This window comes from Rousettus aegyptiacus, unplaced genomic scaffold, assembly GCF_014176215.1.
Source record: "Rousettus aegyptiacus isolate mRouAeg1 unplaced genomic scaffold, mRouAeg1.p scaffold_m13_p_6, whole genome shotgun sequence".
NCBI classification, from domain to species: Eukaryota; Metazoa; Chordata; class Mammalia; order Chiroptera; family Pteropodidae; genus Rousettus; species Rousettus aegyptiacus.
The window spans coordinates 107,449,293-107,737,650 of record NW_023416309.1 but is presented as its reverse complement, the minus strand read 5'-3'; the positions used below and the strand labels follow the sequence as shown (position 1 = coordinate 107,737,650).

Below are 288,358 nucleotides of genomic sequence, written 5' to 3'. Positions count from 1 at the left end.
TTAAATCTGCATCCAATAACTCTTCTATGGAATATTTTCGGAATTCTAACATATTGTTTGTGCAGGATCTTTCTTATGGTGGCTTGTTTCCTTAAGCAGTATTGCTTAAGCTTTAATATGTTTTTGCTTCATATGCACAGATTGTAAAATTGCATGTTTTGATTCACTCGGAGAAGATTAAAATCTGAGATTCATCACTTCTAACAAGCCCTCAAGTGATTCCAATGCTGTGGGTCTACATGCCAGTCTAAGTAGCAAATCCTGGAGTATTTTATTATTTTTCATTATTTATTTCTGTTTGAGGAGGTTTAATGTGGAGAAATTTTATGTGATCTGAATTGAAAATCCCTCTGAAATTTGTTTTAACTGCCGTCAGCCACATTATGCTGGCACTGTGATGCACACATACTGATTTTTTTGACCTGTGATTTTCAGGACCATTCAAGGAGTATGAATATACATGCCAACTCTGCATCAGGCTGCCTTGCTGTGATGAGCTCTCAGGGAAGAATTTTTCTCCTTACCCCTTCCTCTAATCTAGAGCCGGAATAAGAAAACCAAGATTCTGTGTCATAGCTCTTTGCTGGTGGGCAGACGTTGTCTATTGTACTCCCTCATTGAAGGTGTAATCCTTCAAAAAATCCTGATTTTATCTGATGGTGACAGGTTCATCTTCCCACCTTGTGTGAGCCAAAAATGTTCTTTTCTCTTCCAGTTTATTCATTAAGCCTAAGTCCTCAGGACAGCCAAACAGTAAGCGACAGCTTACTCTATAGTTTCGCTGGAGTGTTTTGCTTTGTTTTGTTTTTTATTTGATTATTTTTGCTTTTTTTTAAATATATATTTTATCCAGTATATCTAGATGTTTCATACTGAAGCGTATTTAAACATATCTAGTACACAGTATTGTTGGAATAAAAATCTGTTAAACGTTTAGGATGATTTTGAAATAAGATGGTTAGAGTTTTTTAAAAAAAAAACTAATATTAACAATTAAAATCCTAATGATCTGGAAAGACCTCAGTTCTAAAAGACTTCCAAATAGATGGAATTTTACTTTATTTAGAATTTTTGTCAACTAAACCCCACCATTATTACACTGAATTTTTCTCTTTTTTACCATTTGTGTTGGCGTCCTATAGACACAGCCTGAATCATCACAAGGAATAAAAATTGGGTTTGAAACTATAAAAAGCCAAAAAAAAAATGAGATATGATGCCATGGAGACCGATAATTTTTTTCCTCTCTCCTAGGGAAAGATTCAGAACCAAAGTGATGAGCAAATTTAATTTCAGGTTACTAAACCAAAGTACAGGTAGGCCGAGGATGGGCATTTGTAAATGTGTCTGGCTCTGGTAACTGAGACACTCTAAAGGAAATTTCTACCAGTGTTTTATTCTAGTTTTGTGACAACGAATTGGCTATGAAAACAATAGCATAGGTACTTTCTCTCTATACTCAGGTGCTTTAATTCTTTAAATTGTTCTTTAAAATAAAACAAAATCTGAGCAGGATATAAAGGTAGAGGAAGCTACTCTCTAGAAAATAAGGAAAGATAATAAATGGAAGGCCAAGCTGTGAGTGATAATTTTAAATACACCGAGCTATAATACGGTCTCATAATATATTGTTTATTCATGCCTGAACTCCAGTGGTGTGCTGGTGTGATAGATGTAATCTAGACAGTAGGTACGTGTGCAGATTCTGGAGACAGTCTAACTGACTTCAAATTTCACCTTTACCACTTACTAGGTATGTAATCTTGCACAATTCACTTAACTTTGTTAAGCCTCTATACAAGAATGGAAATAAACATTATAAGATTGCTAAAATCTTTGTGTTGAGCTCATAATGTAAGGTGCTTAGCACCGGGCCTAACATCTGGTATGTGATAAAAAAAAATAATTAAGATGATAATGATGATGATGGGTACAGTTAATTCAGAATTACTCTTCTGCCAAAAGCCTGACTCCTCCAGAGGGATATTCTGCTCTGAAATGCCTTGGAGCCCAAGGCTTCTGTGCGAGTGTTGACTTGAAGCCCTAGTTGTAAAATGCTTAGCGTATAAATTCTTCTCTCTGATCTTCAGTTTCTTCATTATATTCAGAATCGTGAAGTTGACTGAGCTAACGGGAGCACAAACAGCACAGGGGATAGTAATGAATATGCTGGGTATTTTCAGATCCTCTTGTCACCATGTTTTGCTCAATTCATAAGGTGACTGCATCAAAAGGCACAGTTGCGACTGACTTCGGCTTGAATTTGGCTAAGAGGAAGCCGATGGGTGGAGGGAGAGTGATCTCAGATTATGTGTCTCCTCACACATCCTACATGATGTGTGTCCCTTTAACCGAGTCTATAACTACCATTGGAAGTCTTCTTGGCATAGTTTGCTCTCTCACTCAGGGAGCTGCTGTCTCCCCACATCTTCAAGGTAGAAATCTGTCACTAGCCCCAGACATTCAAGCATTTCATATTGGATTCGAGCTGCGCCCGTACCTTTGTAATAATCCCTGTATGAAACCTACTCAGACTTTCCCCATTCGTTTGTGCCTCTCGTTTCCTGCCGAGATCTTGACCTGATCGTGTGTGCTCTGCTACCTCAGTCTGGATTCAAAAGTGGCCCCGCCTCATGAACTTAGGCAAATTAATTCACCTTTCTTGCCTCAATTTCCCAATCTATTGTTTTGGGCTTAAAATTGTCATGAACATTGTGTAACTAATTAGCATTTACTGCATGGTAATTATGGATAAGTGGAAAATATTTTATCAGATCTTAACTACTATTTTCAGAAAAGATTATTTAATGATAATGGTTTTATTAAAACCTAGATTGCTACCCCATTTACTATTATGGAGGAGTTAGAGAAGAATTATTTTTGCAAAAGAGAACAATGTCAGATCTTGAAATAAATTAAAATTGACACGAGATTCTTTAGGAGCCAGCCTCCAAGGTGACACCCAGTAAACCTCATCTGTAAGTGTTCACATTTATGTACAGTTCCCCACCAGGTCGAACAGGGCTTGCCTGTGAAATCAATAGACTGTTGCAGAAATGATGGAGTGTGGATTCTGAGTTGGGGGTCATAAAAAACATTATGGCTTCTTGGATCACTCGTTCTGAAGAATGTCAGCTGCCATGTCATGAGGACACACTAAACTGCCCTATGAAGAAATCCATGTGGCAATGAAGTGAGGCCTCCTGCCAATAGCGAGCATGAGCCTGCCAACCCTGTGAGCGAGCCATCTCCAAAGTAGACACACCAGCTTCATGCAGCTTCATCGAAGCTTCGTGATATCATCTAAAGGATTGCAGGTGCTGTGACCTCTTGACGGTACCTTCACAGGAGACCCTAAGCCGGAAATGCTCAGTCAAGCCATTCCTAAATTCCTGACCCACCAGAGCCATGTGAAGTGACAAATGTTTACTGGTATTTTGAGTCACTAAGTTTTGAGGTAATTTGTTATACAGCAATAGATAGCTGATTAATTTCCCTTTATTCCAAATTATCTGTTGAATACTTAGTTATACACACACACACACATATACTCATATATATACACACATATATAACTAAACTCTGGACTTCTTGATAATAATTCATTCAAATTTTTTATTCTCATGGGAGTCCATGTACAACGATCTATTATTCTAATGAGAAAAAAGCAGAATGGTTTTTCACTCTGACGCCTGAGTGATGGACCACTTCATCTTGGTCTGAGTTTAGCCTAGCTCCAAACAGCAAACAGCTCCCACAATTACCCCAGAGATCTTGGTTTATAATGCAATCGCTCTTGGACACAGGCAAACAAGATGATGAGTTTAGCGGTGTTTTTACACTTCTCCTATGATCTCTGTAGTACTAGTACTACGTTTCTTTTATTGCATCCCATAATCGTTTTCATTCATGTTTAAACTTTTCAGTGAGGTATACTTCCGATCCTGTCACAGTCTTTCTTACACACAGGTTAGACAAAGTCTGTTTGTTTGGCTTCTTTAATTTCTTCTTTAATCTTTATTCATAAATCAGCTGGCTCATCTTCTTTTCTAGGTATTCCAGTTCTTTGAACTTATTCCAATTGTATCAGGGAAACAAAAGAATCCCCCTGCTGAGCGATGTGGTTTGACCACAATCCTATCTCAGTGATGTACTGAATGCTTCTGTGCAGTATTATTCACTCATTTTTTGAGGCGAGGTAACACCTAATAGAAAGCATTTGGGTTCTGAAATCTATTACCTGTTGTCAAATATGTTCCAGGAAAATATGCTGTAGCCACCAAAACTTGAAGGTATTAAACTTTGAAAAGATTCCTGTTTTTGGACTCAGGAATAATTAAAAGTAAAAGGTAAAATGATTCGCCAGTTCCCTGTGATTACGAGTTTTAATTTTTCAATATCTGCTCTATGAATTGAAAGTTATTTTTCACCAAAGACGAAAATTCTGATTTTTTGTCAGACTCCAAGTGCTCAGCTACATACATTGTCTTCATTCTAGTCCACAAACACATATTTCTCAGGTCTTATACTTATTTAGATTTAGTTTGGAATATCGTGGCTGGATTACAATGTGATTTGGAATTCAGGAGCTTTGAGTTTTAATATTATTATTCCCACCAATGAACTCTGTATCCTGGGGGACATCATTTATCTTCTGTGTCTTTCAATGGGACATATTCATAGCCAGAATGAGAACATTATTCACTTCTTCTTTCTAAAAATTTGCTGCTAAATCATCTTAAGATATCTAAAAGTACTTTAAATATAATCGCAACTTCACAGTTTTCAAATAGTCTCAACTAATCCAATGATGTTGAAATAATATTTAATTATATACGCAGATCATATATATTACAAAAGAGATAGTTGAGATCAGAGTCATATCAGGAGAAAAGAAAGATCAATATTCATGCTCAAATACATTACCTGCCATATTTCAATGGTAAATGTTATGTTATAGTATTTTTTTTTTGATGCACAGTTAACTTCTCAAAGGGTGAGCAGAGTCAGAAACACAAGAGAATAGCTAGACAAAACAAAAATAAGAAGAAAACAAAAAAGCCTTAGGTGTAAGTCCATCTGGACCTAATGGGAGAAAATAAAATGAAACCAGATGGAGATTTATACCTTTATTTTTGCTTCACTGAATGGAGCAGATAATCAAAAACATTTCCTCGACATTGCTTTCCTAATCTCCTCTATCACCTTCCACCAAAATATCAGGCCAGACAGGGGCTCTCCGTGCTCTTCATCTTCTATCATCCTTTCCTTTAGAGAAACATATGCTCCTATGAGCAGACTCTGAAATAATCACTGAAAGAAGCTGAGTAAATATTTTCAAGATAAGCCTGGAGATCTTACTGTCTCTAAATCATCAACAGACAAAAAGAGAGGGAGCGAGAGATAGGGAGAGGCAATTTCCTATGCAGACATGTTGCCTAAGAGCTAATGGGAGTATTATTATGATTGATAGGCTGAAATCTTTGTCTTCAGCAAGACTTAATGGGATAGGAACTGACCAATATTTACATTGGAGGTGAAGCCACATTTTATTTCATCTGGGGTCAAATATTACCAAATGTGAAATGCATTCCTGAATGATGCTGCCTTTGCTTCACCCCAACTTGGGTGTCTGAAAGTCCCTAAAATCTTGAAATCCACCTCTATTTATAATACTCCAAAGCTTTCAGGTTCAACAACTAAGGATTACTGGATTGCTTCAGTTCTAAGGTGGGTGAATAACAAACTATAGGTAAGACAGGCATATAATTCAAGCTCTGAAAACTGTCAATGCTATAAACAAGTGCACAATACCTATTAAAGTAAAATAATCTGCACATGAATCCAAATAGTGGGCTGAACATTGCAGACTTACAGAAACAAAAGAAATATGGTTGTATCACTAACAATTATGACTGAAAAAGAAAAGGTATTACATTTACAACAATCCCCATTGATAAACCGAAGACGATTTTCTTATTCTAGTTTGATATTCTGACATTTAGAACAGAGAAATTTCAGATATATAGCTCTGTCAGTGCATTCTTTCCCTTTCTGGTTTATGACATGCGCATTAAATTAGAGTGAAGAGAGCCAGGCAACCCCTGAGATTAAATAGAAAGAACATTCTAGGGGTTGCTTTAGAAGACCTCTCAAAGCCAAATCCTTGCTTTCAGTCTGATAACCAATCACCTTAAGTAAAAGAGCATGGAGGCCAGCTCAGTACTCATGATGCTATCATGGTTACTCCAGATTTGGAGACCGTTTCCAACATGTTGTCTACACCCCGCTGCCCACCTTAAATTCCTCCCTTCCCATTCTTCCTTAAAACTACTCTGATCGGAGTTTTACCTTTGCCATCCCACCAAATCTGCTTTTATCACAACCATCAATGACTTCTGCTCTATAAGCCACAGTCAATTATTCATTTGATGCAGTTGCCCATGCCCTTCTTATGGATTTCCAGAACATTGTACTTACCTAGCTCTTCTACCTTTATGGCATTTTTCCAATGCCCTTGTTTGTTCCTCCTCAACTCCCTAAGCTCTAAATATAGGCCTGCTCAAGGGTTAAGTTTTTGGACTTCTTTTCTTTTCAGTTTGTAGTCATTCCCTTAGAAATCTAGACTCGTACTTCTAACTGCCCATCTGAAGTCTCCATAATAGAAATCTCGAACTAAGAATGTCCAATGTTGAACTTCGGATCTGCTTTCCAAAATCTTTCGTACCAAAATTCTCCCCATTCTACTTGCTCAGCCAAATACCTTGGAATCATCCTGTGTATCACATCTAACAGCAAGTCTTGTCGGCCTTAACTGCAAAACGTATACCAACTAACTGTTTTTCAACGTCTCCATGGCAATCACTGTGACCGCCCATCATCCTCTTTCTGTATTCCGCAAGAGGCCCCTCTTTCTAATCTCCCTGCTTCATCCTTATGGTCTTTTCTAAATCTAGCAGCCAAAAAACATCTTCGCAGAAATGTTAGATTACGTTAGTGCAAAACTTCTGGTATCTCCCCATCTTATTGAACAAAAGCCGAAGTCCCGTTGATATCCCACTTCTCTCCCTCATCTCTTCTTATTTTTGCTCACCCCAGTGACGTTGGCCTCCTCACTGTTCCTCGAACATGCCAGGCACATCATGCCTCAGGGCCTTTGCATGTGCTGTTGCTTCAGCCTGAAACACTCCTGTTCCACACAGTCTGCTTGGTTCCTTCTCTTACCTCCTGCAAATCCTTGTCCAAGGGGCTCTGTCTCAATGAGGCCTTTCCTGAAATGCCTGCTTGGAATTTCACCCCAAATTCCAAACCGGTAATCTTCATTCTATTTTCTTATTAATTTTATTCCACAGTGCCGATATTAATTTAATGGCTTTAAATTTACTGATTTGTTTTGTGTGTGATTTACCTCTTTCCACTGGAATTTATGCTTTGGGAGGGCATGCACGGGTCACTGTCAGCTTTGGTTAAAGCGACGTCTCCTGCTTCTTCTTCTAGAAGGTGCTGAGTGGATAAATATTTGATATTTATTTGCCAAATAGATAAGTAAAAGCAAAATTGAGAGTTTGTCAATGTTTCCTCACAATTTCTTTCATAATCTAGCCCCTTTACTACTATGAAGCACATTATTCTATCTTAAAGCTCCTTACTGCCCCATGTTCAAGGCCAAGCACTTCATGTAATGTACATTAGCAGAAATCTATGTCATTCTTTCCATAAAATCTTATGATCTCACCCTTTCCCTAAGGGTGAAGAAATCAATCCCTGTTCAGTGATCATTAACTGATGACAGATTGAATGTGCAGCCCTTCCCTGTGGGAGTTGGCATTTTAGGAGTATTTTTTTAGAGATTTAATGTCCTGTGATCCACAGTACATGTCTGTAGTTACGAATGCAGTTTTTACACAGGAAAATGACAAAACGAACTTCAGAAGGAGAACATCGGACAGACTCTTTGAGATTATTTATATTGTTACAAGCACTGCAGATTTGAATCAGATTCTATGGTAAAATCCTCACTTTTAAAATAGGCTAGCCAAATCCTGATCCAGATGATACCTCTGCATAAATGATCGATCTTCGACCTTTTCTGCTCCAGGTCAGAGTGTGGTTTTTAACCATCTTTTGCAGCTGAGACTCTCATGCCTCATAATGTTTCTAGATTCCATGTTTTGAGCAGATTCCTTCCTGTCAAGTGATCTCTGTAACACAAACTTTAATATGCCCTTTAATAGGGAGAGAATGTCTATTTCTCTGTTTCATCTGCAGTAGGGCGATTTAAATATTAAACAGAAGGATCTTATCTCTCACAAGACTGACAAATCCCTTTAGGTCCACAAAGTTCCAGAAGGGCTTTCCATCAGCATTAGAGCTGAGGCTTACGGGCCATGGACTTCCCTTTCCAGATGTTGCCCAACTCTAAGTTAAAAACATTTTTAACAGGCAGTAATGGAATAAGATCTGATCCTCTTTCTCAACATCAAACGATATCTCTTTAATCTCTTTCTTTCTTTCAGCTCACAGACCAGTCTGAGCTTTTGAACCCAGTCTCTACATTCTGGGATCTATCCACTGGGCCTTGTTTGTCCTGGAGGAGAGGTAATTGTGTATTTTGCAGCTCTCCTTAAGAAGAGACTGTCAATTTCACACTTTGCAAATACCGTATGGTCCATCCCTCTTCGTGACACTCGTGTTATCTATTTACCTGTCAGTTTATACATTAACCATAACCTCACCATCCCATGAGCCTTATCGATCCTATGAAACTTGGATATTCATTCATATAGGTACCTAGCTGAACTATATAGCCTGAGAGTACACCCACCTTTATATTCTAGTAATTTCCACTTTTCTTCAAAGACACACTTTTATCATAGCATTTTGAGATGTTTCTCCTGAAACAGCTCTGTTAACTCTAATCCTTCATACTCGAATACTCTCCTTCCTGAAACCTCCAACCTTCATTCACGAATCCATTCAACTAACATTCACTAAGCATCAACTATATAATCCTTAGCGATACAACAATGAACCAGATAAAATTTATTTGAGGGAGGGGAGATCTTTACTCAAAGAACAAAGCTGATGAAGCCTCAATCATCTGATACATTATGGTCACCAAGTAGGGAAGAGAGATGGGAAATTGTGCATAGACATGAGACTTCATCTGTCACCCTTCATGCCTTAGATATGAGTTTCCATAGGTTATTAATTTCCTTCAGGCTGATGAACTTCATTTGACATTTTTTGTAAAGCAGTTCTGCTGGCAGTGAACTCTATCAGCTTTTCTTGTCTTTGTTTTTGAAGAATATATTTTCATAAGATATAGGATTCTGGGTCAACAGATTTTGTTTTATTTTTTTTTTCATTTGTGTTGTTCTTCCAATATTTCAAACAAGACATTTATTTGTCTCCTGGCTTTCATTGTTTCTGTTGAGAAGTCAACGATCTTTCTTGTAATTGTTCTTTGTATATAATGTACCCCTCCCATACTTTCAAAGTTTTTCTCTCACCATATTTTTTAGCAGTTTGACTCTGACGTGCCTCACTATAATTTTCTTTCTGTTTATTCTACTTGGGTTTTATTGAGCTTCCTGAACCTGGTAGTTTAGATTTTTTAGCAAATTTGAAAATTTTTTTATTGCTTCCGCAAATACTTTTTCTGCCCTAATCTCTCTTCCTTTTCTTTCTGTACTCTACGAGTGTATTAAATCGTTCAAGATTGTCCCGTGAGTCACTGAGACAAACTGAGTTCAGGTTTTTTTAGCTATTTTTCCTTTTGTGCTTCATTTTCAATAGATTCTTTCGCTCTCAAGTTCACTTAATTTTTTTAAGTCATGGCAGTTTTAATTATGTAAAAGCTAAACAAAATATAATAAAAACAAAGCGGTATTTTGTTATATCGCTGGAATCTTAAAATCCGGTCACTCGTTCACCTCATTCTATCACTTTTTTTTCCAACTCTATGTATTATTCTTTAGTACAAATCTTTTCTTGATATTTAAACCCATATGTGGTCCTACTCTGCACATTTGAGAACGGTTTAAGATTATAGTTCTTTGGGTTTTGTCTGTCTTTTTTTTTCATTTTTCATGATATTATTATTATCTATTATTTAGAAAATACAAAATAGCAAAAAATTTCAATCTGACTACCCAGAGACTACACACTTAGAGCATTTTTTAAAGCATACATGACATAAAATTTACCATTTCAACCATGTTTAAGATTACAGTTCTGTGGCCCTGAGTCCATTCACAATGTGCAACAACCAACAACAACTATTGTTAGAGTTTCATCTTCAGCTGAAACTCTGCACCCATGAAATATGAACTCCCTATTTCTTCCTCTCCTGTTCCCTGGCAACCACGATTCTCCTGTCTGTGTCTATGAATTTGACTGTTCTAGGTACCACATATACGTGGCATCGTACCACATTTGCTCTTTTATAACAAGCCTATTTCATTCAGCATATGTCTTCAAGCTTCACGCGTGTCGTAGTTTGTCAGAATTTACCTCCTTGTGAAAGCCGAACAGTAGCGATTATATGTTGATCATGTATTTGGTTTATTTATTTATCCCTCCATAGACAGTTATGTTGCTTTTACTCTTTAGCTATTGTGTATAATGTTGCTATGAATATGGATATACAAATATCTGTTCGAGTCACTACTTTCATTTCTTTGGGGGTATATACACCTCAAAGTGAAATGACTAGATCTTATGGTAATGCTGTTTTCAATTTTTTGAGAAATCAAGTTCACTGGCCTTTTATTCTACTGTTTCTAACCAGTTATGCAATCCAACCATGATTTTTCATTCCAAGATTTTATTTATACTTCCAAAATTTTCACTTTGTTCAAAATTGTGTTGAGACTCTAATCTTTTCCTTCATTGTTTTCATATTTACTTTAAAATTATTCAGCGTGTTTATAACTGTTCTTTTAAAGCTCTTGTTTTCTAATTCAATTATCTAATTTCTAAGTGTACATTTACTGATTTTTCTCTTGCTTAGGGCCACATTTACCTGCTTCTTTGCGGGTCAAATTATTTTTACTATAATATCTATTGCTGTACTTTTTTCTTTATTCTGCCTTGGGCTTATCAAGCTTCTTGGATCTGTTTATAGTTTCCAGCAAATCTGGGGGGTGGGGTGGGAATTACCATTAACATATACGGGACATATGGTTATCAAGTTCTTAAGTGTTTAGAATTTATCTCCTCTCAATTGAATTTTGTTTTGATAAGGAGTTAATTTACTTTCACATGAGTTTGATCATTTTATCTGTTTTTTTTTTTTAAGGCTTTGTCGGGGTGTCTCTAGCTATGCCCTTCTCCTATTGTATGGACATGAATCTGCTGCACGTTTATGCTGTTCACAGCGCTGCCCCAGCTCTGACATTTCTTAGCTCCTTGCTACACAGTGAATTTTCTTCACATGATGCTTGTTCCCTGCACAGGCTCAGGGAGTTTCATCTCACGCACATTCAACTTAGAGTTCGCCAAATACTCAATAGGATCTCTACGCAGCTTTTAAAAGGTCCTTCCCCACCCAGGCCTTCCTCTCGCGTGCCCTGCTCACAACCTCCAGCTCCATCAGGAGCCTTGACCTCCACCTCTCTCTGTCTCTTCATCTCTACAAGACCGTTGTCCTCTGATCGGGATTCTCTCTCCCGCATTTCTGTGCAGAAGTTGCTTCTAGGCAAACTTGGTGCTCACCTCATTTGTTGCCCTTCTCTCAGGGGTCACTGGGCTACAGGATCCAACGTCTAAAAACAGTAATTTCATATATTTTTGTCTGGTTTTATGGTTGTTTGTAATGGGAAGATTAATGCAACATACTTTCTCGATCATGGCCAGAAGTTACTCCATCCCTCCTTTGTTTTTTCATTCTCAGTTTCTGGTGTCAGATTTATAATTCTACCCTATTCTTAAATGTTCTTCAGGGTGTTGTTGTTGGCATTCTCTTCATTTGATTCATTCTCTGGGATGAGCTCATCGGCTCCATGGCTCCAATTATCATTAATATGCTAAGGACCCCTTCAATAATCTGTATCTTCTGCCAAACCTCACGTTCTTATTATTTCAAGTACAATATTCAGTTGGACCTTACCACTTAGAAGTGCTAACACATCTCCAAGTCAATCTTCAAAACTAAATTCAATGTCCAAAACTGTCTCCAGAGATGGACTTTCAATGTTCCCTGCAGCAGTGGACAGAGACACACCATCCACCAGGCACACAAACCACAAATCTGGGGCTTCTCCCAGCCTCCTCCTTCCATCTAACCCCTTACATCCAATCAGTTAGCAAGTCTCATAGACTCTACTTCTCAAAGGTTTCTTAAACTCACCCCTTCTTGTGATCCTCACAGCACTAGCTTACCTCAGACCCTGTTAATTTCCTTCATATATCCCTGAAGAATTCTCCTAAAGGCTAAGTCTTAAAGAGCATTACCTCTATACTAGGAACTATTCTAATCACTTTTGCATAAATAAACTCTGAATCCTCATAAAAATTGTGTAGGGTAAGTACTATTATTATTACGGAAGAAAAAGCTGGGGCACAGAGAGAACTTCTCCAAGGATTGCACAGCTATTACTTAGAAGAGCTAGGATTTGAATATAGGCCATCTACCCCCAGAATCTTTGGTTTTAACCACTCATACATACTACTTCTCAAACTGATTTTTTATCTCCACATCAAAAATACATAAGAAACCAACCCTGACTTTTGTAAGTGTGAATTTGATCATTTCACCCCTCTAATTAAAATCTTTCAGGATATTTTCATCTTCAAGGTAGAATCCAAACACTACATTTTCCACGTATTCTGATCTAAGAGCAAGAACAGTTCCCTTTCTATTATTCTACTATTTTTATTATTTCTATACAGTTCATCTCTTTTCATTACAAAGTCATAGTTTAGGTGTTCTCTTTTTGGAAATGTTTCCTTACTTTTCCCTTAGCCATGTCTGGGTTTCAAGCTCACACATCATGTTCCCTTAACACTCTATGTGTATTGCTCCTTTACTATCTACATCACTACTTAATAATCTGGGAGACCCTGAGCTCTTTATGGGCAAGACAAGGTCTCTTTCCCCTGAGTTCTGTTCCAAGTCCCAGCAGTGTGTCTGACACATTCTAACTGTCCATTAAATGTTTGAATGAATGAATGAATGAATGAATGGACAGAAAAATGCATAAAACCAGCTGCATTTATCCTAACTCAAGCTTCTACAAAGACTTGATGTTGCCACTAAGTGAAGTGCTAGAAACAGTGAATGGAGATGCCTTTTAATGAAAATAATGAATCCTCAGTTGAATTGCTTCTAGATTTCAAAACGCCAGCCTCTTGAACTTAGTGTATTTGAATGGCATTGTACTGTTGTTAATTCTCCACACAAAAGCACTTGTAGTGACAGAAAAGTTAAGAGTGACAATTAGGTCGGTTAGTAGCAAATCATCGTCAAAAATTAAAGAAGAGGAGATGACAGAGGTGACGAGGAAGTCAGAGGCTTCACAGAAATTTCTCTTTGTTTACAGACAAATTTTCAAAGAACCATGAAAGTATTTCTGGCAATGTTTACATTATCTATTTTCATCTGACGCTAGTGTACAATTCTAAGTCATGGTTTAAATCCAGCCTAAGATAAAATTTACTAGGTACTGTTAAGTAATACAGCTTCTATTGTCTATGTGATGCTTGACTCATAATTCTTTATGCCACCCAACCCCTTAAACCTAGGAATGTAGCATCTCCCTGTTCTCTGGCTGTATTCATGTATCTTGAAAAGCAGAAACTTAAATGGCTAAAGAAATAGTAAATTTAAAGTTTTTAATTAAAAAAAAATCTCTAGAGGATGAAATAGTATTCAGGACTATAAACTCTATTCAAGCATGTTTCTACAAGGGAAATTCAGCCAATGAGGAACGAAAAAAATTATTTTGCCTTTGCTTACCTCTCCTGCATACCTACACTTCTTTCCCATACTTCCTTTGTTTTTTCGTTAAGGAATTTGGAAAAATAAATATATCTGTTAGAAAATTGCCCTCGAGTTCTTTTTTTTCCCCCACAGAGGTATCCATTTCCAACAATTCCTTAATATTTATAATAATTTGTACTAACCAATCTTGCCAGGCTGTGATACCACTGTGACACTGGGAATAAAAATGAATTTTGTTTCTGAAATCCTGACATTCAATGTAATTTATTGACAAAACTGTTTTCCCCTGAAAATCTTGTCGATCTCTGTTCTGTCTCCACTAACTAGACACAAAGAAGTCTTTGCAAATATCTTGTCTCTTTCCCTCTTCTACTCATCAAATTTCCCTCTGTGCCATCTTTTATGGATGCGGGGAAACATGAAATCAGAGCGATCAAAAGGAACCCTCACAGGACAGGCTTCAAACAGATATTCTTATATAAGAAGCCTGGGCCAGCAGCAGACCCAGCCAAATGACTCTAAATTCAATCAGCATCCTATACAGTATCAGTCTCTCTTTTTAATACCTTCTAAAGAAAGTCAAGTGGAAAGTACTAAAACATAGAACCCTGACTTTGGTTTTGAGCTTCATTGAATCCAATCTTCTTGATATGTCTTATCTTCTTCTTTCTTTCCGTCCTGGGCACGCGCATGTGCGCGCGCGCACACACACACACACACACACACACACACACACACACACAGCATTGTCTCTTCTTTCCCTCCACATAACACAAGTTTTTGTGTTAGACTCAGTGTTTGGCAGTGTGCTAGACTTTTTGTACTTTTTTCCCCTTTTCTAAGTCTGTGTTGATAATGAGATGATCACAGATATGAAACTCTAAATAACAATCATAAACCTTATCCCAAAAAGTAGAACAAAGAGTGACTGTATTATGCATTAGAGTACCATAAACATAGTTTTTATTAATTTTAAAGACGCTACCTCTCTCTGCCTTTCATGAGAAAAATGTGTTTATGGCTTTTGGGTTTCTAGGGAACCTAACAAAAAATACACAGGTGTAAAAATTTGTTCCTGCTTTTCACCGTGAACAAATGGTTATTTCACAAGATGAGTAGGTATGTCTCCTGTGATTTTTTTTTTTTTAGGGTAATGATGATCTCAAAGAATAGGCTCACTAGCTTTAATAAAGAGACAGTTGTTATATCAAAGAGTTTTTTACCCTCTGTTTGTCCCTGGCGGCAGTGATCATGTTTAGAAAATTGCTGAGGATTCTCTCTTATCTGCTCCAAAGAGAAAAAATTGGCTCTTATCTACCATCTTTTTTTTTCACTGCATGCACATTTTATTTTCAGAGCTACTGTGAGCAATTCGGCATTACTTTTGGGCAGCAATTCTAAAAGCAAATAAATCCAGCTTCCTTAATCCATATGTATCACATATCTTAAATCATTATGTGTGTATTTGTCAAAAACAGGAGATTTTGCTCAGGATCCCAGCTGCCCCCATGTGTATACATGTATGGGGTTGAAGTTCAGAAAACCCTTTAGTAAAACCTGAGTCTCACTTTGTGTGTGTGTATGGCTCTGAGAATCCCTTAAATTCCATTTGATGCAAGAGTCTCTTCTTTAAAACGAGGGGGTCAGGCTCCAACTTTCCTTCCAGTTACCAAGTTCTTCTGCATGCAGTCCTTCACAGTTTGTGAAATGTTGCCATACGATATGCTTAAGGCACAGGTATCGTGTGTTGTGCCTAACGAACATAATGCAGATATATAATATGTCTTAAGTCATACTCAGTGTGTTGTATTTAATCCTCAAAACAAAGTTTATCTAGACTCACCTTACTCCATCTACTCGAACCCGTAATTATAGGCTTCGAAAGCTGTGGAGTGAACTTACCCCCTCAGCCATCATTCTGGTCACAAGGTGTAATCTAATCCTCTAAAACCGTGGAACACTAAAAATCACACTTAGGCTGAAAAACGCCAAAACAAACATGTTTTTAACAGATTCGGGGAAAGCAGAAATAAAGTGGTATTTTCCCCAGGAAATCGTCTGCACTGTCCAAAGCCGGTTACAGCAGGTTTTTTCTGGCCTGGCCTTTTGACCATCAAATGGAACCACTTAACTCAAAAGAGAATTCTGGAGTTGCTGGCAGGGAGGCCTGGAGATAGCAGCGCTTCTCACGATTCTCTTTCTGCGGTCTAAGCTAAACCAATGCCGAGATTTCAGCCTTTCTCCCGCTTCCAAAGACTCTTAGATGATGTCTGCTAGTCCACTGGGCCAATTAGTAGTCTGTTGTTTTAACCAACGCACTTCTCCTTCCCAGGGTCAAGTGTCTGGATGGAAGAAGAGAACACCTACATAATTGATGTTATTCCCTGGTTCATTCCTGAGTCAAGCTGGTGAATGAGCTAGACCTGATTTGGTGCCTAAATATCCGTGGATATTTATCGATGAGGATATTATTATTCATGCAATGAACAAACCTCAGCCAGAAGATCATTTTCCATGTGCTTGCGTGGTAACGTTCTCCAAGGTGTTGGCAGTGCATGTTTTAAAAACTATGTTTTTGGCAAATTATTTTGTAAGAAAAATACATTTGAAGAGAAACATCAGGATAAAGATATAATTATATAAGAAAGTCAACAATGAACCCCCGGTTTTGCATGTGCTTTATTTATTCTGAGTGTAATCCAGAGCACATTTTAAAATGCTACTTTGCCTTTTGTCTACAGTCCTGATCATTGACGGTCACTTCTTTCTCCCCTCCTTTCTGTACGTGGCCTCTCCAATCCCAAAGTACAGCTGGTTCATGCTTAGCAAATGCAAACTCATTGTAACACTAATGTGACTCAGAAGGCAAACCTTGTGGCCAAAATCATATACTTTTTAAGCATGAACAAATCTTGAATTGTTGTCCAATTGGCATTTTCTCCAGCCACGTTCCTCTCTATTTCTATAGGTAAATGATAATTGGTATATGTACGTGTGTGTGTGTGTGTGTGCACGCGCGCGCATGCACACATTTGTGTGTACATGAAGATAGAGTGTGTTGTTCATAGTATGGTATTGAGAAAGCAGATGTGTAATACCAAAAGTTTAAAGTAATGTGCTAAAATGGACATGGGAATTTGCTCTTCCAACAGAATTTACCCTCTCTTCTCAACTATTCCACCCAAAATGTGTCTCAAAGATACTGTTGAGAAAATGACTAAGTGAGTGAATGATTGCCTGAGTCAATGGTTAAATGAGTGAATCCTGTAGTAGCTGATGATAGATTCCATTACAGGTGGTCTACCTACCTGTAATGGAATCTATCATCAGCTACCCAGACCATCCCTACCTAGGAGTCCTTTTGCTATGAAATCTAATATCCTAAAGGGAGATCCATAAGACACAATTTGTAGATGATTTGGTTTGTTCTTGCTATTCGAGATATGGAAGCTAGGCAAAGTGAGGTAACCTGTTAAGTCTCTTTCTGTTAACAGAGGTGGGAAGGTGATGAATTGAGGTCATGTGAAGCCTTCTTTAAACATATGCAAATATCTGACAGAAGTGGGAGCTCGAAGAACCCAGACTTATACTAAATGTGACACTCTTACATCAACGTAGTTACATATCGTTGGAAATCTAATTAAATAACCTGCACATTGAGCCTTAGGTTAAGAGACAAAAAGCATGTGCAAAGACCAGTCCCATTTTAAGTTTGTGTTCCCTCCAATTCTTTAATATCACTAATGAGACATTATTAAGCCCTGAGATGGGCAACTAAATCACACGGGAGCCTGCAGGTTCTAATGTTACGATTCTAGAACACTAATGGTAAAATCCTCAGAAAGTATACATTGACACTGTAATTGAGACATGGTTTGAGCTCAGCAGCCTGTGGTTCTGCTTTTTGGTTTCTGCCTACCCTCTGCAATATCAGCTGTATAAATCGACACACACTGTACTTGCCAAATGGGAAGTTATCAAGACCGAAGCTAGCATTCCCGCTGGCTGCAGAATATCCCACTGAGGCTCAGCTCCCCTAAACTAGCCAGGCAGGCTTTCTCCTGGCAGGTGGACAGAACGGCCAGTGTCCATTTCCCTCCTGGCTCTCTCGGAACTTCCACTCCCAGGAAGGAGAGCAACCACACTCTTTGCAAAAGATTAAGATGCTCATTTTACTATGTAAAGTATGTCTCTATGCTGCGATCATCACTGTAATAGAAGCACATAATAAGAATAATAATTTCCTCTTTGTTTCATCAATTGAAATTTTGCTAGTCTCTGATAAAGAAAGGCTTTACAGAAAATAAATCTATGCTTGTGGTAAAGATTACTAGGGGGTAGATTTGTTTTATTTTAATTCTGTTTATTTCACTTTATCTCTTTCCAATTCTGTAAGGAAATAAGTAAGTGTTGTCTTAAAAATTAAATGTCATGATGTTTTAGTTCCATTGGTTTCTGATAAATAACTTGTTGCTGAGGACAGAGGTTACTGGAAGATTTCCTCACAATCAGTTCCATATTAGGCAAGAACTGGTAGAGTAGGACCTCAGCCTTGATGTGGGTTGGATCATTTTTTGAGTCTGAAGCTAAATTGCCTTCTTAGCTCCTTCAAAAAAAAATACTGATTTAAGGGGATTGATGTTGTGTCATCACTATTCAAATACTTAAAATAAGTGGTGAAAAATCTGGAAGTGTGATTAAGGGTTGCCTGTGCTGGCATTGTATAAAAGAAGGAGCTGGCTATAGTTTGTATATTTGTATGAAAATGAGATCAAGGATTCTCCAAAATCGAACCGAACTGAATTGCCCACAGCCCTGTTTTGATAACTAAATAATAGATGATTTCTGTTATTACTTTTGTCACATGTTTAATATCCCTAATAAGTAGAGCTTGTTTTGGAAACACTTTTGGACCAGGGCAATGGAGAATTCTTATATCTTGCTTCTAATGATCTGCCTCTAAGATTTCAGAAGGAGGAAGGATGGCAAATGTATTCCTGGTGCATATAACTATATGACAGTGTGGAAGATGGACTACAAAAACTATTCAAGGCAAATGACCTGATTTTTCCACATTGATTCAAACACTACTGGTGGTTATACAGCTGACTGACTCAAGCAGTATCATAATCAAGTGTTCATCTCTGTAGATAATTCTGATGCCACCAACCTCAGTGGCAGAATGGCCACACAGTGGACTGACTAAAGATTAACTTAAGAAGGTGGATTCTTACCATCCATCTTGACCCAATGGTGAGCTTTTTTGAAGGGATGTATTGTGGTAGTTTAAACTTTATGCAGTTTGGAATTTTATCAGAAAACAAAAAGGGACTGAATGAAAATACACTAATCACTCAAAATAAATTTTCTTCACATTTGAAAAAAAATAAGGCATTCTCTGTAAACCTACCTTATTTAAGCGGCGGTGTTTCATGTAAGGGGATGAATAATATAATATTATTCAGGATTTTATATATTTATTCCTCAGCTTAAAAATGTGTGCATAAAAATCATTCATTACTGTGAACATATTAAACAATTATAGCTGCTTCATCATATAGTCAAAAGAACAGATTGTTCCCTATCCTTTCTGGAAAGTTATGTGTCTTTATTCTTAGTGATTCTAAGAAATTAGGGGAAAACGCCAAAGTCAGTTGGAGGCAGTTAGATGTACTCACACAGAACAATTGCTTTTGGATTAGTTATCATTGGCTGCTACTAGTTTAAAAAGGTCTGCCCTCGAAACCACTAGCAAGAGAGCATCCCACGTAATCTAATTTAGATGTAGGGAAAAGCGGGAAACCAGTAGGTTTTAGAAATTGGAGAGTCTTAATTTTACCAGGGCTGAGCTTAAATTTCATAAGATTGCATTGTCATCCCAGTAACTCCAACAGAAATTCAAAAACCACTAATGAGACGGTCGATTAAACAAAACCCAATTAGCAAGTGATATTGTATATCATATTTATGGATATACCTTGTCTTGGTTTTATAAGTTGTATTAAATATTTCAATTTTTGCTAAGTTGCTCAGATACAAGAGTTTGGAAACTGCCAGGAGATAGAGAGGAGAGAAGAAAAGAGGGAGGGAAGGAGGGAGGGAGGGAGGGAGGGAGAGAGAGAGAGAGAGAGAGAGAGAGAGAGAAACACGAGAAACACTATGGCACCACACATTAATGTACGCAGAGGGTGTATAATAACCAATGATGGTTTAAGAAAGTGTTTTTAGACTTGCCCTCCCTTTGGTGAACCACAAAACAAAGCAAATGGTGACACTGTGTTGTATAAATGACAGTGGCTTCAACAAGCAAGTCTAGACACTTCAGAGAAAGCATCCTCAGATTTTGGGTCGTATTGAATAACTCCATTGATTTGTACTTAAGGATTCAGCAGGAATCCTGCTACATGTTGCCAGAATAGGATACTAGAAGAGAGAAATACAATTCTATCTTGAGACCCAAGATTTAGGAGGACCATAAAAATACCTCCTGTAGTAATTATAACATCATTTTTAGAGTCGTCTAGGCTTAGGTTCAAATATCAGCTCTACGTAGACTAAGGAGAGGTGATTTTGGTCAAACCACCAAAATGTCCTGATCTTCCCTTTCTGTATTTATCGAATAAAGACAGTCATATACTCGGCCCACAGTGTTACTGTGGATTGAATAAGATGTGTAACACACTTAACACATAATAAGGTGCACTCAATCATTTGTAGCTATTATGATGCTTGCTCCCAAAGTTCCTGGGATACTCTCAAAGTTTCTTTAAAAAGAAAAAAAAAAGGTAAGAAGAAACGTTTAGACATGTGGAATGGATTAAAAAAATAAGATTTTAGTTCATTATGACTCACAAACCACCACGGAGCTACTTACAATTTGTCTCTGTGTTGGAAATGAAAGCCATGTCAGTCTTCTCAACCGAACAAATTGTAGTTAGTATAAGCTGATAGAAAAGGGAAGACTCTTTCCTCTGGGTAGAGCCTTAGCCCTATTCACAATAAGTCTGAGTAAGCAGATCTATCCAACAGTTATTTCAACACTTAACATGCCAGCTATAAAAATAAATATGTAGCCCAAAATAAAACTGTTTAACCTATGGACATTCTCCTCATCATTTTTAATGACATTCATACGAGATGTTAGGAGTTATCACTGCAATAGTTGACTTGCAAACCCAGGAAAAGTCTGGCTGACTTAGCTCGTTTACTTGGTTTGTTATCTATCCTTCCTTATTCACTTTTTAACACTGCTTGGTTAAACATGTAAGTAAAGGCAGCTCAAAAAAAGTCCATGGGTCTATGGGAATGAGTATATCACTGGAATTATTTCCAAAGTGAGGATCGAGATGGCTATCTCATTGGAGAGGTACTAGAGCAGTGTCAAAGCATGTGTTTGCACTTTTTAATATTACGCTGAAGTGTATTTGTGGAAGTGGGGTGCTGAGGTCATTTCTCTTCCTCTCACCTTCCCATTCCACCCAGACTCTCATCATCGTAAAACAAAGCATGCATCCTACAAATAATCATGTCTTACTGAGATTCCTGTTCCAAGAAAAACTGCCTCAGCCACATGCTGACGCAGGCTTACCAAACAGGAAGTATTAGGACCGAGGTCAATAGACAACTACTTGTGAAACTTGAAGATTCTCTGCGCATTGACTTTTTTTCAGACCCAAAGCATGTTGACATCGAGAGTATAACTTTCTTAAAAAAGAGTCGGAGAAGATTTTCTTAGAAAATATCAGGAGGATCATGGAAAGGGAAGAGGGCCAAGAGTAAATCCCAGGGGGCTAGGGGAGGTTTGTTTTGAAGTAAACAGCCTCATATATGTGATGTGGGCACTAACAGAAAGAGACTAAATCAGAGCCTAATCACATAAAGACGTGGTGTATCATACATAGTGGGCATCTCTCAAAATATAATAAAACTTATCAGGGATGAAGATGAGTCCACACTGGTTTGGCTGCGACCTATAAGAAGCAATCTATGCTAAATTAAATAATTGTAGAAGGCATGGGCTGTTTCGTTTGATCTTATCCCTTTAGACTTCCACTTACATTATTATGAAATGCTGTTCAGTGATGTACTGTAACAGTGATCCTGTTTACTCTATGTTCCGAATTATATTTTAAAGGCAAATAAAAAAATATATAAGATAGGAGATTGCGAAGGTAGGCACTTCTGTTATAGAAACGCATGAGTGGCACACCCCTTAGATTTGGGCAAGACCTGCCAACCCCTGCGCCAACATCACACCTCAGAAGACCCCACCTGCCCTAGTCTAGGGGCAAGCCACTTCATGGAGCAAAAAGTGAGTAAGGCAATAGGATCTCCCCGTAACTATGCTCCTGTTTCTGATTATATTCCAGGTATCCGAAACCATGGTGTCCCCTGCTCAAATACCGTTGGCTGCTTCCAGGCCTGTCCTCTTGAGGCCTTCACCCATATGTATATCCCTAGGCCCACGGAGTGGACAAAGGTGGCGTTTGGCTGGGCAGATGTTGGAGAGTGTAGAAGGATCTTATACCTCATGGGCGGATATCTACATAACACGCCTGCAAGTCCCTTCATGGTTTGGGTCCCTTCGGTAGTTTGAGGTATGAGGTGTGGGCCTAGGCGCAGGTCCTGGGACTTGAGTTTCCGGTTCCCATGCACCAGTGAGCAATCCAAAAAGTCTGAACATTCTAAATTCAAATGTGATTATCCGAGTCATAAAGAAGCTGCGTTTGTCAAGATAGTTGACTAGGAAATATTTTATTTAATCATTTTAGCTCAGTTTGGAATTTAAATGTTTGAACATATGATACCTAGCTCTCCCTTTTAACTCTTGGCCTGTAGCCCACGAGTGTTAGGGAACTGCCTTCTGCTTGCTTGTATTTGCATTGGATCCAAGATAATTGGTCGTTGGTGCAATAAGAGGGTTGCTAGACCAACCCGAAGGCTTTGAGGGGCTAAGACAAGCGAAACACCCATGTTCCCCAGGACTAATGATCACATATCAATCACATAAAATGCAAGATAAAGGATAGCTTATCCTTTGGGGATGTGTCTAGGCACTAGAGCAGCAATACTGTCTAGTTCTGTGTCTACAACTCAGTTTGTCTATGGGTGGTAAGAATATCTATTGCTGAAAGGAATTCAAATAAAATATACATATTCTTGATATTTTATTTATCTCATCTCTGGAAACCAGGTATTTTTATTTTATGATAACATTGGTTAATGAAATCCAGTAAAGTTTCAGGTGTATAATTCAACAGCAAGGTAGATATATATTGCATTGTGTGTTCGCCACCCAAAATTAGATTTCTTTCTGTCACTACATATTTGACCCCTTTTACCCTATCTACTTCCCTCATCCCTAGGTATGTTTGTTGGTATAGTCTTCACTAAATGAATGCCAAAGGTCATGAAAGCTAGTTTACGTTGCATGTTGCTGAAAATGCCTTACGGGGGCTTGGGGATATTTTCTCTGATTTCAAACATTATACCTAAATTTCAAAGTGCTCTTTATGTTTGAAGTTAGATATAGACATACGTTTTTTCCTGTAAGAGTCTCGAAATCAGCATGTGGGATGATAATTATTCTTGATGTCATCCTCTAAATGAAGCAATGGAGTTGAGGGATGTGTTATAACAATACTGATTAATGATTTTTTCCTCTGTGTACTACACCATATTTGCTCTGGCGCAGACAGTTTTAACTGGCTGGCTGACTCCTTTGGGTGTGCTTTTAGTTTGCAAGGGAAAGGAGTCGCCTGTGAACTTGCCTGTACATCTGTTAATATTTTAAAAACACAGGACCCCTATTCTAGCTTTTTAGCCTGTTGTCAATGCACAGTACATCTGATTGATATTGCTCATGATACATGTGACGCGCCCCACTCTTGGGCAGCCCCTCAGGATAGCGAGCGTTAATTTTGTAGCATGAAGAATAGGATCAACACTAGCATTGGACAAATTCCCATCGCTTTGCTTGCATTGGACTGAATAGATCATTGGACTGTTTATAAAATCACTATCCATGCCTATCCAGCCTCGTATAACTCTGAGATTCAATGGCAGAAGTGTTGTAAGGCAGTGAATGACCCTCCGGCAAGTAAGATCATACTATTAACACCTCAGATTCATTTTTGCCTCATAGAACAAAATGTGAGTTTTGTGCTGGTAGATTTGTCAAAGGGAGGGGATCATTCTCTTCTCCTTTTTCAAAGTAGAGAGAAGTTCTAAACTTGATTCCTTGTTTTCCCCCAAAAGATAGCTCAGGTTTGATAAATAGAGGTTCTGCCAAAATTTAGTCCCGTACATAAGGTGAGTTGGGACTTCTCTTAGAAGTCTTCTAAGAAGAATCCTTGAAATACTTAAGTGCTTCTAAAAATATATGTATAAATAGAGTATAGTCTAATGTGCTCTACTTTTTTCTGCCTCAACTAAACTAACTTTCAGCAAGCACTGTGTAGAAAGTATTTGCTTATCTTCTATGTCTGAAACTTTATAAATACTCATTAAATATTTGTGGAACAAATCATTTAATTTTCAGCTAAATCAATAGAAGCTGAATACCTATGGTAAGTGTTGGCAAACATTTTTCTTAAAGAGCCAGATCATATTTTCAGCTTTGTGGGCCACACATGGTCACAACTATTCAAGTCCAAAACAGTAGCTTGAAAGCAGCCATGAAAATATGTAAACAAATAACTATGGTTGTGTTTCAAAAAATACCATTTATAGAAACAAGCTATGTGACCTGCAGACAATAGTTTGCAGACCTCTGATCTATATCTACATAAAATTGGAAGAATGGATACTTCTGGGTCCTTGATAATCTTACTCTCATAACTTCGATCAAGAGTTTTTTAGAATAGTATCCTAAGGCCTAGATCATCCTCAAAATTGGCCACTTAAGGAAATCCATTTTAAAGAAATAAGTATGATTTTTAATGGATGATATCTAAAATATATATCCCATAAGGATAACTAGTGTCTAGAAAACAACACCTTTTTTCTATAAAATGTTAATTATAAATAATGTTTACTCAGTTCCAGGTTCTGTGCTAAGAACTTACCAGGCTCTGTTGTGTTGAAGGCAAATAAGAATATCACTGAGTAAGTTTACTATTAATGCTATACATAGGGAATATTCCAGTAAATAGTTGTGATTGGTGTGTCTCTTTTATTATCTCTTTGCAAAGGAACTCTGTCTGAAAATGGACAGTCTGATATAAATAAGAAACCATGTTTTATTGTATCACTGTATCTATCTGATACTATAACAAAAAAGGGTAAGTTAAAAACAAAGTGAAATTTCCAATCTGGATATTTATTGTCATATAAAGAATCTTTTACTCAAATATTTATCAAGAAGACAGGAAGGAGGAAGGGAGGAAGGGAGGGAAAGAAGGAGGGGAAGGAAGGAAGGAAGGAAGGAAGGAAGGAAGGAAGGAAGGAAGGAAGGAAGGAAGGAAGGAAGGAAAGAAAAATTCTATCAGGAAAATCTGTTGTGTTGTAAATTTATTTCTACTTCCTCAAGGTCTTTTTGGACATATGAGCTGGGAGATGAAAAGAGTATAGATAGGTAGCTCTTCATATTTAAACTATTTTTTAAAAAGCTATATTATAAGGGAAAATGTATTTAGTGTAGTAGACTAGAGTTATTTACATCTAAATGCCATAGAGTAACTTTTTCATATATGAGATTAATATTATCAATGTTATATGATTCATAGTAATAGAATATTACATGAAGCAACACAAGAGTGCTATGGTGTAAAGAGGATATTTCATTTAAAAAACAAAACAAAACTGTGCCATTCTGAAGTAAGGACAAGCTGTTCAAAAATATTGATAAAGTAACCTAACACGTTATCTGAAAGTTTGCTACATCAAAAGGACTCTACCAATTGCTGAAAGGTGAATGAAACTGAATAGGTAAAGTAAATATAAACTCTTCCCTGTGAGTCACATGTTTATTCAGCACAATTGTCATTTGAAATGGCTTACGATTTCTAGGATTTAAGAGACCTGTACAAATGTGTCACCCAGATTACTTCTATTTGCCAACGAAATACAAAGAGCTTTTCATATAGAAATTTGTTTTACCCCATTTTGAACTTGAAAGCGAGAACCTCAATACAAAATCCCATTTCCTTTCTTAGATGCTTACTCACAAATGAGCTTCTCTACCTTTGGGTGTTCTAGCTTTGCTAAAGAAATTCTAGTTTAGGAATAACTGGAGGCTAAAGAACGTTTCCATGCTATACACTTCAGAAATGGAGAAGTTCCTCAGTTTTATAGGAAGTTCATCAATCATGAAAGTTAAAGAGGTAACCAAACAGCAATGACATTGGCTTCAGAGCAAAATTGTGAACCTGAGTTGATTATGCCGTCTTCTCTTCTGGAGCAAAACTTAAATCTATGTAATCAGAAAAACGGTGCTTACCACAATAAAAATTATTTTCCAATTATTTTGATGTTCCTCTCAGGCTTTATACAGGTAACTACAGTAAATATCTGCCAGGTATGAGAGAAAGGTCCATCTTTAACCGAAGGAGTAATTTGATCTAACCATGTCATATATATTTCTTATAAATCAGAGAACTGGATTTCAGTTTAGGTTAGATTTTTTTTTTAATTAGTCCTTTATGTATGTTGGGATCTCATTATCATTCTTCACTAATTTATTGATTTTAATAAATCCTCTAAAGTGGTTTGGCAAAACATCATACAGGCAAAATATTTACTGATTTTTTTTAGTCGCTTACCATAATTAGTTAAGGAATTTATTGTTGTCTTGCCAAGTCAATAGGAAAGTTCAGGGGAATTGAGTAAACTATTTTACACCTTTATGGTTCTTGAAATACTGTTACATTTTATATGTCTTCTATGGGGAAAAGAGAGATATGTTAACAGAGTGAAAGGGTATGAAGTGCTTTTTTTCTCTTACTTAGATTCTGAAATATCTACAAATCTTTCCATTTCTTTTCTCATCTGAATTTTGAGGTGGAGAATTACAGACACCATCAGGAATCAAGGAATAAAGTAGACGGTATCTGAGTGGTGTACACACACACTTAAAAGGAACATATCACAATAGGAAGAAAATATTCTTATGGGCATTTCTATTTTAAAATAATGCCTACTGCACCATATGATGAAAGATCTTCAGAGTACATTAAATTAGTCATAATGGAAACTTCTTTAATTGAATGGCATGGAAAATGACCTGGAGCTTCTAGAGAAGACAGAGTGATCACATGCCATCCAGACCGCATCGCCGTCAGCTTATCTAAAATCCAGGATTTGGAACTGACTGCACCTCACATAAACTGTGTTTGAAACATATTTAAGAATTAGTGTAAATTATATTATCTTACTGAAATAAAAATGTGCTACTCATAAAAATAATCAAATGCTCAATAGTTACAATACAAAGGGATTACTTGTCACATTTCTTTAAGCAGTCAGTTCCTGGAAGGTATTGAGAATGAATCCATACAAAATAAACACATACAAACTTATATGGTAGAATAGATGCAACTATAAACTAGTTCTGGTAGAGTGCTGAAGATTTTCAGAATTTTGAACTGTCTGAGACTCAGAAGTTTAAACATATTTTTAAAATCTTAAGGACTGATTTTGCTTATTCTTATCTTACTTCTGCAAGTTCTGAGAGCTCGTTTAGAAATAACTCTGTCCTAGCCGTTGTGATGGGCTACACATTTGAGCCATGAGTCTCACTCAGAAATTTTATGCTCCAGGAAGAAAAAGGGAAAAAAAGGATAAATCGTTTACATTGTTTAATACACACACACATACACATAGATCCACATCCATACAACCCTAGATCATAGACAAAGAAAATACAGAACACTGAAATATATATCTCTGAAGAGAAATATACTACGCATGTGGAGAAGCTACTACATCCTTAGAGAACTTGACATTACATAGCTTATTATATTTATTCTTTTTATATTTATTATTTATATCATTATTTAGTTTATTTTATTTATTATTTATTATAAAGGCAAGCAAAGATTCCTGCAATGATGAGCAAATCTTCCAAAGTCCACTGGTTTTTAAGCTGTGTTCCACATACTACAGGTGGGAAGCAATGCCTGGATGTGTATGTGTGTGTAGAGGGGGATTCATAACCAGTACAAAGGCAATTGAAGAAGGCTTCCAAAATTGCCATTCTAAAAATTGTAACCTTTGTGTCTGATTGGCCATCAATTATGAGACCAATGAATTCTGATTCAACCGTTCACCAGAATTTTGAATCTCACTGTGTTCTTATTATCACAATAGCTTTTAGCATATATGTTGGAGAGATTATTCAATATTTACCCAGATGATTCAATGGCTTATTTAGTAATAGATGAGTCACTACCATTCAGTGTAGCAAGTACCCAGGAGTTTCATCCCTAGCATGAGATACATCCCTACATACAAGCCTATCGAACGTAAGACATTCAAAACGTTTTAATATCATAGTTTCCTAGTCTTTAAAATGGTGATAACAAAAATAGCTAGTTCTTCAAATAATCACAATAATTAAATTTGATAATGCATATAATGTACTTGGTGATGATCAATATATGTTTAGCCATTATTTTTATGTTGTTTACAATACCATCATCATCATGCTCATTACCATTCAATACAAATTTTACTTATGTACATCTCTGACTGAAAATATATTTTCTTATATTGAAATCTTGTTTCTTGAGATTTCTTCCCATTAATTCTACCTTAGTCATGGAAGAAAGAAAGGTGGGAGGGAAGGAGAGAAGGAGGGAGAGAGAGAGAGAGAGAGAGAGAGAGAGAGAAGAAAAAAGGAAGGAAGCCACCCATTTTCAAATTCAGTCATTAACATGTTCCCAGTACAACTTCTCCATTTCTGTTCTGCTCCCAGCTACCAACCCCGAAACTTAATGGAGAGAAAGGGAGGCAATGAGGGAAGGAGAGGGGGAAAGAGACAAAGTCTATTATTCTTTACACTGGCTAAACAAGCCCTTATTCTTTAATTGATATGATCCCTTCAGTATTCTGTTCACCCTTTTCTCGTGGTGTTACAGATTTTCTGCATGTCTTTCATGGAGAGTTACCCTGTATGGAAACACTATTTCCAGAAATTCTGAAACATTTAAAAAACCATTATAGAAGGTTACAAAGAACCTGAAAAGAGAGTAATCCGTTGTAAACCTGGTCATTGTTATTCTAACCATAGAAGTGTTTCTTTTCTATAATTCTGTGTGCATTTTAACTTAAATTATTAAACCTATTTGACATGAAAGGTTTAATAGGAGCTTATACAAGTGTTTTTTCATTTGTTTATTTGGTAGAAGTTAGAGCTCTCAAGATGGAAAGATCTTGAAATGGTTATGCAGATAAGTAAATGGGCAATTGGGATGATTCTTGTGAACAAGTTTGAGTAATAGATTTGTGCATCTGTTTAAAATAAAAAGAAATATCAAAGTTCCTGTATAATTTATAGGTTCAATTCAGTGATCAAGAACATTCCAAGAATGATATGGAGGAATTTTAAAGAAACCTTCATTTTAGTTACTTATGGAGCAAATATTTTTTCATGTTAACTGTTGTTTAAATTTATTAGAATACAGACTACTTTAGTGATATTAAACTAACAGGTTCCCATACACAAGAGCAGTTACATAATGTAATACGTTCTGTATTCTTTAGCACTCAATAATTATTGCTCTGTCATAAAGCAAAATTTAGGGAACATTTGAGATCTTACTCCTCAGTATTTGTCATCAGCTTGGCTCAGATAAACTCACAAAGATTCAAAAAAGAAAGCAAAATTTAAAACATTTAAAATATAATCTAATATTGTTTAGAATTATCATTAATAATTATACAATAAGTATATATGTGTATAAATATATGTGTATATTAAAAATTGGTGGAGTGTACCAAACTATTAGTTACAGTTCTCTTTGTGTAGCTGTTTATAGAGGTCTTTTATATTCTGTGCTGTTTTTCTGTAATGTTTGAATAGTAAGTATGTAATAAATATATTGATTTTGAAATGAATATTTTTGTAATCGGAAGGAAAAAACAGAGCTCAAACATAAAAGGCTTGATTAGTCTACACTTGTAAAGCAATTATTCTTTTTTGATTTAACTTAGCATTTATCAAAAAAAAAATAGTAACCTAAATGCTAAAATATATTATTGCCTACTGGCCAAACCCATTAACCATTAAGCTATACTATATATTCACTTCAGGTGGTTGACCATGTAGTAGTGTCATTCCATCAGAAAAGAAAAATATTCAAGAAGATCGTGGTTTATGTACAGCCTACACATTTTGAAACATGCTTAACCATCTCAAAGACAAACGGTCCAGGAAGGAAAAAGTCACCCCCAAGCCTTGGACTTTCAACCATTGAGCTCTGCCCCAGGAAATACCCTGGGCAACCGAAAGGTAGAAGAACCTGGTCTCTAAGCAACTTGAGTTCCGTTTAGCACGTAGCTTCATAAAGCTTAATGAGATCTGGTTATCTCCTCCACTTTGGGAGACACTAGCTTCAATGGGAACAGGGTGTCCTGGTTTTAGCACGGTGTGAATGAAGAAATCATAAAGCTATGTGACACGGAGCAGCTGCCTGAATTAAGCATTTGATTCAAAAGAAACTTCTAGTTACTACACTCCGGCTATATGGCTTAATGAATATTAAGGAGACTGATACCTTACTACTTTGAAATGATTTCGTTAGTCTGAAATCCTACTGGTATACATACTCTGAAGACTGTCATTCATTTGAAGGACAAGGTGTTGTGCTGAAGTTGGCAAGATTATTGACTCAAGAGCTGCACTGTCTAGATTCCAGACCTGGCCTGTGTGTGACACTGAGCAAGTTACTTCAACTCTCTGCATCTAAGTTTTCTCATCTATTAAGTGAGAATAGTAAAAGCATCTATCTCATCAGTTGCTGTGAAGGTTAAATGATATTTGTAAACACAACAGAGCCAGGATCATAATAAGAGTAGTTTAAGTATTTGTTAAATTTTTAAAAAATTATACATCTTAATTGTTTTTGGCATTGTTCTGGACCCTGAGAATTTGTCCCATTTCTCAGTTTTCAGCGCTGTCTTAAAAAATCAGATTAAGCTCTGTAGGGGTACAAATGAGGAAACAATTCTACTCAAGAGAGGAAAAAAATCATTTTGGTAGAGATAGCATTGGGTTTCACATCTAAAGTGGGAGAATATTTGACCCAGAAAAGTAAAGCAGGGTCATTCCATGTAGAATAATAAACACAAAGAATACAAGAAGAGACATGTGAAAACACCCATTATATTTTGAAATTTTTGCAGCATAGACAAAATGTAAATGATCGAAACTGTTAACTTCATGATAACTTCAATAACCATTGCATTTATTATGTGCTAATGAGCAGACATTGAAGGTTTTAGTAAGTAGGGGAATGACAGAAGCAGATTTAGGTTAAAGAAAAATAAATCTGGCAACCACACACACACAAATGTGCTAGTTGGAGTGGACAGGAAGCAAGAGGAACATGGAGGAAATTGTTCAGGTGGCATCTGAGAGCCTTTATAAGACAGGGATAGTGGGAGTAAATGAAGTGAAAGGATTCTTGAGATAATTTGGAGGTGAAGCTGATGAAATATTTAGAGGTGACTGACTGACTGTTGGGGTAGAAGGAAGCATCAAGGATAATATTCAACTTCCTAGCTTGGGCAGTTGGGAAGTGAGTGGTTCCATTAGGGGGGAGAGTAGGAGGGGGACACGAAGAGAGGCAAGAATTACTTTCATGTTGGATGTTCATCTAGAGTTGCCTAGACAACCTTATCTAGTGGAGATTTCGAACAGAAAGGTGAAAGGTCATTTTAATCTCAAGGGAAAGATCAAGTTAGGAAATGCAGATTCAGGAGTTGCTGTACACATGGTTGATGGAAGCCACAGAATGAATGAAATTAATCACAGATAAATGGGTAGAATGAAAACGAAGATGAAAGAGCTTTGAGGAAAATCAACATTTAAGCAGTGAGCAAAAGAAGTAGCTAAAGAAAACGAAGAGAAACACTAGAGGTTAGCAAGAGAATGGAAATAAAGAGGGTTCCCACTGTTTGTTTTTTTATCCATTCAATCCATTCATTTATTCATTCAAAATTTAATGAGCACCCATTTAATGAGTACCAAGACATGGGAATGCAGGGAAGGGAGACACTGTGTAAGGAAAACAGCCCAACTTGTTATCATGGAATTTTAAGTCTATTACAAAAGAGTAAGACTATGCAAATAGGTAGATAGATAGATAGATAGATAGATAGATAGATAGATAGATAGATAGATAGATAAAAAAGAAAAGACAAAAGGAACTCACACAAATAAATGTATATTTGCAAATTAAATTTTTTGCCTGTGAAGGAAAAATACTAGTACTATGAAAACATAGGTAGGAGATCCGGGACATCTTCTTGAGGAAATGGAGATTGAATTGAGATGAGAGTAAGAGTTAACTAGGTTGGGTTGCTGAAGGTGGTTCTATATTCCATACAGGGTGAAGAGTGTATGAGGCCCTAGACTTTTATTTTTGATTGTGAATATATGAGGAAAAAGGAAGATGAGTATGGAATGACCCCCATTTCTCATGCCTCCCTCCAATTTCCAGGTTGCATGTAACTAGAGGTCTATATTTTAGTTCATGACAATACATTCTATGCTAAGAAGAGGAAAATTCCTAACCAGATGAGTCGTTATAAAGGACAGTGTCTAGGTTCTGTGCAGGTTGTCCCCACATTTTACAGAGTAAATTCTTAAAGAAGAGAGTTAAAATCTGTATTCTCCATTACAAAGCTCAGGGCTAGAACCTTGTGTCTCTGGTTAACAGCTAAAGAGTAGCAGCCTTCCTTAGCTTGAGGCAGCAAGATAGGCATAATTACTGGGAAGACAAGGGTCCAAGTTTTGACCCTTTCTCAATGTCGTGGCCAGAGATCACAGCCCCTATCTAATGACTTCGTTACACAGATCTTTAGGAAGAGACAGCCATTTACATTGCAATCTGAAAATAGTTTACACTTAGGTGATGGTAAAGCAAAGCTTTCCCACTGATGTGCACTTATGTTCCCCTCGAAATCAGGGTTATTTTTCCACATCACAAAGATTCTTTTGTTTTGCAAGAGAAAGGAATAAACAACCTGCCCTTTCAAGTGGAAAAAAAAAGTCTAAAATAGGAGAAAAATAAAATTACAGATGACATATGACACAATTCCCACCCCACAAACTCTAGCATGGTAATCATTACACACCCTCTACAGATTGTATGGCTGATCTTGTCAATACCAGGCTTTGGAAAAAGTCTACAAAGTCTTGTTTTGAAGAAGTCAGAGGTTGAGAAAGGAGAATAAACATTAAAGATAAAAAGTAAAACAAATGAGAGCTACGGTTAAGATAATGGAGCAAGTAAATGCTGTGCTCACCTCCTCTCACAACCACATCAAAATCACAACTAAACTACAGGACAGCCATCATTGAGAGTCACCTGAAATCTAGCTGAACAAAAGTCCTACAACTGGTGACACACAGAAGAGGCCATCTCAAGACTGGTAGGAGGGGCAGAGACGCATGTGCCAGTTGGAAAATTGGAGGGATATCTGTGGAGATCCCCCCAGAGGAGCAAGGAGTCCCAGCCCCACACTGGGAGCCTCCACCCAGGGTTTGGGTGCTGGGAAGAGAAGTCCCCAAAACTTCTGTCATTGCAAACCAGTGCAGATTATGCCTGAGTGAGACAGAGGGTGGTTGGGGTCACAGCCATTCCCCCTAAGGAGCCCATGTGGAGACTTACCTGCTGATGGACTCACTTGCTCTGAGCTCCAGTGCTGGGGCAGCTGCTCAAAAGGCACCGGGGATGTACCGGGAGGAACTGAGTTGTCTGGCTTCAGGACAAGGGCTTGAGGGGCAGCTTTCTCCCAGACAGAGTGCTGGTAGAAGCCATTGTTTCTCTGTTTGGCCCTCCCTCACCCAGCATGCAGGCACAGGCAGCCGCCATATCCAAGTCTCCATCAATCTGACTGACTATGTTGACCATGCCCAGGCTAGTCCCTAAGGCCCCACCCCATCCAATTTGTGGGCCAATCCAAACCACTTCCAGTGGCTTTTCCATATGTATGGCCTGTCTTGAATCATGCTGTGGACTTTTCTAAAATCTTTCAAAGGTTTGCAAAACCAAACAAGCAGCATCTGGCCCCAGTGTGCCCCATACCTCTTACTGAGAATCCTCAAGCCCAGCAATAGGAGCAGCTGGTCTCAGTTCATGGCTTGACCTCTTGAAGCACTTCTAACCTCAGCACAGGTGGCAGCCATCTGCGAATTACTTAATGGATCTTGCCAGGTGGCCCCAGGTAGGGCACAGGCTATAGCTGAACTTGGCCTGCAGCAGGGACCCTCCCAGGAGCTGCCCAGGGCAACATCTGAAAATGACACACCTATAGGGCAGACTGGGCAGGCATTAGAGCCCTGCTAAAGCAAATCCTGCTCCATAGGGTCAGCCCCTCACTGGCCAGCCTTAGAACAAATCAGCCTGCTGGTCAATCCTTCCCATTGATGTGCAAACAGCAACCAAGGCTCAGCTAGAACAGGAGAGTACATATAACCCATACAAAGGACACACCTTGAGCACCTCACTCAAGTGTCCAGGGAAGACTGCACCAATGAGCCCCACAGGACACCTACTATATAAGACCACTGTACTAAGACTGGGAGACATAGCAGCCCTGCCTGATACATAGAAACAAACACAGGAAAGCAACCAAAATAGGAAGACAAAGAAACATGTCCCACGTGAAAGAACAGAACAAAGCTCCAGAAAATATCTCAACAAAATGGATACAAGCAATCTACCAAATAAGGAGTTCAAAACACTAGTTATAAGGATACTTGATGATCTCAATAAGAAATCTCACAGAGAGATAGGAAATATAAAACCGGAGATAGGAAACATAAAAAAGAACCAGTCAGAAATGAAGAATACGATAACTAGAATAAAAAAATACCTTAGGAGGAATCAACAGTAGATTAGATAAAGCAGAGGATCAAATCAGTAATTTAGAAGATATGGAGAAAATACCCAATCAGAACAGCACAAGAATAAAGAATCTATAAAAAATGAGGATAGTTTAAGGGATCTGTGGGATGTCAAGCATACCAACTCTCAAAACATAGGGGTACCAGAACGAAAAGAGAAGAGCAAGAAATTGAAAACCTATTTCAAGAAATAATGAAAAACTTCCCTAGCCTGGCAAAGGAAAGAGACATAAGAGACTAGGAAACACACAGAGACCCAACCAAGATGGACTCAAAGATGCCCACACCAAGACATATCATAATTACAATGCCAGAAGTTAAAGACAAAGAGAGAATCTTAAAAGCAGAAAGAGAAAAGGATCTAATTACCTACAAGGGAGCTCCCATCAGACTGTCAGCTGATTTTTCAACAGAAACTTTGTAGACCAGAAGGGATGGGCAGGAAATATTCAAAATATTCAAAGTAATGCAAAGCAAGGATCTACAACCAAGATTACTCTCCCAGCAAAGCTATCACTTAGAATCAAAGGACAGATAAAAGAGCTTCCCAGACAAGAAAAACACAAAGGAGTTCATCACTACCAAACCTGTATTACAAGAAATGTCAGAGGGACTTCTTTAAGAAGAAGAAAAAGAAAAAAAAGGTGAAAAATATGAATAACAAAATGATAATAACTATATATCCGTCAACAACTATTTCAAATGCTCTAATCAAAAGGTAGAATTGCTAAACAAGTAAGAAAACAAAACCCTTACATATGCTGCCTACAAGACACTCACTTCACATCAAAAGACACAACACAGTCTGGAAGTAAAGGGATGGGAAAAAAATATTTCATGAAAATGGAAACAAACAGAAAAGAAAGCTACAGTAGCAATATTTATACCTAACAAAAGAGACTTTAAAACAAAGGCTACAACAAGAGACAAAGAAGGACCCAGTAATCCTACCTCTGAATATTTACTCAAATAAACCTAAAACACTACTTCGAAGGGAGATGTGAATCCATATGTTTATTGGAGCATTACTTATAATAGCCAAGATAGGGAGGCAACCCAGGTGCCTGTCAATAGGTGAATGGATAAAGAGGTGGTATGTATATACAATGGAATATTACTCAGCCATAAAAAAAAATGAAATCTTGCCATCCGAAACAACATGGATGGGCCTAGAGGGTATGGTGCTGAGTAGAGTAAGTCAGGCATAGAAAGACGATGGCCACGTGACTTCACTTGCATGTGGAATCTAAAGAACAAAATAAATGAACAAATAAAACAAAATCAAACTCATAGATACAGAAAACATTTTGAGGGTTGTTAGATGGGAGGGAGACTGGAATGGGGGTGAAAAAGGTGAAAGAATTAAGCAGCACAAATTGGCAGTTACAAAATAGTCATAGGGTTGGAAAGTACAGCATGGGGCATATAGTCACTAATATTGTAAGAACTATGTATGGTGTCAGGCTGGTATTAGACTTATTGGGGTGATCACCTCATAAGTTACATAAGTGTCTAATCACCATGTTGTACACCTGAAACTAATACAGCAATGTCTACCAACTATAATTGAAAATGTGCTTAAATTATTTTTTAAAAAGTAAAACAAATAAATACGACCTCAGTAAGTGAAATCGCAGATATGCAATTAGCACTGTCAGAGGCCGCTAAATTCATTTCCACGAACCCCTTCAATCCTTCTCTGACTGTCAGATTTTTTTATTAAAGCCTCAATCCATCTTCAAGGTCATGTTCACATTTTGGCTCTCACTCTTAAAAGACTGATCAACATCCTTTTCATCAGACAAAAACACACTTTGCCGAGTGGCCGCAGCTGCTTTCAAATGTGTCCCACGTTTACACCCTCCCCTGGCTTTGCTCCCTCACACCTTGCTTTGCCTTTCTTCCTCGTTTCTCATCATATGTTCCTATGTGCTTCTTCTGGTTGAAGAGCAGTTCACACCACTGACAGATAATTTGGGGTTTGAATATGAAATTAAGGACGTTAGAGAGTAAATGTTAATTGTGTTTCACTGATGATACCCTACATCTATGTTTTGTTCTGATAATATTAACTTGTTAATCATTACAAAACATGGCAAATGCATATAATTTATATGACAAACATAAAATTATGTATAACCCCATCACCCAGAGATGAGCACCGTAAACGTTCTGGTGTAGTTTTGGAAGAATTTCACACACACACACACACACACACACACACACACACACACACACACACATCTACTGTAATTGATGTTTTAATTATAGCACTAACTCGGCTCAGTGTTCTCCTTCTGCTTATGCGAAGAATTGGGAGGGCACTTGAATTGTATTCAGGTACCAAACTACAGAGTCTAAGACTGGTGAAATCATTCCCTAAATATAGTTATTTTGTAAGAGACAGTACAAGAGGGCCAGAATAGTTACCTGCATTATAGCTGTGCCTTGTAACTCTGTGGTTTTAAAGAGTAAGAGAGGCCAAGAAAAGTAGGCAAACTGGCGATACCGATGCTATCTAATGAAGAACAGTGACCTGGAAGACGACGTACGAGATAATAGCACCGTATCTACACAACCACCGCACACTTGGCAAACTCAAAGCTTCTGTGTTTATTGTCCTATCGAGTAAGACACAGCTTTTTTGTATTGTATGTGACTTATTACAAAAATCGAATTCAGTCGAACTGGTTTTAAATACGTACATGCAGTGGATGTCTTATTCTATTAACTCTTGAAAAACCTTAAAATCTTTTCAGGATTTTAGTCATTAGAGTTCGAGATCGCCAGAAGACATGAAACATGAACATCGAGCCAGGGCCCTGCAAAAAAAAATATGTCACAGTAATTAGAATGCAAACATAATATGCCTGAGTAGGACGGCAATTTAAGGATGACAAGAGGAAAGTACCAGATTTTTATAACTAAGAGTACTGATACGCTGGTCTTTTGAATTCGCGGAGTCTGCACATGGTTTGGGGTGAGTGTGAAGGTAAAAAGCAATTATTCTGTTTTAAATGGAAAATACTTGACTCCTAGAAAATGGCACTTTCTCTTTTATGTTAGCCTCTCTACCGGCAAAATAGGATGTTAACAACTTAACGTTTTTTGTTTCAATAAATAGGCACTTACGCTCAGAGTTCAAAAAGAGAGTCTGTCTGCTACCAAATTAGATACTGCAGTAGCCATGATTACTCCTCTAGGTTATCAAATACAGTATTTTAAAAAATGATATGTATGGCTCAAGGGAAAGGGTTGATACTCTAATATGTATTTATTCATATCAATAGTTTACTATCTAGAAAAAGTCACGTGAGCCACATTGTTGTTCCCAGAATGCCAGCCACATCCTGAGTAGGACAGAGAAGGACGTGGCTGGACACTAAGACTTTCTCAGCTACACTTTGGTGGGTGTTCCGAGGTACCCACTTTGCCTCTTTTCTCTCAACATCTCTTCATTAAATTAAATTAAAACCCCAGATAAGTATTTCCCCCCAACCCCCACAGCAGGCCACATAAGACTACGTGGAGAATTTTGGGTTAAAAACTGTTAAATTTGTGCAACAGGATTATAAATTTCACAATGAGGGGTTTATGTTTTCATGAACCATTAAATACTTCTTGTTTCCTGTAAGGCTGGAGCTGGGCTTTCTTGCTACATCTTGGCACTTCCAGTATGTGATCGAATCGGGAAGTATAATTGAATATGAAAGCAGGTTAAAACAGAAAGAGGATGACAAATGAAATAGAAACTCTGATTATTGGCATAACTTCAATCCAGGACTCCGTCGATGTTTGAGACACTTCTGACTTTATGAGATCCCATGAACTCAATCTCTCTGCCTTAGCACACAAGTGTTAACATCCTATGGTACTCACAGAACACACAACACCAAGAGTGATCCTAATGTAAACTATAGACTTTGAGTCATAATGTGTTGATGCAGGTTAATTCTAGCAAATGTAACTAACGGTGGGGCGGCGGGGGGGGGAGTTTATAACGGGGGAGGCCATGCAAGGTTGACAACAGGCATGGATGGGAAATTTCTGTACTTATCTCTCAATTTTGTTATGAACTTAAAACTACTCTAAAAAAATTGTCTTTTTAAAAAATACTATGATTGTGTCTCATGGAGAATTTGACTCTGGTGAAGATATGCTCATATTCGATTTAGAGCAAATTCCTCCTCCAAGAAATAAAGGACTTAATAATGTAGATACTGCTAGAAATGGTACAAACATCCTTCCTTTTACCTTTCATGACTCAAGTAATAATATATGAAGATTCGTGTTAAATAACAAACAAATGATCTGAGGATGTTTTTGGACCGTTGGAGCCTTACATAGAATGAGGCAAAACACAAGCTGCTCAGTAGTTACAATGCTTATTCTGACAACAAGCAAGAATTTGGTCAATTCAAAAAATCTCTCTTTCCCCTCCCAACTTATAACTTTCACTCCCAGGAAAATATTTCTCATAAAACTCCTTTTTTTTTTTCCCGATGTTCTAAATTTTGGCTGGGAAGAATCTGACAATGGTTCTGCCACTGTTGGAGAAAATGCAAACCCAAAACCTCCTTGCCCAGAGACCCATGAAGGTCATTTAAGAAAGGTCCCAAAGCATTTCACCTGAGAATATAGCTCTTAAATAATATACTCTTTGGCCTTTTCTCCAATGCGTTGCAATCTTTCATTTTCTTAGGATATAATTTCCTTCAGGTCTGCATGAAGTTAGGAGAGACAAGTTGCCACCCCAAATAAGATTTTGTGTTCCTATAGCATCTGTTTATGACAGTGTGTATAAATAAGTAGAGGTTCCACCCCAGCATAGGACAAAGAAAAATACATATCTTTTTATGAGTTGGCTTTCTGTAAATGCGACTAACTGAGAGAATGTGGGGGTGGAGCCCAATATAAATGCAATGTTAGGACAAAAATGAACCTCCTACAAAAATCTTTCTTTAAAAAGTATTCATTCCTAACGAAGATGTATTGTGCATAGGCGTGCACACTCAGATTTACTACCTACCCAAAGTAGCCTTCTGACAATAGATTTTTCAAGGGACAATCTTTAAACCTTGAGGTTAAAAATAATAATAATAACCGAATGATGATTCTGAGATATCTAACAGAAGTTGGGTTTGGTGGGGACGTGCAGATCTATTCCTAAAAGTTGCGCCTTTAGGGAATAATTTGAGAATCAACATTCAGAGATAGATAAGATTGATCCCTAAGTGTCTCGGCTGCTAAGGGCATCAGTCATTCTCTGCATTTACTTATATTAACATCCTAAGATGGATATTATTTTTGTTCTGCATAATTATCTGTAATTTATATATTACAGAGATATACATATGCACATAGACATGCGTATGTGTGTGTGTAGTAATATTTTTAGAAGCGTGAGAATGCAAATTGAAAGAGATGCTTTTTCATTTGCCACATGGCAGGAATGTATGTAGCACCCTGAGCCTCCTGGCACCATCAGAGATGGATTGACAAGAAACCTTGCAACTTTTCCAACTTGCAACATTTGTCTTAATCGGTGACTAAAGCTGATTCACAGTGTTTGAATCTCTGACATTGATGAGTGAATGGGAAATGTAGGAAGGCAGAGGGGAAAAAAAAAACTTTGGATTTTGTTCAAACTGTAAGGAACAAACATATACTAAACCTTCAATCTAGCTTAGATGAGCCTTCATTTTCAGGCATTAATTATTTAAGCTTAATAAATTATTTCAAACATTTCAGAAATGTTAGATTTTACTTTCTCTACAACTTCTAAGTACTTTAATGTGACTAAATAAAAATATATATATTTCTAAAGTACTCTGGCAAAGATAGACACAGAAAATATTAAATTAGGGTCCTGTCTAAAATAAAGTTAGTCCCTACAATGTATTGCGCTGGATGTTTCGTATAATTCTTTTCTTTTATGTCCTCACACCAGCCCTGCATGGCAAATATTATTATCACCATTTTACACATGAGAAAACTGAGCCAAAGAAAGTTTATGAAATTCTAAAATGTATCAATAAGACATATATCACTTTTAGAATGCACAGGTTTAAAAGATAATATGTTTCTAACTAACTCCGACACCAATACAAATATTTATATTGACATCAATTAAAATGTAAATACGCATTCTTCCATCTCATCCTCATGGAATCCAAAGATAGCTACTTTTTGTTGAAATTATATTTATGTCAGTTATTTTTAACGATTGCTTAAAGAAGTGTGAAACAGAAATTAGATCTGTTGATTACACTAGGACTTCTCAGGAGACCTGGACTACTGCTGTATGTCCTGTGAGTTAAAGATAGAACACAACGGACCATGCCGGCCTAGATGTAGATACACCCAGAATATCACACGGGCTCTAGATGTTTGGTAGGGAAGTAAAACAAACAAACAAACAAAACGAAACAAAGAAAAACAACAACAACTAAAAAAACAAGACTGAATCCATATGTGGCAAGTGTGTAATAAACATGGAAATGAGAAAGGATAGGTGCCCGCCACCTGCTTGTCACTCGTTTGCTGTCCTTTCTTTCCCCCTTCCCTCCTTCTCTCCTTTCTTCTTTCAAACATCCAAGGAATATCTAAGCACCTGTAAGTGCCAGGGTTGGTGCGCATCTCAAGTTGCCCAATCTTCTAGCAGTCTCTCAACTCAGAACATTTTCTCTCCTGTTCTGTTGGCTCTCCACTCTGGGACTATGTCCTTCAATTCTCTGTTCTCGCTCTGGTCTTTCAATTGCAGATTCTCTGTTCCATAATAAATTTTATTATTATTGTTTTTCGAGATCGATAGATGCATAGACGATTGCTGCTCTTCCTCTCCAGCTTGCCTCCCTCGGCCTTTTTTTTTTTCTTAGTTGGCATCTTGGAAAATAGTGGTGTCTGCTTAGATTTACCTCACCCTGTCTTTCCACTGCTCCGTGACTGAAGGAGGACTCTACAGAATTGGGTTATGGTGTGATTTTCCCCTGGGCCAGCTCATGCTCCTACATTTTGTTTTTCTAAGAAAATGACCTTCGATTGGACCTTTGATTTTGTCATTTTTAGAAGAAGAAAAAAAAATCAGCCACATTACTTAAGTTCTAAAGATGCAATTTCTCATAGCGGCCTTCTTCAGAATGATTCAACTTTCATTGTGTTGGCAGATAGTCATCAATGTTAGTGTCACACCTGTGGTCATTTCCTCATTTCATTGAGCAAGATACGTCTTCTTCCTTTTCTTTTTCTTGTTAATTTTGTCGTTTGGAGTGTCTTTTGTGGAGGGCTGCCCAGTGAAAGCACTTTTACTCAGCTACCCCTTTAAAAAGTACTGACTTGGACAGATTAAATGGGTATGAAATTAGTTATCGAATTTAAATGCCACAAGATAACTGTTGCTCATCCTGCTGACACACAGCGAAATAAACTAGATGGCTTAAATGTCTATTTACGAATGATGCTATACCAAACCGTATATAGCTATGGAAATTATGAGCCTCAACCAAAGGAGGTTAAGGGTTAATATATTTTTTACTGCAAATTCAATAGGCTTAGATCAAAGAACATAGAAAAATAAGTCATTTAAACTAAAAATAAAAACACGTACTAAATAACTAATTACACATTTCCTAAAAATGATTAGCTTTTAAGTGATCACTATGGCAATTATCTTTAACTATGTAAACATTAACATCGTAAGAAGAGACACACTATACATTGAAATTATCACACATCTGACATCTACTTAGCCAGCGTTTGAAAGTTCCTTGCGCATGTGTCATGTGATGTTAAGTAATTCATTCATTCCTAGAGACTTTTAAATTGACTTCTGATGAGTTGTCGCTATAATCACTGCTTCATTTTATTGAAATAAATGATTGACAGTTGTATAACTCATAAAATAAGTTGCCACCAATGAATTTGAGGGCCAGATACATATACTTATGGGAAGTAAGAGTTAACATACAAGTTACGTAATGCAGAATTTTTTTTGTGCGGGCCCAGACCTTGTGGACAAAGAAAACAATAAGTTTAGTGATTCACAACACCCTGCAAAAGAATAAATATGAATCAATATCAATTCATATGAATCTCAAATAAGGAGATATCATTTGCCTCATTTAATGTAGTCACTAAATAGCGGTTCTATATAGTAGAACGTAACTATTTACTTGACTCGCAAAGAACTTAGTTAAAATCCTGGTTTTCCCAGTAACAATTTTATTTTGAGTAAGTTTTTAAAAACATTTCTTTGATTCAATTTCTTTATGTGAAAATGAGAGCGGCAATACTTACTTCAAAGGTTTCGTTAAGGATTAAATGAGATCATATAGTGTATCGAGTGCTCATAATACTGTGTGGAATAAAGAAAACTGGATTTTATTTTCATTTTTGTTGCTGTTATGTTTAAAAAACGTATTTGACTAAACACAAAAACAGGAAAACAATTCCAATTATAAGCCAACTCAGTAAAAATATTTTGCTTTGTTTAAATCTACATCCACTTGAGAGATAACCTAACATTTCTGGCATTACAAATTTATTATTGTGGAAACAGTCTGAAAAATAAAGGTGAAGCGATTTATTAATATTCACGAACACAATGATTTCTGATTCCTTTTACACAATTTTCTTTTAAATTTCACCGTCACTGAGATTCAAGCAACTGTTACAGTTTGACATAGCACGGCCACAACTTCAAATTGCAATTTCCAGAACACTTTTATCTTTATTCTAATGTCACTATTTATTCAGTATATTTTAAGTTGTTTTTATAAAAATGCCAAAATGATTCACTTCTCTGAGGTTTTACTACTTCAGAAAGAGAAAATTATCAGAGCTCCCTAAAATTCAGAAATACATTATTGACCATACTTTTCCAAGATCATGGTGTTTTTATAAAAGTTTTCATGTTTCAAAGGTTGTCCAGAATTATCCTGAACAATTTAAGCTTTCCTGTAATTCTTTAAAAGGAAGACCTAAAGTTAATAAGATTGCCAAAGGCTGGGTTAGTGGCCTTGGGCACTCGTTTTCCTTGCCATTAAAAATATTTATCTTCAGTTATTTACACTAACTCATTGTCTGGTGAATATAGGAGATGGAGGTTATTTAGTTAACACATATCTATATCCTGAGGCACAATGAATTGTGACACACCAGACAGTTTAGATTTATTGGTTTAATTAACTAAGACATGGTTCGTACTCACAGGGCCTGAATTAATGACCAGAAAGACATTTTCCCCCCAATAGTGTCTACATTAATATAAGTAGTTTAAGAATTTCTTTAAATCATTAGGGAAAATTGTTTCCTAATTACAGATCCTAAATGATGCTAAAGTAAAGTTTAGTAGAGACATAGGTAACTCCATTAAACCTTCAGAATTAATAAATCCCTTTTCCATTCACACATGCAAGATTATGTGACGACATGAATGCAGCTTTTTCATCTAAGATTGTCGTAGGGAAGAACGTGACGGAGAAAACTTTACGATACAGTGCGAAATAATACAGATCTATATAGAGCTGATGTAAGAAAGTGTGTATCTGTGCGCACACGTGCGTAAATGTAATTGCATAAAACACGTGTGTAGGGTGAAAAGTCAGGAACAGTCAGACTAAAACAATTTTTAGGTACCGATGGGCATCAGTTTCTAACTCAGTCCTAGGGGTCATGTTTGACAAAGCCCGAAGGAACACTCACTAGAGACCACTGAAGACAGTTGCCATAAATCTGAGCTATTATTAATGGCATGCTTTTAATTTCATCTCTCTGAAATTATATCATTGCTACTGAATTTTAGAGTTTGAAAGTAATAGTTCCTTGATGTTCCAGATTGGAGAAAGGTCATGACTGACCAGGTCTTATGCAGAAGAATGGAACATTTCTAAAGATACTATCTCCTTCTTTAGCCCTTAGTCCCTTAGCCCCCTAAGGAATTAATTGGAAGGCCCTTCCAGAGCCTCAGGGAGCAGTTTGTCTGCCTGTAAGTCCAAATGATTAACTAAACCACGTATTCAGCCTTCTTAATCCTTTCAGACCAGGAATCACAATATCTCCCATAGCTTTTCAAGAATCCACATTTTCTATGGTTGATGAAGCTTTTCTTTGTCTCTCTTACTTTTAAGCTACCCGCTCTGATACCTTATGCCTCAAAAGCATTTGTGATGATTATTATAAACTCTAGGAATGAGAATTATGATGTTAATACAGGAAAATGGAAGTAGCAAGGAAGAGAATTATGACCTGGAAGCCAGGCAAAAATATCCAGGAGATAGATTTTGCATCGATGAGGAGGAGATGTGGCCTAGCAAGATGTAAGTTTCTCATCATCCCAGGTTGGTGAGAGGTAGATGAGGTCATTATAAAAAACATTCATGCCAAGCATGGCAGATCCATGGCACTGAACGATTTGTCCGCCTGGAAGTTGCTGCTTTTATGGCACAGAGAAGGTGATAGACTAGAAGGAAATACCTTCTCCTTGTTTTCCCATTCCTGCATGGGGCTTGCCATAAAGACAGTATTTCGGCAGGTCTCAGTGAACCACTCTGGTTTATGTTCATCCTCTTGGGGTGAGTTTCACTGATGGACATGGAGACAAGAACTTTGAGGACTTTAGATATCAAATCCATCCCAGTCAACAAAATTCATGGCATATGTATGCTCCTGCAACTGATACCACACTTTGCCAAATCAGTTAACAGAAAACTCATGGGCCACAGATAGAAAGAAGTTGTGCAGCTGACCAGCGTTTAGTTGCCTTAGATCACTTTTTTTTTCTTTGCATCATAGACTCAAATTGATGGCAAAAATATAGCTGGAAAACAGAATATGTGGATTCTAGCATTGCCTAATTCTAAGCAAATCCTAAAGTGAAAGCAAACGTGCCTTGCATAAGTCAGAAGGAATTAAACCACGGATCCATCTAATGAATATATCAAAATGCCTGTTTCTGGCTACTGTGTACATCAGCTGTGGGTAGTGATTAATTCCTGGGCTCCTCTACTTCCACTCATGCCATCAAGGGAGGAGGGGACAGCATCTTTACCCACCGTAAAGTAAGACGTGTAAAGCAAGGCTAACAAAGCACCATCGGTCAAGTTGCAGCAGGATTGATGGCAAGTACATGGGAACGAGTCAATGCAGGATTAGAACAAAGAATGCAATTCATGGAACCCAATCCAATGTACATGTTGGGATATGCTGAACCGTCGACTTGAGTGGATTTGTAGCAGCATGCGAAGATAATTTACACAAATGTGAACTCATGCCCAGAAAACAAATGTGACTTGCAAATTTACAGTCCTGAAATCATGGAAGATGTACACAGAGGCAGACACAATTTACAGTCAACAAAAACCATTGCTGCCCTTAACTACTATGAAACGTTTAGTGCACGTCAATAATACACTGCGAGGGTGAGACTGGATGAGCTGGCCTCTCTAGTGGAGGTGGTAAAGGTGCCCCCTCCGACCTGAGAGTGAAAAGATCGCATTGTTTGCAGATGAGGGTGGTAACTTGGATTCAGCTCAACTGGAAGAGTTTGGGAATGTGGACAGAAGGGTTGCTTTAAATCTGCCTTCCAGCAGCCTGTTTGATGTGTCCACCTAGACACGTCCTGCCCAAGTTTCTGAATCAACGTGGATTCTTTCCTCTTCCAACCAGTCGTTGCTCCTAACTCCTGTTTCTTAAGTCAGCCATGCTGGATCCTATCGTTAACTCTTCCAGCCACTTTCCCCTCCCCCCATGATTTAAACAGCTGCCAAGGCCTGTGTGTTCCTCTTCTGCAGTGGCTTTAGAATTGATCATTTCCTTTCCATTCTCAAGTCCAAGCACTTACTACCTCTCCCCTAAAATATTGCTTTAGGCTCTTAACTAGTCTCCCCAGATCCTGTCTTCATCTCTTAGCCCTCCAATCGATTTTATGTATTTGACACTGCATCTTTCTAAAAGGCAGTATATAGCTATATTTTTCTCTTACTCAAAAAAAAAAAAAAGTCAATGGTTACTCACGACCCTCTATTTCAAGTCCAAAACTATTTAACATCCTTATGATGCTAATTCTCAATCTTATTCTCCATTAATGTCTCAAAGTAGCTACGCTCTAGATCCGGGGCTTCTCTGCTTTGGTTTTACAGGTACACTGGACTAGATTGTCTTTGTGGTGGGGGCTGACCTGTGCATTGTGGAATGTTGAGCTATATTTCTGGTCTCTACGCCCCAGGTGCCAGTAATGTTTCCTTCCACTCCACGTGTGACAACCCAAAATGTCTCCGGATGTGGCCAAATCCCCGTCCTAGACAAAAATGGGTCTCTTGTGGTTATCAGGATGTGTCTTAAGTATTCCATGTCTGTGTGTGTGACGGCGGCGGGCCTCTGCTCAGAGTGGCCTCCCCACCGTCTCCACCTGGATATTCAAATCATCTCCATCACTTCAGGTTTAACTCAAAAGCTCCCTAAATAGAAGTGTTTTCCTTCAACTTTGATTCACTGTAGCACTTTATGTATTTCTTAAACTGTTTATCTTATTTTTATGGTTTTCCATTAGTTTGGCTGCTAAAATTCTTTTAAAGTTTTAGCTCATTATTTAAATATTTATGGCCCGACTTACATAAGCTACTCTCTATTCTGTTTGAACTTTACTCATTTTTTTTTATGCTTCTAACATCTATTGCATATCTTGTATGAAAATTTTACTGGTATATAAATGCTAAAAAAAAATAATCTTTATGTAATTATCTAAAAGTCGCTGATACGTGAAATAACGTGAGGCATTCTTTTATCAAATATGATGGAAAATACACTGCAGCCTCTTTAGAGACAGGAAACCAAAACCAAACTAGAGTCAACTGAACCTTACAAAGCATCTGCTCCTTCCTCTGCCGCTTTACTCGAGGAACCTGGAAAAGTGGAAGGATGACTGTCTTTCACAAGGTGGTGATGGATCTAGTCTGTTATCATCAAATAAGCACCCAGGGCTCTCGCTCAGAACTTACTGCATTAGACCAGCTGTTCTTCCTGTTAGGGTCCCTGGGTCAGTATTCCGTGTACCCCCTGAGAACTTGTTAGAAATGCAAATCTGGGGCCCCACCCATGCTTATCGACTTAGAAACTCTTGAGGTTGGGCCCCATCTATCTATGTTTGGTCTGGTGCAGGAGTTCTCAGACCCTGGTGCATCAGAATGACTCAGAAGATGTGTTTAATTAAGCACATTGTGGTCCCTCACAACATGCAATGCTGGGAAAAAGGTAAGTTGTGGATTCTCCAGACCAGACTATGAGAGGCAGCTGTGCTCAATATCAAATTAACAACCTGACCTATTTCCTGGAATTTATAACTTAATCCAGACTTCTCCATTGACGTAGTAAAAAAATTGTATTCTGCTTGAATCACTGTAGTGTCTGTTTCATCTTAATTAAGAGGACAGACTGAATTTGCAACAAATTTAAAATGAAAAATACACTAAAAATCATTCTACTCCAATTTTTGTCATGTAATGTATGGTACAGAAATCTCAGGGATAAAGGGAAGGTATTTTTTTGTCTTATTAAAAAAATAGATATAAATGCAAATAAGTTTTAGGCACTTTCAGGATGATTTGTTTAAATACAATTGTTAAACATGTAAGTACAACCACTAAAATAAAAAAAAATAGAATACACATTTATATGCCAATAGAAGAAAAGGTAAAGACAAGCATATCTATACAGTAAAGACAAAAATAAAAGAGAGAAGCAAATAAAATAGAAAATATGTCAATGTTCATAATAATCATAAATGTTTCTCTCAAATTTGATATAAAAATAGACAAAAAATCACAAAGAAAGGTAAATAAAGGGACAAAAAATATATACTGGGTAAGTTCTTTAAAAACTAAAACAGCATGCCATGTTAATGTCTGATAGAAAAATTCAAGGCAAAAAGCAAAAAAGGGGATTATTTTATTTGAGGAAGTTGCAATTCTCCTATAAGATTCAATAATCATTTAATATGAGCTCACCTAAGGCTATAATGTTGAGATCTACAGGAAGCAAGTGCCTTTAGAAATACAAGTAGAAATAGACTATTCCATCATCATGAGAGAGACTTAAAACACATTTATCTCAGTAGCCTAGAGATTAAACAACAAAAAAAAAAGGTATTAAGAATATTGACTATTTGAATTATATAATTAACAGGCATATAAACGCATAGAATTTGAACCTAAAAAAGGGCGAGTAAATATGCTTTCATTTCAAATAATTTTGACATAGTTACAAAAATTGTCCATTATGTTTTAAAGATAATGTATTACATATTTTCTACCACAGTTTAATAATATCAGAAATTAAAAACAGAAGAAAAGACATAGCTTCCTCTCACAAAAACAAAACAAAATAAGAAAACAAATATTTAGCTGGAAATTTTAAAAGAATTTTTTTGATAACCTTTGGGTTATTACAAACAACTTAGAAATTTAAGAAGGAACATGAGAATGGATTTTGGCAAAAGTGGTACTGAGATGATATTTTATAAATGAATGTATTTATTGTAAAACGAAGGAAAAAGGAATGGGAAAAATCAACTGTGTACCCAACTCACCAAATTTTAAGACCTAAAAAAGTCATATATTCTCACTGTAAAAAAATGTAGAAATTGTAAATGAACTATAAAGAAAAAAATGAGAATGACCCACAACCTCACTATTTTTATTATTCTCTTTCCTGTAACCAAAACACATATAACAGACAATAAAAGATTCAGGCCAAATGGCCAAAACTATGTGATGTTTGCACAATTCCTGAGCTGCATTTCCACTTTGATCTCACCAATATCAAAATATGAAAAGAGAGACTCTGGGAGTCATCATGGAGTGTGTATGTGCAAGTGGCATGTGTGGGGGTAGGGGTGGGGATGGGGGGGGGCGTATGATATCCAAAATGAGGTCCTCCATGATTCTTTGTCAGGAATACTGCTTTGTTTTTAAAAGAATTTGTCAAAGGAAACTATATGGTTCATTTTAGCATATTTTCCAGAAAGAGTTCAGTGGCATGAAAATTTGGTAAAGATCTGGCCCACACAATGAAGTGATGGCAGCCATGTGGGAAATAATAACCGTAAGGAAGTAATAGAGAAAAACTTCATTGGAATCCAACGAGGGAAAATCATTTTGGATACCAAGATTTTGGTGTGTGTGTAGGGAGGTGGGGGGCAGTATCTTATACGACCCACTCTGACAGGCTCTCCACCCCTCTGCGAAATATCAGGGCCATGCTCACTTGGCTGGATGTTCCAGGGAGAGCCAGTCTCTTGCTCTTGGGAAGCAGGTGATGTGTTTTGGGTCAATGAAGCCATTTTGTTCAGCAGAAGGCATCTGGGGCACCTCATGCGTTTCTTGTTTGGGCATTGACTCTACTAGGAAGTATACCAGAAGACTACACATTTTTCTCGGCAAGAATGAGAGAATAAGAAATGACCAGTATGTCTAAACAAGCTGTGAAATCCCATACCCTTTGCCCCCCGGAATAGAGTGCAATGCCCCAAGATAAAGGAAATCCACTTTGTAATCTGATAGGCTTGTTACCAAGCAGTGCGCCAAGAACAACGCCTTCCCTTCACATAATGCCAGCGTCCAGGTGCATAAACTCCAACCTTATATACACCAGTAAAAACAAAACAAAACAAAACAAACAAACAAACAAAACCCTTGACATTTAACATATCTAACATAACAGATAACACTATGGATTTTCCTAGCAAGGGTGGAGAAGAGTGTGCTCACATCTCTTGCATAGACACTGTATTGGAGGTCTTTGGGCTTGATTGCTAAGGTCAGAGCACAAATATAGAAATCTAAAATTAGATTACTGTAATTGTTGTTCTCATTCTCCCTAGCTTCACACTGCAAGCTCTTTGAAAAGAGTAGCTTTGAATCTCCAACATCTATTGTCATTCCAGGTGCTTGATGCTGGGTGAATGTTCCCAAAATGCGAAGAACTCTTTTTTTCTTTTTTGGATGGACCTAAATGTTTTGAATGTGGAATAAAGACTATCTACATGAGAAAATGAAAAGTTGTTTTATATAAAGAAAGTTTTATGCCAGAAGTATAAAACCGACATTTATCTATATCTATATATTTATCATATTTATCTATATCTTTATCTATAACTATATCTTTATCTATATTCATATCTATATGGAAGTATTTTTACAAAAACTATCTCCTTTTAAATCTCACAAAATTCTGTTTTTATTCTTATTTCCTGGCAAGCTTCAAAAGTCTCAAATAAATAGTGAAAGGCAAATTTTTTCAGCAATTTCTCTGCAGAGGATGGCTCAGGTTATAAGAATTATTTCACTAAGTGAGGTTAAATGCATTTTACATGGAAATAAAAAGATCGAGAGAAGTCAAAATTGGTGATCAAAACCTATTGGAGGTTCCTTGAAAATGTCTTAGAATTACAGATTTCTTGGGAAAATATACAAATGAAATAATATATATACACATGCACATTTTTTCAAAAGTTCTGAAGTACCAAAGATTGAACACAAAGAATGTCCGTAGGCCAGGAGGCTGGGAAGGAGTGGATAGGGTTCATATGTATTGAGCATTTAAAAGTCCACAAGATCTTAAAAATTAGAGTGAGATTTTCCTCTAAGAGTCAAAGGGTAAAATCGAGGATGTGATGCATCAAAGCAGAGATATGTAAGACCTTTAAAAGACAGAATGAAATTCTAGAAAACAAGAGTTGGCAGCCTACAGGTTAAAAAAAAAAATAAGTGGCCAGTTCAACTCTAGTGCCATTTCTTAGACTTGCCATGTTGTTTAAATGCCTACTGGAACCAGCTACAGTCTTGCAAAAAAAAGAAAAAGGAAAAAAAAGGAACTGAAGAACTTCCTTGAGTGTCTAAGGTTGGACATTTTCACTTTCATGAATCTGGAATTTTCAGACCTTTGTGCCTAGTGGTACATAACGCCACTAACAGGACAGTCCCCAAACACAGCACTAAATGTCCACTTGGCTTTGAGTTCAGATGGTTTGTTTCTGGGTTGAGTTTTGTTTTTTTGTTTGTTCGTTTTTGCTATTGTTGCTTGGTGGTGGTGGTTGTTGTTGCTTCCCCCACCCCCACCCCCCGGCCCACATTAATCCACAAGAAGAAGTCAAACACTCTTTGAGTTTTTGCAAAATGATCGAAAACTTCATCATTGAGCAATGTTGGCTTTACAGAACATTGTATATGGTAGGTCGGGAGGCCATTCTCAACACACAGTCCGCAGATACGACATCGAGTTGATCTCGTAGGTCATATTTCCACGGGAATTTCTTTCTCTCACCTCTCCTAACAGGTTTATTCTTTTTACCTCCTGAAAACCACTAGGACGCTAAACAAAATAAACGAACCTGTGGTTCATAAAAACCTTCTCGTTAGAGGTGGGCAGCGTTATAAATGCACAGATTTCTTTTCATGGATGTAGAGAGTGATTAACTCCTCTGAGTGGCTGTTACATACCACTAGGTACAAAGGTCTGAAAATTCTAGATTCCTGAAAATAAAAATGTCCAACCTTAGACACAATGAAGTTCTTCAGTTCCGTTTTTGCAAATAAGTAGCTGGTATCAGTAGGCATTTAAATAACATGGCCAGTCTAGTTTTACAATGGCACTGGCTGAACCAGCCACATTTTTTACCTGTAGTCTGCCAGCTCTCCGAAAGAGGAAAATCCTTTCATATTTTATTCATAGAAAGGATTTATCTGCCTTGCAGAAAGCGTTAGTGTGGGGCTCTCACAAAGTGTAAAATGATGAGAGGTTATATATACGTGGTCCTTCAAATCAAGAGGACAGACAAGGCATATTCACTGACAACAGAGGGTTGTATTCTCGCTCACCAGACACACCTTGCAACTTTGCATTTTCCTTTTTAAGTAAATTCTATATTACACACAACTTCATGCAAATCACTAACAGGAAATAGCAACCTAAGCACTTATCAAATCACGCCAGCGTGCCGTTTCAGGATTGCTTTGCTCCATTAAAGGACACTAGGAAGAAGAGGTAACTTTTTCTTCCAGCAAATTTAAATCTCCGGCTCATGAGAAGGTATAAAAGACAGGGGAAGGCTCTAAATTCTGAACTCTTTCTCTCCACTGAATATTGCAATAGGACTGCCGCCTGCCTCCCCTACCTCTCCATTGTGAAAAGAGATGTTTCTTGCAAGTAGCAACAAGATTTAAAAAAAAAAAAAGAAGAAGAAGGAAAAGAATTTTGTTAGCCTTCTACACTAATTACTTTTTTGGCATTCTCCTGTCCACTTCTTTTTATTATCCTACAAAATGATCATAAACCTATAGAATGTTTTAGACTAGTGAATGCCTGAAGGCAAAGCAATTTCAGTAGGAGCTGGTGAGCCCAGATGGCCCCAAATGAACACGCCGGAGAATGGACCTTGTTTTAACTCCACATTCGGATGTTTAGAATGAGCCTGAGAAATGTTGAAATTCAGAAGAAAGCCTCACTCCTTTATCTTGGCAAATCTGGACCTCACTTCAATTAAACCTTAAATGAAGATTCCTGTTTGAATAGTTCAAATGTTTCTAAATAGAAGGGAGAAGCTAGCTGTAGACTGAGCAAAAGTACACACTGTATTTATAATCGAACACAGCTTTTTATATAATTACATCCTTGTGCACTTTTTATTTTTGGTTCTTGAATAAAGTCACTCAGATGAAATTAAAGAGTATGCAGGAGATGTGCTTCGATGCTTCTTTCGTTTCTATGGCAACTCTGCGGCATCTTCCTCAGCTGCCTCATTGACTGAGTGTGAACAAGTGATGCAGGCTGCAACTTTTAGCTGATCCTAGAAAAGGCAGGGAGGAGTGCCTCGTGGATCTCACGGCCACCAAAAGACAGACTCGAAGACGACCTCTGGCATGGCGCTTCGACTTTCCCTCGTCTTTGATGAACAGCTGCTGTCTGACAGAGCTTTTGCCAAGAGTGTTTTGTTAGGGATGTGGACACACTTGTCTTTGAACTTTATCTATTGGTAAATAATCTGTTTTTACGGGTCTGTGTCTAAGTGCCTAATGCAGGTATTTTCAGGACACCCCTTTATAGTATTTAGTGAAACACTTTCATTTGCAGGATCAAATAAAATGTGGCTCAACTGGGACTTCGGATGTAGAAGTATGTTAGCAAAAATTTGAAAAACAAAAGCTGAATAGAACTATACAGTGTGAAACTTGATTCATTTGTTCCTCATACAGGAATGAACCCAGATATTTGTTTAGGGGGTGTCTTTTGAACCAAGTGTCAGGATCAGAAAGGTGCTGAGGTGAGTGATTTCACAGACCTAATCTAAGCAGAGTTTAGAGCAGAGTGGTCATTTAGTGTGAATAGAAAAGCAGCATCTATAGGAGCAGAGTTTTACCAAATCAACTTAAACCATTCCCAATTAGGCATTATAAAAATATTTGGATCTACGGTGATGTCTCCAAAAAAGTATTTCATTAAGTGAAGTTTTTTTAATATGAAAGGCAAGTACTGTATCTTTACACAGTGCCTAGAATACCATAAGTACTCAATAATTGGTAGTTATTGTAATGTATTACTTGTTTATATCTAAAACGCAGTTACTTTTCTCAGTTGTAAGACAAAATGGATATACAACTGTACCGCCAATTTTCCAAACTGTGATCTACTGCCAACAGAATCCATATAGAAAACTTTGAATGACTAGCATCATACAATAATTCTTCAATCAATTTTTGGTCAAATTGAATAGAATTTTCTAGACATCCAACCCCTTAACGGCTTTGGTCCTTCAGAATATAATCTCAAACCTGAAATAAAAAAAGATCTCTGAAAATGAGTACGGTCACCATAAAACCCCTACCTTCAGGCCATGTCTTTTGTCTTACCTGCATGACGCTGGCCTGCCCGACATTCTGATATTTGTTATACAGTCTTTATAATGGACTATCTGATTTCCTTAGCACAGCAGACGGAAGGCAAAAACCCAAATGGTACCTGGGGACTTCTGGCACTAGACAGAAAAGCAACTGATAGTTTAATGGACAAACTTTTAAAAGTACATCCTACCAGGTAGAGCTGTACTTATCAGCTTGAGCCACACGAGGAAACAACAACACGAGCCATCTTTTGAATAAAGCAGAGAATTGTATAATCTCTTAGAAAACCATTCCTCCAAAACAATGAATGCTTTGAGGCAATAAATTTCAGTTATTTGGAGAGAGCTACTCATGTGTTATTATTCATCGTTGTCACTCTCACTGGTTAGTAACAGTCAAGTGCAGAACCTGCTCACCTTTCTACAACTGCCCTCCTTCCGCACTCGTCTGAACTGTCTCTCTCCTCCCTCCCCACAACCGTTCTCATTCTTTAGTTCCCACAGAAGATAGCTGACTCATCCCAGTTCGCCCAAATCTTTCCCAGTTTTAGCACACCAAGTCCTGCATTCTGGGAAAACCTCACTGTCCCAGGCAAACCAGGACAGCTGGTCACCCTATTCCTAAGCCAGGTGCTGTGATAGTCTTACTGCACCTGCACCTTGCAAGCATTACCTGGTAATTATGTAAATGTTTAAGTCTTTGTAACAACCCTCATATAATGGCTCAAATCACCCGGTCACTGGGCAACTTGATCTGAACTATTTTGAAAAAAAAAAAAAAAAGTCTCTGGGGTCTTAAAATACACTAATCATGGACTTGGTTCTCTACTTCACTTAAAGTGCATAGAGCTCGACTCTTTCTTTCTTCCTTTTCCTTCCTTCCTTCCTTCCCTCCTTCCTTCCTTTTCCCCTCTCTCTCTCTTTCTCTCTCAATTTGGGGAAGCAAATCCAATTGATTTAATCGGTTTGCCAGCTCTAAAATGAAAATTGCTAGAGGAAAATTTGTTTTCTTACTTACAAGTGTTATCTGGAGAGGTACTGCTTCAGAAGGCCAGAGTTTGGAGGCCTTGTTCAATGTCACTGGAAAGAACGCCTAAGCAGAAGGACTCTGAAATTCCTCCCTGCCTTCTCTTTTCCTATGTATATTTAATAATTAAAAAAAAAAAAAAAATAGGAGTGAGACCCACATAGCTTTCAACGCGCTGCCTGGAGTTACCACTCTATATCCTGCGTCAAAGTATCTGTCAGCAAGGAGGCCCCGTCACATCCCTGTGTGCAGAGGGCAGGAGGTAGAGGCACCTGAGGAGACGTGGCAGTGTGCCCATAGCTGGTTAGTAGCAAAGCTTCGTGGTTTTGCCTCTGGATGGGCCTAAGCAATTTCCTCATTAATCGAAATTAATCTGACGTTTGAAATTTACCAAATGCCACAGCCGAGGCTTCGATTGGTACTTGGTCTGCCCTGTGCGAGTTGTCCCCGCTCTCCAAGAACTAACGGAAGAATTGTGGTGCGGGTCATGAAGGGGGCAGGAACTCTGTGCTAAGGCATCCTGTGTGGAGAAAAAAAAAAGCATTTTCATTGCCTACGAGAAAAAAAACTAAAAAGCAGAAAGGCCTTAGATTAAATAGTGAGACTTTTACCAAAAATCCCTTTATATGGAAAGCAGAGAGTAGTTATAAAAAACATAGCCCAAAGCCAAATGGCCTCAGTTTAAATCATCGCGCTAATGCCTACAAGCTGTGTGTGCTTGCACAAGCTGCTCAACCTCTCTGAGCCTCACTTTTTTTATGTCTTAAATGGTGATAATGATAGTGCCTACTCCAAAGAGTTTCTGTTAAGATCAAATTATTTAAAACTTATTAAGAATCTAGAACCATGTTTGAAACATAGAAAGTACCGCATGAATATTTGTTAAAGAAAAAATATGAAGGCGTGATCCATATTTCAGAATGCAGATTTTCTCAGTATTTTCCATGGTGAAAAATAGAGAACTTATCCCAAATTTTCTGGAGAGAAGTGGTGTTTTTTTCTGAGACCACATATCCAAGTTACCAAGGCATAACTTTGTGCCGTGAAACAGTATGTAGCTTAGGGCATTGAACTAGGTTTGGGGGCAGATAAAACCTAAATTCTAATATCACTTGAGTGATTCATTAGCTTTAAAATCAAGCCTCTGTTTTTTCATCTATAATGGAGCCTGATAAATTACAGGCCACGGGCCGAATCTGACTCACCTTTACTTATAACAATCCACAGTTATAAGTAAAGTTTTATTGAAACATAGAGACACACCATTTGTTTTCATGTTATCTGTGATTGCTTTCTCTCTACAAGGGCAGAGGTGCAGAGCTGACACAGAGACTTTGTTCTGCAAACCAAAAATTTTTACTACCCGGCCCTTGACAGAACACATTTGCCAACTCCGGATCTATAATACGACCATCATATCCTGATTTGTGTCTGAGGATGAGATAATAAATAAGGTAGAAGCCTACACAGAGTCCAGGCTCCATGAAGAAGGACTAATAGCATTAAACAAAAAAAGTCAAAATCCAAACATTTTTGTTAGTTTTGTTTGCTTGTTTTTCTGTCTTTTCTAACTTCTACCTAGGCCATTCTGGCCAAAAACAAAATATGAGCTTGACTTCCTCTAACTCGGATTAAGCTAATCTGCCACCCCATCGCAGCTGCCTGGTTAGGTGATTTCTATGGCCCTATTCATCCAAACTATCAGCGTTTCTGTCCCATTGTTTGTTAACATTTGCTTTAGATCTCAGTGGTTCTACATAAGCATACGGGAAGCACCCCCCAAAAATCTTGCACTGATTTTTTTTCGATGTTTAATTTTTTATTTAGAAATAATAAAATAAGACATAATATATAAAAATATGTACAATCCATGGTTTGTGCAGTACAATAGGAAGACTTCAGATACAAAAGGACGGCAAACAGGAAAATAATAACTATCACGATTGTCAAAGGCCGGGATTGTTCAATTCTCCAGAGCCCGGAGCTGAAACCCAACGTCGCCAGAAGAGATTTTAGTTGGGAGTGGGAGGTGACTATGCAACACTTTTTTTTTTTTTCCACCTTAACATTATTAGACACAGAGTGAAAAACAACGCACTCTGCTTCTCAGAACAAGCTTTTTGCCTTTACTGAGTGGCTTGTTATAAAGTATGCACGGGTAACACATTTTGGGGGACACAGCTCATCAAATCAACATCAAGGTTTGGGATGGGATTCTGTGGATGGAAAGGGAGCGAAGGAAAGAAATAATGCATGAATAGAACTTTTTTTAAAAGGTGAAACAAACTTTCTCCAGGAATTTGGACATGACTACAGTGCTCTAGTTAAGACATTCTTAAAATGTCTGATTCAAGTATATGCTTAGAGGGATAGAAAACTATTCCTTTCTCAATAATCAAAATAGAATTCACTTTGTCTACCTTTTATTTAAAAAATAGGAAAACCAGGAATCTATGCCTCCTCCCAAAAATATATTGCCCAGCCTGACATGGGCAAAAAATTTCTTTCAAAGGGAATAAATCCTAAGTAAATTCAAAGGGGGATTTGCTTGCAAGAGAAGCAATGTGAATCCAGGAACAGATCACAGACATCCACGGTGGGTCTCTTCAATCTGCATTCTAATAACGTGTGTGCACTTATTAAAGAGACCCAGTCAATAAGGACAAATGTTTTGAAGGTAAAATGCAGCAAAAAAAAAAAAAAAAAAAAAAAAAATGTGCATTACCTGTGTCTTGGCTCTTAAAAAAAAAAAAAGCCATTTAAAGCTTGTAACTGTTAAAATACTAATAACTGAAAAAAGCTTTCAAATGAACAGTCCATGCTGAAATAAATAACAGAAGAACATAGCAATACAAACCTTATAAGGCTGGTAAATATTTTGCTAAAACCATGCTAACCGGTAGCATATAGGTACTAGCTCTCAGAAATTGCTGCACTGAAATTATACTTTCTATGGCAATTTTTTTTCCTTTACAGACTTCTATTTACATTTGGCTTTAAATATGAAAATATCTGATAAACTTTATAAAATGTACACTTTAAAAACATAGCTTCTGCAAAATTTTCTTGGAAAAAAAACAAACAAACAAACCTGTGCACCAGAAATTTTAGATTTTTTTCTCCCCTTTTTTTTTTTTTTTCAGAAAGAAGTTGAAAGATTTCCCTCCATCATTCCTGCCCCCCGGGCCCTCACCCTTTCAATCATCTCAAGTCGTTTTAAGTGGCAGCACTATGTATTCGGAAGGAGCCTTCTCTGTGGTCACCCCGCCCCCCCGCCCCCTCCCCTGTTACCCACTGTATCTTCATTTAATTTACATATCACTGAATACTCTTTGGTTTGATTATTTTCCTTTGCAAAATATCAAAATAGCAGCAGCTGAAGCTCTCGGTGTCCCATCAACGGCCAAACCGTTGCCCCTTTTCGTCGATGCTCAATGCCAATTCCTCCAACTCCCTAAACAACTTCCCGAACCTGCCCTGACGTTCGGGCGTAGCACGGCGTCCATGCGCGTGACACCTCTGCCTTGGTTTCGATGGAAATCGCACCACCGTTTTCGACCCCATCGACTCTGAAGGCTGACGACAGCAGCAGAAACCGTGATATTATTGCAGGCACTGCATTCAGATATGGCTGTTCAAGAACCAGAGACCACCACGGACACCAATTCACAGAATACAGGATCCCAGAACAAGCTGTTTTTTAATGGCATACAGGGATATAATACCATAAGAGAGTTGATTTTGAGACTCTGATTAAAAAGAAAAGTCAGTAACCCCAGAATTCACAGATGGGGAACTTTAAACCAAAACAGAGTTTCATAATTGAGATAGAGTGAGGGAGGAAAAAAAAAATCGTTTTTAGCAATCAGGCAGCCAGGTAGGAGAGGCTTGTAGAAAACAATGTGTCCTTCGTCACCTACTCTAGCAGTCCACAGGTGACAAGGATCAACTTAGATTCAATCAGGAGTGTGCATACATAGAGGGGAAATAATCCTTTTAGGCCATTATCTCCTTTACTTGTGATTGTGCCATATTTTTTATGACCCTTGTTGACCCTAAAATACTGGGACCGTTTTCATTCCTACTGATAGAAAAAAAAAAAAAAAAAGCAACGTTGCTCTCCCTCCTGAATGCTCGAGCTGATGATGTCCTGCAAGCCCACAAGCATCTTGCTGCCTCCCCATGTGGGCACTGTGGCCCCCTAGCCACGCAGGACTCATCCAGACTCACTGATCAGAGGACCAGTCTAGAGGCCTGGGATGGTACCCTTTCTAGGGCGAAGCCAATCCAGACTTGTCCTGGAAGTTGGGGAAATGCATTCAACTACAAGGGTTAAACCCATTCAGTTTCCATATTGGATGACTCAGTTTGGAGGATGCTGATTAAATTCAACCGAGGTCTGATCTTATTACGGAATACATTTTGGAATGTGCAAAAAGAGAAAAACCCAGAAAACTCTAAGACCATGTCACCATCTCTCACCTTATGCGTTAGCCTGGCCAGCACTACCTCGTAGGAAAGAAGAGGTGTTATAGTGTGTGTGTGTGTGTGTGTGTGTGTGTGTGAATTTTCCTTCCCCTTTCTTCTTCCTCTTACAATACAAAAGTTACTTGAAAGAACGGAATTTTTAAAGCACTACACTGACTAGACTGCGTGTATGAAGTCCTATTTTCTAAAGAAGGTGCAGAGGGAGAGGGCAGTTCAAGGTCTCGCTGAGGTTCAAAGTTATTGTCTCTTGATTTCAAGGCAGCTTCCTTTTCCTTTTTAGTATAAGCTCTGCTGTGCAAAAATGTGCATTATCTTTGGTATTTATTTTAGGTAGTCTAACTTAAAATTTGAGATAACCCATTAACATCATGAAGGAAAATAAAATAAAATAAAAACCCGGAGGCTACCATTTGGCTATTGTTACATAATGCCCTTATGTAACGGAAGAGGGGAGAGAGAGAGAGAGAGAGAGAGAGAGAGAGAGAGAGAGAGAGAGAGAGAGAGAAATCAATTCTAGCAAACAAATTACTGGCCTCAAAAAATCAGGCTCTTGTTTTGGCAGCTAATAGCCAAATACTTGCCACTTTGAAGCACATATCATGAGCTTTCAACAGAGTTCAACACTGACTTTTAAATTACATGAAAGAAAAACTACACTGCAACAAAAATACAATTTGTGTTCATGTAGTTAGCAGCTTTTCAAAATTAAGGCAGAGTCTTGCCTTTGTTATGCCATTAAAAACATTCTTGTTCCATTCCGGATAAGTCAAATACCCAACCAAAGCTTGCCTGCAAGTTCAAGTTTTGTAAAAACACAAAACAAAACATAAAAAAAAAAAAAAAAAAAACAACCCATAACTTATTCTACAACATGTATGTGCCATCGGGTCACAGGGAGGCATGTTGAGTGCTTTCCATTCGTCTTCGAGCTCGGAGCCTTTCTTTGAAACCCTTGTGCCAGCCTCAGTCCCTTGTGGCCACTTGCCTTGACCCACCTCTTCACCGGTACCGTCACCTGAATAACTGTTTTGGGCCTTTGACCAACCGACCGTGTTTCGATGTAAATATTCCAGAGGAGGAATCAGTCAGTCATATCTCCGACTCTCGCCGTAAGGGCCTGGGCTCTAGAGGTACACTGGCCTGGTTGTGCAGGTCCATGCCGGGGGGTGTGTCCGTACTCGTGCTTTCTGGAACTCCGTTTTCACTGTCATCTTCCTCTTTGCTCGTGAGGGCAACTTCATTTTCATAGCAAAATGAATTAGCATTTGAGAGGATATATTTCTTTTCTGCTAAGTCTCTAGCACTACAAAGGGGCGTGTTGGGTACTTCGTAAGTCTTGTGGAATCGCGAATAGTCCACTTTGTAGTAATGCTTCTCTTCAAAGAGTACGGGCTCATAGCGGTGGCCCCAGAGGATTTCGTTGGCCAGGTACGAGCTGCGACACTGTGTCGTCATGGCGGTGGCCTCCACCATGCCTTCCAGTATCACGACAATCTCAAAGTCTGCGTTGTCGATGTCCTGTTTACTCAGATCGTATAAGGGGCTGTCTTCATCTATTTCATGGACTATCGTGATTGGGGACACCAGGAAGATACGGTCAATGCCACTGTCGAACCCGACGTTGATATCTATCTGATCCAGGGGGATGTACTCCCCTTCCGAAGTAATTCTGGATTTGAGCAGCTGCGCCCGAACGTGAGCTTCCACCAGGTGGCTTTTCCGAAGATTGCCCACGCGCCACATCAGACACAGCTTGCCATCTCTCATGGCGATCACGGCGTTGTGACTGAAGACAAGAGTCTCGTTTCTCTTCTTTGGTTTTGCCATCTTCGCCATGACCGCGCCAATGATGAAGGCATCGATGATGCAGCCCACGATCGACTGGAACACCACCATGAAAACGGCAACCGGGCACTCGTCCGTCACACACCGGAAACCATAGCCTATGGTCGTCTGGGTCTCAATGGAGAAAAGGAAGGCGGCTGTGAAACTCTTGACCTCGGATACACAAGCTTTGCTCTCTTTGGCTGCATCCAGATCCCCATGGAGCAGAGCTATCAACCAAAACACACAGCCAAAGAACAGCCACGAGAGAACAAAAGCCAGGCAGAAGATAACCAGCATCCACCGCCAGCGAATGTCCACGCACGTGGTAAAGATGTCTGCGAGGTACCGTTGTCCCTTCTCGCCCACGTTGATGAACTGAACATTGCAGTGGCCGTCCTTCTTCACGAAGCGGCTCCGGCACTGCTGCCGCGTGTGGACCTTACTCTTCCCGTTCCCAAAGCCGTTTGCAACCGCCATGGTGGCCAGCTTCATGCCGTCTTCCTCCGAAGAGACAATGCTGTAGCGGTTGGTTCGCACGCTGCCCATGGCTTCTGCTGTGGACGCCAGTGCTTCTGCTTTGGAAAACAGTCTGAGTTTTTGCAAAACCCTTTGGAGAAACAGTTTTGAATGTTCGGTGAGGACACGCAGACACAAAAAAAAAAAAAAAAGAAAAAAAAGAAGAAGAAAAAGGAGAGATGGGAATCTCCAGGAGCCTTGAGGTTCTACCAAGGTCTGTCTACTGACATGCAGAGTTACCTTAGTAACTCAGCTGACATCCAGAGAACAGGCCCTGCCAAAAAAGGAAAAATCATTCATTATAAAGATGGCATCATTAAGGGTTCTGCTTCCTAAGGCAACATTTCCCAGCAACACACAGAGTCTGATACAGATAAATATGTTCCACTGGATTACAGGGTTTTTAATTCTTTGTACCCTAAAAAAAAATCGTTTTAATTTCAATCATTAAACGCAGAAGAGTTGCTTGCTTGTGACAGTCTTTCAACCAAAACTTCAGCTCCCCTTTCTTCTAATTTTTGCAAGCAATCTAAAATATTCTCTTCTCCAGGTCTACCTCTCCCGTCTTATTCTCTCCTTTAGCTTTCTCTACTTGCTGGGGTCGCAAGTTCTCAAGCAGAAGAGAGACTTCCTAACTCCAAGGTTTGTCATGAAGCTTTATGAACCTGGACATGCCTAGAGAACATGTCACACGAATGAAGCCTGTTAACATTAATTGAGCCACAGGTGCATTGTGGGAGAATATTAGAGTCCTCGATAACAATGTTGGCATCAGAAGGCACAGACTGTTTTGCTTAAAATGACAGAACTGAGCAGACAGCCCTTAAGATCATCCGAAACAGATCTGAGTTTCTGGAGACCTTTCGGGCTCCCTGTTGCCTCTTCTCACACTGTACGCAGCCACAATGCAGATAACAACTCTCTGTTATGCAGGTGATTCTGACTCGAAGACACAAGTTCACCCTGGGGGACACAGAGCCATTCTGTTGCCTAGCAATAAGAGTCCTGAAATTCTCCGGAGATGGGATTGCCATGTGTAATGACAGGCTCGGAAGTAAGCACCTTTGTGTCAAAGGACCTGGTCTTTAGCGGATTGAGATAAGGCAGGAACTCATTTCATGTGAGTTCAATTCTGTGTTTTCCCAAACAGAGGCAACTCTGTAGGAATAGATCATGAACGTCAGTCAGCTTACTTTCACTTCAAGTGCTGCTGTTTGCTGTATGTTCCTATGGAGAAGGCACTCACCTCTACTAAATGCGAACAAAGAGTAGTTCTCAGTTTTCCCCTCTTGCCTTATTCTCACCTGGGTAAAAAACATCTATTTTACTTTCTGCCTTTGCTCCGAAGACACCACTTTTCCTCTGACTAATTAACAAAAAAGCCTGAGAGAAAGCCGAGGCTGTTTATTTCATGAAATATAAGTTAATGCAGCATAGACCCGAAACATAAAGGTTATTCTCAAAATCTCAAACAAGCAGACCTGCCTCCTGTATTAAAGGAGGATGATGAACAACAGATTAAAAGGATCGGAAATTTGTTAAAGCCCTCATAATAAGGACTTTTTATTGCTCTCCCCCAAACCACATTAAGATGGAGCAGTTAACAAAACCAATTTCGGCCAAGCCAACCACAAACAAATAAAGCAAATCATTTATCTTGGTTTTTTTTTTTTTTTTTTTTTTTGCACCCCTGTAAAGACAGGCAAGGTGCATTGTCTTTGAAAATGCCTTGTTACAGTCTTTCATTTCTCCCTCTTCATCCAAGTTATTATGCAAGAATGCGCCCCAACACATTTTTCCTGAGATTAGTCATCTGTGAAAATTGCAATGTGTGTTACATTTTGGCAGCTTTTGATACCTAAATGATGCCGGATTTGAAAGTGTCTTTGAATTACTTTATAAAAAGTAGTTACTGTGCCTTCCCAGTCTTCCACCTGCTTCAGTGTTTTGTCTGCTTCCCTGCGAAGTTTGTACTTGGACAAAAGAAACAAGACTCCTATTCCTCAGGGTTCTAAATCCTGGACATAGAAAGATTTTTTTTTTTTTTTAAACAGGGATTTCAGCTTATTTGGCTCATAGGAAATTACCAGGCATTCCTATACGAAAACAGATAGAGATAATACGACAACACTGAATACAGGTGTACTTTCCAAAACAGGTGGTGGAGGGGGCGGGGAGGTGGTAATTATTTAAATAGTACTTGAGTCCTTGAGCTCTGATTGACTTAGGATCTTACGTGACACGCCGACACCAAGAAATTCCCTTTTCATGATTCAAAACAACCCTTCCATCTGAGTTACCATTAGGGGCTATGAACAGACAGGCTCGAATTTCTTCCGACTTATTGCTGCATAAGTTACGCTTTCCAGATTAAAGCATAACAACCATACGGAATCTAAAGACTGAATTACGACTTTCCAAAAATCTTGTCCCCAGGACATTAGTTTTAAATTCCACAAAACACACAACGCCAGCTTCGTATGAGCTGCCTTCCGCATTTAGAACACCTTGAAAATAGCCTGTACCAGCCGGTGACTATTATCGTCAAATTTCCATTGCTAACGACAGACTGTGTTCCACACGAGGAGCATCATCATTCACAAATTTTACCATGTCTGCCTTGAAAGGGGGAAAAAAAACAGATTTTTTTTTCTTTTGGCAAAATGGAAACTTTTGTCACTTCAAATAGATAGGCTCTAAAATAGATGTGTGTGTGTGTGTGTGCATGTGTGTGTGTGTGTGTGCACACATGATGTGTATTCAGATTTTCGTGGAGCTGACTACATAAATAAAACCTAGGACCTGCCAAAGTTCGATAGGTTAATTGTCTTAGCATTCCACTATGAAGAATACCTTTCCTATTAACCTGCCCACACACCACAGTGGCTTTGGGCAAGCAGAAAACTTCCTTGCCTGCTCTTCTCTCACCAAAAATCACCAATCCACGAGCTTCTGGAGAAGACTTTCATTAGGATTAGGGCTTTCATGCAACTTTATTTTAGGGAGAGGTTCAAAATAATTTTTCGAGAAACATTCGATCAAGAATAGATGAGAACACGAAGCGATTTGCCTCCTCGATGGGTGCGACTCAGGAGAATTGATATGTGACTGGCTGGACCACGTGTACATCCCCCTTACAGCCCAACTAGTTAAGGGCCTGATGTAAATTTAAAAGGCACAAATAATCATTTTACCCAGGCTATAACCAACGAGGTAGAAAATATTTCTGGGAAATTGAGAGGCTACATGTGGTGCTGTTCATGTTAAGACTATTTATAGGCCGAGCCAAAATTAAGCATAAGCAATGGAAAAAAATAGTTCAGCGCTTCAATCTTAGGTAGATGTTAGGGGAGAGAGAGCTACGGATAAATAAAAGGTCGAGGAGATAACATGGTATAACTGAGTGAATCTAAATCATTTTTGCCTCATAGGAAATATTTCCAAGATGGATTATGAAAAAGAAAAACGTGCTTATGAAGCATGAACGAGAATAAATGTGTCCCATAAGGTGGTCACAGTGCACTGAATAAGGAAGTTTCTAACTAAGGACAGGGAAGAAGGGTAGAAAAGAAAGCGTGCTGGGCTTAGAGCGAGGTCTGCTAATGAGTGTTCGGAGCAGCTATTCCCCATCTGACGCCATATAGACCAGCCTGAGTGTGCTCTGGGCACATGTTGCTACGAGAGCGCAACTGCTAGCAAAGCAACCCCGCAGACGCTCAGTAAACAGAGGGAGGGGCGGAGGAAGGAGGGGAGGGGAGGGGGATACCCAGTCGTCTATGCGAGCACTGTAACACTGACATCCCTTAGCATGTCCAAACGCGGAGAACGTACACGCACTTGATAAACAAACACATACGCTGAGAAAAGAAAAGCACTTAAAACAGTCAGGCTGTTCAGGTAAAGATGTGGCGGATCTTGCATGCTCCTCAAAAGTCATACAAGGACTCTACAGTCAACCAGAGATTCTGCATCCGGAGAGTCTAAAGGAAGTAGGAATACTGTGGGTTTTTTTTTAAAATGCCCAATTCACAAGAGTTTAGGACAAATATTCCCATGGATACCGGTAACATAAAAGGAAGTTCCACCAAAACAAGAGGGGGAGGGGCTGGAAGCAAAGTGAAATGACCTTGACCCCAACTCTCACCCCGCCCGCCATCCTTGCAGTCACATCTCTTACTCCTGAGCGTGGAGATTTTTCTGGATAATGGCAAATATAAATAAAACATTTGGGGGTGGGGGCGGAAGTGAGCAGGAAAAAGCTAACAAGTGCACAGGTAATACATATATATATATATATATATATATATATATATATATATATATATATATAGCAAGACACACAACAGTGGTAAGCAAGAGAAAATCTGACAGCCAATAGATTATTAACATAAAAAAAGTGGTAAAAAAAAAAAAAGTGGTAAAAAGTCAATATGCATTCTCCGCATACCTAAATGCCTTATTTCCTACCAGGTAAATTCTGAGTTTATAAAAATTCCCAAGATTCACAGCTGTATCCTAGTTACCATCCCACTGATATGCTTACCCAGGCACAAACATCAAACTGCCCATTTCCTATTTCTTTTTTTTTTTTTTCAATTGTCACGATGAGTCTATGTTATGATGCAATCTTTTTGCAGGGGGGGAAAAAAAAGTCATTTTCACCACCGTGCTCCCTAGAAACCACGCTGTCTTCAACCTAAGTGTCAGTACTATTAGTACTAAGGATTACAAGTTGCTTAGGGGACGGTGACAGAATGATGTGAACGTTTCGCGGTCCTCGGGCTCTATTTCCAACCCTGGCTCCCGCTCGCTTCCCTAGTAAAGCAACTTTGAGACGCTCGCTCTGTTTGGAACACGACGCTACACTTGAAGCAATGACAAAGAAAAAAAAAAAAAAAAGCCAAGGAGCAAGGCTAGTGTTGACTACCAAGGTTTGCCAAGGTTTGAGACCAGCGCTTCTAGAGGCACTATCATTCCCACCCTCCTTTTTTTTTTTTTTTTTTTTTTTTTTGCTTTCCTGAGACCGAGAATCGAATCGAACGCAGGCCCCCTCGCTCTCGCCTCCAAATGCAGGATCTCACTACAGCTGGTGCATTGGAAGTTATGAGCACAAACAGATGCTGCAGAGAAATGTTTCTATTGCTCAACTGTTCCAAGCATGTCTCAGTATTTTTAGCTCTGGGGATGTTCTGGTGCGCACACAAACTCTATAGGCGTGATCTGGGACTCGGCCGCGTGGGTGAGCGCTCCGGCAGCAGCGTGACAGCTGGGCTCCTCTGGAGCAGGGCAGGATCGGGGACCGCAGCCCGAGTCCACTCCCCGCGACACGCAGGCAGCGAGAGGGAAGGAGGGAAGAAAACACACAGCAGCCCTTACCTGTTGCCGGCGCAGGAGCATGGGGACATGGAGTGGAAGTGGGGGCACACGGAGGCATGTAAGATCCAGTAGTTTGGGAAAGCGAGTGGGCCCCAAGCAAACCAGAATCCCCAAGACCCAGCTTGTCGGCGCCGGGGCAGGCTGCGCGCTGGCCAGGGCTCCAGTGCGCTCTGCGATATCCTGGGCTCTTTTGAGGCGGTCCACGCGACACCGGCCCGCCTGGCTCCGCCCCCCCGCCGCGGCCGGCCAATCGCGCGCCGGGCCCCGAGAGCCTCCGCGGGGCGGGGACAGGGCTGCGCCCGCGGCCGCGGCGGCCGGCGCGGAACCTGCCGCCGCTGCCTCCGCCTCCAGCCTCCGAGCCCGGCCGGGGAGTCCGGCCGCGGCGGGGTGGGAGGATCTTGCGCCCCGGCTTGGACAGCAGCAGGTGGGAAGCTGGTCTTCCGGGCTCTTGCGGCTACCTAATTGCAACCTGGCCTTGGGCAAAAGTTTCCTACCCTTCTCCGAGCCCCACACTTCCCTTTTCCTCTCCTCGGTGGCCACGGTGCTGTGCGTGCTCCTCGAGGGGCCTGCGAGGTTGCAAGTGCTGGGGCGAAACGTTTGCAAGCCGGGGGGGGGGGGGATTGCATCTCAGCCCGGGCGCGTCCCGCTGTCCCCTCCCTCCCACCCAGGGCCCCTCGCCCCCCGAATGCTCCGCAGAGCCTGCGGGGTGCTGCGGAGCAGCGAGTTAAATGGGGGACCGGGGACCCGCGCGCAGAACTCGGCTGGATTCAGACGCGCGCCAGTGTTGCAACCGCACAGCTGTTGGGCTATTTCTCCTCCCCGACTGTTGGAGAATTACTTACAAAGCGCCGGGACTTCTCTGAAGGGTGAACAACTCGTTCCTTCTCGCATCGTCCTCCCTCAATCTCTCTCTCCACCACCGCCCGGCACGCTCTGCTGATCTAAAATCAGAGCAATTAGAGAGTAATGAATTCTCTGGAACAGCAACTCCTACAGACACGCGCGCTCTGCCCTCGCGTCGGCGCCTGCCAACCCTTCTTCCCAGAAACCAGGCAGGAGCGTGTAGACGGACCCCTTTAAAAACCTAGGTCAAGTTCAGCGTTACCGGGGGGGTCTGGACCCTGGAACTTTAGATTGATCCGCGCGCGTGTGTGTGTTTGCGCGTGTAAACTGGAGAGTAAGTGCATATCTCTGAGTATTTCGGTGCCAAAACGAAGCTTTGCTCCTAAAGGACACAATATATTTACACTGAGTTTGAAATCCGTGCGTGTGTGTGATGTTTATTTCCTCAAGCGATGAAATTTGTCTCTCGTGCAGTTTATTTACCCCTTTTAAAGGCCCCTCTAGAATCGCCAAACCACTTCAGCACCCCAGCTTGCATTCTGAGCGGCACAGCCCTGGTGGATTTGTGGATTCGTGTTCTGGTTTGCGCCCGTGCTCACCCCCGAGCCTCATACCCTCGCATGGCCCCTAGGAGGTGCTGGTGAAATATGCTTGGGTTTTGCAGATACGTACTTAATCCCGTGTGAGCAAGTAAGTGTGCCTCTTTTCCTATATCTGAGCAAAATGTCGAAATTAAAAGGGGGTGGAATAGATTGTGCCCGCGTGCGACTGCTGGTGGCCCGACGCGTTTCTGTTCCATTCCATCCGTTGAGATTACACAGTACTCCAAGCCCTGTTACGATCTTGCTTTTTGATGCCCTGTACGTGGGAATGCCTCGCACAAGACGTCTACCTTAATATTTATTTATTAAGTCATGTATTATTTATAAACAGCTTGAATTAACTCTGCGAAATAGATGGATGTGTAGGAACCCAGGCTGTAGCCGGCAGCTAAAAGGACCTGGAGGTAGATAAGCTAACTGTATACAGCCAAAGGACCCTGGGTGAGTTAATAGCTGGTGTCACAGCAATAACATTCTGAAATGTGTTTTCTCATGGATTTCTTCTAATAAACAGGTGGGAGAGGTCTCATCGGTACCTTGGAACCTATAAGCCTAAGTGGAAAGAGGAAATTAATCATTTATAGATATTCTCTTCTTTATTATAATTCAGTCTGTGCATCTGTAGATGGCTAAGCATTTTCCAAACCATGTGCGTTCAGAGAGACAATACTTTTTGCCCAGGTAATGAGCAATGTTTTGAACATTGGTCACCTGGAAAAAGATGCCATTTCTCTGGAACCTGGATTGAAATGGTTTTACTTTAATATTCTACTCTAAATAAACTGAGCGTACCACAGGCCAAGATAATTTCATATGATAGGAAAACCTTGAAAGAAATGAACACCAAGTTCTAAGATTATGGCAGGCCTTATAGACTTAGTCATGGGGGGGGGAGCAAATAAATATACGTGTCTTAGTCTTTCTCATCAGCATCCCTGTACGAACCCCACCCATGCCACCTGCCCACAGACCGATAGGCAGCAAGGCTTATTTCTCGAAGTAGAAGGTTAGAGAAAAGTTGATGATTTTAATAAGCAGCTTCCCAATCCGATTTAGAATTTTTACTGTATTTAGCTAAATGAGAAACATGAAAGATTAAATTTTGCAACTAAAACTTCGTAAATGCATGATAGCATTCATTAACTCCATTGCTTCATCTTACAAAGGAAAACATATAAACGTGTGCTTTAATAAGTGACTTTTCCCTATGTCCCCATTAAGAAAATTCTAGTGTTCCAATGCATTCAGTGCTTGGGTAAATATACTTTTTTTCTCTAGTCAGAGTATATGTCTTTTTTTTTTTGACTGAATCAGTCCTTATTTAGCAAAAATCCCCATTAGTTTTGGACAGCAACGAAGTTGGGTGTTGGGATCCAACTGTGGATTAAATTTTTCCAAGGAAATGAGAATTATGCTCTTACTGATTCCCTCCACAGTAACCACCTATAATAGGAGAGCCAAACATTAGTCACAAACCAGATCTGCAGTCAGATTATGAATGGTTGTGTGACGCAGAAGGTGACTGTCCCACTAGGAACACTAATTTTTCCTTTGTATTTATATAAAGATCTCCAGCAATTAGATATATTTTCAGACTTCCATTGACCATATATCCAGACCAATTTCACATGAACAAGAAATGAGAAAACTGTCATTTGTATCAACTAGGTATTAAGAACTACCTGCTAATCTTCACTATAATGATTAATAGTAATAAATAATAAATAAATAAGTGTCAGATTAGCTTGAAACGTAGACAGGATGAGTCTGCAGTCTGCCGCTGTGGGGGACAAGCCATCTACTATGGTATTTTAAGGCACCAAATATATTATTATCTATTAGAAAACAGCTCTGGCATTTTCACTTACCACATTGATAAGATTTAATCTTCATATTAACTTCAACAAATGTGTTTATTGCGGACATGCTTTGTACTTCAGCTACCTGCGAGGCGATGATATGGGAGACATGACAGCCCTAGAAGGGACAAACAAACAATGCACGAGTGAAATCAAACGACAATGTAAGGGCACCTGTGATTAAGTGCTAAAATGGATCACGCAAAAAATGAATAAATCGGGAGAGTTTCTGAGGAGTGGAGTGGAACGGAATAGAATCTATGGCGAAGTCTTAGAATGGAAGCCTTACTATGTGCAACACAGCACCACGTGTAGTTAAGGATGCTGAGAGTACTGCCCCCAGATCAGTCTATATGCATGCATGTGGTCGTGTGTATAAATTATAAGCGGTTTCTCAGGATGGCGTGTGCTTGCCACATGCCACTGTCTACACAGACGCAATTTTCTCTAAAGCAATGGCATTTAGTCCTCAGGGCTTATTTGCCTTTCGTCGCCACTGGAACACACAGTGATTATGCCTCATTTATCTGGCATTCCTGGAACTGTCCCTATCACATAATGGCTTTTCTAAATAATTAAAATTTCTTTGGGTGGGAATCATCTTCTCTGATATATGGTAGGAATTCTCCATCTCTCCAACTGGTTGCCCTTGCAGCTCTGTACATATTTCTAGTAGAGTACATTTTGTTCCCCTCATGTTATTTCAGATACTTTCCCCTATATTTGTTTCCACCTACCAATAGTGAGCTTTTCAAAATCCTCTGTCCTATTCTTTATGTTGACATCCTCATTGCCTTGCACTTGACCAAGTTAAAAAAAAAAAAAAAGGCAAGTGTCAGTACAAATGTCAGTTGAATAATGACATGAATTAAAGTAACAATATTTTTTAGTGTGATATGACTTGAGAATAATGACTCAGTATCATCTTAAAAAATATAAGTCGTATCATTTCTACCTGCAATGGAACAGGCCTATGGGGTACAGCGAAAACAATGTCTCCCGTATTCAGTGGGCCTGGACTAAGCGAGTTTAAGGCTTCTGCTTGTTCCTGCTTCTCCATCAGTGGCAGCCTTTGCTTCTCATTTTTGTGTCTGCCAACGTGCCATACATTTATCAGGCTGTCACCATGCTGTCTAATTTGTTGATTCTAATCTGCACTGGGCTGAGAAATTATGTAACCAAGGTTGTTAAAAAAAAAAAATGTGACTAAAAGCAAATATGATCTAAGGGGCTTAAAGTGGATGTATATTTTTGAAATGGAATGAGCAGATGCTATATTCGGAGTTACCTTGTTTTATTCAGTTCTTTTTGGGGTAAAAAAGCTTCAGGACATGGATCTGTGACATCTATTTTAGCTTCTTGGAGCACTTAAATGCTTTAGTCCTTATCTTTGCTAAATTATGAATAGTTGAGGAAGACCTCCGGGGGATAGTGTTTGCAAATATGCCCGTTTTTATGTATATGTATAAAAATCATGCAGTCATTCATTGAGAAATGATTGAGTGCTCACTGTGCTCATTATTATGGTCTTCATTCCATTAAATATGTGAAATCCAACAACAATAAGTGCGATTGTTTTTCAAGAAGCTCGCACTTCCAGATCAGACGTTATTATTTAGCAAATTACTTTTTCATGCGCTGGAACACTTCATTTATCTCACGCGCGTGAGAGACGATTACACTCTGAAAATCCCATGTAAATAAAGAGAGAACTATCTGAGGATTTTAGGAACAGATTATAGCTATACCTGGAAGAGCAGGTTGATGCTAGACAAAGGGAGGAAAGTAAAAATGGATTCTTCCAGTTGACGGTCAGCATCTGAAAAAGGTCATGAATAAAGGGATATTAGAATTGAACATTAAAGTCGAGCCCCTAAGGCAAGCCTGAGCAGTTGACACTTCATCCTTTAGACAGAGAGGGATCTCCAGGTGAGCGAGCTGAAGGATGAGAGAGGTCAGGGGAACTGTGGAAACCTTATTCTGATTCGCACTTCATTTGCTACCTCTAGCTGCAGCCCTAACATGTGATCTTTCCTTTCCTTTTTTTTTTTTTCTCCTTCATATGATTTCTCTAATTCTAATTTTCATTTATAAGGAAATGCAGACATAGAAATTATGTTCCAAGAGAGCGCCTCATTGAATGGGAGCTGTAGATAAGAATCCTAAGCCTGCCGAGGTGGAGTCCAGTGTTTTTCCCTCTGCTTTCTGCAGGGTTTCACAGCATCTCTCTGTGCAAACAAATCTAGACATCATAGAATAAAACCTGTGTTTTTCACAGCACTTACTAATTCCCCTCAAATTTTTTTCTACCTTAACTATAATATATAAATCTTCGCCTTTTCCTCCTTACACAGGATCTAATTCCAAAGATTTGGCTCAAATTTCATCCTTCTCTATGAAAGTTTCTTCCATTTTAAAAATAAATTTGATCAGGATCTGATGGTTTGATTGAATTTTTTTCCTCCTTCACTGACTGGTTTGTGTTCTGCAGACACATATCCTCAATGAATATGTAATTCCAGACTTTCGATAAATTTGTTTTAATATTCAAATCCCTTGTGTATAAGTTACAAAGAAATAAAATTCATATTACAACTATGCAAAAACAAAACATGTACCTATTGTACAGTGTACCTACTATCACCAATAATAATAATGACTAATGATAACAGAACAAATAACATTAATAGCATTATGTGATTATTAAAAGATAGCCTGTTATGTCATAACTTATTTTATAGGTGTTTAATTAGGAATTTTAATGTACCAATCAGGATCAAATTCAGATATTCCTTCCCTTGCATTTGGATTTGAGCTGTATCATTTTATTTCAAATGTTAAAAAAAAATCAAATGAATTAGCACTGAAACAAATGTTTTAGAACATGAATTCTATGGTTAGCAATGGAGAAACTGAATTTACAACACAGACTTAAATCGTCACTTGTGTTTCAGCTTTCGATCTCCTTAACGGCAAAGAAAACCTCATTTCAAAGCTATACCAAAATCTACTCCTTTATATACTTTGCATAACTGAGTCACCAAGTTTTAGCAAGGCAGGAACCGATACCAAAAATAATGCCTTATTTTTTTTTTTTAACCCGATTGTCATCTCTCTGCTGTAAACTGAAATACAGGAAGATTCATACTGTATCTGTTAACTCGTGGGGGGTTGGGGGGGAACATGGTGGAGAACTAGCTTTCTTGTTTACTGAGATTAAACCTCTTTTACATGTTAACACATGAAATAGTGCTTTCAAAAAAAGAATTCACGAAAAGTAACAATGTATTTCTCACTTGAACAAAGGTTAAACCCCAAAGCTATTGCTCTTAGTGTCTATTACTTTTACATAAAAATTTAGTGCCTCCTCAGTACGTGATTAAGTGAGGGAAAGAATGTACTTAATAAATTAGTTGGCAGAAAGCAGATTCAAAGTAGACACACACACGGTTATGTCTATTTATTCAATGGTGACACATCTAAAAACCTCATGAGGATAAAAAGGGCTAAATTTGGATTCGTAGTTACTTAGTTCAGACAGAAGAACTGTCTTCAGTATTGAAATTCTTTTTCTCAGCAACTTGCTATCATGATTCTGATTTCATGATGTTTAGAATCCAATTATATTTTACAATGTGCAATTTTAGAAAATCATCTACTCACCTGTAGCACACACATTCCTTATGCATTAAGATATGAAAATTCAAAGTGGATAATGGCAACTCAGTATTTTCCAAAAGTAGAATAATCTCTTACGCTCTGAGGCTAAACAGCTTCAATATTCCAGCGAAACTCTAGCAAAAGACACATAACAGAAGTAGTTCCCTTAGAGTAGAAAACAATGAAAAATTTTCCTGTCCGTGGCCCATAAATAACTTCAAATCCTACAGAAAGGGGGCCGGGACTCGAACGCAGCCAATGACCCAGGCAGAGTGCTCAGAATTATATTACTACCATAACTGAGCATTTGGTTCATCTTTGGAAAGGCACCTCGGGACCTGCATGATTCCAGCTCCACAGGGTCTAGGGAAAAGCATAGCCTATCAAAGCAACATGCCAGAAAAGCACCAACCACCTGTGATAAGATAAAAACCCTGTAGGTGAGACAGTCCGGTCAGGAAAAATAAAACGCAATAAAAATTTAAAAAAAAAAAATTTTTTTTTTGAAATGCTGTCTCCATAAGGGAAAGCAATTCTCTATGAATTGACTTACAGGCCAATAAAAGAAATAAAGAAAAGAAACAAAGAAAGAGCCCTAGGCATCGACAGATGTTCTGTCCTTCCTCGTGTGTCCTGAACACTCTCCGGAGTCTCCATCAAAAGGCAGCCCGATGTGCAGCCCGCTTCAAGCGACATAGGGATGGGAGATCTTCCTACAAAAGGTCCCACACTTAACACCACTGAAGACCCTCTCAGACCAAGGAGTCTTTTTTCTCACAGGAGGGCTTGAGAGAGTCTATGAGTTCATGCTCAAAGAGAATTTCATGACTTCCTCTCTGCGCAAATACCAGGGTATTTATTTCTCTTATGTAATTTCCAGAGAATCCGTTACATGACCCAACTTCTATTCTGTTGGTCGACTGGGAGGCCTTACCGTCAAACACTCACCCTTGGTGAGAACAACCCAAGGACTGATATATGACTGCAAAGGAACTTAACAATTCCTGGAAGGAAAAGGGTTAAGAGCCAGTAAAAACAGCATAAATTTACACATGACTGAGTGTGATTACACTTTTGATTCCCTTCCTTGTGAGAACAACAATGGTAACCTCCATAACTGATGCTTCTGGTCTAAAAAACCTTCTCCCCATAGGACGTGTTTCTTCACCACAGATGATCTCAACGATCTTCTGGTTAGAAAGGATTTCTAGACAGAGAGAGAAGTACTTGCTGGTGAGCTCTCACCAAAGGGTCTGAAAGGTTCGTTACATCAGTGGAAAAATAATCTCAACTGCTGGGCTGAAGGGAGCAGCATTGTGTGATTGGTTTATGATGGTTTACTTCTAGCTGACAAGCTCTAGAATTATAACTACTTTGTCCCCATCTTAACTTGCAGGAAGAGGGTGGCTTGAATAGCCAGAGGAGTTGGCTTCAGAAAGAATTGTGAGCAGATGAAAGCCATTGCACTGGTTTAAAAGTTTAAAAAAAAAATGAAAAAGAAAGAAAAAGGAGAGAGAGAGAGAGAGAGAGAGAGAGAGAGAGAGAGAGCGCACAAGCAGAAACTGGCCCTGATATTATTACTTTGCTACAAGCAATTAAGCAACATGCTCTGCCTTCTTTCTACAAAACATAGGAAGAGGGTTATCTAAGCAAGGGAAACGCGGCTGGGGAAGAACAGAGGACATGCATTTGTTTGCTTGTGTAGACGACATTAAATGCTCCAAAGTCCTCTCTGTCCTCACTCTGCAGCAGAGGCCTCGTTAGATGAGCAAACCGAGTTGGGCCAGTTGAAAGTGGACAGAATGGGGCTGCCACCTCTCCTTTTCTCCCACCCCGACCCCGGAAGGGCCCAACAGTCCCCTTGCCTTCCTCCCCCCTCTTCTCTTTTCCTTTTATCCTCTAGAAATTCTCCATCAGTTGGAGAGCAAGGTTATCAGTTGTCACACTGTTGGGAGAAGCTGCGCTCTTGCCCCTGGCCGAGGATGCATCTCGTTGGCCGTGTACTTGCCTGTAGAGCTAGCGTGGCATGCAGCAGGTACTCTGGCGGGGGTCCCACTGGGGTGGCTCTGTCCCCCTCCTTCATTCTCCTCCTCCTTCCTTGCTGCCTGCTGACAAATTCCTCCAGAAACACCCCTCCGTGCTTCCTGGCCACAGAGCTCGAATATCTAGATCAGCAGATACCTACAAGAGCTTGTCTTGGGGACTTTTAAATATCATTAGCTGTATTAGAAGTACTGATGAAGAACAGACCTAAAATGGAAAAGGCAGAAACCCAGGAGAAAAATAAAGAGACATTTAAAGATGGCATCACTGGAAGACACTTGCTTAAAAATCCATTCTTCAAAAAACTCAATTCTTTGTGTTGATTAACTTCCCTGGCACCAGATAGGGCCCACTATGAAATGAGTTCTCCCAAACATATCCCCTGTTTTTTGTTCATAGGATTGGACATTTTTAACCAGAAAGTATCTATAGGAAGAAAATGACCCAGAAGATCCTTGTAATACAAGACCCATAGAAAAGAAAACCTTTTTCTGAAATCTGTGCCTTTCTGATATTTTAAATCAAAGGTGTCACACTTTCCATGGTTCTTGGTCAGGGGTCTGCAAACCACAGCTCACAGGCCAAATCTGGTTCACCATCTATACAACTCACGAGCTAAGAGTTTTTTATGTATTTAAATGGTAGGGGGGAAAGCGAAAGAAGAATAAGATACTCATTTGCTTACAGATGGTCTCAGACCCTTTTCGTGCTGCAGTGGATGGCAGAGCTGACCGGATGAGACGGAGACCATATATGGCCCACAAAACCTAAACTATCTACTCTCCGGTCCTTTGCGGAAAACGTTTGCTGACCACTGGCCCAGAATAATGCGGTGGGGCGTAAAGCCGACGTGGGTAGAAAGAGTGAGCACGCTACTCATTTCAGATTCTAATAGGTTGAATGAATTTAATTGAAGGATTCATTTAACTGTTGGGACCCCCTTGTTAAAGTGGAGATGAAATCCTCATAGATTTAAGATTAACTGTGTGATAAGTATAAAATAGGTATTCAAACAATAAATGTTTTCTGCTCAAGCTAATTACAGTTGACATATTTAGATCCAGTTCTGTCACACGTTAAATTAAGCGGCTCCCAAGTAGAAAATAGATTTCAGTTTACTTTTATCAATCCTTAACATTAATAATGAATGTCAGAATTAATTCCGTGGAGACTCAGTAAATGGGACCTATTTTTCAACGTCATATATATTTTCTTGATTTTTGCAAATCTGTAGCTGGACTGTTTTAAACTCACTGTTCTGTCAATGGATCTGAGAGTCTGAGAAACTATCAGGCAAGTGATTAGCTTTGGGAGGCTTCAACTCAACGAACCTTGAATTTGGTCTCCTTGGCTATCGTTAGGCGTTGCTTTAAGAGTGTTTGGTGATCGAAGAAACAACATCGAAAGCAACAAATAACTAAATAAACTGGATTATTTTGCAACAACAACAAAAAGCGATGTCTTGAAAAACATTAAGAACTTCTTTTAATTTTAAATGAGGGTTATATTGTACGATTCTTTTTTTTTTTTTTTTTTTTTTTTTTGAGGAAAAATATCTGTACGTGTTGATGTCAGTGTCTATGTCTGCGTCTCTTTTTATATGTTTTCAGTGCCAGGGTCAGAATGTGGCAGGTCAGGTTCTGCACAACTCAAGTGTGAACCTTAAGAGACACCGACAAGCCCAATTATCAAGATTAATACTAGTTTGATGCACTACTTTTTAACGTAAGAAATAATGCAGAAGAATCCATGATGAGCTACATAGATGATCGTTGTCCTGTACACACATATACAGATTAGTGGGAGTTGCCTCTCTAATAAAATAATTCAAAATAACAATATATTAACCAACATAGACCTATTGCTCATGTAAAAAGATGTGGAGACAGTCACCCACTGCGGCTGTGGTGGTGGCCCGTGGCATTTTTGATGGATCAGGCTCCCATATCTCAGGTCTAATACCATATATAACATAATATGATATGATATGATACCGTATCACATAACATAACATAACATAACATAACATAACATAACATAACATAACATAACATAACATAACACAATATAATACTCAGGGAAATTCCTTCACTGGGTTTATCAGGAAAAAAAATGAAAAATAAAAAGAACATTTCACCATAATTCAGTGTGTACCTTTTCTCATCATGCCTCATCAAAGACAAATCCTGGCAAATTTCCTCTAGGGACCAATGTACAAAGTCACCAAAGACTTGTTCCCACTAGAAATGTATAAGCATTAATAGAAGATTGGTCTTTTCTCCCTGAACCCCATTTGAGCCTAATTTAATCTGATTCCATAAAAAAATGTGTTGGTTTATTTTAATATCAAGAGCTCAGTATTAAATAGATAAGACGTTTGGACTTCTGGTCATTGAATACTTTCTTTAAAGGGAAGAGAAATTAGAGCATATCCCATCGTTAACTCTCCTGCCCTGGTCTGTTATTGCATTTTTTATAATATGAAATGCTAAACCCACAGACAGGCCCTGCCGACCGAATCCTGACATGAGAGAATCTTCCTGAAAATTTTGATTTTTCGGTGAGCTTGCTTCGGATAGCTTAGTCACCAGACATTAATTTTTCTTACCACAATAAGATAGTAGCATAATGGCTATGCTTTCATAGAGAACAATCATCTATCCAAATCATGTGCTGTATGTGGGTAAAACGTTCAGAATTGCCTTTAGGAATCAAATAAAAACACAAATGAGGAGGGGGTGGGGAGAGCAAATATGAAGGTGGGTGGGATTTAAAAAAGAACAGACTATTCCAGAAGCAGTTCTAGGAACAGCATTCACCAAACATTAAAAAGAAGTAAAGCCGACTCATTCGTTTTGGTGGAATTTTGAGTCTTAGAATCTAATGAAACAGAAATGATGACGTTAATGACTTCAAACAATATAAGATTTCCCCAAAGCGTTTCTACTTAGTATTGAAATGTCTTATCTAGAAAAGGGATTTTAGTGATCTTTGGGGTTGAATATTCATCAAAAATTCAGAGAGAAATTAATATCTTCATTGACCATGTTTTTTTTTTTATTTTACAAACATGGACAAAGGAATCGAATCTGATTTTCCTTAAGGACCTCTTTTACCAATCCAAAAAGGCAGAAATTTTATCCCTTTTATTTTTTATTTTTTGGCCTTTTTCACTATTTCATCTACTAGAAATAAAACTGTTATAATCAATTTTAAAAACTTTTGCATGAACGTGAGTCATCTGAGAGTCGACTTAAATGCTTATGATATAAACCAGTTAAATATGAGTTATTACCTTAGTTTTTCATGAGGTTCTGTCTTTTCAACACCATGATCTTATAAGAACATGGATTTCCTTCGTTCAGGCTCCTAGAAAAATTAAAGATACTGAAGTATACTGGCAGCTATCATTACAGAAAAAAAAAAAGAGAGAGAGAGAGAAGAAAAAGATAGTACAATTGATACCTTCGAGAGAGTTTCCTTTGTAAATATTTGTGAAAAAGCATACCACCAAGTTTTTGTGAGCCTCTCTCTTGCTTATATGTTATGATAGTCAAAAAAAAAAATCAAGAATCTTTTGTAGCTATTTGATAAATGACTTTACTGTAAACATAAATGCTCTTCAAATATCACCATTGAATTTACAATGACAAACACAAAATACACACTAAGTTAGAATTTGTTGGCATCATTACTTATTAGTCAACACCGTAATGCACGCCCTAATATACACCCAAACGCAGCTTTACAAATACTTCATCTATTCTCTGAAAGACCCATCATCAGACTTGAATCCATCACTCTCTGTCTTTATTACACTTTCAATAAAAAAGAACCTGCTTAATTCTTATGTTCTGATAGGTTGATTAAATAGCCCTATTTAACTATGTGCTCTGCAATAGTGAATTTTTAAAATACGAAAAATAAATTTGAAAAGACTGTGTTCTAAAAGGGTAATGAAGAATAAATATACCCCAAACCAGGGCAGCCTAAAACTCATTCAGACCTGTCGCCTCTAAAAATGCGGCCATGGAAAGGTGCCATTGCAGAGAAAATCACTAGCAAGAGAGGGTATGTAGAGGGAGGTTGGATCGCCATTAACTGAAAACACCAGTTTCGACATTATATGTAAATATAGAAAAAAAGTCAAATCCGCGAATGGAAAAAATATATATATTTTAAACTCTCAGGAGGATAAACAGTTTGACTGAAATTTTTGTTTCTCTGTCGATTGCTGTTTAGCTCCAGCATCAGCCTATGGGAGCCAGGCAGCCACTGTTCTAGAACAATCTCAGTGTGAAGCAAACTGGCTCCCTAGCTCGTGGCGCTCAGCACGTGGCCCCTTTCGCTGTGCTTCACTATGAGACACTACAAAGCTCGTGAAATAGGACACAGAGCCATGGGCTACGAGGGTGGAGTCCCAAGCCACTTCACACATTTCCCTTCAACAGGTGGTCGCCATATAGGACCACATAGAGAGAGAGATGGAGAGCTGGCGTATTGCGAAGAGACAGAGGTGTTTGTTTGTTTGTTTGTTTTCCCTTTGGAATACTTACGTTAAGTAAGATGTTCTTCACAGCCAAAAACGGTGAGGTTTCGCTGCTCGTTTCTGGATCCCCACGATTCGTGTTGCAGGGGCAGATGGAATCAGTTGTTCCTTTTACTGGGTGCATCAGGGCATGTGCCCGTCACAGAAACACAGCGTGTTCATTTGGAGAGCTGGATTTTTTTAAACCGGTCAATTCTTGGGGACTAAACCTTCTGGTAAATGTTACAGAGGAAGAAAAATACACAGCTGTGTTGGTTGATGTTACTTTAAATGCATGACCCCAAACTTCCAAGGGGACTTTGAGACGGACAGGCAATCCAGTTGCATGGCCCTGGTCCGTTCACACTCCTGGTCTCTGACGTGAGTCTTTGGACCTTTCCTGTCTCCACTTGGACCTTAAATACCCTTCCCTCTCAACCGAGCCCCTTGCTTATTATGCTGAAAAAAATAAATAAAATAAAATAAAATAAAATAAAATAAAATAAAATAAAATAAAAACAAAAATAAAATAAAATAAAATAAAATAAAATAAAATAAAATAAAATAAAATAAAATAAAAGCAGAGACAGCAGACCAACTCCAGCCTTTCGTCCCCTGGTCCCCAATGTGAAATCTGCTGCTGCATCTCTTCCTGGATCCGTGGCTCCAGCGTCACCTCTCCATCCCCGAGAGACGGCATGCCACCCTTCTCGACTCTTCAAGAACAGCGCTTCTTGAATTATCCCCTCTCTCCCACATTGTCTATTTTTTCCTCTCTATGGGAGCATCCCCATCTGTTCATAAACATGCTGAACTACTTCCCACTAGAAAGAAAGAAAGAAAGAAAGAAAGAAAGAAAGAAAGAAAGAAAGAAAGAAAGAAAGAAAGAAAGAAAGAAAGAAAGAAAGAAAGAGAGAGAGAGAAAGAGAGAAAGAAAGAAAGAAAACACAAAGAAATAAAAGGAAATTTTCTCTTGACCCCGCACCTCACTTACCTTCTCCCCCGTCTATCAACCCTTTGAAAAGCGCTCACTGCGTCCTCGTCTCTCATTCTCCCTTGAATATCCTTGCGTGGAGCGTTTGCCCCAGGCTCTGGTTCCGAAGTCTTCAGCACTGAGTCCCACGGTCAAGTCTGTTCTCTCCCGCACAATAGTCAACAGTTTCTCCGCCCGCCTTCTCTGCTTGGCTGTCAAGCGCCCACTCTTCTCCGTCTTTCCTCGTCTCTCGCAGACCGCCTGCTCGTTCCCATCCTTTCCTGGTGAGTTTCCTTACGTCTCGGCCTCGCGCTGCTGCTGAGCCTCTGGCTCCGGTACCACGCCTTCCTCCTGCCGTCCAGTTCCCGGCAGATCTCACGCAAGCCCACGGCGTGCAGGGCGTGTGTACGCAGAGCGCTCCCAAAGGGACATCCTCGGGTCTGACCTTCAATCCCAAACGCACACATACAACGTCTTCTTGTTCTCTCCACTCGTGTGTCTAATAAGCACCTGAAACACATCTGGCCAACACGGACTCTTTAATTTTCGCTACTCCTCAGCCAGACTCCCAAACTTCTTTCCACATTGGTATCTTTGCACGGGCTTGGAATTCTATTTCCTGGGTATCCACGTGGTTCATTTTCTTTCTTATAGGTTTAGAATATTCTGTTCTAAAATTCTGGGCAAATGTTACTTCAACTGAGAAGCCTTCCTTAACTACCCTGCCTGAAGTGGCACCCAATTGCTCTTAGTGCCATACATTCCTCTGTCTATCTATCTATCTATCTATCTATCTATCTATCTATCTATCTATCTATCTATCATCTATTTATTTTTATAGCACTTAAGTGTGCTTGGCATTAAATTGTGTATATGTTTCTTTACTTGTTCTCTCTTCTACTGAAATATAAGTTCCAAGAGGACAAGATCATTTTTCTCTTTCATTCATTATTGCCTACACAATGTGTAGGAATTACTGGACACAAAGTAAATGCTCAACATATGAACGCAGGAATTAATGAATTTTAGAAAAATCGGGTACTGCAACTTGCTTCACTGACTGCATAAATTCTAGTTCTGGCAAACAAACGAACAGGGAGGGAAGAAAAGGAGGGAGGGAGGAAGGGAGAGAAGGAAGGAAGGAAGGAAGGAAGGAAGGAAGGAAGGAAGGAAGGAAGGAAGGAAAGAAGGAAGGAAGGAAGGAAAGGAGGGAGGGAGGAAAAAAGACTAGTTAGAAAAAGCCATGGCTTAGAATGAGAGTTACTGTTCATTTCAACAAACTGAGTGGGGATGTACAAGTAGAAGATACAGATTCATGTATGGGTTCTGCTACTTAATTATGTGATTGCAGGCAAGATGTCTTCTGATTATGTGATTCACTAACAAAGTGGTTAGAAGAAGTACATGGGAGATTTTTCTGTTTCAAAGTTCTACGAGCTACATCTCTAATATGTAGTGACACTACACCTCTAAATGAGGCAATATTGGGGCATCTCGTGATGACAGGGATTTGAGTATTAAGAATGGATACCTTTTCCAGACAATAAAAACAAAGACAGGAACACATATGGGCCGCTTACTCTTTGCTAAGTATTCTCTTTAAGTGTTTCACATCCAACGTGTCATTTAATTGTTACAACAATTTATGGGTAAGCAAGCACCGCTACCCCTATTCAACAGGTAAGGAAACAGGCTTAGAAGTTTTAATAGCTTGCCCAAGAGTCCAGCACCAGTAATCCGCAGAGCTAGGATTCCAATCTAAATCAGCCACCCTCTTGGATTTTGTTCTAATTTAAATTAGAGACAAAGAGAAAGACAAGGAGACTAATATAGAGAGAATGAGAATAAGAGAAAGAGACTGGGAGAGAAAGTTGGCAGATCTAAAGACAAAGGAAAGAAAGACCGAGAGATTGGTGAAGAGACTTAAAACCAATACTAGTGTGACAGTACATCTGTGAGAATTAAACTCTCTCATTCTCTACACACACACACACACACACACACACATTACTTATGAGAAAATTGTCCGAAACATTTTTTTCCAATACCTTCATCCTTGATGAAGGTAAAAAACAAACAAACAAACAAACAAACAAAACCAACAAAACTATATTCTTGACCAAACAGGCCCTGATAATATAAAACAGTGGCCATTAAATTGCTGAATTTGTTACAAAAGATATTTAGTCCCTAGCAGACAGTACTCTGTGGGAAGGTAGCCAATCTTATCTTTCTCTGTTCTTCACATCTGGATGCTGACATAAGTGGGATTTAGAAAACAGAAAAATCCTTTAAACATGTATCACAACTCTTTGAAATGCATAAAAATTATAAGATTATAATGCACATATTTACAAAGCGAATCTTTGCTCATTAGTAAAATTGTGTTTGTTAAGTTATTTCTATACATGCTTCAATGTGATTATTCTAACACAGTATTAGTAATTGATACCTAAATTCTGGCTGCTTTCTCTTGCTATAAATAGATTGCTGGGCGATTTATTAGATCTCAGTGGACATGATCCAGACTTCCATTTCTATATTTGTGTATTGAAAATGGCGACCCAAATGAACTCCAATTTCATCTTCTAAATATATAATCCACATGGAGGTAGCAAAGAAAAAACCCAGCACTTGGAATATCCCTACTCACACCAAAGCCACTGTGACTTTTCACTTCACGCTATTTGCTGACTTGAGCGGTGCCCATTATATTTCACTCAGAGGCCTTCTTGGCAATGTGGTTCCCAAGTTACTCTTCAGAATATTATCCAAGAGAAGGGGAGGGGCGGGAAAGGGTGGGGGAGATAACGTAATGGATTTACTTCATGGAAAAAAAAAAAAAAAGTGTTCCCTTGTGACCACAAGGTGGCACAATGGTGACCAAGAATGCTCAACCTCCTAATAGAGTTACAATTACCAGAGGCTTCTACGTAATTGTTACTATTAATAGTTGTTATTATTATCATTATGGTATTTCAAAAGACCAACAAATCACCCTGGTCTTTGGTGAAAAGATTAAGTGTTTTTTTTTAAAAAAAAAATTTTTTTTCTTCTGCCTGCAAAATCATTAATATTTTGCTTTCGCCCAATCTCCCATGCCAGGAAGGACACGTAGGTGTGTGGATCTCTCACTTTATTTATTGTCCAAAGCTTTTAAACAAAGAATAATAACTTGACATTTCCAGAAAAGGATAAATAAAACTTCATATTGTTGATGGATCCGATGTTGCTCAGATCCATGATTCCATGACTACTCTAATATTTATTTGTAATACAAAAATAAAAAAGCCACTTCGAAAGTTTTGGTTTACAGTAACGGTTCATGTTTGTAATTTGTAAATTGCTATTTCCTTCTATCCCACTGCAGATATGACATAGGGAAGAACGGCCTAGAGTATTCCAACATGCTGTCCATTTCTTTAGAATTGTTTGGTGTTGATATTAGACCATCTTTCTCATGCTCAGGGGACTAAGAGACCACTGGTGTCTGGGAATCGAGGTGCTGCGATCATAGTCATAACTGTTGGGAGGATATTAAAAAGCAGACACTTTTTCCCAAACGGAATCAAAACACAGGCTGGCCGGGTACAGTTGTTCGTCATTCACCACGCAAGGCACCTAACCTGCTAATGATAACAAAAAGGGTTATCAAAGGCTTGGCACCCCGCCCCCCCGCCCTGCCACCCCCCACTGCTGGACATCCCCCCCGTAACTTCCATAGATTAAGTGTTCTGGCTTTTCATAAAATCTAACAGCATATTAGAAGTCCTTGGTTAGTTTGTCGTAAATTTGGGTTGCCCTCATCAGAAGTTTAGCACTCTAGTTATTAGATTTTTCACGCCAATACTTGCTTCCTGCCATCAGGTTTTTCCAGGTTCAATTAGCAGGAGCTTGTTTGGGTTGTGATGGATCATTTTTGGCTAATGAGGCTGCTCTTCCCAGGATCCCTTTAATTTGCTGGAATGTGTTGAGAAGTCTGTGTATACTGCATGGTATTATGATATAAAGTAGCTTAATATTTTTGAAACAGCTTAAATGGAATGCCCAGCAGGCGGTTTACACACAGCGAGTGTCCCGTGAGACCTGCAGTCTGAGTTCTTGCATTCACTAAGCCTTCTGTGTATCTGAGTAGAGTAGAATTTTTATTCTCAAAGTACCATTGCGCTGGATCCTGACGCCGCCTCACACAATCGAGAGAAGTGTGGTGGATGTAATCCAAAATGGTTTGGGTAAGATAGATAATGCACAAATCATTTACATTTTGATGGGGAATAATTTCTATTCCTTTCACCAAATGATTGCACCTTTTTTTTTTTTTTTTGGCTTAAGTCAGTGTTAAAGTTATGAAATGTAAATTAATGGACAAAACACTTAAAGAAATGAAAAGTTTGCTGTTGGCGATGATAGTCATTCCTTGCATTTTATTGGCATTCATTGTGTGTCAGGTACTGTGCTTTGCAAATAGCATCTCACTCGATCCTTAGGACAACTGTGATGTGGGTACTATTATTTTCCTTGCTTTACGGATGAAAACACCGAGGCACAGAGAGGTTACGTAAATTGCCCAGGGACACACAGAAAGAAAATAGTAGAAATAGGATTCGAATGTAGGCCGTCTGGGTTTTAAGCTTGCTCCTCTCATAATCGCCGCTTCAGACCGCAAGGAAACCTGTCGGTAAGGGAACTAAGAGTCAGAAACGCCAGTGAAGTTGCTCCAGGTGTACCTTCGATAAAGACGGGCAACGTCGGCCCAGGTTCTAGTGACTCTCTCAGGCTGGGCTCCTTTCCTTGTAGGACCAGCCTCAAGAATGGCCCGTGTCCATTTAATGCAAGAAAACCCCCTGCTCAAGGTGTTTGCCCATTTCCTGAGGCTGGCCCTGCCAGGGGACTAAATGTTCCCACTCAGACAGCGGATTCTTGCACAGGGGAGTGCCCCACTGTGCATTCGAATTGCCCTGGGAAGGTGAGCCTTTTTCATTTAAATTCCATAGTTTTTGTTCACATTTTGGATGAGATTATCCTCATCCATCATTGCTCTTACCAGCTGCTTCCCACATTGTTTAATTTGCCCACACTCCACTCTTTCTAAATAGTTAATGACAAATTAACTCCTAGAAAAATAAGTCTTTTATTTCACAAACGGTCTTGAAATGACCCCGTTGAATGATTACAGAGTAAAAACGACTCGACCTCCGGCAGCCTTGAGGCTGCTTATTGCCCGCGATGACTCAAAGGCTTTGGGGGATGATCTTCCCTGGTTGTGCCTTTCCTGTTTCCTTCCATGCCTGTGTCACTTTGGGCACGTGACTCCTCTAAATTGGAGAGTTCCTCATATGCAAAAGAGAATCTGATTAAATGAACTATGTCCAAAAGAGTCGCTGGTCCTGGAACTGGCAGCAGGCAGAGGCTGCCAGCCTTGTCCTTACCATGGCCCCTAAGACTAGCCTCCCCTCCCCAGGCAAACTGGCTATCTGATAGAATCAATGGGCAGCACAATAAATAATTGATCTGTAGCATGTGCTTCTAATTCAAATAAAGAGCCTTTACTCCATTGCACGTGACTAAAGTATTTTATGTGGAAACCTGAAGGTTTCTGATAACTTTCTGTAAAGAAGTTTGCACAGAGTCTAAACCTCTTGGGCCTCATTCTGTCTCAAGTTCAAGTTACTTAGATAGTGATTAAGGAGGTTTCTACAGGCCCCTGTGGTAAATGATAGCATGGAGGAAAAAGCATGCTTTGATTATGTAATTTAGCAAGACTTAATCTGTTTGGGTTTTCATCCGCCGGGCTTGCTGAAAACTTTAAATGATTGATCCGTTTCTCTGCAGCCTGCCGAGGCTCCCAGTGTCCATCTGGGCCCGGACTTTGGTGGCCACCCAGCTCAGGTTACCTTATTTATTTAGAAGACCCTCGATCTCAGTCCAGCCGCTTTTTTGGGGGGTGACAGATAGACAGACTCGAAATCCGGTATTCTTTTACTGTGTGATATTTATAAAACAGTATGAATCAAGGAGCCCAGACAGCAAAAGGCAATAGTTAATTTATTTTTAAGTTTTCCCTGCCTTGGTACTCAGCCACTAAGAGGCTATTGTACTTGAAAACATTTAGCCATGTTGATTCACTCTCCAAACTCTGCACAAAAGCTCCCTGACCACAGGGAGGGACATTCCCGAGGAAAGGAACTCGGGGTGACATGATGAGGCAAGATGCGGCTTGCCCCCCGCCCCAGCCAAGTCTCATGACCCAACCACACAGCCGGAAAGGACCGCGTGGAGCAGCTTTCGGAAACCGAACACAGCAAATGAACTTGGGAAGGCACTTGGCCATAAGGTTTTTCTTACTGAAGAAAAGCTGCAGAGCCATGCAGACCAACGATGGTTTCCTGGCAACCCTGCGATTTTGTCACTTCAGGACAAGGCCCCTGCAGGAGTCCTTGCTTGCTCTCTGCCCACAGATCGATCTGCACTGAGGCTCTGTTACTAGCTTTCGCTTTCACAGACCTCACATCCAGAACCTTTGCAGACCATTTGCCAAGTGCCTCCTCCCTGCTGCTCAATCTGTGTGCCCCCGTTGCCCCCACTGGCATTCTGTGTGTGTGTGGGGGGGCAGCGCATGGGTCATACTGCTTCTTTAAAAGTGAAAGTGAGAGAGGCCACGCCAAATGTAGAATTAAGGCAGGGCTTTCGTGCCTTACAGAGTACCAAGGGTGTGTAGGGGTGGTTTCTAGAAGTCCACAGGCAAAACTTACCTTAAAAAAAAACACAAGGGCTTACACACACGTGCGCTTTGCAAACACTCAGAGCAGAAGAGCCAACATTTACGATGAGATGAGTAGAGCAAACAGAATGCTTTAAACTGAGCAGAATTTGGTGCCCCGCTCCCCAAAAGAGAATTTACTTTGCACGTACCCTGGCCAATGCGGAGGTAATGAAATACAAACTTGTGAAGTAAGGATCTAGGTTCCTTGGTATTTAGAGTCTGAGGCAGCTGGGCCCCCCTGGGGGTCTGAAACACAGTCCCAGTGGGGTTCAGGTCCCTAGCCCCAGTGGGAGTCCCGTTAGACACCAACACCCGTCCTTCCGTGGGAAGGAAGGAAGAAGGTAAAGGACAGCTGGACCGCAGGCCTGGTCGATCCTCTTATCAAGGTCACTCAGCCAAGGTCACTCAGCCATTAGTGTCTCAGAGGGCTTTCCAGGCCGAAGGCCGTTCTTTTGTGTTTGTTTTACAATAATAGTGGCATTTCCTTGACTTCCCGGACAATCTATGGTTTCCACAGAGACCAGCTCCATCGGACGTCTTGTACGAGCCGGACCCAACTTGCGCATCACGAGTTCCTTCCCGGCCTTGCGTTTCCTGTGTCATCGCCTTTGGAGAAATTGTGCACCGGGTCAGTTAGAAATCATATTTATTTCCACGCACGCGGAAGAAGTCAGAAGATAATGCAGTCGCGGGGTGCACTTTTTCCTTCGTTTCCAATTTCCCTTGATTCTTATTCTCACAAGAGGCCGCAGGAGCATCAACTACCAGAGCTGAGGTCTAGGTGAGGAGAGGGACGAATGCAGGGGGTACAAGGGCACCTGCCAGCTAAGCCAGCCCCAGAGAAAGAGCTTTCTCAAAGGTCACTCCCAGAGAGTTCTGATGATGTCTCCTGGGCCAGAGCTACGCCACTTAAGCAACCCCCCCCCCCCCCAGCTGCATGGGAGGCCAGAAAGCACAGTTGCAATTTAAAAAAAAAAAAATTTTTTTAACCTGGGCACATCGTTGTCCTAACTGGGAATGTGTCAGTCAGGGAGAGGTGGAAACTGAGATATTTGATGACATGGAAATTAAAAATACCCACCCACCCGTTTTGTCGCAGGGATTCAGCGTATCTGTGCAAAGCGCCTCATCGAGTTTGATGAGCTGGTGGTCTGTGAAAATGGCAGTTCCTTCTCGCGCCCCACGCTCCACTCTTGTGGGGCCCGCTCTCAGGCTGTAGCACACAGTGGGACAACCAATGCCTTGACGGCACACGTGTTTGCCACCCGATTAAGTTCACTGAACAATTTTATCGTTAGGGGTAAAAGAAATGAAAAATATGTTTTACCTACGTCTCATCCCTTTGAAACTAGAAATGCCATTTTGCACAGAGCCTTCTCGCAATGTTGACAGAAGCAGCTGATTGTTAATTTGGATGTAGCTCTTCTAAACCCATAAGAATGGTTCATAATTCCGCCTCCGTTCTAATTCCGTGAGGCAGCAACCTCTTTTTGTGGTTCGATGCTCCTGACGCTGGCCACATCTGCAGTTTATGCTCCTTAGAACATAAGCACATGCGCAGACATTTTTGCATTCTTTTAAGATCTTTATTATTAAGTAACTGATTGGGGTGTCACGGTATGTTATAAATCTAAACAGAAGATTAGAGATAAATATGACATGGGAATGCCGAGTCTACCTGCTATTCTGGGTAAGAAGATTTGATAACAGAATGTGTTTTTGAACATTGACGCCTCTATTCTGACAGTCGCAGAGCAAGATCACGGGCAGGCAGAGTCCAGGAAGCAAAGGAAAGTGATAAGAAACTGAAGGGCGTGGGGTGGCACTGTCTGTTGTAGTGGCTGTCCCCTACGTAGTACATGGTAGTTCTCTAATTTTGCTGAGTAATTGCTGCTAGAAAGCTTGAATCTAGAGTGTGATTTAAACATGGACTTTGCACTCCCGAAGCAAGACAAAAAAAAAAAAAATGCATTATTTATATCTCTGATGTTAAAGCTTCAAGACAGTTTTGCAACTTGTGACCCGAACAAATCTCTTATCTATAAACAGGAATAGAAGATTTGCACATGTGCGTTTAAAACATGATTTTGTCGCTCATAGGCAAAAAGAAGACAAGGAGGGAGGGTGGAAGGGAAAAGGACGGAAGAGATGGAAGGAGGAAAAAGGAGTAAAAAGAATAAAAACAAAAGAAACACTTTATATACCTACATATTTTGGTAATCTTGCAGTATGTGACTCAGCTCAATTTACTTGTGCACTTTAATTTAAATGGGGAAAGAGAAAGAGAGAGAGAAAGAGAGATTCTGGAAAAAGCAAAACCTTTTTGTACGTATACATATTTAAATAAACATAAAATGGTGGCGCGTACTTATTACCAACTTGGCAACAATGTTAAAAAACATACAGATAATTCCGAATGTAGCTAACAACTCTTCAATTTATAAAGCTTAAAGTGACTCTTTAATCACAGGTGATTGAATTTGTACTTAATCATAATTAACATCTTTTAACATGGAAATAGAACATACAGATGTATCTCAGGTCCTCAGATTTAAGCGACTCTATAGCCCTCAGCTTCTGCATTTAGTTAATGCGCATTAAAATCTCCTTAATTATATTTCACAAAACCTTCGATTTAAATGATTGTTCCAAGTTCAATGGAAGAGCTTCTTAAAATCTACAGTTCAAGTCACTTATGTTTTGTAAAGGGACCAGGACAGGCAGCATACCGAACCACTTCTGGGCACAAATAAACACCTTTCCCGAGGCACCCTCCCCTGCTCTCAATGGTCCATCTCCGGTGGAGCCCCCGGAGTTCAATCCTTTGGGACACGTGCCACATTTCCGTCCAGAGTCAGAGAATGTTGATCGCTGCCAACCAGGCCCTCACCCCATCTCCATGGTCCTGTTCCTCACTCTGTCCTTGGAGAAGCTGGGAGGTGGGCATCGAAAGCACCCCCCGCCCCCATCAGAGAACCCCAAAGTTCAGGGCTGCTGTATTCCTGCTTTTCCACATAAAGCTATTTGCTGGAGTCAACCAGGACATTTAAGAGGGAAACGCTGCTGTGAATAATAACATGAACTTTTCTTCTGCCTCGTGGGTTAGAGAAAAAAATAGCTTCCAGGGCTCAGCGATCACTACCTGGGCAAGTGGCTGAGAGAGAACTGTCTGCATTGGTGGCGCTGTCTATTTACTGCCACTGCTAACGGCCTGCTGACACTGAGAGACCCCGAGGGACAAACACAGTGACTGGAACAGGCCTGTCGTTGCCACAGTTAGATATCTCAGCATCACGATCCACTGAACGCATGCCTTGCACGTCTTGGTTAGATGACACTATGGTTTCATGAGAAAGCGCCCATTACACCATCGATTTTGATACACTGAAAATGCTGTTATTCACGCTGGTTGCCTGTCCTATTTTTGCTTATTCCAGCATCCTACCTTTCTTCCCTATTATAGAATATCACACCTCCAACCGAAGATACAAGTATATGGAATTATAAGAGGAGATGAAATTTATATTAATCAATTAGGCTCTTAATAGCATCGCTATACCAAATTTGCCAGCACACACAGAAAAAAAAGTTTAAACGATTGGCTACTACGTCATTTTTAGATGACCTTTTATCAAGTTTAACCTGCTCTCCTTACTCCCCATCAGCATCGAGCGCAGCTATAACATTCTTTCGAAGCGCTGTTGACAACTACTTGCCTTTCGGTGACGGGCTATCAGGACGATGACTGCGCGGTGACAGTTACAGGCTGGACTACATCTGGGATTCGACAGAGATCCTATTCAAAGTCAGGAGCGCTTTCTGGTAAGGCGCGTCCTTATTACACTCATCCGCGGAGGCCGTGGTCTCCTCCCGGCTTTCGCAGTTGTTGACAACGGCGGCCGCGCTGAACGACCTCCTCCTGACCCTGGGGTCCGCCGCGCCGGGCGCGCGGGCCTTCCCCGCGCCGCGGAGCTGCTGGTCCTTCCAATCCAGCTGCTTGGCGCTGCAGAAGGGGGCGTACACCTCCGCCGTGCCCTCGAACTCCAGGCAGTTCACTTTGTAGTACTTTCTCCTCACCTCCAAGACGTCGTTAAACCTGTGGCCCCAGAGGATTTCCCGCGGCACGTAGGAGCTTCTAGACTGGTGCGAGGTGCCCGTGGAGTCGCCGGTGTAGATGAAGGTCACCAGGATCTCGAAGTCGTCTTTGGCCACGGCTTTGCGGTCGAGCGCGTAGAGGGGGCTCTCGTGGTCGATTTCGTGCACCACGGTGACGGGCGTGACCAGGATGATCTGGTCGTTGAGCAGCTTCAGGTCCCGGAAGGCCATGGTCACGCGGCCCTCGCCGTCGTCCGCGCAGCGCAGCAGCTGCGCGCGCACGGTGCCCTCGACCACGTGGTTGGGCCGGAAGTCGCCGATGCGCCACGCCAGGCACAGCTTGCCGTCCCGCATGCCCACGAGCGCGAAGTAACTGAAGCGGATGGTCTGCGCCCGCTTGCGCGCCGTGGCCATCTTGGCCACCGCGGCGCCGATGATGAAGGTGTTGATGACGCAGCTGGCGATGGACTGCAGCACCACGGCCAGCACGGCGGCCGCGCACTGCTCGGTGACGCAGCGGTGGCCGTAGCCGATGGTGGTCTGCGTCTCCAGCGAGAAGAGGAAGGCGGCGGCGAAGGAGCGCACGTGCTCCACGCAGGGCTGGGCGGCCTCGGCGTCGCCGGGGCCGCCGCGCAGGTCGCCGTGGTGCCAGGCGATGAGCCAGAAGGCCAGGCCGAACGCCAGCCAGGACAGCACGTAGGACAGCGAGAAGATCACGAACATGTGGCGCCACTTGGTGTCCACCAGCGTGGTGAAAATGTCCACCACGTAGCTCCCCCACTCGCCGAAGATGTGCTTGAAGTACACGTTGCACGCGTCGTCCTTGTGCAGCAGCCGCCGCCGCGCCCGGCCCCGCTCGGCCGCCGGGAGCCCCGGGAACGGCGCGTCCCCGCGGCGGCTCATGCTGCTTCGGGGCTGCTCTCCGCGCGGCGCCGAGTCTCAGTTAGCACCTGGAATGACAGACGGAGAGACCCGCTTTAGCGTTCGGTGCCCAGCTTCCGAGCCACCTGCCACATCTGAAGCCATCCGAGGCCATCTGAGATAGAACTGCCGCTGTATTGGGATGACGGACTCTCGGTATTGATTGCTCATTTCAGCTTTAGAATTCAACTCGGTCATTAGAGGAACGAAATATGCAATTAGAGAAAATAGCGTTTTTATAAATGAATAAAGCTTAAGTAAACACTGTGATTATCCCAAATGAAGCCTCACGACCTTTTCTGAACTGACATAAAAAAAAAAAATCTTATTTTTGTAGACTCTTGCAGGATGAGAGCATTTAGAAAACAGATGATCAGTGCAAAAAGTCATAATTCAGTTACTTGTCTAGCCATCTTAAAAGCTTTCTGTTTAAATCAGGCAGCTTTCCTTAGGAGGAGGAGGCAGGTAGGAGTTTCTACCTTCAGGTTAAAAGGTAACTTACGTGGCGGCGGCTATGACAGGTGGTCCCTCACCTTCAGCATCGGTCGCTTCCTCCCTCTTCCACGGAGGTTGTCCCCCTTGTGTACTTCCCAGGACAGAACAGGACTGATAGGGACTCTGCTTCAGATCCCGCTCCCTTACCCTACCCCTCTACCTTTAGTCTCCAGAGGGGAAAAAAAAAATCTTTCTTAACCCCAGAGGAGTTAAAACCACTCCCAGTTCAGCTTTCAATAAGGTGTAACATTGCCTGTGCCTTTGTCTCATAACATCCATCCCCTCACCCCCCCCCCCCCTTTTATTTTTCTCTTTTGGCAACAGAAACTCTTCTCTTTGCCTCTGAAGAGAAGTCGACAATTTGCCAAAGTCGCTAATCTTATTTCCCTCTTAAAGGGCGCATGCTTCCCATGGACCCTTCCCTCCGACTTCGGTGTGTCCCGGAGGCTTGCCCAGCCACCCCGAGGCAAAATCATTTTTCTCCCCCCAAATCCAGTCTTCAAAAAAATCTAGGCAGAATGTACAGTTCTTGTCATCTTTAGCATTCACGATATAAGCCAATGGTTTTCCCAGCTCGTCAATGTTAAATGGTCTTCAGTTACCTCCACACAAAACTAAGATGTCACTACAGCCCAATTTGAATGGTTTAATAATTATTAGAATGCGTTTTCCAGCCAGTCTACCTGTGCTAGATGGGGTTGGTGCACGTAAGGAGAGGAAACTAGAAGAGCCACCGTTACACTGAAAAACGATAATACTGTTCTTGACATTGAGACCCCCTTCCTTGAAACCAACCAAGGAAATTAATCACTAAGTACTTTTTCAGGACCTTCCAGGCTGCCAAAGGGACGAATGAGTTAATTACCAGTAAATTTCCCTCCAGGCAAACGGAATCATTTTTCTTGCTCTCCAGGGATCAGGCCCACTTTACAATAAACACTTTGTCTGCTGGACCACTGTGAAGATGGACACTCCGCTTACCGCCAAGAAATCCTGCAAGGCATGTAGGAGTTTCTCTCTATCCACCCGCCCACCCCGGCCACTTCACCCACCCTCCTCTAGATGCTTTGGGTAGTGACATCCTCCCCTTTGTCAGCACTTCAGCCGCGTTGGGGGGAGACAGTTGTATAATTTCAGGATGTGACTGGGGGCTGAGAAAATGCTTACTGGAATGCTGAATGTAACATGTTTCCACAAATTTTGTCCCCAGCATATATCATTCCTCGTAGATTCCAGTCTGTTTTGTCATTGAATGACAGCTGCTCAAGGGTTCTCAGTCTCCACTCTTTTCCCTGATCGTTCAAGGCATGAGAATGGGACCAGTTATATAATCACAGGCCCATATGACTTTTAATTAAAACGCAGATTCGGAGGTAGGATTGTTTTCTTGTTCAGAGCATCCAACCCAGTTCCTTAAAGGGACCGTACATGTCGTGGGAGTCTGAGAACGAGAAAGCAAGTTCATAAATCAAGAACTACTGTGTGACCCCGCTCTTTTCTGCTGCCAAAGGCGAAGAGAGTTTTATTTGAAATGGCATTCTTCTGGCATCATTTTGAATTCCAGCGGTGCCAGCAGCTTTTATAAACAAGCCGTTTTTAAAACACCTTCGGCAGTATGCTGATTGGTATATGAATTTGCAATTAATATAAGCAACACGTGAGCAAATTTGAATAGGCGGCAAATTTATTTCTGAACAGAGTTAACAGTTTCAGGGATAGAGTTACAATCTGTAAGGATTCTGCCCCAAATCCACCATGCCCTCAGCTGTGGTTCATCACTGTGGTCATTCACTTCAACTTATCCGGAGAAAAGCTTTCAGATTCTATTCAGGGGCATGCAGTTTATTCGCCTACCTTTGATTCTCCAAGCCATGTAAAGGATGCATTTTCTAAAAGGCGATTGTTTTTAAGCTAGATGATAAATCATAACCAACTGATGTTATTTAGTCTTAACCATTTCTCAGGCTCCACAGCGAGCAAAGAAGTTTATGGAGGCCCTTTTGCCAAAAATGGTTAGACAAAATGAACATTTCTTCCTCTGTTTCGTATACTGTGTTTATTTGAGCACTTTTTCAATTATCTGCAATTAAGTAATAGAGGATAAGGCTTGTTGATCGACTGGACGGTCTCTATGTAACATCTGCGTTTCTCAGGATTAAAGCCTGGATTCAAATGTGCCTTAAGCTTTCAAAATCACCTCGTCGCCATCGATTCCGCCATGACAAAGCATTTGCGACGTCCCTGCCTCTGTATTTCCTTTTTACGTGTTGTGCTCCTTGCTCTTCAGAAAGTGATGGTGGCCAATTCTTTGGTGGCAAAATTCTTTTTTTTTTTAAATTAAAAATGGAAATTTGACCACTGTAATTACAAAATTGTGGAGTACAGAGTTTAAACGTAAGGTCCGCCTTCTGCACCAGCGTGACATCGTTTCGCCGGGTGGTTAACGGCAGAGGCAGGAAAAGGCCTATGTCTTTGCCGTGACACAGAGTTTCTTTCATAGGTGCCTCACAGGTGCGGCGTAGAGGGAGAGGGTGCGAGGCCGGGATGCGGCTGTTTCCTGGAATGCCACCGAAGCTCATTACAATTACTCGGGACGGTGCTGTGAAACCTCCCAAGTCACTTCATCTCACAGGGACCCCTGAGAGAGAGACTTAGAGGGTGACTTTTCTCAGGCCCCCTTCCTTGTGTTCAGACATTGAAAAAGGTTCCTTAATCTACTTTGACCAGTGAGATCTGCATTTCATCCTCAGTTTTCTAGATCTTTACATGAAGTAGAGGAGAAAACTACTAACTTGGCACATTCCGAATGGGCTATGCACACGACTGGGAATACCTTTAACATCCTGCATACCTGTCTTGTCTCTCAATACACAAAAGTGCCTCAGCTGGACTCACCGATTTTGAAGCAATTCCTCTGCCATTTTTGCCACAGCCTCTCAAATTCAGCCATTTACCAAGCAGACTACTCTTGCAGATAATTCTTCAAGCTTAAGCTTTTTATTAGCATGTTGAGGGTAGAACACAATGGTTCAGACTTTATAACCCTGTGTCACTTTGATGGTAAAATTTCATCTTGTCTCTAGATCTACTTAATATAAATACAGTAACAGTAACCACAAATAATGGCCTAAAACACCTTGGGTAAAATTTATTTGCTAATGCTCATGGCCTTTCAGCTTAGCAAGTACCCTTCTTTCCAATGTAAATGACTTGTGAAATCGCCAGCAAGCAAGTCGCTTTCCTGGCAGCTATTAGATAAGATAAATCATAGTGGAAACGTGAGAGCGGTTGGGGTGCGGGCTAGCAAAGATGGCCTCGATTTCGAGTACAGGGCATCGCCTTTAAAGACAGGCCGTGTGGAGCTCTGGGTGTGAGGGGAGGGGGCAGAGGGTCAGTGAGGGGAGCTGCGGTCGGAGGGCACGTGTGGGTTGCTAAGGAAAGAGGGGTGCTAATACATTAAAACAGAACCCAAACATGTTAGGCTATTTTGCTCAAAACTCGTCCTGCAACTCGCTGCCTTGGAATGATGCCTCAGCCTTATCTTGCCTGGAATCCTCCAAAGACACCAGACACCCAGGTGGGGCCCTTCGGAAGCCAGTCAACGCCCGCTTCACCCACTACCTCCTAGATACTGTCCAGAGGGCTCCAAACACTCCCTCCCTGTCTCCCCAGCTTCGAAGCGTCTCCTCTGCTGACAGATCCACGGCGCTGCCCCCTTTCCTTCTCAGCTGCCGCCGTCCCCAGAGCAGGCCTCGAGCTGACCTGTGGTTTCTGATCCCTCTGCGCTCCCTTCTCCCTCCCGACCTTGGTCCAGCTTCTCAGCGAACGTGGGTTGTACCTTTCCAGATATCACCTTACGATTTCTCCTTCTGAATCAGTTTAAGAAAGTTTTGTGCCAGTTCACGATAGGAAAGGACTTATGTCTAACGTAGAATGAGCAAACGACCAAATTTAAAGTTGGTGCAGGGGCGGAGAAGCAGAAATCCCAAGTTGCTGGGAACTTTTCCCGCGGTTCCTCTCTCTGGCCCAACTTTTCCTTAACTAGTTGGAAATCCCGCCTCAGCCCAAACGATGCTGTGTTTTGTAAAGTAGAAGAAATGTGGAGTCTGGAATTATGTTTCTTCATTTTTCTGGATGTCAAGATAGCACACAAAAGTAATATGCATTATAATACCCAATCATTCTGGCTTAAAAATTAAATTACCTTTATAAGAAATAGTCTAAAAAAAAAAATTAAAAAAGGTTTTATTTTGGTATGATATAGAGCCCATGAGCTGGGAAGCAACTCTGGTTCCAGGTCTCTGAACCTCAGGTGCTCATCCAGGATGCAAGGACGACTCCCACGCCACGGAGCTGCTGTGAGGTTTGAACGAGATCACTCATGGGAAGCCATTTCTCACTGTGCTGGCCTCACGGTGTCTATTCAATCATTCCTGCTCAAATCTGAATCCCATGAGGAGTCGGTGGCCCCTCTGTAAAACAGCATGGCACCTGTTTTAACCCCCTTGAAGAGCTTTCTCCTCGCACCACAGCAGGGCAGATGACGTGCGGTTCCCAACAGACACTGCTGCTTAAATTCAGGGATGGTGCCGATTCCTACCACTGAGCCACCTGGGCTCCTACTCCGTCCTTCCCCCACCCCAGGGACCACGTCATTTTTTGTCCCTTTTCACAACTGTTACAGAATGAGAGCCCCTATTCCTTGTCTACAAACATACATGCACACACACACAAACACCCTCAGTTCAAGGAAACAAGACAATGAGCCTGGCAAATTTAACAAAGTAAAGAAATTCACAAGGTAATTATGATGGACGAAAAAAGGGATTCATTCTGTGGAAAGTAACCTCCCTCGCAGGGTGATCCGATCATAAATTCCTACCTGGGCGGGTCCTGGTGGGAAGTCCCGCCCCAGGCCTAAAGCTTTTTAGTAAAGGTTTATCTTTGCCTTAAGCTGGCCCTGCCCATTGTTCCTGCATATCTAGGTTAACACATTCCTTTGAGATGCCAGAAGTCATACTCCTCAAAAGAGATAACACCCTCAAGCGAGCACAGAATCTTAACTATCCTGTAATCCGACCCCCACCACGTTTTCTCTAATCCTTACATCCTCTAATTTCCAATGCATAAAAGAAGCTGCAAAACTGTTATTCTCTGAAGCATCTGAGATCTTGGGCCCCAGCAAATGTCATCAGTTTGGCTCAAATAAACTCATAAAAATTCTTTACAGGTTTGGATGTTTCTTGCATCAACATTACCATGCTACTCTTCATCTTAAAGGGCATGTACATGTTTTACTAAGGTGTCCCTGAAGGTTTCTCTTGTTCTTATCCTGAAAATCGACCTGCCCATCCCTGTCTAGACTGTACACCAGCCCCAGCTGCTGAGATCGTCCCTGGAGTTGAATCTGGGTTGGTGCAGAAGCTGGATCTCGCGAGATCTTAGGTCTCTTTAAGATCTCAGCTTCCCCTTGTTGTGTAAGAAAAGTACTTCCCTGATGGCCTCTAAAATTTTCCAATGGAGAATCTGTTACTGATTGTTTATATCTTGTTTTGTTTTTATTCAGTTTTTTAAAAGAGCAAGCTATTTTAGGCCAGACTCACCCATTTTTCGGAATTAGTGAGCAGAATCCCACCTGTGTGGAATTTGCATTTGAGAGGTGGTCACCAATAAAGATGAACACAGTAAAATGAGATGACGGCTGATAGAGGTAAGTTCCGAGGAGGAAGCCAAACGAAGAACTAATATGGAGAATGTCTGGGCAGCATGGAGGGCTGTTAGGGAGAGTTTGGTCCGTGACCTGACATTCAAGCTGAGTACATGCTCGTCATTTTTCCTGGCTCCACCCTCAGGTAAAATGCTATCAACACAGGGCCCTTGTTCTCTGTCCTGCTGTGTTTGTTTGAGGCACGGTCACTGTCTGGTTGTTGAGGCGCTCACTACTTACAGGTGTAAGCTGGCTGCTGCTTCCTTTGTTCTAAGCTAATTTTAAGGCCTGGTTCCCACGAGAAGCTATCATTACAGGAAGTGACCTGCATTTGATCACTGAATGCGGGCTCTCCTGATCAGGCAAAATCCTGGTTTTACCTGGTTTATATAAATAGCCTTCTAACTCTTCTCTTGCCAATTGCATCCAGAGTGATTATTCTAACCCATATCCCTTCTCCTGCTACCACAGGGTACGGTCCAAGCTACTCTGGTCCCACAGCTGCACAGTTAAAGGCTGGGCATGTGATGACCAAAGGCATGGCTTCTAGAAATGGTTCTACCCCCACTCAGATGTGTGCTATCTTCATCTTACAAATATCTTTAGGCTTTCTTGTACATAAAACATAGGGACAATAGTTGGCCTCTCGAAAGATTTTTGTAAGGAATAAATGAATAATATAAAAGAGCACAAGGACTAGCACTTTGAAAACTCTACTTATTTATAGCCCTCCTTTAAACCTGAGTTTGAATAAATATTTCTCCCCTGTTTCTTACAACAGCTTATGATCCTGGGTTCTCATCTAGTCTGGGAGAGACGGGTATCTGTAAGATGAGTGGGAGTTAATTAAATAAAAGGAAAGAGGAAAAGAGTTTTCCAGGCAGAGGAACAGCATTTGCGAAGTCTCTGCGATTCAAAGATGCATAGGACATGCTTTCCCAAGAAGTGAAACTGAAACAGAGGGGAGGCGAACCTGGAAAGGGAGACAGAGGCAGAGCATATAAGCCCCAGTAGAATGATAAGTTTGGGTCATTCTCCCAAGAGTAGTGAAAGCAAATTAAGTATCTTAACCACAGCGTGACATGGTTTGCCTTTTTAAAAGACCACTCTGGCTGGCTGTCCAGTGGAGAACAGGTTGAAGAAATTTAAAAGCAGATGTGGGGAGAGTAGCCAGGAAGGTATTTTGACGACCAGGTAAGAGATGATAGTGGCTGGGATCCGGATGATGCCAGTGGAGGTGGCAAAAGCCACCGCTTGCTACTGTCTCCTCGCCCTGCACCTGGAAGAGGATCATGTGACTTTGGATGGCCAATCAGAAATTCAGGAACAAGACTTAGCATCTTGAAAAAGTGACACAAGGGTGCCGAATTCTATTATTCTAGGAAACTAAAAAGAGTCAAGAGGCATTTAAGTCTCCCCAGGGAAGGACACAAGTCACAGCTCCTGGAGAGACAGTCTTGAGAGTCAACATTCATTGGCCTTGCCGCTTCTTTCTGCTCAAATCGGTCTCTCTCCCTTTATACTTTCTTTGACACTATAAACTACCTGATATCTTTTTAATAACATTTTATTTTGCTTCTTTTAATCAGGGACAGTTTTTGTAGCTTGAGACAGAGAAAATTCCACTAAAATTCAGTTTAATTTACACTTTTAAAGTATCTCCTATATGCGAGAGTACGGTCTAATCACTCTTCTTTACTTCCATCCTGTAAACTAGCAGGAAGTCCTGTTGGTTCAACTTCAAAGGAGATCTTTAATCTAATCATGTTTCATCCTAGTCAAAACCACCATGTCTTCAATGGACCACAAGGGCTTCCTGGGAGATCTTCCTCTTCTGCCCTCACTGTACTTTAATCTACTCTTTTAAAAAATAAAGTCAAGACATGTCACACCCCTGCTTAAAAACCTCCGGGATCTTTCCATCGCAATTAGAGTAAATTGCATATCTGTACTTTACACAGATTGCGTACATCTGACCTCTGCCCATCTCCGGAAAGTATCTCCTCCTCTTCTCCTCCTCACTGTTCACTCTCCAGCATCACCGTGCCTGCCTCTTTCACAAAGAGGTCAGAAAGCTACAGCCTAGGGACCAAATCTGGTTCACTGTTTTTATAAATAAAGTTTTATTGAAATACACTCAGGCTATTGTTTATATATTGTCTATGATTACTTGCTGTCAGCTACCTCTGCAGACCTGAGTAATTGCCAACAGAGACCATGTGGTCCACGATGTGGAAAATATCTGCTATCTCTTTATAGGAAAAATTTGCTAAATTCCACTCTAACACATGAGGATGTTCCTGACCCGGGGCCTCTGCATCTCCTTTTATACCTGCAGGGCTTCCTATATGGTCACTGACGCCTCATCTTTAATATTGCCTTTTTTAAAAGCGGCCTTGTCTGGAGAGGATAGAAACTAAAACCCTCCCCCACACCAGTGTTTTCTGTCTCATTAACGTGATTTATTCATTTTAAAACAGCACCGCTGATTGAATTACTTGTTTGTTGGCTGGACGGCCCCCCGGAATAGACGGGAAGCTCCACAAGAAAAGGTCCCCTTGTCTTAGTTAGCCAGGTATCCCCAGCAGCTCGAGCCACATGTGGCTCATAGGCACTCATTAATTACACTTTGAAGGAATGAATGAACAAATCCTTAAACGATACAAACTGAGCCATACAATATTCTCAGGGAGATTTCAGTCCTAGTAAGAGAATCTGTATGGCTTGTATGGTAAAAATGTCAAGGCTGGCAGCTCCCCAAACATCAGCTCTGTTCTCTTCCCCGACTTCACCTCTCTCCTCTCCAAGCTGCCAGTTTATACCTTGTGGGTTTTTTTTGTTTGCTTGTTTTTTGTTTTTTGGTGTGTGTGTGTGTGTGTGCGCGCGTGCGTGTGTGTAAGCCATACTTACTACTTTTGCTCACGAGCTTTCTTAGAACTGTAGGGTTCAGTATGATAATTGCATACAACTATGCCGCAGAAATCTCTAGAAATCTGGAGTTGAAGAAAAAAAATTTGTGCCTGGCACTGAAAAGTAATAAAATTTGTTAAAGCAGTGATTGAATTATTAGGAATGTGGTTTTCTTCATACAAATGCATGTTATCATTTTGTCATTTTAGAGATATTTTGAAATATGAAATATAGAGATTTAACTGGACTATTTTTGAAGAGAAGTTGACTATGTGTGACAATAATCTAGGAAGTTGATACAGCCTCTGATCCAGCAACGCCGCTTGTAGCAATTTACCCTAAAGAAAATGTCATGGATGAGCACAGAGACATGGCTTGTTTGTACGACTGTCCGTAGTTGCAAACGCTAGCCATGGCCTGGCCATCTAATTAATGTGGATTGTTTTATATAATGGTATAATCATATCATTACTCATTACTTTTAATGTAGCCAGTAAAAGAGATGGACTAAAAGAATGACAGGAAAAATAAAAACATTGTTCAGAAGAAAAAATAAAACACAATTATAAAATGGCTTGTCCAATATTACCTTTTTAAGTTTTGATGTATTTAAGTATGGAGAAAAGACAGAATGACAAACAACAAAATGTCAACTGTGGCCTTCTCTATTTGGTATGATTTTTTTTCTTTTTCATTCTGTTTGCTTTTTTATATTTTCTAAAATTTTACCGTGAACATGCATTACTTTTGCAAAAAAAGAAAAAATAGGTCTTTTCAGCTGGTACTGTAGAGGTGAACCAATTCTAAAGCTGCGTAAAGGGAAAGCAAACCAATAGCAATCTAAAAGCATTTATTAGAGCGTTTAAAAGGCAACTATAAATAGCCTGGAGAGGCAGACAGTCTTACAGACATTTAAAGTCAGACATTGATGCTGTAATTTTTGCTGGAACAATTCACAGAAACAAATATAGTGACATTTAATTTATCTAAGTAAAACCAGATCTCATTTAAAACAAGGAGGTGGTAGGGAAGAGGGAGTCGGGTCTGATTTGGCCACTGGAGACCAACTGGAGAAATCATGAAAGCAGCTGGGAACAAACGAGGGCTACACAAAGCGGAGTTAAAATTAAACAGGCATCAAATGTAATGCTCCCCTCCCAGAGCCCCTTCGCTCCCCTCTCCCCATTCCAAAACATATTAAACTGCTAATACCTTCATTTTTTGGCTTGGGATACCAAAGTCTGTTTTAGGAATCTTTCTTTTATCTTAATATTTTCAATAACTTTGGAAAGAAAATGGTAAAAAATGTGCTATTTTGCAATGTTACTACTTTAAGGTCTATGTTAATAGATGTTTAAGACCCAAGCAAATGGCCCTTTGAAATGGGTAAGTGGGGAAAGCGATTAGATATCCATGATGTAGATTTGTCGAAAGAGCTGGCCCTAGACAGTTCTTAATAATTCATATTTGTGAACTCTAAAACCTCATTCAGATAGCCCTACGAGCAGTAAAGCACATCAGTGTTGTTCAAAGTTTAGTCTCCTAGCAACGTGCTTGCAAAATCCTAGGGGAGCATGTTACACCTGCAGGTCCCTGGGTTTCACCCCAATCATTCTGATTCCCTTGCCCCCAGTTGCTTGTTATACATTCTCAAAATGGAGATCGACTCCCTTAAAGTTTCAAGAATTGAGACACTGGGCTCTCACATACATGAGATTTGAGTTCAGACGTTTGCTTGATCACTAGCAGGATGAACTGCACTTCTGCATAAGTTACTCGACTTCTTTGAGCCTCCTATTGTCCATCTGAAAAATGCTGACCATAGGATTGTATGGGAGGGTTAAATTAAGCTATGTTCCCAAATCTTTCATGGTATTTAATATGTATGTAATTGCAATGCTTGTAGCTATGACTATAGTTAATTCCAATATAGATCCAACGAGAGAAAGAGAGAGAGAGAGAGAGAGAGAGAGAGAGAGAGAGAGAGAGAGAGAGAGAAAGAGAGATAGAGAGAGAGAGGAGAGGGGAAGAGAAAAACAATCTGCCATTTTTTCCACCATGATTTATCTGATTGCCAGTTTCTCAGACTTGTTTGAAAGTTCCCTTCTAGCACCTAATTGCCTAGATATCACCTTCCGAGAGACATGACAGCTGCACAGGAAACCACACGTATCATTAAGAACGGAAGTCATTCCACACTGGTCGCCTTTTGCTTTCTAAACGCCAGGCTACGGGTGACGGACCTTAAGAGCTCACATGTAGTTTGCTGCAGGAGCTGCTTCGGCTGAATCTAACTGTTCATTCCAAAATACTTCTCAGTTATAGAAAGCATATGCGATCTGGCTTTTCACCTTCTATAAGTTTGGTGTTCATCCAATAGAAAACCAAATCCTATCTCTCTGTTGCTATTTTTCCATTTTGTGAGGACTGGCTGAAAATTGTCCTCTTTGGCGATTTACGGAGGGTCTATTTATGCGTCTCTTCAATCTGCTGAGAATCACTGAACTTGCAAATGTGATTTGCTAGTGTATCAGGAACCTCCTGGATAGCATTTACAACTTCTTTGACCTTTAAATGATTGAGTTTCTGTTTTAAGCTGTCAAAATAAAAACCCAGGACAGCTTTATTGGGGAGGAAAATAAAGCAACTGTTATTGGTTATTATCTCAATTCCCATTTTCCCTTGTGGATACAGATAAATTGAGAAGCCCTTAAAATACAGGACAAAAGACTTCCCCAGGAAGATCCAGACAGGCAGCTCACTGAGACAATACCTTAAGCATCCTGTTGCCTATCACACGAGATTAGCTTTCTATTAGCTTGTGCCTTTTCAAGGGCACTTGGCCAAAAAGCATGGCCTTTTATTACAGATAATAGAAGATTTAGGCAGCGGACAGAATTGAGTGCAGTTGATAGACTCTCGAATTTCCATGCATTTAATTTTCTGTGCTTTCTCCCCACTTGTACTTGTTTCCACTTGTGCTTCCTACCTGAGTCAGAAGGTCTGATTCTGTGGTCCCCAAATGCCCCTGCAGAGGTGACCCTGTTAGTGAGACTTCTCTTAAATAAAAGACAGGCGAAACTGTTCCCAGCACTTCTCAAGTTGGACTATTCACTGTGATGGACATTGGGGAAGTTCGGAGCGGGTCAGACGGGGGGCGCTTGTTCCCTTAAATCTCATGGTAAAATGTTTAAACCTTCGCTGTAGGAGACTCTATCTAGCGTTTAGCTAAAATGCCAATGCTTGTAACAAGCTGAGAAAGATAATGAAAACAGCCTTTATGTATTCTTCAGTTCGGTTGACATTTAAATATATCTGAAGCACTGATTAGCGAGGGTTATGAAGGCTACTGCTGCCGTTGAGAGCTCAGTCTTGCCGAGTGTACCGGACACTCTCTTGAGGCCGCGTGCTACGAGGACATGCTCTGTGGCGGGACGATATCGAAGTGGCATGAGGTTGCAGCTCCAAAAGAAAGTTGGTTAAATGCGAGACCTTTCCTGGCATTTAAGGTGCAAACTGCTTCCCCAGAGTTCTGCTTCTGTGGTTAATTCTTGATTTTCTAGGCTCAGGAAGGAGGACGGTGCCATAGGTAAGCTTCAGAAGGAATGCAGTGAGGAACAGATTGGTCTTGGACTTGGAATACATCACTCGCTTTGGAACGAGTGCCCTGCGTCTGTACATTGCAGGCTATTAAAATGATTCTCTGTATTCCGAATTCGAGCTGTCAGCCAGGCAGGATGTAATCACGGGGAATATTCTGGGTGGTTGAGCAAAAGGCAGTTTAGGAGTTTTTATTTTTAATTCCTTGGGCTAATTCGCCCAGCAGATAACCTGCCTATGGAAATGTGCGTGGTGCTTGGCTCGAACGGATTTCCCGCATCCAAGTCAAAATTCATTCCTTGCCAAGAATGTAGCAACGTGGAGAAGGAGTTCCAATGCATTGCAAAAATTCAACAATTTTTAGCTGCTGATTTTATTAAAAATTATTCATAACTGTTATAATTGTAGCATGGCCTCTTTTCAGATTTGGGGCTGACCAGAGGAGGGAATATAAGAGGTGTTTTCTGTTAATAAAATTACCTTTTTTCCCCCAACTTAATCGAAACGCCACTTTGCACCCAGGCGGGGTACATAACATTTATGAAAATCTCATTCAACAGATGAGCCTTGGCGGCGGTGCTGCAGAATTTTAAAATCTTAATGGAAAGAATATGCCGTGAACTAAAATAGCTTTTTCCATTCATAGAGTTTAGGACCGGAGGAAGAAACACTGGCTTTTTAACTGAGAAATGTAAACATCACTGGCATCTGAACTCCCGAATCTCATGCAACTTCCCTGTAGAAAGATGGATGGGATGCTCTCATTGGGAAAAAAAAAAATTAGAAAGGAATCCTCGAATCAGATTCTCAATGATTTGTGAAGCTCCCATGCCAGCTTCTATACCCACAAACATCCAAGAGAGAAGACAGAATAGGCTAAGGGAATATTTGTCCTGTTAGTCATTCATATTTGGCGAAATGGCACCAAAATCTTATGAAAACCCAAGTGTAAGACTCCACTCCTCACTCCCCAGAATCACCGACCCAGAATTTCCACTTGGTTCTTGGCTCCACGGTTGCTTAGGCGTGAAAACTCAATCCGTGTGTCTGTGGCATCAGGCAAAGCGTCTCCACTTCCTCTCCCCAGCGAGGCCACTCATGCCATTTGAATCAAAGGCCACTCTTGCTATGGAAGCAATGCACTGGGATTCGTGACCTTGCCTGTCTGCGGGCACGTTCCCCCAAGAAGATTTTACAGTCGATTCAACAGAACAGCGGTCATCAGAATCTCAACGATCTCCACGAGGACAGCCGGGAAGTCAAACCGCACCCCACGCAGTTCACTGTGCTGCGACCTGGAAGGTCCGGCTCGCAGGCCATTCGCGATGCTAATCAAGGTTTCCGAGTGTCCGCAGCTTCCGCCTCTGGCGATGTCTGCCCCTCAGCCCCGCTCAGCCTCTCTTTTCCAAGCCACAGTGCCGCATCATGCTCCCTTAATTCTAACGATCCTGAAAAGTAGGTTTTATTGCACCTTTTACGTCTTGCCAATTCATAGCTGGTCTTAGAGAAATGAAGTCTTCACTCTGTGACACAGAGCTGGGAAGCGAAAGAACGGGAACCGGAACTTGGTTTCTAGGACTAGATTATGAATGGTGCATGAAGACGAAGGTCCTTTTCTCCCATGTGCATAGCTTCTGCATATAAGGCTCCGGCCAGATTTTCTAGATTTGAGATCATATGCTATTCCTGTAACTTTAAACACCAGGTTGCAGGGGGATCTCTTGGCATCTGTGACTGTTCTCAAGCTTTCTCAAGATATCTCCACCTACTCCACTGAAAAGGTCAGCTCTTGAAGCGCTTGTCACTATTCACAAGCGCAGGTGACTGTCGACCAGCAAAAGCCCACCTGATCGGAACGCTGACAATCTAAAGAAATGCTGGCAAAGAAAGAGGCCGAAGGAAGCTTTCAATGAAAGCTAATTGGGTGATGCCGTTTAGTGGAGAAGAATGTTTCCAATCGTGCGATTACTCAGCCAATGGGTGGGCTGGAGGGAAGGCTTGTTGCCTGTGGACACCCTTTGGAATTCGGCCAAAGCGTCTGAATACAAAAGGGAAAACAATCGCGTGTGGATGATGTCACAGGTCGTCCTGAGGATAAAGCTTCCTACTGCTTGGATCTAGAGTACACAGCCTTATTTTGGCATTAATTCTTCTGCAGCCAGAAGCCTGACTCTTACAGGAGGATCAGCCCTAATCATAAAGGCTCGGTGCTCAAGAGGAGGGTGGCGTGTGGGTGTGAGTCTGATTCCCGATATGGGAGACAGAGAGTCAACATCCCCACCTCTCCTCTCCTCCGCACCTGCTCTAGTTTGTTTATGAAATCACTGCAGCTCGGCAAAGGCCATTTCCACCGAGGTAGACAGATAATTGGCTTGTTCTCCTCAAGGACAGTCCCCAGCTGTGACCAGAAATCTGCCTTCTCATATAATAATAATGGCAATTCAGGTCCCTTCTCTGGCTGGGGAGTGACTGTCCAATTTTATTCTAGGAGGACTAGCCAAGTCTTAGAGACAACAAAAGACCCGGCCTGGAGTGTGCTTTTTGATCTATTAACTGACCCAGAGCCATACCTCCTCTGTCTTGCCCTAGATAGCGCTATTCTTCTGCCTCAATCATCCCAGGAACCAAGCAACCAGAGACCATTCCTGTAGCCGGAATTACTCACACTAGCCCATCCCAAACTGCTCGCCTTGCCGGCCTGTCCTTCCCCGTGCAAACCCTGCTGGAGGCTGTGGCCCACGCCTCCCCATCACCCCTGTGCCCCACCTACGCCCACCCTGGTGCCTCTCCCATCCCGTCTGTGTGGCATGCAGTGTGCCTCCGGTCTCAAAGACCTGTGAGCACAGTCAAGTTTATTTTCTCCTGACCCTTGACGCCGTCTCTTCTTGTGGACCCTAACCGGACTCTCTCATAAAATAATGCAAAACCACCTAAGGTTGGGATGGGGAAAATACACATTTCCATCTCCACGTTAAGAAAAACTGCACGTGGATAAAGAATGTGTGATCATCCTGCCCTGGGACTGCTCAGGGGTACCTCCCGCTTGGGGAGAGGTGCCTATGACACTGCAGACAGAGGATGGTGTGGACGAGGTCTCCCAGCCTTGGACATCACCGCGAAGGCTGATCTAGCAGCCGGTCGTGGAATACAGCACCACAGCTCCTTGCTCTGCAGCTTATGGCCTGGGGAGCTGAGAGGGTCACCCCAGTGGCTGGGGGCACTGATTTAGCAAGAGGATAGTAATGCCTTCCTAAGTATCAAATCTGACATACGTGGAGTAATAGGCACTACGATGGCCAGACTCCCAAGGTCAAAGGCCACGAACTGAGGACTGACCCGCAGTGGGGCCTGTGCTGAGCTCGGGGGAAGGTCCAGCTTTGGCGCCAAGGACGGAAGTGCGGTGCGTCTGGGGCAGGAGTGTGCGGGAGACGGGGCGCGGGCTTTCGTTACTCAGCTTCCCGGGCGCCCGGTGAGAAGCCGAGGGACGAGAAGGAGGAGCACGGAGCTGGGGCACCTATGAGAAGAAAGAGCAGACAGCGCGTGGATGGCCAGGCAGGCAAGCACTCCACGGCATCTCTGGAGGCACGGCCGAAAGCCGCCGGGCCCCAGGAGTGGCGCTGTGCGTCAGGACCCGGGCCGCGCCCCAGTGACGAGAAGGGCCATCCTCATCCATGAGTGTGGTTTGTTTTTCCCCAAATCCTGAGAACCGGGTATCGATATCAGCCCCGTTTGAAGGATGAAGAATTGCAGCTTCACTAGTTTGGCAGATCAATCCAGGCTCACACAGGTAGGAAACGCTGGGGGCTGAGGGAAAGGACAACGAGAAATTCACCTCATTCCACAGCTACGGCTGTGAGCCGTAATGGGAAGCAGAGCTGCCGGTCCTGGAACCTGACCTCAGGAAGAAAAGAGGCAAGAAACCCAGTCACTGGGGCGGGGGCACAAGTTCAGGGTGGCGCTCACTGCAAGCAGTGCTGGCTGCGTCCCCTGAGATGCGTTCTAGAGCCACTCAGGGGCGCCCAGGATTGACTCGACTCAAAACCGGGAGCAGAGGGGCTGACGTGTGGGGGTCAAATGCCCTTCGCGCCACAGATCGGACAAATTCACAGCGGGGAAACTGAGGCAGCTGATCCCACTAAAAACTGCCCAACCTCAAGCCCAGAAAGCCAGCAAAGATGAGCGGTGAGAAAAGGAGGAACTGCAAGTGAGCCAACAGACCCATCTTTCCCAGACAATCGAGGCAAAGGGAGAGAGTCCACAAAAGTAGTTTTTCACCCGTACACAATGTTGAGTAAAAGCAGTAAAAGTTTGTTTAACTGGGGGTACTTCCTAGCTAAAGTGTAATGTTCAGTTCCGGGCATCTTGCTTGCTAAGAGACGTCGCTGTCATGGTGAAGGAGTGAAGCCAAAGACAGCACGGGGGAAGAACTGGAAGAGAAGGAAACAGGAAAGCAAACGTGCGCGCAGGCTTTCAAACCCCAGTGTAGCTTGTTGAGCGTCGACTCTACTTCCTGTACCACGACCCGGACGTGCCGAGACCATCAAAACACAGACCATCTCTTCAAGGTGAACCAAATTTAGATTCTGAGGACCTGAGTCCCAGGAGGGTCTTATCGGATTCTTACCACAACCCTTCGTTCCAGAGATGTTATTAATGCCATGCAAACAGAATGGGCCTTTACTTTACTCACTTAGATTTGATTTTTGGAGTCAGACTGATTTCTGTTTGCATCTCATCTCTACTACTTTCCTATGTGAATTCAGACCAGTTATTTGACCCGTTTGATCCCCACCCCTTTGAAAAGGGTAATTATGAGAACAAAGCGGATAACACAGTAGAAGAGCAGATGCCCCATAAATGTCAGCAGTGGGACCTTGCTACCCCTCAGGCTGGCCCATCCCAACATATCTCCCGTGACCTCAGGGGCACCCCCGGCCTGCAGAGACTGGGCTCATCAGAGGGACAAGGCCCAGGGATGGAATGTGGATGTCTAAATGTCAAACACTACTAATCAGAAAACCATATCAGAAGTAAATCAGGGCTGGTATTAAAAGCCAGGACTATCTTTGGTATTGCAACGGTATTCCCCCTTCCTCATTACGAAACTGCAATTTGCTTATGTTTTCTCAAGTTTGAGAACAAGAGAGCTATCCCTTGGAGTTGGGTCATTCGCGGTATTAACTGACCTTAGCCATTAAGCTATATCATGGCCTATATCAGAATTTCCCTCCTCTCCGAAATGGAGAGAATAATAATCGTCTCCGTGTGGTTTGTTCTCTCTGTGCTCCGGGCGCCATACCAAATAAGATGAAAGAACATTTGACTGGCTTCTGAAAAGGAGGCGGATGGATGCGAAGTCACTCGGGAAGGCCCCACTGCTAGAAAGTCGCCAGTTCGGGCTCTTCCTTTGGGACTATCGGCTTTCGGAGCCTCTGGGAATCTTGTCCCTGGCTCCCTCTGAATTCTCAGAGTTATTTCAAGGCTCGTAGAAAGATAAAAGAGTGGAGGAAGCGTGTATAAAGAAAAGCGTAAAGAGCTTCATAAGCGTAAGACGTATTCATGGCTAGACCCCTGGCCGTGCATCGCTCCAGTCCTCGAACTGCTAAGGAGACAGGCTGTATCGCCTCAGCCCGGCTCCTTCCTCTAGCGGCATGGAAGCCTGCAGGCTGGGACCTAACAGATGCTCTTTACTCCACAGCAACAGCTCGGGTGGCAAATAGAAAGGCAAGAATCAGGAGAAGAAAGTGTTAAAACTTAGAAAGCCCCGCGCCTTCATGCCTAATCAGACTTCAATGCCTGAGGAGCTTACTATTTATTGAAGTTACCCTTTTTCCTCTCTAATGAGTCATTACGGTATTTCTGTCCGTATTTTAGTTGTAAAGACATGATTACGTCTACATCAACGACTGCAAATATTATCACACAGTTTCAAATTCTCAGTGCCCCTCTGCCGTCACTTGGGAAGAGTGACAGAGACACACGAACAGACGGTCTTCTGAATGAATGACTGTCTCCACAGGAAATTAACGACTCAGCCTTTCCCACGCTGTCCCACGTCAATAAGCAATGCTCAGCTGGCTAAGTCATTGTGTTTTGAGTCTCCTTCGCCCCGAACGTCGCTTCCCTTAACTGATCTATAAATGGCACGCACGGTCTCAGTCGGTTCGGTTCAGCAGTCCCCGGAGGACGCAGGAGAGAAAGGCAGACAGGTCCCAGCCACTTGCGGCGCCGTGATAAAGCGTAACCACGAGCCAAAGGCCGCATCACAAAGGTGCCTGTTGGCAGGCACGCGGCGGAAAGGACGGGCTTGAACGAACAGGGAAGCAGCCAGCTGGGGCCCGAATCACTCCATGACGCCCTCGACGGCCTCTCCTTACTTACAGATAATGAAGCTCGGGGTACAAGCCTGCGTCCTTGTCATCCCGGGAGAGCACGGCGGCCGGACGCCTCGGGGGTCTGTCCTCTCTGCTCTTTGGTGCTTTCTCTCCGGCCGTCAGCACCTACCGCCATGGAGATGAGAAAGCCCACAGGAGCATCTCGCCCTGCTTTGCCTTTCCGGACACATTCACCACACACAAAGGCCGCTGAGTTCTCCGCTTCACTCCAGTGAATCGACACTTTCTTTAACTGGTTCCCATGCCTACGCGTTGTAGACAGTCTTGCCAGTGGTGGCTCACAGAAAACAAGAATGGCGAAGGAAAAAAAGCCTTCCTCCCTGCCCATCCGCATCTTTTGTCTTTTGATGGAACCTTTGTGAGCTTATTCAGTAAGGAGGATCGCCCCAAATCACAAAGTGGCCCCAAACATCCCCTAAACGTCTTACGATCCCAGAAGCCTGGTTAACCCCTCCAGGACTCATACAACTTCTCCCGTTTCAAGGAAGAGGGTCTATTATTGTCATCATGAAGAGTTCTCTGTGTGAATACACACGCCGAGTATGTGATCCTACACCCAACGCTAACGGCTTCTTGCCCGACAGCATTTCATCTGGGTTCCAAGGAAGTGTGTGCCCCTAGAGTCGGACGAGTGACAACCTCTGTAGTGGTTCCAAGGACAGAGTTTAAATGTCTTTCTGAGAAGCTGATTTCGTTCTGTGGCTTGCTTGCCTCTTCTAATTCTGAGATAAGGGAGAGCATACGTTTCTTAGTCACTGTCCATTTTTCACCTCTAAGGAAGTTTTACAACCTGGATGGACTAGTCATAAAAAGGTGGACATTTATAAGAAATCGAGTGAATGCCGGTGTCATTTACTGAGACGACGAAGCTGGGAGAAGAGGGAGTCTGAGGTTTCTGGTGGTGACTGGATACGCTCCCTGACAACCGAAAGGAGACGCGGGTGGAGGGCACACGTCCTGGAGTTGACAGGAGAGGTCCGGAATGGAGGGACGAGCCTGGAAGCTATCAGCACACGTGTGGCGTTTGGAACTGTGAACATGGATGAGGCCACGCGAGACGTGAGAAGAGGGTAAAAAGAGACGGGTCCCAATGACTAAACTCCGGGGCAACCCAGTTTGAGGTTGGGCAGATGAGGAGGAGCCAACAAAGCAGCATGAAGAGAAACTGAAATAGAAGGAAAACCAGGACACGCGGTGAGAAGGAAGAGTGACAGGAAAGGAGGAGTGACCACCTGTCAGGCAGGTCAAGGCGACAGCTCAGCGATCGGCCGAGGACAGGGAACTGACCATCGCACACGGCGAGGTGACGCCACTGGTGACTCTGACGAAAGATGTCCCGACGGGGTTCTGGAGACAAATGGAGAAAATGCGACGATGGCCAGGGGCAGACGGGGGTCACGAGGAGTCTGTTTTCAGGGGGAGAATTTTTTATTTTGCCTTGTTTTAATGTAGCGGATGTTATAAATAAATCATCACATAAGGTGCTGCTAAATCAATAATTTTTCAAATTAAGTAAATGTCCTACAATGACTCTCGTGTGTCATTTCCGTTAAAAATACATATTTTTGGTAGACCTGAAGAAAGTGTCCTTTTGGGTCTCACGGCTTCACTACAAAATCCACATGCTAAACTGATCAGTTCAGTAATTTGAAATGGAGAAAAACAGTCCTTTATGTGGCGCGATGTACATGCCAGGTAATAGATAGGATTGTTTCTTTTAACCTGATTTTCCATATCCGTGAAAAATTTTAAGCTGTTTTGTACAGCCTCAGCCGCTGCCGAAATGATGCTTTCGGATAAACCGGAAGAAATCTCACAGGCACCGTTTCTGCTGCTCAGAGGGCTCCCTGTGACCCTGACTCCTGGTGCCATGGGACACAGTGGAAGGTGTTCCTCTTCCACGACTTATAAGTCTAAAGTTATCGGAAACTCACTGACTTATTTTCATCTCTTCGGCCAAATTGTGCTAAAGTAAATTAGATTATCCTAATAGATTTCCAAATCTGGAATCAGAAATAAGTCAGTGGTAAGCCAGTTAGCATGTACTTCCTCTCGAATTAGTGATAATGATATTAATTTTAAAACTGAACAATGAGAATAAGAGTTTCTGTTTGGGTCATTTTTCTCCCCTGAATTTGAATAACTGTTTTTCCGGCTGGTGGTTGTACCAACTCTCAGACACACACACTGCCAGGCAGAGACCCCGTGGGAATGGCCGGTGTGTCTGAGGCAGCTCCGGCACACCGCTCGCTGCGGGGTGGGCCGCGGCTGAGGGCATGCTTGGTGTCCTGGCTCTGCCCCTCCGAATGTCTCTTTTAACATGTCCGGTCCAGAACCAGTCTAGGTTCCACGTGAAATTTCACTTCGAAGGTCCGGTTCCATCAAAATTCAACTTCAAAGCATCTGTGAAGGTGGGGAGTATACAAAGTCACGGAGAAAGCCTCTGGCTTCTAATATTTGGGCCAGAAAAAAAGTTGGTCTTTAGTGTCTGTACTGGGAATAAACGGGCAGAGTTGATATATTGGGATATGTTCTCATTAAATTATATGTACAGCTAAGCGATTATTATATACCACTACATCTTAATTAAAGTTGCCATTTGTTTAATAGAAGGGAAAAGAAACTGGATTTAAAACTGCTGGCTTGTTAAGGGGTTTGTTGAAAAAACAATTTAGAGTTTTAAATGTTTCCATATCATTCAATAAGTATCTCTTAAGGCCTTAACATGCATTAAGGAAATGATAAACATTCAACTTCAAACTCTACTAATGAATAAACCTGTTTTCACGTTTAGCCCTTTTCACTCTTGGACAGGCTCCCACTTTCTTAAAAACCACAGATATGTTTGTTTTTGTTCTTCAGCGAATCCATTCTGCAGTAGTGACTTGTGAGTCACATTCCCCAAAGGGTGTAATTTATACCCTTACTCTGCTCATATCGAATGCAACTGGTTAACACAAACTGTGCTAGTGCCGAATGGGAGTTAGCAGACAAGATGAAAATGTTTATGTGGCTCGATCATAAGCTCTAGAATGGTGGAAAGTAGGAGACAGATAGAGCTGGGGTGGTGAGCGGCACCTGGCTAGGCGGGTTAATGAATGTTCATGAATGTAAGGCAGCTTTCAAGGGCTCCGACGGAGGGAACAAGACAATCTGATTAGCATTTAAGAGAATGTATTCTGGCCAGACAGCAGACGCCCGGGCAGTAAGGAAGGTATCACCCAGCCAAGGGGGGAAAGCAAAGGGAACCGAAATCTGTCGGGGGGGGCGGGGGGAGGGTGACGCCGAGCCAGGATGACCTGGGACGAAGGGCTCCAGCTGTAATCAAGTCCGCAGGAGAGGAGGATGGTGGGCAGAGGAGACAGGAATAGAGATTTAAAGGGAATGGAAAACGTTTGAAATAGTCACTGTGGGAAGTTGAGCAACGTGTCACGCGGGGCTGCCCCGAGGGTCTGTTCTTAGCAACACGCCCTGGAGAACCCAACTCAACGCGCGTCGTGGACCGCGCTCCGGGGGCTCCCGGCGGTCTCCCCACCGCCCTGCGACGCCCGCTCCCCTCATCTTTAATAAAACCCACCAAACAAAACACACACTTTTCGACTTAAGAATCTTAACAAGGTAACTCGTTCCATTCTTGGTTTCTAGGTTGACCACTAAATGGCGTTTGTGACAAAAAAAAAAAAAAAAAAAGTGAAATTCCCACAAAATACTTATTCCGAAAACTTTCGCTGGAGACCTACCCCGCACCCCAAACGAAGCCCTGAGGTCAGCGAGGGGACAGGAGCGCACCGCCAGGGCCACCGACGCTGCCCCAGAGTGGGACCCCGAATCTTAGAGAAGGAACGAACCCCAGGGAGGTCTGTGCCTCGTTTGGGACTAGATGGTAACTCCGATTCTGTGATTGCATTAGGAAAAATGCACATAAAATGCCCAGGAATTTTTCCTTTGTTTGATTCAGAAATTAACCTTGCACATGCCATGTCTGCAAAAGGAGCGTTGCGCCACGTCGGATGCTTTCTTTGACTGTGTTAGGACGTACGAGAGCAGAGAGGACATGCTACTTCTTCAGCGGGCTGCGCCACGTACCTCACAGCCCCTCTGGGGCTCCGTATTTTAAATATAGATTTGTCTACACTCTAAAATGTAAAGTTAATATCCAAAAACATTAACCAAGTTGGCCGTAAATTGCTCCACCAGCAGAGGCCACTGAGAGCGCTGAGGTCAAAACATTTTCCTGCGCGTCTGATACCAAATCATCCTCATTCTGAGAGGGTTCGTTTTCGGTACAGCGGAAGGTATACACCTGAGTTATGAAGACGACTGCCTCCATCCTCTGTGTGACGCCATGCCCACGGACTGTCTTATAGCAGTGCTTACTGATTTCTAACACAATCTGAAAAACTGGCAAGGTAGTGGCAATTTCCAAATCTTGGCTCCAAATGTCTGTGTTGTCACATCAGACGTAAAACGATTAATCATTTGGAAATGTGAACACCCATTTTGATGTAATAATCATAGTTATTACTTATCGAATACATGTTGCATAGTAGGACTTTGGTAACTTTTATAGAAATTACCTATTTTAAGTCTTAAGCAACCTGTGAGATAGGAACTAATGTCAACGGCGACTTTTAAATGACTTTAATGTGCCGACAGACTCTCCCAAAGTCTCCTTATGAATAAAAGTAATCGGTAGGTTTAGAACTGAAACCTCCTAATATCAAAGACCACGCACGTCTCAGTTAAAAGGTAAAACAGACCTTCTCATAGAAATAGAGCCCACTTGAAATAACCACAGGTGACTGTCCCATCACTCCTGAGTTATTCCACAAGGAAAGCCACCCCCCAACCCCGGATGTGTGCATGGGACTCACACACAGTGAGACCTCTGCTGAGATGACTTGTAGAGAGGACCGAGTAACACAGATGCTGAATTATCGTGGGTCTGAGCTAGGCCAAAGGAATCTTGACCCAAGTTTGAACCAGTTCTAATAATGTTTCTGGCTTTCAGAATGATTGGCACTACACTTAACTATCCAGTGGCCCTAAATGACTTCTAAACTTTGGCACGTTCATCTTGCCTTTTAAAGGTCTCTATACAGAAATTATAATAAATATTATAGAAATAAACAATACCACCTGAATGAGAACAAGCAGGGCCCACCCTTCAGAGTCTGCCGTCGCAAGGCAGTCGGCCATCATCACTTAGCAGACTCAGCGGGAAACAGAGTGGGTAAAGCTTCATAGAGAAAAAAGAAAAGGCTTCGGGTCTGCGCCGATCAGCGGCTACTGGCATGTGAAGCTGGCATCAGGCTAACTAGAAGTGAGGCATCTATTGGATTGTGAAGTATATTTGGTTGGTTCTAAATTAAAAATGGGAAAGATCAGGGAAGCTGGAAGTCAACGACCAAGTCTTGACCATTTGAGGCCCATTGCTGCAAAGGTTGTGGTTTGTCTTCCGTGTGCTACAGAGGTTGTGGGTCAGAGTTATATTGTCATGTGCAGTGTTGGCCATTGTTCATTTGTATATTCAGCCTCTCAAAATAAATGACACAATGTGGTGGCAAATGAAATGTGGGACAGTACTCTTACACAAATATGCTTCTTGAACTCACAGCATCCACACTAATATTTACGCATATGTATAAACTGAATCATTTGCAAATGAAACCCTCCAAGTAAATTATTCAGATTCTTCTATGAATCAAAAAATGCATTAATCACTCTTTTTTTTTACTTTGTAGGACAGCTTGGTTTTCTTAGAAATCTAATTATCTATTCGTCGATATATTAAAGCTAGAATGATTTAATAGTAGTTAGATCTTTCTGATCTTAATGAAGACTATTGTAACAAATTCTCAACAACAATGTTCCCCCCACCATGGAGAAATTGCATGGCCCTGCAGTATAGGATTTTGAAAATAATTCCTGCCACGTCTCATGACTGGTATATCACAGCAAGTCAGATGAGTGGGCATTTTGCCCACTTTGCATTTACTTTCAAGTATGACTATTTTAAGTCCCAAATTATTTTAACCAAGGGTTGATAGCGTGTAATAAATTTCACCTTTGTCGAATCTACCGATTTGAATCTGTTCTAGTCACAAAAAGTAAGGTCAATAAATTTTACCGTTTCTCCCCATCTTTTCTGCTGGCTCTACTCCTCTTGCTTCCTACCTCCTTGGTAAGAAAGCACAGCGGGCGGATGTGGTCATTTTGTCACCCTGCCGGGCCACCCTTTCACTCCAGATGGTGTCTGTGTGTGCGACGCTTTCACTCACTTAGCGGTTCAAGTTCTTTCAGCTTCTGCAACTTTCTCAAAATCACAAAGACAACACTGACTAATCATTAGTCTTTTCGTTCACAGATGCTTTCAATTGATATTCCCACCTTTCCGCCCTCGTCCCCGCTGCTGGACAATATTGCTATCACTGCCATGAAAATAAGGACAAAAAGACAGCCTTGGCCAAAATAGCTGAGTCAGTGACTCCACGCAGACACTCCGTGAAGGTTACTATTATTTTCACTTTTTTCCCCCAAAGTCTTAAGTAAATGCAAATGTTACTACTGTTATTTCTCTTTAGGCTAGGAAGTCTGGAAAATACAGCGGAAGCTTCAGAACACGTAGCTGTCTGGGGCGCAAGAGAAGTTATGGAAGAAGAAGTGAGTCATGAGCTGTTGCGTCAATACCCAAATCTCTATTTTCTCCATGTTAACAAGATAACTGTTGCCGAAAATACTTTGTTTTTCACTTTTTCTCAATCCACAGTAAATCGGTCCTTTTATTTTCCATTTTTGTTTGATCTTTCCCATCCTCACTGTGAGGCATGTTCTTCCATTTTATTTATTATAAGCATTAAGGTTGCCTGCATAGTGGCAGTTAATCAAATCCCAATAGTTATGGCAAATTACAGAAGAGTCAGGCCATGCTTCTTTAAAGGGATGAAAGATTCAGAACAATAAGTAGAAAAAAATGAATGTTTCCATCTAGTATTATCTTACTATTCCATAATGGCCAACTAAAAGCACAACAATAGAAGAATTATCAAGAAAAGGAAAGTCGTTTTTCATTTCATTGTATTTCTCTATTCTTTTCTAAGGAAGGTACAGAGTGTCTCATTTCTTTGCCATCATCATCATCATCTGTTTTGGGTTGAATTGTATCCTCCCAAAAAGATATTCTGAAGCCCCAACCTCTGGTACCTGCGAATGTGACCTTATTTAGAAAAAGGGTCTTTGCAGATGTAATCAAGTTAGCATGACGTCATGAGTGCGGGTCCTTATCCAATATGACTAGTGTCCTTAAAAGAAGAACAGGTGAGGGGAGAGGGGAGGGGGAGAGGGGAGGACGAGGTCTTGTGAAGACAGAGGCAGGGCTGGGGGTGATGTTGCCAGAGCCGAGGGACACCCGGGCCGCCGGAAGCTGGGAGAGGCAAGGGAGGAGCATCCCCTAGAGGCTCCTGGGGGTGGGGGTGGCCTGATTCCACACTGCCAGCCTCCAGAACTACGAGAGGACGAATGTGCTGTCTGAAGACACACCCTGTGACGGCAGCCTTGGGAAACTAACACAACGTCTACGCCTGCCTTTCAGAGCCCATTTTACATCCTGTAGAATATTCTCCTAAGGTGCTTTTAAATAGATTTTTTATGATTCTGTTATTTATGGTGCACACAAAATTTTAGATTTCTTGGGACTGCGTAACATCTGTTTTCCTGGCCTATGAACGAAGCTCTGCTTGAACACTGCAAGTAACCACCCGTCCCGCCGGCCTGAGACCAACTGCCCCTCACCAGACATGCAGTATTGGACACATTGACATTATGTCACTGTACAGGTTGACGCACCCGAGAGTCTCAAATTAACTGTGACTATTACACGAGAGGGTAATGTAAGGGAGACGTGACCGTCCGTTGAGTAGGTCAGGATGATTTGAGAACACAGGCTTAAACGAAGCGAAGTTGCCCCTGAAGTGTCTCAGAAAGGTCTACCTGGGTAGTGGCAGGAAGCTGCAGACCCACCTGGGGCCGCGGCAAAGAGCCAGGCCTGCGACCAACAGAACAGATGAAATAAAAGCACCGGAAGGAACATACGAACATGCTAAATGTGCCCGCTGCCCTGGCAAGTCAGTCTGTAAGTAGCGCTATGTGGCCAAGTTAGTCCACAATTCAGCCCGGAAAAGTACCCAGGAAAACAAAGTCCAAGTGTTCCCATCGACCTCAATTACCCGAATCATGTGCGCAATTTTATCTGGCCAAAGTGTAACAAAGACGACCTGTCCTTGACTAACTGCAGGTTTGAGACGAGGCATGCGCTGTTTTTAGGTAGCCTGTCCCCGTTATCTGACAGCTTTCAAGCCTGTAGAATTTTCTTTCAAGGGAAAAACAAAAAACCTGGAACAATGGCAGCATTCAATTATAAAATCACTGCCATCAGCCTTTCTACCACTGACCCTTTGGACAGAGGCAGAAACAGCAAGTTCTGCCTAGATCGAGTTGCCCTGTTTAACAGGCACAAATACTTTCACAGGAAGATAAGTCAGTGATTAAATCGAGGTGGAGCCTAAATAAATGAATGCTTGAGCAAATCACTGAGCAGCCCCCTTGCGGTGCAACGAGACAGTCGAGGCAGGACAAAAGAGGACGCCACCAGTCTCCACCGGTTCGGATGGAAACGCTGGAGCAGCGACATGTCAGGCCCAGGCCCAGGCTCGGAAAGTGTCTGCAGAGCGTGGTCTGCCTCTATCCTGAGTGCGATGTAACCAGAGGTTCTCAACCGAGGGCCAGAGCCCTGTGTCTGGTGTAAATATTGGTGTAACTGGCTTTCAATTTTTTTTTATCTACATACAAATTTGGTAAACAGAGTAACCTTCTGGAAACATGTTACATGAGGTTGCAAGTCTAGTTTATAGATAAACATTTCCCCCTCTTCCTGGCGAGTTAAGGTGGCTTATTAGCGTGTCCTCTGGTCGCAGAGGGTCACCGTTACGGACACCTTGCAGTTTACACCCTAGTTGACATTGTTTTTTTCCTCTCTATTGCCCCCAAGTCAGGAATCCAACCTTGGGGAACTATGGAAACAAACGGACAACAAAAAGCATGGCTTTGGGTGGCTGGTTCTCTTCAGACTTCAGGAACTGGGCACGCCAGGAGTTTAATGACAGGAATAACACCGCTCTCTGTCCTGGGGGTTGAAACGCATGTCGAGGTTATGCGAGATTCCTAGTTCAATCTAGAAACAAGATTTTAGGTGGCTAACTGATGTGGCGCAAATCCCCTAATTCCTGTTATAAAACACCTCCCACTCTCCCAATAAAAGTAAGAGCCAAATAAATGAGGACAGGGTGACCCTACACATAGGGCTTGGCAGCCCGGCACACGCTGGGTATGTAACAAGTGTTCCCTACTCGCGTACGTCCAGGAGGAGGGCTGAGGGGCTGTCAGAGGCAGAAACTGGCATGATTTGCCTGTTTGCACCCTTGTCTGCCCTACGGCTACCTAAGCCCGGCTTTCCTATGTTTTGGTGGACACAGGTTGGAAATTTTTTTTCAATGGATTTTTAAATTGAATACATACATACACATATATATATATAATATACATTATATATATATGTTATATATATATATTATATAAGTAATTCAAGCTGCAGAACTAAAATTGGCCACTGGGCAAAGCTGCTGCGCCACAACGGCCAGAATGGCACGAGCAAATGACCAAGCGGCGGTGGTGGCAGCCGGGCCGGGCCTCCTCCCCGACGCTGACTGAAGCTCCCAGGGGGAAAAAATCAGTTTCGCTTCAGCTCTTTGCCATGGCAGCTACTAATTATTTCTAATGTAGGCAAAGCGTACCATCCGGTTTACCAATATATTAGAAATAGCCATCTCTCCCAGCAAAGGTGGCCACTTCATTTCTGTTCTCGCAGGGGACCAAAGTTATTGGCTGAGTTGGGATGAACTCTTGCACCGAAATTCAATTCCCTGGGAATGTCAGCATTTCTAAGGTGCCTATCTACCATGTGTCACTTGTTTTATATTCGTTTACTGTCCCAATCCTTCTAAGAGCTCTGAATCATAGCTGTCATTGGCTCAGCTGAAAGGCAAGACAGTGCCATGGCCTAGACCACTGGTTTTCAAACCTTACTGTCCATTGGAGCCACCCAGAGGGTTCGTTAAAAACAGAGATGCCGTCTCCCTCCTCAGCGCTGCTTATTCATCGGTCTCAGAGAGAGCCTGAGAATTTGCATTTTTTTGCAAGTTCCCAGATGATTCTGATGCCACTAGTCCTGGGCCCCACTCTGAGAAACGACCAGCCTACATCACGTAGGTCATAACCGGCAGAGCCTAGATTAAGACACAGGTCTGATTCTAGAGTGCACACCGATGCCGCAGCTGTCATTTTCTCAGGATTTCTCTGCTGCAGAGATGGAATTGGGGTAGAAGGTGCCGGAGCAGCTGCCGGCGTGGAGTCGAAACCCGGAGTCTGGCTTCCTCCCTCTGCCACGGACCAGCCTGTCACTTGATTTAACCGATCCTCAGTATTTTCATCGCTATAGCAAGACTTTTACTGCTGTTACTTTTACTTCTGTCACGGAGTTGTCTGAAGATAAAATGTGATAACTGCCATGAAAGAGTGTTCTGTGCTTTGAGGCACTGCCATGAATGTTTGCTATTTTCATTAGGAATCAAATCAGAACAAGAGCACAGATGAACAAAACAAGAACAACAAAAACATGTCAGAGAATGATCTGGTCTTTAGTTTAAAAGCTGAGACTACGTAAAAGGAAGCGCCAGACACAACAAAGAAGTTTATCAGAAACTTCAGGAGTCCGGTCGGTCGTCTCTAAGACAAATGCGCTAACAGTTTTAAGGGTAGGACAACTGCCAAATTTTTTCCAACAGGTTTTTTTTTCTTTTTTCCAACTTAAAAAATAAACAGTCCATTTCTTTCTTCGAGAGACATTCTTTTAATGAATATTGAAAAATGATTTATAAACATGTATTTTGATGTAATTTTTTGAGTAGCAAAAATCTGAATAGAAAAAAATAAGTAAAACCTAAGACTTCTTTCTCTATGAAAATTTTCATTGGAAGTATTTGCATATCAATAACAGTAATTTCTAACAAAGTCAACATTTGCGGGCTCAAAGTAAAGGGGTTGTTTTATATTGAATTAATTCAGATTTTTTTTTATTAAACTAAGAAATCTGTCAAGGCCCATTGGGCTCTACTTTTATCTACGAATGACTTCTTTGCTGTTAGCTCAATAGTCGGTATTACAGCCAACAGACTTCCACAGATGATTTGCACCATAAAGAATGACTGCATGTTCCCCATCAATAAAATATTACTTTCCTTAGATTGGATATTATACTTGCTCAATGAAGTGAAATCTGTATTGATTCATGCTTTTGAAGTTCTGCTTGTGTGTATTAGCTTTTGACAATTCCCCGTGCTAGTGCAGCTGGGGTCCTGCCCAATAGATAGAGCGCATAAATCTTCTTTTTGGTTTCCAATTTGCTTGTTCTTATTCTTTAAATACCTTGACAGAGAAAGTACAATTTAACGCTTGGCGTGTAAAATAGAACACTTCAAAGAAATCAATAAGCAGGGAGCCGAGGGCAGGTTCGGCCGGCAGGACGGGGTTCTATTTGATCGTATCGATGCCTGAGCGTTTCTGAGGCTTTCTCCTTGAGTTGTACACACAGGTTTCTTGACTGGTGGATGAACAATCCAAGGTACATGTTAACATAATGTAGGGTCCTTAATAATAACACAGATATGAATTTATGGGGAACACAGGTTCTTTAGAGAGCATAGATTAGTGGTTAAAAACACACTATAGAGAAAGACTGCCTGGTCCAAAATCGGCCATGCCATTCTCTAGCTAAGTGTCCTTGGGAATATTATGTGGCTATTTGTGTGCCTGTTTCCTTATCTGTAAAAACAAAGTCCATCATGGGGACAGAAGTATGAATATCTGTAAAGCACTCAGAATGATGCACGGCATGTAGTTAGCATCCTATGTTCTTTAAGTAAAAATCGATCAGTAAATTGAAAATATTTCTGCTGTGAAATGACACATGCTCCTTTGTCACTGACAGGTGAAAGTTTTTATAAGTCTCTCCATATAGCCTCATTATCGTTCCTGGAAGATTCAGCAAAAATATCCTCTTTTCATGACTTTGGTAGCAGAAATTTGAGAAGTGAAAACAAAACCTTCAAAGAAATAGAAAAGCCACCTATCATTCTTACATTATCTTTGCGATACAGACAAAACATGAAATCTTTAAAATATACCAAATCTACCCTACTACATAGCTTTGAAGGAACAGAAACTGAGGCAGCAGATTAAGGTGAAAGAGTGAGTGAAACATAACGTAATAAAGAGACGATAGGGGAAATCTATGTAAGATGATGTTGTAAACAAGTAGTTTTCGTAACACAGTTTCGGCATGACGTTTTGAGGCAATTTTCTTAGATGCTTTTCTGTTAATGGTGGACAAAAAATTGTGCTACCGTTTCTTAATCTATCTCTTATTTTTCCTAGCTTAAAAGAAAGGAAAGTTATACTTAAAGCCCGACAAACATCGTCTCTGGGAAAAAATGGTTGGTGACAAACACGCAGGCACAATCACAGGAGCGAGAGGCTCTGCGTTCTGGGAGACCGGCTGCTATCCGTTCAGCACCACCACTCTCCCGAGTGAAACCAGACGCAGACCGGGGGAGCACGAGGAATCTGAACTTATTAAAATATCCAGAGTAAATTTATCTCCCAGTGTTTAAAAACAGAGGTAATCTAATGTCAAATAGCCAAAATAAGACTCTCAGGAAACATTACGAATTTGACACTTCCAAAGCTTATTCACGTACATCAATCTCACTTTATGCTCATAAACGAGTCAAAGCAGCTCTACTATAATACATACAGAGGGATTAAGACCCTCTCCCACCATACACTCGGCTATTTGGAGGCAGGAAATATGTCTCAATCGTTTGTTTTAAATTCTGAATGGCAGGTGGTAGATGTTGATTGTATTAATTTAGCAAAGCTGTCCCCAAACTCCATTCCCTTCTCAGTTCCTGTTAGCCTGGGCCACGGCAGACATCTTGCATGGCATGTGTAAGGCGAAACTGAACCGACAGCCATGTTATTTTTATAGCACAAGGCTGGGGGAGGGCAGGAGGCAGTGCGGCAGCTTCCGCAGGGTGCTGCATTTCCTGCAACTCCCACTAGGTCCCCTCTCTCGGTTTTTACGGCTCCTGGGCTACGTGACGGAGAGCACCAGCTGCTGCGCTGGCCGCCCCGTTATCCAACTGGAGTTTACAGGAGGTGAGCTCGGGTGCCACTGATCTCGGTGGCTCCCAGCCATCTGCACTCGTTCCCACGTGTTGTCTCCCTCCTTTTCACATCCGCCCCTTCTTCCGACTACCTGACTTGCGGCTTCGGGCTCCAGCACCAGACACAGAAACAGCAGCTCCATGTAGACTGTTCAACCCACTAGACAAGGTTGACTCTTATCACATTCTCACGATAGATATACGTTTAAATAGGCTCGATCATCAGGACTTGATTAGGGAAACAGAACCACAAGGCAAATCCATATTTAGTTGATAGATGAGGAAACCAAATATGAAGAATCGCTCACTGTCAACTACTAATGTAGAATGCTAGTAAGACTGAAGACTTCTTTTAGTCTTTGTAGGTGAATTCCTAAAACCATCTTAAGCACCGTGCTCAAGTGTACAAACAACATCTGAGCGCCTACTTCGCAGAGTGGAACAAAGTGGGTCACGCCCACTTGCTTCTTCCACCTGTACTACGCTGTGCCCTTCATCTCACCAAGAACCTTACATGCCAGGCACACGGAACGGCTCACGTTTTCCCCAGTGTATTAGGTTCTTCATAAATCTGGCAGACATCGCTTCTTTCTTCAAGCTAAAACACAAGTATTACGTCTACGGCCACGCCACCCTGAATGTGCCTGATCCCATCTGATCTCAGAAGCTGAGCAGGGTTGGGCCTGGTTAGTACTTGGATGGGAGACCACCTAGGAAGACCAGGTGCTGTAGGTGTGAAAAATAAAGAAAATAAGGGATTGTAAACTGACAAGGTCCTTGCAATCTGTGAGGTCAACCAAGGGCTGCCATGCCTGAGAAATTTAAAAGAAAGAAGAGAAGAGAAGAGGCGAGACGAGATAAGACGAGAAAGAAAACACAAGTGTTACCTCCACCGTAAGGCTTCCTTCAATTCCCCAGGCACGGCGGGCTCTTCTGCTCATGTCCTCCATCACTAGGGATTGACTGTCCCAATGCCAGCGAACTGATGGATTTCTCTTACTCATTCGTGCCTAGTGGAATGTGCAGCATACACCTACTCAGAAGAAAGGGGCTGGCCACTCGTTCAATTCACGAAACCGAAATGTAAAAGATGACAATAGTATGTCTACTGGATGGTGGTGGGGTTACCGAATGCTGTTATTTTGATGTCAAAAATAATCAGGTCCACGATATGGTAAGAATGGTATAGTAATTACAGGGTAGCATGGTAACTTTTTCTCTTTTTCTAATTTTTTTGTTTCAGAGGTGGGGGTAGGTAAAGTAACTTACTGATTACTGCATTTTATTAGAGTTAATTACATACGAGGGGTGTTTAAATCTATTCTAATTTTCATACGAAAATTTCCTGTTATTCTGCATGTGCTGACTTCTCCAAGCTTCCGCAGATTTGAAAGGTTAGATTTGTTTCTTGAAGCGATAAATAAGTTCATTCTTTTAGATTTATTTTCCATTCAAATACGACATCGTGCCTGATGTCAGAGGCATGGTGACTTTACACAGCTAATGTCTACGGGACACGGTTTTGGACTTCTCCTCCCATCACAACTCTGGGGACTCTCTGCACCTGTGCTTCTGTGACACAAGCAGCTCCAGAAGATCACGACTTCCACACACGACTGGAGGACTGGCGTCCAGTCTTTACGCCAGCAAAGGACAGGAACGAGTTGACACGATTGTGCAGAAGTACACAAAAGACACTCTTCCTACAGCACTGTGAAATGTGGACACAGCATCCTGGTTTCTATTGTACTTAATTCCTATGAGTAAAACGCACAGTATTATTTTGCTTCTGTTCATTTTTTTTGGGGGGGGGGGTTGGGTGGGGTCTGCTTATTTGTGATTTTGCTTCATTCAGTTTTATTTCTCTGAATGTTTCGTTAGCTTTTAAACTCCTAATGCAAATGGTGTAATTTTATCTTCAGCTCAATATTGTTTTCTAATAGTTAAAATTTTAGTCATAAGGAAATGAAACCACCTTCTATTCCCACAAAGCCTAAATTTAACAATGTGTAACTCATAGGTCTTAGATAATTGGCTCAAATTAGCCACATAACTTTCTCCTTGAGTGTTCTCTAACCACCCATGAGTTGGCTCAATTCTGATCCAATCAAAAGGCAAGCTAAATGTACAAACCCCCCCCCCAAAAAACAAACAAAAACGGGGCGTCTTTACGTGACAATCCTATTGTATAGTTCACAGTTTCTAATATTTTAGCTGCAAGTCTAGGGAAGGAATTTACTCTGCCATCTAAAAATAGAACTCAACAGTCCATTACGAGAACATTAAAAGGTCAGTTAATACCCTAAGAGCTCATCAGGGATGGTTGGGGTGGCTTTCAGCTAAGTGCTAGTTGGTGAGAGCCATTAAGCTCTTGTTCAGAAGACTCAGTGCGCTGGCTTCTACACAGGACAACTGTGGATCAGAGATCTACCAAAGAATTCTGTGGCCCTGTCATTATGCCAGGTGTCTTGTTTTGTAAAGTTACTTTGGAATTATTTCCCCAAAGTAGAGACAGAAAGCCCTGAATTACCTGTTGCTTGGAACAGTCTCATGTGTGAAGGGAAGCATGCAGTTCTATGAGGATCAGCCATGTTTGCAGGTGAGTATGTATTTTCTGGGATAGAGCCAACTAACTAGTCAAGGAGAGACCTAACCCACAAATATAGTCTCACAAAAATCATCCTTTAATAATGCTTCTCAAAATTTTTCATTAAAGAAAAAATCCTGAAGAAACATAAGAGAAATGAGCCCATTACCCTCATCCCTACCCCAAATCCTGGGAGATCAAGGATATAACACAAAAGGCTAGTTCTGAGCTCAGAATATTTTAGTCTTAGGATTCTTCTTTATAATATATGCCAGTTTTGAATTGTAGTACCTATATCAGAATGCCTGCATTACAAAAGTAATTATTTAGACTTCTTATCAGTTAAATTATTTAATTCCTCTTACTCTCCATCCAAATTGCTGAGTTAGATGAATGCTTCTAAAAAGTACCCTGTGTTTATCTGTGGCTTCTCATAGCTCCTGGCATATTGATACCCTTGTAATAACTACACATGGCTATTTGGAGGCAGGACTTATACGCATAAAAATAAACTCCATAAAAATATATGAGAGAATATATAAGAGCCAAACTTTATGGTATAGAAAGTGAAGTTCACGAAAGAAAAGACGATGCTGTTAGAATGCTAGGCTGAGGAAGTCTTCCATAATCACCTCTCGTCTGTCTCAATGATAAGAAATCACTTTCTCTTGGACCAAATTGCATTTTGGAATTCAGACAAGACTGAGTTTGAATCTTAGACTCCAAGAAGTTACACGACTTTCCCAAGATTACAGAGCCTGAAAGCGGAAAAATGTAAGCTTTATCTATAAAGTGTATATAATAGCTCCTCTCAAAGTTGCAGTGAAGAGCCAATGAATATAGTATTGAAGCATCTAGAACATAATAAGCGCTAAAATGCTATTCTCCACCTACCATAGAAATATTTGTAGACTAGGTTATGCCTGGAATAATGAAATTTGCCATCCCCTTTCCTTAAACTTAGGTTTGAGGACACTTTTCCTAGAAAAAGTAAGTAACATAGAATGCTCGAGGATAAATTCATGTGGTTCAAAGTCTGAAGTTTGTTCAAATGATGGGTTTTACAAATTCAAAAAAGAGTAGGTCCAACTAAATATATGAATTGTTTTGGTACCAGATGACATTTATTCTAAATACCTTTTATATATCTATTGTTTTCCACAAAACTATACTTTTTGCCAATTCTTAATTTTCACCTAATTTATATCCAACTCACCACTAACATGTATAATGGAAGAAACATAATTTTTCATGTCTTTGAAAACCCTTGTTCTCTTTCAAGTCCAAATATACTTATTTATGAAAATGCATTAAAATAGAATAGTGAATGTCCCTCCCGCTCCAGTCTTTTCTTCCAGTTTCAAATGTTATCACGGTCTTTTTTTGTATGAGACTAATGTCCTGGATTTACCACCATTCTCGTGTTCTAAAAATAATCAGGAATTATATCTATCGGTTACTCGAACTCCTTCACTGTGTCTTTCTCTGTCTCTCTTTCTCTCTCTCCGCTGATATGAACTGAATTGAACTCTGGACCTTAGTCAGTCTTAAACTTCTTTTTGGCTTAATTTCAGAACTCCTTAACTCCAAAACAGCTACAGTTTAGAGGCTTCATGTGACTTTACTGGTTAAATTCTGACATAGAGAGTGGCTGGCTCACATTTCTCCAATGTAAAGATACATTAATATATTCTTTCTTCTTAAGGGTCTGACTCCTGTAGCTTGAAGGGTAAAACTCAGCAGAAATATTCCAGTCCTATTTTACCAAAGACCTTCCAGTTCACATGACTACATTTGAATATAACACGCATGATCAAAATCATCAGATTTAGAGAAAAGTTCTTGTTTACCACCACGCCTAGCAAAAAGGAAAACAGTTCAATTATATGTTACAAAATTCATGGTGGCCAGGAAGTGAGATTTGGAAGGTCTATACTTTTTTGAATAAAGACAAAAGTTCTAAGATTTTAAGGGTTAAAAGAAAAAGCTTTGGGGAGACTCAGGTGAATACAAGAGGAGAAAATTCTTCTAATTTATGTTAGAATTAGTCTAGCAAATGCTTTTATTTTTCATTTTCTCATATCCTTATATACGAGTCTCAGAAAAATTAACCTATTGCTCTTTAAGTTTTTTAGGGAGTGTGTAAATGTACATTTCAACGCTCGAAGCTATATATTCATAGGAGTATACATATATACAAGATGAGATACTTTGCTTTTAAAAGAAATTATAGAATACTCCATCTGGCACAGAATATGGAATTCGATGTCACTTTTGATATCTACATATAAAGTAGCAGGTAAGATCTGTTTAATAAATTTCTTAAAGATCAATTTGAAACCACTTTGGATCAAATCTTCAAAAAACTCAAGGAATGTGACACACGGACTCCTACTTAAAGCACCTGGACAGAAAACTACAGTACCTTTACTACATTTACTTCAACGTTGATATTTACATGGCTGAATTCAGGGTGTTGCTGCTCCTTACAAAAAATCTAGCATAAGCAAAACATAGGCTGAATGACCTTGTATAACAACAACATTAGAGCGAAGCTTACCTTTATTCACTCTCCCCATAGAGGATCTGTGAGCTGAGTGTTCAGAGCAATGGTAAAAAAAGTTATTTGGTTAATAATAAAAGAAAAGCTCCAGACACCAAGAACCTGGGTTAACCATTGACGGTGGTTATTCCTACAGTTCCACCCTGAGAATCTACATAGGTAGCCCTTGGCATCTGGCAAAGCAGGCGACAGCCAGTCAGCTGAAACAAAGGTTACCTCACTGCCTCTGGACCTCTGGGGAAGGCACAGAGTGAAGGTCAGTCAAGCACACCCTAAGTTTTCGCTCAGCCAGGGGAACAAAGGAGGGTGATTTCCAGGGCCAGAAATACGTTTGGTAATGCCAGTTAGTGACTCAAATATTTACAAATAGGGTTGTTGGGAGCTAACCTATGGAAATCCTCCTGCCAGGTTTCAGACTTTCTGGGCAACGCAAAGAAACTTTTTTTTTTTTTTTTTTTTTTTTTTTTGCCAGAGCCCTTTGTCTGCATCTTAGCAGGTGAGGGTTGAGACCGCATGCCAATGAAAACCGAGACAAGACAACCAGAAACAGCTAAGCATCCATTCATACCTTTATTCAACATGCCTTTAATGATTATTTACTGAGTTCAGCACAGTTCCAAAGAACTGGCATCCACAGTTGACCGAGCCCTGATAAACAGAAGACAGAGATTACAACTGGAGGGTGCTCCCTCCCTCAACCCCAAGAATCAGAGCTTAAGAGAGAAGATAAATAAAACACAGGCTGCGGGCCAGACAGTTACTCCGCCCCGGCAATAGGTCCTGAGGAGTGAAATGCAATGTGGAGGTGGCCGTGTGGGCAAGCAGGCTGTCCAGAAGTCAGAAAATTGAACAGCAGGTGAAGAGGAAGGTGGCTTTACCAGGGTTGCTCAACGAGAAAGGCCCAGAAAATGTGACAGGCAGTCACAAGATTTAAATAACGACCCCAAGCAATTCAGACCCTGGGGGCGTATGCAGGAGAGCTCAAAAGGAGCACTGTGCTGAGGAGGAATTAGCATTTTTCTTCACTGGGGGGTAGGGGTGGGGGGGGGGGGCAGAGGGAGCCGGCAGGCCCAGTCCGGTTTGGTTAACTCTCCAAATCGAAGGGGTCATTTCTAGGTTCTGACCATAGTTCTTGTTTTGGGGTTGTTTGGTGTTCATTTTCACTTTTAAAAGCGTGAAAACTTGAGGAAGCAAGCTGGGATTTCAGGGTTGGAGCTGTCACATACTAGCTTTGTGACAGTGGGGGCTGCTGAACTCCGCCTGCACCCCAGTCTCCTCACTTGTAAACGGGGGTGACAACAACAGCAACAAGACAAACACAGCTACCTCGGGGAGACACTTGGTGCTCCAAACCGGTTAGCTGGCACTCAGTTTTGACATCCTGACGGGGGAACACCTGTTTGCAACGTCTTACACGGTAACAGGTAGAGTCTGAACTCTCCAAGGGACCCATCTTTTCAATCCCCCGTAAATGTCAGGGAAGCAGTGGATCCGGAAGTTAACTTTTCTGCAAAGAAATCGGAAGACTAGAGAAGCGTCTACATGCCCACACTAATCGAGGCAACACTCACGGTGGTTTAACCATAATGAGCCTGACTTGCTTGCAGAGTGAGCATTATCAATTACTCTGCTCGGTTACTGGCTTGTTGGAAAGCCGGACGCCCTTTATCCGGATTCCATCTGAAAGGACGTTTAGAAGAACACAACACCAACACCCCACACAACTCCCCCTGCAAGGGCAAGTTCAGGGGAGGTGGCTTCCTCTGGCCGAGTGTTTGGATTGGGCTGAGAAGATGTGGCATCCTCACTGCACAGCACGAACATGACCGCGGAGAAGGCAGGACAGGAGGCATGATGGGGAAGCTGGGTGGCTTCCCGACTCCCACTGAGTCAGACCTTCACAGCGCGGTTTCATTCCTTTGTTTGAAGTAAATTCCCAGAACATCGGACACACCCATACTCACATGTAAGTAGAAAAACACTTTCTAAAGCCAACTACAAACGATTATCTGGGTTGGCTTTTCTGTTGCCTGTCTGTGGCTGCTACCTTAACTGGAAGTCATCTTCGGCGGGGTTCAGCCGCGGTGCCCCGTAACTGTCCCTGACTCACGGGGGACAACTGAGGCAAGACGGACGGAATGTTGGTTTTAAGATTTGTCAAATTACAAGATGACGAAAGAAAGTCATGACTCGAATGTAAAAACTTTAAGTGAAACATAATTCTCTTTTTTTTTTTCTCAATAATCTGTACTTTATTGCTGTTCCATGATTCGAGTCGTCATTTAGAAAGAAGTCGGGCTACACAGAGGGAAGACCTGTCATACAGCAGTGAGGTGTGGTGACTCCAGCTCTGTCGGCAGCAAAATGTTTTTGTTTGTTTGGCCCTGACTCTTGTTTTTTTGTAAGGCCCATGAGGTAAGAATAGTTTTTTACATTTTTAAATGATGGAGAAGAAGATTAAAAGAAGAATAATATTTTGTGATGTGACAACTACATGAAATTCAAGTTTCAGTGCCTATCGTAGTTTTGTGGGAACACAGCTATGTTCACTAACTCACTCACTCACCCAAATACAGCTGACGACTGCTTTCACCCTGCACGGCAGAGTCCAGGGACCTTCAGTCTCAACGGAGACCACGCGGCCCTCAAAGCTTAAGATATTTAATATCTGACCCTTTACAGAAAAATGGTTGCCCATCTCCAAGCTAGCAAACCCACACAATTCACTATTCTCCAAAGGCAATGTTCCTCTTTTCTGATTAAGAATTAACACATGGTCAACCTCAGGTCAACTGGATTGCTATCATTTGAAATCCTATCTTTCTACATACGATCCAGCAATCGTGCTCCTTGGTCTTTACCCAAAGAGTTAAAAACGTATGTTCACACGAAAACCTGCACAGGAATGTTTATAGTGGCTTTATTCCTAATTTCCAAGGCAAAAGATGTCCTTCAGTCAGTAAATAAACAGTGGCCCATCCTGAAACAGACTGTCCTTCAGCTAAAAAGAAATGAACCATCCAGCAGTGAAGAGACATAGGAAAAGGCATATCACTATACAACATTCTGGAAAAGGTAGAACTATGGAGACAATGACAAGATCAGTTGGAGGAGGGAGGCTGCGGAGCAGAGATCTTTAGAGCAGTGAAAATATCTGGGCGCTATTGTAATGATGCACGCATGTTGTTATTTGTCCTAACCCACTAAATGCACGGCACCGAAACTGAAGCCTATGAACTCCGGGTGATAACGATGTGTCAGTTTAGGTTCATCTTTGGTAAAAAATGCACCATTCTGGTGAGCGCGTTGGTAATGGGGGAGGCTGTTCACATATGGGAATAGTGGGTATATGAGAAATCTCTGTACCTTCCCTCAATTTTAATGTAAATCTGAAATGGCTCTAAAAAAAGTTTTTTTTTTAAAAAAAAATCCTTTTTCTTTCAAGTTCCTTTCACTGACTCCTTCCTTGTCAACTACAAACATTGATTTATAGTTATTTTTAAAACATTTTTTTAAAAAGCAAACCTTTTCAAGGCATTCTACCTTTCGATCTCTATATTATGGGTCTTATTGCGTTATCATTTCCTTCGCCAAATTTTAAATACTAGTATTAGTAGGTAGGGACCGACTGAATCTCATCCATCTCTGAATCCCGTAAAGTGTCCAGCAGACAGCTGCAATACAGTAGACGCTAAGAAATGAACGCTTTTCTTAACTAGGCAAGCATACCGTGCTTAGAGACCAGAACGCTTACTATTTTTTTAACTCCCCTTGGCGCTCTTCATCAGTTCACTTTTCAGTGAACTCCCTCTCATCCCCTGTCCATCTCCCACCCCTCTTGAGGCCCGGGACCCCCTTGCAGCCCAGAGGCTCCACCTGCCACCATAATTAGATTGTGCCTGGGTTTTTTTTTTTTTTTTTCTTCTCTATTATCCCCGCTCTCAAAAGTTCCCTTCATGGAAGGACTCCGTGTTCCAAGCCCGCCAGAACGTACATGATGAGAGGCAAAGTAAACATTAAAAAGAGTTAACTTGAATTTGCTTCGTCCAGGAGCAATCCAGCTCAGCAATCTCATTAGCCTATGCTCAATGTTTCAGCAAATGATCTAAATAAAAATTACAAAACCGATTGTATCATTTGAAAGCCTGATACGTTGAATGAACCATGCTAACAAGTTAAGAGCTGCATTATCCTTCCAAAAGAAAAAACAAAATGGGAAGAACACCTTTAAAACCCCCTTGGATGTTAAGGGTATATATGTTTATCATAGAGAATGTGAATAAGAGTACAAAAAAGGCAGCAAAAAAAAAAAAATCACGAGCCTCAATTTCCTTTGGTTAAATTACATCGTCTCTTTTCCTATTGCATTAAGATAAAATCGAGATACAAATGTATTTACGATTTTGAATCTTGCTTTTTAATCTTCGTCAAAGGGCTCTCAACGCACAAGAACGCGCTTACCGACCGCAGCCTTCCCAGCAGCCCGGGCGTGCGAGTCCAGCGGGCCTTCTGGAAGTGTGTGTACCCCAATCGCACCCCGCATTTACTGCTGTGATTCTCGCCATGCTGCGGGCACTCACTGAAGCCATGCCTTGGGAGAGCTTCACGAGCTGTGTAGGTACCGCAGACGTGACGCAGCATCGAAACGGGGACCCGGACGTTTGGTAAATCCCATTCCTCGGCAGAGGACGTGTAGACTGAAAAGCTGTCACCCTCCTCGAGGAAGCATGAGTTCATGGGAACGCGAGTAGCATCGAAGGCGGCTGGCTGGGTTTCAAAAGAGGCCCTCAGTTATTTTGCTTGTATTACTATCTTTACCTGAATAGTCCAAGCCCCAAGCCCCTAACTTCACTACCATGTTGATTACTTCATCAGGACATATTCGAAGGAGATTCATTCACCTGCATAATTTCCTCATGGCGGCACGACCCTTCCCTGCTCTCCACGTGGTCCTCTTGTGCTCTTGCAAACTGCAGGAATGCATTGTGAAAACGAAGGGCCTTTTGCCTCTTTCTTCCAAGACATTTTTTTTCCTAATGCTTTCCTTCCCCCCAAAATAAGAATTAAAAATGATATTTCTTTTGACAGCTGGTAACTAATCCCACCCTAGCAAGAAGGAGAAGAGGGAGCCAGCAATGGAATTTTCCATTCCTGTGTCTCTTTTAATTTTTTTCCACATCAGGTACTTTTCAAAATCTAGACATTTCAGGGAGTCTGTGTGTCTTCTTGTTTTGTCTAGCAGAGTCACGTGTTCTTTAACCCCTCCCGTGCTGAGGGGACACCTGACCGAGCTGACCTTTGTATTGGGAGGAGGGGGAACCTGAGAACTTTTGAATTTCCAAAGGAAATGTAACTGAAATGTGATGCCTTCATTTGTGCAAACGGGATTTTTCCTGTATAAAGATAAAGTTCACACAGCTAGTCCCTCAAACCACAAATCGAAAAGCCTCATATTGTAATAACCACAACTTTGACTCTAAAAATAAGTCTTTGCTCAACTATCGTTTTCCTGCCTGACTTCCTCTCTCTCCTTCATTGCCTTCCTTCCTCTCTCCCTTCTTTGCTTTCTTTCCTGTTCAATTACTAAAGAGTTCTGTTTATTTCACTCTGCTCCAAGCCCACCGGCGTATCGGCTGAGTGTGATTCAGGGCACCTATAATGAAGCAAAGACTGAAAAAGTGATTGGGGCCAAGGCTAGGAAGGACTTCATCATCGGATGAGGATGCTGCACCTGACGTGGGAGGCGACGGGGAGCCACCGAAAGCCAAGATTAGAATGTGAATGGCCCGTATGTGGCCCGGTCTGAGTGGATAAAGAGAGAAGGGGGCCCGGGCCGCGAATCAGAAGGAGCGAGTCAGTCATGAGACGGGGTTAGTCGGTGGAGGGAGTTAGGCAGTTGTAAATGGAATCGCATGCCTTTATGTTATTTAGCAGCGGATAAAACTAAGCAATGGGGGAGAAATGAGGAGACAGAGATAATCTGAGTGCTCACCATAGTATGTGGGAGGAATTTTTCTACAGATTCTTTGCTTCTAAGTGAGAAGAATATTCTTCGATGGTGTCAACTAAATATAAACAGTTGATTGTGGGGGCAATATCACTAGAGAAAAAGTCAGGAAACTGGATGCTACCTTCAGACAGAAAATTAACCAGTGGTATGACCCTTGTCATGACACTATTTCTGTGGCTCTTAGTTTTCAACTACGCCAAATCGAACAGTTGGATGGTTCTATTATCTCTTGTAAGAGAATCATTTTATTGTTTCATCTGTCCCTATGAGAATGAAATGAAGCTACATTAAAAGAGGGATGATGTCTTTTTTTTGTTTTATACTACTTACTCAATGCCTAACAGCACCTGACCCCATAATATGTGCTCAATAAACATATGTTTAACGACTGAATAAATGAATGAATCAAGCAATCAACAAAAGAGTATGCATTTATGTTAAGGGAAAAAGACCGATAAATTTTTTTTAAAAAAGAAAAGTGGCTATTTGAAGTTTTCACATAAGTGGGTGGGTTGGCTCTGTGTAGACACACTGCCTTTGACACCAAAAAATTAGAGTCGCACTTACATAATCTTGTAATATTAAGTTATTCATTGTTGCTCACATGTAAATGTTCCCAGCAGTTAGTCTTCAGAATAGAAGATTTCTATATACTTCTTATTCCCCTTGCCATCTCTGTAAGTTTACATTACCGTACTGTATATAATACAGATCTAGTTAAGTCTGAAGTGGAAGTAGTTCTGTGAGACTTCACAGGCTCGGAAATCTTCCATTTGGTTGTGGATCTGTATCGTGTTGCTTGAAGATAAAATACATCTTAAATATTTTTCCTACAGTAAATTGACTGATTATATGTAAAACGCCCAGTTATTTCAATAGTTTATAAACCACATTTCAGCTTACAAAGGAACACATTTCACATTTCGATTATTTGCTTTGATATATAAAGGGAATGAAAGAACCAAAATTTAGTATAACTGTGTGGACAAACGTCTGCATACAATTATTCTCGAAAACTTATTTTGCATTAATGATTCTCTTATCTTGATCTATGTATTTCAAATACAGAACAAGGACTAATAATACTCCCTCTCGTTCCCAATCTTTTTTTTTTTCTCTTCCCTCATTTCACATACATTACCAAATATCTGCATACTGAGTACCTTATATCTAAAGGGTTATATATTCTGTCATCGTAATCCTAACCCACTACCATTTTTCCTTCTCTAAAAATAATATAATAAGTTGACTATGCAAAAAGCTCACTCCGTGTGTGATATTGTGATTTATAATAAATATGTATTTGGTCTTCTAGTTGGTTCCTGGCCGAGAACTCCCCAAAACCTTGGAATTTTCTGGGATAAGAACAGTAAAGGAGTCTTTTATGTTTATGAGGTAACTTTTAGAAAAGTTCTTAGGTAACCTAAGGATAAGGGCTAGTTGCCAGGGAAACCAACCTTGTGAGTTAGAGGGTTAGAACCTTCAGTCCCACCTACCCCCACCCCCACCCTCAGGTGAAGGGAGCAGGGCTGGAGGTTGAATCAACCTGCAAAGGCCAGTGACTTAGTCGACCCTGACTTTGTGATGAAGCCTCCATAAAACCCACAGAGGACGGGGTTCGGAGCGCTCCGTGGGGGGTGAACACCGGAGGCCGCTGGCAGAGTGGCGAGCCTTCCCCACGCCCTGCCCTAGGCATCTCTTCCATCTGGCTGTTTCTGGGTTATATCCTTCTATAACACGCCAGTGCTCTAATAAGTCGAATGTTTCTCTAAGTTCTGTGAGACCAAGGAGGAGGCTTGTGGGAACCTCTGATTTATAGCCAGTCGGTCAAAAGTACAGGCATTCTGAGTTAGAGATGAGTCGCTGGAATCTCCAGCGTGTGGCCAGCCGGTGAGAAGTACTGTAACAACCTGGGCTTGCCACTGCACCTGAACCCTTGTAGGGCTGGACCCGTAAGCTGTGGAATGTGACCCAGGTAGACGGTGTCAGAGTCAAGTTGAACAGAGGACATCCCACTGATATCTGGAGAGCTGCTCCACACTGCATTGGGCCCTAGGACCCAAAAGACTTGTATAGACTAAAACTATAATAAAACAGTACCTTCATCAGTTAAAATAATACCTTCAAAGGTTATATTTAATATTATCCCCAAATAAGCAGAGTGTATTCATTTTAATAATTTACCAATAACAGAATTTTTTTATAGTAAGTTCAAATTAAAGCAAAAACGTAATTATATTAGTTACTCACCAAGTATTTTAATGGGTTCAGTGTTAGAGATCATTACAGTCCTAATAGCGAAATTAGAACAGGGTTTAAATGAATCCGGTCTCCCTTCTCATACAGATCGATATCTCTATGGAGTGCGAGTTGGTAGAAGAACGAAAAGTCACTGCACATGCACATGTGAGTGTGTGTGTGTGTGTGTGTGTGTGTGTGTGTGTCTGCTTTAATTAACAGCTAAAAGACTATAAAATAACGTTCCGTTGGTTGTAGGACTGGAATGTTCTGAGCCAGCGGAGCGGCTGGGCTCTCCTGAAAGGGGGAAGCAGAACCGAAGGCGTTCCATTTCCGACGATGGAGCTCGTCCATTTTATTTCGCTTGCCCACAGAGCAGAAAGGCAGACATTGTTGCAGCAGGACAGAATGTGGGAGCCCGACCTTCTCCTTTCCCTTGAACCAATTTTCACAAAATAGAACCCAGTGAAAGAAAACACAGAGATGCCCAAATGTATATTGAAAAGGAATTCATTTTTCACTCATCAGATAACACCACTTAATCACTTGGGTAACCCAACTTTGCTTTCCCAAAGTCTTAATAAAAAGACTAGTTCATTCTACTGGGAAATCAGTGAGATGAATCGTAATGAAAAACCATGATTCTTTGCCAGGATTTAGCAAAGGCCATGAATAGCCCAGCTTAAAAGTTGAATTTCTTGTTTTCCTTCCTGTGTGGTTCTCTTTGAAAAGGCAAGAAAATGGTCCATTTGGTTTTTGCAAAACCCATCTCAGAGCAGAAGGCATTGCCAACTGGTTAGGTTCATCCTAGGTAAACTAAGCCATAAAGGCACGAGCGATGAAATGACCAGAGGACAAATTCGGAGATGAAGACGAAGTAACATGCTTAGATTGTCTTGCTAATGTCGCGAGGGTAGTGAACAGGTCCTATTTCATAGGAAACAGCACCTGGCACATTGAAGTGTTTATACTCTGTCGCCCATGAGTTTTCCTCTCTGTGTAACAGCTGTGCTAGAACATGACACATATGTCCTTAAAACTCACCATGCTATGCATGATCGGACAAAAAAAGGGGGGATAGGGACATATCACTTAAGAAGTTACTAGAAATATTTTTCAAAAGATAGAAACCTGATTTAAAAAAAGGTGGCACGGTTTTCCACATGGTCCGTGTGAAAGAATGCGCAAATACTGCAACAAATACGGCACTTCGGCTTGGGAAAGGCCTCAGGTATTCTTGTGGAAGTGGGCACCAGAAGAAAGGTTTGCAGCTTGTGAGTTGTTGCGAAGTCGTGGAAGGTTTATAGGAATCTGATAGAAGGCTGTGATGCCAGGCGTAGGAGGATCTCTGAACTGAGAGGGCCGGCAGGTGTCTGAGGATCACGCGCGTGTGTGTGGTGTATTCCGATAACGCTCAGTTGAGTTGGGTGTAGTTTTTCCCACTCACCTAGTATTTCTTGAGGACATACAGCCAAGTGTGATGCTTGCTCAAATTTCGTGTTAAGCGCAAGTAAACACACGTTATGTTCAAACTGTTCCTTAGTATATGAAGTGCACTGGAACTAATTTGCATTTTCAAAACAAATGTCATAGCAGAACTGACTGTATTCCTGGGTCATACCTATTCAATACCTAAACAGTGACATGAAGACTTAAATTTTTCTGAGCCCTGAGATTTCCAGATAGCTATTTGGTGTAATGTTGACATATTTAAAACCATTTTGCCACTGTATTTTTCACCTGTCCACCATAACAGCATTTATCTGCTCACACTATGAGACCAAAAACATGGTAAAGTCAAATAAATTGTTCCAGAGCTGCTGCTTACACAAAGGGAGTTCCTTATTGATTAGATTATGGCATTCCTCCAGCTCATTCGCCATGTTTTATCATGGCTCTTTTTTAAATTAAAAAAAAAAATTTAATTTCTTTTTCAATACAGTTGACATACAATATTATATTACTATCAAGTGTCCAACACAGTGATTACATAGTTAGGTACCTTATGAAGTGGTCACCCTGGTAAGCCTGCTCTAGCTGTTTTTTTTAATTCCTCTATTTGTTCCAGGTCTTAGTCACAGTATTCTACAGCATATCAACGTATTATGTTACGTTCTGAAAATTTACCCAGTAATTTCTTGCCCTTGAACTGTTCTTTTCTTGTTTCATTTCAAGTGGGATTTTGTTGTTATTATTTTGTATTTTTCCCCCCTCAATTCTGTGACACTCGTCTACTTTCAAGGCAGATGCTTTTCACTGTATCTCATGTGGTTTTTCAATAATGTGCAGAATTCAGAATCTTCTGCCTAGGAATCTCACTCTTCAGAAAGGATTTTACAAGGATCCAGTGTAAATACGAAGTAACAGAAACATCCACTCTATACTTGGGCTCTTTCTCATCATGTTTTTAATGCTACCCCAAGAAAACAACCTGTAAAACATGCACACACATTGCAGGTCTCGTAAACATCCTTTCTATGATTAAATTGATTCCTGAGGAATTGACTAAGACAACCAGTACCAAAGGTCATTTTCGAAATTTCCTGTGCTCCTGAGAATGTTGTGTTAATCCTATGCATTAGTTTTATAACCACTTAAGGAAACCTCTTTTATGTCAAACTAGAAACAGAGCCAGGATTAAAACAAGGGGAAAATCCCACCACCTCTATAGAAAATCAAGGGAATGTAGACTTTGGAAATTAAAACAAACAAACAAAAAAGATGAGTTTTAAAAGATTCACTGAAAGTCTTAATTTCTTGATATTTTATCCCAAAGCCTAAAAACAGAGCGGCAATAAGAAGCTGGGCCACCCGGGGACAGAGGAGACATACTGATCTGGACAGGATGACAGATGAGGAGCAGGGAGAAAGAGCCAGACCCAGGAACACAATTAACAAAACAAAACAAAACGAAACAAAAACGGAGGAAACAGATTCTCAATGCTAATAAACTTGCTAAACAGGATTTTTTTTTTTGGCCATTTTTGAAAAAAGAGTAGGAATTTAAGAGAACTTTTAAAGCATTTTCGTATTTAGAAAAATGTGTTTATTAATTTTCTTAAATATAAATAAGTAATTATCAATCGATCCATTCCAAGCCCTTCCTGGAAAAATCTGCTTGCATCTCCAAGTAGGGATACCATGTAAAAATGATATTTACCTTCTGGAGTTAAAAAGATACCAGCATACATTTCACACAAGGAACATGATTTCATTGTATTAAGCACTCTTATTTATATTTCTTCAAAGACAAATATTTCTAGTTTCTTTACAGAATCAATCTATCTTGCTTTCTCAGCATAGCACAATATAATTCCATAAACCAGGTGGCTGGTGAGTCACTTTTTAATATTTCTCCCTAGAGATCAGAGATCCTCGTAGTCTGAAGTTTGAATGTTGTGTAACTGTCACAACTCTCCCAATATCATTCACTAGATTTCTGAAGTTTTAAGCAGAGAAGGGAAACATTTAAAAAAAAAAATCAGATCCTTTTATAAAGTGGGAACTCAAATTACCAGTGCCCCGCTGTTACTGGTTTGCTGTTGTTGAATTCTCCACGGGAGGCGTCTCTCATGTGATCGTAATTACCAACATAACCAAGCTATTAGAGTGCGGCATCACAGCCTGCCTATAATTGTACCTAAGGTGATTTGTTAAAAAAAAAAAACAAAAAAAAAAAAACCCAGACAGACTTACAGATGAATAAACCACAGGGATCTGAGAGGCAGAAACTGAACTGCATGGTGTATGTGACTTGTCTCGGGTCTGCTCGCTTGGCCCAGCTCAGGTGTCAGTAACTGGAGGAGAGCGGAATACTCCTGTCTGATCGATCCTAAGCTTGTGACGACTGACATGCTATACAGACCCCCGGGGCAAGAAATGAGAAGAGTCCTGTGGTTGGAATAGGCGGCTGAAACTCCCGCATTCCAGTGTGTGTTTTTTGAGCATAAAGGAAAAGAACAACGATATGCGACTGTTGAAGATACATATGACCGGGAGTTCTCATCATTTCTATGCCAGCAGATTCAGTTTCTCGTTTGTTTGTCTGTTTGTTTTATTAGACAGGCATGCTGTGAACTGCTAATTTCCCCACTCACGCTCAGCTTCAGGTACTGCTACCTCTCACTCGCAAGCTTTCCTGGGCCCTGCCTTGGATACGGGGATCTTTAAATGATGTGTCGGTTGCTACTAACTGAAATCTACTGATATGCCACCCACTGTCTGGCCTCCTGGGACCTTATCATTTGTCCACATGGTGGGTGAATTTTCTATTCACTTGTAGTTACCATGTTTTGAATCAGTACCTCCCTTCCAAATAATTAGTCTCATAGCCAGGTTAATTCCTCAGTGCGAGCCCAGCCTACTGTTGGTTTCTGTACTTCCATGTGGGCCGATGACTGGGGAAGGCAAGTTGGGTGCCTGATGGGCAGCTGGCACTCCAAACACATCAGCGAAACAATGTATTAATGCATTGATCTGGCGAAGTGGAACTGCAGAGTCATCTGAACACGCAGACGTAGCTTGTGCTGCGACGGCATCGGTCTTCATGGATCATGATGTCACAGGAGACAAAGTGCTACCATTCCCATCAAACGAGCCAGGAGTGAACAAAATGGAGCCTGCGGATGACCATCCCCCTGGCAGGCCTTTGTGAAGAGGAGGATGCACAGACGGGAAGACACAATTTGATGATGTATTTTGGAAAACACTGATCTTAAAAAGAGACCCAGCTTGTCATCTTAACTCTGCCACTTGCTAATCTATGATCTTGAGATGTCATTTAACTTCCTTTAGTCTCGATTTTTGTATCTGTAAATTAAGATGCCTAAAGTCAAACCTAAGATTCTTTCCAGCCTAAAAATGCCATAATTCTTGGATAAGTCTTTGTTACATTCCTGTAATTTATTAGTAGTTTATTGTTCTATGAGATTAAGCATCTCTTTTGCTTTCTTTTTAATATACAACACCCAATTATCATACAGTTTTTAATTTAATGGATTTGAATAAGCCAAATTTTTTTTCAACTTAAAGGTGACTAAATAATGTAGAACTCTTATATTCAGTAATATCGCTGGCCCATGATATGCTCATCAGTCCTGTCTGAAAACGGAGCTACAAATCTAACATTGGAATGCAGGCATAGAATTTTTCTCTGCAACAAATAATACGGTTTCTTGATTAAGTGAGCTAGAAACGTTTTGGGTTTAAGTACAAATGGTTTTAAGTAGAGTATGTGATCTCTACCTGGAGCCTGCTTTCTTAGCTTGTCCCAAGTTAGAATGAGATGGTGGTCGCAGTTTTTGGAGCTATGGAAAATGTGGGCTCTACAGTAAATGAAGCAGGATTCCATCACAGAAACACATCCATCCATTCTGGCACCTGAATCCTGGTAATTTTTGTTCCTGACCCTTTACTATTTGTTGGGTTGGTCAGTGGACAAAGGAAAGTTGTTCCAAAACAAGCAGATGGAAAATTGTAAGCTCAGGGAAACCTGAGAATTGTCTGAACGAATGCCACATGCAGCGGGGTAACGGTGCCAAAAACGGACTGAAATTCCCCAAACCACAAAGGTGTCATCTATGAGTTACAAGGGGTTTAAAACATATATAATATCAGTTGTCATCTATCCAACTTCCAAAACGCAGCCCCTGCTCTGGATGCAGAGGGAATGAGTACCTCTTTCTTTCGAGTCAGCCCCCGTGGGCACCAAAGATGAACAGAGTAGTCAACGGAGTCACAGAAACGGCTGTGTTAGTCTGGTACAGCGGGGTACCCACTCTCTAGTGAGCTGAGATCTCTTCTGCAGAGCCAGTTCTAGCAATCACACTAATTTTATGCTAATGATATAAATTCTAACGATGAGAATTCACATAAGCCTAGTAAACTAAGGAAGACAATAACACACCCTGCCATGGTTCTTTGGGTTTTTCCCTTAGTTAGATCACCATTCATACATGATGAACCCTCTCAGAAAATATGCAAATTATCCCCATTTCAGGTATTTCCTGAGGAAAAGCTTGTATCATGACAAAGGAATAGAAACTAGGTTTGTTCTGCACGACTTGATTTTCCCTCCAAATAGATAGAAATACATTTCTGCTGTAGACTTAAAAGAGAATCAGGGCAGGGGGAAAAATCCACAAGGAAACAACCATTTTGAGCTATTAATAGTTGGTATCTCCTATGCAGCATTTGCCAAAGGTCAGGCAGTATGTTAAGCACTTTAAGTGTGTTATCTTATTTAATCCTTACAACCTCATGAGTCAACACAACATTATCACTCCCATTTTACAAACAAAAATATGACCCTTGAAGAAGCTGACCGCAACATCACATAGCAAGTAAGGGTCCCAGGTTCTCTTCATCATTGGCCTTCCTTCTGCTCATATGTTTTTGCATGTGGTACATGCAGGAGCCCTGAAGTGAATGTCAGTTTTAATCTAAATGAGACATTTTCTTGGAATTGAAATGGATTTCTTCTTGGTGTTCTACAAGAAGGAAAATGCACATTGGCAGAGCTCAGCTCTAGACTGGATGTTAATTGTCCAGGATGCTGCAATTATCTCAAAAGTAAATAGGAAGCACTACATGCCAAACTTTTCTTCAGGTCTCAGCTTCACCAATATGTTGTGTTAGTCACTTTCTTCCTTGAATTCTCACAGTTTCATTAAAAGTTGTTTCTTGTGCTCTGAGCGTTAGAATAGGGCTTACATTGTCACCGAAGTGATTTTCAAGGTCATCGTGGGAAAACACCAAGCTCTCTTGAACCAGGCACATTTGGTGGAGGTCAGAAGGGGCACTTAATTCATTTCCTGAAATGACTCTGAGCCCTCAAAACTGATACTGATCTGAAAGTTCCTGGATGTTCTGAACACTCAAACCACAACGAGACCACGGAAAGAGAAAGTCACAAACTCATTCTATGAAATTACCCTAGTGGGATTTTCATTTGATATTATAAGCAAGTTGAAGTTCAAAAAACTTGACAAGAGTTCAGTAAAGGCAAAGAATTATAAAGCTGGAAAGAATATGATCATCCTCACTTCAAATCTGCAGAAGGTGGTACTCAGCTTCATTCATTCCTTAACTAGATTTGAAAGTTTAATAATCCTTTTTGGTGACTCCCGCAGAGACTCGGTTCCTTTCAAATGATATCCATTCCACATTTTAAATCTCACTAGAATGTTTCCTTTAACATTATTTTCCAAGCTATACCACTTTGTGTTATTGTAATCATGAGTAAAATGACCAAATTTTGTGGGGAAAAATCAGGACGTATGGTCCAGCAGAATATGTTTCTGATTTATGAGTTTATTTCTGAATAAACAAAATTTGATCATCCTTTTAATGAACTGCCTTTATTCAAAAGCATATGAAGTTACAGAGGCAGACTGTCATAGAAAATCCAATTTGCGTGGTCATGGGGCACCTTTCCTAATCATTAAATTAAAAAAAAAAAAAAAAAGCAGTCAACTCTATGAAAACCCTTAAAGACTTAGCAATCTCACTACCCTAACAGTAAAACAACAACAAAAAGTAACTTATCACCTTGAAAGTAAGGAGCACACATCATTTATATTGCAAGCCAAAGTAATTATGTGTTTAGTAAGATGTGATAATATTTTTATCATTAGCTATTAATTACAATATTTTAAAATCCATATATCTAATACAAAGGACTCTCATCTATCAATGCATTAAAGCACAGAAGAGTCATTAGAAAGTCTTTATTTTTTCTCAAATTTTGTCTATCCATCTATTTGGATCCTTACTGTAGAATGTCAGAAAACCAGATAGAATTTTATCTCAGGCTACCACCATTTAGTAGCTGTAATCTGGTTTCAGTCCAGATGCCTTTCAAGTCTGTTCTCTACTCCTTTCTAGTACTTTGACCCCTGGCATTGCAGGAAGATGGTTTCACAAATCATCAGGCGCGATACAGAACTGGGGAGAGACGAAGAGTATGGAGGACCAAGAAAATGGAGTCTGCTCTAATCTAGAGTACTGCTCTTTCCCTCTTTCCTTTCAAACTAATTTTTTCATCTTGTCTTTTTCTTCCCCGTGTCCAATGCTCCTTTCTAAACTTTTCAAAACCCTGGCTGATGGCTAAATAAAACATTTATAAGAAGAGGAAGTTACGAATGCAAATCGAAGTTTGTTTAACTGTGTCCACTTCCAAAATACAAGCTCTTGATGCCTCTTACTCCCCTTATGCCATCGAATTATCCTTGACCACCAGAAGCCCGAACCCAGGAGAGCCTTGAAGATTACAGGTCACTAGCCCCAGACCACCTACTATTCCCTGTTTTTCCATTTCCAACTTGCAGCTGCTCCATCCTACTTCTGACTCAATCAAAGGGCCATTCATAGAAGACAGAAGATATCTGTAGTATGGAAGTGACTTAGTCCGTCTTACTGAGAAAGTTTAAATTCTAGAACAGCTAGACACATGTACTGTGGATTTACTAGAGGACCAAGCATCACCAATAATCCCTCCCTTCTTCCCATGCAAAAGGTACCCTTCCCCAGCACGTGTGGAATTATGATCATTTACACGCACAGCACCCTTCCCCATCACACTGTGAATTTCTCAAGGTCATCTCTCCATCATTTTGGCTTCCACCGCTCCCTTCCCTGTGTCTCTCTAATTCTTCGTGGTAACTGAGAGATTGTAGGCATTCCAAACCGGCTTTTTAAATAAGTGTAAAAATGAATGAATAAATGGCCTTTGGCTGTCCTGTGTGTGAAGTAACGCCTTGTCCTTAAGATGGCATATGCACCTACCCTTTATCAGGAAGTAGGCAGGCAGCATTTTGCACCTACCCTTTATCAGGAAGTAGGCAGGCAGCATTAGATATGATCACTCCCTCCATGTGATCTTATTTACTCTTTCCACTGTACCGTGGAGGGATGGTGTCAGGCTCCCTGCTCGCCTTTGACCGCGGTCTGCAGCCGGCCCCAGCTCCTCAATGCGTCCCATCACGAGACGCCGCCTCCCACTCTGGCTGCATTGCTGTGAGAAATCCTGTTGAAAATGACCTTAACTTTTTATCAACCCTTTCCAAAATTAAGTTTCTTTGCAAACATGTGAAGTTGATCTTGGGATTCAGACAGAAAAACAGAATGACATCTAAATCAATGGTTGTTCACGGAGATTAGATCCCTTTCGAGAAGTTTTTTTAATGACATTACTGAAGTTTCTTTAGAATCTTGGCTGATATATTTTAAATAACATTTGCCATGATTTATGGTAGACTTGATTAAATGGTCTAGATTTTTCAGAGTCAATCATTCCCATTTTTTCAGAAATTGCCAAGAAAGAAAAATGCAGCAGAAGTCAGAGGTCAGAGGTTAGAGGTTGTGGTAAGAGGGAGAGGCCCACAGATCCGGTTTCCAAGCTCCCCCGCCCCCCCCCCCCCCCCCGCCCCGAATGTGATATATCTACAACAAGGGAGTTGCCGCTAGAGAAGAAACAAGCTTCTAGAAGGCCAGCTGAAAGAAATACAACTCCAAAACCAAGTTGCCTCTTCAGCTTGGAGGCTTAACTAATAATTGAGTGTTTTTATGTCTTTGACATTAGGTGAAAGGATGTGGTGAAGCTACATTTAAAGTGTTCTCTAATTGAAAAGGAATTTAATTGCCGATTTAAAATTCAAGGCTACAATACTGCCAAAAGGCTTAGAGAGTAATATAAAAAGAGTTTATTCAGCTTCTGTTCATGCGTGGCCCAGCAATTTCAGCAGTGAAAGCTTGGGACACATCAGTAAATCTCCTATTAGCTGAAGAAATGAGCCTCTAGCAAGGGGAAGGTAACACCTGTCTGATGTGCTTACTGGCTTTCTGTTGATGCGCCACATTTAAGAAAAAAGTTTCAAGTATTTGCCTCCAGTAAGTGAAGCTCACTGACTGAGAGAGCCATGACTCTCAGAGTTTATAACTCCAGAAATCTTCTGCAAAGTAAGAGTCACCTTTAGAGGTTTAAGAGCATTAAAGTACCTGAGCTGTGTTTTTTATAGCACAAAATCATCGAGTCTTCTGCAATATTAAGCTGAAAATATATCAGGACAAAAGATAAAATAACTGTCTGAGGGACTTTGAAGAAATCACAGGTTCCATCACCTGGAGACTAGTAATGGTAAATTTACCAAAATAAACAAACAGCTCCAGACCTCAGTTACTTGGGCTGGCATATTATCCTCTGATTCCTTAAATGCTATTCCATTCATTTCCTTGTCAACAGGTACCGCTACTTAAAAATCCTTCAAAGACAAAGAGGTAATTTGTCCTTAACTCCCCAAAATGTTGTGTTATCCAGTCAACATGTATTTATTGAGCACCTACTATGCGTCCCAAGCTCTTTTAGGCTCTGTGGGCATACCGAAAAACAGATGCCACGCCTTGCTCTGTAGAGGATTCCATTTCAGCGAGGAGACCAAGCAGCGCAAGAAAAGCAGCGCACAGGTGAAGATGGGAAACGCAAAGAAAGGAGAAGGAGCAGATGTCCAGGGCAGGGCGGCCGCTGCACACAGGGGAGTCAGGTGTGCCGCACTGAAAATAACAGCGCCTGAGGAAAGGAGATGGGAGCGAAGACAAGAATGAACAAGGAGAGGGAGCCGCGTGGCAGAAGCCACAACAAACAACAACTACCCTTTGCTCTGTCTGGTGCATTTGTAATAATAATAATTTAAAAAAGCATCACACATAAGTTTTCTGGAGTGCAAGGTGGGTGCTTTATCAGATTTGCCCTTATCGTGTCTTATTCACTTAGTTCTTGGATATAACGTAACCCACTTCACTCTTAACCTGTAAGAGTAGCACCCAGGACTGGAGACAGAAATCTAGCCCCACTAATGAGATGGACGGACCAAGGGATTACCTTGCATTTGGGAAAACCACACATTCTATGGCTTCTTTGGTTGTATAGTGATCTTTACCCTGTGAAGCTCTAATCTCAAATAAGAGATGGTATCCCTTCCTTGAATGTTACATTAGTATAGCAGTAGCATACTGTCAGGACATTTTCTGGCAAGATTATTTCCGAGTGGATGATGTTTTGATCATTCTGAATAACCTATTATTTGATTGACAACAGCCAATCACACTGAGTAGTTTGCACAGGTGAACGTGGGGGGAGGGGCATGCAGCTGCACATTGTGTCTGTAAAGTGGTATAGACAGATATCATAGTATGTAGCAAGGACAATAAGGGAGAGAGAAAATGAAGAGCTCTAGCAGATAGTTAAACACGTAAAAGTCAGTAGCATATTATTAATTTCTGCTTGTAGAGAACAGAGTGAAAAACTTTGAGGAAGCTGCAGTTAAGAATGAAAACATGTAGGAAAACTCAGATGTCTTCTTCTGGGTGTCCAGGGGCCTTTCCATGACAGAGGGTGTTATTCCCTGGTCATGTTTCTCAAGCTCTGATCTGAACTCAGCACTTCTTCTTCAAGATAAACCAAGGTATTCTGCTGTAATATTCCAACACTCGAACTGGTCTTTTCCCAATTTTCAAGAAAAATACAAAATGATAAAACTAAGTCAGTTAGTGGGAATATCTCAACTTTAGTTTATTCCTCTTTTCTTTGAAATACAATCTGCAGCCAATTTTCTGTTTTTCTTTTCAATCTTTCAAAGTAGACTTTTACTTACAAATTATAAGGGTTCATCAATAATAGACATTTTTCTCGTCTATGTTAGCACTAACCAATTAAAAGAAATATTTGGAAGAAAAAACTATTTCATCCATATAGCCACAATGATATAATATATTTAAGACTTGTATTAACATCTAATGTATGTAATTATGGAAAAAATTACTTAAACTCTGTGTTTCTGAATTTCACCACTGTTAATGGGGATAATGAAAAATCTTTCTGTTACAGTCTTGGGCATTAAAGGTATTCACACGTGTAAAGTCCTTAGAGTAATGCCTTGCACAGAATTAATTTTCAATAAGTATTACAGAGATGTCAATTCTCAAGATATTCTATAAGCATCATTTACTTCTGATCTGAATTCAAGTAACAGTGATTCTTTTTGGAAATTTACAACATGACTATAAATGCAACTGGGAGAATAATTTATGACGAAGTCTAAGAAAAAAATGGGAAATCAGAGTAATGCAATGAGTTATATTACTGGGTGTAGAAATATTATAAAGTCACAATAATTAAGTCAGTGACGAAGAAGCCAGAATAAACCAGCAGATAAATTTAAGACAAGGTTCCCAGGAGGAAGATCCTAAAGTGTGTAAAAGCAAAACATTTGACAAAGGTCAAAGCACAAACTAATGAGGAAGGAATGTATTATTCAATAAAAATATTAGAATAATTGGCTAGCTATTTGGACCCTGTCTTCCTGCCTCACACCAAAATAATACCCAGGGAAATTAAAAAAAAAAAAAAGAACTATAATAATGTTAAAAGAAAATATAGATAAAAATGTATTTGGTTATCACATAAATGATGAACATTTAAATAATGAATGAATTGTGCCTTGGTTATCATTGTCATGGGTAGTATTTATTAAACATTTACTATGTGTCAGGCAATTCACAAAGTACTTTACGTTCCTTTCTTAAAGCAACGTTATGATATAGATACGCTTCTTGACTCCATTTTAGAAATATGGGAGTTGAGGCACAGGAAACCTAAGTGAGGTCACATGGCCAAGAAATGGCAGAATCGGTATGAACCTAGGCAGTCTGATTCTAGAGCCTGTGCTCTTAGATTATTTATATATAAATATTAAGTAAAATTGAAGAAGAAAAAAGAAATGGTAAAAAAAATTAAAAAGAAAAAGAAAAAGATGGGTGAAGCGATAAAAACTTTAAAACAGAAAAAATACGAATGGATAATAAACTTGAAAATAAGTTGAACTTCTATAATCAGTTGCATACACATAAAAGGAATACACTTAGACACTTAAAAAAAGTCCATGTAGCTTTCTTGGTTTTTCTTCACAAATTGTACTTAAAACTAGTAAGATCGTGGGGAGGCATCAATTAGATATATCACCAAGCTGCTTTCCAAAAATAACACACCAATTTACACTTCCCAAGAGCAGCAAAAGAACTAGAAGCCTTAAGTATTTATAGTTTTTGACCTAGAAATTCTACTTCTAGGAATCTAAGAATAATTTTGGAAATACAAAGTTTCATCAGAGATGTTTCTTTAACATTGCTTTATTAGAATAAGGAAGTTTCTGGAATAATCTAAATGTAACAATAAGAAAATGGTTGAGTAAATTAAGGGATAGCTATGAGATATTAGAGTGTAATATACTCTGGTTCAGGGGTCAGCAAACTATGGCTGTAGGCTGAGTGCAGCCTAGTGCCTGTTTTATTTTTTCCTGATTTTGTCAATAAAGTTTTATTGGAACACGGCCACATTCTTTCATTTACATATTGTCCATGGTTCTTTTCATGATCCAAGGATAGAGCTGAGTAATTACTGCAGAGACTGTATGGCCCGTAAAGCCTAAAATATTTATTCTCTGGCTCTTGACAGAAAGTTTGTTGTTGCCTGTTGTAGCTAGTTAATTAAGTTACATTTATACAGAATACAGGCTTATAAGAAATTTTTAGTGATAAGGTTAAATGTAAATTTTTAAATCTTAAATGAATGAGAAACAAATGATATTTATTCTGGCCTGTTAACACAAGAATTACTTTAAAAAAAACGATGCTAGTAATTATAAAGATATGGTACATCACAACAGTCAGTTTTAAAATGGAGTGGATCTATATTATGAGTTAGACTCATTTAAACGGAAATAACTTTTTTTTTGTTTTTGGTAAATTCTTTCCTACTACTAGTAATTCCTACGAAGTACATTATATCTTTCCGCCTCTACACAACTCATGCTGCACAAACATGAATCTGTGATAATTTATGAAACTTCGGTCCCAAAGGCGAGCAAGGCCACAGCCAATGATGATGTCATCTGTCATCTATTTTACCCTTAAAGGGCAACTTTTCCCCCCGACTGACTTCTTGATCCAATGACCATACTTTTTCACAGTACATCAAAATCTAGAATTAGCTGACTGACCTACTGGGTAACCCTCACCTGGAAAATTCAGTCGGTATACTACTATATCTGGTTTTAGGATCTTAAGAAATTGCGAAGAGAAGTACAGAGACAGACAGTGCCGTCCGGTTAATAAATCACCAGGAAGGAGATGACGGCACAGAAATCTGTGTTCGAGTCTCTGCTGTCTTTGTGTGGCTCGGAAATCAAGAGCACCTGATAGTGGTTTCAATGCTCTCCAAAGGGGGAGGGCAATTCCCAGGCCCGGTTTCTCCCAGACAGGACACTGCAGAGACTGCATCTCCGAAGCAAAGAGGTCTGCAGACTTTCCGAGAGGAGCCGGGGGCGTTACAGACAGAACGTTTATGAGAATCATATAACACACCTTCCAATAAGGATAACTAACTACTTTCTTTAGAACAAATTTAGAGACTACACATAGGCTCAGACCCAAGAGTATAGTATCAAGTTCTAGAGTTTCTATTAAAGAACTACCTGTTTCAAGAGGTGCATGCGTTGAATTATTTTCAGTTGCTTCCATTCGCTGAACTAAGAAACTAGGAAAATGAAAATTGGCTGTGAATTCAAATCTTACTTCTGGTATCAACTGCAGCGCCCACAGTTGGAAATAGGTCTTACATTATATTTACTTAGGCGATTGGTATGTCTCAGACCTGGTTCTTTTTTCAAATACAATGTAGACAACATCGAATGTTAAGTTTATGTTGTTAGGGTTTGCTTACCTATTTAATTTCTGAAAATAAACCTCCAACCTAGCCTTCCATCCTTTAAATATATTTGTACGTTTAATATGTTACAAATACTCTGATATACCCGGTAAATGAGTTGCAATCTCAGTTCTCAGGAAACTCAAAGTCCAAAATGAGAGTGAACAAGTAACAGAAGAGCAAAGAAGATGATGCGTGGCAGCCTGCTGTATACACAAGACCCAAGAGACAAGTGGAGCAGATGTCACGCAGGTAGTGAGGTGGATCTTGAGGATAACAGAGGAGTTCTTTGGGTAGACAGGATGGGAAGGTTTCTTTCAGGTAGCGGGAATCCACATACAATAGCACAGAAACACGGACGGCTGCAGGGAGCCCGATTCTGTGGGTGCATGAGAGACACAGGCTGGGCCTGGAGAGGCAGACACGTGTGATCACAGATCCATCCTCCAGGCAGCGGGAAACGCTGTTCTAATACTGCAGAAGGATCTGCATGTCCAGACGGAGAAGAATCGTGGTCAGAGGCCAGCAGGCTACCACGGCAATAACAGAGAAGGGAAGTGAGCAGGACGACGGACGTACAGAGCACAGGAATAAAAATCAGAACTGTTTACAACGCTGTCCAGTAGAAATATGTGCCAGCCACATATGTAAGTTCCAATTTTCTAGTAGCCACAGTAAAAAAGGTAAAACACACAAAAATCCATTTCAATGATATATTATTCTGTTTAACCCAATATAGCAAAAATATTATCCTTTTCACATGTAATCAATATAAAATTTTTCATGAGATATTCCGCATTCTTTTCTGGTACTGTTTTTGAAATCCAGCATGTATTTCGAATTCATGGCACATCTCAGTTTGGGCTGAGCACGTGCCGAGGGGTCAGGCACCACACGCATCAGGGGCTGGCATCCGGGCAGTGCACGTTTGGTAAAACAACCTGCAGGCTCACCTGCCACCTGGACAAATAATAGTAAAAGAATGATAGCTATCATTTAACTAATATCACACTGAAAAAAATTGTTTTTAGATCTTATGTTTTTAAAGTCCTTTATGAATAGAAATACATACAAGATGGTTATCATCTCTGGTTATCGTGATTATGTTTTCTCCTTTCCTCTCTCTGGGGCTATTTTATTTTCTAATTTTAGAGGAATATGCATCTCTTTTGCAAAAGAACCACCGTGGTTTTCACTGTCCCCAAGCTGTGGAGAGTGGGAGAGTTATGGGCAGGAGCTGGAGGGAGAAGCGAGGTCGAAGGAGGGCTTTGTTTGCAATGGCGGAAACCTGCTCGCGTGTATATGACTGAGAAGGAAGGACATGGAGAGGAGGGCTGATGGTTGGAGCAAAGTCTCAGAGGAGAGCGGAGGGAACGGATCTGGGACCAAAAGGACGATTGGAGGGACTGCCACGATCCAAACGGGAACGCCTCTGTTAAGAAAAAGGATGCGAGTGTGTGTCTAAACATCTACAGTAAAGCAGACCGGGGCCACGAGGGGACGGGGCCGCACGAGTTCCTCTCCAGGGCGCAAGCTGTGCTGCCTCAGCCCCCTTGCTGATGCAGAACTGCTTGTCGCCACCCCACCCCGTCTCCATCTCCCCCCAGACCCATCTCGAGCCCACCCGCGTGTGAAGCCTCGGCAATTTCCCAAGTCTCCATGGATCACTGCCTTCTCTGGAGGCTCAGAACACAGGACCCTCTGGAAAACCTGTCAAAAACACAAGCTCTCAGGATCCCACACGCAGAGTGTCTAATCCTGTGGCCCGGGACTGGTGGACGTTCAATCACGAGGTGCATGCGAATGGCCCAAGGAGCTCATCGAACGTGCAGCTTCGGAGTCAGTGGGCCTCAGAGAAGGGTGAGATCCTACATTTCTCAGAAGTTTTCAGGTGATGCCAACGTCGCTGGTTCTGAGCACACACTGAGAAGCAAGGGGTTACAGCAGGACTAGGGAAGCTATATTTAAATTTCGTTTCTGAACAGTATTAAAGCAAACTGTTTAGGAGCAGTCAATGGAGAGTCACTTAGGAACTGCCACTCCCTGCGCTTCCGGCTGTTAGCTTTTGATGTCCTGTGTTACTGTGGTTATCTACGCAGGTGTATGCGAGGCTCGTATCTTCTGCTAAACTGCAGATCAATGGAAAACAACAGACCCTGGTACCACTCTGCATCCCTCCGTCCAGCAGGGTCCTGCAGAACCAGCACCCAAGAGATGTACGATAATCAAAGAACGGGAATGAAGCTGCTGCTTTCGTACTGGCTTGTCGGAAAGAAAGTGGTTCCAGACTGCTGCTGCGACAGACTTACAGTGAAAAGATAGAATGACTTTAACTTTTGCGATTTCATTTGAATGTTAACATATGCAGTTTCCATTAAGCATGACAGGATACGTGTTGAAATCCACGCTCAGCCTCTCTCGTGACACTTTCCTGCTTCTCTGCCATATTTATTACTCATCTGGCCTTGGATTTGTTTTAATTACCAGGTGTCTTGTTACCTTCTGCCCAGACCTGATTTTAGGATGCTGAGGTCAAAAGCTCTTTTTCAAGTTCCCTGCACACACTGGACCCTGTTTTGAACACCTGAAATGTATAAAATCTAAGGTTAACGTCTATTTTATGTTATCCTTTGGGGCAGGAAAATATAAAACCTGAGCTCCAGGAATGGCCTATTTCCTGTGTTTTTGGTCATAAAGGTTTCGCAGTGGGAGCAGGTGGCACAGACGGAGACACAGAATCGACTAACTCCTACCTAGCGAGTCTCTTTCCTACCGCAGGCCCAGCCTCCCCTTCCACACCGAAACCACACGACGACACCCACTGCAGCGCTCAAACCCACCGCGACTGTGCGGCCCAGTGAATTTTAGCATGCGCACTCAGTTGTGCATCTGTCACTATAATCCCAATTAGAACGTTCATGTCAGCAAATAAGACCCTGTATGCCCCTTTACGGTGAATCCCAGCTTGCGCCCCAGCCCCAGGGAACCACTAATCTTTTCTCTCTGTTTGTATTTTCTGGACATTTCATATTAGTGGAATCACACTATATGTGGTCTTTCTGTGCTTGGCTTATTTCACTTAGCGCAATGCTTTCAATATTCCTCCATGGTGTAACCTGTATAAGTACTTTATCTTATTCTTCTTGAATACTACTCCATTGTATAGAAACACAATTTTGTTTAATGCTTCAGTAGCTAATGAACATTTACGTAGTTTACAGCTTTCGCCTACTGTGAATAATGCTGCTATGAACATCCATGTTCATGTTTGTGTGGCCATACCTTTTCGGTTCTCTTGAATAGATAACTTAGGGTAGAATTTCTAAGTTATACAGTAAATTTAAGAAACTGTCGAACTCTCTTCCACAGTGCTGAACCAATTTACACTTCCACCAGCAATGTGTGAGAGTTCCCATTTCTCTACATCCTCAAAAATTATTATTGTCTACATTTTTATTATTACCAGCCTTGTGGGTGTGAAATAGTATCTCATTTGCGTTTTTCTAGTGACTAATGGTACTGAGCATCTTCCCATGTGCTTATTGTCCATTCATATATCGTGAAACGCTTCGCTTGGGTTGGTTCCTTTTTAATATAAAATGGTCTTCATGCTTCTTTCTCCAAACTAATCTCACTTATGCATCTGAGACAACATAAAACTCTCAGAGACCAACCTCTCAGAGACCAACCTCTCAGCGACCAACCTCTCAGCATGGAAAAGAACTTAATAATATTAATAGTAGATATAGTGATAAATATACTTTTAGGAAATTCAAGCTTAGTTTTACAGTATCCAATCGAAATGCTTTGCTAAACTGACAGGTTTCTATTAATTAACTTGAATTTCAATTGACATAGTTCGTTCTTTTTCTTTCTCTTTTCTTTCTTTGCCATTCCCTCCCCCTGCCCCTAAATTTGTCAGTGTTGCTGTAAACCTAAACCCCATGGCAGGTTATTACGGTGCTGGGAACAGATGGTGACATTTCACATAAAACAGAAAGGGCAGCAGACCTGTCTGAAGTGAGGTAAGTAAACACAGAGCACACGAACGGTGAGAACTGAAATGGAGTGTTAAGTACAAATTAAAAATAGAAAGCATGACTACTAACCTTGTTTTGGAAAAAAAAAAAATCTTTTTAGAATATGGCTAATAAAAAGCATGCATAAGCCCAAGATTATTTTTATTTCCTTTGGAACATGGCCATACGCCATTACTGGGGACAATAGGTAAAACATTCACCAATAGCAAAATAGGTCACCTGATAATTTAGTGACGATCTCAAAATTTATAGGGGAATGTTTCTTGTTTTGTCTTTATGAAAACAAAGCAGCTACTGTTTACATGAATCGAATAGGAGATAACTATTCTCTCTTCTAATTCCCTTTTAATGTATGATCACAATTGTTAAAAAAAAAAAAAAGCCAGAAGATGGCCACTTTTTCTTCCTCTTCATGTTTCTTCTATTAATAGGAAGAAAATACACAAAATATCACCACTGTCTCTATCATATAGTTAATTGCACTGGATGGAGCCAGAAAACTCCTAGCATTTTCATTGTTGTTATGGCTTTTCTTGTTTTTTTCTGGTTTTCTCTTCCATATTTAAACAAACAAACAAACAAAAACAAAACCTTGAGGTTTACTCAAACTCTCATTTCCTCTTCACAAAATAAAGAGGAAATGTGAACTCTTTTCTTGTGATGGAAGGAAATTATTTTTTTTTTAATCTCTGGGGTCACATGTTGCTTTTTGTGCAGAACTGCAAAGTGGCTCCTCGGTATAGATGCTCTTAATTCTCCAAGACGAACACGGCACCAAAGAAAAGTCAGGAGGGAACACACATGTCAAATTTGCCCATGACTGGCCATCCAGTGTAGAATAGTGTGTCGCATATGGCCAGTGATCCAGAAATATCTGGATTGTTGAGTGTGTGACTAAACGAAAGATAGGCGAAGGTCAATTAACTTGAAAATTCTAGAAAATTTTAGATAAGTTAGTTCTTGTTTGGAAGGGCACTGCTTAACATTTAAAAATAAATCATTGGCGGGAGAGGAAAGAATAAGATATCCCAAATTTGAAAGTTTTAACTAGAAGACGTAGAAAATATCTTCATGTAATGAGACAACGGTCCATTAGATTTGGGGTCCCTGACCGCTGGGTCATGGACTGGTACCCGTCCATGGCCTGTTAGGAAAAAGCCGCACAGCAGGAGGTGAGTGGTGGATGAGCGAGTGAAGCTTCACCTGCGTTTACCCTGCGCCAGCCTCGCCGCCTCAGTTCCTCGGGCATTAGATTCTCACAGGAGCACCGCTGCCTGGTGCTGAAAGGATTGGAGACAGCTGTACTAGCCAGGAGTTTTACGAAAGTCTCGTACATCTCGCCTCCATTCCCTGGCCTTACTCGACACACACAGGCTAGACTGCGGGGCTGTAAAACAGTCGATGGGCAACGAGGCATGGAGAACACACAGAGGACAAGCGACCGACAAACTGCGAGTTTTCCATGCCTTCCAAGAATCATATCCCCTCTCCCCGAATCCAGCCCTGTTGCTAAGCAGTTATTGGTATACACAGCAAAAGGGAATTATAAAGGTTTATAGACTACGCTGGCCCACTGTCAAACAAGGAAACATATTAATCATTTAAACAGTTCGATGATTGCAATATGCCTAGTATTCTGCTAACTTAGATTTTTTAAAGCTCTGATTATCTAGTCCGCTACTAATATGCATGTGATATTCATTCACAGAGGATCAATATTTAATTGCATTAAGAGTGGGAAGGACTAATGATTAATTCTAATTCCAAAAGCAAATTACTTTTAAAATGCAATTTGGTCCTGAATTTGTATCATTATCAAGACTTTTCTTTTGTACCTGGCAAGGCTCCCTAATTATTTCATTAGGCTCATGTTAAGAGCGAGCACATAATCAATATCGGAAAGGAAAAGATTTAAAAAATATAATAAAAGGGTGACAGAAACTGGCCTGGGATTTTGAAGTTGCTGTTTTAATCGGTGACTTGGATGATCAAGGGCTTAGGGAATAACCAAACCTGCCATGTTTGAACAGCATCATAAGGATGGGGACTGCACAATGCACAATATACTCCATATACATTATCTCTCATAATAACATCTACCTCACACCGTGAGTTATCATAACTGCTTGCAATTAGAAAACCAAGACTTGACTTAACTTGCCAAGGAAATAACATTAGCAAGGGAGAAAGCAAAGGCTTAAGCCTGGCTTTATTTGATCCTAAGTGCTATACGCTTTCGAGATTTATCTTTTGGTTCACGGGTACGAGAGTTCTTAAGAAAAAGCTTTAATCAATCAATATTAATTAGTCATGCTATGGGAACTATTTATATAAGACAAATAACCACATCTCTAACGGGTGCAAATGAAGAACCATTTCTTACAGATGTTTCTCTTCATTAAAATTCTTTAGCTGTTAACAGAATATTTTGAGACCAAAATCTAAGACAGAAAGACAGTGAGATTTAATATTTCCAAGTCTCAAGACCCACACGCCCCACTCCAATTTACTCCTTCATATAAGCATATTAAATCAGAATATCTAGTAATGTATAAATGAAAAGTGACTGGGGGACACACAGGAAAGGGGCGAATCATTTACCCTTGAACCTCAGACACGGTATAAAGACCTTGCGATTCCATAGTTGGGCGTATTCAGTTTTGTCTTATTGGAGGCAGATTTCTCAAGTCCATTCTTGGCCACTTTCCCCCGTGAGAAGAACCACAGGAACTGAGAGACCAGAGAGCAACCTCAGTTTTGTGGAAGTTGGTGCCTCGGAGGCCTCATGTTTCTATGCATAATATAAGCATTTGGAATAAAATTAAGAGGTCTTATTAAGAGCCGCAGAAGCACATGGTCTGGCCCCTGCTGCCTGTCTGACGCCACGCGCAGTCCCCCTCGCTGTCCACGCCCCCTGCCTTCCGTCGGAAAAGGATACCCCTCAGGACGGCAAGTTCAGAGACTTCTCTGCCTGGAAAATTCTGCTCTCACTTATCCCCATGGCCTCTGTCTCACTGAACCCACATCTGACTTCTGATCACGCAGCATCCCCACAGAACCGCTTCCCTGATGACCCACTTAAAACCGAAATCCCTGGCGGTGTTGTATTTCTCCCCCTGCTTCGGGTTTCCAATGCGCTTATAATGATCTGGTATTATACATTTATAGTATGACATTTTTATATCATATATTTACTTGATCGTTTTATTATCTATCTTCACCTCGATCCTCTCAACATTACCTTAATATCCCAGGACTGAAAAAGAACATTATTTTGTCAAATTCCGTACCTTAGACCCTCAAAGGATGCTCGGCACCTAGCTGACATTCACTTTACATTTGCTGAATGAATGAGCAAACATCCACGCCTTCGTTTCAGGGCTCGAAGCTAAGAAACGTGCACTTCGCCAAGGTTAAAGCGCACAATCTAATGACGTCCGCGTGAATTCCATATGTGTGATGCTTACTGAAACCCTGACTTGAAAGCACTCTCATGAAGTCATGTAAATTTAAGGGAGTACGGTGCCTTTGAATTGGCCATGGGATCCTGTCAACAAACTAACATTGTGTCTCGATGCAGAGGGCCTTCCTGTGCGGTCGCCAGCTTCTATGTTATCAGCCCACAGGGGGCGACGCCCTCTTCCTCTGAGTCACTTCCTATGAGCTGCATACTTGGTTACGATAATTAAAGAAAACACCTTCCTACGTGAAATAAGGTGTGAAAGAACAATAGCAAAAAGTAAAATGGTGAGAACATTTCTCCGGACAAAAGCAATTTCCCCTTTGAACGAGCGCATCTATTATAATCCATCTATTTTCAGTCTGTTACTTCTCCACGATGAAGAACAATCTCATCTCAAAGAACTAAAATACCGGGATAAGTCATCGTGACCTCAGTTCTTAGTCCTTGACAATCAAAACTCGTAAGATATCATGTCGTTAAAATAAAATCAGAACGCTAACTTCCGAAGGGCCAGTGAGGTGCTTTGGGAAGAAGGCTGTTCTCCCCCTGTAGTGTGTGATATCAGCAGCGTGATATAAATCAATCTCCCAATGGAGTTCTCGGAGGAACTCAGCTTACAGCAACCCGAGGACCCTACAGTCAGAAACTTACGTAGTTTCTTTATACATAGAATTAGGTTCAATCATTCAACACATTTTCAGGTTTTTGTTTTTGTTTTTTTTTTAATGTACGAGGCATTCCATGCTGTTAAATTTTAGTGTTATAAGTGATTTTCGAGAGCCTACTTCATACAAAGCACTACGTCAAGTACGACTGGAGAAACAGAGATGATCGAGGCATGGTCTCCTACTTCAAAGGGTACCCACGGGGTCTGGATCATGAAAGCTTTGTCATCTAGATAGGGAAAAGGACATGAGTGAGATAAGTCAGTGAATGCCCCAGTTAGAAGGGCTAAAAAATAGGGAAAAAGAAAGGAGATGTCACCTCAGGCTGTGTTGGTAAGTGCTTCATCTCAGGCATCAACCCAACTGTGGGTGAGGGGAAAGAAATACCTTTCACTTTTTGATTAGCATAAACTACATAGGACTAGCTACTATCTATAGCAATTTTTCATATATGCTTGCATCTTGCTTTGGGCACACAAATAAATGATGCTACTTAACAACAGACACATGTGTAATGGATTCATTTTATTTCATTCTCTAAGGTTTTGTATGGGAGGACTTAGTGGTCCTTATGTTCTCCACTTTCCTGGTCCATCAGTAACAGAAGTGCCTATAAATGAGATGCATTGCTGGAGCACTAAGGGAGCCAGTCTTTGTACTTAGTTCCACTGATGCTTTGCTCTTCATAAAGGGATTAAATTTAAAAGTTCCTCATGAGGCAGTGATACCAAAAAGCATGTCTCCGTCCCCATTTCCTTGGGAAAAAACTGGGTAGGGGAACATCAGTTGCAGGTATGTTGGTGATAGACAAGGAATATAAAATCTGATTTCCTAACACCTAATCACCTTTTTAATACGGGGGGGGGGGAATCCTATAATAGGTAGGGTAAATATATTGTGTATCATCTATCTTAATCCATTCGAGCTGCAATCCCCAAAATATATAGGCCGAGTGGCTTAAACAACAAACATTCATTTCTCACAATTCTGGAGGCTGGAAGGTCCAAGATCAAGGCCCCAGAACATTTGGTGTCTGGTGAGACCTACTTCCTAGTCCAGAGAGGTCTGTCTTCATACTGTGTCTTCACGTGGTAGAAAAAACAGAAGCGTTCCCTGAGATCTTTTTCATAAGGGCACTGATCCCATTCACAGGGGCTCCATCCTCATGGCCTAGTCACCTCCCAAAGGCCCCACCTCCTGACACCATCACTTCGGGGGTTAGGATTTCAACCAATGACTTTTTTTTTTTTGGGGGGGGGGAGGTCACAAGCATTCTTTGTGTAACATCATCTAAATCTGGCAACACTTTAGAATGAGGGGATCCTTACTAACCCTCACATCTGAATGACAGGCTTAGGTCTCAGCTCTTCCAGCATCTAGAACTACGGTCTCCCGAATGCTAGCCAGGAGACAGAATTCCACTCTCTGCAACGAAGCGAAGGGGCAGCAAACAAACCCTGTCTTGGCCCCTTGGAATCTAAACTCTGGACATATTACCTAGCTCATGTGTAATGAATTCATTACACAATCAGACGTCATAACCTGCATTGAGCTTTGGGTGAAAAATTAGGAGGGAGAAAGTCAGGAAATTTTCACTGTCCTATGGGAATTCCAGTGGCATAGCAGTAAGTGTCCAGAGCCAGGATCCGGGGGGTAGAGGCACCAGGAGCAGCAGTAACGAAGGCCAGCTGGTGAGCAGTGATATCCCGAAGTCCACTGGGGGCATCCTGGAGGCACCTTTCCTTCCTTAATTGCTGCTTAAGCCTGGTTCTCCAGCTTGAAGCTGAGAGCTACTATAGATCTCGTGAACTATAATTTTTCTTCTTAAATTATGCAGAGTTGGTTTGTTCATTTGTTTCAACCAAGACCCCTCACCCCTGCTAGAACTGCTACAATATTATATTCCTTAAAAGATGATGATGATTTTACGTGATAATGATCACCATCATTTGAACTTGAGTGCCTCGGTTATTCACGAGCGGTCACATCAACAATATAATAGCATTCCCATTTAAAAAATAATCTGTAAATACATCTTTTGATTGTTACATGCTTTTCTAAAAATGGCCAAGAATTTTGAAATCCAAATCTTTTGCTTTTTCTAGTCTCACAAAAAAAATCAATAGGGACATTCATATATATTCTGTGAAAGAAAGAAAGAGCCTGAGATATTTTAAGAAGTCACACACTTCTCAGTTGAAAGAAAATATTCAAGGCTTTGGAGGACCCTGTCAAATTATTTACTTTCATTTTTAGATGTTGCAGCTGAAGCACTGAAATAAACAAATATTCATTTGGAAGATGGCAGATGGTGAATATTAATTGCTTCATATCAAATTATAATGGAGTTTTGTAATTATAGTTAATGGATTTTATAATTGCTAGAGGTGTCAAGAAGGGGATAAATGTAAAGAATGCTAGAAAACCAAGAATGGTAAGTACTTGTTGGGATGGAGGTGTCTAAACTATTTGTTAAAGTTTTCTAATTTAGGTGAACATGAAAAGTAAGCACATGGTCCCTATCTATAAATTGCTGGTACCATAATAATAAAGCAAAAGTCACAACATTATACCCAAAGGCAATTACCTGAAAGTCTCAACTGGGCTATTAAGAAGCAGAACTTGCTTCTATTAATCTATGAGTAAATAAATCATTGGGAATCACCTGATTCTGCTGCAACAAACATGAGGGGGCCTGGAGCAGTAAGAGCAGGCTCTGTCTTTGAAGAAAATAATAGCAGAGTCCTGGGCTTGGATGTGAACCACCTGCTTAGTCAGACGACAGCTTAGGGCCCCAACCAACCTCTTGGCTTCTGCCTTCTTAGTAGCTACAGAAGGTGGGGACCAAGCAGCCGCCAAGCCATGGTCCAAGATAAATTACTGAACACTCCTTCCATCACCTATCATGACCTCAAGGGAGAAAGCCTGAATTGTAAGACAACACTGTTCTGAGATCGAGGGTGGGAAACTGGGAGGTGATAAGCATTCGGAACAACTTGTTCCTTCCCAATCCTTTTCAATTACACAAATAGGGCTTTTTTGAAAGACACTGATGTTGAGTATTGAATCTGATTGGCCCATAGGATGGGTTAAGGAGAAGTTATTTTCTCACCCATTTATTCCTCTAGTTAACTAGATGTCAACTAGACATTGGAAACAAAATGTCAGAGGTTACTATCTTATCAAATACATTTCTTGGCATAATTAATAGTAGTAAAATTTATTTTTTGCATATAGAGTCATCTTTAATGTAACTCAGAAAAACATTAAAAATGGATATCCTCAATAAAAGACACCTAGGTTTCCAGGGGTTTCTGCTTTGTGTGTTTGGCTGTGCAGTTTTAAAAACCCAGTTTACTTGGGAATGGTGAAAAAGGCAAAGTAACATCTTAGTTTTGTTATGACGATTTTTCTCCTCATAGGCATTCTGAAAAGGTCTCTGGGTCTCTCGGGTCCAAGGACGATATCGTCTTAACACACGTGCTCAGAACCTTCTGGAACTCCTCGCGGATCCCAGCGGGCCCCTGGCCAGTGGAACATTCCACCACGCTCCTCTCAAACCTCTAGTATGGTTCTGGGGCTTCTCCTGAGAATTCACGTTTCTATCCTCCTGCTACCCTTTGACTTGCTCTAAAGGGCAGTTACTTACCTTCCAAAAATAGTATTATCATTCACTTTATCAATTCTCCCTGCCAAATAAAGGACACCGAAGCACTGTCAACTGCCAAAAAGTTATGCAAGGCGCCTCTTCACTCCCCAGATCAAGTTATCTAGAATTCTGAGGGAAGGCAAATGACTCGAATGCAGAGAGAAAGAAAGTCTTTCTATCGCCATGAAATGTAAACAGTTCACCTCTTTTCCATCTTTTTGATGAGTGAGAGACAATGTAGTGCGGCAGTAAGAAAACTGGCTGAGAAAACAGAGACCCCGCACTCGCCAGGCGACCTTGTCCTCAGCCTGTGGTCACGTTTACGAAATGAGGGGTTCTGTTTTTCAGAGACTATAATGCCCTAATTTCCTTTGTTTACCTAATTGAAGATATCAAAGATTCTTCCTATTTGTTTTTTATTTGCATATTGCCATAAACTATGAAGTCAGAAATTATGTCTATTTTCTTCATTCCAGATGTTCACCTAGTATACAGAAGACACTCACATTTTATCAAATGAATGGATTAAAGAATGAAGAAGTGTATTTAAATAAGAATATATACTCTTTCCTCTAACTTTAAAGATATTTTATTGATTATTTACTTTTATTTGGGTTCTTCCGGAAGTGGACTTTGATTTGTGAAGTAGAATTCAAGTTTATATGGAATGTGATTCCAGGAAATACAGAGTGACAAGTGAGACGGTGGGGGAGGAGAAGCTACTATCATGTTATGAGACAGTTATCACTGTGGGCTGCTGGAGCTTGACCAGCTGGACAAGTATTTAAAGACAAGTATGGGACACGTACCTCGAGTTACCCATCTGCGGAACACGGGAGCTGTGGTATCTGCTCACTAATCCGACCAGCCGCTGGACAGGGATGACTAAGCTGGGTGACCATGGAAAGACTTCTTGGGTAGAGAGATGACATTGCTGGCAGCTGGCAGTAGACCAGCATGTGCCGAGATGGTGAAGGCCAAATGGTTTACAACAATGAGGTCTACTACGGTCTGACTCTCTCTCTTATGTGTTCCCACGGACCAGTCACTTCCCTATAACACACTGTCCACTTATGTATCTTTATCCCTCACTGGCCTGTTAATCGCCTTGATGGCAGAAAACATGGTTTTTTCAAAACTGTACGTAGCACTGAATTAGCTCACTTATGTTTAGGGGATGAATGATGAATAAGAGCATAATTCCACCGACTTTATAAGTTTGTTTAAGAACCAAATTAGATCATGCAGATAGAGTGAGAAGAGGAAAGTGATATCCATATCTGATAAAAATCATGTGGAGAAAACTGAATACCATCGCCGTGCAAGATGGGATACCTCCATTTTTCATACCAACGCATGTTCCTCAGTTGATTGTAGGCCAAGATGTAACCGAGATGTCAGCATGCTTGAGAAAAGATGGAGAGTTTCTGCCTGGTAGGGTTTTACTGGTTGATAATATGTGGAAAGCTGGAACCAGTAAGACTGCATCTTCTAGACAGTGCTAGAGGGTGATCTGGTCTAGAGGCAAACGGGGAACAGAGAGAACTCTTTCATCTAGAGTGTTTCTCCCAAACACCATGTCCTTCGATTTTAAAATGGTGAGAATAAAATAAAACATAATGCTAAAGGAATTTGTGGCTCTGATGCTGTTTTGAACCTTAACAAGCTTATTTATGAAACTAAAGGCCACAGAACAAGGCCAGTGTTTTTCTCAGTGATATGAAAAGAATGATTTCCCAGTTTTCTTTGACCACCAAAAACTGAATTCTTTCCATTTCCCACACCAGATTTAAGAAACCTCTCAATTCCTCAGACCACTCCAAACAAGCTAGAAGCTGGCTGCAAATGGTTTAGGAGCTGAGAACATTCTGACAGACGGTAAGAATTATAAATAACAGTCTGTTTTATTAAGAGAGAACGGGCTTTGGGAAATGAGGGATAGAATTTTTCATAGTTGTGGAGAATCCATAAAGACTGGCTCTCTTGGACCAAGAACCAGGCTCTCTGGGTTGGTTCTCAGTACACTTGAGAAAACACTGGAGAAAGTCATGGATACCCTTCTCATGAGTATGCCAGAGCTTCCAGTGTGACAGGTCACCCAGAGTCACTTCACCCTTCCTGGACATGGAGCATTATCAAGGACTCCCATCTTGGTCCAACCTCACTAATTTCACTGACTGGGAATTTAAGAGAGGAGTTAAGTCCTCAACCCTTTTGTTTCCAGGATACCCCTACGTTTCTCATACACATTTTCCACACAGTCCCTCCCAACCAGCAGAACTTCGTTATGTCCATACTCATGAAAAAGTCACGTCCCCAGAGAACTCAGATCCTAGTTCAATCAAAATTTAGCTGTTTCTCCCCACCCACAACAGTAGACTGACACCCCGTATATCTTAAGCATCTTTTAGGGTATCTCTCAGATCAACAAGTACTATCTCTAAAGACAGAAACCTATATCAATTCCAAAATTGATGAACGCTTCACATAAAAATTCTAACCTTCACTGGATCCATTACCCTACATGTGATGTTTTTTTAACTTTTATAATGACATATGTGGTAATTATCAACTTTAATTAATGAGAGGTTTTGGGGTGAAAGTACAGGGGTGAATCTTAAGTTCTAAAAAGTTATAAATTTGTCCAAGTTTATATAGCCTGTAGGCGGAGAAGACAGAATTTAAAGACAGGTAAATCTTAAGGCCACGGTATTTCTACAAGAGCGTTAACACTCAATGGTTTTTCTTCCTTGAAAGTCTGAAAATAGGGAAGGTTTGGATCTCTCTAAGAGAGTTTAGAGGCCTAGAACTTTGCTCAGAATGAGGGGATGGTTCAGACAAATCTTAACTGCTCTTTTCTTACCAAGATTTCATTACTCAGCTGGACAGTCATCAGCTGATTCAAATGCTGGAAGTTCTGTAAACTTGGGTCCTGGGTATTTGCAAGCAAGTCGTGTATTCTCATTTGTAACATACAGGTTTTAGCGGTACGAGCAATTGTTTTCCTATGGAAAACACCACACAATAAAAGGGAATCCACTGAAAGTGAGAACCATTTAGAGCAATGTGTGGTAACAGAACTATATAAACACACCTATTGGTAAAACGGTTTTATTTTAAAGATTGGCAAGATATAAATGGAGCAAACTCTATTTTTGTATCAGTGGTAACATAACATGCAGAACAGTTCTCATTCTGTTTCCAATCACGTGTCTGTCCTCCAAAGAGAGAGGTTGTTTGGTTTAACGCTTTCGGTTCTGAAATTACTCGGGTTTTGTTTTTGTTTTGTTTTTTGAGACAAGGAACTATGTCCCCATTTCTCCTCTGTGTTACCTTCTCCCGCCCTAGGTGGACAAAGCACGCGTCACACAGAAGACAAGCGGAACCGACACCACGCCCCAGATGCAACGTAATTCTGTCTCCTCTGGATCAAGGCACCGCACAAGCCTACACTGGAATCAGCCGGCACATCCAACGAGCCCAATCTGAAATGAATGTTTAGCCCAGTCCAAAGCAAGCCCTGTTTGGGGTTCATTGTCACAGTGAATACAAATCAAAAGCTGCCATTTTTAAATCCGTAGCTACTCCCTGACTGATTCCTTACCTCCCTGGGCTCAGAATGTTATGAGAGAACTTGCACTGCGAGAACTCGGGGTGACTGTCCGCTGATGTTTAGCAGCCTCAGGAAGAAGCAGATACTCAGCTCAGAAGGTAAAGCTGTCTGAACCACACTGAGCCCTGCCAGCCCTTGTCCCCAACACTGTGACAGGCACTTTGGCATAAGACAGTAGAGTTGGAAGAGCCAATGTCTCCTTTGTAATCAATTCTGTGGGCGATATTTGTGCATCCCTCACCCCTTTCTCTAATGTTTTAAAATTGTGTACTTTGAGCTGCGTTATGGAATCAGATTTGCTGTACTTGGAAGACGTACCCTCCTGAGGGTGTGAAACAGCTCAATAACTCGGAAGATCCCAAGTCTTAACTTGCTGTCTAATATGGAATCCTGAAGTTTCTTTATAAATTGATACAATGTACTTTCTAAGATGCAAAGTGAAAAGGTGATATTTCCTCACAAAAAAAACAGAATATCATTAAAACCAGAAAGAGTACGTCTGTCATTTTCTGTAAGTATTCCTTTACCTGCTTATAAATGGAAAATATGATTGAAAGATGCAACTCTAGAGAAGGGCAAGCTAAGGGCTGCCCATTGGCCAAAGGCACTGCGACAGGCAGACCAGGCTGGAAATCCCCGAGTGTCTTTAAATCTGTTCAGTTTGGGGTCAAGTGGATGCTAAGGACCCTGCTTTCAGAAAGCTGCACATTACTGCCAAGAATTACACTTCTTGTCTGGCTCACTGCTATCTTTCTCGGGAATGTTTATGGCAGACTGTTTATTTTCTGAGTGATTCCAAAAGGTTGAGGCTTTTGGCACAACATATAAAGTTCTATCACTATCTCAGGTGATCAAAGGATGATGTAGTTTCTATCAGACAAATTCCCCACCCTTGCAGCCGTACATTTTGTATAGTATCGCCATGAAGGAATACCCAAAAGGCTTATCATTCAAAATTAAGATTTAATAAAAGAACTTTAAAATGACCCCTAAATAGCAATTGTTTTAGGACATGAACCAGCTTGGACTGATCCAGATTGTTCTCGGAATCTTTACTTTGAACAATAATTTGTTTTAAAGCCTCAGAAGTCATCCAGCCCACATGCTTTATTCTTTACGAATGGAAACCAACAGCAGGTAAGTAAACCACCTTGCTCAAGGTCAAAGGGCAAATCTAAACTGTGGTTGCGTGACCTTTTATCCACACGGCTCCTATCAAAATTCAAATGTGACATGAGGTGAGAGTCTAAGGGAAGACTGGAGCTCATGCGTTCATACTGCAAAGACACCATTTCCCACGCTGGCCACTCTGCAGAATTTCTCAACATAAAATCAGCCGGCGTTAGCTTTCTACTAATCCCGCAACTCCCCAATTCAGGGGCCCAACTGAAATAGAGCTTCCTCAACTCAATACTGTAAGTATTGGAGTAAATAAAAACAAAACTTGCAAAATATAACCAGGCTGATGTCAAGCTTGCTGGCATGAATACTTGCAGACGGCCCCTTAAGTGCCATTTTAAGTATTCTAGAATGAGGTCTGAGACTACAGAAAAATATTTTCTGAGCACACATTCTCTGAAAGGTGTTATCAAGAAGGCAAGCTCTCACACAGCTGTGCCGGAAAGAACCAGATTTCAGAAATCAATGGTCAGCGACCTCTGCAGAGGAGGGTAATCGCTTTCTATAGTAACTACAGGATCGACGCTCAATGATTTTGAACCAGCCTCTGGCTAATTTTTCTAGGCAAATCACAATTAAATTGTAACGCACTTAATATGAAAACTTGATTGACAAATCTGATGGGAGGAAATTAATGCAAAACTTTGTAAAAAAGATAGATCACATTTATCTTTCACCCTCTGGCATCTAGGTCTGTCACTTGGTCATAGAAGACTAGAATCATGCAGTTACAGAAGTTTAGAACTGGCAGAAACTCAGAGATTTGATGCTTTGAAGTTATTCAGTGTAAAGAGAAAAGGCAAATGCCGTATCTGTCAACGGAGCTTCTGTTGAGCTGGGTTTGGGATTCGTTACACTAAGTTAGGGAACAAGGCAACTTTATAAAAGAAAATTAATTATGCCATGATTCATAGTCACTGGCTGTGCTATAAATACTTTTATGAAAGTGTTTTTCTTTTCCTTTTTCCTTCCCTTTTTTCCAAAAAGGCTGTGTGGATGAGCATTGCTTCCAGGACTCACATAATTGCACCTCGAATCATAGGATGTTAGACTGGAGAAGTCCTCAGAGCTTGCCCAAGACCCCTCATCAGCACTTTACAGGTGAGGAAATTGGAGTCCAGAGAGACTCAGGAACTTTCCAGAGGTCACAGAGTTAGTGCCTGGCAGGCTCTGAGCTGGACCCCTGGTCCCGCGAATGCCAGAGCAGAGTGCATTCCACCACACCTTGTCATTTTCCAGTGCCGGCAGGGGAAGTGCCCTGTCCAGGGCACTGTTTCCTACAATTAGCCCAGAGCCGTGTACCGCCAGACGACCTGAAGCATTTCTCTTCCCAGAGTTCCCTGGTATGTCGAATCATTATTTTAATGAGAAGGTATTTTTAACTCCTCAACCGTGAGCATTCTTCCAATTCACTCTCCGAGCTGCCGGGTTCAAGCTCAGAGGCCAGAATAACTTTGGATGTACATATTCTTTTCATTTAAGAAATTCGATTCAAGAATCCTTCAGTGAAAGCCTTCAACACATAAAACAATGGATGAAGTGCTTGCTTCGTGGATGTGGATATGAATAAAATGGGATCCTTACCGCTAAGGAGTCTATAGGCTATTGTGCAATGGAGTGGCATGGGCTTCGGCAGGGAAGGTGGTGCCGGAAAGGTGGACACAAAGTGCCAGCAGAGGCCCTTATTAAGTGTCAGATGGAGTGGGGTTCCACGCGTAGCCACGGGACAATGAGAAAATTACTTACATGTGCTGTGCTTCAGCGTCGTCTGTGAGTGGGGTCACTGCACCCACACTCTAGGGCTGTCATGACACATGGTAAAAAGGCAGTGAATGGTTATTATTACTGTTATTTTTTGCACACGTCCAGAATGAAAAGTAAACTGAACAAGTCTAAGCCGGGGAATGTGGAGCAGAGGAGGCCGGGGAAAACTAAAGACATCTGAATGAAGTATAGACTTTAGGTAATAATACAGTATTGATATCATTTCATTAATTGTGACAAGTGTACCACACTAATGAAAGAGACTGATGACCAGGGTGACGGAGTATATGGTACAGGGGAACCATCTGTACCGCCATCCACCATGGCATTTTTTTCAGTAAATCTAAAATTAAATGTTTATCTTTCAAAAGATATAACATTTGAAAGGGAAAAAGTAATTCCTGGACAGACGTATACGATCTTCAGTAACTTGCTGGTCTAATGTACGCTCACCAAAGGAAGCATTCTCAACGACTCTTTAAACTGTTCTTTTTTAAATGAGGAGCATTTTAACATGGAAAAAAACACATAAAAAATATTTTTAAACATACCTCATTGCAGCGAACTATTTGAGTACTCCCTTTATACTTTTTTCAGAAGATTCTTTTATTTAACTGCTCTTAATTACATCCAGTTGTGTTGGCCCTATCAAGTTGCTTTTAATAGCACGTCTAGTAAACAGAGCTGCAGAGAAAAATCTCGGTTGCCACAAGTCACTAGGATGCTGGTGTAAATCATAGGTGTGAGCTGCTTGTGTGCCTGGGCCAGGAGAACGGTCATGGGGGTCAGAGTCTGGAGGGTGGAAGGTGGAGAGGAAGTAGGGGCAGGAGAAACATCTTAATTCTATTAGATCAGTGGTTTTCCACTGGGGGCCACTGCCCACCCTCTGGCCATATTCAGTAACGTCTGGAGACATTTTCTGTTGTCACAACTTGGGGGGATCGCTACTGGAATCTAGTGGACGCAGGCCAGAGATACAGCTAAACACTCTACAGTGCCCAAGGCAACTCAACCCGCCCCAAACAAAGAATTCCTATCTGGCCAAAATGTGAATAGTGCCAAGGCTGAAAAGCTCTGCATTCGATACAAGAGAAAAAGGAATGTGTTTGCCTCCCCTTCCCATGCCCCAAGGAAACTAACATTATCCAACTTACAAGCACCTTCACATTCTCTTGAATTCCACTGGAGCGTAAAGACTGAGGGCTTGGGGAAATGCCTGCGGGAAGACCCTGGTGGGCTCGCAAGCTCTGGGCCTAGCTTTTCCGATACCACGGGTGGCAGCTGCCAGCAGAGCAGCCTGACCACCCCTTGTTTCGGCTGCCACGAGGCTCCCTTACTCTCTCCCGGGGCCTCTGACTCCCTGTGGGTCTGCACTTGAACTCTGGAGAATAAAAGCTGGTGGATAAATGGCCTCTTGTGCTCTCAGATGAGCGGTTCTCAATCTCACTGAACCTCGGTTCCTCGGTGGGCCCTGGGGGGAGAGGCGACGGAGCTACTGGACTCAGAGGGGCCGACTCGACAACGCTCCTGTGAACTGGCTCTCGCCAGCCTCGCTTCGCCCCCAGTCCTAGCTCGCGGCCCAGGCCTTGGGCTTGTCTTTGTGCAGAACCTGGGCTGACAACGTGCTCTTTAAGATTCTGGTCAAAATTTTCCTCCTGAGTCATAGATACAGAATATTATTATGGATTTCTCAGGCTCTCAGTCCTAATTTTAAGTAATGATAATAATTATTATTATTAACGATAACAAAGGTAGTTATTTATGGGGGTCTTTCTTACAGAACACAGGTTCAGAGAGATTATAACGTGCAGAATGCCAACACAGGACCTTGGGCCGCCTGAGCTCTGAGCTCTCGCCTCACACACTGGCTAGTTCGCCAGAAGCAGCACGGAGTCTGGGCACAATGTCTGAGAGCGAGATATTTTATTCTGAAAAACAAGACCTGTGGCCATACCCTGACCCGCCGAACCTGCCGTGAACACCGCGCAGTGTCTGACAGAGCAAGCTGGTTACGACCGTGCTGGGCTCGCACGTGTGGCACACTCACACACCGCTCACTACTGATCACGAGGGGATCAGCGCCAGGAGTCGCAGGGCACCGGAGGGTGTCGAAGAGAGAAGTCAGCGCAGGGACAATCGCGCGTGCGTGTCTAATGCCTGTGTGTGTGTGTGTGTGTGTGTATCTGTGCTTGTGTGTGTGTATGTACGAGAGAGAGAGAGACAGAGACAGAGAGACAGAGAGAGGCAAATAGAGAGAGACAGAGAAAGAGAGGAAAACGGAGGAAGGAAAGTAGAAAGAGATCTGGAACCTCTAGCCCTAGAGCCAAAAACCAAATTGTAATTAGTTTTCGTAGCTCACTGCTTTATATTTTCGAAACTGTCACACTCCGTTCGTGTGAACCCCCGGGAGCTTCCTCCAGCCGCCGACTGCGAGCCAGCTCCGCCGTGAGTGACCGAACAGGGAAGGAAGCGACGAGACGTCCGTGCCCTGACTTCGCCCCGCCATACCCTGATGGGAGGTGTCTGCAAACAGTGGTGCTGTTGGATTCTTTGTTTGTTTTTTCCCTAAAATAACCATATTTTAAGGCTGCCAGGGCACTAGTCTCTTAATCAGAAAATCTAAGTTCCCTCAATTGCTTAATGTAGCCATGGATAACAGTAACAGTGGAAACAGTTGTTGTCGTCGTCGTAATTACAACAAACAAATGTTTACTGGCCATATTTCATGTGCCTGGCATTGCTGAATGCATTACATGCACTACCTCGCTTAAATTCCCTCAGTAACATAATGTGCCAAACACTCTTATTATCACCACTTACTGGATGACTGATTAGATAGGACAAAGGGCGGAGGTGTTAGCATGCCAAGGCCACACGCCGACGTGTGAGATACCCAGGCCCTAACTCAGCCTCCACGCCCCTGACCCTGCTTCATTCCGCTGCCCACAGACAAGTTTCCATTTTCTTACCCATGAAACGGAGCTGGCCTCGCTTCCTCCACGTATGTGCTGTTACGGCACGGTTATTTTTTTGCGGAGGGTGAGAGGACAGAAATGACATCTTACACTTGTCTACAAACTTCCCTGGAATCGAGAAACCAGACGGGCATCTTGAAATGCCATTTTTGTAGCAGCTAAAAATGCCAACATGAGATGTCCGTGAGGTATAGCAGATTATGCTCAAATTCCTAACTTTCCGTTACACTGGGGAGAAACGCACCGCTCAGCATGGCCTGAAAGGCCCTGTGTTCTGGCTCCCACTGTTCTCTGTACTTCCTCTCCTATCCCCAGCCCCCTGCTCGCTCCCTTCCAGGCCTACTGACCTTTTTGATTTTTCTCAGGTATCTCAATCGGGGACACAGCTTGAGGGCTTTACGTTCAAAACCACTGGACTCTTCCCTTAAAAAAAGTGGGGAAGACTGAGCAAAGTCAGATTGGTTGACAATATCGACATGGACTGTCTAGGCCCAAGAGGGTGTCAAGAGGTTGCTGATGGGGGTGTGGACAGAGCCAGGATGCAGGGACTGAGGTGTCTGCGCATGCGCACGGGGGGTCGCTCGCATCGTGGGAGGCAGCGGGGCTGGGAGGGAAGGGGCGGCAGGCCCAGGGCTGGGGCTGGCTCTCCCCCGCTGCCCTGTGCCAGCAGAGAACACCACGGAGTCCAAGAATCTAAACTCGAAGACGCCCTCCAGGTTGTTAGGAAGGTTTATGTCTCAAGATGGGAGGACAGGAAATATTGTAGTAATGGTGACTTAGCCTGATTTATCACTTTTGTGTATTTGGACAGGGGGGCATATGGACTGCCATTGCTACTGTTATCCTGGAACCCAAAAAATTTTAGAGGGGGGGCCCGGTCCTGCTGACTTGCTGCTAACGCCTTCTCTCAGTCTTCACAAAGGAGCCTCCTTAGTGTCCCTCTGAATCTGCATAAATGTCATCTTCTGCGAAAAGCTGCTTTGACCACTGTTTCCTATGTGGCTTTTCCAATACAAGCCAGTGACTCTCTACTTCTCTCCTCTCTCCCATCCGCAGCACTTACATTATCTGTTTCCTTGTTTACGGTACCTCATGCCAGGATGTATGCTCCTTAGATCTTGTTGCACTTCTTCATTGTTGCATTCCTAGGGCCTAGAACTCAAAATCAATACTTTCCTAATGAGCGAATAATGGAATATTGGATAAAATGAATGAACTGATAAGTCAAATGTATTGGCTTATAAAAACTTTTATCTTAAATAATAATAATAAGCAGCTGTGCTGTGTCGGATGCTTTTCTAATGTGAGTGCACGGCCCTCTCCTGTTTCTTTCGGACCTACAAGGCAGCCAGCTAGTTATAAACTTGACACCACTAAACAATTACACGGAGAATGGAGCATGAAAGAGAAGTGGCTGGTGCAGGAATAATTAGTTCGTCTTGTGTTAAACAAATTTTTAAAAATGGTAATCCCCCTGTTTTATCCACCCTCCCCACCACTCCTAGCCACTTCCGGGTCCAAGGCAAAGAAATGATGGCAAAAAAGTCAAACGTGATTTGTTCTTGGACCTGTAAGAGGACCTTAAACTCATTACAAGTGTTAGCCATATGCCCATTCTATTCTAAGATTAAAGAAAGTATCGGGGATGCAGATTTCAATAATGACATAGTCCAGGTTCAGAGTTTCTTAGGTTAATAATTTCAAGTTCATTTTCTGAGAAAATAAAAACATTGCTTAAGATCCTAAAATAGTTTATATATGTTGAACATAATTATTGTTGTTTTTAAATGCCAATAGTTATATTTGTAATGTTTAATAGCAATATTCCTACAAACTATACTTAGATAAATAAATATACTTTGAAGGGAGATATTTGGGATTTGGAGTCTGTTCAATAACCTGTTTTTGTCATCGTTGATACAAAAATCTTCCATTTCAAATCTCTGTAAAAGGATACACAGAGAGCAAACCATCTATTAATTTATTCTTCAGTCCAAATTACATAATTGCCATATCTTAGAGATACGTTAATTACGTCCTGTTCAGAATGCGACTGACTGCGGCCCAGCAGCACGCGCGGCACGGCGAAGCACTGTCGGGCGCGGCTCCCGCACGCTCCCCCGGGAGCCACGCCCCCCCCCCCCCCCGCTCCCCCGCCCTGCTCCCCTTTCTCCTGTGCACTGCTGACCCGCGTTAGTAGCCAAACATAATAATACAGTGTTTGATCCTCTGGAAACCCATAAAATTACAAACCAGCAACCACCAGGATGTTGGCAGAATTTCTGTGGACAGCAAGCAGCGTGGTCCTTTTTCCTTTTTCACATGAAGCAGGACCGTGGTGATGGCTGACACATTTGCAAGGGCGGGAACACCTCCCACCGTCTCCCGACCCCCACCCAACTCTTCCCCCCACCTGAGATGGGGCGAAAGAGGATCCACTTACAATATTAAAGGCTTCTCTCTTCTAACTTCGACTATTTTAAAGTTGCCTCCTTTAATTCACTTTTAAATTCATCCTGTTTTTATTAGGCACTCACGGAGTTTTATAACACTGTGCTAAGTACACCAAGGGACATACACATATAAGTGAAACACACCCTCGGCATGCCTTTAAGGATAATAAAATCCAATTGGAACTTTAAGTTCTCATGGCGGTCTGGGGCTCTCTTTTCATGACGCTGGAAGAACTGATTAATGATACAGCTGAATCCAAATAGAGGGAAATTCCCAAGTTACAGTCATAAAGAGGCGACTGAGGCTGGAGGAGAGATGAGTGTCTAACTGTGTGTCCCGGGAACCCCAGAGACTAACAGAACAGAGTGAGAACACAGAGGCTCAGAGCTGGTATTTTAATCCATTATGATAAGAACAGGAGAGGTTGCATTAGACTGAGATTTAGGATTGAGATCCTTTTATCGGGCTGGGGGTGGTCCAGTCTTGATGCTTCTACGGAGTGTGGGCTAGATAAGCTCGCTTGCCAGCCTGTGCATATGGCATTGAGAATGTGCCTGTGCACCTCTTAATGGGAGGAGAAAATAAAGTCTTCCGCTGGAAATCAAACGTCTCAAGACAACACCACGCATCGGTCTGTAGCAAATTTTATGCTCCCCACATGGTCTTTGCATCCCTAAGATCAGAAAGCCCTGTAAAGGCGGATCACTAGCACCCGAAACCCTGGAAACAAACTACAGAGCAAACTGAAAATCTGAGGAAAAAATAAAAAACAAAAAAACAAACAAACAAAAAAACAGCCTCTGCTGGAGATACCCCATCACTAATGGTACAGCGCACCAAGAAAAAACTCATGAGGTTGGGTCAGCAAACAGGAGGACTAGTATCCAAGACCTGAAACAACAGAATAATGTAAAAGGACCATAACATAGGTATCTGTCAAATAATTAAGTATATAAAATAAAAAATAAAAACATGAGAAAAAACAAGGCAGATTTAGGAAGGGAAGGAGAAGATCAAAATTAAAACAAGTAATTGAAGAAAGAAAAAAGATCTTTGGACAAAATTAAGCTGCCACTGAAGTCGGAATTGGGAATCTGGAAGACAGATCTGAGGGAATTATCCAGAATGTAGCGCAAAGAGAAAGGTTGATAGAGAGTATGAGATATCGAGGGAGATAAAAAAAAAAAATAGAAGACAGTATAAAATGTCTAATAGGAATTACAGAAGCAGAAAACAGAATAGAGAATAAAAGAAATATTTCAAGAAACAGTAGCTGAAAATTTTACAGAACTGCTGAAGGTGATGAATCCTCACTTTTTGAAAGCACAGTCTGACCTGTGGTTTAAAAAGATTCAGGTACTTCAGAGCTCAGTAGCGATACAGACTAATATGCCTGTAGATAAAAATTACAAGTTGAGAAAAATATAAAAGCCATTTTGAAGGCCCTACAGTGTAGCAGAAAAGAGGAGAAATTCAAAAGCACTGGATCTTTGAAAGACGGGAACTAAAGAGAGCATCTTCCCCAAGGGCATTCCCCACGATGTGAGGTACAGAGTAGTTGGGACTCACCACGTTGTATGCAAAAATTGATTCAAGATCAAGTATAGACATGAATGCAAAGGCGAAGTCTCAAATTGCTCTAGAAGAAGACATAGGAGAATATCTTCTCTAACGGAGTAGACAAGACAGGATGAAAAACACTACTCATGAAAAAAAAATTGACAAATGGGACTTCATCGAAATTAAAGCAACACCAATAAAAAAGTAAAAGTGCAAGCCAGGAGAAAACATTTATATTTCATTTAAGAAAATACTATATCTAGAAAAATAAAAATACTTTATTTTTACACAGATTTTTCTAATAAGTATTCTGTTAGTTTTGGTAGTTTGTGTCGTTCAAGGAAGTTGATCATTTCATCTAAGTTGTCAAATTTATTGGCATAAAGCTGTTCATGATATTCCATCATTATCCTTTATGATTTCCCTTTGCATTCAACTGGACAATATAGTGTTTTCAAGTACACATGAAATGTTGACCAAGATAAACTACATGCTGGACCACATGGACCAAACATCACATATGAGATCATAGAACAAATTTTAATAACTTTTGAAGGTTTGAAATCATATGTTGCATGTTCTGTGACCACAATTAAACCAAAGTAAAAGTGATAACAATAACAATAAAATATGTAGATATCTAAAAGGCATCAAAATTTTTAGCACTTAATCAATATCCTTCTACATAGCTTATGGATCACATTTTTAAAAAATAGAATGAAAAATTAGACAATATCTTGAACTGAATAGTAAAGAAAACGCAATATACCAAAGATTAAGATCAAGCGGTACTTAGAAGAAAACGTCTACTTTAAAAATTTAAAAACAGTGTCTAAACATTAAAATGTTGTAATCATTGATCTAGCTTCTAGCTTAAGCAGCTAGAAAAACAAGAACAATATAACACAAAGTAGAAGAAAATAATATGAGAATGGAAATAATAAAAATAGAAAAAAAAAAGAAAATTGATAAAGCCAAAAGTTGGTTCTTTGAGAAATGTAATAAAATTAATAAAATTCTAGCTAACCATGTATCTATAAAAAATTGGGTTTATAACCAAAAATATTCCTATAAAGAAATCTCCAGGCTCAAGTCATTTTACTTATCAATTCTGAATAGAGAATTATTCCATGCTCATGTATGAGAACTTTCAGATTGGTAAATGTAAATTTTCCACCCCACTGATTCATAGATTTCGATGCTATCCCAATATAAATTTTAGTATTTTTATGAGTATATGAAAAATTGATTCTAAAATTTATATGGGCATGAGAAGAATCTGAAATAGCAAGGAAAAAAAACAAAAAAGGAAAATAAGTTTGAATATTCAAAGTACCTTATTTTAAGTCTGATTATACAGCTACAATAATTCAGACAATGTGGTATTGTCATAAGGACAAACACATCAACAGAACGAAGTCCAGAAACACATCCATGTATATAGTCAATTGATGTTCTTCAAAAGCGCCAATGTAATGCGTTAGAGGAAAAGATTCTTTCCCACAAATTGTTAAGGAAACAACCAGCTATCAGGGTGGGGGGTGGAGAAAAAGAGAGAACCCCAAGCCTTCTCTCACACATGCAAAAAGTAAATAAATAAATAAATAATAAATAAATAATAAACCTCAAAATAGATTATAGGCCTAAATGTTAAAACCTTCTGTAACAGTTGTTAACTCTCAGCGGCAAGCGCGGAGGTGTGTGACGCAATTTTCTGTACTATTTTAAATATTCGAAGCATTCCATTTCATAATTTAACTTCAAAACATTTCTTGTTGTCTTCCTCAATTTCGGAACCAACTCCTGGCATGTCTGACTTCCCCCTTAAATAATGCATTCCCCAGGCTTCTGCCTTTAGACCTTTGATCTTGTTTCAAAAGCACTTTTTCTGAAAGTTCACAGTTCCCATTAGGTCTCGCTCTTTCCCCATATGGAGATGACTACCCCGTACAGCACTCCAATTGTGAGCTCTGAGCTCCAAATTCATTTATGCAACTGCCGATTGAATATGTGCACCTGGATGTCACGTGAGCAAATGAGATGCACCATATCCTAGCTGAGCTAAAAAAATCTCCTTTGTATCTGCTTCTTCTCTGTTTTGCTTAATGGACTGTGGTAGTGAGTTAATCGAGAAGTCCAAGAGAAAGCTAGACTTATTTTTTCCCTTTAAAACCACATCCAAAGAGACATTAAATGATGTTGATTCCACCACCAATGTTTTATTGAATATTTCACCTCTCCTGTTTCTGCTGAAATGGTATTAGTTTTTATGACATCTTGAAAATGTGCCCTACACGTTCTTTTTAGGCCATGTTTTACACACACACACACACACACACACGCACACACACACTGTATACATATTAGATACACTCTGCACACAGCCAGTAGACCTTTTGTCACAATCTGATGCTAACCTACTATTCAGCTCTGTCTCACAACACTTTATGCCAACATTCCAGCCTTGCAAAAGTACTCCATTATCCACTGACTACACTGTGCATTTCATGCCCTGACATGTTGCTCCCTTTACTTAAAGACTTTTCCTTTCCACTACTATCTATCAAATAACAACTCATCTTTTAGTTCCTTGTTAAAATGTTACTTGACGAAATCTTCCTAGCTTTTGAGCTTAAGACAAACTGAGCCAGTTTCTCCTCTATCCGCACAGTATTTTTGTGAACATTTCTAACCATGGTGCTCATTGCACTTGATCTTAATGGCTGTTCCTCTGCCTCTCTTTTCCAACAGAGGTTGGGCTTACTTCGGACTGACACCGACAATCCCAAGTACAGCGCCTGGGATGTAGTTAGTACTTACAACATGTTGAATAAATTAATAATAATTAGTAAGAAACAGAAATTCTTTCATTGTTCTTCTAGAGGCACTTCTACCTCACAGTCACAAATGTTTCTTTCTTGTTCACTCTGAAGATCAAATTCACTGCGATACTTTCATGGAAGATGGCCCTTAAAACTTCAGCTACCAAGGAAAGGCAAAAGGAATTAACATGTATTTTACCTCCCATAGATAAGCCATTGTGCTAGATGATCTACATACATTATCTCATTAATCTGTACAGCAACCCTTTAAGATATTATTAATTCAAAGTAGTTGGCTGAATTAAATTAGGCTTGGCCAGGAATAACAGAAAATGTAATGATGCCTTAAACAATCATTATGGACTCAAGATCCTTCAATCTTGCTATGCTCTCATTCTCTATAACAGGGTCCAGGATGATCACTCCAGTTCCATAAGGAAATGAAAAGGAAGAAGGCAGGCCACAGGCCCTCATTTCAGGATGTGACATCACTATTTTCACTTATGTCCCACTGGTTGAGGTTTCCTTATTGGAACATATTTATTTTGAGAAAACTTTGGAAAAGTAGTGTTTTTCTAGATGTGCATGAGCCTAGATACAAATTGGCTTATGTATGGGGGTTTTATTTCTAAAGAAGAAGGCAAACAAGAAATTTTGACGATTCAATTATGATATCTGTCCTGATAAAGCCAGCGTTCAGACATATTTGGGTCCAACCGCCTAACGCATGCTTCAAAGCCGGAGGTCCTTGGTGGTCTCTACCGATCTCATCTATTCACAGTCATTCCATTTTGCCAAATCCTTTCCTTTACTGTCGAATAGTGAATATTTACTTTAATTGTATGTTTTAGATCCCTGTACATTTAGCACATGAAAATATTTATGAGGTCAGAGATGAGGAAAACTCAAACTGATGTCTAAAAAACCTTGAGTTAATTTTACAAACATTTTTTCATCTTCTTTAAAGTATGAAATCATTCTGTGTTCAATTTTTTTAAGTCACAAAATTAAAGGATCCAACAGTTTTAAGGACCTCAAGTGGTTTCCTTTAGGATAAGAGGAACTGGAATTGGCTAAGAAATCTACACTAAAGTAATTTGGATTTTAACACGCAACTTTCGTCTTTTTGTGAATTCTTTACAGCAAAGTAAAGTAGTGAGACACTCATGGATCTCACTTATGCTACTTTAAAACAGTATTTAGAAAAAAGAAGATCAAAAAATCTAAATCTGGTCAAAATTCCCCCCAAACCAGGAAATTCCATTAATGGGTGAAATACATAAACCTTGGAAAACCAAGTTTCATCCTAGACTTGGAGGTCCTTGAAATTCTTGCAGGAAAGGTGTTAGAAAGGCCAGTTTATTAGTGTCAGCGCAAAGAAATAGTGTTTCCAGATGTGGGCAGATCCACTAACACGGCTGTGAGCGAGCACAAAATGGAGCTGGAGGCCAACGGTCTTGTTTTGGTGGCAGTGTTACATAAGGCGGGCTGCCTGGGCAGAGGAGAGAAGGGAGAAGCAGCGAGGCCGTCTGTATTCCTCTGTCCACTGGCTTGTTTACTTCTTTACAGGGTGACCTGCATGGGAAGTGTCTTACGATATCTTGTACAGTGTTACATAAAGCAGAAGACCCTATGAAGCCAGTCAACATGCAGACATTATTTTTAACTTTATCTCTAGGTTAGGGGCTAAGACTGTGACCAGTTCTACAGGCTATTACAGGGAGTGGCAATTCTTAGCTGAGTGTTTACCCCTGTGGTATCCAGAATAATGTATGCCGAATGCTGTCCATGTCCCAATCCCCAAAATTGGTAAATATATTATATCACATGGCAAAGGAGAATTAAGACAGCAGAGGGAATCACGGGTGCTCATCGACTGATGATCCTGGGTTGTCCAGGTGAGGTCACAGTATGAAAGGGAAGACAGAGGAGTCGGCATCAGAGTGATGTAGTGTGGGAGAGACCTGAGCAGCCGTTGCAGGCTCTGAAGACAGAAGGGGGCTGTGAGTCAAGGATTGTGGGTGTCCTCCAGAAGCTGAAAAGCCAAGAAGACAAATCGCCCCCCACGGCCCCCAGAAAAGAACACAGTACTGCCAATGCCTCGACTTTGGTCCAGTGGGATCCATTTCAGACTTTCGACCTCAAGAATTATAAGATCATAAATTTGTGTCACATATTTATAGTTCCTTCCTAAAAGAAAGACCATTCTTACCCAGCATCCAGGATCTGACAAGCAGCCCATTTTGTTTCTACCTGTTACTTCCAAACAAACAAGCTGTGTCTGTTACCTGAAATGTCAGCGCTAAGTGAAGATGCCAATTTGTTTCCAGAACCTCAACTTGCATAAGCTCTTCTGAATTATGAATCAGGAAAACTGTACTAGAAATGATTGAGGCCACTAAATTGATATTGTGGGGGTTTTTTGAGCCTTTCTTTTTTATGCTTTCAAAATCAACTTTAATTATTAGTTGAAATTCAGCTGAATTTGGAAGTTTGCAGTAGCTGGTAAATAAACAAGTCAAAGGTGATTTTTGACTACTGAATGCTACGAATACCAAATTAAGATTTCTAGGTGGAGGATGAATTCTGTACATTTATGGTGATGAACCCCCAGCGCCTACAAGTGTGAGGAACATAGCAGACACTGAATAAACATTTGCTTAATTAATTAAGCGAAGTATGATGCTTTCACCCCTGAGATCTGGTGATCTGAACCGAAATGATAACGCAACTGCAGGTACTTGAGGCACATGCCACAGAAAGTAGGTACGAGAACCAGACACCAATATAAGTGCACAACCCACAAAAAATAGGTTCTTCGTTTCAGACTGATACAGTCAACGAAGAAGCAAGCCCAGTATTCCTCCGCTCTTCCTAGCATCAGCTTCTCTTCAGGGTTCATAGAAATGACTGTACATATTAACCGAAGTTATTTTTCTGGATTTCGATTCCAATTTGAAAAAGAGATAATGTGGACTAAGTCTGTAGTGTGTGTGTATGTACACATATATATATAGAGAGAGATAGAACACAAATCTATATATATAAATTATGTATTTGTATAAATAATATACTGTAAAATTCACTCTGGGGCGCACAGTTCTACGAGATTTGATGCACAGTAGTTTCGGCATTCCCCAAATTACTCCCACTGCCCCTCCCCCACTCGCAACCTCGGCCACCACTGATCTGTTCTTCTTCCTTACAATTTTGCCTTTTCCAGAATATCACATGAATTGAATCCTATAGTATGAATGCAGCCTTTTGGGTCTGGCTTCTCTCACTTAGTTAGCAAAACGTGGGGTTCACCCCTGCTGCTCCGTGAGCCGTCTGGACTGCGTGGAGGTGTCACGGTTTGCTCACCAAACGGAAAACATCCAGGTCGCATGCAGGTTTTGGCGATTACAAATAAAGCTGCTACAACCATGTATGTATAGGTTTTCATGTAAACCTAAATTTTCATTTTTCTTGGATAAATACCAAGGATTAAAATTGCTGGGTCATGTGTAAGTACATGTTTGGCTTTATCAAAAATTGCCCAACTGTTTGTTTCTCAAAGTGACTGTATCATTTTGGATTCCCATTAGCAATATATGAGTGTTCCTATTACTCCACATCCTCGCCATCTTTTGGTATTATTAGTTTTGTTTTTTGTTTGTCTGTTTGTTTTAACCATTCTAACAGGCAGTAAGTGGTAAAGGTATCTCTGAATAATTCCAAAAAAAAATGACTTAGCTGATTTTCAGATACCATACAAGATCATCCAGGCTTGATTCTAGAGAAAGCTTATCCCAAAGATGTGTCTCAAATGACTAGTTATCATTCCATAATAAATGGTTGCAGTTTTACACTAAACTATATTCTAGGATACAGGCCTTTAAAAATACTTCCTCATTTTCAGCGACAAGTTCAAACAGCATTTCACTGATGATCAAAGTCAAGGATTTGATTCTCCAATGGTCAAGTGCGGTCTCTTTGCCCCCTGGCAATCTGAACACAGTCTTCTATCTGCAAATTCATCCTTTTTGTTATCGGGAGCATTAGGAAGGTCTGTCAATAGTTCATGAGAAAACCAGTCCATTATTTAGAAAAATAAACTCGAAGTTACCTTTCTGTTCACAGTAACTTCATCTTCTTCATATACGAAGAGCAGCAACGTTCAAAATGAGAACAGTTAAAGATTTCAAACAAAAATGGAACATGTTTGAAGTGCCAAACACGATCACAAGGCATTTAGGGCATTTAAATTTCCATCCAACACAATTCACTTAATGTTATCCAGTCAATGCCACATGAATTACCCTTTAGTTCTTTTCCTTGTGAGGCCTATCTCAATTAAGCTATTTTCTCCTAGCTTTGAACTTTTAAGGCAAAAGAGAAAGATAAAATCTGTGGGTTACTTTTGTAACAAGTTATGTTCTTTCTCAATGAATTTTCCATGACATCTGTTTAGGAAAATCTCAGAATATACCAAAATGAGATAATGATGGGGTTTTATATTTATCAAAGGCTGCCTTACCCCCATGCACAAATAAGCTAACTCCCCATTGCATGGAGGGACACTTTTGCGTGCCCAGAGGCACAGCTGGCGAAAGGGAAACTAAGGAAGGAAAGCGGTTCTGACGAGAAAGACCTCCCCGAACCCCCGGCAGAAGCTGCAGCCATCGATCTCGGCTTGGCGTTTCCAATGGCCCGATCGGTGCGGTTTCCCTTTTCCTTCAGATATTTACTTGCCTTACTTGTTCTGCTTTTAGGTTGGACTCGAAAATAAAAGGTAGGAAAGTTCTCGATGACCAGGTATTTTCAGGGGAGGACTCCCACGATTCAGGAAGATGAGATTTTCTTTTTGAATGTTGCACGGTTGGTCCCAAGGCGTGGCTGACGCAGGTGCAGCTAATTCATCTCCACCAGTGAGAACGTGCGGAAGGGCCTTTACGGCGAGAATGCCACACCTGGCGCTCTGGGAAGGAAGCGGCAGTTTTGAGCAGTTGCGCGCTTTGCTCTCTAGATGTTTTCAAAGGCTACTTAATTTATTACTGTGCTCATTAAGCAGGATAAAATGCAGTTCTATCTTCATGGGCACCATAGCAGGGCTTCGTTTGATCTTTGTTTTAACCACTGAGCACAGGGAGTTTTTAAGATGATGATGTGTGTTCTCTCGCCTGTTTAAGGATGCTATACCTTTGTGTGCATTCTCTCCACCCAGAATCACTGCTTAACTTATTTCCCTATTGAAATCTCATCTTTTCCTTTGGAATTTGTTTCCAACCTTAGTATTTATTAGAATAAACCTGAGAGACTGCTAAAAACTTGGACTTCCTTGTCCAATCTCAGAATTTTGATTTAATAGGTCTAAGGTGTGACCCAGGAATCACATTTCTAATGAATGTCAGCGATTCCCACACAGATGGTCTTGGAATCAAAAAACTTTGGGAGACATTGTAAAGGCCTAAAAGAGAATACAGAAAGACTTCTCTGAGGTCACTTGCTCAAAATCCTTCACTTCCATTGGAATACATCAGCTTTTTTGACTGTATCTGAAAAGGAGTGAGTTCATTGTCAGACAGCAGCCTGAACGGGCATCCTGATTCCATCGCTGTCTAGTTCCATGGTCTTGGGCAAGTCACTTGATGTCTGTGACACCTTTTTCTAATATGCAGAATGGGGCGAATAATCGTACCCACCTAGTAACACTGTGCTGACCTATGAGAGGCACGTACTCTAGGTTCTGACACCATATAAACAATTATATCAGCTATTGTGCATTTCTTACCGTGGTTTCTAGACACACAAAGGTTTTTTCAGGGGTTTGAAGTCCCCGTCTCCCTTCTTAACCACTGCCAGGCATCAGTTTTATTTATAAATATGGCCTTCCTCTTTAATAGATTATAAGTTCCTCAAAGTAGCAAACACATTTATAGGGTAAACATTAAAAAAAAAAAGGAAAAAAACTCAAACTATGTTACTTTACTCGGATTGTCACCACATTTAACTTGCTGAATAGAGCAAAAATTTTCAAAAACTGTTTTGAATGGGTTGATCCAGATGTTTTGTGAAAATGAGCTATTAGACTTAAATGTATTTTGACCAAGTTAGAATCAGAGGACACATTAGAGAATCTTGAAACTGTACGGATCACAGTTATTACGCGGGGAAACCTATCGTTTTCCTCTGTTAATGTTTCAGAAGATGAGCATGAAGTCTGGAGAGGCAGAGCGCTCGTCTTCCCGCAGCTGGGGGCAGAGCTGGGCCTGGCACACACGCCTCCAGACTCTGGACACGGCGCTCTATGGGTCCCACCTCTGCCACAGGCACTGCCAGAGCCTTCCGGCCAGGGCTTCAGAAATAGCAGTGAAGAATTAGTAAAAGTCCTCTGAAGATGTTTATAGACAGAATGTGACGTGCACATTTACTATTCTGAGTAACTAATTGAGGTCTGTAGAATGAATTCCCTATAAAATGCCTTCATGGAAAATGACACAGAGCCAAACATACAGAGAACAGCTTAAAAGGAAGGATGTCTCTGAGGAGAGCCAGAGCCAGGTCTTCGCTCCTTTAAAACGAGGAATGCTTTGTCTATAGAGTAGCAGATTTTAGTCTTAACATGCCGTGTCCTACTTTTATAGTAGTACAGGAAGTAGACTAAGAGAAAGGGACTCCATGGGGCCCAGGAGCTGGCGAACAAACAAACAAAATGACTCTATGTCTAGAAATGGGTTTCTGACTCCAAAGCCCTTGGTCCATCCAGGATATCTTGTGTCTGTAATGTCAAAACTAATATGAGAAAAGAATGCAGACAAAGCCCAGAAGTCTGGCAGCTGTTTATTTCCTATTTGAAACTATGATAACTCATATCTGTGTGATGAAAACAAGTGTTTGAGACATCTCGGTGACAGCTCATTGATCAGACACCACTGAGCAAATATCGACACCAAGACATGAAGAAATAATCCTACAGCTTAGTCATAACAGAACGCCAAAATTATTGATCAAATTCCACCGTTTCACAATTTTCTTCTACAGCACAACGTTGGCTAGCCAGCCAAATTTCCTTTTAATTATCTCTAAAAATCAAGCTCTTCATACTTCCCTGAGTGTTTATCCCACAATCTTACATATTTTTACTTAGATTGTCCTTATAGAGTGCCTATTATTTTTTATTTTAGTCTGATCTAACATCCATATTTATATTACCTTCTTCTAATGTGTTATAATAATTCTTTAATATTAAAACTTTTGCTTCTGCCTTATTGTTTCTTCCACCAAAGAAAGATGTGGATTGTGACATCACTAAACAGAAACCAGCACTGAAATTCTATTGAATATTTATCTATATATCTCTATATTATATATAATATATAATCTTCCTTCCCCTCCCACCCCATACATCTTCTGGACAAGAGTAAAGGGAAAAGCAGAAAATCAATGCCCTTATCTCTTCTGAAACAGGCACTATTTATCATCTCAAGCCTCTAGGAAGATTGTCTGGGAGATATGGTTCATCGCATTGGCTCTCGCTACTAGGAGAAATCTAGACAGTGGAGAAAAGCCCCTCAAGATACACTGACTTATCATGAGGAATGGGTGACAGTCCGTGGCAATGGGTCATTTTTTCTCACTCATTCAACAACAGGTTTGATTACCCCTCTTGCACAAACCTCTGAGCTCATAAAACTTAAATTCTTTAGGCGATGCATCTATCAGAGTCCCAGTAAGAAAAAAAAGGTCACATTCAATGTACAGTATTTGAGGAAGATTTAATGAAGGCACTATTAGCAAAGTTGTGGGGAAGGTTCAGAGAAACACACACACACACACACACACACACACACACACACACACAGTAGTAACCGAGGGCTATTAGCATCCAAATTGTCATATCTTGCCTAAACAGACAAGGTATGAGAAAACCTACTGAATCCTGGTAGCAAAGCCAAGGGGAGGCACTGCCATGAGATGAGGGTAGTAAATATCTGCGTGTGCGTGTGCGTGTGCGTGTGCGTGTGTGCGTGTGTGTGTGTGCGTGTGTGTGGCGGGGGGGGGGACAGGAAGCCTAGCCGATCCCTTAAGAAAGGGGCCTCAGGGATAGATAATGTGGCTTCATTCTTGTCTTCACCCCTGCTGTGGCCTCGCATTGACTGACCACCGCCGGAATTCAGAGGACTTGACAGAAACTCCACGTCACCCTCCCAGGGCACACGGCAAGATGGAGAATGATGGAGCATCACAGGAGGGCAATCCCAAGGTAACCGGCCCAAGTGGCAACACTCACTGTGACTTCCCACCCTCACTGAAATGAAAATAAACTTCCTCCTGTTTTAGAGGAGAATAAAGTCAGATGGCCAGCTTGGGCTGGTAAGTAGCATACTGTGTATGTTTGCACTTTGCAGGGATGTGGCATGTTCTATTTTTATGTTATGTACTAGTTTCTTTAGTAGGATCTGCTAATAAAAAGGGGGCCATGCGTAAACCCTGGATTCCGTGAACTGAAGAAAGGCTCTGCTGTGCATATGTAACACCTGGGACCTGGAAATGCACAGTCGGTGGACAGACTTTCAAGCAGCCTCGTAACCCTTGCTTTCGCGCCTTTATGCAAGCTGCTCCCCTTGCGTGTGGGCAGGACTGCGCCTTGTTTTCAATCACAGAAAGTGCAAAGAGGACGGCTGACACCCCTGTGATCGTGTCACTTACATGACACAGGTCACGTCACTGCCATGGGTACACTCCATTGTTCGAAGCTGCCCTGCTAGCAGACTCAGCCTAGGCTTTCTGTCTTGCTGGCTCTGAAGGCATGAGCTATGGTGAGAGGCCCTGAGGAGAGAGCCACATGGCACGGAGCTGTGGCCGCCTCTTGGAGCTGAGAGCAGCCCCTGGCGAACAGTCAGCAAGAAGCACAGGGAAGAATTCTGCCAGCAACCTGAGTGTGGGTGGTAGCAGACCCAGTCAAGCCTTTAGATGAGAAGCCAGATCTCATCTTGATTATAGCTTTGCACAGAACCTAGATAAGCTGGGCCCAGACTCCTGAACCTCAGAACCTGTGAGACACAAATGTGTGTTGTTGTAAGCCATGAAGTTTGTGATAATTTTTTATACAGCGACAGAAAACTAATACAAATCAGTATTTCATTTTTCCACATTGTGTTATTTAAAAACTCCTTACAGTACTCTCCCAAATTCCCTAAAAAGTATGCTTTGTGGTTCAGTCATCATTTTAGTCAACATCTACGCAGGCTCTACCATTTACAAACCATTCTCATAAGTATTTTTAGATCAACGGCTCATTGAGTTATACTGATGATAAATTAGTCTCAGAGAAGAGGTAAGGAAACTGAGTCAGTGAGGTACGAACTGACTTAACCAAGATCAACCAAATAATAAATGACACATTTTAGATTTGGACCTTGACTACAAATCCCAGGTTATTCTTCTCCACTACTCCGCTTTTCTTAATTTAGTCTTAGATAATTAAAACAATGGAAATGAACCATGATCTCTACTCTTACAAGGATCAGATATATTTACTCTGTCCCCCCATGACGGTAAAATGCCTATCTTACATCAAAAATGTACATGTTAACTGTCCCCAAGATTAAAAATGTATGCTAGAAGGAAAAAGTCCCATGGAAAATTCTAAGGCCTCGTCCTGCTAACCATAACTCAGTAGCAACAGCTTCATCTACAATGAGGTTTAGGATTGCAGGTAGGACTGTTACTATCATCAGCATTAAAGGCATAAAGCCAACGCTTAAAAACGTTTTCTATAACATCTACCCAGGAGTAATCTTTTATTCCATAAATAGCTGAAAAGAAAAGGACTTTGGCAAAACACTTTATGATTAAAGCCCAAACTCTAAACCTTATTAGTAACCAAAGCAGTTGGCAACATTTGGCAAAATTTGTTTTTTAACTTTTCTCTGTTGACACATTTGGAAGTGACGTGAAGGGTTCACGATTTACCTGTTTGTGCATGGCTGAAGGTGGAACTCTACCTGTGAGGTCTGCTGCCGGTCTGATCCAAAGGCCAGGGGGTGCGGCACATGGCAGCCTCTTCTGAAATGGAGCAGAGCGTTTTCTGCAGGAGAGAGATCAGAGGCATCAGCATGACAAGCCATCAGAGTGGGTGCCTGCGATAACGTGAACGATTAGAGTGGTCCCGCCCTGGTGTTTCATGTCTGTCAATCTGAATAGTGGTCATGAACAATTTCCCCATGTTTGTCTCTTTACTTAAACCCATTAGGATCGTTGAGGCTGTGGAAGCTGAAGGATTATTTTATAACAAATAAAGGATCATTTAATGTTTGCCAAACATTTAATAAGCTTCTAGAAAATATCCTGTTTTAGTTCAGCTCAGAATTTGGCCCAAGATGAAAAAGTTTTGCTTGATTGTTGGTTGCTTATTTCTCTGAACCTACATTTTAAATGACACAGGTTTGGAAGTGAGTGTGATTCAGCCTTGGAATGCTCGTGCTTTGTGTCTGTGTGTCTTTTATCAGGGCCCTTGATTAGAAGGAGAAGAGAAAGGAGTCATTTTTGTTCCATCTCTCCCTGTTATTATATTCATTATGAATCTTTCCCTTTCTGTCTGCCAATTAGGACCTGTCCCAATATGGCGGGGCCTCCTGTGCACTAGAGCTGCCTTATGCATGGCTCTATCCAGAAATCACTTGGCTTGAAATTCAATCCTTTTTTTTTTTTAATTAAAAAAAACCACAGTTCCGCTGAATTCCAAGGTATTTCATATTTAGAGTTTGTAGTACTTAAGGATCTATTATCAAGAGAAAGATGAGAGTGATTCCATTTTCACCTTTACCTAAACAAACAGTCTCGCTGGGTGCCAAAATATTTGAAATGCTTCGCCATTTTTGTTGTCCGACAGAGAAGCGTCTCACCACAGTATCGGTTCAGGGGGACAAAGCAGGGACTGACGTGTGGACTTGGATTCTAATGCTGACTCCACCATTTACTGGCTGCACAGGTTTTAGTACATCAAGTAACCTCTTTAAGTCCATTTCCCAATCTGCACCATAGTCGTAGTAATCATGGCTTCTTGAGGCTGCTGAAGGTGCTGAATGAATAGTATTGAAGGCCTGACCTCATCACATGGGACACAGGGAGTCACTTAAAGTGTTATTCCTTCGGGACTGAAAACTTGATGTTTTTCTCTGACTGTTTTTTTCAGTTGCTCCATTATTCCCTTCTGTTTGCCCTCATTCTTGTGTGATTAGCCAGCCCCATGCTAAATACGTGGGAATTCTATCTTCATAACCAAAGAGATGTGAAGAACTCAAAAAGTACCAGTTTATTCTGAAGATAAATTTCCTTTGTAACTTAGGTTTCTCTTTATTGATCTCACAAATTTAACTTCAAAATAATCTAATAATCATTACCAGGGTGAAAGAGAAGGTGACACACAACTTCGCTCATTCCTGAAAGAGTGTTTTCTACAGAGCCCTTGGTACACAGAGCACTTGGTGCACGTTTGTCCCTGAAAGGAAGAAATAACGAAATAGTGGCATTTAGTTAATAATTATGGTGACTCGTGCATTAGGTACATTAAATCTTTCATTAAAAGTATTTTACAATTAATTATTTACATTAAAATTCTCTAACCTTCTTTTATAAATGTTTTTACTCAAAGATCAACCCATTGGCAATACAATGACAGTTTTTGCTGTCAGTGTTTCAACTTAGGGAGAATTGACATCTCTACGACATTGTCTCTAAAGAATGAACTTGTTATACCTTTCCAATTCATTTAGATCTTCATTATCTTTCAATAAAGTTTTAAATTTTGTTCTTACATGTTAGTTTTTTTTTGCTCGAGAACTTTATATATATTTTTTTGCTTAAGTCATAAAATAATCTTGGTTAAATATACTTTTTATTACGAAATAATCGTAAGTCTTTGGAAGAATTACAAAGACCGTGGAGAGAGTTCCCATACACCCCTCACTCGGTCTCCCCTAAAGTTATCGTCTTACGTTACTGTGGTATGTTTGTCAAAACTATAAACCAACACTGGAACATTACTAGTAACTAAACTCCAGGTTTATTCAGATTTCAGCAGGTCTGTGTTTTTTTTTTTTTTCTATTGATGTTTTTGTTCCGTTTCATGATCTCATCTAGGACCCTGCACTGCATTGAGTTGTCATACCCCTGCAGTCTCCTCTGGTCCATGAGTTTCTCAGTCTCTCCTTGCTTTTCTGACCTTCACAGTTCTGAGTTGTATTGGTCAAGCATTTTGTAGTTTGTTCTGGAGTCTGAGTTTGTCTGATATTTTTTCTCATAATTAGACGTGGTTTCTAAAAGAATGCCAGATATTAAAAAAAAAAAAAAGTGCCCTTATCATCACACAGTATCAGTGGGTCCATGGGATCTACATTGGCATCACATGATGTTAACTTAACACCTTGATTATCTAGCCAAGAACGTGTAAAGTTAACATATTTCCCATTTCATACTCCACTCTTTGGAAGTGAGTCTATAAAATTCACCTCCTGGAGAGGGGGGAGTATCTACATCTGATATTTGGAATTATTTTGTAAGAAAAGTTTCTCTCTTCTCCTCCATTTATCTATTTTCTCCATCAGTTATTTATATCAGCATGAATTCATGTATTTTTATTTTATGCTTTGGGCTATAATCCAACACTACGTTACTTATTTTGTCGCTCAGCTTTATCCATTAACTATTTCATTACTGGCATTTTTAAAAAGCTGTTCTACAGGTGTAGCTATCTCATTGTTTTTTAGTTTGTACTTCCCTAGTAGCTAATAATGACAAACATCTCTTCGTGTGTTTGTTTGCCATCTATATTTCTTTTTTGGTAAACTTTCTGTTCCTTTCATCTGAATATTTCGTAACTGAATTGCTTATTTTTTCTCTTTCTTGAATGTAGGGGTTTGAGAGTTCTTTATATGTTAAGTACAAGTCCTAAGTTAGGCAGTGAGATTTGAAAGTATTTTCTTCCAGTCTTTAGATGAACTTTTCCTCCTCTTAACACAGTCTTTCACAGAACAGAAGCTTTTAATTTTTATGAAGTCCAGGATAATAGTCATTTTCTTTTATAGGTCATGCTTTTGGTGTCATGTCTAAGAATTCTTCAGCTTGCCCTAGATCCTGAAAATACTATCCTATGTTTTATTCTCAAAGTTTTGTGGTTTTACATTTAAATTCACGATCCACTTTGAAGTATTTGTTGTAGAAAGTATTGTATCTAGATTGAGATTCATTTATTTGCCTTTGGATGGCCAAGCGCTTTAGCGTTATTTGTTGAAAAGACGGTCCTTCCATTTAACCGCCCTTGCAGCGTTTTCCAGATTCGGCGGGGCACACCCGTCCAGTTCTGGCTCTCTCTGCTGCTCCGCTGATCTGAGTCTCTGCCGCCATCTACGCCACACTCTGCTATCGTAACAGCACAGTAAGTCTTGACTTTAGGTAGAATGATTCCTCTCACTTTATTCTTTTTCAAATTTACTTTAACTATCCTTGGACCTGTACTTTGCCATATAAATTTTAGAATTAGCTTCTCTCTATATATCAAATATTTCTGGAAATTTTACATCAACTGCATTAACCCTATAGATCAAATTGGGGAAAACTGACATTTTTACTATGTTGAGTCTTCCTATAAATGCCATGGTTGTCTCTCCATTTATTTAGATGTTCTTTGATATTTTTTCATCAGTGTTTTATGATTTTGAGCATGCAGGTCCTATAAATATATTGTTAGAGTCATACATAATTATTTCTTTTTGGGGAAGAGTGCTTATAAATAGCCTTGTATCTTTAATTTTGGTTTCCACATATTCATTGCAAGTATATAGAAGTGCACTTGATTTTTATTTGTTGACTTAGTACCCTGTGATCTTGATAAACTCATTTATTAGTTCCAGGGCATTTTATACATTCTTTGACATTTTCTGTGTGTACAATAATGTCATTTGGAAGTGGGAACAGTTTTTGTCCTCTCCAATCTGTACCTCTTTTTTCTCTTTCATGCCTTATTGCACTAGACAGCATTGCTAACACTCTGTTGAGTAACAGTTATGAGAGCAAACATTCCTGTCTTGTTCCTGAGCTCAGGGTAAAATCACTCAGCTTTTTACCATTAAGTGTAATGCTAGCTATTGAGGTTTTGTTTTTGTAGATGCTCTCCAGCAAATTGAGAATGTTCCCCTCTATTTCTCGCTTTTGGATAGAGTTTTTAATATGTATATCATAAATGGGTATCAAATTTTATCCCGTTTTATCTCTATCAGTTGAAATGATCATGTTATTTTTTTTTCTCTTCAGTCTGCTGGTTGATACAGTAGGTTACCACTGACTGATTTTCAAATATTTAACTCTCATTGCATAACTGAAATAAATCCTACTTGGCTGTCACATGTAATTGTTTTTATATATTGTTGAATTCAAGTTCCTTTTTATTTTGTTTGTTAATTTTATGTCTAAGTTCAATGTGATACTGGGCTATAGTTTCATCCCTTATACTGTCTTTGTCTATTTGTAAAATCAGAGTAATTCTGGCCTCATTAAATGAGTTGGAAAGTATTTCTTCATCTTGTTTTCTAGAAGAGACTGTGTAGAATTTTGCTAACTCTTCTTTAACTGTTTAAGAGAACTCAAAACATTGGAGTGAGCTGGATCTCAGTCATAGAACCTTTACTCTTTCCTATCTATATTCTAGCCTTAGAAATATAATTTTAGTCCCTTTAGTTCACCTTCTAATAAATCTTAAATTTAAATCTCCAACTTGGATTGCTCTACTGAGATCCAAACTTGTATATACAACTTTCTCATTTGATATCTCCACTAAAATCAAAATAGAACTTTGAGTTCCCATCCACTGCATTCTAATAGCCTATTCCTCCCAAGATAAGAAAATGCCATTTCAGTAAATTACTGTACTCCCCTTTGACCAAGCCAAAACTGTCTTAGGATTTCTCTCATACTCTCAAACACCATATGCAGTCTACTATCTAATTCTGTTGGCCTTATCTTCAAAATACATCTTGAATTCTACTCTCTTTCGTAATCTCTGCCCTGACTATCCTAGTCCAAGCCACCATTATTTCTTCGCTGAGAATCTCTTTGGGTTCTCTTGGTATTCTCTGTATTCCCAGTGATAATTTCATACAAGAGCCAGAGTGACACCTTCAAAATCTAAATGAATCCACTTCAACTTTTCTTTTAAAAACTCTCTCATGACATTCCATTGCACTTAAACTGCAACTTCCTAACCACGGAGCAACTTATTTACATAAACTAGACACCAGCCTCATTTCCAACTAGTCTGTAGGTTAGATCCCGTTATTAATCTGTTATAGTTGCCATAACAAAATACCACAGACTGGGTGGCTTCGACAACAGAAATCTATTGTCTTACAATTCCAGGGGCTCGAGTCCAAGAAGGAGGTGTTGGCGGGTTCGGTTTCTAGCGAGGTCTTTCTTCCTGCCTTGAGGGCAGCTGTCTTCTCGCTGTGTCCTCACATGTACTTTTCTGTGTGCACATGTGGCAAGAGAGACATCTCTGGTGTCTCCCTTCTTATAAAGACACCAGTTCTAGCAGATTAGGGCCCCACCCTTATGACCTCATTTAACTTTAATTACTTCCTTAAGGCCCTATCTCCAAACATAGTCACACTGTGGGTAGGAGCTTCAGCATATGAAGGTGGGGTCGGGGACACAGTTCAGTGCATAATAACACTTAATATCACTCCCTGGAATCTAGAGGTGTAGGTTTACTTCCTTGCATAAAGGTCCCCAAACTCATTCTTACCTTAAGGTCTTCATTGCAATTCCCTTGATCTGGTCTTCTAAATCCACATTTGGATGATTCTTATCTTTTATGTCTAAGGTCAAATGTGAACCGTGCCCTGACAGCTCAGTCTGAAATCTCCTCTACATCCTGGCCATTACTTCCTAGCCTATCACCCTGTTTACTTTTCTTTATAGAACTTATCACTATCTAAATTATCTTGTTCTATTTATTGGTTTACTTTCTTACTGTGCTTCTCACCTTACCCTGCGCTAGAATAGAAGCCCCATCAGGGAAGAAAACTACTTCTATGGTTCACATATGTATTTTTGGTTCTTAGAGGACACTTTCTGCTACCTAACAAATGACGAAAAATATTTGTTGAATGAACAAATTAGATTTAGTCAAAGCTGGCGGACTGCACAGCACTTATTCAGTAAGGGGCTTCTAGTGTGGTCGGTGGCTTTGTAACAGTTCGAAAGATGAGCCATGGGTAAAAAGCTGTTCTATTCTCATATTTTCAAAAGAATTGGCCATAATCACCTCATAATTTAATGATTACAGAGAAGACATTTAAGGACTTTGGATTCCTCTGCCCTAGGGTACAGGGTAAAAAAATAGCAGTACTAACGACCAAAATCCCCTCCAGTTTCTCGGATCAGAAATAAGGGCAAACGAGACAATTTAGTCTTCTGATTCCTCTTTTCCAGGTTACTATCCAGAAAGTGGTCCATGTAAACAATCTAAACAGTGCTAGCAAAAGGAGAAAAGAAGGGAGCAATATACATGTGCAACATATCTTCGAAAAGGAACTGTATTCCTTACCAACACACAATTTTCCCTACTGAGAATTTTACGGTTACTAACCTGTGCATCTAACAGACTTAGCCTTATTAGTACGCTCCTTACATTGGGCTTCCCTCTCAAGTCAATATAGTATTAATGAATGAGATTAGTTCCAAGTTAACAAGACAAGGGTTCAATTTTTGGACAAAACAGAGATTCATGGGCATTTATATGCGCATCTTTCAGAGTTATCACATATTTGTGGGTTTGTAAAGAGCACAGAATTCCATTTAGGTTGAAGTCAAGAAATATTTTTAGGTCCATGACAGTTTATTTTTCTCCTTCTCCATAACAGATTTGAGCTTTTAAGAGATCAGCCACGTTTAAGAGCTTTGGTATAAATTTCAATCCTTTCTTGAAAAATATGTAATCAGAAACACTGAGGAAAGGTGCAGTGACTTGACCGAATGGTTACTTTTAGGTTATCAAACTCTTGAATCATGCAGTTGAAAAGGAATTTCAATTTGTGGAGAGATAAAAACTTCAGAAACATCTGCTTCAGCCAGTAAATTCTCCCAAATCCTGAAAACCCAAATAATTAATCTGTGGGCCAAATTCCATGTTCATGGATTTTCAATTTCAAATGTAAATTAAATATAACACTTGGGAGATTACAAAGAAGGGAATTTGGCCCAGAGAAAGCTCCTGCATTAAGTCAGCATTCTTTCTTAGATTGAAACTTGGTCGATGTTCCTGAGTAAAGCACCCAGGACAACACAGGTCTTTGTAAGATTTCCTAAAATCAAGACATCTTTTGCATGATACATTCCCCCAAAGTGAATAATTGTTAACCTTCAGAGCCAAATTTTTCGAGGATGACTTTTTCTAACACATCATAAAAATGCAACCCCATCTCCTTACTTACCTTCAGTACCTTTCTTGTCAGATTCATGGCTTTGTTTTCAATATACTGCTTTCTTGACTACTTCTCTGAGTGAGCTCGCTCAACAAGATCAATATACCTGTAGCATGGAAGGGAACAAAAAAAAAAAACGGTGTTGGGAGAGGAAGATGGAAAACCTGTCCTAGTGAGGCGCTTGCTGGCTAGCTCTTGGAGGCAGCTGCATGTAAAATTGTACTACCAGCAAATGTATTTAAAAGCAGAGATACAGTTACACAGGAAGCTAGCCCAGCAAAATACTCTTCCCCAGCTAAGATGTGAGATCCCTTGGGTGATGAGTAGAATGCAAAAATGGTTTCTATCGATAAGAGACAGTTGTCCTTCACATTAAAGCAATTTTTCAAAATATACAAGTCTTGCATACTGCCAGAGTTATAAGATAGAGAAGAAAATTATTTTTAAGCTAATTCTTAGTTTCTTTTAGGAGACCGAATTGTTTAGAGAACTGTAGATATACATTCGTACATCTAAATTTATATATTAAATACATACCTATATGTTACATATAGATATATGACTAAAATAACATAGTTTATAATATAAATATGTACCTAGTATATATCCATATAGTTTATATATATACACATATATATATGTGTGTGTGTGTGTGTGTGTGTGTGTATATAAATAAAATCCTAAATATATATAACATCCTAGATAACATCTTAAGCTTTGGAAATATTAAAGTTGTTTTTGTTTGTTTAGCCTTGGTTGAGAACCTTGGCTATAAATCTTGCAGAAACAATTTGTCCCCCAGGGGCCATTTGGCAACGTCTGGAGACATTTTTAGTTGTTATAATTGGGGGGGTGCTAACTGGCATCCAGTGGGCAAAGGCCAGGGATGCTACTAAACATTTCACAACGCACAAGACACCCACCTCCCCCCACGAAAAAATTATCTGACCCAAACTGTCAACAGAGCCAAGGCTGCGAAGAGCCAATTTAGAATTATAAAGTGGGCAGGCATACAATGAACTTTTAAGAAGTCTTAGGTCTATGACTGAATTTATTTGGGGGAAAAAATCAGATACCAGCAGCTGAAAGAAGACATTCTTGGCACCTCACTTCTCTATCAGATCAGTCAATACATTCCAGTGTCCCCATCGCCACATCATAAAAGATACGCTTGTTTATTTCATTTCCTGGATGAGCGAGAATGAGACAGTTTTGGGTTGTCTCAATAATTTCCAGAGGATCTCAGTATCTAGGACATTATACCCTGAGTCTGAGAAAAATCGGCAAAGATTTCAGGGAATTTCCCTTTTTTTTTTTTTTTTTTGGCAAAACTGAAAGGCTACAAATGAATTCACTTTCAAACTGATATTTAAGGGCATTTTATGAGCCTTCTGGATGTCTCAAGTCTTGCTGGAGTTGCTGTGTTGAAAAGCTGTAAACTTGGTTGCAGTAAAATAGACATTATTTTTAATTGTTTCCTCTCAGCGTCATTACATATATGTAGAAGGAAGGAAAAAAAGCAGCACGGATAATCAGTATTTACAGTTCCAAACAGCCTTCGTACTGTCATAAGTCTATATTCGAAGGTGTCTCTGCATTGAAAGAAAATATACTAGTGGAGAAATATGAGGGAAGAAAAACTAAAAACTACCAGATGTTCTTGAAAGCTTGGAACAGATAATTTGTATCCTTGCAACTTCTCTGCTTCCAGGTATTATGCTGCATGTGGAAGACTAGGCCAGGAGAGCTAGTCTCCAACTCTGAAGGTCAAAGTTAACCTCACCACATCGAGGACATCTGAACAGTGAGGCTCCATAAAGAATAATTCCAGGAACTCATCCAATTTGATCTGCCTTTCCAAAATTAAAATTTGGATAATTTAAAAAAAAATAAAAAAATAGAACATGCCAATCCCTATAAATAAGCATGAAAAACATTGAAAACCAGAGCTACTTGACACTAAATATCTGAGGATGCCAAACATGTCCATCACCGGCCAAACATCCCTGTGCAAGATGCTTTGTCAAGAGATAGTCCTCTGGCCGAGCTGATTCTTTTTGTCAATTGGTTCTCCTAATTCCATCTAACATTCTGTACTCTAAATGTATGTAGTACATGTGAATTTACTCAATAATGATGATTACACTCTACTTTGTACATGTTTGGGCTCTACTTTGTACATGTTTGGCTCTGTAGCAATAGAAATTGTATGAATGTTCCATTACCAGCCTCGATAATTGAATTCAACTGTAAATACAAGATAAGAAATTTTACAGTTATAAGGGATTAGAAATTAAAGACATTTAGAGATCTAAAACTATGAGACCTGGTATCATGTCTTCTCTGCTTTCATTAAAGAAACAACCAAAAACTGTTAAAAGAAAATGACACAATGTAAACAAATATAGCAAATAAAAATTTCCTATTTCTTTGGCATTGATACATCTTTCTTTACTTTTGTGTTACTTTGGATTAAAAAGAATACTTTGTTTTCTGTTTTCCTCATAAGTGATATGAGGTACAAATAATACCACATCTTATAATATGTGAAAAGCATTTTACAGTGATTGGTTTCTTTTCATTCAGATTTCAAAACAGGGCATGAAATCAGCTCCTTTCAAGGTTTAGGGCAAAATAGGTTTACCATTAAAAGATAATAAAAGTTTTTCATTACAGAAACATGAAGTCAACACAAACATGAACCTTCATGTTAGAATGTTTTGAAAATAAAAAGATTACATTCATAGTTATTATCATTCATTTATTTCTATGGGACCTTTCCTGTATAATTCATATCTTGGCTATTGTATTTAAACCAACAAAATGTAACTAGAATAAACTCTGTAAGAACCCTTTATATCTGAAGGAACAATCTGATAATGACTTTGTAGTATGAACTCCATTCAAACATATGTCCACTTGATCTTTACCTTATATGTGACCTGTAACATGTCCCTCAAAAATGTGTCTTTGGCCTCAAGGCAGGTAAATGTATGTAAATAGTTCATGCAAAACACATTTGCACTCCTGGAAATATAACCAAAATCAACATATCATGAGCTATTTGGGGACCTGCCGTCATCTCTGTATCAGCAAAAAGCACATCAATCTGATAGTGAAACACATGAGACTCATAAAGCTCTTTTCCTGCAATAATATGCTAACTACAGGAGAAAAGGCCAAGACTTACAAGTAGCAGCTTGAAAGAGAAATAAACCATGTTGAGATGTACACGACTGTATCAGAGACGCTGGACAGAGGATGTGCTAAGTGGTAAGGTGTCTTTGCTCGTGCTGTGCTGACCATGTACCGGGGGCAGGTGTCCCTTTCATTTTCATTCAGTGATAATTTTTATTTGATGTTCCATAACGGACTTTCATTAAGCACCTACTATAGGCATTTTTGAATCCCTAAGTTGCCATATCCTTCCTGCCAAGCGGAGGCTAAGGGTCTGACAGGTAAAGGTAGCAGCCTAGGCTGGAGGTTAGAACACTGCAGGATGACTGTTCTTCCCACTTTTCCACAGCTACTTTCAAACAGGTGAAAACCGACCTTCCTAAACCCTATGCATTCTTGTTGGAGGATAACATATTCTGTATAGTTGCTGAGCTTGTCGTTTGTGCATGGGGAGAACGGTGACCCACAAGACAAATACCTGCTGGTGAATTACACCGACAAATTAAACACAAGCCTGCCCCAGACAGATACCAACGCCAAGTGGAAGACCATTAGCGGTGGTGAGCCACACCAGACACTTCGCTTCTCGGAGCCCTTTTCATTTCTGTCCCTATTTGAGAATGAGAAAACAGATGTTTGGAGAGATTCAGAAATCTGCTGAAGATGAAGCTGGTAGTGATCTGTACCCAGGCTTGCCTTATTCCAAAGCCTTTCCCCTTCTTTCTACACTAATTGTAGAGTAGTTCATGCAAATCTCTGCCTTGTAAAAAACTACAAGAGTCACACTCACGGTGGACGCAGGACTCCGGTGGGGGCCTAACTTGCATTCACAGGTCATCCGATTTTCTGGCTGTCTCTCTGCATTTTAGAAGCCTGCTCTTTCTTTGTGCAATCCACAGCAATGATGCCTGCACCATGAAAATATTTACAAAATGTTTTCTCATTTGTGGAAATTTTGAGGATTTCAACACCCCACTTCATCTAATTGGAGCTGGGATTACAGCATGTGCCTACACAATATTAAGAAGAAAAGGAATTTCTTTGGGTTTACTCATTTTTCTCCTGTAGAATTTATTTATTTTCCCAGAAATCTAGTAGCAGAACCTACTTTCTTTGCAAATTCCCCAATATAATTTTGGTACTTGTTCTTTACCAAAGAACAGCCATTAAGGGCAATAAGAATGGGACTAAATGTCCTCTATGAAGAGATCTGGAAACGGTATCACTGCTTCCTCGGGTTAATATTTTTTAAGGCAATACCATGACATTTGAAGCAAAACTGTAGTGAAATTTTTCATTTTGTTGTCTTCTTAAAGTTCAAGGGAGGTAAAGGCAATCACAGAAAACAGAATCAAGCCCTTCAATGCATACAGCTGTGGCTTAAAATTCTAATAAAAACAATTTTATCATGTTGGATAAGCTAATATTAATCTCATAAATGTTCCTGATCTAAGCCTAAATAAAATTAAACGGTTTCTAGAAAAAATCCACCCAGCGCTAATAGCTCTTCTAAAACACTTTTAATTTTTTCCATCTGGTCACTTCCAAGAAAAACTGTTCAGGACTTCCAAGTAATGAAGAATCAAACTAGGTAAGTTCTACTCACGGAATTTCAGAAAGACTATCAGAGGGAATGAAACATGCTCTTAAAAGCCAAAGACACAAGTTTTTCTCCATCGACTCTGGCACATTTTGTAACCTTATAACTGAGTTCATGCAAAGAGATGCTTCACCAGAATGTAGTGTCTCTCGTTTTCTTAACGACAACCTTGACCGAAGTCAGGCTAAACATCAATAAAAAGGTTAATATTTTTACACAGCTATTTTTGATAATATCCAGGCTGCTACTTTGACAAGCACAAATGCCCAGGAAGTAAATTATCTGCCTTCTCGTTTATAGTCTTCAGAGAATTAAAGGGATTTACTTTACATGAAGAAGGCTCCTCTTTTGATCCCTACCATAAGCTCAAACGTAGGAAATACAGAAGTGATACGAAATGCTCATCTCAACACATAATAAATGAAATTTCCTAGTGCCAAAACTCTTCCACCCTCCTCCACCCACACATACGACTGATGTTACCGCTGTCACACCGACAGGGCACCAGGAGGAAGCCAGAGGACTCTTTCCTTCACAAGCGGGGCGTTGGCACAGTTCCCAGCCCCGTCCACTTTCCAGCTCAGCGACAGCTGCCCGGGGTGAAGGCCACTCCTGGAGCTTCACGGAGTGGGAAGCTGTAGGGCTCAGCGGCGTCAACCCGGATGTCACGCCTCTTTCTCTAACTCTTCTCTAATCTGTTTTCGATTCATTTCCTTCCAGTCCAATTTCGAGGCTGTGCTTTGCCTTCTCAGGGAATTCAGGACATCCAAAACGTAGCTAAAGGATTATAATCCCCTTCCTTGTGTACATTCCCGGAGTGAAAGAAAATATTAGCCTTCTCTTTACCGACACACAGCGTGTGCTACAGGTCTACTTTTCTACATCCTCACCTGGTCCTTTCGTTCATGCGGGCTTTCGGTTTTCCCACATCTCACCTGGGGCCACCAGCAGGAATGTGGCAACCACCGGCAGAAACTCACAGAGTGGAAGACATATGCAGGTAGTCAGATCTCCTGAAGACCCGATTCCTACCTCTCCTCAAAGGCAGTGACTAGCACGGCTGTCACAGGAACATCCCTGACCCCAAACCATCTTTTTTTGAACCATGAAGGGGACAAATGAAAGTAACTCATGGAAGCTACTGAAATGGTACTATGCTACTGTAATCTAATTTTAGGAAGGATTCTAGGAACCAATATTTGCACGCATAGTGCCCAAACCCAAAGACTCGACCTGGAAAAAAAAATTCTGCAAGAAATTCAGAGGATATAGCTTCATTTCTGTCACCATCTCTACCTCGTATTTCTGTCCCTCTGATTATTAAAGGTCTCCATGACAGTCTCTCCCAAGTCATCTAAATTTTGCCAGGAACAAAGGCCACGGCAATAATAGTCAAAACTGAATACTCAGTATGTACTGACTTCGATGTGACTATTTTAGTTAAAAATTTTTGGAGCAGTTATAGGTGCTTAGCAAAACTGGGAGGAAAGGAAAGAGAGTTCCCGCATACCCCTTGCCTCGACACGAGCACAGCCGCCCCCGCTGTCAACGCCCCCCGCCGGTGGTACACGCGTTACGATCAGTGAACCTACACGGACCCCTCAGTATCACCCAAAGTCTGTAGTTTACATGAGAGTTCACTCTCGGTGTTGTACGTTTTATGGGTTTCAACGTGTATCTGCCATTCTAGTATCATAGAGAAGAATTTCACTGCCCCATTTTGGTTAAATTTTCATTAATTTATTGAATTAGTTTAAGTCTTTCTCCTATGTGTTAAACCCTGGGAATCTTCAAAACAATACATTTAAAAAATTGATAGCCTTTCCTTTAGCTTTTCTCTCTCCTTGCATTGTACTAAAAATGGCAAGAAGAAACCAGGTGGCACTTGCAATAACCTGTTTGGAAATATTCTTAGCTAGATTATCCTGTTCATTCTATACACTTTCCACTTTTCATGTAACAGCAAGTGATGGCGTCGTCCTCTGTCACTACAGAACAAGAGCCCTTCTCCATCCAGTTCACATAATGTTCGGCACACTTATCTGCAGGCACATCCATCCATCTGTCTATCTACCTACCTACCTACTTACCTATGTGCAAGTCACTTAAAACTTGTATCAAAAAACTGACTCATGAAAGGTAAAGTAACCTGCGATAGGAACTACAGCTAGTGAAGGGCTAAGCTTGTACTCAAAATTAGTGGTCTAGCCAGAGTCCAAGCCTGAGTTCCCTGACCACCTCACTGTTGTTGACTCTCATTATGACATGTACATATTCCATTACAGCAATTATAATGTCTGTTTTACAACTGCTGTTTCTATGTTTCTCTCTCTATTAGCATGTAAGCTCCTCAAAGGAAGGACTATATTTTCATTTCTACATGTCCAGTAACTAGCACGTAGCTTAGCAAATAGATAAAAGAGATTTGAGAGATTAAAAAAAAAATTAAATAGTTAACCAAAATAATCACATCGAAGTCAAACTTTTTTCTCTCATAGACCTGGACTTTCAAGGTTGAAAGAATATTATCTGTGGTAGCCCCCCTCCGATGGGTTTCCCCAAGGACCCATCCCCTGATATCGTGCAGTCTTCTCTCATGTTGTATCTTACCAGTGTTGGTCTGTGTGACCCGCAGAATATGGCGGAATCGACAGCACGTCACCTCTGAAGTTGTAAAAGGCTGACGCTTCCCACTCAAACGCTCGCTCGGAGCGCCGGGAGAAGGCAGCTGCCAGTGTCTGGGGGCCGCTCAGGGAGCCCTGAGGAGAGGTTCATGTATGTGAACAACTGAAGCCTCCAGATGAAACGCAGCACAGGCCACGGCCCCCGACAGCCACATGAGTGATCTCGTAAGCAGATCATCCAGTCGTGGGCAAACCTTCAGATGACTGTAGCCCAGTGACGGCTGGACCACAAGCTCATAGAGAGAGACCCTGAGAGAGAGTCAGCCACCCAACCCACTCCCGAATTCCTGACCCTGAGACAAGGAGGTAATGCGTGCTTGTCGTTCTAAGCGGCTGAGTTTTGCAGTAATCTGTCACACAGCAACATAGAACTAACACATACATTTATACCAAGAGTGGGATGTCGCTGAAATCCAAACTCAAAATGTAGGAGTGGTTTTGGGACTAGACAGTGGGTTTTGAGAAAGTGTTAGCGACAACCTGAAGTGCCGTGAAGAAACTGTCAGCAGAGCTCTGTGGTCAGACGGAAGCCCCAGGTACATGAGGTAGATATTAGTTGGAGGCTGGAGAAAGAGGGAGCTTTATGTCGTGGCAGAAAATTTGGTAACGCTGTCTACTGAAGTTACTGGAAAAGTGGAAAATGTATCCAACAAACTGAGTGATCAATAAAAATGTAAAATTGTACATACATACAGTCCTTTAAATAAATGATACACTAATTATTACTGTTGTTACACAGTAGAAGGAATCTTTATGTCTAATAAGAAGACAAAAGAACAGCTATTGTGGTATTTTTTCTTATTCCTCAATATATTTACTCGCTCGCATCGAGGCGTCTCTCTAAGGAAGATTTTTACATCTCCATTTGACTGAACTGGCGTGGATATGTGACTCGTTTCAGCCAATGAAACAAGGCGTGGTAGTGGCATGTGTCACTCCCGAGAAGTGTTAAGAGCTAGTACAGGTTTAACCATTTTTTATTTTTTTTTCTGTGGTGCAATGTCTCAGATAAGAGCTCCTCCATTGCTCTGGGTCTTTGAATGAAGCGATTCAGAGCCAACCAGCCAGGGAGATACATCGCACAAGAAATACACCTTTATGGTTACAAGCCGCAGTCACTTGTGGCTGCTTTATAAAGCACCCTCGCCTGACTGATACAGCTTCAGACAAGGGCTGGCGCTGGAGGATGACGAGAGCTCTGACCCGTGATCCGTGGGTGGAGGGCACGACAAACAGACGACGCGCGCTGAGAGATCGATGGAGGGCTGCAGATGTCCGAGATGTCACGTGCAAAACCGCTGGGGAGGGGAGCTAAAGGGCCCAAATGACGTTGCCAGTCATTTATCCCACGCCCGCATGTCATGATAGGGACTCGCTAAATGAGAAATATAACACGCCCAAGTTTTGTTGTTGTTGTTGTTAAAATAACAGTACCGTAGAGAATGAAGTTAAATCGCATGAAACACAAGGAAGGAGGCCGCTGTAAGAGTTTCACAAAGATACGTGGCACCCATAACCAGGGAATGGAGAGGAATAAGAGAGATACGACGGACACTGGAGAGGGAGAGAGCCTCTGGTGATTCAGTTGAGGCCTTGGTGACATCATCACAGGGACGTGAAGCACGCTGTGTAACACATGTACCAGACTGGTTATCATCAGGTCATTCCACTCTTCTCCAATGTCTGTGAGAGGAGCAGATTAGCATGCAACATATAACAATGGGGGTAGAAATGACAGTGACAAGGTCCACGCCTGGCCCTTGAGAAGCATTGTTTGTTCTTCTCATCCTCTTTGGGGGCTTCCGCCTCCCTGCCTGAGAACATTCCCCGTCCATTCAAGTGTTCCCAGAAGATGAGAACACATGAAACAAACCTGATCTGCATCTGTGGCTGGAACCCAAGTCCAGCTGGCCTCAGGCAAGACCAACAGAGCCCACCCCCAACCCACCTGCCATGCAGACGCATAACTAGAAAGCGAATGTTTACACTTGTATGCCACTGAGTTCCTATGGCTGTTTCTTAGAAAAAGCTGATTGATACACCACTAGAAAAACTGCTAAAAATCTGAATTACTGATGACCTACTCTATGTTTATTTCACTTCAGAAAGAGCTGACGACAAGGTTCCAGCCAATATTCATCATCTCTTCTCTAAACAATAAAAGATTGATGAAAGCAGATTCTTAAATGTTCTGTTTGATACGTTTTCATTTTGGAGTTTATTTTAATCACATCCCGGTATAACTATGAAGCAAGACATGTAGTCGTAGTTGTTCAAACTTCTCAAATATGAAAATATGCATTTGTTTTTATACTTGAACAAGTTGACTAGTTTTCACTGGAAGCAGCAGCATAAATCCATGTGAGAAGTAAATATGTAAAAGTTTCACTTAGTCTTTAAGAGAGCAGCTTAAGTTGATCTATTATATGTTTCTGGGATATAATCATGGTCCTAGTCCAAACTCCGCTAAACAACAACCTTCTAAATTTTCAATCTTTCCATCCTTTTTTAACTACTACGGTTGGCTCTCTTCTTGGTTTGAAATAATGCTTGTAATGTATTTGCTTACTTGCAAACTTTCAAAACTAGTTTAATACCCAAAGTATACGCTGATTATAGTCTAGATAATGTGGACAAATAAATTGTAATCACTGAAAGGTCTGCAAAGATGTATTCTCTGGAATTAAACCTACTTTGGGAGATTGTATTTTTCCTTTCTTTTATCAAAGACCACAAACTGGGTATGAGCCTTGGTTTATTTCCGAATATTTTATCATTCGACATCAACGGACTGGGAAGAAAGCAAGGTGAGCCACTGTAACAGGTATCTGAAGTCAAAGGGAGCGATACCCAGGTGATGCACAGGTGGCTAGAGGATGCCAGTTGCCTGGGATGAGAGAAGTCTTTGTTTAGATTGGTTAACACATTATTTTGGGAAATAGATTTGACCATAAAGTGTGAGGAAACCTCGATTTGGTGCAAACTCCTGTTTAGGAGCTGTCCTTGGAGTCTGTGGGCTGACGTCACCAATACTGGTCCCCTGCTGCTTGGTTTCTTGGAGCCTCCCTTTAATTATGAAAGTAATATGACATAATTACAGGAAAATTACAAATAAGATAAAAGAGATCTTACCATTTTAACCCGAGTTCTATTTTCATGTTTGGGTGCCCATTCCAGGATTTTAATAGAGCGTTCTGAGTAATTACGAAGTGCTGGATACCGCTTTCTCTGGATTAGCTCATGTAAGTCTCATGACAACAATGGCAAGGATTAGGTCCTTTTTAGAGAGAAGAGCTAGAGATTTTAAATAAGCTCCTCAAGGTTACTGAACCACCAAGTCACAGGGGCATGATTTAAAAATTCCTAGCTCAAACCTCTTAATAAGTATCTTACGTAGTTGTAAATCAGTGTGAATACAATTTTGTGTCCTGCTTTTCCCATGCGGAATTACATTTTCCTACATGAGAACATAGTTTGTTCCCATTATTCTAGTAGCATGGTTTCCCTTAATATAGACATGCCCTAACTTCCTTAACCATTCTCCCACTGTGGGACATTGGATTACTTCCAAATTACTATTTTGGAATGGTATAGTTTTATAATTTTTACTATAATGACTAATTTAACGCATATAGCCTTCAGTCTTTACATAATTTAGAGGGTTTTTTTTTTCCCCCATAGTCAAAACACTTAGAAAATTTTGAAGAATTTTTTTTTTTTTATACATGTAAAGTCTAAGTAGGACTTTTTCCATTGTTTCAATTTTGGCAAGGATTTCAAAGCTTAAAAGTTTTGTGACAAAAATCCCTACCTTCTAGAGAGATTCCAGATTATTTATTCATGACCCTCAAAGGGGCCCCCCCAAATCAAGTGCAGCCCCTCTTAGCCTATCTCCGATCTTCTATCATATAACGCAAGTTAAGAATATATCAAGAAAATTGGTAAGAAATTTTTCGAACAATCGTCATGAAGTCCATTTTCCTTCCCATCCTCTATGCTTTCTTAAACAACCTCGGCCCCAGTGAGGAAACTTCAATCTTGGTATGTGAGGAATCTGGACAACAAAGAGGCTGGCTCACACCTTAAAAATGCAGAGGCAAGAGGCTGGCTGGAAGTATTCCGGATGGCTGGACGCAGAAGGAAAGGGGAGCCAAGGTGGACACTACAGAGGGCAGGAGGCACGAGCCACCTGGAGAGGATCTCGTCACGTGCTCTGCCTGCAAGGGCTGAGAGTCAGCTAAGTAAGAGGCTATAGGAAGGTTAGCAGCAGAAGCAGGTGCAGAGAGATGTCATACACAGCCAGCCAGCTGGGACATTGCCCAAGCCAGTGAACAGTCTCCTGGGTCGTTTCACTGGGTTCTTTGAAGAACCCATAAGATACCTCACCCAAGTCAGAAAGACCAGCTTTTAGGTACCTACCCCCACGATCATGCACTGTCCCCAGGTTACAATTACACCAATCGATAATTAACTTTTAAGTCCAATATCTCTTCTCTGTCCCCCATATCACCAAAGAGGGGTAGAATGAAAGAAGAAAGAAAAATAATGAAGTATCCATCTTCCCTACTATAGCTTTCTAAGTCAAAAGTCAGGGGCTTAAAATAGGGTTATATAATAAAAGAGTTTGTGATTTGTTTTGTTTCTTAAGCTTGAACTGGATTTTTGTACACCTGAGAATGAGTTTGCCCCAAGTTTTTGTCCAAGGGCAAGACAGGAAGATTCAATATAGAACTTCAATAGGCTACTGTGGCAGAAAAATACAATTATTTCACGATTTCATACCTATGAACCCAGCTAATTCACTCAACAAGTATATAAAATTTGAAGTTGCATTTGAAAACATTTTACCAGTTTACGGTATCATCAGTAATGAAGAAAAACTAGTTCCATAATACCCTTGCTAGCTTAACAATTTTTTTGATGTTCATTATTATTTAATTGGTGAAATGTTACAATTTAATAATTTTATTAATATATTTGAACATTTTCATTTGCATATTATTTATATTTGCTCACTTGCAAATTAGCTAAAATACTGGCCAGTGTGTCCGCTAGTTAGCTATTTTCTTATTAATCTGCATAAGGCATTAAGAGAAATTAATTTCCCTATTTGATGCAATTATTGTGATAATCTATAGTTTGCCATGCAATATAAAAAAATTTTTTTTTACATATGAAAATTTAAAAATATACCTAAACTCTAAATGTCAGCTTTTTCCTTTTAGTTTCTCCCCTTTGGAAATTTGGGGGGAAAATGTCTAGATTTCCTTTACTTTTTTGTCATGAGACTTCTAATGTTTAAACGCTTGACTGTTTCTCCCATCTGGAGTTTATTTAAGGCTCGGTATCTGATAAATATGAGTTGAGTATAACAAGTTGGCTGAGAAAAACCTGTTGTTTGTATAGATATATCACTTTCAGCAATATTCATATTCACATTGTTTAAAACACAATTGTTCTCACTCCTTGGTAAACACTGAAGAGAATTTCATAATAAATTTTCCTTACCAAAAAAAAAAAAAAATCCAAAGAGTTCCTCCTTTTATAAATATCAAGCTGCCCAAGCTCTGTGTGTGTGTGTGCGTGTGTGCATGCGTGTGTGTGTGTGTGTGTGTGTGTGTGTGTGTGTGTGTGTGTCCCAGCCCCTATTAGAATTTACACACATCCACTGTCAGGGGTGCAAACTGCTTACAGTTTGTTAATGTCCAAGAAAGGCCATCACCTCTGAATCATTTTTTCCCCAAACATAAATCCTTGGGCCAACAAAGAAAAGTGGTATTTTTCCATCTCCATAATTTCTGTTATTTTAAGTCTATCCTTTAACCAAAGTGGCTTTGTGTTTCTTTTTCCTTGATAACTCACAGGTTCAAATGTAAAAATTTATTATTACAAGGAACAATTATGAGGTTCAAAGCATATTGTGTGCATTCCATGCTCCTAGCTTCTGGTACTGATATACGGAAAGAAATATTTGTGGTTGTCTACTCGCATGAAGTGGATGGGTTCCAATTGCTGGTGGTGGGAGGCTTAATGAATGTCTGCCTTCGTCAGAACCGACAGGGACCTCGCTTCATGGGAGGTTGCCCAGTGCCATACTGCAGGCATCTCAAAAACAAACTTTTGACCATTCACTTATTCTTTCCAGTTCTTCTTCAGCGTCAACACTGGCAACCACCAAAGGGGGGGGGGGGGGAGGTTGCTGGCGAATGGCTTTGCTGGTTCTCTTAGTTTGAACATTACTCTAGATTTTAAGATTTCAAAATTTCTTCCCCAAAACATTGAACTGGGAAAAAACCACTGGCCATTTTTTTTAACACCTTTGGTCTTTACTTCTTTCATGCAACATGTTCAGCTTTTTAATAACGCCCTACTCATAGAGTTTTCCTTATTTCACGGCATAGTTTGTTTAGCAAAATAAAAACAGAACATCTTTAATAACTATTGACTTTTTCCTCACTGTCCCTGTTTATTTCTCTATGTAATATGTGTGCTCCTGTGGCACATTTATAATTTTATTATAGAAACAAAAAAATTGTATTTTTGTTATGTCTATACACATTTGTCTCTCCTAAATACTGAGAGCTTTCTGAGAACAAGAATTTATCTTATTGATCTCCATCTGCCTGACACTCAATACAATGTCTAATACCTGGTGGGTTCAGTGGTCCCCACTTATTTGTGGGGGATATGTTCCGAGGCCCCCAGTGTATAGATAGTACTGACTCCCATATAAACTGTTTTTTTTCCTATATGTACAAAGCTATAATGTTTCGATTAACAATAATAATAAAATAGAACAATTATAACGATGTTCTATAATAAAAACTATGTGAACGTGGTCACATTAAGTAAAATAAGAATTACTTGAACATAAGCGCTGTGATACTGTCATGGTCAATTTGATACCTAAGGTGGCTACTAAGTGACTGAGAATAGAGTTCAACTGACAACTTATGAATTGATGAATTGTTTCTTTCTGGAATTTCTCGTTTAATATTTTCAAACTGCAACTGAAACTGTGGAAAGTGAACCCATGGATAACGGGGGACCCCCGCACTCAGTAACATACTTTGTAAATGAATGACTTCTGATCTGTGATACTTCGAACACCTTGATATTTTTAAATCATTTGCACGTTATGATCATGTTATCATCAGTGCTTTTGCTGCTACGTGTTCAATAACTATCAATAATAGTTCACTGTGTCAGACGGTGCAGCTGGCTTTGGTGTGCCCATATACTCAGCGATGTGTCCTGTGGTGTGAGAGAGATCGCGCGTGTGCACCAAAATCCATGCCCGTTTCCCACTGAAAACGCGACGAGAATACATTTCCCATCATCCTTTTTCGTTAGATGTGTCCACATGACTTAATTATGGCCAACAGAATGTGGGCAAAAAAAAAATGAGTTATCAGTTTCCAGCTCAGTTCATAACAGAACCCGATGAGCGTTCCTTGTTCTCTTTCCCCATATGCTCCCGAAAGGAGAAGAATGTGAGAATCTAAAATAAGGGAGAACTGCAGTGTGGAAGGAACGTGAGCCCTCGAATGACTACATGCGAAGCTGCCCGATCAGAAGTAGCCAAGATGGACCATGATATGAGCTAAAAACTCATAGTGCTAAAGCTTTGAGATTACACGGTTTGTCAGAGCACCTGATACTACTACCTTAACTCACTTTGAAATTGGTATTTGGAAGAGAGGTGCTAACATACCTAAAACCTGTGTATGTGTGTGTGCGTGTGTGGGTGCACGTGTGTGTGCGTGTGATGTAATGTAATCATAGAGTCCTTAAAAGCAGACGAGAGGGGAGGAGACGAAGTTAGAGTGATGCGGTGTTAGGATCCGGCTCCCTGTTGCTGGATATGAAGATGGAGGAAGCGGATACTAACTAAGGGATGTAGGTCACCTATAGAATTGGAAAACACAAAGTAACAAGAGCCTCTAGAAGGGAGCGGTCCTGCCGACGTCTTGCTTTTAGCCCAGTTAACCCATTTCAGATTTCTAACCTACAGAACCATCAGATAATAAATTTGAGCCACTAGGTTTGTGGGAATGTCTTATAGCAGCAATGGAAAACTAATAACAGTCATTAATGTTACATCATTAAGCCAATAAAACAGCGTTTAAGAAATTCCTCATGCATCTCCCCCACTCACACTATCAAACCCTTCCCTCAGATTGTTCATGTGTACTGTTTAGAGAGCTTAGTAGCATAATACAAATACCTCACAGGAAGATTTGAACTTTGTTTTTGTTTGTTTGTTCTTTTTTCCGATTACAGTTGACATTCAATATTATCGTATATTAGTTTCAGGTGTACGGCACAGTGGTTAGACATTTATGTAATTTACAAAGTGATCCCCCCAATTAGTCTAGTACCTGGCACTGTACGGTTATTACGATATCACTGACTACATTCCCTACGCCGTTCTTCGCGTCCTCGTGACCATTTTGTAACTACCAATTTGTGCTTCCTAATCCCTTCACCTTTTCGCCCGGTCCCCCAACCCCCCTCCCATCTGGCAACCATCGGTTTGTCCTCTAAGACTTGAACTTTAGAGGTGAACGAAGTATTACAGTTAACGCACAAATCTCTACCAGATGTAACTTCAGTCTAATCTAGAAAGTGGGAGAATTTTTATTCCGGCCAGCAGAATGACAACATACAGTTCTCTTAGTTTATCTTCTAGTGTTCAAGAACCTTCCTTTTTCTGATTTCAGATGAACATTTGATAAAAAGCCAAGAAGCTACTAAAATGGGAAACTGAGCTCTAGGATATCTAAACTGTACCAGAGACTAGTCATCTGACTCAAGAAAATTACTACTCTGGCTTGTTTTTTCTTCTCCAAAATGAAAAAAAAAAAAAAGTTACACTAATCTTTCATATTCCTCTTTGTTCTAAGCTGCTATAAATCAAATGAGTCTATATTTCTCTAACTGTTCTCATGCAAATTAGCTCATTAGCAAATATAAATTTTTGAAGTTTGAGTTTTTCCCATCACAGTTGTCCCTATGACTCATGTGCAACTAAGAATAAATGTGAAAATAGCGGGTTATGTCAGACTAACCACTCGGGACCGACGATGCTTTCTCCACGTAATTGCTGAGTGGTTAGAAGTGGGACAACCCTCTTGTGTGACTCAGGGAGAGACTGAGCAGAGGACCTTAAACCTCTAACGTCGCATCAGCGGACAACAGATCTAGCCGGAGCGACACACACGGTGCTGACAGACGAGATGGATGGGGGGAAGGGACGCGCTCCGCAAAGGGAATGGGCACGACGCCCAGATCCGTGAGCAGAGTCTCGGCTCGGTGACTGCTCTAACCTTCCGCACAGGAATTCGGTTTCACGGCTGCCAAACGAGAACGGAAACACAACTAGGACCAAAGACTGAGAAGCAGCTGTTCGTCCCCATGTCGCTTACACGGGAGTCACCGGCTTGGCGAACAGTCATGGGGGCTTAATTTAAAGAGAGACTGCCAAAGGGGGGAGGCGGTTCGACAGAGGAAACAGTAAGAGATGGTGAAATCTGCTTTTCTGAAAGCTGGAAAACGGTCAGAATTTTCTCTGCTGGGTCTGCTGCCTGAAGGCGGGCTGGTGTCCTCGTTAATCTCTTCCCGACTCTGATGTCAGCCTCGCTTTCTGTGTGCTTCTCCTCCAGACACACACACATACACACGCGCGCGTACGCGCACACACACACACACACGTGCGCACCGTTTGCAGTTACTTGCCCATCCTGCTGGAGAGGAGAGTGAACAGAAAACTAGAGGGACGTCTGGCTTCCTGAAGGTTCTGCCCCAGGTGGGAGCTCTCTGTGAAAGACGAAGACTCAGATATGCAGCTCTCAAATCCTGTTTACAAAATCTGCTCCTTTAACAAAAGTTCTGGTTAAAACTCACTGACCGAGCATATAGTCTTTGGACGGTTCTTCAGCCCTCGACAGCACCTCTGAGCCCCGGCCAGCTAGGTGTAAGGGGACTTTCACTGAGGGCACGAGCGAAGGTGGCCGCTGTCCCTCGCTGAGGACCTGGCCATTCCGAGCGCTCAGGTGGCAGCCCCGTCGGCCACGTGGGACCTGCTTGCGACCTTTCTCTCACAGGAAAGGATCTTGAATCCATCCAGATTAAAAAACCAAACCCCAAATTCACAGGTTAAGGAAAAGAGTCGCGCAGACGGATGGGACAGACACGTCCAGGCCCCGGAAGCATGCGTCTCAACGCAGACGCGGACACAGGGTGCCCCTTCGTCCCTGACCAGGCTGCGAAGCTGGCGCCCTGGAGGGAGCCGTCTGCGCTTCCCTGAAGAGTCCCCGGATCCAGACCTCTGTGGTGCTAAAACAGCTTCCATCCCAGGTCTAAACGTTCTCAAGCGTGTCAAACTCACCTTCCGCCACTGCTCCCGGCAGGGTTCGTGCAGACTCTGGCTGCCAAGGAACCCAGCTGAACTCGCCTTGGGAGGAGCTCCATCCCCGAAGGCAGGCTGGGCTCATGGCAGCCGCCAGAAGCCGAGTGTCTCGCAGCTGCGCCTCTCTGCTTGGCAAACCAGCCGTGAAGTGGCAGGTGTGCCGCCTGCTGATGCCTGCAGACCCAGAGGAGGCACCTCTGCCTCTACTGCTCGCTCCCTGTGCTTGAAGAGCCGCCTTTTCCTTTTCCCTCATGTATTAGCAGGGAAGTGCCAAGCGCCTGCCTCGGAGAACCTGCGTTTCCTTTCATTAACTTTTACTGTCTGGTCCACCTTCTAGCTTGCTTGCGTTGGCCTCCACTTGAGCTAGTTATATCTGTAAAATAAGGTGCCCCCTCTGAAGAAGCGAGCAGAGTCCCAGCAGATGGCTTCTTTCCAGCTCCCTTGTTTTGTGTTACTGTTTTCAGTCCTAAACAGAGTTCTCTTAGAAGAGAAAGCAAAGAATCATAATTGAATATGATGCCTTTGCAGTCTGCATTTCTTTAGACCACGTAGCATCTCGGGGACTCCCTCTAAATGTGTCCTAACACCATGGCAAAGACAGTGCTCTACTTTTTAAAAAACTGTTCCTTTTGTAAGTGCTGACAGCAAACTCTCAAACTGCCATAACAAATCCAATTTAATTGAACCCAACTAGAAAATCATGAATATAACTGTTCACATTGATACTTGTCTTTGGGGCCAAAGAGGTACCCCAAAGTAGAAGACAGGACGAATGCCTGCTCCTAAAGAAAGCACTTCCGTTCACCTGGAGTTACCTGGTGTGAGCAGGCGCTGGACCGCACCGCCAGACCCCGCTTCCAGGAAGAAATCTTGCTCACAAGCGGCTCAGAGTGCTGTTGGCAGACGCAGATGGCCATAACCTGTCAGCCCCTCCGAGCCAGGGTTTTGCCTCAGATGCAAATAGCTGCCTCGTCAAAGGTCAAATCCCTTCCCAGGTGAGCCGCATCCAGTAACTGATTGATGAGGAAGTGTAAGGGCCTGTCCATATCAAACGAACTGGAGAAAATTCCAAAGGGTCATTCTGGCTCAGGGGTCCCCGTGGGGTCCCCAAGGCTCCTGTCGTTGGGCTTCCACTGCACTTCCTGCCGCCCACTCCCCAGTCTGCTTCCTTCTCCTCCCTCCAGGTGCTGACCCTGACCTCTAATTTCCATCTGAGTCTCTGCTTCCAAGGGAATCTAACCTCGGCCACACAGGCTCCAACGCGGCCTGTTCTGGGAATCATTTCTGTGTTTGATGCAAGCATTCAATCAATCAGGTATTGCAAAATGGGTGCCTTATATGGAGCAGTATGCATAGGGAAACCAGAAAAGAATAACATCCACACCTGTCTTGGCAAGAGTTTATAGTCTATTTGGGGAGATAACACACACATAAAAAGATAACCCATAATATTATGTAAGAAATGATAGTTACCAGAGGATTGACATTGGGATTTACCAGAAGGGAAGACTGACTTTCGGATAAAGTAGTTACTGGCTGTTTGGGGATCATCCGCAGTTTTGGTAATCCATCACAACCCACGGGCTAGTCTTCTGTATAAGTCAACTGCTCAGTACGTAAAGAGGCCCCATCCTAAAGATGAGCTTGACTCCAAACAGTCTTTATGCTACTTCATGCTTCGTGATGAAGCTGCCAGACAATTCACAATGGCAAGGGAAAAACACATTTCCATAAATACTTTTGCTGTGAGATTTGCCCTACTTGGCCCCATTCTCCCTGGTTGCTTGGGTTCCTAGGGCTTCTCAGCTTTCCCCATCTCAGCTGCAAGCCTCTGGCAACTGGAGAAGGCACCCTGCCCTCCGTCTTGCTGGGTTGATTTGCAGGCTCAGCCTTGCCAATTCAAATCGCCAAAGCTAGGTCTTGCTATTGTCCTTATCTGTCTTATTTTTGCAGAGATTTCCTCAGTTGACCTTGCTTTTCCTGGCATTCTCACTGTCTCCATTTCTACTTCTCAACTCTCATCTCCATTTTGCTCCCCTAGATTCCATCGCCCTCTGTGATCTCCCCGTTTCTATCTAGAACTAACAGAATTTGCTCCGTCTTTGTACAAACTTACGTCCAAGACGCAGGCTGAGGACACAGTTACTTATTGACTGTGTGACCTTGGGCAAATCGCTTAATGTTGCTCATCTTTCGGTAGTCTTATTTATAACATGAGGATGTTCATCGCTACCTTCCATAGATAGTAATGGTAACGATTAACGAACTGGCTTGGAAGCAAGAGTTTCCTGGGAAGATATAATAGCAAAATAGACACACAAAAGCCTAGCAAAAATCAGTACACTTTGTCAAATGTTTACTATAAATATGCCAAGTACCATGCAAAGTGCTTTAGCACAATATATAACCTCCCAGTAGAAGTTTCGAGGAACTAAAGATAAGGAGTTACGCTAGTTGGGACACAAGATGTGATTTAGCTTCTGCTGCTTTGCCGTTCTCCCCAGTGGAATGTGGAACCATCTCCTGTCCATTCTCCTGCATGATCATGTCTTCCTTCCCTCCTTTCTTTCCCATTCTCACTTCCGCCCCATCTTAAGTCTTACAAGCTTACAACTCATTTTAAATGCCTGCTTAGTTCCCCTACCCTGTCAGGCTGGGAGCCAGGTAAAGAAAAGCTTCAGGCGGCTGTGTCTCACCTGCTAGGAGAAGGATCTTGCTATCTATCCATCATACGTTAACAACAAGATGTGGTAGGAGGAGGTGTGCTAGAGAAGGCCATGGTCAAAGCCACAATTAAAAACAAAAACAAAAACAAAAAACCAGAACTGCTACCGTAACAAGAACATAAAACGTAGACCATGGTCTGAGATACTAAATCAAAAGACAATGCAAAAACAAGGAGGACTAATGAAGAGATAATACTTAAATAAATATTAAAAAGTTAAGTTGGAGCTATTTTAAAAGTAGTGGTGGATATACAACTTTCTAAAAATTATTTTTTTAATTGAGATAATTCACACACCACAAAACTCATTGTTTCAAAAGTGTGCAACTCAGCGATTTTTAGTATATTCACCAAGTTGCGCAACCATCATCACTAATCCAGGACAGTTTATCATCCCAAAAGAAACCCTACACCCAACAGCAGTCGCTCACCCGGCTCCTGGCAGCACCGACCTGCGTTCTGCCTCTGGTTTTGCCTGTTCTGGGCAATGAGCCTCAGCCTCTGGTTGGCATTGTTCAGATGGATGTGCTTAAAGAGGCTGAAACACAGCGCACGTGATCCGGTACGCCGTCGCTAATTCATTCTCTCCGTGGGGTACACCTACTCCCTCCCCTCCGCCAAGATGTCAGTATCTGCTTTACTTTCCCGTCCCTCAGACAACTGTCTCCACCAGAGAGTCCAAAGTCTTTCGTTTGAGTGAAAGACCCTTTGTGACCACGTTGTTGTTCTTACGTTCCTTTAACGGGAATCCAATCTTACCTACTCTTTAAGACCAGGTCCAATGCCGCCTGGTCCACCACGGCTCCCTAGCCCAGTGCAGGAAGTTAATTCTTCCCTCTCACGCCCGGCTCCGGGCATGCACGACAGCACTCCACGGCACGTGCAACCATGCCCTCCCCGGGGTGCCATCCGTGTTTCTCCCCCCCGGCTGTAAGCTCCCTGACCGATGGTACCACGTTTTTTGTCACCCACAGTGCCTGGCACATTGTGAGCACATAGTGAGTGCTTGCTGAATGCATATATGGAAGAAAAGGAGGCTGGATGAAATGCCCAAAGCAATTCCAACTCAGATAATCATTGCACGGAGTTCTGGAATTAAAGGCCAGAGTGATACTGTTTATAACATTATGAATGCAGTAATCTGATGAGGTCCTTCTAAACTTTGGATACAATAATAAATGGTAGAGAATTCTATAAATTGGTGGAAATATACTTAAAGACACATAAGTTAATAGGAAACTCATAATTTGAAATGACTATAACCATAGGTTTTAAAGCAAACAGCCACTTGCCCAGTGAAGTCAGATCATTATCCTTCTGAGATTTACCTGTTGATTGATCTTTGGATTGAAGAATTTGGATTCAATAATTTCCTCCTTTCTTCTTAGATAATTTCTAATTATCTTCAACACCGCCATTCTTAGCCCCTCATGTGAACATGATAACAAATTGCCACAGTAATCATAGGTACTCACGCTGGGAGATCCATGCATAACTTTCATTTTTCCCAGCACAGTTTTACATTTGGACTGTCTTCTCAGCTCATTTGCTTTGAAACTGGGAAGTTCACTCAAACAGGTTTCTTTCTTTGGATGTATCTTAATGTTTTTATTAATTAATTCACTATGCAAATATTTTATTGAAGTCCTATAATTCAAAATTTGATAAACTAAGATCTCTGTGTTCCTGAATCTTGTGGCTTAGAAATGGATAAAGATAACTAAACATACATTTAAAAGGTGCATGTTTAGAAAAGATGTCTGTGAGTTCAAAGAAGGTGGGATTATTAGAAGAGTGGGCAAAGGTATTTATTTAACATACTTAATTTTATCTGATAGACCCTATGAATAGTAATGACGATCTGATCTTTTGGTCTAACTATTAGGAGGCTCAGAACCAATTTTTGTGGTTACCTCTGTCCATACTATGGATTGACCTACTGTATGAATTTGATGTATCTATGAAACCTCTGACTTTTTCTTATTTTGTTGCTTTTATTTTTTATCTTCTCTTTGTTTAAATTTTATTTTTACTTTTGTTTTGTTTTATGTATCTCATTAAGCCACCTAAAACATATTTTTAAGCAAAGTGGGACATAAGTAATAATGCTAAATATAATTCTTATTAAGGCATAGTAAAGAAAACTGTAGAATTTTTGCACTTGCTCACTTGGAGCAACTACATTTTTTTAAGTGTCATCATATCATTTAGCTAAAATTCAAAGGGTGTTAATTAGAGAGAATATATATATATATGTATATATACATTCATAGCATACTGATTCATATACGCTAATTTAAATTGAATTGTTTGGTGTGAGCACAGAGATTCATATGAACAGACGTGAAATAACTAATTATAGGATTTGAAAACACTATGTGATTTATGCTCACTTTAAATCTACCACTCAAATCCTAACCTGTATAAAGTGAAATTAATTGACCTAATGGTAAAGGTAATCTGAAAAAGGCAGTCTACCTAGAGGTAATCCGCATTAATGTCTCTTGAATCAATGAGTGAGTCGATGAGCAGACAATGGCTTTTGAGCCCACACCATCAGCTGAAGTGCACAGGCTGGATGTTTTACTTGTAGTCTTCAATTTGATCCTCAAATTAGTCCTAAAGGCTTATTCTATTCTCTGCATCTCACAGAGAATAAACAGAGGCACGCTGAGGTTAAGAATAATAATGTAAGTACTCTTCTCAGTGAGCTTTGTATGCATTGTCTCGTTAATCCTCTCACAAAACCTGTATAACCCTACTTAACTGAAGAAATAAGAAACAGAGATGTTTCATCAATTGACCAAGGTTATACAGTTAGTGATAGAGCTGGGATTCGAATCCTAGAAATCTGATTCCAGAGTCAGTACCCTTCCTTAGCTACTAAACTAAGTGATTTTCCCCAAATTAATTTTGCTAAGCAAATGGCACACATTCAAGTTCTACACCAAAGTCCAGGTGCTTTAACCCACTCTGTGCTGCCTCAGGATTTAGTTCAAACCACACCGACTACGCTCACCTTTTCTGGTTGGATTCAGACAGAAGTAGTTATTCCCTCCCCTGGTCTTCCTAGCATGTGAGTTCACTGTGTGTGTGTGTGTGTGTGTGTGTGTGTGTGTGTGTGTGTGTGAATAGTATATTCCCTATTTTCTTTTAATAATCTTTTAACGTACATATTAAACTGCTATGTGTTCGGCAAAAATGATTTCCTTTCCTCCCTCACTGAACAGCCAGACTAGACTTTCCAACCTCAAGAGGTGTGGCCGTGAACAGTCTTTTGTCTGGGCTGCCATAACTAAGGACTCAGACCGGGGACTTTATACAACAAAAATTTCTTTTCTCACAGTTCCGAAAGCTGGAGGTTCTGAATGAAGGTGTCAGCGGGTGCCTTTCTCCCGAGGCCTTTGTGTCTTTGGCTTGTAGGCGGCCATCTTCCCCTGTGGCTTCAGGTGCCTCCCCTCTGTAGGTGTGTGTCCAAATTCCCATAAATACACCAGTCATACATAAGCAGAGCCACCTTAATGACCTCGCATTAACCGAATCACCTCTTGAAAGACACGACCTCCAAATACAGTCACATTCTGAATACCTTTAAGACTAAAGGTTAAGACATCAACACATGAATTTGGGGGCACATAATTCAGCCCGTAACAACAGGTGATGGAGTTGTGAGCAATAAAATATGGACACGGATGCCTCCCTGTAAGTCAATTCTACAGACACCTTGCACACAGTCCTCCACCCCCTTCTGCCCTTCCAGCTGGCTAGAACAGAGACCACCACCCCCTAGGCAACCTTGAAAGCCATGTGTTGAAAACCAATGGTCTATAAGATGGAAGGAGCTTGGGTCCCTGAGTCACAGCTCAGAAAAGAGCCACTCCACCAGGAAGGCCCACACAGAAACACGATGTGAATAAAAACTGAGCTGTTTCTGTGTTAGGGTCTGTGATCTAGGGGGTTTATTTGTTACAGCAGCTGGTGCTGTTTTAGCTGAAGTAATCATTCAATGAGGATGCAGAGATGTTGAGACATCATGTTTGCCTTACCTCAGTTAAGCAACTAACAGTAAGCACCTATTCAGGGCCTGAAGTTGTGCAAAGTGCTGTGGGCGCAGGAAATAGAAAGCATGGTGCCTGCCCTCCACTTTGCTGGTAGGGGACAGAACATAAAAACACACTGAAAGTGGAAACGTGGAGAAACATCTCCAAGTTAGAGTCTGAAAAATGGTTTATCCAGTGGAGCCTGGTGGAGTCGGAAAGGCTACACTGATGAGCTGGACAGTGACCTTGGCTTGAAGCCCAGGAGGAATGTGGATCAGTGAAGGCCATCCCAGGAAGGAGGATGATCATGCAGAAAATCGAATGTGAAAAGAAGCCAGGCACGAGTGAGAAATGGTGAGAATTCTGCCCAACAGAAGCAGAGAATCCTGCTGGGGACTGCTGGGTAATAAAGCACTAAGCCCAGGCCAGACTCAGAGGAGCCTACGGAGCTAGGTAATGAGTTTAAGCTGGTTTACTTCGGTCCAGCCGTCCGGCCTCAAACTTGATTGAGAAACTTCTTCAGAATAGTCTTCCTTGGGTCTTTTCTTCAAACATGTACCTTTTACTTGTCTTTTCCCTTAACATTTATTTCTAGAGCATGTGAGCAGATACTAGGTTGGAATTATAGATCACCCTCGCCCCATGACTTATGATCTCACTTTTCTTTTGCTTTGATTATTTTCATTCGATTATCATGTGCAATTCTAATTTCTATACCCCGCCTCCCCCCAGCACCGCCTTTATTCTTAGGTGTGTTTTTTTGTTTTTTGTTTTTACAAAACTTCCACTAATTATAAAAATTTCTCCCTTTCCTCATATATAATGTAACAGGGACTTAATTTTGAATTCTCAAATAAAGTATTACCAGCATCACCAGCATCACCAGCATCACCACCTCCATCATCATCATCACCACCTTTGGGTACCTTAATTTAACTCTCTTGCTCAGCATCTCTCTCTCCCCCTTGGCCATTTGTTATGGGACTCGGGCCAGCATTTCCTGCAGTACTCAGTAATGCCACGGTAATAGTTTTTCCATTGAAAAAAATACCACAAGTACAATATTTCCAGTGGAAATACCACAAGAACAGTGTTTCCACTGGCGTACCGCAAGGAGAGCACTTTTGTGGTGTCTAAATTCTGAGATGAACTCGTAATGTTCATCTTGGATTCATTATAACTAGAGCCCCTGCTTTCTGGAAAGGACTGCAAACAGGGATGGAATTTTTATTCGTAGTTTAAAAAAATACAATAAAAATAAAAGTTAGACGATGCCAAGACAATTTTGCACTTGCTTTTGTGAATAAAATATAAATAGACTTAGCAAGTAAAAGAATGAGGAAAAACTTCATAAAAATGTACAGAGAAGCTTAACAGCTGGAAAAGCAAGGGTGTGTGTGTGCGCGCGCGCACCGTGCGTTCATGTGTGAGTGTAACATTTAAGGCAGTTCAGCAGCTGGGAAAAGCAACAACCTGTAAAAACACTTAACATTTACAGCCACTCAGTGGCTGGAAAACCAACTTCTCATAAAATCGATTTAACATTTTGGTCGCTGTTGAGGACATTTAATGCAAGCATGTTTATATATCTGTGTTTATACTGTAGCCCAGTGGGTCTCAGTGGGTTTTAATAGCCATCTGCTGGAAAAGACTTTTTGAAACTGTTGAGGGTATATACTATTTTTGCACCACTGATATTAACAACATTTACCAACAAATATAGATTGATTTTAGATATATTTTAAGTGTACCTAGACTCCGATTAATTACACAGTCTCTTCAACTTTTGTTTATACTGTCTCACTCATCTGTAGTGTCCTGCTTTAAAAAAAAAAATTTTTTTTTTCCAATTTCCAGTTGGAATTATCCTCTTATTTTCCAGGAGTTTAAGCTTCTTAAATCCTGATCTGCCTGTAGTTTGGCAAACAAAGCTATCTGTCAGGATAGTTCAATTTTTTCATTTCCTTTGTTACGTCTTAAATCGTTTCAGTTAAAGAGGGTAACATTGTCCTATTTTTTTCTTTTTCTTTTTTCCTAGTTAGTTCTATAAGATGAACTTGATCATCAACTGGTTAAAGAGAACTATTTTTTAAAAAAATTGGGGGACTGGAGAAGGAATTGAAAAGGGTAGATTTTTTTTTTATTTAATATTTCTGATTTTAATAATACTGGAACAAGTTATATGGGAAAAGTGCTAAAATTCTACAATATGGCCCATCATTTTGTAGATATAACCATGAAGGTGAAAAAGTCACAATATCCTGAAACTTGAAGTTGCTATTTGTAAAATACGTATAATTGTTTGTGCTTTACCCACACCTCTCCTGATAGTTTTGAGACTTAAATGATGTGCTATGTAACAATGTGTTTAGGTGATATCAAAGCACTAAAAATAAAATATTATTATAATACTTAATGATAAAACTAGAACTCTCATGAAAAATTTAGCACATTAGAAGTGAAAATTTAAACAAGTTACAATGTTGTATATGTTCCCAGGCTCTCACTTAAGCGGACATTTGTATCCCTTCAGAAGATGCAAGTTCAAGAAACTAGAAAATCGACAAGAGATAGGTCATAGAAATGGCTATGGAACTGTCCACTCTGAATCCAGGTAGTTATTTTCGTCGGCTTCCTTCTCTAATCCAAGCCCACCTCTGAGCAGACGCATTCAAATGGAATAATTACTCTTAACCTTAAGTTTTGAATCATTTTTTTCCTATTTAGAGAAAGGCCTTATGGTTATTTATAACCATGTTTTTCAAAGCAACTCTGGAAGGAGTGAGATCCCAGATTATTATTATAACGTTTCAGGACAGCAGAGTAAGCATGATAGAGAGTTCTTTATTCCTCCTCCTCTTCTTTTCTTCTTTGTATTCCAACCACTTCTTTCCTACAAGTCTTTCTCGTGGCATGGAACCCAAACGACATAACTGTCACAGTGTTAGCTAAGGTTCACCCACGGCTCCCCAAAATGAAAACCCCTTATCAGACAGATGGGAGAGTTGAAATTTCAGTCCTAAGAGTTCCCTGAATGTCTGGGCCACTGTTTTGTCCAGATTAAAAAAACGAAAATAAATATGAATAACTAACCAGTGTTTAAAATATAATACTATGAATCTGGAATCGAATTCTAGCCAGGGGTGCCAAAACCTATCTCCTCTTTTACTTACTTTATAATTGAATTAGGTTCAAATGGTACTAGAACTGAAACATGAAAAAGAAAAGAAAGTTGTTAAATGTTACTCATTTGAGAAACTTCCTCCATAAAAACCTTATTCCTAACAAAGAGGAAATAAAGCTGGATTTGGGGAGAGATGTTATTGAACTTACCCATAACATCACAAAGATGCTTACTGTGTGCTCAGGAATAGCCCTGAATTTAAGATATTGTATTAAGAAAGGACCAAACCACACTATGCCTTGGCAAGGCTTAGATATTTCAATATCATACAAAATAAAACAAAACAAACAGAAAGAAACAAGAAAGAAAGGAAGGAATGGAAGGAGGGAGGGAGGAAGGGAGAGAGGGAGAGAGAAAAGAAAAGAAAAGAAAAGACAAGAAAAGAAAAGAAAAGAAAAGAAAAGAAAAGAAAAGAAAAGAAAAGAGAAAAGAAAAGAAAAAAAGAAGGAGGGAAGAAAGATTGATTGTGTTTTTGTTTTGTTTTTTTTACATTTCAGCTAGGGAGGTGTGAGCTAATGCCACAAACAGTCTGAACCAATGCCCGGGTTCCAGGTCACCAGGCAGGGTTTCCATGGGGCTCAAACCACTGTCCTTCCTCTCCCCCTGGACATATCCAAATAGCGCAGGTTAACCACAGACCCCAGTGCTGTGCAGTCATCCTTCCTGTGCGTAAATGGCAAGGCCTTTGATAATAAAGAGACTTCCAATGTCCGAGAGTCGTAAACAAGATAAACCAACAGCTATTATGGCAGAATCAGAAGGAGGTGGGAATGGGGAGTTAGCTGTCTAACCGGCCCAGGCTTTTCCCCATTCTACTGCCCCCAACGCCAAAGAGGGTGTCTCTTAAGACACGCATAAACATGGGGTAATGGGTTAAAAACACTCAGTGAGGCTTCCTAAACACAGGCGTCACGACACGGTGTAGTCTTGTGGAGACTCAATTTAAAAGGTAGAAGAATGTGGAAGACATTTTTATGACAATAAAAATATCGATGAGGGAATTAGAACTCTCATTATAGATAGGGTATAGACAACCATATTTGGTATTGAATGATATTCGGTCTGATAGTCTATATCTCAAACTTATGAGATTCAAGGCAATGGAAATGGTAAATAAAATTTTATTGAACAAAACAAGTAATTCAACACTTGCGTTCCACTTAATTTATAAACATTTTTACTGCTGGCCAAGAATTTTAAAATCAAAGATAAAAGTGTAGAGATGAAAGAAATCGGCAGTGTAAGAAACAGCAAGAGGCTCCAGGAAAGATACAGTTGGATTGCAGAGGGGGGAAAAAAAAAGAAAAAAAGAAAAAGAAAGACGAGGAGGGCAGGGAGAGCAGAGGAGAAACTTCTGGAAAAAGATACTCTCTTGGCAAGATGAATGGAAAATAAAACTGCAGAATGAAAGACTGCTTAAAAGAGCAGTCCCTAACCTCCTGCCAACACGGGCTAATTTGTACTTCTGGAACGAGCAGAAAGGATGTCAGCTGAAACCCATGTTGGAGTCACCTTGCAGCAAATGTTCCGCTGCACATGTGCAGTCTGAGGGCGTGGGATGCGTGCAGGTTTCGCAGAGTGAAGGGTGACTCCAGGAACGCCACACATCCCGCTCCTGAGCTTCGACTTCGGCACACATGCTGTCCCGTTCTAAATGCACGTGTGCAATAAAGAGAACAGGGGCCGGGCTGTCGATTAAGATCAGAATTTGGCTCTAAGTGAAGAGAAATGGCAGCCATCTAGCTGTAAATGCTTCTTTAATGAGGTACAGAGAGGACTAAGCTCGACATCAAGGAAAAAGGTCGAGTGGAGAGTTCTAAGAATTGAAAGAGAGGTGAGCAAGCTATACTCACTCCAGATGAACATTCTCATCCTTTCATCTGTTTTGGTCAGTGTAAAAAGTCATTAGTTTTTGCTGTTCTTTTATCATATTGCTTTCCATGTCATTATGATGACTACTACATTGTAAGTACCTACAAAGTAGTGTTTCCTTCAATCTTTCCTTCTTCCTTTCCCTTCTCTCCTCCTCTCTCCCTTACAGCCTTCTTGTAAATTTGGTTGCCAGTACAAAAAAAGTACAGCCTATTAAATTTTCACAAAATGAACACACTCTCTAAGCATAACTTGCACACAAACCACAAGGAAATTTCTAACACTGAGGAAGCTTTGAATGGCCCCCTCAAGTTCCTACCGAAGGTAAACATTGTTATGACCTATAACAACATAGATTAAATGTGCCCATATTTAAACTCAGTGTAATTAGAATCAGTCTATTTGTGCTTGGCTTCTTTTTGTTTAGCATTATGTTTTTAAGAGTCATACATATTGTTACATAAATCATTAGGTGATTCATACACATGCCTTCTCCATGGTATGAGCATACAACAACTTTATACTCTTCTATTAGCAGAAATTATTGTCCATATCTTTCTTATTTATTTAAAATTCTCTTTATGTCTACTATTTTAATTAAAATTTTTTTTCAATTACAGTTGACATTCAATAATATATTCGTTTCAGATATATAACAGTGGTTAGACATTTACAGACTTTATAAGGTGATTACCCCTGATAAGTATACTACCCACCTGACATTATACAGTTATTACTGTATAAAACTGTTTTTTAGTGAATATATGGTATGTACATCTTTCAGGTGTATAACTAGAGAAGTGGAATTGCCGAGTTACAAGATATGCTTTTTCTCAGCTTTAATAACCATCTGGAAATCCTCTCTGTTAAGTTCCTATTCAAACTTTTTGCCCATTTTTTCTAATGGTCTTCTGCCTTTTACTCTCTTAATGTTTCATTCTGAGTGAAAGGAAGTCCTTACTTTATATAGCTCAATTATCTACTTTTTTACTACGATGGATAATCAGCTTTTTGTATCTAATTTAAAAAATCGCTGCCTATATGAAGGACATGAAAATATCCTATGTCTTCTCCTAGAAGCTTTACTTAATTTTACGTTTAGATCTGCATTCCATTTGGAATTGACTTTTGTGTACGTCTGCTGTCAGGCCTTAAAAAGACCACCCCAAAACCTGTTGATTAAGGGAACTAAGTTTAGTAGATCTACGTTTGGCATAAATCGGAGAAACCTATGGGGCTTTAGGATTTGGACCTAAATGGTCAAATCTAGATCTTTCAAATCTGGGAACTGGCAGGAGGTGGCAGTAGTAAGGACTGCATCCGTATGGTTATTTAGCACACACAGAACTGAGGCCAACTGGGGCATGACGTAACTATTTGGTTCAGGAAATTCCAGCAAACCAATTTCTCCAGGTAAATATTTTGCTTATCTAGGAGCTATTACTCCTATCAGGATAATAGATTTCTCACCTGAGCAAGCAGTTTACTTATCAAAAATCAGTTTACTTATCTAGACTCACTTTAAGATTCTCTCTTGAACCAATCCTAAACTCCTACGTCATGGATTTTACTAAGATTTATCAGTTCCCAGATTTGAAAGCTCTAGATTTAACCATTTAGGTCCAAATCCTAAAGCCTCAGATAGGTTCCTCTGACTTATGCCAAACTTAGATCTAATAAACTTAGTTTCCTGAATCAACAGGTTTTGGGGTGGTCTTTTCAAGGCTTGACAGCAGACAGTGGAAAAAATGTGTTTAGCTTCTTAGAGATACCAAATTAACATAACACCATTTTGAAAAGATCACTCTTTCTGTACTCCACTGTTTGTCACCTTTGAAATAATTCAAATAACCATACGTAAGTTCTTGTTTCATGCTGATAATTCTGTTCTATTTGTCTATCTTATCCCAAGGCCGCACTTTCATAAATACTGCAGCATTATGAGTCTTAATATCTGAGATTCCACATGCCCCAATATGGTTGTTCTTCGAGATTTTCTTGGCTAATTTAGGCCCCGTGCATTTCTAAATAAGTGTTGAAATCAGCTTGCCAGTTTCTAGAACATATCTCCAGGAATTGCATTTTATTTATTGATCAATGTGGGATGAGTTATAACCTGTAAACAATTGGATCTTCTAAACACACACACACACACACACACACACACACACACACACACACACTTATTTGTTTTCCTTATTTCTCCCAGTGTTCTATAGTTTTCTGTATAGATGTTTTGTACATCTACCACTATCATTAAATTTATTCCAAGTATTTTATATGTTTCAATTCAAATTATAACTGGTACCTTTTTAATTCTATTTTCCATTTGTTTATTGTATTCAGAAATATTATTAAAATGGCTTATTAATGTGAATTCTTTATCTATAGAGTTTCATGGGTTGTCTAGTTATGCAATCATGTCATTTGTGAATAAAGATCACTTTTTTTTTTTTCAATCTATATGTATGCGAATACTTTTTGCTGGCAGAATGACATTTTCCCTTACTGCTATATATCTGGTCAATGAGTTTTGGGTGGTGTTTTCTGGAACTGACAGTTTGCAGAAGCAAGATTTATTTAGCTCCTTTGAATTCCCATAGTTAATAACCCTGGAATTGAATGCAGAGACTTGAATTCCAGTCTATTATAAGATAATATTTAAAAGGGTAAAATTCTGACTATCATACAAATACACAATAAACATGTAAGTTTTTTTATTTTAACATATTAATCAATGAGGAAATCTCTCAATGAGGTGTTAAAACCAGTTCAAAGGAAAATCTGAACACTGATACAAATATGGTCAATCAAGAATGCGGAAATAAATTTGCTAATAGATGCAAAATGAGTCAATATCCACATGGAATGAAATGTAATATTTGAGTAATCTATTCCACAGGGTAGAAATAAACTGCAAATCCACCATACAAAATTCATTTGCATCAAAACACACAAGATCAGCTGTTTTCCTCCCAGTCTCCTACAACTCATAGAGTTCTAAAATGTCTCAGTCAATAAAAGGCTCAGATTCCTATATAAAAACAACCAACATTCCACTGAAAGCAGACTCAATGATCAAGTGTCCATTTTAACATCTTTTATGTTTGTTCCTGACAAATCTAAAGAATATGTCATTTGGGCATATGAATTAACATCCTTGAATTTCAGCTTTTCCATCTGTAAAGTGAGAACAGGAATTCTCACTTTAGAGTATTATGAGAATTCAATGAGATGACAGTTATGAATACATTTAAAAAGTATAAAATCTGTAAGTGTAGATTTAAATCTACCATAATATTCACGCTTATAAGAAAATACTTATTTTAAGAGGTACCAATTCAAACTAGTTCCAGTTCTCCATTATGCTGCCACATACTCCTCATTAAGCTTTCTTGATTCTCCCACAATTCCCCATTCCCAGGGTCTGGGCTTGACCTTTGCATTGTTTCCAGTATTTAATTATGCTGGAACTTCATAATAACTGTAAAAGAGTCACAGAGTGTGAGCCTAAAGGAAATGTTAAACATACAAATCCCTTCATAGTGAGTGTGCCCACTCTGAATTTTATTCATTTACAAAGTGACTGGATATGATTCAGGGGCTATAAATCTTAACAAAATCACCTACACTTGCACACATCACCTTGTGTACACACACACACACACACACACGATGGATAAGGCAGACATCTACAAAAGGAAGAGAATATTGGTATGTAAAAGCTAGATGTGAGACAACGGTTCTCAATCTTGGCTGCATGTTAGTTTGTGAAAGGAGAGCCCATTTCCAGAAAATTCCAATTCAATTGTTCTGATCTGGCATTAATTTTTAAAAGCTCCCAGTGATTCTAATGTGCAGACTGAGACTAAGCGTGAAACTCACATGCTATGGGGCCTCTAATAAAAGTCAGAAGGGAGGTATAATTTTGAATGAGACAAAATGCTGTTCTTCAAATTATTTCCCAGATTCCCCAGGAAACCTGGTGCCAGGTTTCTAAAGAGAGGGCAGCTGTAATGAAAGGAAACAGCTGGGTCATCATGGATGTCTTAAGGAATGAAAGGACAAGATGATGCTACTACGTGTTCTAGAAACAGACCAGAACACAAATAAAAAGTTCCCTTCCCAGATTTCACTGTGGTGAATCGAAGGTGACATGCAAGGGTCCAAACCACACAGGAGCTGTGTGCACATTTAATACTGTGAACTGCTTATCAAGGGTTAAGAGCAGGATGGGCTAAATAATTTTCTTGGTCCAGCACACAATAAAATGAGAGCCCCTTATTAAAAAAAAAAAACAAAAAAACGAAAAACAAAAAAACTACTAAGAATTCAAGGCATCAACAACAGAGTATTAAATCAAGCACAAGGCTTTTCTAAGTTCAGAGTCCTGTGACCCATGAAGCTGGTCCTGAACAGATGATAGAGAGGGGTTGCTGGGAGACAGCTTGGAAGATGTTCACACTCATAGTGCATCCTTGGAAGTCCTTGGAAGAGAAGGGAAAAATTCAGGGCATTCAAAATTCTCGTAATCTCAATGTTGAGAACTTTGTTAAAAGTGTTTTGTACTTTTTTAGTAGCTTTAAATCTTTAAAAAATTATGTCTTGATTTCACATAGTTAAAGTCATTATTTGTGGTATACAGTTCAGGTTTGACCATGAAAAATGGTGTTAACTGTAATTTTGGAAAGATACTTTTTCTGGGTACAAAATTCTGGGTTGACAGAGTCATTTGGTTTTGCCTGTCAAGACTTTAAAGAAGTTGCTTCATCATCTTCTACATTTCATGGTGTTTGATGAGAAGCCTATTTTCTTATGTTTCTTTCTTTGTAATGCCTCATTTTTCTCTAAATGCCTTTAGTATTTTTCCCTTTATATTTGGTTTTCTACAATTTGAATATAATGTAGCTAGGTGTCTGTCTGTCTGTCTGCTCCTCTCTCATTTAGTCTGCTTAGTGTTCTCTGAGCTTCCATGGATCTATATTTTGGTGCCTATCATTTATTTTTAAAAATGCTCGGCAATTACTTCTTCACATCTTTCTTTGTCTTTTCCTTCTGTGATTTCAATCATGTGTATATTTCATCACTTGATAGTGTTGCATGGTTCTTCCACATTTCATTCCGTGTTCTTTTATCTATCTACTTATCTAATCTAATTTATCTCATCTCTTCATGTTTCAGCTGCAGAAATGTCTACTACCAACTAACTTACCCACTGGTCCACTGATTCTTTCTTTGACTAGGCAGAGTCTCCTGTCTCTATATTGGGTTGAACAGTGTCCTCCCCACAAATCTATGTCCTTCCAGAACCTCCCAATGTGACCTGATTTGGAAATGGTGTTGTTATGAATGTAATTAAGATGAGGCCATACTGAAGTAACTTGGGCCTTTCGTCTAGTATGACTTGAGTACTTATATGAAGCAGCAAAGAGACAGACAAAGAGAAAGGAATGTCACTGGAAGACACTGAAGACACACGGGAAGAACACTGTGTGACGATGGAGAGACTGGAGTTATGATTCCATAAGCCAAAGAACACCAGGAATTGCCAGCAACCAAACGAAACTAGGAGAGAGTCATGGAGCAGATTTTCCTTCTGCACCCCCAAGAAGGCAAGACCCTACCGACACCTTAACTCTGAATTTCCAGCCTCCAGAGCTTGGAGAGAATAAGTTTCTAATGTTTTAAGTGACGTAATGTGTGCTGTATTGTCATGATAGCAATAGAAAACTAATAAACTGTTAAAAACATTCTTCATTTCTGTTACTGCTTCTCCATCTTTCTAGTATTTCCATTTGATTCTTATAGTTTCCATCTCCCTCCTGCAATTATCCATCTAATCTTAGCATCTGTCCTCCTTTTTCATAACTACATTAAATTACATTGATTAGTTCCAACATCTGTGTCATATCTGACTCTGGTTCTGTTAATAGTGTTGTGTTTTGGCAGTGTGTTATGTGGGTTTTGTTTGTTTTTGTTTTGTTTAGTTTTTGTATGCCTTGTCATTTTTCTTGAAAACCACACATCTTGTGTAGAACAGCGAAGACTGAGCAAATAGTTTTTTATGCTTAGGAATGGGCTCATGTTTTCTTCTGCAGAGTCTGGTGTAGGGTTTGAATCAAGCTAGGGTAGGAGTTGAGCTGAGTTTGGGGTTAGGTGTTGCTATGGGTACTTCGAGGCACCACGAGCTTCGGCTTCCCCTAGCACTGTCTTGTGTTTAGGGCGGTTTTCTTTCTCTATTTCTGTTCCGCTCTCGGCTTTAAGTCTACCCTTTGCACTATACAGCAGAGAGGGTCCTCCTCCACATGCCTGTCCCTCGCCACTGTACTTGCTATTGCATGCATATTAGCCTGCTTGAGAGAGAAAGGATTTGTCATTTGGGGTGAACTTCAGGCTTCGATAAGCACTGTGTCCTTGGGTCTTGGGGATAAGGACTTCTCTGCTCCTGTCTGACCCCAGCTCTTGTTCCTAACTTATATTCTTAGCCTCTCCCAGGCTTAGAGGATTTTTTTTCTGTTTCCTTTCCCCAGGTGCAATGGGCTAATCGCTGACCTAAATTATAGAGTGCTCCTTGCCCACCTTGCTCCTCAGGCTCTTGTTACGTAGGTGAAATGGGGGCCTTCGTGCCCCTCCACAGTGGTTCCGGTCTCCTCTGCCTCAGCCTGCACAACTAGGGACAGTTTCTTGGGACTCATAGATCTTTTTCGTGAGCATCTCCTAAAGTCTATGCAGAAGAGCCTACTAGTAGGAGTAAACTGTTCCTGTGTGGAGGGTTCCAGGGAGCTCCACCTGCTCTCCAGCCCAGACTGGCCTCCCCCAGCATATGAACAGTTCTAGATGAAGTCTTCTTACCTGTGTCTCTGGCTCTGTTTGCTGCCAGGTAAACAAGTGTCCGAATCTGCTCTCTCTCTCTCTGCAAATTCTCATCTCTCCTTAGATTTGGGGCTAGTTCATTGCTCTGTAACCTCAGCTCTCTAATGAGTTTAAGAAAAATCATGAAATCAGTTTATCCAGCACTTTCTGTCCTTGTTTTAGGGTGAGAAGCTGTGCCAAGCAGTAACCAGAAGTCAGAGAAGATGTTTTTGCTTATTATGATCCTGTTTATAACTGGGTTTCCAAGTCCTGGATTATTTGGGTGTCAAAGCTTTGTTCTGAGACATTGGCATCTCAGGAATTATCCTTACTTTTTGGAATACATAGATATCATCCATTTTAATAGGACTAATATTTTCAACTGAATTCAACAAAAATGTATTTGTCACTGTAGTATAGTAGGTATAATGAGGTAGTAAGCATACTAAGCAAATCAAACATTCTTGTCATTGAGAAGCTTATATTTGAGTCAAAGTAAGAATAAGACACCTTACCCTAAAATAAATAGTATAATACACTGTTCCAATCTATTAGTACTACTTATGGTTTTTACTTTTTAAAATTCCATTAAAACCCCACTGTAAAAACATGCTTTTAGCTAAGAATGTAACGTTTCCTATTATTAGACTAGAAACCTTCTCTGGCTATAACAAGGGTTTGGATTTCAGACTTTCAAAACTGTTTCCAAAGTCCTTTTGCAGCTGTGTTCTCTAAGTGTACATGAAATGACTTCATTTAATGAGATGATTGGCTTTACTGATTCTTACTTTTCATATTTTCTTTATCAACTCTTCGGAAAAAACAATTATTTGAGTTTAAGGAAAATGCCATGATACCAACATTTCCACTGCAGCTATGAAACATATATTTATTGTGCCCAACCAAGTGCCAAATGTTACGCTAATTGCAGAGGACACAATAAATCTTAAAGTTGGAAACGGACTTGAAAGCTATAGTAATTAACTATTAAGACAGTCCTGCTTTAACGTACATAAGGCATTCATTAGATTTTTTAAATATGTGGTTTACTTATGTACCTCTTTTGATAATTTACATAAAGTCAATGAATCAGAAGACACTTCCTGAAATTTCGTCTGGAAAATATGTTAATCTTACTTAATGGTCAACCCAGCCAGCTCCCCTGTTCTTCACAGAGGTCCCCATTATAACACCCATACCTGGTCACTGCACTGCTTACTCTGAAACACCCCGATACCGAAAGACACACTTCCTTCCAAATCACCACCACGCCATCTTTGCAGATCTCAAAGGGACACGGGATAATTTACAAGTCAACTTAAGTAAATTCCTTTATAACCCATGTTCCAGTGCCATCTATAATTGTTAAATTATACCTTGCCTTTATTTGCTTATCAGTAATTTAAAGAATATTATGATGCCCATTTCTTACACTAGTCCTGGCCTCAACCAAACAGAACAGGCATTAACCGCCTGTCTCCCCAGAGGAACCAATCAAGTTCCATGTGGGCAGAAATGTTAGAAGCCTGTTCCCCTCCCACATACCATTACCTTTGAGAAAAATCCCAACTCCTTTATGCCAAATAACTACCACTCAACCCTCGTCAACAAGTAAATCTGTTTTTCCATATTTGAACCTTCTGCTGGGCTTTACACTTGTACCCTGATGCATGTTTTGGCCATTTTATGAGAGTTTCAGCTATTGTCCTTCCTATACTGTGGCCCGCTCTTTCTCCTACCTTTCCATTCCAGTCACGGGAACCAACATTCCCTGAGCTGGAAGCAGAGCTGCTATGGAGGCAGCCGTGCCCCTCGACACCCACGTCCCATGAATCACGGGCCCAGTTATTCCCCCTCTTAAATACTTACCTAATTTTCACCTTCGCTTTCATTTTTTCTCCCAAGTTCGAGTGGAAAAACTACCACCGGCATGACCTCTTTGCCTCTGATTTCCCGATCTCACAGCCATCTTCCACATTCCTCGGTGGCCGTGATTGCGACCCTTCCTGTCACCTGCGGATGGTTCAAGTCCACGCTTCTGAACGTGGCATACCCGTGGCTTTCTGGGTGTTTCCTACTTATACTCCACCATGTCTCTGTTACTTTCTACCCTGAACCTAAATTCCAGATACCAAATTTAAGTCCTTCCCTTTCCTCAACAAGTGTGTGCACACGCATACACCCACACACACGCATACGCACACCACGTGTCGATCCACAAACAGCTGCCTTTGTTTACCATGTCGCTTTCAACTACGGCCCTTTTCCTCCTCATCCACGCTCACTCACGCGTTTGCCAGACGCAGGCCTGGGGCCATTTCCCCCTCGGAGCCCTTGTTGACCCTTTAAGATAAGCGGCCTCTTCTCGGGCTTCCACGGCATCTCTGCATTTGACATTTATGCCTCTGCCTCCCTGTCTAGATGAAACGTATTTCTCAAGAACAGGGATATTTCTAATTTAATCTTATCTTCTCACAACCTATCATGGTAATTAAAGTAGAAATAGAGCAGATAATTTTTGTTGAACCAAACAATTTCTGCAAATAGCGGTGACATTTCTGGTACCGCTATTTCACTTAATGACCAATGCCACCCAACCTGGTCTCGTAGCCAGGGTTTCTCTGACCCCCTGCCCGGCTGATAATGCTAGAGCGTGGTAGGGACATTATTGCCTGTATCCTATCTTAGAATCTTCTTTGTTTCCCAGTTCCTGAAATTCTGTGTTTGTTTCTGACAGAGACTCCTCATTTCCTTAGTCAGTAAGTCACTCCAGCACCATGCGCCATGGCGAGAATCCACCCTGGTCAGAGATCTGTGATTCGCGCTGAGCCCCGGGTCCTTCTGCCCCACGGTCCCCGGTGCCATCAGAACTCTGTCCCCATACTCCTGCACTCTCGGGTCTTTCCCGCGTGACCTGGTCCTCTGCTCCTGTCACACAGCCGCACGGCTGGCACCATGCGGCAATGCAGAGAGCCAGTCCTGGCCATGACGCCTGTTCAAGCACCTGTACACTGTGAATAATCACATCGACTGAACCTTTCTTAATTTAAAATCTGTGATAACTTTCAGGGGCCCCTACCTTTTCTAACTTTCCACAGAAAACCCTTAGCATTGCCAAATGAATCTGCTTCGGCCATAAATTACAGGTAGCATCACCTGCGCAACCTCGCCTGCATCGGCATGGGTAGGCAACTTGAAACACATCGGTTTCACATCCGGATTTGTTCTGGGATTATGGGCAGCATTTCTGCAATCTGCTTGCATTCTACCTTTCCAAGTTTCAGTGGTGTAAAACTGTGGTTACTTTTACTGACTAGTTTCTGTGGGTGGTAATTAGGCTTCCTGTGGTGGAAACCTCTCCAGCTCTCACTCTGGGAAATGAATTTCCGATATTAACTATTCACTCTCACATTCTTGTTATAACGCTGTGACTCTCTAAAACCGTTAATAACAAACAGCTCATGTGTTAGCACGGATCTATTTCTACCACATGATGAATCTTAAAAGATGTATTAAAATATGTTTATTACTTGTTTAGAAATGCTCGTAAAGAAATAACTAGTGTGTAAACTGCATGTGAACAGAACGTTTTCTTTAGTTGGTATATGATTATCCCCTCCCGATTCCACACAATCGAGGCGTTGATTAGTCTCTCGGTACTAGACGTTTGATATTTCATCCTTATTTGAGAAAGAAGTATCCGACATAAATGGTGAAAGGATGGCGTACTCTAGCAGCTGGCCTGTGTCTGCTCCTCACTCCGCCTCCGCCTGTAGCATGCATTCTTTTGGGTAACTGTACCCCAGAGTCCTCTGATCACTGGATCCTGACTAGTGAGACCAGCTTACCCTACACATCAGCACTCAGAGTTCAAGCCACCGAAGAATTTTAGCAGCAACAATTATACAACACCGTCTGGGACCGTGACAGAAGCCGTGATACTTCACAGCTTTAAGGAACCTCCAAGATCACCTAACGCAACTGTCCCTCCCTCAGCTCAGCATATTCGAGAAGGCTGTCCTAGTTAATTCGGCCAGCCGCACACATCGGTGTCATCATTCGGTCACGCTGGGATGCAGGGGAGCTCGACGAGGTGGGTGAAGGCGTAAGACCCCTGAGAGCACAGACGAGGATCCGCCCTCAGAACCGCTGCCTCTGGGCGACACGTACCGGTCCCACTCCATGGATACTGATCCCTCTAAAGCACAGCGCTTCCTCTCTCACTTCTGAATCTAACCTTGAATCGAATCCTTTTAATACAGCCTCTGAAAAGCATATAAACCTATTCGCCATTTCTGGAACCTCACATCTAATCAGGAACCTTTTCAGCAGGAGAACTACGTCACCCCAGGCCCAAAGAGTCACGCGGAGCAGATGAGGCGCCGTCTCCAGGGCGGAAGGGCACCCCCGTTCACACGGTGCGGCTCAGCGGAGGGCGGCCGTGCCTCCCAGGAGGCAGTCAGCGACGTCTGGAGACGCTCCGGGTTGCCACGCCTGGAGAGGCCGGCTGCTGGCATGCAGCGAGGGGAGACCAGGTGCTGCTAACTCTCCTACGACAGACACACAGGACAGCTGCCCTCGCCACCAGCGCAGAGCTGGCGCCACCCGAAACGTCGGTCCCGCCCGGCCTGAGAAACTCTGGGCTGCAGCTCTCGCAGCCTCCCACAGAAGGGACTGACTCCCCGTGAAGCGCCGTCACCCCTTCAGGTCCACGCAGAATGAACGGGTACAACAGCTCTAAACAGAATCGAACGCGACCCCTTTGGGGGTCTCTGATCACCTCGGTTATTCTGGTTTCACCCTTAACGAGGAACCGTATGCAGCATGTTATTCCACTCACATATATGTTCGTTTTAAAAAAGAACCTCGGCCATCGACACAGGGTTTATGTACCGCCATTAAATGTTTTGGTAGTCCTCAAAAACAGTGAAATACAAAACTATTACTATTATTACTATTAATGCTAGCTACATTTTCCTGTTATACTTAATGATAAATAAATTATAGGTTAAAATGCCTATCAAAATACAACAAAGATACTTTCCCCACAAACCTGGGAAAGAACTTAAGAAATTGAAAATGACGAAATTGTGACTTCCTTCTGCAAAAATACAGTAGTCTCATTTTAAAATAGAATACTATCAACCCAAATTCTGAACCAAAGCAATCTAAGAAGATGTGGTAAACTAAGGTATTTGCTCTAAATATCATCAGTTCAGATTTTTTACTATTCAAAATTTTTATTCCCTATTTGCCAAAAACAGAATTGGTGATGTCTAAGGTAAAATAATTAGTAAAACTCAGTGCTTTTAGCACAACTGGTAATAAATAACTGTCGCACACACAGCTCACACAATAAAAACCTGATATGCATCATCATAAGTAACTATTTCTTATTGAATTCCCACCGTGTGATACTTCATGGTCTTTAAAAGTGAGATTTGCAACCTTCAGAGGCAGGTATTATTTCTCCATGTTAAAGATTGGGGCGGGGGCCAGGGGGAGACTTAACCAGATTAACAAAGGTGGCCTGGGTCGCACCAAAGGAAAACCAAACCCAGGCCGATGTGGCTTCGCTTCCCATGCCGCTTTGCCCACAGGCCTGCCTCCAGAAGCTTCGCCTGTAGGTAGTCTTACCGCCTACCAACAGCGTTTCGCAGAAGCACTCCATCTCTTCGCCTTTCCTCTCTTCCTCGGGCTTCTCTTACATACCCCGGGCCCACTAAGAGTCCGCAGGCTAAAGCGAAACAGAAAACTCAGAGCTTCCCAGGGCCAGGTCCCTGCTTAATTTCGATCGTGTTAACTCCCCCAACACAGCTTAATTTTGTGCTGTCACCTTCTTCAGAGTGGAGGACACAATCAGAACGGGCACGACTAGCTGGACCAGTCTCACTCAGCCAGTGACCTAGAATCGCCTCTGATCAGGAGCAAACGTGGTTTGTAGAACTGACTGGTGTTAGATGCCAAAAAGACAAATGCAATGATTTTTTTGGGAGCGAGACAAACACTGGGAACGCTTGCTAGCGACCACAAAGTTAGTGTATTTGATCTTCCATGCTTGACGTCAAGACAAGGTTTTTAAATATCCTAGTATTTGGCTTGCTCTCAATTTAGCATTTGAGATGTTTATAGATATTGTAGTTAATAATATTGACACATACAAGGAAAGCGGGTCACTTACGAGAGGAAAACATGCAGTTTTAAATAACAAACGAGTACAGAGAGCAGCAGCCTTCAACCCCAACACACAATAGAAACCTCAGGAAGTAAGAGGGAAGGGGTGTTTTTTAAAACTGCAATGCCTGAGTCCCCCACCCTACTCCCCAGACCAACTGAGCCAGAATCTTCGGGGCCTGGCGGGAGCAGCCAGCATTGTTTGCAGACTTCCAGGGTTGGTTATAATGGACAGCAAGTGCTGGAAATGATGGCATACGAGAGGGTTTAAGGCAAGAAGTTCCCTCTGTGCAAACTGTAGTTCTGATATTACCAGCTGCACGGAACGACAAAGCCCACAGTCTCTCCCCTCTTCGTGTTCTTCACCAATGATAAAGCATGAAAGGCCCCTACCACTGAACGGTGTCAAAGGATTAAGGCAAGATGTGAAAGGAATCTGTCACATAGGTGGGGTCAATACCATCCTTACTCTAAGATCGAAATATCCTATTCATATTCTCTTAAAAGTAAAGGATTTCAGTTTCTGAAATGGGTAAACAGACCATTCTTCAAAGGCTGAATCATGAACTCGCTCATCTCTCTCTCCACTGAGCACCCAGGGCATGTGCCCTGCTTCCACCAGCACTGAAACCTAGTGACCTGCTACTGAAGCGGCAAGGACAGGACGCTGCCTCTGGCTGCACGATGTGCTCTCTGGGCCACAGGCTGGGACTCCGAGCGTCTCTCCCCATCACAGATGCCGCCTTTTGCTGGGATCCGGAACAGAACAGGCTTCCACGAACCACACAACCGAAGCGGTTAAGGACTTCATCAAAACACCAACTTCAAAGTGACTGCTGACCAACATCTAGGAAGGATGCTAAGCGCTCTATAATTATTATTTCATTTGCTCCTCACAGTGGCCCTATGTTATAAGAATGACCTCGACTTTACCAAAAAAGAAACTAAAATTAAATAGCATGTGAAAGGTTTCCCCACTAGTTACTGGCATTGCCTGCATCCGAAGCCGTGCTTATTTGATTCAGAACACCATTCTCTTAACCGACCCATTCTATGTGGAATTAAAAGAAAACAACACAGAAAGTTGAACGTGCTTCCCAGGTCGGCTACTTTGTGGGTGAGCTAACCTACATTATCTATGGCTCCAGAGCAGCAGCAGTTCTCGAGTTTGTTCAAAACTATCTCCTGGGATGCTGGTTAATATGCAGATTTCGGGGCCTATCTGCAAGTGAATCAGAACCTGAAGGTCTGAGATGGGGACTCTCAACCTGCCTTTCCAGCATTCACTCAAAGTTTCTCAAATAATTGTTCTCATTTTGTTTCCTTTAAGAAATGTTTTTAAACAATATCTATGGCTTTTATATGATGACTTTAAACTTCCTGTCTGAAAACAAGGAGACCTCTGGCCAAAATGGGCCAGCAGCCTGTTTTTGAAAATAAAGTTTTATTAGAATACGGTCACCCTACATGTTTATGCATTATCTGTATGTGCTTTTGTGACTACAGAGTTCAGCATTTACAACAAAAACTGAAGCAGAAAATGTTTACTGTCTGGCCTTTACAACAAAAATTTGCTAACCTCTATCCTAAAACAACTCTACTGCTAAATTTTGGCAAAAATGTGGACCACTAATTAATTTAGAAATACTTTTCTATATTTAACATCATCTGAGTTGCTCAACTTCCGGTATTCAATGAGTGTATGACAAATCCAATTTATTCATGAAAACATATCATTTATTAATAAGACATGCTTTTAAGATGAGTGCTTAAATAAAATGCATTATCTCTTCTACCTACTGATTTCTTCTGATTAGACACAAATTCAAAGCAAAAGAATCAGAATTTTTTCCAACTTATGACCAAAAATAGTAAGCATTCCCTATCAGATTTGCAAGACAAATGGAGAAAAATCTGAGGAATCCATTAAGACTCCTTCTTAACTTACTGACCTGAAAAAAAAAAAAAAAGTAAAGGCACATAGCTTTCCTTTTGCCATATACTTAAAAAAATATAACTAGACTGAGGAGAAGAGCCAGTTGACAGTGGCAGAGGGAACCCCTGCCCGTTGCTGCCCATCAGGAAGGTAAGCCCACCCCTTCCTTCTCGACTCATCACTATGTAAAGGAAACAGTTGCCACGTCAGGTCACGATCTTTTGGACCAGAGAGAGACAAAGGGACAGATCAGCAAGCCAGGGAAAAGAAAAGAAGAGTGCAAGATACAGCAAGATACAGTCATCTGACCAGGAGGATGTATTCTGGAGGATGGGAGGGAGGAAATGGCAGAGAAGGTGCAGATCGGTATGAAACCCCTGGTGTGACAGAGGGCTGTCTGCAGTGAGCGCGGGGTGCTCGCTGCTGGTGGATGCACGCACGGAGAGAAGGGAAGTTGAACTGGGGATTCCACAGAGAAGAGCGATGTTAGCAGTTCAAAGAAGGGAAATAAAAGCATTATTTTTACACATAATCATCTGGTATCATGTGAATGTTCTGTAAGTATGCTCCCACTAGGGAAAATAAAAGCCCACATTCCTCGCTCAGAGCTCGGTTTCCGGGAGGAGCCAGGGCCTGCCCGGGTCTAGACTGCGCTTCGTGCTGGGCTGCCAGCCGGCCCCTCTGGCACGAGCGGCTGGTCCAGGCTCTGCCGCTGCTCCCGCGCTGGCTGTCAGCACTGCTGATTTCTCCGTCTGGTTCAACAGGAAGTGTGTACTGTTTGCGGGATGCTCTTCAGCTATTTTTAAGAGCTGGGCTTCCTACAGGTATTTACAACCCTAGAGCTGACTTGGGGAAACAAAATATTTGCCAAGGCGAGTGCAGCGAACATTTTAACAGCCAACCAGATGGCCTCAGGATGGAGAGGGTCAGGGTGAGTGAGTGGAACACGGCCCTGTCCTCTGCCCTGCAAAAGCCATCGATTCCTCCTGCCGGTCATAGTGTCAAATTCTAAGAAATGGTCGCTTGCTGGCAGGGGTAGGGTGTTACGCTCTTACTGGGACTGCAGAAATGGCAGTGATGCTTAAACACTATTTTTCATATTACCTTCATTCTACTTTCGCTTGTATGCGTTAACCAGGAATCTTACAGAGTTTGTATTATTCAAAATCTTCCAGAGAAACAGTACCCTATGTGTAGAGCACATAGATATCCCATAGGTGTATATGTGCTTATACACACAAATGCATATCCGATTCATGTGTTATAAGCACTCTAAACCAATTAATGATATATGTTGCCCAATATATAGGATATATGTGTCCTATACATGTGTATATGTAAGGATATATATATATATATATATATATATATATATATATATATGAAGGGATTTATCATAAGAAATTATAAGGAATAGGCTCCCATGATTATAAAGGCTGGCAAGTCCAAAATGTACAGAGCCCATAAACTAGTTCAGCCAGCAGAGAGCCAGGAAGAGCTGCTGTCCCATTCTAAGGCCGTCAGGCAGAAAGAGCAGATGGTTTGAGGCCTTCAGGCTGGAGAATTACCTCAGACTCAGGTCAGCCTTTTGTTCTAGTCAGGCTTTCAACTGATCGGATGTGGCCCACCCGCAAACCTAGGGCAATCTTCTTTATAAAGTACACCAAATTAAAGGTTAATCTCATTGAAAAACATCCTCAAAGAAACGCCCAAAATGATGTTTAACCAAATATCTATGGCCCAGTTAAGATGACACACGAAATTAACTATCACGGAGTTAATGCCAGTTGAGCCGTCAATTGAATATTCTGGGCCCAATGCAGAGTGTTATCTAATGCAAACTGGATGACCTTGGCAGAAACTTTGACTTTTGGATTGTAGCCAATCCATAGTTCTGAAGCCACTCAAACCATTTTTTTAAAAAAATTCTGGGTATTTAGAAAATACCGGAAAACAATTTAGCCCATTTACATTCCATTAGGCAGCCCAAACATGTAAGTAAAAAATATATATATATATGGACATTTTCAGTTTTTTTTTCATCTTCTTTGTCTTCTTTCTCCTTAATCTAAATAAAACTAAATTTAAATAATTCAATATTCCCCATATGCTCTTGGGACTCTCTTACCTACATTTTTGTGTTCATTCTCTTCTTGTGGCTTATTTGCTCATTCAAGTTTCTGCCTCAAATACTCTATTAAGAAAGACTTAAATTCCCTTTCGAAAAAAAAAAAGACAATCCCTGACTTCTTTGAAAGGCAACATATTGTATTTCCCCTTTAAAAAAGAAAAATGTAGTTTTAATGTTCAAACCAGTCTGGAAGCTCCTGGAGAACGGAGATCTTATCTAATTATTTTTTCCACGGCCTAGCATGGTTCCGTGGACTTAAGTACTCAGTGAATACTGACTGAATGTGAATGAATAAACGTGTGAATGAAAATATGACGTCAAACAGCGTGTTTCCTGCTGAGCAGTTCTACTTAGTAACATACCACACTCTTCCCTTACTTTCCTTCTACCGTCTGACTTGCCTGTGCCTCGAGTTCTGGTAAGTTTGGGGAGGCACACAGTCTTCCACACTGGACCCAGCCTTGCGGGTCCAGCCTTAAGCTACCACCAGAGTCTGTTTTAACATTTATGGATGTCTATGTAAGAGGGGGTAGATTTCACATTCAGTGCATATAAAATTCAGCTGTGTCTCTTGCAGTAGTTTATTTTGACCTTCATGCTGTTCAGGCACATCTTCTGGAACCAGCTATGTTCAGCATAAAGGAATGTAAATTATGAAATTATAAGGGCACATCTATTTTTCCTTTGAGGTTTTCACATGCGCATTAAACATTTAATTATCTGACAGTGTGCTATCTTAAGTCTTTTCTTATTGCCTTTGAAAGCAAGAGAAGATACACAGTAAAGTCCCTTAATTCTTACAGAAAATCAAGGTACCCACAAAGACACAGGGACCATTTCTATGAAGTTTTGTTTCGTATGCAAATTCTAAGTTCATTAGGCAAAGTTAGTGAGATGATTCCTGGAATGACGTAATGGAAATCATATTATCATCCAGCTCGCTTAGATCTCTGTAACTGTTGCACTAAATGAGGGACTGTGAGAGAATGTGTCCGTTCAGTTAGATACACATGTTGGCTGCAATTGCAACTCATTTGGGAGAAATGTCCTAAAAACATCAGATTCTAGGTAGAGAATGATACCAACTGCAGGGCCTTTCCCATTATCCAGCAAAGCATTTCAAAGTAGAGGGGGAAGCAACAGCTTGACTCGGCAACACTACACACACTCTCATAGTTAAAACACTGAGGAGATGAATGCAAATTAAATTATTAGACCTAAATGTAAAACATGAAACTACATAATTTCTGGAAGAAAACAACAGAAAATCTTTGAGACTCTGGGTTAGTGTGCTACTGTGATTTATAATAAGAAATATAAATATTTGGCCTTTGTCCTATTTCTGGCACAGAGTTCCTGAAATCTTTGGAATTTCCGAAGTGTTAAGAGCACTGGGAGCATCTTTTGTTCTAATATTTGGTCCTCCGCACAGTGCTCCTGAAAGCCTTGTAAACTCCTAGGTGATAGGAGTATCGTTTGTTCTCATGAGGAGGCTCTGGGGCTTGTCGCCAGAAAGACCAAACCATGATTGGAAGCCTGACATTTTTAGCACCCCCCCCCACCCTATTTTCCTGAGAAGGGAGAAGGGCTTAAGTGGAGTTCCTGACAGACAGTGCCCACATGGTGAGGCCTGCATAAAAAAACAATAATGTGAATTTCGGAGGGCTTTCAGTTGGTGAGGACAGCTACACACCAGGAGGGTGACGCACCCCAACTTCCTGTGGACAGAAGCTCCTGTGCACGAGCCCCTCCCAGACCTCGCCCTATATATTTCTTCAACTGGCTGCTCATCTGTATGCTTCATCATATCCTTTAATATAGCTGGTAAATCTAAGTAAGTGTTTCCCTTGAATTCTGGGAACCACTCTAGCAAATTAATGGAATCCAAGGGGAGGAGGTCACGGGAACCTCTCATTTGTAACCAAGTCAGATGGAAGATGTGGGTACCCTGGGGACCTACTAGTTCTGATTGGCATCTGAAGTGGCAGGGGGCAGTCTTGTGGGACTGAACCTTGAACCTTTGGGGTCTGACACTATCTCCAGGTAGACAGTGTCAAAATTGAGTTAAATTGTAGGACACCCAGCTGGTGTCCCAGAGCAGTGCACGGTGGGGCCAAGTCCCTCACATCTGGTGTCAGAAGTGAAGCGCTCTCTGTGAGTGGTAAAGGGGACATGCAGGAGGACAGACTAGGCTATTCTAACACAGTTATGCGAAACATTTCTTAGCTGGAACACCACAAGCGAGATGCATAAAGGAAAAAATGGGTAAACTGGATTTGATTAAAACTTTTAAGTCTTCGTTTTGAAAGACGTTAAAAAAAAAATGAAAAGACCAGGAACAGACAGTTAGAAAATCTGTGCAAAATGTACAGGGCACTAGTGACAAAACGATGGCATTGCTTCTCAGCAGACACAAAGCTAGTCTAGGCAGACGATAAGGAAATAGCGCTCTTAAAGTGCTGGGGGCGAGCAAACAAACAGAACCTTTGTTATCATGGAATTCTATAGCCAACAAAGAAACCTTCGAAAATGAAGGCAAGATGAAGACGTTTCACATAGCTGAAACCTGAGCGAACCTGTCACCAGTAGACCTGCGCTATAAGAAAAACACAAAGGAAGTTTCTTCAGGCTCAAGGGAGATGATACCTGTGGAAAATCAGTCACTGGAAATGGTACGAAAGATCATGTGCGAATATCCCTTCACGAAATCCAGTTCTGAAAGACGCAAGCGACGCTCTGACTTTGTGCCCCACGTCTCAGGAAGGGAAGTGGACTGCGCGGACGAGGGACTCCTTCCGAAGTCCTGTTAGCGATACATGCCAGCGAGCACATCTCACCAAGGTTTCACCCTTCCCATTTCGTATCGGGGAGGAAAGTAAGGTTTTGATTATTCCTCCTTAAGTTGCTCTTTGGGAGGGCACCAGTATCTTGTTCCCAGAAAATGGATAAAATATATCCAGCTCTTGGTATTTTTTTCCTAAATAGATTGAATTGCGGCTTATTTGATTTACAAAATTTCTAAAGGAAAAAACGGCAAATGTACTGTAGCTACAAAACCAGGTTTTTAAAGGATTGGAGGCGAACAGCCTCAGAATAACCCTGAACATTCCTTTGATGATGCATTCCCGAGGAAAATTTTTTAAAAATAAATAATTGTATATGTATTGGGTTAGTGCAAAAGCTGATTGTCTTTTCAGACACCCTTCTTGATGTGGTTGGAAATTGGAACGAGTTTGAAAAGCAATTTGACATTTTATAGCTTAGATATTTCCTCCTCGGCTTTCTACTTTCAGAAATGGAACACTGTGATAGAGCAGCCGGAGGCATGAAATTCGACCGGGAACCAATACTTCAAACTACAGGTAGGCAGCCCGTGCCCTGCCCTGCCCTGTGCACATCCTCTCCTTGCTGTCCTACCCAATTTCCTTTGAAACTCACAGAAGGGCAGCGCAACCAAGGAAACGTGTGACAATATGTCTGAACGCACCAATGAGAAATATGTTTTGTATATCCACTACTGTACTTTGATTTGGGGTTGAACCTGGAAAATTACATTGGGTTGGGTGGTTTTTCTATTTTGTTTTGATACAAAATTACTTCTTTCCAAACGGGGCAGGAGGAGATGGAAGAAAAGGATATTCTGTTAATATAGTATTACTACGTTAAATGATCATCAAAAAAAAATGTCTAAAGTGCTTGTGGGGAAGTGGAAATTGCAACCTACGCTGCTGAGGACTTTGAGCCAGAAGGCTTCGCTCACTGTCCCATTCAAGCACCAAACAAGAACCCATGGACAATGTTCAACTTTCGCAAGGGGAAAGGAAATTTCAGTGATTGAATGGGCCAGCGACTTGTCCAGTTGTTGTTACTGCAACCCAAAATGTAGTGCAGATGTGTCTTTTTATATTAGCAAGGCCTTTCTTTCTAGTATTTGAGCAGATTTAACTGAGCCATGAAGCTCTTTCAAGGATTTCTCTTTGTCAAGTCTCACAGTGGCTCCGTTGAGAGTAGGGCTGGTGAGTCAGCATTCGCTTATGACCTCAACATGTGTCTGCGCCTCCAGAGGCCAACCCAAGTCACCTCCTCCCATCTTCTCACACCCTCCCCTACCTAGGATTTTTAAGAAGATAATGGAATTTTTAAGAAGCATGATAATGGTTATTGTTCATCAAAAACTACCTAACGAATGAGAACTTACAATCTTATTCAAGATTGGTCCATTTAGCTAACTCTTCATTGCATTGCCTTTTAAAATTACTTGGGCAACGTGGAGTTGGGGACAGGGAGGTGAGACTGGGAGCTGTACTCAACAGACATACAGCTTCAGTAATGCCAGACGAAGAGGTTCTGGAGGTCTGCGGCACGCCATGGTGCCTGTGGTGATGACAGTGCACCCCATGCTGAAAATTTTGCCAAGCAGGCAAAATTAACTGTTCTTGCAACGTTGAAAAAAAGGGTTTTAAATAGCACTAAAATAACAATAATAATAACTACCGTTTTGCATCTGACTTTATTCTGGAAACTGAATTAACTCCATATACATCTACTCTAATTCTCCAACACTCCCCCAAAGAGGATTAAACAAAGAATCTCAGAGAATTTAAGCAACTGGCCTAATTGGGTAGACAGCAGCGAAGCCTGGACTGGCCCCTCAGTCTGTCTGGTACCAAAACCTATGCTGAAACTGAAATCTAATGCAGCAACTCAAATCACCTTGATGCAGCCTTACTCTATTGAGACTAACAGCCTGTTTAGATTAGGGCAAAGTATCGAATGTCACAAGATAGACTTTCCATTTTATCCATGAAAATCAAAGGATTATTTTTTTTAACTTAGGATATTTCCCGCCTTAAATGCATCTGATTCTGATTGCTTCTTCATTCTGTCTCCGCTTTGTGTAAATATACCCATTCTGCATTGCCATGGAATCTTATTAATTCAGACATGGCTCGTTTGGAATTTGTGATAATTTGAGACTGGACGGGCTCACGTGAACTTTTCTGTTATCTATGAAGAAAACATTTTTATAGAAGGTGAATACTATTAAAATGATTTCCTGGTGTTTAATATACCTAAGAAAAGATAGCAATTCTCAAGAACCTAGCAGCTACGATTTGCATATAAATTGTTAGTTTTAAAATATCTCTTACAAAGTGATCAAAGACAACTCAAAAAACTTGGTAGCACTCAAATATTAGTTCCAGTGACACTATATAGTTGTGAAAATGAAATCAAAGAGCCTACCTGCAATCATGCAAGCTATTTCCAATAAAGTAGACCCAATGTACATGTAATGGTAAAAAATAAATGATGTAAAGCAAATGGGAGTGTCTAACGTTGGTACGTAGTGACAGCATGATAAATGAGAGTTTACTTCTCTCCATCCTTTCCTTGTACACCCAGGAACCCATGTTCAGTAAAAGAGGTTTGAAAGTGACTCATGAGTGCCAATGAGCATGTTCACCTCATATTCTCCCTGTCTAAAAACTCAAGGATCTCAGAGTTTCAGACAAAAAAAAAAATCATAGGCTTTAAGACTGAAATAAAATGACTAAAAAAAATAATAAAAGCACTGAGGAGTGTCTGTGTTCTCAAGTTCACGTTCCAGGTATCACTGAAAAAAGAGGTCAAGGAAGAATGAAACTCGGCTACTTCCAGAATTCCGTCTGCTGCCCAGGGCCCTGGGGCTGTGACGGACACTGTATCCCCCCTCTCGATGCAGGCCTAAGAGGGCCTGGTCATGCTGTGAACGGCCAGCCCACTGCACCCACACTTTTCAGTCAACAAACAGATCCCGGACCACTCAGCAACACCTTCAGACAGACACTTCCAGAATCCGGCAAGTGTTCCTCATGCCATTGTCATCAGAACGTGTCTCACGGTCACCAGATTCATGAAGAAGCATATGAATACAGATATAAACTTACAATTTCATTTGTGCTTTGCATCCTGGGATGCACAGATCATAACTGGGATGAGCTGAGAAGAGCATCTTTTCATGTCAATTTGAACATTTCAGAACTTAGCAGCTGAAGCTGAAACCCTACTCCTTCCTTGGGCAATCGTGGCCAACAGGAAGGAGAAAGGCGGAACACACTAGAAATTATATATATTGGGCTTCACTCACGTTAAACCTCGCAATCAATGCAGCAATGCTGTGGTAGAAACCGTCACCGTCCTCTTCATCTTCCTCATCGTCATCATCGTCACCCTTCACCTACAGACAAGATGATGGAGTTAAGAGACATTTCATGACTCACCTAGAGCCTGTACATAAGTCACAGGCCCCTTCCTATACATGGCATTGCACAAACCCCCTTGGTTTAAAGAAGACATACTTAGAATTTGAACTACTTACTTTTACAATATCAATTTTTTTGAAAAATAAGATTGAGTGAAATAATAAATGTACAAGATATGGAACAATGTCTGATATGAAGGAGCTACCCAGAGAAATCTCTTTCTCACTTACGCTTACCCTCTCTAGCTGTCTATTCTCGTCTAGCAGACAGAAGCATCGGGAAAGAAATAAGAATTGACAGCACACATAGTATTGCTGCCAAATCTAGAAGTTTGGAGGACCATTCTTCCTCTTTCAAACATTCAAGAAAAGAAAGAAAAGAGACTGTATAAACAACTCTGATTTTCCTGTCTCTTTCTGCACTTCTGAACTTCGCCACTACAATAAAGTCTGCCAGCCAGTGCAGTCTGCAACTGCTTTCTGATCTCTGATCCAGTACAAACACAGGAACCAAATTCTATTTCCAACCGATCAATTCAGGTCCTCTGAAAAGGAAAAGCGTTTTCTTGGCCTGACAGATGAGCTTGAATTAGAAGAGACTGCCTCATATTCACAGGTGGGCCAAGGAAGTCATAAGCCACAAGACAAGGGCAAAAGCACCTAGCCCCAGGATAACCCTGACCCTGTTCTCGAGGCATAAAAGAAATGATACAGTACAAGGCTTTTAAAGAGTAATCTTCAGGTGCCTTTCATAAAGGGCTGAGTACCTACAGGCATCCTTAAATAGAAACAACAGGACCTCAAGAAACATAAATCATCGTATCCATTTTTATCGGTAAAAAGCCTTTTCTGGAGGTCTGCCATAAAATCAACATATTCACATCACTCGGGATCTATTAATCTGACAAAATATCAGCAATACGGAATGATTTGGGGAAGATATTTGGCAGAAAGTATACATATCTCCAGACTAACATGTGGGGCTGGAAGGGAGGGAGATTCTCCTGGAATGTTTATTAGCTCAAATCTCTGGCACATATAGAATTTTCCAACCGGGCCATCGACGGAGGAGCTAGGTTAGTGAGAAAGGACATGCTGCTTAGCTCTTTTTCTATTTTGTAAAAACCAAAATGACTGCAGTAAAATCAGAAACTATAAATACTCAAAAAGAAAACCAAATGAAATATCCTATGAGTCCATTAACCCAGAAATGCTAACTTTTAACATTTTGGTGTATATTCTTCTGCACACTTTTATATGCATAAATATCAAGATTTTGCTGTTATTTTTACAAAAAATGGAACCATAATATATATGTATTTGTTTTTTACACAAGTTGTCCAAGATCATTGTCAGAAAATTCAAACAGACAAAAAAGTTTTAAATCATCTGGTTCTCCAATATTTGGTATCTATCTCTTCTGACATTTTTGATGCACTTTGTACACTGAATAGAGATTTTTATCAGTGTCCTTACTATATAGGAGATATCCTTTTGCCCGATTCCTTCATTGGTCCTGAACATTTCTCACGTTAAAAAACATGGGCAAGCGCCATTGCTTTTGCTGGTTTCCTGGTCTACCCCCGAACAGTCTTTGTATTTCTGGAACAGAAATTTCTGGGTCAGAGGCAGGCAATTTATCCTCTCCACAGCACTGTAGGATAGGATACATTTCCTCATAACAGCCCATGTTGGACCTCATCGTTCATTTTTATTAAAAACAGTTTCAAAAAAGAAAATTGCTATGTTTAGTCTCTGTTAAAGCAAATTCACCTTGAAAGATGTCTGTTCCATATGTTTAAAAAATACTTTTATTGCCTTTACCGTGTGCCAGGCATTGTTATAAGTACTTAATTAACTACTCATTAACTCAATTCTCTTAATGACACTATAAGACAGGTGCTATTATTATTGATCCCACTGCACGAGTGGGGAAACTGAGGCATGAAGCAATGAATTAACTTCGCCAGGAGCAAGGGGGCTGGAATTCAGTCCGGCCAGCGGGCTGTGGCATCGCGCTCTCGTTTTGGCCTGTGAGTCCCTCTCCCACGTCCATTCTAGGAAGCAAGGCCTCCTCACGAGTGTGTTTCACTTAGTTCCGGCAAAGCGCTTTTCAGGCGACTCCCCATGGGTTTTTCTGTCTCTAATACGTGTCCCACGGCTCCGAGGCCGCAAGGGAGGCTCGGAAAATAAACAGGGGGCAAAAAGGCTCAGGATTACTGTGATTGGCGTACAATCCTGGGACCTGGCTTACCGCCACCGGCAGGAACATTCGGAGTTGTTTGCCTACGAGGAGTGGGGGTGCTAATGCCAGCTGCTGAGTAATCGGCTAAAGGGGTCTGCCACCCCGGCGTCGTGTGCTGAGTGTCGGCAGCTGCAGGGGGAGGTCTTCTGAAACTTGGACGCTGGTGCCAACTGTAAATAGGAATTCTGGTTCCAGTTACAGGATTCGTGGACATGGAACTTGCCTTTTAGTAGAAGCAAACGTCCCCAAGGAATGGGACTCTCCAGGCGTGTGGAGAGCCTGGGAAAGGGCAGGCCCTGAGGTGAAAGGGCAGGCCCCAGTACGCACAAGGGCTGAATCGCACGCAGGACAAGTGTCATAAGTGGGGCACCAAACCCACTGTAAAGGCCACGCATCCTGAGTGGCATCAGAGGCTAAGAAACGGCCAAGAATCTGAATCTTTAGACAGCTCAAGAGTCATCGTCAAAAGCCTAAACTCGGCCGAGAGGAAGAGGAAGAGACACGTCTAGAAATCTAAACTGGCCAGCGTGAGAGTCTGAATGCACGAGGCACAGGTCAAGGTTTCTGACCCTTACTGGACAGGAGGATGGAAGGGGAAGAGAATTCAGAGCAGGGACTACATCTCTGGAGTTCAAAAACAGGTAGGTGCCTCTATGTAGATCCTGCAGGGTGGGGCGGGCGTGCCCTGCCCCAGAATGCCTGCCCATGGCAGCTGGGGGAGGCTCACCTGCCTGCCTGCGTGGGCTCCTTCCCAGAGCAAGGCAGGCCCCCGAGGACCGGCACCGCTCCAGCAAAGCTTTAGGCTCATACTCTGTGGCTAGGGCGCCTATTTACTTGCTGAGGCTCCTGTGGGTTAAAAAGCGGGTGATTTATTCAGATGACTCAGTGTTTTCAGAGCTGTGAGCTGCAAAGCATCCCAGAGCTCTTTCGTCTGCACCTGCGCCGGCTCCGTCTTACATAAAACCTAATCGCATGAACACACTTTGTCATGCAAGTTGCAATTCAATGTTCAAAGCCCTTCAGAGTTATCTTCATCCTTAACTAGTAGGGAATTAGAGCTGAACAGATGAAGAGAGTGAGGTGCCTCCTTCTCCAGACACAGGTTATTAAAGCAGTATAGTAACTAAAAAATAAAAAATAAGGAAAATGGCAGGATCTCTGTCCCTGAGTAAAGGACTCAATAAAGACCTGAGACACTCACATGAACACACGCATGTACATGCACACACACACGCACACACACATGCACGCACATGCACTAGCTAATTTAAACCAGCAGGAAAGCTTTACTTCTGAGTATCACCCGCCCTTCCATACTTTACTTGTAACTTTTAAAGGATCAGAATATGTTTCTTATTGGAAAATGTAAAAATAAATAAATAAATCCATAGACATGTCCCCTATGATTGAAAACAGAAGCTGGCCATTAAGACATTCTCATTGGAAAAAAAAAAAAAAAACACTAATGGAAAGTCAAATGAAATGGAACACCACCAATGCATTTTATCAAGTGCATGTCAAGAAACCACACCCAACACATTTTATCAAAGGAATGACAGACACGCTAGACTGTTAATTACCTACAGGTTTCTCTTCTAAGTTTACGCCCCTCATGGGACAAAGCCCGAACAAGGAATATTGAGAGTGCTGGAGAGGAAGGTGGGTCAGCCGGTGACTCAGAAATCATCGGCCTCCACTTCTTCGCCCCTCCATTGTGATAAACCGGCCACGCCAACAAACAGCCTGTGTGGAGCGGGGTTGGTATCTTACTGGAAAGGTTACGGTCCTACAATCAAAACAACCTGGTATCAGCCCGAAACTTGGGTTATTTTGGTTGTATTGTCGCCAGTTGAAAAAATAAAGATCAAGGGAAAAAAGAAGTCAGGAAAATCCAGGTTAGTCTCATGGCAGCTACACACAGCTAATCTTTTTACTTTATTCTATCTCCACTAGTTGAAGACTTAACCTTGGTTCAGAGAATCCTCCAAGTTTGTAAAATCATTCGTTCATTTAGCCTCTCTGTCTCTCTCTCTCTCTGTCACCGCCCCCTCTGTCTCTCCTGAATGCCCAGAGGTAAACAGAATTTAAAAATCAAGATAAAATGGCAACAGTGTTGTGAGGAAATTTATTTTTTGTTGATGATGATATGGGAATGTTTCTCATGGCGTGAACAACGCCGCGGCCTTGGCCAGCAGGAGCTGGCTGTGAATTTGGGGAGGAGTGTGGCTGAGGAGCTGGCGGAGGGCAGAGTGTGTGTGTGGTACGGGGGGGGGGAGTAGCATAAATTTTGTCTTGTTCATTGGGGACCCAGCCTTAGCGTTCCTCCCTCACAGATGGCGCTTAGCCGAGGGGGGACCAGGGGTTCGGTTCCGCCAACCCGCTTTCTCCCCAAGGCTTACTGCTGACGCTGCGACACGTCACACAGCTGCAAGCTGTGGCTGGTCCGGGGACACAGTGTGAGAAACTCTTGGAGAATATCTAACGATGGTAGTCACAGCAAGTGTGAGACTTCTACACAAAGCCACAGCACGCTTTATTTTTCTTCCCTCCTTGGTGGACGAGAGAAACCCATCTAGCCCTCTACGTGTCCCAGTTCTAAGGTCGTGAGGAAGTCCTCTGTCTTTTCTCCTTTCAAACAGACCTGCAGACGTATCCCCCAGGTTCTCCTCCGTCTGCACGGAGGGGAAGGGGGGCCTCTGTGCGCCCGGCTCCGTCTGAGATGGAGGGCTCCTCAGGTGGGCCGGCCTCCTCGGGGCTGAACCACGGCCACCATGGGGCGGGAGCAGGGCTCTGTGGGTTGGGAGCAGGAAGGGAGGTGCCAGCAACAACGACAGAACTGCATGTCGACACCATCCTGCGCCGATGTGAATGAGATATAAATATTGCACAATGAGCCATTTTTAACAATTCTTCCAAATATTACGCTCTCGCGTTACGGGTGGTGAAGTGGGGGGCGGGGGGGGGCGGGTGCGGTGACCTCGCGCTGGAGCTCGGCGGAAAGTTAGCAGCAGCCCAGGAGCTGGAAAACCAGCTTCAGAAACACTTAATGTTTAGATCCACTTAGCGGTTGGAAAAAACAACTTAAAAAAAAAAAAATGTTTAAGAGCTGCTCCAGCAAGTGGAAACAGCGATTCCTTGTAAACAAACCTTTAACATGAAGATATTTCTCGGTGGCGGAAAACCTAACTCCATAAAGTCAGATTTCTGAGATTTGTTTTTTTTTTTCAGCTCCTCAGAGACTACAAAAGTAACCACATTCTGTGAGTTGATGCATCAGATAAACAAAGGCGAAGGAGAGATTTTTCCATAGCCTATGTCAACTGGATGTGTGTCTGACGGAGCGCATGCAGACTCGAGGAAAGCAGCTGTGAGAAAAGCGAGTGTGCTCTGGGCCCTGCCAGCTGCTCCACGAGGGACATCGCTGACAGTGCCACACGTGGGTGGCGTAAGAACCGGAGGCGGTTTCCAGCTGCACCTCTCTGCCCAGCTCCCACCGCGGCTCTGATTTACTGCGTCAGCTCCGAAGCGCTGCGTGTGACTCACTGAAAGTCCTCTGCTCTTTTGTCCCATAACCCGGCCACCCCGGGCGGCCTCGGGGGCCGGGCCAGAGCGCGTTCAGCAGCTCCCAGCCCTGACTGCAATGTCACCCCTCTCCCCGCTGTGGCACGGAAGCGAATGGAAGCGACTCGGGTTCGTACACTGAAGGGCACTAGGAAAGAGCCACTCCCCAGGACTCCCATGGGAAGGCTCCGAGGCGAAGTGCCCGCATCCCGTCTCTTTGCGGGCAAATACCCCGGGAGGGGCCTTTGGCACGCTACGGCAGGGACGTCTTGCTCTGCCGGTGTCGTCCCGCTCACTTTCCTGCTGAGCAAACCTGAGAAGTTTACTTTACCTTGCTATTCCTCAGTTTCCTTCACTGTAAAATGGAATGATCATCCCCACTTCACAATATTCGTGCAAATAATAAAGGAGTCGTTTGAACGTGGAGAGCATTCGGTGGCTTGACTAGCGTGTAGTAAATGCTCAATAAAAGGATAATGTTCCTTATGAATTTCCTTAAGCAGTTGCTGCTAGTAACTCGACTCTCAAAGAAAATGAGTATCTTGCTGGAGAAGGGTCAGTGCTGAGGAGCGGCCTGGGCAGACGGACGTCTCGAGTTCTCCAGACAAGTTGTTTCCATGCGGTGACTCCACCGAGTTGACGGGAAAGACAGTGTGGAAAAGAAGGTTAGATTCCTGTTTCAAGCTCTCTCTGAGCTTCAGTTTCCATTTTGTGTATAATTTCAAATGTATTAACTATCGCATGTCTGTAATTTATAAATAAGGAAAATGAACAAATATGGGGTCCATTTTCTTTTTTGATGGGAGCAAAACATTTGGAGACAAGGGACAACCAAGCAGCAGCCACGGGTTTTGGTGTCTAGGAACAGAAAGCAAAGGGAGGAGAGACTGAGCTAGAAGTACTGTGAGATGGTCCTCGAAGCCAAAGACGCGAGGCCAAAATCGACTCAGTGGATGTCCAAATGGAGAAGGGTCTACAGGACCATCTTGTCCAGCACCCCTAGCGCTAAGGTCACAGAAATGAGGCCCCCACGACACGCGACGGCAGAGCGAGCCCTGAGCAGGGGTCTGGAACGCCATTCCGCGCTGTTTCTCATCGTCCCATTCTGTCTGCTCACTTTTCGGCCTATATTTGTTTTATAAACCAACCCGAGCCAGGCAGTCAGTGGTTCTCAAATTTGCACACGCATCAGAATTACCTGGTAGGCTTGTCTAAACACTATTAGGCCCTTCCCCAGTACTTCTGATCCAGCTGATGGGGGGTGGGGACCACGAATGTCCCAGGTGACGCTGTGATGCCAATCTGAGGACCCCACTGCCATAATCGCTGGTGCGGAGTCAGGAGGTACAGATCTTTGAAATCTGAATAATTCTCATTCGCTTATATCAAATTAAATAAAATTATGGGAATGAGAATCGTTTACTTCTGATGAGAAATGGGGAGAAAAGAAGGAAAGGAATGAACATACATACTGTGGGTTGGTGACCTGAGGAAATACTGTAGATACGGCAGTAAAAAGAACCGTTCTTTGGCCTTTGGAGTGGAAGAGTCAATAAAGAATAGAAGTAAGCAAATCATATAACAGGTGGTAATGGTAAGTGCTAGGCAGGAAGATAAAGAAGGAAAGAGGTTAGGGAAGGCCTCGCTGAGAAGATGCAGTAAGACCGGAAGGAATGAGGAAGTCGTCCTGCGGCTACCTGGGAGAAGAGTCCTCCAGGCAGAAGGAACAGGTGCAAAGGTCCTGAGGCAGGAGCTCACCTGATGTGCTTGAGGAAGAGGCAGGAAGTCGCTGTGGCTGAAGGAGAGTGAACAGGTCAGCTTACAGGGGTGAAGACGCGAAGGTATGGGAGGGGGTGGGGAGGCCATCGACACCCTGAAAATTATTGTAAAACTCTCGCTTTCACCCCAAGGGCAGAAATCAGAGAATGTCGCAGGTTGACATTGTGCGAACAGGGTTTCTCAGGTTTCTGGCTGAGAACAGACTCGAAGGCCCGAGAGACAGGCGAGGAGGCCATGGCAGGAATCCACGTAAGCGACGATGGACTGGACCCCAGTGTCGTGACAGGGGTGGGAAGGGATCAGTTCCTGGCCATGCGCTGGCTGTAGAGCTGACAGGCTGAGCTGCCGGACTGGCCTGGGGGTGGAAGGGGGGTGGGGTGGGGTGAAGGACCACGCCAACATGCTGCCCTGGGCAAGTGCGAGCGCGGGGCTGCCATTCCCTGAGGTCGGCCGAGCCTAAACGCAGCGCCCGCACCTACAGACCAATCGATGAGAAGTGAAGCAACCCCGGCTTTAAAGCTGAAAAGCTGAAGCTCGCAGAAGTTAGTTTACTTACTTGAAGTCACACCACGGCTGGTGGCAGAGTCGGGATGGAAAACCAGGCCCCCTGGCCCAAAGGCCCGTGCTTTCTCTACACGGCCATCTGCGATGTTCCCAAAGACGTGAGCCCGAACGGGAGGGTGAGACAAACGGGCTCTCTGGCTCCCATTCCGAGCGGATCATGACTCCTCTTGCCCAACCTGAAGCTCTGTCCAGGGGTCACAGGCCAGGGACCTGCTGGCCTAATAAGGCCTGCTGCCATGTTTTGTTTGGCCCAGAAGCTTTGTAAAAACAATTCGCATTCTGAATGCCTTTAGGGTAGGCTTGTCCTTCCCAGTCCAGCTACATACACTCCCTCTCGCTTAGAGCAGCACCCTGCAGACCCTACCTGCCCGGCCCCTGAAAACATCTGAATTTCCAACCAGTGATCCAGAGCAACATGCCAGTGGGAATTTGCTACGGAGCGGCACACTGTGTGCGAAAGGATCCGTGGAGTCAGACAGATTTCGATTCGCTCCCCGGCCCCATTGCCTGCCAGCTCTGCGAGCCTGAGCAAGCTCTCCTCGCTCCCCTCGCTCTGAACCATCGTCGCGAGGCCTGCATGAGAGAAGACACGAATGTGCACAAGCAGTCGGTGCTAACGCGTGGTCGCTGCCCGGCGGGAACTGGCACACTCGTGTTACGGGCAGACGGCGTGACAGGTCAGGCTCTGTCCTCTCTATGCAGCCCTGCCGCGGTAGTGGACACGGCCCTAGAGAATACACAACTGAAGGAGCGTGGTAAATAAAGCCTCGATGCACTCGTTTTTGCAAACACAGGTGGGAGGCCGAACGTGGCCGCGGAGCGATTTGCTGTTCCCCGCTGTAGAGCGTTTGCTCTCACTCCCAAGCCACTCCCGTTCTGCTCGATCGCGTCCCCTCATGCCTACCAAAAAAGAGTCTTTAGATATAGGGCAAGGACTACTTCATAGTCTCTTAATCCGAGCTGTAAGGTGACATCAGTGACACTGGTTACTGTTCTCATTGTCCGCATCAGCAGTGAAGGAGGACGACCTTCGTCAGTGGCCTCATTTAAGGCAAGGCAGGGCCGGAGGGAATGGCGTCCCCAGGAAGTGAGGTACCCCCAGCAGGGCCGGGCTCTCCTTGGTCAGACGCCTGCCAACAGTACCCTGAAAAGCGTTTGCCACCCGGCTTCTGGAATTCCACGAGACGGCTGCTTCTCCCGAGCAGGTTCAAGGGCCCAAAGAGATGGGCCACACGCTCCCGAGTGAAGCCTGCTTCGTGGCTCCGTCCCAACTCCGAGGGAACAGGAAGGCCTCTCGGGCCTGGCCTGGAGCGCCCCGAGCAGCTCTGCGGCCACGGTTCCCATCCTCTGACCTAATCAGGGCTTTGATTTGCAGGCCTGGAGGGAGAGGCCGCCGGGCTGTTCCCACTGAGTTATTTCTGGGAGCTGGCACAGGAGGGCAAGACAGAGAGTCCACACCACCGGGCGGCGGGGAGGGAGCGGGGCCCCTGCGTAAGCCCTGCAGCGAACTTAGGTCATTTCCTCCTGCAAGTCCCAGAGTCCGGCGGCACCAGAAACCTGGATGCGGGCAGACACAGAGCAGACCATGTCTTCTTACCTTGAAAAAAAATGATTTTGTTTTTCTTCTTCACTCACTTTCGTCTTAAACGATATGAAGTTTCAAAACCTTGAAGTTTTTCAGGGAGGATGAAATGGAGGTCAAGTTAACAGACAAAAAGATAAACGTGAGGGAATCAAAACTACCGAAATACTCACTGAGCTTTACGACCTTTACTTTATCTATCCATTTACTTTTAGCCAGATATCAGCAGAGTTTGCTTCTAATCATGAGAAACAGGCTCGACTCAGCGAACCTCAACCACACTGCGCAAAACAGTCATCCCAACTATGTGGCATTTGGTGAGGGAGATGAATAAGCATGAGTCATACTGTGACATTCCTCAGAAGTTGCGGAAGGCAACATGGAATGATCCGCAGGTGGCTTCATGGTGTGCGAGCCGGGCAGGTGCACAGGGCTCTCTCTGCACGTAGACGGGTCCCGCGCTTGATTTAACGCTCCACTGTCATGGTCTTGAAATTCCTAATACTTCTGGACAAGGGGCTTCACATTTTCTTTTTGCACTAAATCCAACACATTATGTAGCCACTCTGCTCTTCTTTTAAAATGATGTTTTTCAACCTTTTTTTTTTCATTTTTTTTCCTCTCCAAGAGGACATTTCACCCCCCCCCCAATAAATCCCCCCATGAAATGGTAATACAGATATACTGTACCGCTGACCCTTGGACAATGAGGGGTTAGGATCCCAGCACCCACACAGACAAAACTTCATGTATAACTTCTGACTCCCCAAAAACTTAACTGCTAATAGCCTGCTGTTGACCGGAGGCAAAAACATAAAGTCAACTAACATATATTTTATACATTATATGTTCTGTATACTGTATTCTTACAATAAAGTAAGCTAGAGAAAAAATGGCATTAAGAAACCCATCAGAGAAAATATATATTTACAGTACTGTACTATATTTATCTATATAAGTTTACATCATCTGTTTACGATATGAAAAAAATCTACTTGTAAGTGGCCCTGTGTACATCTAACCATGCCATTCAAGGGCTGACTGTATTTTTCCATATATTTTATGTACATCTGGGCTTTGTACATTAAAAGAGAAAGGCTTGTTTGCCCCCACCCAAGAACCAAATTTTCACCCCCATGGGGGTTGTACTTCCACACTGAAAATGCAAGTTCTAGACCTGAAGTACCTTATCTCAACTCCAAATGTCAGAAGGAATAACAGCAATAGTAAGCATCTGTTATTGCGTCAGGAACCATTCTGTGCTTTGCATGTATCAATTCATGTAATATCCAAAACTATTCTAGTCTAAAACTCAGTTTACAGGTGAGAAAACTGAGGCGGGGAATTTCAGTAACTTGCCTGAGGCCAGTCACATAGTAAATGGCAGAGCTGGGATGTGGCTCCTAAACCCGGAGGTGAGATCTGACGTCTGAGCCCACACGTGATCTCCACTACATTCGAGAGGTGCACGTTTTGCAGTGCACTGCTGGTCAACAGGGACTGTGGATGAAGATGATGTGACAGCTGACAGACACAGGCCAGTAACTCTTCAACTGGACCAAACTCTCTGCAGGGGAGACAAAACCGCCCTGTGCGCCTGATAAATGTGGCTTCTAATATTCGAAAATGGTAAGCTTTCTGAGAAAATGCAGTTATGGCATTACAAACAAATATATCCATATTCTCTACTGGAACAGGAATTGGTCAATTCTCCTTTTCTTTTATTCTTAAAAACGCTATGAGGCTCAAAGAAAAAGAATCATGAGTTTGGGGTTCTAACCACTGGCACAAACCTGGCCAAGTCACTTTTCAGGGCCTCAGTTTCCTCTCTGTAAAATAGGTAAAATAACTGATCTCTACTATCTATCCCTTTCATCTGGAATACTATTACCTCTAGAAAACATAGTAACAAAAATATTAAAGTTATACTGATGTAATTTTAGTAAACGTTTACTGTGGGACTTGTAACATAAAAGGCCATACAGGTGAAGCAGGAGGAACAAGTAAAGGAAGTAACAAACTCAGGTGGGCCCGTCCTCTTCCAAGGGGGCTGTGAACCGCCTGCTCCTGCTGGCTGCTGCCAGGTGGGAGGAACGTGGGCCCAGTGCCATCAGATATTCTGGTTTTGTTCTGTTATTTTCTAAAAGAAACTGAAAAGCTAGATTCTTCTGAGCACTCTGCTAGTTTGTAGACGTGGACAGCTGTGGTGGGCAGGCCCTGCAGGAGCCTCCGTGACTCCTGGGCCTGGCGCTCATGGCCTTGTGTGATCCCCTCCCCTTGGCTGTGGGCAGGAGTGAAGCGGCTTCTCGCCGACAGGGTATGACAGAGATTAAGGCATTCCTCAGATATAAATAAGGTCCTACTCAATCAGTTGATTGTGAATTAATCGAAAAGCAGATGATGGTGGGTGGGCCTGACTTAATCAGATGAAAGCCCTTGAAAGAGAACCTGTTCCCTCCCTGAGGTGACAGCATCTCCTGCGGGCTTGATGAAGGAAATGGCCATGCATCAGAAGCCCACGGAGCCAAGAACTGTGCCGCTGGGACCTGAGAGCAGCCTTCGGCATCCAGCCAGCAAAATGCCAGCCCCCGGTCCTGCAGCTACAAAGAAATGAACTCTGCCAACAGTCTGGATGAGTTTGGAAGCGGCGCCTTCCCCACTGAAGCCTGAAGATGAGAATACAGGCAGGCTAACTCCCTGACTCCAGCCTGGTGAGATCCTGAGACCCTGGACTTCTGCCCCATGGAGGCCGAGAGACAGTAAACCCTACGTGTATGGTGATATATTAGTCAGCGATGGGAGACGGAGACAAAGGCTTATTCAAATCATCAAAAGCGCTTTGCAGGCAAACAAGGCGGAGCAGGAGAGCTGGCTTACAGGCAGCCATTGTGTGACATGTGACTGGGAAGTGCCCCGAATATTACCTGTCGCTTGGGTACTAGGTGTTAAGAGATAAAAGGTACTGTATCTGGAGGGAGATGGATATCACAATTCCACACACTGTGATAACGGTGGAAGCCCAGGCTGCGGACGGATAGGACCTCCTGGGGAAGCTGATATCAGACCCTAATTGCAACCCACGTCAAGTCAACAGCTGCCATTTTAGCGTCTGCTCCGCGTGCTTTGTCTCATCTCCATTCTCTGTTTCTTACGGGTGTGTCTATCAACATTTGCTTTCTAATCTTCTCGTCAATGATTCCATTTTCTTAAGAAACACTCGAAGGTATTACCTTTGAGCCGAGCCTAAATGATAAGACAACGGAGGTATCTTGTTAAGGGCCATGGGGTTTAGGTGCCCTTTCAATTTGGCTGTCAACCACCCAATGTGAGAATTTTCCCAGTTCAAAGGGACAACTCTAAGGGACAGATGTGATAAGGTGTGGCACGAAAGAGCTATTCTGCAAGAATGTGTCACCTTCCCTAAAGTTACATGCAGCTGACAATGACCAAGGCATTGAGACCCCTGGAAACTGAGACCAAACACGTAAAGGGTGACTTGGAACCAGCCATGCAAACTTTCTGGAACCCAAGTTTACTACCAAATTCCCTGCTGCCTGATTTAAAAAAAAAAACAAAAACAAAAAAACAAAAAAACAAAAAACAAAAAAACAAAACCAAAAAACTGGATTTCTACTTATGCCTCCCAAAATACCATCTCAACACATCAGCCAAAGTGATTTTCTTAAAACATGATTCAGATAACTGTCCAATGGCTTCCTGTCATGACCAATACGCATGGAACCCCTACCTTCTTTCCTTCCACTCCCAAGGTGGAGTTAGCCCATCAGAGCTTCTTCATTGTTTAACATGTAAGGTTGCTCTAGCACTGTCCCCACAATGCGTATCAGTCCTGATAACTGGCCAGTAGGCACTGGTCCGAGTGTATCAGTAATGGAAATACGTAAATGCCACTATACTGGTTGGTGCATTAGCCGCTGCTCTGAGTCTCTCCGCCCACTGCCATTTTCTGTGCCCGGGACCCCTTGACCTGCCGTGATTCCATAAGCTGCTAACTCTGGCAGAGCAGGAGTCCTCTAGTTTTCTGCTCAGGAACTATAGCCAGCACCATGCCACCTGGTGGGTACCTGAGTCATACCAGTTGCTAAATATCCGAGTTGAGATATGCTCCGTGATGGCAAGCACGCTACTGAAACAAAATGGGGTACAAGGGGACACGCAGTCACCAAGCAAAGGAAGAGAGGATGAGAAAGGAATAAAAGGAATGAAAAAGCTTTCTGAAGCCAAGAGCAGCTATCTTTCAGTGTGGTGGGATGGAACTTGCCCCGTCATCTGGCTTGGGAAACAATAAATGGGAAATCTGGAAAATAAATACAAAGCACACACTTGTTCTTTGCACTACCAATACCACATGAAGAGCAGAGTAATTATGTATTCGAATATCATTGCTGGGAAAAACTCGGTGTGACCCAAAGTTCAATACTCAAACGCATTGGTTCCAGGCGAGATTGCCTTTCATGGTGGTATGACCTTTCTCCTCTACTGCCTTGCTTCCAAAGGAAATTAGATACTGTTCCTATTTACCGGAATGGGATCTAATAAGGGCGTCTTCTTGATTACAGAGCTACAAGGATCAGCACTTTTTCTCTTGCTCCGAAGAAACCACATAAAACGAAACAACAGAGACCTGCAAGTAGGTCCCCAGCTAATCGCCCTGGCCCGATGACATATACAGGACCGGAAGCAAGTTCCCAGAGGAAGGAGAGTGGCCGGGGTGGAACGGGATGATGTCAGTGCCATCCTCGTTTCCTGCATGCCGTCTTGCCCAGGGCTAGATGGGCTGGGCTCACACATCAGCCCGGCCCCTGCAGTTACACTACCAACTTGGCCAGGAGCACCCACTTTCCTCCAGAGAGATGGGTGAGGGAATTTAAAACAAATCGACGTTCTCAGACCAGAATCTGGGGGCCCACCGAGACTCCTGTGTTGTGCTCCACCTCAGGCCCAGTCCCTACTCCAAGACCCCTTTATCAACAAAATGCATGTCCGACATGCCAAAGGGATGAGCTGGGTCTCTGTGAAAGTTTTTCCCTCTCTTCAGCTCACAGGATTCCTTTTACCTCTCCAGGTCCTGGTACTGAGCTTTGGCCGTGGGTCCGTACCAAGCACATCGACACTCCTATCTGCCCTTTGTGACCGAAGGTCCCATCTCGACCCCTGAATCTTACAGCTGGGGCCCTATTATAAGACCTGAATTTGTCAATCTCCTTAAATGGGACAAAAGCCCTAAGTTAAGGTCATATTCCCCACGGCACCGCCTGGCACATACTGAGACTGTCCACCGCTTGCACTCTGTCATCCAGATCAGGCTTTGTGGTGAGAGTTGCTGGATCATAGCTGTTTCTTTGTCTTCTGAAGCGTGGACCCTGGGCTGCTGCAGTACCATTGCCAAGATCGATGTGTCCAACAAGGCCTCAGCACTGGCTCAAACGTCCTTTCTTAGTTAATAGGTCCTAACCTGGTCCTGACCTCACGCCCTCCCCAGCTGCTTGCCTCTAACATTCCAGTGTATATTGTCCCCCAAACCCTTTATTCTGGACGCTCAGGTACTCAGTGAACTTGGGCTGACAAAATACACCTTGAGGATTTTTACCAACTGGAACAGCCCCAAATAGTTCTTGATTTTATTATTCACAACCTCATACCTGAAAACCAAAATGGGAGCTATGCCTTCCTTACCAAGTGGAATTGTGCAGCCCAAGCGAAACTGTTTACCTCCTGGTGCCTCAGATTTAAGTTTCTATTTGTTTCATCTTGTTACAATAAAATGTGACTTTCGAACGTTTTGCTTTCAAATATATTTATTTAAGAGGATTTTGCTCCATTATGTGAAATAAAACAAAAAGGATCAGTTAGGGGGGGAAATGTAACATAAGTCCATCATTTAGTAAGCTTTTCCAATTATATCTATTTGATTCTGACTTTCTGCCCAGATGCGAATGGAAAGTTTTTTCCATTTAAAAAGCAAATATCTTTCATTGAAAATAGCACAAACCAAAAAGTGTGCTTTTTTCCCTTCTTGTCTAGCCATATTTTCTGTCTTTATCTCGTTGTGACTTTTCCCCAACATACTTTTCTGTTTCTCTTTAGTGCCCAGTTTCTAAAAATAAGATGGCTAGTAGATCTTTGGATGTAGAGATAATATTTTGATTTCACTGGTACATACAATCAGGAAACATATTTCTGTTTATACTCTTAAAAATCAGTCGAGAGTTGTAGATGAAGCCACGTTCTGTCAGCACATTTTTTTTTTCAAAACCTGGAAAATGTAACGAAATCCAAAGCAGCTGTAGGAAGTAGAATATACGCTCTACAGGAGGTAACAGGATAGTTTCCACATGAAAAAGTTACAAAGAATTTAACCTGTAATGAAAACTCTGATAATCTCCAGGAATGAAAGATGCTTGGATGATGGGTTTGGGGTTTTTCGTGAGTTCAAAGGATCTGGCTTTCCCAGTAAATGCTGCACAGGAACAGGAGACGTGCATGTGGTCACTGTCATGTCTGCGAGCCAACAGAAGTTCAGACTCCATCCCTGCGCCATTACACGGTGACCGTGTGCACTTTAAAACCATGGACTAGCCCGCCCATGCCGTTCTCTGAAGAACGCAGGAAGTGGAATCTCATTACTTTATCACCTTCTTGTCCAAGATCAGGACGCAGACGTGGCATTATCATTTTAAAGTTAGTTTCCTGCAAGACTCGAAGTGTGAAGATCCTGTGGACCAGAGCTCCTTCCTCCTTGACACGTACACGACGCCCTCCGACCTTGTCAAGTGCAGATTCTGACTCCGAAGCTCTGGGTGGGATGGGACCTGAGATTCTGCGTTTCTCTCAAGCTCTCAAGTGGTCTGATGTTGCTTCCATGAACCACCACAGAGGGAGCAAGAGGGCAGGGGGTTCTTCCTTGGCCATTCTATCCTGTCTGTGGCTGGCAGCCTCTAAGGAGGTGATCCCCATTCCTGGTAGTCAGGCCCTTGTGAGTCCCTATCTCTGAAGAGTGTGCTGGACCTACTGACTCGCTTCTCCCAATGTGAATATGGCAGAGGCGATGGCATGTCTCTTCTGAGGCCAGGCACTGAAACAAATGCAGCTTCAGTGTAGCTGTGTCTTTCATTCATTTTCCATTGGAACCATCGTCCTGGGGGAAGCTAGAAGCCATGCTTCGCAGCTGCCCTTGGAGAGTAGCACACGGAGAGGAACGGACTTCTCTGACCAATTGCTAGTGAGGACCTGGGCTGCCAACCACCACAGGAGTGAGTTTGGAAGATCATCTCCCAGTCAAGCCTTGAAATGACTGCAGCCCCTGCTGACAGGGTTTGCATAAGACACTCTGAGCCAGAGACACTGAACAAAAAAGGACATGCCCGGATTCCTGGTATGTAGAAACTGAGATATTTTCTTTTAGGCAATTAAATATTTGGATAATTTGTTATGTGGCAATAGATGACTAACACAGTATCACTGACAAAATGTTAAGTTCATAAAAGTTAGGTCTTTAAAAATCTGAAATTAATGAATATCATTGTAGCTATTTACTAAGGACCAAAGATTCTGGATACTCAAAACTCATTCTCCTGCTGTTACTCTGTTCCTGAAAGGACCCACGGACTGTCGGGGCTGGACTCTTCCTCCCTGGCCAGCTTGCAGTTGGGGTTTATATGATCTCTTCACTGTCTAGGTAAAGCTGACCTGGGGGGCAATTAGTCCCAGGGCCCTGTTCTGAGATGAAGCTCTGGCAAGGTCGAACCCACCGTGCCTGGCTTCGCGACATAAGGCCCTGTAGTCTGACAGCTGTGGTTTCTGCTCGTCTTCTAAAGTTTGCTAAGGCAGGAGCAAAGCCCTCTGCTTTAACCAAGACGATGCATATTTATAAAAGAGACAGGGAAGATGAGTTAAAAATAAGCCAGAGATGGCTGTTCATTGCCATAGGTTTGTTTCTGATGTCTGCTCTTGGACACATGGGTTTCCACCCAAACTTCACCTGCCCTTGAGCTGACCCTGCCCTCAATGAGGACACAGCTTCAGTGACCTGAAGTCATCTTGATAGTGATCTCAGACTGTGGCCTCTGCACTTGCTTTATTCTGTATTCATAATACTCTAATGCACTTCCACTTTTTTTAAAGGAGGGAGAGATCAAGAAAAAAATAAAAGAGGCATCTGGAAGCTTAAAGCAAAGGTATGACAGGTTTTGATGGCCTGATAGGACATAACATACGTATATTTGAATTTCAAAATATATTCACACACCCCTTTTCATTTCCATGCCTATGTACATGACAACAGTTCCTTTAACTATCACCTCCCCTCAGACTATGATGCAATCACCGGCCTCCAGTCTCTTGACTTCCTGAAGTACACTGTCCTTCTTCTGCGCCCCTAAGCGGACAGGGCCACACCGCCCGCAGAATGTAGAGCCCACCATTCACGGCTCGAGTCCAGCTCCCACGTTATCATCCTTCCAACGCTATCATCCATTACTCACTTCCTGGAACCCTTCAATTCTGCAAATGCTCTTCTACGCCACTGTTCATGGGCTCCATCTCTCCTTCCTTCCCACATAAAACATTTACCCCCACACTCTCTGGATCTAGACCAGAGGCTGCCCTCTCCCAGGTCATTCCAGCACACAGTTATGTCTCCCTCCTCTGAAGACACTGCTGTCAGACTGCATGGCACCTGCTTATAACTTTCCTTTGTTCCTTTCTTCCACTATTGTAAGCAATTGTCATTTCCTTCTTGAATCATTCAGTCCTTCAAGTATTCATATATTATTATCATGTATTATTGTTGAAATATTCAAGTATTCCCTCTAAAAACAAATTGTTAGTTATTAGAACAAAAGGACCCTGTATTTGTATTGCTTATTTATAAGCATTTGACTTCTCACATTCTAGACATTCATTGAATTGATGCTAAGTAAATATTTGAATCTAACTAATGAAGTTCATTTTCCAAGTGTCCTGAGTCTAATGACAAACTTCTAGGAAGCATAAGAAACACAATTACTAAATTAATAACTAAACAAGACTAAGAAGTGGCTTAATTAAATATATTTCTAAAACCGCAACCACACTATACTTGCCTGGTTATATCCGTATGCTTGATTAACCAATCTTGTCAAGACTTGGTATTTGCTAGTGTGGGAACACACCTCTTACAGACTTCAGCCTGCTCCACACAGATAAACATGGCGAAGTTGACGGAGAACACACACTTCACATTCTGGTTATACTGCTCTCAAGCTTAGACTCATAGGTCGTTGCACCTAGAAATGACCGGGGTGTGGTCCCACACCCTGGTTTTACTGAGGGCTGTAATGGGTGTGCAACTTGCAAACACTAAGACGGATATGCACAACAGGCCAGGACCCATCTCTGTGCTACCCAGTCTTCCAAACTCCAAGAAAGAGCATTCGGATCCTTACCAAGTCTGGATGTCGGGCTCTTTTGGTGGAAGCTGAGAAACTGATACTAAAGGCAAGCTCTGTGAGGACTCACTGGCATCAATGGTGGATGATGGCAAAGTCCATTAAAGTTGAAAAGCAAAAGCCTCAAAGGGAATCAGGACAACAGGATGTGCACACAGCATGGAAGTTAATTACGAATTGCCACCTTCACCTCATATCGTCAGATGCCTGCTCCGAACACGTGACGGCTACGCACGCATGCGCGCTGATTGCGGCAATGTGTGGCCTTGATGAGAGATCAAATTTGGCTGGCAAAGGAAAATCTGCAGCCCTAATTTTGATTCATCAAGTACCAAGGAAAAAGAACATATGATCATTCGACAGTGAACATTCTGCCCATTTCATTCACACACACACACACGACTGATTCGGTATATGCTATGAAAGACAGCTGGTCCCGGAGGAGAAAATGTCACCTATTCCAGGAAAAGCAGACAGGCACTAGGAAGGCAGGGCGGTCAGAACGCACCGGGAAGGCCGCGGAAATCTGAGACTGGTCCAAATGGAGAGGGAAGTCCTACGTTCCTGCTCGCCAGTTGCAGAGGGGAAAAAGCAGTCCCTGCACACGAGGTGTGCGTGTTTTAAAATCCATGCCACAAAGGCACTTCTGGCATCAGTCTGTCCCTACTTGCACGCTTAATGTTTGACGCAGAGCTCATTTAATATTTTTGGTAAACTATGTGATTTAACCTATCTCTGACAGTATACTGATCACTAAAGGTTAGTACACACACACACACACACACACACACACACACACCTCTAAACTGGTACTACATCACCTAAATACTTCACTAGTGAAATATGTACAACCACATCCGGACAAGCGTGACAATGAAAAGGAATTTGCATTCAAAATGCTAATCAGCTTTTGTTCTGCTTCTGTAGATATGCTTTCTGTATAGTCCATTCTCAAAAGTAACTAAAAAACTCATCCTCTCTTTGGCTTGCTCTGCCTAAGCAACAAATGTAATTACCTGCAACCCATAGCAACTCCCACTGCTTTGAAATGCTATGTTGCTACCTGTAACCATAGGAACTCCTGCTGCTTTGTAACCAATCAGCCCATGCCAAAAAAAGTTCTAATATAAGGAATGCTGCAACTGAGCTCAGGGCTCAAATCTTCAGAGCACTAGCTCTTCTGGGACCACTGGCATAATAAACCTGAGTTCTCCAACTCTTTGAGTGCTGCTTGGTTTCTCACTGGTCTGGTTTTTTGCATCTGTTCTGCAACAACAAAGACATTAGTATCATCCTTAAATACCAAGTTCCACCACCAGCTGCCATTGGTAAGGACTCAGGCACACTGCAATCCTGACGTATGAGCATGTAGGTGTACATGCCCGTGTGTGCATGTGAATGTACACGTGTGCCTGCGAGTGCATGTGTATGAGAGTGAGCGTGCATGTGTAGTAGAGGAAATCTCCCTAAGAATTAAATGGAAAATCACTGGCATAGATGGATACTAAAAATAAAAACAACACAGAGGACTTTTTTTTTTTTTTTTTTTACAAACAGAAGCATTTTACTAAATGTTACTTTGTTCCAAGAGTTTATGCCACCACGTTTCCTCAATTGTTTTGAGGATATGGTCTGTCCCCAGTGTTATGTGGTTTTGAATGGTGGTAAAAAGGAAAATGTCAGTCATTTCTGTCTTGACTACTGAATCCTGTGGCATCTGATGATATAACGTTAGTGTCTTGGGAACAATAAACAGTGTCATATATATTCAAATCGGCAAGCGTACCCATAAATGTCCGTGTGAATGCTCCCATCTGCACTCCTCCTCTGAGGTCGGTATCATCACGCTAATCTCATAAGGGTGACAACTAGGCTGTAAGATTTATCTAGCAAAACACAACAATTTTAGTTGCAAGACTTAACATTAAAGAGAAAGGGCTCTGGATGCAACCTTGGCTTCACCACTTGCTACCTATGCGACCTAGGGCGAGATGGTCAACTTTTCCACGCCTCGTTTCCTCTTTTCAAACTGGACCCGGCAGTACACATACCTCCTTTGCAACATTATTATGAGGACGAACTGAGGTAGCGCGCGTGAAACGGTAAGAACAGAGCCCGGCACACAGTAGCCCTCGATGAATGCTCATTATTATTAATTATCATTAACTTAGGACTAGCACTAAGACTCTCGATTCCAGTCCTAGTTCCTTCTTGTTGGCAATATGGTAGACATTGTCTCCATGAACACTACACCCTACTTGTTTTCGGAGTAAAAAAACTGAGGTTGACAATCGGACACTCAAAAACACGCACCGAGTGCTGGGGACAGAAAGGTGAACAAGAGAGGCATGAACCCTGCCCTCATTGAGCTCCTAAAGCCTACGAGAAGTTTATTAGCTTATTATTTATTATTTATCTCCTATGCAGAGACATCAATGGTGGGAACTCTGAGATGTTATGACATCGTCCTTAAACATTAATACCAAGTATGTGGGTTTACGCGATGTCCTGTTTTAAATCTCTGAAATAAAAAATTAAAAAAGAAAATGCAAGGTGGCAACAAGACCTTTAAGGCAGCAGATATTTCTTGGAATTATCAATTTTCTAGAGTTCTTTTGTCTGCCTTCAAAAGAACTCCTCCAGCCAACCCAAACTGTTCAATGACAAACATGATGCTTTCAAGAGGGCAAGATGGTTCTTCTGGAGGCTTGCCGCCCACTGCTCTAAAGACAGGGAAAGAAAGAGGGGAAGGGAAAACACCAGACTCCCTTTGGATCAAGAAGAAACAGCGTAGCAATGTGAACCTCAGGGGCCATCTCCGGGGAGTGGTAACAGGCAGGTCTTCACTGCTTTGGAACAAGCACAGCTTCCTTGTCACTAACGATCTATTGCCGAGTGCCACGGTGCTGTTTCATATCAAGATTTCAAAAACCATTACAAGCTGCATAGGCACTGGAGCCTCCACCAGATGTGATGAAGTTTCCATTGTTTTACTTAGTGCATGGAAAATATTACTAATGGTCGGTGTCAAGGGAGGCTTAACTGACCCCAATTGCCCAAACTCATCTGGGCACATTTCTTTAAGTCAGACCCTTTAAATGTTCTCTCTTATTATTTCACAGTCCCCTCCCCCATTTTATGAGACATTTGACTATATACAGCACATTTTAGGCAAAGGAGAAATTCCATGACTGCAAGAACAGGTGGGCTAGGGACTTAGGGAAGGGGTGGAGTATCTTTCCTTGAGACTGAATTTGATTTACAGCTAATTCTTGATTATTTTTGACATGTAAGACAAAACTGTACACAATGGAAATACTGAAGCCCCCCAAATTCTATCCAGTCTTTTTCCCTGCCATTATTCTCATAAGAATTACTCAAAGGTTATAACATTTATACATATAATTGAGTAAAATTTTCTTTTATTACTCCCATTCCCTGCTGCAATGCGTGAGATGAGATGTACCAAAACGGTCCGACAAAAGAGAGAACGTGTTTCAGAAACATTCCTATTCACATTAACCGAGATCTGACATTCAATTTTTGCTTCTAATGTATGTTGTGTGCTTTAAATGTTCTGGGCAATGCTGACAATCACAAACACGAGAGGAACATTGGACCTGTCGCTTCCATGTGGACCCGCAGGTGGCACCAGCCCAACGCGGCTGCTGCTCAGTCACAGACCCGCTTGCTCTTTCCTTTGCGTTCCGAGGCTGCAGGAGGGATTGTTCTGCCTGTGAAAGCCTCATTCATTAGAAGAGTCCTTCGTTCCCTTTCGTAAACCTGATATTGTCTCCAGAAATGAGCTCATCAAGATCCAGAGTTCAATCTCACTTCAGGGGAATATGGGAACTTTGTAATGGTTTTCCACACCTTACGTGACTTATCTGAACCTTGTGTCTTCATCTGAATCTCTTTTGTCAGCAACACTGGGGTGGAGATCCCCTGACAATAACCTTCCTTGCAAGAAGGTTTCTGGCACTTAAAATCCAGCCTTGAAATCCCAAGTTTAAAAAAAAAAAAAAATCAAGACAATAAAATGTGACTATGATTTCAGAAACGAGCAGTGTTTTAATGAGCTCCATATATTTCATTTTTTTTTTCTTAAATATGCTGCTCAGTAATCAGGATTTTAATGAAGTGGCATTGCATTTTGAAAATGTCTTGCAGCTATTATATAAATGTATGATGGTCATTATTTTTAAAAAATATCAAAACTCAAACATACCTGGTTCCTGGTTTTAAAATCTAAGATAAGGTTATCCCTAAGGAAAAACAAAGTCTTCATAGTTTTTACAGCCCTGTGTCAAATTAAAGCCCCAAAGAACCTTTCACTGTGCAAAAAGAGTTACCCGTGTTTGTGTACAGTTGATGTATTTTCACTGCCATCTTAGCTGTTACTATTAAGAGTGTGGCCCCTACAATGATCTCCTGCTGTCAAACCCAGCAGATAACCAGACGTTTGCCTCAATATTATAAAAACTAATAGAACTGACAGAGGCGACGATCAGAGTGTCCACCCAAAGAGAACCAGCATCAAGGCTGAAAACACCCATCGTCATCACAAGTGGTTGGTCTGAATTCTACTGCATCCTCCCGTCTTGTTTCAAATGATCCTGAAAAAGTGAGGTCTCGGAGCCGACTTCAACGCTTAATCCTGGAATGCATTTGAAACGGAAGGGAACAAATGAATGTTGAAGGAAGGAAAGCCTTGCTCTGGAAGCTCCGTGAGGAAGTCCCAGGGCACGCTGCTGTCAGGACTCACTGCGGAAATATAATGGAATTTCTAATTTGCTTTAATTAGAAAAAGTAAACACCGCCCTCAACATGTCATCATGTTTGTATAGGAGCCCAACCAGCTGATTTTCTGCTGGCATGGCCCTGGAACCACTCAATTAAATCTCCGGGCACAATTTCTTTTTATGAATGAAATACCATTAGTATGAAGCCAGAGAATTGGTAGAGTTTTTTGGGGTTTTTTTCATCCGCTTTATTGGCTGTGACTCTGCAAGGACAAATGACCACACACAGTACTTTCAATTTTAAATGAACCAATGATAATTTCCAAGGCTAGGTCGAGTCCCTCTTTTTGAGGAATCAACATTATTTTAAAACTTTCCACTTTGCCAAGACTAAGAGAACAAAAATAGTTTATTCCTAACACACAAAGTTAGCAATAAAATAATTAATTTTAAAAAAAGAGAGAAAGAGAAGTTTACTTCTTAAGAGGCTTCAGGTGATCTTATAAGGTAAAATCCTAGATAAGGTTTATCATAAGAAATAGAATATTCATAGAATTTTTCCAGAATCAAAAGGAACGTTGGAAATTATCTTCAAGTTAGAGGTTATACAACAGATGCTGAACTTTCATAAGCTTTTTTTAAATCTATGATAAATGAATTCACAGTTAAACAAATTAGGAATCTTTTTGTTTGAGAAAACTAGAAGTAAATAAGCTTACGCGATTTTATGTTTTTGTGAAAAACAGATGGCAATGATTCCTAGTACTCTAGAGCAAAGGGACACTATATTTAAATATAACAAAACGTTATTTTTCTGTTATTAATATGAAGGGAAGCAAAAGCAATGGCCAGTTGCAAAGGCTCCCCAACAGCTTGCAGACTACAAGCAATATAAGAGGAGACAAATCTAATTCTGAGATCCTGGAAAATTTTTCTCAAGTTGATCAGTTCCATATCAGTTTTAACTCCAAGGTAAGTACAGCTGTATTATGTACATCCTGATGCAGAGAAACAAGTCCTGGCCATTCTCCCAGGTTGGCCATTCAGGTTTGTTAAATGCAAGTAAGCAAGATCTGCACTCGGGTTTGGAAAACACTCTGAGCCAACACCACTGGCATCGAAGCCATGGCTCAAATATAAGACCAAGGGACAGCTGCCCCTCTGCCAAGTACCCTCTACCCAGCTAATTTTAGGACCCCAAGTTGCAAACTTCCATTTTTTTTAAATATGAGGAATGATAACATTTTCTCTCCATATAAAGTATTTGTAACTCAAAGGTCCATAAATGGGCATGACTTATATAATATCTGTATGGTTTCTTTCAAGTTTCTAATGATCCATCAGTGCAGAGATCAGGGCTAAAGGCAGCCAGGTCGACCAAGTGAAAAAGGAGAATGAAAACAGAACAAACTGAGGCGCTCGCACAGGAAAGCACGTGTAATATTCTTGATGTATTTTACATAATCCTCCAAATATCTAACCTATGTGTCTCTCATTGAGTTGGGTCCACTTTTTATTTCAAAATTCAAGATAGACTTTAATTAAAGGATTCAGGAACCAAGTTTACCTGGAATAAGCTTGAAAAAATAAGATAATTATGTAATTACTTACAGGAGTCAACCTACATATAATGAAAAGTGAACTCACACTCGCACCAATACTTACACACACACGCCAATCTTTTTAATCCCTATAATTCAAATTTCATTTTGCCTCCCATATTGAGCCTTCAATCACTTCTCCAAAAAAACAGAAATCTTTATTGGTTTTATTGCAGACTTGGGCTTAATCAAGGAAAAAATGCACCTTTCATCGGCATTAGACCCTATCATTTTGGATCATTAAACACACTTTTCCTTCATTTATCAAGACTGTCAGATGCCAAAAGGGTAGCCTTTTTAAATCACCCATCACTCCAAACATCTTCAAACATCCTGCCTGGGAGGAGAAGTTCCTAAGGTCTTTCTCCAGATGAATCAGTATGAAAATACAGAATTAGATTCTATTTCTAATCTTTGAGCCAAACAATAGGATAAATTGCTTACAAAGTAGGAATATAGTAAGTACTATTTCTAGGACCATTACTGTGCTCGAGAGACGTGGGCCAAGGCTAGTACCCCCTAGTCCCCACGTTGCTCAGGCCAGCTAGCCACCCAGATAGCTCCATATGTGAAGACTTGGCTTATGTAAATCTCGATACCAGTTCCTTTGGGCAACCTTCAACTCAACATGTGCGTCTAAAATTGTTGCCTTCCCTCTAAAACTGCTTCAGCATTCCTCACCTCCAACATGCACTCAGCTTTTCAAGGCAGACACCCAGCAGGCCTCAACTTCTCTCTCTCTCCCTTTTCACGTTCAGTCACCAACTTTTCAGTTCATCTTTCGAAATAACTCTTACGTTAATCTAACTCTCTCTGTTGATTGCCTCGCTGTAGTCCAAGCCTTCGCCTTCTCTCCCCACTTATCACCATGTACCTATCTTATCCCACTGCAGCCCCCTATAAACAAGGTAGCTGTATACGTCTGAGTTCATCTAGGACAGCCAGAGTTTATGCCTGTAATCCCAGCGTAGGTGTACCCCTTTTAATTCTCTAAAGTTGCCTGGCCTGGATAATAAATTATATGATATGACACATATAAGCAGAATTTCCTTTCAAAACTGCAAATCTAATTATGCTATTTCCTGTCTAAAACCCTTTAATGGTTTCCGCCAGTCCTTGGAATAGGTGCTCTCAACAAACTGACTTGGTTTAAAAACCCTGCATAATCTGGGTCTCTCCTGACTCGCCAGCCTGGTCTTGGGTAAGTCTTCTAGACGCCTTATAGTCTCAGATCCTGTATTCCCTTTATGATTCATCTCTATCACTCACTGTAATTTTTTGGCTGTTTACCCCATAGAGTTTAAACTCTGAATGCAGGGAATGGATGTCCGATTGCTCATCAATACACAGTACACAATACACACTAGTTACACAAATGTTATAGTAATAACAGAAAATAATACTTATTTGCAAACACACATTGACAGTTAAGTGAGACACAATGGCACCCACAATGTGATACCATTTTGTCAAAGTGGGATTACGGAGGGGTGGTGTAGAGCAGATGCACGCCACCCAAAACAATGCGCAAATGTAAACAAGTGGCACTGTGAAGTGAAAATGGAAGTCACCAGCATTTAATTTTCCCTTTTATTGTTCTATATCATCATCATCATCATCATCATCATCATGTCACAAGTAGATAGAAATTAAGCAATATTTTAGTTATTTCCACGTAACATCCACTCAGCAGAATAATACCGCAATATCCCACCATTCAGTCTTCCATCACTAGAAGGCATGGCCTCATGCTACTTAACCATGAGAAAACACAATATAAGCAGGAGAAAACAAAATTAATAGAGAAAAGTTGCTGGTGCTTAAATTGTTACATATGCTAATGAATTTTAAGGCCAAATAAGAATTTTCCCTTTTTAATTAAAAGTTAAACAGCACTTAAAAATACGATAGCAGCACTAAAAATGCTATTTCAGATCATATGTGCCACGGGCAATGGCCCTCCCACTCATGTTTTATTATCATGGACAACTGTTACATATTTTACATACTTTGAAAACAGATAACAAAAGGCAGTTGTCTCTGTTCTCATGAGGTCATACTTAGTCCCTTCTTTTTTCGGAACTCTAACTCCACCTCTGCTGGCCGAGAGCTCCCTAGTCTGCCAATGAGCTAAAACCTCCTATTCCCAGTAGGTAATGATTCACCATGATCTTTAACTAACAAGAGTGTTACACGTCAACCTATAGATTTCTGGTTCCCAAAATAAATACTGCTGGTAAAGTAACAAAAACAAAACAAAAAAGCCATCTATTCATTTTCCTCCCAAGACATCTGCCAGCCTTTTTATGCTACAAGGGTCAGTCCCGAAAGAGCAAAACATGTCTATCTTTGAGTGCATTTCTATAATACCACTCCAGTGTACAGAAGCATTGTTCTATCTGTCTTTCATGTTCGAGCACTGAAAAGGCCCAGAAAAAAGACAATGAACAATGAGTAGGATCAGTTCTCAAGTCAAACACTTCATTTTTCTTTTCCCTTTTAAGATTTCTCCCGTGGGAATGGACACATTAACAAAAGAATTGAGTAACTGTGAAACCAGTTATATTTTTAGACATAATTCACAAACCATAAAATTCACCTTTTAAAGTACACAATTTGATCATTTTTAGTATATTCCCAAAATTGTACAACCATCAATAGATAATTCCAGAACATGTTCATCACTCCCAAAGAAACACTGTACCATGAGCAGCACCTCCTCATTCACCTGCCCCCCACACTCTGCAAACACTAACCTACTTTCTGTCTCAGTGGGTTGGCTTTCTCTGGACGTTTCATATTAGCAGAATCATATAATATGTAGCCTTTGTCTGGCTTCTTTCACTTAGCAGATTATTTTCAAGGCTCATTCATGTTGTAGCATGGGTCAGTACTTCATTCTTTTCATGACTGAATAATATTCCATTGTATGGGCATGCCATATTTATTCATTTATCAATTGATGGATACTGAGTAGTTTCCACTTTTTGGTCATTATGAATCGTGCTGCTATAAACATTCATGTGCAAGTTTTTGTGTAGACATGGTTTCAATTATCTTGAGTGATATTACTAGGTCATATGGTAACTCCATGTTTAACTTTTTGAACGACCACCAAAGTATTTTCCACATCAGCTGTTTTGCCTTACTTTCGAACCAGCAATATAGAAGTGTGTTTCAATTTCTCCACATCCTTACCAACAACTGTTATTTTCTGTTTATAAGCAATTATTATTATAGTTCTCCTAGTGGGCTTGAAGTGGTATCTTATTGTGATTCTGATTTGCATTTCCCTAATGACTAATAATCTTGAGCATTTTTTCATTAACTTATTAGCTATGTATATATTTTCTTTGTAGAAATGTCTATCCAAATTCTTTGTCCATGTGTCCAGTTTTTAATGCAGTTTTTTTCATCTTTTTATGTTGAGTTGTAAGAATTCTTTATGTATTTGAGATTTATCACTTACCAGATATGATTTGCAAATATATTCTCTTGTTCTGTGGGTTACTTTTTCATTTAAATGTGTCCTTTGGAGGACAACAATCTTAATTTAACAAAGTCCAATTTATCTATTTTTCTTTAGTTGCTTGTGCTTTTGATGTCATATCTAAGAAATAATTGCCTGGTCCAAGTCGAAATGATTTATGCTGTGTGTGTGTGTGTGTAAGAGTTTTTTATTTTTGGTTCTCATGGGCCTTTGATTCACTCTGCGTTAATTTTTGTACATGGCATGAGGTAGGACTCCAGCTTCATTCTCTCTCGTGGGAATACCCAGTTGTTCCAGCACCATTTTTAAGACCTTCTCTCTCCGACCGCCACTGAATTGTCTTGGTACTCTTATCAAAGATCAATTGAGCATAAATACAAGAGATTATTTCTGAACTCTAAATTCTATTCCATTGATCTATATGTTTATCCTGATGTTAATAGCATACTGTTTTGCTTATAGTTTGTAATAAGTTTTTAAATTTGGAGTTTGAGTTCTAAAATTATGTACTCTTTTTCAAGATTCTTTGGCTATTCTGGGTCCCTTCCATTTCATGTGGAAATTACAAAACACTGTTGAAAGAAATTAAATCATACCTAAATAAATGGAAAGATAGCCTGCGTTCATAAGTTGAAAGGTAATATTTTTAAGGGGACCATACTTCCAACGCTGATCCACAGATTAAACATAATCCCTATGAAAATCTCAGCTGCCACTTTTTGAAGAAATTTCCATGTAAATCATGAAATTCATATGCGGTTTGTGTGGTAAAATTAAGTTTGCTTGAGAACGCATTCATCAAAGCCTCTAGAAATAAATTGGTCTCCTCTGGGATAAAACACATGTCAGTAGGTGCTGTTTGTCAATAGTGCTGGTTGGACAAATGACTGCAATTAAAATCAGTCGACATGGACTGAGTGCTTGCCATTAGCCCGCCAACATTCTAAGAACTGGGGTACAGAGATAGGTGTAAATTCCCCGCGGTTTGAGGGAACATTAGGTGCAAATATGATAGAAGTGGTGTGCAAACAGTGCTAATTCCTGTGAAAAATACAAAACAGAGGGGCTGGGGGGGGGGAGGCAGAGGAGAGCTACGGAAGCCAGGACAGTCAGAGCCAGCCTGGGGGCGGGGGGAGGTGCCAGCGGAGCCAGACCCACGACCCCCTCGACCCCCTCGGGCGAGGTTACTCCAGGCAGGCGGAGAAGCAATTGCCAAGGCTCAGAATCGAGCCTGGTTTATTCCATAACACTCAACACGGAATTTCTTCCCAGAAATAGAAAAGAGGAGATGACACTTAGATTATACATTTCTGTAATTATTTTAATTTAAATTTTCTGCTGCCGGAAAAGAAGCTCTAAGAGAACTGGCTATTTCTCTAAGATATGAAAATAGCTTTGTTTCTAGAGAATTCTCTTAATTAACTTTGTGGGAGGTCTTGGAAAAAAAGAAATATTTACTTGAGATTTGCTTTGGGGCCATAAAATAAAAACAATATTTTATCAACAGGATTAAATTTAATGATTGTCAGAAATTCATTTCATTGAGTTTTATTTTACTTTATGGTTATTTTCACTGAGGTAGCTCTTTTTAAATCAGAACTATTTCCCATTTTCATTAATAGTATATGCTCTTGCTATGAAATATGCTTGATCTTTTTTTCTCTCCCAAATATATTCTAATTAAGGCTTCGCCAATTGTATGCAATTGTATAAAAAAAAAACGTGGAGCTATTCCCTGAAGTTGAATTCCTTTTAAAGAGTGGAATAGAGCACGCTATTAATTAATTCCAATCATTTAGAATTCTGACCCAAATCAGACCTTTGAGTGTTCGAGCTCATTTACATTTCATAAAATGCAACTTCCTATTTCTAGAGAATAAAAGGCTTTGAAAGTCACAAGGAAATGGCTCAAAAGGCATCCAAAACATCAAATAGCTTTAACAAATCCTGCTTGATGAGTTAAGTGTAAAGGAATCAGAAACATATGGATTATATTTCCCTTAAAATACACATAGGTTTAACAGGGAAGAAGAAGAAAAGTGGCTGGCCCAGTGTGGCTTGGGATTTTTCGAACCTAAAACATTTGGAAAATAGTTCAAGACGGTCAATAAACCCCAAAAAGAGTCTGGGAATTGTGCTGGATTTTACAAATGGTGCCTCCTAGAGAAAAAGGAGGAGGAAAAGAAAGGAAGCACAGGGAAGGGGAGAGGAGGGGAGGGGAGGGGAGGGGAGGGAGAGTGACCCTAAAGAATCAGCAGGTCTGGACTTGTCTGAGATCCCCTGTCAGAGGCTTGATTTTCCTCGGTCCCCACTCCTGATTCCGCCATGTTAAGTCACAGCTACGGAAAGACCACTCCTCCTCTTCTTTCCCATGGCCACCAGCATCATGGAAGAAAGAATCAGCATTTCTAAAGCTCTGTCCTTTAAGGAATTGTTATAATTTGAACTCATTTAGGAAATGAGGAGGGTGAATAAATTGCATTCCAGGCTTAAATTACTGTGTCATTCTTGTTGACACAATGAACCCTTTCACCTAGTATTGTATCCTAGGAAATTACAATTCCTGCATTGAATGACCTGTTCTGGCTCGGAACAGAGGGTTGGCAGCCAAACATTAGTCAGAAGAGATGTGAGTCCATGAGTCAGGCCTTCACTGCTGCAGGAAGTGGTCTTGCCCACTGACCCGCTGGTCTCCTCAGGCCCACTCACAGGGAGAGTGTCCGCATGTTGCGATAAGATGTCCACACTCTAACAGTATGGGGACCCAGACTCCCTTTGGGCCATGCTGCTCCTTAAGCTCTAGGTCAGTGCTTCTCCCACTCAGGCAGAAGCAACACTCCTTGGCGGCGCTACATCTGCATGCTCCCGCATGCTCCCGCCAGTCTCTCCTCTTCATTCATCAAGGACTCTGACGAAGGACTGCTCAGCATCTTCCTCTCACTCGGTTCCTACCATCACTCCGGGAGACTTCGGTGGGCACACGAATGACACCTCTAACGCCCTGCCCTCTCGGCTCCTCAGCACCCTCCTCCCCCGTCCCCTCTCCCTGCACACTTCTTCAGCCATTTACCCCTGTAGTAAACGTGGCCTTCACGACACCTTCTCTCACCGAAGCCTCCTAAACTTCCAGCTCACACTCAAATGTCCCTTCTTTACTGGTATTTGTCCTTCACGAAAGCTCCAACCCTTTAAACGTTAGCTGTCGCTGTCACTAAGCCCCTCCCTCTTCACTTCCTTCCCTGCGCAGCTTGGAGGGGCTCACACAGCCTCACAGCTGATGCCGCAAAGTGCACACAGCCTCTCGTCTCAAGGCGAGACTGAGACCGTTCAGCTAGCTTTTGAATTTCTTTATTCAGCCCACATTCTCCAAGAAAAGCTGTTTAAAACACCCTCAACATGTAATTCTAATCCTGCCACTTTATTCCAGACACTCTGCAGCTGACCATACTTCCTATTTCACAGAGGTTACGACCAGTAACTGAGCATAATCGGCTTCCTCCCCACAGGCCTGAAAACGAACCTGGACCAAGAGGCACTCCTCCGCCTGCGTTCTAAGTCAGCCCCCATGCTCATTCTCATGGGCTTCGCGCCCTTGATTAGTTCATCTCTCTCTCAGCCACCAACCTCTCCATCACATCAGCTCCTTTTCAATAGCATGTAAATACAATCACGACGGAGCAAACGCTCCTTCATCTAAGACAAAGTAAAACTCCTTCTAATCCACGTCTCCCGCCGTCCGCCGCGCCATTCACCTCTGAGCTCCCTCCCCTTTAGTGACATACATCCTTACCTGAGTGTCTAGGCTTCTATTCTCCTTTGCTTTGCGCACCCAGTGTCCTCTGCAGATGCCCTTCACAACCCTACCCAACTTGCTGATGGTACCTCAGCACGCTGCTGTATCGAGGACGTGTCTGTCTGTATCCTGCCAAAAGGGTATTTTAAACACAGCTCATAACAATGAACATTTTTAAGTGGCAGGCGCTCTGTTTAGCAATCAGGATATAAAGATGACGAGAACATGATCACTGTTCTCCAAAAATTCATAGTCTAGTCGGACAAAATGTACATACTTAATGAGAGCACACATAGTGTGGCAACAGGATAACTTTCTACATTAAGGGGCATTTATGCACCTTAACCAATCTTGTTGCCACATGTGAATCACTGAACTTGCAAAATAGGTTTTCACACAATTTCTCAAAAAAACAATTCAAATAAAAAGTTATTCCTATCTCTAAAATTTATTCCTACTTATGGTTTATTACATATATACTCCAAAATCAAGCAGTATATTTTCAAAACATAATTTTTATCAAATATTTTACCTTTCTACTTTGCAATAAGAACTAGATACTGAGGCAAATTTAGAAGCTAACTGGCGATTGAACTAATTAATCTATTTTCTAGATATGCAAGCTTATAAGAATTCTGACATACTATAACATATGTATCTAATCATGTCTGAGTCACCCTATCAACAAATAGTATGAGCTTGCTGAGAGGAGCATTGAGTGTTTTTACAAATTATATTCCTGAGAAAATCATTTAAAAAATTTTTCCTGAAGAAGCCAAAGGAATGAAAGAAAAAACATTTAAAAACTTAAGCACTAATATTTAATGCTTTTTATGAAATACCTCTCCAGTGTTATCATAAACCAGCCCTAAGCAAGACATAGAGGCTGACTTTTCAGTTATGTCTTGGAAATAACTTTTTCCTTAAATGGATTCACCACTCACTCACTCGTAGCAAAGTGAAAAACAGATTAACTGCTAGTGTCATACAAAATGTGTCCACCTGGAGAGAGGCCTGGGCACAGCATGAAGAGAGCAGCCCAACAGGTGGCCTTCTCCAAGCCGCAGTGCAGGTCTGCGAAGGTGGCCCCCCGCAACGCCACGCACGCCCTCCCTACACACACTGCCGTGAACAGCACATGAAATACTGTCTGACGCCTTTCATCTTAAAAAAGCTTTAAGCTTTATGAATTCACTATTAAATATGGTAAGCAATATTAACAGACAGATAATTATCTTTTTATTTCACTTAAGAATAAACCTAAATAATAATTGTAAACATTAAGTAACACTTATAATATGCTAAGTGCTATCTCAATATGCAGAGATAACGATAGAAATATTATATAGACATATAATACATATCGATATATAAATGGATACACACACATGTGTATGTAAGAAGGTATGTACATCTGTGCGTATGTATATACACGCATATCTCCATTTTTATAGATGAAGATACTAAAGCACTGGAAGACTAACAACCTTGCCCAGAGTCACAGGGTGGTTGCGGTGCTGGGATTCAAACCCAGGCTTCACAGCTGCTCTGACATGAGGCCTTTCCTCTTCTAAGAGTGTCCGTTGTCCTTGAATATTTAAGCAAATATAAAATCTCTTCAGTTTCATGCTTCTGGGAGGTTCTATCAAACACAGGGCAAGTCAAACCAGCAGAAACCCACTTGTGGCTGTCAGCTAACCTCGTTTATGTTATTGGTTTTGGTTTGGTTGTGCTTATGCCTTTCTTTATCGTGGAGGTGGTAACTGTGTGTGCATATGTTATTGATGAAAGTGGATTTTCCGTGAGGCTCAAAGAGTTTACATTTTTGAGCCCCTGGCTTTCTCTACGGTCC

At 41.3% G+C, this 288,358-nt stretch overlaps 2 protein-coding genes, 2 long non-coding RNA genes and 1 other non-coding gene across 15 annotated transcripts; 2 read left to right on the top strand and 3 right to left on the bottom strand.

The window, feature by feature from the left end:
• Positions 1 to 59,220: 59,220 nt before the first annotated feature.
• On the bottom strand, positions 59,221 to 76,617 carry KCNJ2 (potassium inwardly rectifying channel subfamily J member 2). Of its 3 annotated transcripts, XM_036223364.1 has the most exons (5): positions 75,108 to 76,617; positions 73,193 to 73,263; positions 71,454 to 71,562; positions 68,983 to 69,081; positions 59,221 to 63,038 (listed from the first exon to the last, which is right to left on the bottom strand). In XM_036223364.1, the coding sequence occupies exon 5, from the start codon at positions 62,792 to 62,794 to the stop codon at positions 61,511 to 61,513; it is 1,284 nt and encodes a 427-aa protein (XP_036079257.1). In that variant the 5' UTR covers positions 62,795 to 63,038; positions 68,983 to 69,081; positions 71,454 to 71,562; positions 73,193 to 73,263; positions 75,108 to 76,617; the 3' UTR covers positions 59,221 to 61,510. The 3 variants fall into 3 exon arrangements, with proteins under 3 accessions (XP_036079257.1, XP_036079258.1, XP_036079256.1); XM_036223365.1 differs by lacking the exon at positions 75,108 to 76,617 and having other exon boundaries at positions 73,193 to 74,019; XM_036223363.1 differs by lacking the exons at positions 68,983 to 69,081; positions 71,454 to 71,562; positions 73,193 to 73,263; positions 75,108 to 76,617 and adding an exon at positions 68,141 to 68,331.
• A 352-nt stretch (positions 76,618 to 76,969) lies between these two features.
• Positions 76,970 to 82,112, bottom strand: LOC118603939. The gene is made up of 3 exons (XR_004951482.1): positions 81,704 to 82,112; positions 80,443 to 80,516; positions 76,970 to 77,354 (listed from the first exon to the last, which is right to left on the bottom strand). It is a non-coding gene; the product is annotated as an uncharacterized LOC118603939 (long non-coding RNA).
• An 8,863-nt stretch (positions 82,113 to 90,975) lies between these two features.
• On the bottom strand, positions 90,976 to 261,967 carry KCNJ16 (potassium inwardly rectifying channel subfamily J member 16). Of its 9 annotated transcripts, none has more exons than XM_036222586.1 (6): positions 261,842 to 261,959; positions 253,587 to 253,676; positions 200,683 to 200,779; positions 194,599 to 194,696; positions 193,169 to 193,283; positions 90,976 to 94,456 (listed from the first exon to the last, which is right to left on the bottom strand). In XM_036222586.1, exon 6 carries the CDS (start codon positions 94,407 to 94,409, stop codon positions 93,183 to 93,185), a length of 1,227 nt encoding a protein of 408 aa, XP_036078479.1. In that variant the 5' UTR covers positions 94,410 to 94,456; positions 193,169 to 193,283; positions 194,599 to 194,696; positions 200,683 to 200,779; positions 253,587 to 253,676; positions 261,842 to 261,959; the 3' UTR covers positions 90,976 to 93,182. The 9 variants fall into 9 exon arrangements, 7 of the variants coding, with proteins under 7 accessions (XP_036078479.1, XP_036078480.1, XP_036078477.1 ...); XR_004951345.1 differs by lacking the exon at positions 90,976 to 94,456 and adding an exon at positions 186,302 to 188,171 and having other exon boundaries at positions 261,842 to 261,967; XM_036222587.1 differs by lacking the exon at positions 194,599 to 194,696.
• LOC118604491 lies at positions 127,488 to 127,606 on the top strand. The gene has a single exon (XR_004951773.1). It is a non-coding gene; the product is annotated as a 5S ribosomal RNA (ribosomal RNA).
• On the top strand, positions 133,308 to 136,587 carry LOC118603844. Its single transcript, XR_004951346.1, has 3 exons — positions 133,308 to 133,987; positions 134,297 to 134,436; positions 136,455 to 136,587. It is a non-coding gene; the product is annotated as an uncharacterized LOC118603844 (long non-coding RNA).
• Positions 261,968 to 288,358: the final 26,391 nt, after the last annotated feature.

What these genes read in the sequence shown, in the direction of transcription:
- KCNJ2 (XM_036223364.1), bottom strand. Translation starts at nt 62,794, where the DNA reads ATGGGCAGCGTGCGAACCAACCGCTACAGCATTGTCTCTTCGGAGGAA.
- KCNJ16 (XM_036222586.1), bottom strand. Translation starts at nt 94,409, where the DNA reads ATGAGCCGCCGCGGGGACGCGCCGTTCCCGGGGCTCCCGGCGGCCGAG.